At 36.0% G+C, this 244,512-nt stretch overlaps 1 protein-coding gene and 1 pseudogene across 1 annotated transcript; one reads left to right on the top strand and one right to left on the bottom strand.

Annotated features, from left to right (window-relative positions):
* Positions 1-13,113: 13,113 nt before the first annotated feature.
* On the top strand, positions 13,114-188,341 carry LOC148951257 (PDF receptor-like). The gene is made up of 8 exons (XM_089091041.1): positions 13,114-13,166; positions 14,015-14,162; positions 34,582-34,684; positions 84,744-84,861; positions 90,330-90,399; positions 107,748-107,833; positions 113,924-114,110; positions 187,246-188,341. The coding sequence occupies exons 1-8, from the start codon at positions 13,114-13,116 to the stop codon at positions 187,432-187,434; spliced, it is 954 nt and encodes a 317-aa protein (XP_088947167.1). The 3' UTR covers positions 187,435-188,341.
* On the bottom strand, positions 81,864-82,987 carry LOC148951258 (uncharacterized; annotated as a pseudogene).
* Positions 188,342-244,512: the final 56,171 nt, after the last annotated feature.

Below are 244,512 nucleotides of genomic sequence, written 5' to 3'. Positions count from 1 at the left end.
TCGATATCCTAAAAGTGTTTGATTCAAACTTTTACCTTGAGAATCGATGTTGATAGCAGAATTTCAAAAGGATCGTTTATGAGTGCTGGTGTATCTGATGAAATAATTTAGATTGTATGATAAATTTAGTTTATCTTTTTTAATACAGTAGTTTTCCAGTAAGGACACTCCATATGCTAAAATTGTTTAATTCAAACTTTTACCTTGAGTATCGATGTTCACACACACACACACAGACGACACACACACAGAGATGACACACACACAGAGACAAAACACACATACAAACTACACACGCACAGAGACTAGGCACACACAAAGAGACAACACACACACAGAGACGACACACACACACAGAGACGACACACACACAGAGGCAATACACACACAGAGACGACACACACAGAGAGAGAAGACACACTCACAGAGACGAGTCACACACACAGAGACAACACACACACAGACGACACACACATAGCAACGACACACGCACAGAGACGACAAACACACAGAGACGACACAGACACACACACAGAGAGAAGACATATGCACAGAGACGACACACACAGAGAGATGACACACACAAAGACATAACACATACATAGAGACGACACACACATAGAGACGACACACACACAGAGACGACACACAAACACAGAGAACACACACACACAGAGATGACACACACACGAACATGACACACCCACAGAGACGACACACACACACAGAGATGACACACACACAGAGACGACACACACACAGAGACTACACACACACAGAGATAACACACACAGAGAGATGGGACACACACACAGAAACGACAAACACACATAGAGACGACACACACAAAGAGACGACACACACACAGATAAGAAACACACATAGAGACTATACACGCACAGAGACGACACACACACAAAGACAAAAATCACAGAGACAACACGCACACAGAGACTACACACACACAGAGACGACACACACATAGCGACGACACAGGCACAGAGACGACAACACACAGAGAGAAGACACACGCACAGAGACGACACACACACACAGACAGACGACACACACACAGAGATGACACACACACAGAGACGAAACACACATAGAGACGACACACGCACAGAGACGACACACACACAGAGACGACACACATACAGCGACGACACACTCACAGAGACGATGCGCACACACACACAGAGACGACACACACACACACAGAGAAGACACACTCACAGAGACGACACATACACACAGAGACAACACACACACACACATAGCGACGACACACGCACAGAGACGACACACACACAGAGACTACTCACACACACAGAGACGACACACGTACAGAGACGACACACACACACACAGAGACGACACACACACAGAGACGACACACACACAGAGATGACACACACAGAGACGACAGACACAAAGAGAGGACTAACACACAGAGACGACAAACACACAGAAACGGCACACACACACAGAGACGACACAAACACACAGAGACAACACACACAGACACACGAAAAACACCTATAGAGAAGAAAGATGTACAGACACGACACAAACACAGAGATGACTCACACACAGAGAGACGACACTCGCACAGAGAAAACACACACACAGAGAGACGACACACACCTAGAGACGACACACACACAGATACGAAACACCCATAGAGACGACACACGCACAGAGAAGAAACACACACAGAGACAACACACACAGAGAGACGAGACACACACAAAGAGACGACACACGAACAGAGACTACACACACATAGGGACGACACACGCAGAGAGACGACACACACACAGAGACGACACCCACACAGAGACGACACACACACACAGAGACGACACACTGAAAGTGACGACTTACAGATAGAGACGACACACACACAGAGAATATAAACACACAGAGACGACACACATAGAGAGACGACACACACACATAGAGACGAAACACACACATATACAACTCACACATAGAAACGACACACACAGATATTAAACACACAAAGAGACTACAAACGCACAGAGAATACAAACACACAAAGTCTACTCACACACAGAGAGGACAAACACACAGAGACGACAGACACAAAGAGACGACTCATACACAGAAACGACAAACACACACAGAGGCGACACACACATAGAGACAACACAGACACAGAGACGACAGACACAGAGACGACAGACACACAAAGACGAAACACACACAGAGACGACACATACACAGAGGCGACACACACACACAGAGACGACAAACATACAGAAAAGACACAAAAACAGAGACGACACACCCACAGAGATGACACACACAGAGAGACCAAAAACACATAGAGACGACACACACAGAGACGACACACACACAGAGACTACACACACACACAGAGACGACACACACAAAGAGAAGAATTAAACAGAGAGACTAAACACACACAGAGACTACAAACACACAGAGACGACACACATAGAGGGACAACACACACACACAGAGACGACAAACACAAAGAGACGACACACATAGAGACGAAACATACAAAGATACGACACACTCATATAGCCGACTCAAACACAGATATTAAAAACAAACAGATACGACAGACACAAACACACATATATGACAGAAAAAAACAGACGACTCACACACAGAGAGTAAAAACATACAGAAACGACACACACACACACAGAAACGACACAACCACAGAGACAACACAAACACAGAGACCACACAAACAGATAGACAACACACAGACAGAGAAGACACATACACATAGGTGACACACACGCACACAGAGACGACAAACGGACAGAGAATACACAAAAACAGAGGCGACACACCCACAGAGATGACACACACAGTGAGACGGTACACGCACAGACACGACACGCAAACAGAGTCATAGTGAGAGAGATATCCAAAAAGTTGGGTTGATCTAGGTTCACTTAGAGTGGCGCGCCACTATGACTCATTCATAGTGGCTCTGTCCACAATGACTATGACTCTGTTTGTGTGTTGTGTCGTCTCTATGTGTGTGTCATCTCGGTGGGTGTGTCGTCTCTGTTTTTGTGTCTTCTCTGTATGTTTGTCGTCCCTGTGTGCGTGTGTGTCGTCTCTGTGTGTGTATCGTCTCTGTGTGTTTGTCCTCTCTGTGTGTGTGTCGTCTCTGTGTCTGTGTTGTCTCTATGTGTGTTTCGTCTCTTTGTGTGTGCGTGTCGTTTCTGTGTGTTTGTCCTCTCTGTAAGTGAGTCGTCTCTTTGTGTCTGTCGTCTCTGTGTGTTTGTGTCTATCGTCTCTGTGTGTTTGTGTCTGTCGTCTCTGTGTGTTTGTCCTCTCTGTGTGTGAGTCGGCTCTATGTGTGTGTCGTCTTTGTGCGTGTGTCGTCTGTTTGTATGTTTCGTCTCTATGTGTGTAGTCTCTGTGTGTGGGTTGTCTCTGTGTGTGTCTCGTCTCTGTGTGTGTGTGTGTTGTCACTCTCTGTGTGTCGTGTCTGTGTGTTTGTCTTCTATGTTTATTTGTAGTCTCTATGTTTAAGTCGTCTCTTTGTGTGTGTGTTCTCTGTGTGTGTGTGTATTCTCTGTGTGGGTATCGTCTCTGTGTGTGTCGTCTCTATGTGTGTTTCGTATCTGTGTGTGTGTCGTCTCTGTGGGTGTGTCGAATCTGTTTTTGTGTCTTCTCAGTATGTTTGTCGTCTTTATGTGTGTGTGTGTGTCGCCTCTGTGTATGTGTCGTCTCTGTGTGTGTTTCTACTTTGTGTGTCTGTCGTCTCTGTGTCTGTCGTCTCTGTTTCTGTGTTGTCTCTATGCGTGTGTTGTCTCTGTGCGTGTGTGTCGTTTCTGTGTGTTTGTCCACTCTGTGTATGAGTCGTCTCTTTGTTTGTGTCGTCTCTGTGTGTTTGTCCTCTCAGTGTGTGAGTCGACTCTGTGTGTTTGTCGTCTTTGTGCGTGTGTCGTCTCTTTGTGTGTTTCGTATCTGTGTGTTTGTGTCGTCTCTTTGTGTGTGTGTCGTCTCTGTGTGTGTGTCTTCTCTGTGTGTGTATCGTCTCTGTGCGAATGTCGTCTCTATGGGTGTTTCGTATCTGTGTGTGTGTCGTATCTGTGTGTGTGTCTTCTATGTGTGTGTGTGTTGTCTCTGTGCGTGTGTCTTCTCTCTGTGTGTGAGTCGTCTCTGTGTGTGTGTCGTCTCTGTGCGTGTGTCGTCGCTATTTGTGTGTGTCGTCTCTGTATGTTTGTTGTCTCTGTGTGTGTGTGTAGTCTCTGTGTGTGTGTCTTCTCTGTGTGTGTGTGTGTGTCGTCTGTGTGTGTGTGCGGTTTATGTGTGTTTGTCCTCTCTGTGTGTGAGTCCTCTCTTTGTGTCTGTCGTCTCTGTGTGTGATTCATCTCTGTGTGTGTGTTATCTGTGTGTGTGTGTGTCGTCTCTGTGCGTGTGTCGTATCTGTGTGTGTGCGTAGTCTCTGTGAGTGTGTCTTCTGTCTGAGTTTGTAGTCTCTGTGCGTGTGTCTTAGCTCTCTGTGTGTGTGTGGTCTCTGTGTGTGTGTTGTCTCTGTGTGTGTGTCGTCTCTTTGCGTGTGTATTCTCTGTGTGTGTGTGTGTCGTCTCTGTGTGTGTGTGCGAGTCGTCTCTGTGCGTGTGTCGTTTCTATGTGTGTGTTGTCTCTGTGTGTGTGTTGTCTCTGTGTGTGTGTCGTCTATGTGCGTGTATGTTCTGTCTCTCTGTGTGTGTTTTGTCTCTGTGTGTGTGTCGTCTCTGTGTGTGTGTCGTCGCTATGTTTGTGTGTTGTTGCTATGTGTCTGTTTTCTCTGTGTTTGTATGTTGTCTGTGTGTGTGTGTCGTCTCTCTGTGTGTGTGTGTAATCTCTGTGCATGTGTCTTGTCTCTGTGTTTGTGTGTGTCGTCTCTGTGTGTGTGTCGTCTCTGTGCGTTTGTCGTCTCGATGTGGGTGTCTTCTCTGTGTGTGTGTCTGTGTGTGTGTGTGTGTGTAGTATATGTGCCTGTGTCTTCTATCTGTTTGTGTGTCGTCTCTGTGTGTGTCGTCTCTGTGCTTGTGTCTTCGCTATGTGTGTGTGTCGTCTCTGTGTGTGTGTTGTCTTTGTGTATGTTTCTCGTCTCGGTGCGTTTGTGGTGTCTATGTGTGTTTATTCTCTGTGTGTGTGTGTGTCTTCTCTTTGTGTGTGTCGTCTCTGTGTGTGTGTGTGATCTCTGTGCATGTGTCTTCTTTCTGTGTGTGTGTGTCGTCTCTGTGTGTTTGTCGTCTCTGTGAGTGTGTGTCGTCACTATGTGTGTGTCGTCTGTGTTTGTGTGTTGTCTCTGTGTGTGTGTCGTCTCTGTGCGTGTTTCTTCTCTCTGTGTGTGTGTCGTCTCTGTGCGTGTGTCGTCGCTATGTGTGTGTGTTGTCTCTATGTGTGTGTTGTCTCTGTGTGTATCGTCTCTGTGCGTGTGTCGTCTCTATGTGTGTTTCGTCTCTGTGTGTGTGTCGTCTCTGTGTGTGTTTGTAAACATCGATGCTCAAGGTAAAAGTTTGAATCAAACACTTTTAGCATATCGAGTGTCCTTACTGAAAAACTTCTACATTAAAAAAAATAAATTAAATTTATCATACGACCTAAATTATTTCATCAGATACGCCAGCACTCATAAACGATCCTGTGCGTGTGTGTCGTCGCTATGTGTGTGTAGTCTGTGTTTGTGTGTTGTCTCTGTGTGTGTGTGTCGTCTCTGGGCATATGTGGTGTCTGTGTTTGTTTGTTGTCTGTCTGTGTTTGTCGTCTCTGTGCGTCTGTCGACTCTATTTTTGTCTGTTGTCTCTGTGTGTGTGTTGTCTCTGTGTGTGTGTATCATCTCTGTACGTGCGTCGTCTCTATGTGTGTTTCGTCTCTGTGTGTGTGTGTAATCTCTGTGTGTGTGTCGTCTCTGTGTGTGTTTGTGAACATCGATGCTCCAGGTAAAAGTTTGAATCAAACACTTTTAGGATATCGAGTGTCCTTACTGAAAAACTACTGCATTAAAAAAAATAAATTAAATTTATCATACGACCTAAATTATTTCATCAGATACGCCAGCACTCATAAGCGATACTGTTGAAATGCTACTAACACCATCGATTCTCAAGGTAAAAGTTGGAATCAAACACTTTTAGGATATCGAGTTTCCTTATTGAATAACTACTGTATTAAAAAAAAATTATCATGTGACATGAATTTGTTCATCAAAGACATGTCAGCACTTATAAACGACCCTTTTGAAATTCTACTAAAAACTTCGATGCTCAAGGTAGAAATTGAATCAAACATTTTTAGGATATCGAGTGTGCTTATTAAATAACTACTGCAAAAAAAATAATAAAAAAATAAATTAATCATACAATCTAAATTATTTCATCAGATACGCCAGCACTTATGAACGATCCTTTTAAAATTCTGCTAAAAACATCGATGCTCAAGGTAAAAGTTTGAATCAAACACTTTTAGGAAATCGAGTGTCCTTACTAAAAAACCACTGCATTAAAAAAAAAATTAAATTGATCATACGACTTAAATTATTTCATCAGATACGCCAGCACTCATAAATGATCCTTTTGAAATTCTTCTAACAACATCGATTCTCAAGGTAAAAGTTTGAATAAAACACTTTTAGGATATCGAGTGTCCTTACTAAAAAACTACTGCATTAAAAAAAATAAATTAAATTGATCATACGACCTAAATTATTTCATCAGATACGCCAGCACTCATAAGCGATCCTTTTGAAATTCTGCTAACATCATCGATTCTCAAGGTAAAAGTTTGAATCAAACAAATTTAGGATATCGAGTGTCCTTACTAAAAAACTACTGCATTAAAAAAGTAAATTAAATTTATCATACGACCTAAATTATTTCATCAGATACGCCAGCACTCATAAACGATCCTTTTGAAATTCTTCTAACAAAATCGATTCTCAAGGTAAAAGTTTGAATCAAACAATTTTAGGATATCGAGTGTCAGTACTAAAAAACTACTTCATTAAAAAAAAAATTAAATTTATCATACGACCTAAATTATTTCATCAGATACGCCAGCACTCATAAACGATCCTTTTTAAATTATTCTAACAAAATAGATTATAAAGGTAAAATTTTTAATAAAAAAATTTTATGATTTCGAGTTTAATTACTGAAAAACTACTTCATTAAAAAAAAATAAATTAAATTTATCATAAGACCTAAATTATCTCATCAGATACGCCAGCACTCATAAACGATCCTTTTGAAACTCTTCTAACAACATTGATTCTCAAGGTAAAAGTTTGAATCAAACACTTTTAGGATATCGAGTGTCCTTACTAAAAAACTACTTTATTAAAAAAAATAAATTAAATTTATCATACGACCTAAATTATTTCATCAGATACGCCAGCACTCATAAACGATCCTTTTGAAATTCTGCTAACAACAACGATGCTCAAGGTAAAAGTTTGAATCAAGTACTCTAAGACACCCCGCTCCCATCCCTCCTTTTTTAGAGCTATGATCGCAATGAATGGTACCTGTTATCAGACAAAAATGCCAATTGCCAAAAAAAAATAAAAAAAAATAACACACGCCATGCTGAATGTGACAATTGTTCCAAATTTATAATAAATATCTTGCTTTTTGCAGTGTCTAGGAACTGGAGGGGATTCCCCGCTCGCTTGGAAAGGTACCAATGAAAGGCAAGAAAAACGTGTTTAATCACGTGTAGAGGTCCCATAGAATAACACAGAAAGAAACATAAGGCCATAGAATAGCATAGGAAGGAACATAAACCCTTAGAATAGCATAGGAAGGAACATAATCCATCCAAATCCATAGGTACATGCTCTGGAAAGACGCCATAATCCACCCAAATCCATAAGTACATGCCCTGAAAAGGTGTCAAGGACCGTAATCTCCCCAAATAGCACAGGAAGGAACATAGTCGGCTAGAATCCATAAGTAAATGCTCTGAAAAGGTGCCAAGGAACGTAATCTCCCCAAATCACACCATTATAAGTACTCTAAGACACCTCGCTCCAATCCCTCCAAAAATATTTTATTCAGAGATTTCTTGTTAAAAAATTATCCAATCACTAATTAGAATCAATCACACTCCTATTATTCAAACATTAATTAATATCGTTCATAGAGTCCTGTTTGCGAATTCCTTGTCTCTTTTTGCAAATGTCAATCAAACAATTCCGATTGTAACAGCGTGTTTAATCATGTTGCTTTGAAAGGTATCCACAGGTACATGCCCTGGAAAAGTGTCATGGAACGTAATCCCCCCAAATAACACAGGAAGGTACACAAACGAAGCAAATCCATGAGCATATGCTCTGGAAATGTTTTCCTATAGCTTCACGCAAATAGTACGATCCTAGGTTCTCAAACAAATAGTATGGGAATTCTTATGCCCGCAAGCAAATTCCATAGATACACTCTACTCATGGTATGGTTCCTGCTGGCTAATCATCAGCTGTTTTTGGTGGCTTGTCGCTTGTACTATATTTCAATTTAACAAGTTTGCAATCGTTTTCTATTCTTTTCCGGGCTCTGTGGTTATTTCTATACAGCTCTACAGTTTTTTTGGATGTTTAGTGCAGCTTTTGGGAGACGAACGTTTGTCATTTTTGTATTAAATTGACTGGCTTTTTCTTTGATTAATTAAAAAAACTTTTTCCGCAAAATAAATTTTTGAAAAAAAAGTAAAAAACTCCAGTAAACCAAAAATGAACAAAAATAGAATCGAATAATCTACCAAGCATACAACTACCACAAATCAATAAATAAATGAAACCCAAAACAAACAGAAATTCAAATAAATAGCAGAGTCAAACTCAAAACGCGCAGAAATCAATATGAGTAGGGTTCTAAACCCCATGCTTTGATTTCTTAAAGATATAAAAGTGTAAACATTTAGAAGAATTTTGTGATATAGCCCAAAAATGGCTGTATAAAAATATTTATCGGAAGTGTTTGCGGAAACGATGGACATGGGGGGACATTCGCCATCCAATCGCTTTTGATTATTGACAAGGGCACTAGCCCTCTCAATTCCCAATTGAATGAGCATTTTTGAAGTTTATACGACAACGCTTTCTATAAAAACCTTATATCCCCCCAGGGCATAACTTACAACTTTTGCCCAGGGGATGTGAGGGTTTGTCATTCTCAAAGACATAATTTCTAGATCTTTAAAGTACGTTGAACAAAATCGATAGCTCAAAATTCTGATTGAATGTGTTCGGGAAAATGGTGGGCGTGAGAGGGGGTTAGTTGCCCTCCAAACACTTTCGACTATTAAAAAGGGCATTGGCCCCTCCAATCGAATGAGCCCTTTTTGAAGTTTCTCCGAAAATACTTTCTATAAAAACCTTATGTGCCCCAAGGGCAAAACATACAACCCTTGCCCTGAGGGGTATGGGTGGTTTGTCATCATCAAAGACATAATTCCCAGACTTTCAACTACGTTGAGAAAAATGGCTATCTCAAAATTATTATTGGATATGTTTAGGAGAATCTTGGGCGTGAGAGGGGGGTTAGCTGCCCTCCAATCACTTTCGACTATTAAAAAGGGCACTAGGCCTTTCAATTTTCAATCAAATGAGCCCTTTTTGAAGTTTCTACGACAACGATTTCTATAAAAACCTTATAACTTAAAACCCTTGCCATGAGGGGTGTGGGCGGGATATCACCCTCAAACACCTAATTTTTAAAACTTTCAGCTGCGTTAAACAAAATGGATATCTCAAAATTTTTATTGCATGTGTTTGGGGAAATGATGGGCGTGAGAGGGGGGTTAGTTGCCCTCCAATCAGTTTGGACTGTCAAAAAGGGCACAAGCCCTTCCAATTTCCAATCTAATGAGCCCTTTTCCAAGTTTCTACGACAACTCATTTGATACGAAGTACCCTGGTCTAAGACCAACCAAAAAAAAATTTAATAAATAATACATTGTGCCAACATTGTTCTTTACTATTGCGCTGCCTATGATAATTGTAAATTATTTTCCAAAAAATTAATGTGGCAACGGTTGTTAACTAACAAAAATGATCTGAGGCATCGTTTCAACGAATGGCTTGTTCATTCAAAGGTAAGAATACACAAAACTTCACAAAATCATAATACTTGTAGTTAACAAAATGTATAAGAATATATATGAAGCAAGTGGCTAGAAAAAAAACGAGGATCATCAGCATTTACGCAGGTTTGACGAAATACCTATTGGAGAGAAGGAAAAATAGATAGTTATTGTACAAGAAGGTAAAGAGTAGATTAGGTTTTATGAATATTGGACGGAGATATTTTAACTTTTACATGATTAATTTAAACAACTTTTTCCACAAAATAAGTTTTTTAAAGAAATATAAAGATCTCCATTAAGCCAAAAATGAGCGGAAATAGTCAGATAATCTTCCAAGCGTAAAACTACCACAAATCGCTATTAATAAATAGATAAAGCTCAAAACGAACAGAAATTACAATAGATAACCGAGTCAAACTCATAACGAGCAAAAATTAACGTAAGTATGGTTGATAACCACCGTGGCTTCTCAAGACCAGAATATAATTTGCGCTTAACTTAAAAAAAAAGAAAATTACCGTGGAAATAACTATAGGCAAAAACCAAAGGAACCAGTTCAGTGCCTATGCTTATTCAGCTATAATAAACCTACTCTTGAAACCTGGCTCACATGTAGCTCTACCTTTGACTTTGACTGCGTTTAGACTACTTTTTATATTGGGTTTAGAAGGGATTTTTTCTGGGAATTATATTTCTGGATTGCCATGAATCACTGTTCAGGCATTTGCATTTATTCAAGACAATTTTTCTTCTAATTATCAAATAACAAAAATAGTTTTCCTTAATAAGTAAGACTATTAGCTTTCCAGAACAAAATCTTTATGTTTTGCCAATTCACTATTTCTCTGAAGATATCAATTTTTCAGCCTCAACTAGTAGATTTTCACAAAAACTGCTTCTTTTTTAACCTCCTAAGTGGCAGATTATCTCTGAGGGGCAGGCTCATGCCTCCTAACACAACCAATTACGTCTTAGCCGGTGCATTACACATAAGGAAAGGTTTTCACACCTTCCTCTTCGAATCCACGGCAACCTCTTAACTAATTCACCAAAAGAATTTGCAATCTTAAGAGTCTCTCAAATAGTTTTTTTTTCCATTTCTGTGTAATTTCAATAGGAATTGTTAATTACAATTGCAGGTTTCACCGTTTCAATTATCGGGGGGAGGGCTCTCCTCTGTCGTCGAGAGCGAATTTTGCGAGAATAATAAAACTTTGTTATTTTTAGGGTTACTCGCTCGGGGTAATTCATCGACTTTGATTTGAATTCAGTAATTTTAATGCAGATTTTAAGAGGGGCTTGTAAGTAAAAACCTTGAAGCTATTTCGTTTTCAAGGACGTCATGATAATAACTCATGTTGACTGGTCTACCCGATTTCATCTATTTTGATACATTTTAGGGTAGGGAAATCTGTTTTCATGCAATTCATTATGTAATGTTAATTGATTATAATGCAACGTAATGAGGTTCCTTTGCAATTATTAGTAAATGTTTTTGTGAAATTTACTTGACGACAGTATTAGAATCAAGGTATTATTACCACCGATACTGTGTTTAAGGCAAAGTAACGTAGACTTAGCTTATACACACTGTATTTATAGAATTATATTGGATTAAGTGTTGTGTTTTGGGGAAGAGTATCACAGCAGTAACTTGTACAGTTCTGGTCCTAAGCAAAAATAATGTATTTTGAGACTGTTCTTAAGGAACATTCCATCATTAGCCTAAACTTTTCTTTTGTTTTTGAAAAAAAAATTTATTCTTGGGATATTTTTCTCTAGTTTTTGAGGGGTTGACATTTATTGTATATAATTCACGTTGAAGATACAAAACTAGAATTTGATCCCACTAAATGGTTGTTGGAGAAACTGAGTAAACTTTGCTGCAGCATTCTACTTTGCTGAAGCAACGGAAGTCTATTTATTCTAATTTCCGGTCATATACCATACAGATACGCAAGGGCAAGTCTCTGCTCTGAAACAATAACTTTCTGGTTTTTTTTCATGAGATGTTTTAGAATTCTTCCTTTCTTTTGTATTTGCCTCTACATCCATGAATAATTCCCCATTATAAGTCCCTCGTCTTTAATGTCAAAGAAACACATTTATTTTGCTTCATTGAACAAAGCAGAGCGTTTGGAACATGGTGCGAAAACTCAATAGTTAGGCGTAGCCTACTATGAAACTATTCCGATGGGTATGGTCAACAATCCAAACGGCTATTTAGGTCATTTATTGGGTCTTCTTCCCCTGTTGTGACTTTAAATTGCATAATGTCGATGCTTTTCAGAGGTTGATACACTCATTTCTTTTTAAGTTCCTTACATAAAGAAAAAACTAACCAGGATTGGGAAGAATTTCAGTCAACAGTTAAATTCTAAATGAGATTTATTTATTACCCAAAAATTTTGAATTTTTTGCCAGTAACAAAAAAAAAGAAAACTAACTATCAGTTGAAATCTAAGCACTCTACTTCGACTAGATATACTATTGATCCTTCTTTTTTTCGTTTTTATATATTCTTTTACACTTGAGAGCTGATACGGGCAACATCTCAAACAAGTTTCCTCCTTGATAATTTATACGGTAGATATAAATCTTCATCTTCAGTTCTTTAAGTTCTTAGCCTGACTGTTTTCCTAATGTTCTGTGAGTGACTGATATATGGCATTTCAACCCTAACAGGAACTTTCCATCTTTTTAAAATTGTGTGATTATTTTCAGAAGCCAATATATATCTATAAATCATTAACTGATTGTAATATTCATAGTTATTTTTAGCATTCTTTATAAAAAATTAGGACGATAGACGTTATTTTATCGGTTCATTGTCCACTTCGTAGTATCAAAGGAAACAAAATTTGTCAAAATGTTTAATTATAATCAGCTACCCGTGACAAGTCGCAACAATTCGTGACACAGGAATACATAAAAATTCTACTATTTGCTGGAAACTTACTGGTTCTTTAAAGGGGGTCACAGACCCCGACACATTGTGCGGTGTCACAGTACCACGATTACATGATTGTTCCAACAGCTAGAAAAGTTGAATGGAGAGCTATTACTGCCAAGAGGCACTATTTTCAAGGGTGCTATCCTTATTCCTTACTTATATAACTTTTTTCTAATAAACAATTTTTCTAAATCATTAATTCCCAAAAACCTGCGTATGCAGACTTTTTTACCTAGGCACGCAAAAGAAATTATGATTCTTGAGGTGTGAACGAGGTCATCACGTTATATTTAGCTATTGTTAAGAATCATTGAAATATGTATGATGGAGAAAACAACATAAGACTGGTTGCTTCTTTTATGCCCATTTTTCAAAAGTTGTACACATAAAATTAACAGATGGGCTTAACTCAATATTATTGGATAGTTGTCATGTATAAGAAGTATCAAGATAATGAATTGTGTTAATATTTACTTTTGAAATGTAATGTTTATGACAAAGTGAAAAAAAGTATATACAGGTAGAATTGACGAGTTTTCCCGTAAATGAAGTAGGATTTCAAAACATGGGTCCATCATTTGAAGCAAATTTCTTATGGATTGATGTTGTCTACTGATCTTGGATGAAACGTTAAAAATAGTAGGCTATATGTATTTGGTTGTAAATGCAAATAATGTTGGCAGTATTTTTTTTTGTGAACCTTGGAGCTGCTTTATTTATTCGCAATCTTCTTATGTTCAGCTCTCAATACTTTATGAATTTTATTCGTAAGTTATAGTGTTTGACAAAAAAATAACCAGTCGTAAAAAAATGGTCTGAACAAAGAGGGGAAGGGGGGCTAGGGTAGTGGTTTTACTTTATTACTTTTGCCGAAGAAAATGTGAACTGGGATTCGAATACGGGCAATAATTTCCTTTTTTGCAGAAATTAATTTGAATTACCTAATTACACGTCTAAGAACTTTTCTAGGTCCCTTCGTAACGCTCGTACTCGGCTGCACATAAACCTTCTTGCCACATTACTCATAAACGGAGTTCTCAGATTGATTTTGTATTCTGACCTGGCAATCACCTTCTTTGAAACTTATGAAGAAACCATGAAAGGAATACATTCTGTAGTAAGTTCTGTTTTTTTTTTTTTTTTTTTTTTTTTTTGTATCAAATCTCTTCCCATAGCTCTTTTATTAAATCTTTCATAACATGGTTCACATTGAAATAACAAGCAAGCAAAAGCAAACTAAAACATATTTGCATGTCGTTTGGTTATATTATATCATATATTGCCAAAGATGGTTGGTTAGCATAACATTTTCCATTAGGATAGAAATTCTACAGAATTGCAACAGCCATAACATAAAAATTTATAATCAGAGGCAACGCCATAGCGTTGCCAATAGTGAAGGCCATGAGGCTCCAATGTTTTTTTTATTTATTTTTTGTCCCAGAGGCACTTTCTATGGAAAGGGAGGTCGTATAAACCTTGGAGGGAGCTCATTCGATTGGAAATAGGAAGTTCTAGTGCCCTTTATAAGAGCCAAAAGTAACCGGAAGGTAACTAGCCACCCACGCTCTTTTTTCCCCAAATACATTCAATAAAAATTTTGAGACAGCCATTTTGTTAAAAACAGTTCAAAGACCAGATAACAAAACCTCCAGGGTTGACACAGCTCCTCAGGGCCCAGGGGCAGGCGGTGTAATTTATGCCCTGGAACATATACTGTTCTTATGGAAGGGATGTTCGTATAAACTACATAGGGGGCTCATTTGATAAGAAAATGAAAGTTCTAGTTCACCTTTTAAGAGTCAAAAGAGATCGTAGGGTAACTAGCCTCCCCACGCCCTTTTTTCCCCAAGCCCACCTGATAAAAATTTTGAGATAGTCATTTTGTTAAAAATAGTTTAAATATCAGATAACACTAACTCCAGGGTCGGCTGCCCCCCTCCCCCCGAGCCCGGGGGCAAGGGTTTTAAATTATACCCCGGGGGCATGTGAGGGGTGGTCGTATAAACTTCAGAGGTGGCTCATTTGATTGAAAACTGAAGTTCTAGTTACCGGTTTATGAGTTAAAAGTGATCGGAGGGAATCTACCCCTCCCCCCGCACAAACCCTCTTTTCTATAAATGCATCCGATGAAAATTTTGAGATAGCTAGTTTGTTTGAAATAGTGCAAAGATCAGATAACAAAAACTTCATGGTCAGCATAACCACCCGACACCCTGAGGAAGGGTTGTAACAATTGCCCCGGGGGCATATTTGGTTCTTGTGAAAGAGGTGGTGGTATAAACTTTGGAGGGGACTCAAATGATTAGAAATTGAAAGTTGCAATTGCCTTTTTAAGTGTCAAAAGTGATCCGATGGCAGCTACCCCCTCCCAATCTTCTTTTCCCCAACTGCGTGTTGTCGAACTTAATATATAGCCATTTGTTCTAAATAGACCAAATATCATATAACAAAGATTCAGGCATAACACAGTCCCCAGAATCTGGGAACAAGTGTTGTAAGTTGTGCCCTGGGGGAATATGAGGTTTCTTTAGAAGGTATGGTCGTACAAACTTCGAAGGGTGCTCATCTGATTGGAAATTGGAATTTCTAGTGCTCTTTTTCAGAGTCACAAGTGATAGGAGTGCAACTAGTCCCCCTCCTTCCCCCGAGGTCTTTTTACCCCAAATGCATCAAATCAAAATTTTGAGATAACGTTTTTGTTCAATATAGTATAAAGATCAAATAAAAAAATTTCGCAGTCGACACAATCGCCTAGAACCCGGAGGCAACTATTGTAAGTTATTCCCCGGGGGCATATAAGGTTTTTATGTTAGGGGTTGTCGTATAAACTTAGAGTTTTGATTGGAAACTGAAAGTTCTTGTTACCTTCTTAAGAGTCAAAAGTGATCGGAGGTCATCTATCTCAGTAGAAAGGGGGGTCCGACTCGTGTCACCCACCCCTGCTGCCACCTACAACTTTTTTTAACACCAAATATGGGCATAGAGTCCCTAGGGCGAACACGTGGTTAATGGGGTCAATGACCTAAATTTCCAAGGTCGATGTTGTTGTTGTTGTTTTTGGCACGCTCGAGGCGAATGTTCTGATCCAGAAATAGGAAATGTTGTCTGACAGATGAAGTCAAGTTAATTAATGTCTTTGGAGTTTAACAAGAATTGTTTCCAGGGCAAATTTTAGATCACACGTGACAGCTGATGTCATGATTGATTGATTTGACACGAAAGGAGACCTAATTTATTGTTTCTAAGGGAAATTATTGATTCACGAACTCCAAAAGATATTAATAACCAAACGCCATGGAAACAATTCTGCAAGAAACATCTTAGCGATGAATTGTTTTAGCGCGGGAATAGGTTTCTTAGTAATTTCAAATGCGTCAGCGCAGAGATGCCAAAAACAAAAGGAATACGCTGAAGTTACGATTAGGGATTATTTGGGCGAAACCGTTTTAGGGAATTATTTCGGCGAAACAGTTAGAGACATTTTAAAAGATGATTTAAAAGATGATTTTAGAAGAGGATTTGAGGGTGAAACTCTTTGGTCGTCATAATACACAAGTTCCATTTGCACAGTGTTGTGAGGTCCCCTACCACAACCCCAAAGAGTCCTCATACCCCACCCCAACCCCGAAGGGTCCTCATACCCCACCCTAACCCCGAAGGAAGCCCCCGGTCCTCAAAGGTCCACCGGGCTCCCAAAGGCCCCCCTCTCCCTCCCTCTCCTCCCCCTCCTCCCCCTCCCCTCCCCCCTCCCCTCCCCCTCCCCTCCTCCCCCTCCCCTCCCCTTCCCTCCCCCATTTTTTAATATTTTTTTTGTGCATTGAGACATAGAAGGCCCCCTCCCCCCGCCCCCCCTAAAGGGCCCCCGGCGCCCCAAAGGCTCCTGAGCCACCATTTTAATACTTTTTTAAGGCTTTATTATATCTTTTCAGAACAAATTATTATTTTAGGGAATTATTTCGGCGAAACAGTTAGAGACATTTTAAAAGATGATTTTTGAAGAGATTTTAGAAGAGGATTTGAGGGTAAAACTCTGTGGTCGTTATAATACACAAGTTCCATTTGAACAGTGTCGTGAGGTCCCCTATCCCCAACCCCAAAGGGTTCTGATCCCCTTACCCCAACCCCGAAGGAAGCCCCTGGTCCTCAAAGGTCCCCCCAAGCACCCCAAGGCCCACCCCGCCCTCATGGACCCCCCCCGACCCACCAAGACCCTCCCCCGGCCCCGGCGTTCGTTGATGTGTGTTGTCTGAAACCTAGGATTTGGGGTGTCTGGGTTGCTATTTTTTACTTTTCTGAGTTGGATTTCTTAGTCTTTCATAGGTATGTGTTGTCTGAAACCTATGATTTGGGATGGCTGGTTTGCTATTTTTGACTTTTCTGAGCTGGATTTCTTAGCCGTTCATAGGTGTGTGTTGTCAGAAAATTATGATTTGGGATATGTAAATTACTATTTTTGACTTTTCAGAGCTAGATTTCTTAGCCTTTCATAGGTGTTTGTTGTCTGAAACCTATAGTTTGGGATGAGTAGTTTGCTTTTGGACTTTTCAGAGCTGGATTTCTTAGCCTTTCGTGGGTGTGTGTTGACTGAAACTTATGATTTTGGATATGTAAATTGATATTTCAGGCTTTTCTAAGCTAGATTTCTTAGTCTTTCGTTGGTGTTTGTTGTCTGAAACCTATAGTTTGGGATTAGTAGTTTGCTTTTGGACTTTTCAGAGCTGCATTTCTTAGCCTTTCGTAGGTGTGTGTGGACTGAAACTTATGATTTGGGATATGTAAATTACTATTTCAGGCTTTTCTGAGCTAAGGTTTCTTAGTATTTCGTAGGTGTGTGTTGTCTGAAACTTATCACTTGAGGTGTCTAATTTGCTATTTCAGGCCTTTCTGAGCTAAGGTTTAATAGTATTTCGTAGGTGAATGTTGTCTGAAACTTATGATTTGGGATATGTAAATTACTATTTCGGGCTTTTCTAAATTAGATTTCTTAGTCTTTCGTTGGTGTGTGTTGACTGAAACCTATGATTTGGGATATAAGGATCTTAGTTATTCGTTGGTGTGTGTTGTCTGAAACCTATGATTTGGGATTTGTAGTTTGCTTTTTGGACTTTTCAGAGCTAGGATTCATAGTCCCTCATAGGTGTTTGTTGTCTGAAACCTATAGTTTGGGATGAGTAATTTGCTATTTCAGGCTTTTCTGAGCTAAGGTTTCTTAGTATTTCGTAGGTGTGTGTTGTCTGAAACTTATGATTTGAGGTGTGTAATTTGCTATTTAAGGCTTTTCTGATCTAAGGTTTCATAGTATTTCGTATGTGAATGTTGTCTGAAACTTATGATTTGGGATTTGTAAATTACTTTTTCGGGCTTTTATCAGCTAGATTTCTTAGTCTTTTGTTGATGTTTGTTGTCTGAAACCTATGATTTGGGATGGGTGGGTTGCTATTTTTGACTTTTCTGAGCTGGATTTCTTAGCCGTTCATAGGTGTTTGTTGACTGAAACCTATGATTAGGGATTGTTAATTTTCTATTTTTGACTTTTCTGAGCTAGATTTCTTAGCCTTTCATATGTGCGTGCTGTCAGAAAATTATGATTTGGGATTTGCAGTTTTCTTTATAGACTTTTCTGAGCTACGATTCTTAGTCCCTCATAGGTGTTTGTTGTCTGAAACTTATAGTTTGGGATGAGTAGTTTGCTGTTTCAAGCTTTTTTGAGCTAAGGTTTCTTAGTATTTCATAGGTGTGTGTTGTCTGAAACTTATGATTTGAGGTGTGGAATTTGCTATTTCCGACTTTTCATAACCAGATTTCTTAGTCTTTCGTAGGTGTGTGGTGCCTGAAACCTATGATTTGGGATGTGTGGGTTGCTATTTTTTGACTTTTCTGATCTGGATTTCTTAGCCTTTAGTAGGTTTGTGTTGACTGAAACCTATGATTTGGGAAGGAGTGGTTTGCTATTTTTGACTTTTCTTAGATAAATTTCTTATTTTTTCATTGGTGTATGCTTTCAGAAAATTGTGATTTGGGGGGTGTAGTTTGCTTTTTGGACTTTTCAGAGCTAGGATTCTTAGTCCCTCATAGGTGTTTGTTGTCTGAAACTTCTAGTTTGGGATGAGTAGTTGGCTATTTCAGGCTTTTCTGAGCTAAGGTTTCCTAGTATTTCGTAGGTGAAGCTTCCACGTCAGTTTTAAGTTCACCAAGACATAAAAAATTTAAAGTTCAGTTCTAAATTTTTCCTTAGAAGATAGGAAAAGTTATACTATGATTGTGATTATTTTCTATGAAGATAGAAAGTTTCACTTTAATTCTAAATTTTCTTAAAGTCAGTTCCGACTTTTCTCAAAGAGATGAAAAAATTTAAAAGTTCTGCTCCGAATATTTTCCACGTCAGTTTTCAGTCCACCACGACATAAAAAATTTAAAGTTCACTTCGAAATTTCTACAAATAAGATATGAAAAGTTATACTATGATTATGGTTATTTTCAATTAAGATAAAAATTTTCACTTTAATTTTAAATTTTATTAAATATTAAAATTACAAGAAATATGCTTACGGCTTTAGCAATCTTACTCTATGCTTATTCAGATACACGATACGGCTTTTCAACTGATTTACTATGGCACGTTATTGAGACTACCAAGTTTATTACACGCATTAAATTAGTATATCTTACGCAGTGGCCAGATCAACACACAATTCAGATCTGTAAAACGTAAAGATGAATTATTTGACGAAACTCTGTGCACATGAAAAAATCATCGTCGTGTTGAATGCTGACAAGGAGAAATACCTGAACTATGAAACGAGTGCAAGTGGATATCTTATTGGGAATGTATGCATACGTTGTCATGTCAGTGAGGAGTTAAATTCTTTTGGTGTACCCAAGAATTTCCATCATGCAAGTGGTGGATATGCGAGAGTAACATTACCAGAGAAATTAGTAGTAAAAGAGAATGCCAACTTAAAAATAATAGTTGATGAAGAGGGACAAGTTCTAGCTAACGGTTCTGTTAGCATGTTAGCCGTTAATAGATCTTATGGAAATATTTCTGGTGTTACAATTCGAATGAAAGCTAAAGGAAAAAGAAGACAAAAATGCATACAGCTGCATCAACATCATAAATCAAATCATGTCAATGTGCTAAAACTGCTATCTATGTAAAAATAATGTGAAAATTGATAGTGAAATCGCAGGCAGAATAAAAAGGACATTAGCAGACAATATCATCAATGAATATAAAGATGAATTGACGGAAAGTGAAGCGCAAGTGTACTAATAATGTATAATAATTTCTTTAACGTATTTTTACATCAAAGTTCAAAAGGCAGTTATTACATTAAAAATATCGAATATATCATTTTGTTAAGTGTTAAATATTTTTAGAGTATAATGTTGTATCCGACGTTTTTAATTTACCCGAAACATATCAAATATAAGAAAAATAATTTTAGTGATGCTGACTCTGCTAGCAAATATTTCTTAGGAGATATAAAAGTTCAAGTTCACTTCTGAATTTTACTAAAGAGCACAATTCAATTCTAATTTCGCCATATAAAATAAAAAGCTTACAGTTCAGTTTTAAGTTCAGCAAGACATAAAAAATTTAAACTTCACTTCTAAATTTTTCCCTAGAAGATAGTAAAAGTTATACTATGATTTTGATTATTTTCCATAAAGATAAAAAGTTTCACTTTAATTATAAATTTTCTTAAATTCAAGTCCGACCTTTCTCAATGAGTTAAATTTAAAGTTCTGTTTAAAATAATTTTAATGAACAAGAAAACATCGAATATAAAAGATATTTCAAGTTCACTTATAAACTTTAACGTAGAAGATAGGAAAAGTCACATTATGTTTATGATTATTGTCTATGAAGAATAAAAGTTGCGCTTTAATTATAAATTTTCTCAAATTCAGTTTTGAACATTCTAAAGGAGATTACAAGATTTAAAGTTCTGTTCCAAATATTTCCCCGGAAGAAGAAAAGTTCAACTTCGATTCTGAATTTTCTCAATGAAAATGAAATATATTATTGATCAATTCTATTTTCCCCAAATAATAGAAAATTTTCCACTTCAATTCAGATTTTTTTCAAAGAGATGAAAAAATTTAAAATATTGTTCCAAATTTTTCTTAGAAGATAGAAAATTTTAAGTTCTAATCTTAATTTTACCAAAAATCACAATTCAATTCTAACTTAACTCGAGAAAACAAATAGCTTACATTTCAGTTTTAAGTTCACCAAGACATAAAAAATTTAAAGTTCAGTTCTAAATTTTTCCTTAGAAGATAGGAAAAGTTATACTTTGATTGTGATTATTTTCTATGAAGATAAAAAGTTTCAATTCCGACTTTTCACATAGAGATGAAAAAATTCAAAGTTCTGTTCAAAATTTTTCATAGAATATTGGAAAAGTTATACTTTGATCGTGAATATTCAAGTTCTCTTCTCAATTTTACCAAAGAACACAATTCAATTCTAATTTCTCCATAGAAAATAAAAAGCTGCCACTTCAGTTTTAAGTTCGCTATGAAATAAACAATTTAGAGTTCAATTCTAAATTTTAACATAAGAGATAGGAAAAGTTATGCAATGACTGTGATTATTTCCTATGAAGATAAAAAGTTTCACTTTAATTCTAAATTTTATCAAAGAATTGAATGAAAGTTCAACATTGATTCTGAATTTTTTAAATGAAAATTAACTAATTTATTTATAATTTATATTTTAACAAAATAGTAAATAAATTTTCCACGTCAGTTTATATTTTTCTGCAAAGGATTGGAAAATCGTGAATTCTTTTAAAGATTTTTCATTGATTATAAAATATTTATAGTTATATTCTAAGTTAAATCTGAGAAAATAATTCCAGTCTACTCTCTCCATAAACACTAAAAAGCTTCCATATCACTTTTAAGTTTACAAATACATAAAAATTTAAAGATAAATTATATATTTTTCCATACAAGATAGGAAAAGTTATACTATGATTGTGATTATTTTCCATGAAGATAAAAAGTTTCACTTTAATTCTAAATTTTCTTAAATTCAATTACAACCATTCTCAAAGAGATGAAAAAATTTTGAGTTCTTTTCCCAATATTTTCCCGGACAAAGGAAATTTCAACTTCAATTCTGAATTTTCACCTTGAAAATGAAATAAGCTACTGATCAATTCTGTTTTCCTAAAATAATATAAAATTTTCCTCTTCAATTCAGATTTTTCTCAAAGAGATGACAAAATTTTAAATATTGTTCTAAATTTTTAATAGAAGATAGGAAAAGTTTCACTTTGTTTGTGAACATTCTTCATGAAGATTTAGAGCTCAACTTTAATTCTAAGTTTTCTCAAAAAAGTGCAAAATGTACAAGTTCTCTTCTGAATTTTCTTAGAGAAGAGAAAAAAAAGTTAGCTCAATTCTGAAATTTACCAATGAAAATGAAAAAACTTCCATTTCAGTTCCTAATTTCTCAAAAACATAAAAAATTTAAAGTTAGATTCTAAATTTTTCCATAGAAGATAGGAATGACTATACTATGACTGTGATTATTTACCATGAAGATAAAAGTTTCACTTTATTTCTAATTTTTCTTAAATTCAGTTCATTCATCTAACCACCAAAAACAATAGGTTAGGTATAAATAAATATTAATAAATAATTAGAAACATCTCTAAATGTTTAAGGTAGGTTAAGTTAGCTTATCTTGAGCGCTCATGATAAGCTAACCTAACCTAACTTAAACATGGTAAAAAGATTAAATTAGGTTAGGTTAGGCTAGCTTAAGTTAGGTTAGGTTAAGTTAGGTTAGCCTACGTACGCGCGCGTACGTAGGCTAACCTAAACTAACCTAACTTAACCTAACCTAACATAAGCTAGCATAACCTAACCTAATTTAATCTTTTTACCATGTTTAAGTTAGTTTAGGTTAGCTTATCATGAGCGCTCATGATAAGTTAACCTAACCTAACTTAAACATGTAGAGATGTTTCTAATTATTTATTAATATTTATTTATACCTAACCTAATCAGTTCAGAAAAATCTGAACTGAAGTGGGAAATTTTTATATTATTTTGGGAAAATAGAAATGATCAATAACTTATTTCATTTTCATTGAGAAAATTCAGAATCGAAGTTTAAATGTTATTCTTCCGGTGAAATATTTGGAACAGAACTTTAAATTTTTTCATCTCTTTGAGAAAGGTCAGAACTTAATTTAATAAAATTTAGAATTAAAGTGAAATTTGTTATCTTCATAGAAAATAATCACAATCATAGTATAACTTTTCCTATCTTGTACGGACATATTCAGAAATTAACTTACAATCGTTTATGTATTGTGACTTTTCTTGTTACGTGAAAAAATTTGTAATAGAATTTTAAAATTAGATCTGTGGGACAGGTTATAATTGAATTTAATAAAGCTTTGGATTGAATTGAAACTTTTTATCTTCATGGAAAATAATCACTATCATAGTATAACTTTTCCTATCTTCTACGGAAAAATTTAGAAGTGAACTTTAAACTTCTTATGTCTTTCTGAACTTAAAACTGACGTGTAAGCTTTTAATTTTCTCTGGTGAAATTAGAATTGAATTGTGTTCTTTGGTAAAATTCAGAAGCGAACTTTAACTTTTCTATCTTCTATGAAAAATTGAGCCTGATATCAGAATCATTATCACTAAAATTATTTTTCTCACATCTCTGACCCTTTTAATATATATTCAGAACTTTTGACGTTCTAGAATATGCAAAAAATAATTAACACTTAATAAAATAATGCATAAAATATTTTTAATGAAATAACTACATGTTGAATATTAATATAAAAATATGTTAAATACATTATTATACATTATTAGTACACTTGCGCTTCACTTTCCGTCAATTAATCTTTATATTAATTGATGATATTTTCTTCTAATGTACTTTTTATTCTGCCTTAGATTTCACTTTCTATTGTAACATTGTTTTTACAAAGATATCAGTTTTGGCACATTGACATGATATGATTTATGATGTTGATGAAGCTGTATGCATGTCTTCTTTTTCCTTTTGCTTTCATTCGAATGCTAACACCGGAAAGATTGCGATAAGATCTATCAACAGCTAACATGCTACCAGAACCATTAGCTAGAAGTTGTCCCTATTCATCAACTATTATTTTTAAGTTGGCATTCTCTTTGACTACTAATTTCTCTGGTAATGTTACTCTCGCATATTCACCACCTGCATGATGGAAATTCTTGGGTACACCAAAGGAATTTAACTCCTCACTGACATGACAACGTATGCATACATTCCCAATAAGATCTCCACTTGCACTCGTTTCATAGTTCAGGTATTTCTCCTTGTCAGCATTCAACACGACGATGATTTTTTCATGTGCACATACTTTCGTCAAATAATTCATCTTCACTTTTTACAGATATGAATCGTGAGTTGATCCTTCCACTGCGTAGGATAAAATTATGCGCCGAATGCAATAAAATTGGTGATGTCATTAACCAGCCATCATGACTCTGCTAGAAAGTCGTGGCGGGTGTCAAAGTATGCAGATATTGAAGTTGCTAGATCCGTAAACATATTACTCGTATATTCGATATTAAATAAAACTTCGAAATAAAGTTGGTGAAAATTTGGTGGAACAGTATTTTAAATTTTTTCATCTCTTTGAGAAAAATCTGAACTGAATTGGGAAAATTTTATATTATTTTGTGAAAATATAATGGATCAATAACTTATTTCATTTCCAATGAGGAATGTCAGAATCGAAGTCGAACTGTTCCTCTCCCATGAAAGTATTACGAACAGAATTTTAAATTTTTTTATATATGTGTAAAAGTTATGAAGTGTATTTAAGAAAATTTAGAATTAAAGTGAAATTTTTTATCTTCATAGAAAATAATCATAATCATAGTATAACTTTTCCTATCTTCTACGGAAAAATTTAGAAGTGAACTTTCAATTTTTTATGTCTTGGGACTTTTCTTGTCCCGGGAAAATAATTGTAATATAACTTTAAATTTGACTCTTTGAGAATTGTCTTAATTGAATTTAAGAAAATTTTGAATTAAAGTTAAAATTTTTATCTTCATGGATAATAATCACTATCATAGTATAGCTTTTCCTATCTTCTACAGGAAAAATTAAAAGTAAAGTTTAAACGTCTTATGTCTTTCCGAACTTAAAAGTTAAGATGAAGCTTTGTATTTTCTCCGATGAAGTTGGAATTGAATTGTGCTTTTTAGTAAAAGTCAGATGAGAGCATGAACTTTTCTATCTTCTATGAAAAATTGATCCTGCTAGTAGTATCATTATCTCTAAAATTATTTTTCTTACATCTTTGAACTTTTTAATAGATATTCTAAAAGTTTGTCATTCTATCATACCCTAAAAAATAATGAACACTTAACAAAATAATGTATTAGATATTTTTAATGAAATAATTACATGTAGAATATTAATATAAAAATATGTTAAATACATTATTTTACATTATTAGTACACTTGCGCTTCACTTTCCGTCAATTCATCTTTATATTCATTGATGATATTGTCTGCTAATGTCCTTTTTATTCTGCCTGTGATTTCACTGTCTATTGTCACATTATTTTTACATAGATAGCAGTTTTGGCACATTGACATGATATGATTTATGATGATGATACAGCTGTATGCATGTCTTCTTTAACCCTTTGCTTTCATTCAAATTGTAACACCAGAATTATTTCCATAAAATCTATTAACAGCTAAGATACTACCAGAAACGTTAGCTAGAAGTTATCCCTATTCATCAAGAATTATTTTTAAGTTGGCATTCTCTTTGACTACTAATTTCTCTGGTAATGTTACTCTCGCATATCCACCACTTGCATGATGGAAATTCTTGGGTACACCAAAGGAATTTAACTCCTCACTGTCATGACAACGTATGCATACATTCCCAATAAGATCTCCACTTGCACTCGTTTCAGAGTTCAGGTATTTCTCCTTGTCAGCATTCAACACGACGATGATTTTTTCATGTGCACATACTTTCGTCGAATAATTCATCTTCACTTTTTACAGATATGAATTGTGAGTTGATCCTTCCACTGCGTAAAAAATACTGATTTAATGCACGCAATAAACTCGGTAGTGTCGATAACCTGCCATATAGTACCAGTGGGAAAGCCGCGTCGTGTCTAAGAACAAGCATAGAGTACGATTGCTAGAGCCATAAGCATATGTCATGTCATTTTAAGATTAAAGAGAATTTAGAATTAAAGTGAAACTTTTTTTCTTCATGGACAATGATCATAATCATAGTATAGCTTTCCCTATCTTCTTTGGAAAAAATTTGAAGTGAACTTTAAATTTTTTATGTCTTGGTGAACTTAAAACTAACGTGGAAAATATTTGGAGCCGAACTTTAAATTTTTTCATCTCTTTGAGAAAAGTCGGAACTGAATTTAAGAAAATTTCGAATTAAAGTGAAACTTTCTATCTTCCTAGAAAATAATCACAATCATAGTATAACTTTTCCTATCTTCTATGGAAAAATTTAGAACTGAACTTTAAATTTCTTATGTCTTGGTGAACTTAAAACTGACGTGGAAGCTTCACCTACGAAATACTAAGACACCTTAGCTCAGAAAAGCCTGAAATAGCCAACTACTCATCCCAAACTAGAAGTTTCAGATAACAAACACCTATAAGGGACTAAGAATCCTAGCTCTGAAAAGTCCAAAAAGCAAACTACACCCCCCAAATAATAATTTCCTGAAAGCACAAACCGATTAACGGCTCAGATATCTCGCTCAGAAATGTCAAAAATAGAACACCGTTCATTACCAAATCTTAGGTTTCTGTTAACATACACCTACGAAAGGCTAAGAAATCCATCTAAGAAAAGTAAAAAAATAGCAACCCACACATCCCAAATCATAGGTTTCAGGCACCACACACCTACGAAAGACTAAGAAATCTGGTTATGAAAAGTCGGAAATAGCAAATTGCATACCTCAAATCATAAGTTTCAGACAACACCCACCTATGAAATACTAAGAAACCTTAGCTCAGAAAAGCCTGAAATAGCAAACTATTCATCCCAAACTATAGGCTCCAGACGACAAACACCTATGAGAGACTAAGAATCCTAGCTCTGAAAAGTCCAAAAAGCAAACTAAAAATCCCAAATCATAAGTTTCTGACAGCACACGCCTATGAAATGCTAAGAAACCTATCTCAGAAAAGTCCAAAATAGCAAATTAACCATCCCAAAACATATTTTTCAGACAACACATACCTAAGAAAGGCTAAGAAATACAGCTCAGAAAAGTCAAAAATAGCAATCAACCCATCCCAAATCATTGTTTTTAGACAACACACATCAACGAAAGACTAAGAAATCTAGCTTAGAAAAGCCCGAAATAGTAATTTACATATCCCAAATCATAATTTTCAGACAACATTCACCTACGAAATACTATGAAATCTTAGCTCAGAAAAGCCTGAAATAGCAAGTTACACACCTCAAATCATAAGTTTCAGACAACACACACCTACGAAATACTAAGAAACCTTAGCTCAGAAAAGCCTGAAATAGCAAACTAATCAACACAAACTATAGTTTTCAGACAACAAACACCTAACAGGGACTATGAATCCTATGTCTGAAAAGTCCAAAAAGCAAACTACAAATCCCAAATCATATGTTTCAGACAACACACACCAACGAAAGACTAAGAACCTTATATCCCAAATCATAGGTTTCAGTCAACACACACCAACTAAAAACTAAGAAATCTAACTTACAAAAACACTAAATGTTAATTTACATATCCCAAATCATACGTTTCAGACACCAGACACCTACGAAATACTAAGAAACCTTAGCTCAGAAATTCCTGAAATAGCAAATTAGACACCTCAAGGCATAAGTTTCAGACAACAAACACCTATGAAATACTAAGAAACCTTAGCTCATAAAAGCCTAAAATAGCAAACTACTCATCACTAACTAGAAGTTTCAGACAAAACACACATAAGAGGACTAAGAATCCTATCTCTGAAAAGTCAAAAAAGCAAAACTACAAATAACAAATCATAGGCTTCAGACAACACACACCAACGAAAGACTAAGACATCTAGCTTAGAAAAGCACGAAATAGTTATTTACATATCCCAAATCATAAGTTTCAGTCAACACACTCCCACGAAAGGCTAAGAAATCCAGCTCTGAAAAGTCCAAAAGCAAACTACTCATCCCAAACTATAGGTTTCAGACAACAAACACCTATGAAAGGCTAAGAAATCTAGCTCAGAAAAGTCAAAACTAGTAATTTACATATCCCAAATCATAAGTTTCTGACAACACACACCTATGAAAGGCTAAGAAACCTAGCTCTGAAAAGTCAAAAATAGCAAACTACTCATCCCAAACTATAGGTTTGAGACAACAAACACCTATGAGGGAGTAAGAAATCTATCTAAGAAAATCACTAAATATTAATTTAAAGAAAAAAAATAATAATTTTATTAAAAAATTCAAATTATTTATACGCTTTAATAATATATATTATTATTCATTAATATCAAACTACTCTTCCCAAACTATATGCTTCAGAAAACAAACACCTATGAGAGACTAAGACTCCTAGCTCTGAAAAGTTCAAATAGTACACTACACATCCCAAATCATAATTTTCTGACAATACTCACCTATGAACGGCTAAGAAATTCAGCTCAGAAAAGTCAAAAATAGCAAACCACCCATCCCAAATCATAGGTTTCAGACAACACATACCTATGAAAGACTAAGAAATCCAACTCAGAAAAGTCAAAAATAGCAACCCATACACCCCAAATCATCGGTTTCAGACAACAGACATCACCGACAGCCGGGGCCCGGGGCGGGCCTTTGCGGGTCTGGGGGGGGGGCCCTTGAGGGCCGGGTGGCCCCGTGGGAGCTTGGGGGGACCTTTGAGGACCAGGGGGTCCCTTGGGGTTTGGGGTAGGGGCATCGGAACCCTTTGGGGCTGGGGATAGAGGACCTCCCGACACTGTTCAAATGGAACTTGTGTATTATAACGACCACAGAGTTTCACCCTCAAATCCTCTTCTAAAATCTCTTCAAAAATCATCTTTTAAAATGTCTCTAACTGTTTCGCCGAAATAATTCCCTAAAATAATAATTTGTTATAAAAAGATATAATAAAGCCTTGAAAAAGTATTAAAATGGTGGCTCAGGAGCATTTGGGGGGCCGGGGGCCCTTTAGGGGGGCCGGGGGGAGGGGTTCCTTCTATGTCTCAATGCACAAAAAAAATATTAAAAATGGGGGAGGGAAGGGGAGGGGAGGGGGAGGAGGGGAGGGGGAGGATGGGAGGGGGAGGAGAAGTTGAGGAGGGGGAGGAGAGCGAGGGAGAGGGAGGGGCCCTTTGGGAGCCAAGGGGGGGAAGGGGGCCTTTGGGGCCTGGGAGGACCTTTGGGGGTCTGGGGGACCCTTGAGGGCCGGGTGGCCCTTTGGGAGCCCGGTGGACCTTTGAGGACCGGGGGCTTCCTTCGGGGTTGGGGTGGGGTATGAGGACCCTTCGGGGTTGGGGTGGGGTATGAGGACTCTTTGGGGTTGTGGTAGGGGACCTCACAACACTGTGCAAATGGAACTTGTGTATTATGACGACCACAGAGTTTCACCCTCAAATCCTCTTCTAAAATCATCTTTTAAATCATCTTTTAAAATGTCTCTAACTGTTTCGCCGAAATAATTCCCTAAAAAAGTTTCGCCCAAATAATCCCTAATCGTAACTTCAGCGTATTCCTTTTGTTTTTGGCATCTCTGCGCTGACGCATTTGAAATTACTAAGAAACCTATTCCCGCGCTAAAACAATTCATCGCTAAGATGTTTCTTGCAGAAGTGTTTCCATGGCGTTTGGTTATTAATATCTTTTGGAGTTCGTGAATCAATAATTCCCCTTAGATACAACAAATTAATTCCCCTTTCGTGTCAAATCAATCAATCATGACATCAGCTGTCACGTGTGATCTAAACTTTGCCCTGGAAACAATTCTGGTCGAACTCCAAAGACATTAATTAACTTGACGTCACCTGTCAGACAACGTTTCCTATTTCTGGATCATAACATTCGCCTCGAGCGTGCCAAAAACAACAACAACAACATCGACCTTGGAAATTTAGGTCAATGACCCCATTAACCACGTGTTCGCCCTAGGGACTCTATGCCCATATTTGGTGTTAAAAAAAGTTGTAGGTGGCAGCAGGGGTGGGTGACACGAGTCGGACCCCCCTTTCTACTTACCTCTCACACACACACAATTTTCCCCAAATGCATTCAATCAAAATTTTTTAATAGCTATTTTGTTTGAAATAGATCAGAATATAAGACTTTGGGGTCAATATAACCCCCACAAGAGTACATGGAAGGGTTCCAACTTATGCCCGGGGGCATACAAGGTTCTTATCAAAGAGGTAAACTTCGGAGGGGACTCAAAAGACTAAAAATTGAAAGTACAAGCTCTCTTTATGAGAGTTAAAGTGATCCAATGACACCTAGCTCCCCCCCCCTTCCGACCTTCTTTTTCACAGATGCGTCCGATCGAATTTTTGATATATTTATTTTGTCCAAAATAGACCAAAGACCATATAATAGAAACTTCGCGGTTCACAAAACCCTAATTATGGCCCGGGGGCATATAGAGTTTTATCGAAGGAATGGTCGTAAAAACTTCGGAAGGGGCTCATTCTATTGGAAATTGATAGTTCTAGTTCACTTTTTAAGGGTCAAAACAGACCGGAGGGAAACTAGCCCCCCTGTCTACTTAACCCAAAATCCATCCGATCGAATTTTCTAGATAGCCACTTTGTTAAAATAAGTCAAAAGATCAGATAACTGAACCTCCTGGGTCAACCCAAATCCCCATTTTGGGTTTCATTTATGCTTCAAAGGCAAAATAATTTAGATCGTTTTAAGCTTGATTTGCATATTCAATTTAATCTTTACTCATTTTAAGATCTGTTTATTCATTTATATTAGTACCTGTTGTAGGCTATTTTTTTATAGCCCAGGACTTTTAGCTCAAAAAAGGGTCGAACCCGGAAAAAATTGCTATATAAACGAAAATGGTATCAAAATGATCAAAAGAAAATTTGGTACATCACACTAACAGTCCCCATAAATCTGAGTGGGGCGAGTACCCGAAACACAGGGGAAAAGAGGGAAATGCGGGGGAAAATGGGAAAAATGCAATAAATAGTTTCCCAGAAAATAATATAGTTTCTAATAAAAATAATAATAGTTTCCCAAAAAAATCCCAGAAAATAGTTTAAAGTGAGTTTTCTTGGGTTTTCACATACGCTGATTACGAAATTGACATCTAAAATTCATCATAGAATAAGAGTACTACGGAAAACAGGGGAACAGGGGAAAGAGGGGAGAAAAGAGAAGAATACAGGGTAGGGGTAGAAAGCAGTTTGAAAGATATTTTCTGGGGTATTTCTATCTAGTCATTACGAAATTGAGAATTAAAATGATATAAAAAATCGATTAACATAGAACGGAGAAATGGGGCGGGGGAGGGAGGGGAAAAAGGGAAATATACAGGGTAAGGGATAGAAAGCACGTGGAAATGTGTTTTCTGGGGTTCTTCTATCTGCTGATTATACAATTGACGTCTAAAACAAAGTTCAAGAACAAATGCAGGAGATCTATAGAGATTTGGCTATCCCATAAGTTCGAAAAAGGTAAAAAAAAACTCGAGGAAGAAATACGAAAAGATACTGAAATTGCATTGTTTCGTATTCCTCGCCGTCATCAGCAACCGCGTGGGTTCGTCAACATAATACTGTTCTACTTCGACATTCAGAAAGAGAAGCAAGGTATACTAGTCGCCACGGAGTTCCAGTGCCGAAGAAAAAATCTATCCTGACGGTATAACATCTAGCGGGTCCAATAGTCCCCAGTCTGCGTGGATGCTTACACATGTGACATGGTAGCAGGATAAATCAAGGTACGACGAGATTTTTTTGTTAAGTTAAGCATAATTTTGCGTCTCGGCAACTCTTCTTTGAGTACTAAGCCAAGTCAAATTTATTATTTTCCCTGGGTGCCCGAATTCATGGTTATTAGTTGCGTTTTGTCAAGATTAAGCAAGAGCGACATCTGTCCTCTAGAAGTCTCTAAAAGTCTCTAGAGCCCTTTAAAAGTATAGAAGACCAACACTTTACTCTTAGTGATATCACAGAAAAGATGAACTTTTTCCTTGGAGTCAGTGAAGCTTACAGTGTGAAGCCCATCCAACGTCTTTTGCTTGAAAGCTGCGGGGATCGTGTGTTTGTCACGGATTTGTCGGGGAAAGCTAGCATTGGGACATTCAGAGAGACGGCTCATTTCATTCTGAACGAGCATCGTGTGCTTCCTAAGGACCAATCTGAGGACGTAGAGATCATGATCATGATAAAAACGGTTGCTAGAATAATCAAAAGTGAAGCTAAAGGCCTACTTCCTTTATCAGAAGAGTATCCAAGTTTCAAGTCTCTTGACAATGTCGAAGCGTGCTTAAGCTACCTTCCCAAATCCTTGTGTCTTCTTGTTTGCGAATTAAAACCAGAGGAAAACGAGAATATTGCAGTGGCAGCTCTTGGCCAAGAAACTGTTCAAGCCTGTTTACCTTGAACGGTCCTCGTACCTCTTCAGGTATTTGAAACACTTCAGCTTCACCACTACTTCGGATCACGGTATCTAATAGACACCGTCCATAAGCTGGACTTTTGTTCATCCTATAAAGAAGTGCTCAGATTTGAACGAAACACAGCTGCAAGTCACGGGACTGGTCTTTTCACGCTTAGCGCTGGCAGTTTCTTGCAGTCTGCAGCAGACAATGTAGACCATGATGTCCGCACGATCGACGGTAAAGACACATTTCACGGAATGGGGATTATTGAAATCGTGAGTCCCAAAACGAAAACGACAATGTCCAGTATTCCTCGAATGGAAATTAATGCAGAGACACTAAAAGACATCGCAGGCATGACCTTCTATTTCTACAATCGAAGGAACAAAGAGGGCGCTGGCATAGTGTATCCAGAGCTGTAAAACCTGTGAAAGTAACTTGAAGCTCCTTTGGAACAGCAGCTGGCTTTTTAGAAGTGCCTACTGCAAAAGTACATATTTTACCTATAGTTGCTGAAGCTCTTTTTTAGTTTTTTTCAACGATATTGCCTTCGAAAGTGCAAATTTTACCTATAATAGCTGAAGTTTTATACTGTGATCACTGCCAAGCGGTTGTTTTCTTTATGTTTAGTAACTCAAATGGTTGTAAGAAATGTTTGTGGTTCTAGAAAGTAAAAGTTTGAAGCTTAAGCGAGTTATTTTGTCCATAGCCCTACTTATCAGCCATTAGCAGCTGGCTCAGGAGTCAGGCCTCCCTTACGCTTTTCTGTTATTTCCTCCTGTTTTTTTTTGGTTTTCATGGTTCTCATTTTCTTTCTTTCATTTTAGGTGTCAGTTTCGTAATCATCAGATAGGAAAACCCCAGAAAACACATTTCAAGCTGATTTCTACCCCTGACTTCAATTTTCCGTTTTCTTACTCTCTTTCCCCCCGTTATGGTGGGGCTCATGTTTTTTATTTCATTTAGATGTCAGTTTCGGGATCAGCAGATAGAAAGACCCTAGGAAACATATTTCAAAGTGCTGTCAACCCCTACCCTGTATTTAAATTTTTTTTTTTTATCTCTTCCCCCTGTTCCACTCGTTTTCCGTAGTACTCGTATTCTATACTTTAGATGTCAGTTTCGTGATCAGCGTATAGGAAAGCCCCAGAAAACTCACTTTGAACTATTTTTTGGCCATGTTCGGCAGTTTTCCCATTTTACCCCGCATTTCCCCCTTTTCCCCTGTTTTTCGGGCACTCACCCCACTCGGATTTATGGAGACTTTTAGTATGTTGTACAGAATTTTTCTGATCATTTTGGTACCATTTTCGTTTATATTGCAATTTTTTCGGAGTCAAACCCTAAAAGTCCTGGGCTATAAGTTTTAGTGCTAGGTATCAACCCAGCAAAAGATTTAAAGCCCAAATAACAGCCTGGAGAGGCAGTTTACAAGCTTATTTACTTGTAAAGGTTGAAATATTTTGTTATTAATGTTTAAACTTCGAAAAAAAAACTTCAATTTGGCTTAGAATCTGGCTAAAGTATTGGGAAACTGCCTTATCAAGACCCACAGTATAAAAGAAACATAATTTAAGCCCATATTAGTTTAACATTCAAAAACAAGACACGTGTTCTCTATTTGCATTATCTTCAAAGCATTACAATATGGAAAAGAATGAAGGTAAGAGCTTGAATAAGCCTTAAAAGAATTGGCAGTAATTTTGACTATAGATCCATTCAACAAAATTTCGTCCACATCGCAAAACCGTTTTCAAATCTAACAAGAATTTGTTCTCCCCTACTTGACCTTCTTTAACCCTGAATCTTGAATTGTTAATTGCTTTTCTTTTTCTTTTTATTTTATTTCAACTGTTTTCTAGCAAACGCTGTGCGAGTTCATGTACGTCCTGCTAGAGTTCTCAAAAATGGCCGTTTTCTTCTGTATGCTTATGGAAGGGCTCTACCTACAGAACCTGATTTCTGGTAACTGAATTGGTCATAAGTTATTCCTTATTACAAGTGCTGTATTTACCTATTGCTTTTCAAAAAAACTTAAAATGAAAATTTCGCTTTTTTAACCAAATTTAAATAGATAAGCCTTTCCATTTTCGAGGTATTTTGTACAAAAATTAAGTTTTTATTCCATTGCTTTTGTGTTAGAGCATTCGTTCTTGAAGCATTTGGAGACGAATTCGAAATCATTTTTTTGTCCATCTTTTGCAGAGAAGCGGGAGACCCCCTAATATGCTTGGTAATTTGTATTTGTTTAGCGTCTTAATATTGCTCTTTATTTTCTTCTGGAAAAACCTTTTCTTAAATTTAATTACTGTTTGTTTTAATATTCCATTCAAGGTGGTTCTAAATAGGAATAGGGTTCCCAGTCCTATCAATTGTCTGGTTTTCGCAGTCAAGTTAACTCTTATATAACATTTAACCCAGAAGAGAGGCTCATTCATGTGTTTTTCAAAGTAAAATGCATTTTAATTAACACTTAGTAAACCTAGTAGACTACTTTACTAAAAACACAAAACCGCCGCAACAAAATCAGATTAGGAGCAGAAAGTTGCTTTAAAAGTATGCGGAAAATAAAAAATTAACTTGTAAATATCTCAATAGTCTTTCATCGGCCATGAAATGAACAAAATTACCAAAGAACACCCTGCGGTGTTTTGTGTATTTTGCTAGCTCTTACTGAAAATTGAACCTCTAATTTTTAGAAAATTAAAATATTATACTAAAACTTATACATATCATAGCTGGTGAAATATTACTGAATTAGTCTTTTATTTTTTGCAAGTTTCTTTTTTTTATTTTTAAAGTAACTTCTTGTTATCTATGCGTGAGCTTCGTGTTTTGAGTAAAGTGCTAGTTTTAGAATTCTGCAGAAATCAGGAAATATCACTTGTCAGTTTTTCTTAAGCTACTTTTGTTGATGTATCTTGCATAATCTGTGAAGCAATAATATTTTTTTTTCAATTTCAACTTCGCTCTTTAGTTTCTTAAAAATTAATTTAAATTTCATTAATTAATGTGAAGGATTACGTTGATGTATTACGTTGGTGAAGTATGGGTGCCAAAAATTTCTACCAGGAAAAATTATTTATTTTAGAAATTACTGAAAAGTAAAGATGAAATTAACACTTAAAACGAGTAAAAATAAAATAATATAATAGTCAAACTTTACACAAACAGGAGTTAATTTGAAGGCTTAAAATGAAGACAAATTAAAATCGATAGTCAAATCAAACTTAAAACGGATAAACACTACCACAAATTAGAATATGGCTATCCTTCTTATTTAGCTGTTTGCACTTCACTGAAAACAGTATACATTTTAAATAGTAGTTTTTTTTGCTAAAACATAAAATAGGCTCCATTAAGTAACGAAACACTAATTCGTTTAATTGGAACAAAACAAACAATTTGACCTTTATTTTCGTCACTACTTTTCTTTTGAGTTCCCATTTATTCAAAGGTATAGAAAATTGATCCAAGAAAAATAATTCAAAACATCATTTAGCCGGTTTTATAATATTTGTTAGCCGGATTTAGCCAAATCTGCTTGTTTCAGCAGCAATCAGTTCATAGCTTGGACCTCGCTCGTTTTATAGCGTATCAATTCTTAGATGGTCTTTTCGCTCCCCTGGCCTGGACTTGGCTCCCATATGTTCTGAGCTAAGAATTAGATCATTTCTGTGCAAATTCAGTCTGTAGCTTGTACTTAGGTCATTTTTGCACTGAGTTAGGACTCGGATCTCTTCTATACCGATCCAGAACATAGCCCGGCTATTGACCGAATGAGAGCCTGACCAAGTCAGGACGTTCGTAATTTTTTCTTCGAAGTCAGTCCACGGTTCAAATTTAAATCGTTCTTGCAGAGAGACTGCATGACTGCGGTTTAGAATTGGTGTAACATGCTTATCTTGCTTATCAAAATTCTTGTGTTTAAATGAGGGGAATTTGGGAACACTATGAGCCTAAATTGGGCCTCAAATCATTTGAATTCAAGTTATTTGCGTTATACCAGTTTTTACAAGGTACAAATTTTTTTCAAGGTTCAATTTTCTTCTAAAATGTTTCTGTGAATAATAGGCCGATTACGCAGTACGGGTACTTACCTTTCGGGGTGTCTGAGCAACGTCCCCTCCCCCATCCTCCATCCATGCAGTTTGTTTTAGATTTTTACATTTTGACTTTGAGAATCTAGGAATTTTGATTCGATGCAACTGAAGGTTATAGCTGAAGACCTAAGAGCTGAAGGACACGAGAGGGGCCTGGGTACCCTTAATTCACTTTTGACTCTTAAGATGACATTTGACCCTGACATTCATCCATCTCAAGGGTATTGCCTCGGGATAAAAATTGCTATAATCCGATATTACCAGGAGGAACCGATGCCCGTTCCGAGATGGTACCATTGGTCCCACAATATCTGCTGCAATCCTCCTGAAAGGGTCTTTGATGACCAGCAGTCGTAACATAGGAGCCCGTTCTTTTGGGTTCATCCGTCTAACTAGCTGGAAGGGCTCACAAGTACGTACAAATCGTTTGACATCTAGACGTATCCCATGCCAGAAAGAACTATGGATGATCCGATCCAGAGTGCGTGCAACTCCAGTGTGGCCTCTCGTTGGGGAATCATGGGCGACTCTCAGCACAAATAACCTAAGCGTCTTGGGAACTACCAGCTGTGTAATATCTTCATTATCCAACCTCGTCTCGATCTTCCTGAAGAACAAACCATTGATGAGTTCGAAGCCCTGGCCTAAAGTGGCTAGAGTGAAACACTTTGTTAGTGTAGAATCTTCTTGTTGAAGGTCAGCCAATTCCTTGACAGTTAGTTGTTCAGGATCAACTTCTGAAGGTGTTTCTTCAAAGTGCTTTCGTCTCCACTTTTCTTTCTCCTTTCGCCGACTCTTTCTGAGCCTCATGTTGGAATTCCCATTCTCCTACTCTATTATAATCTACGAAACATCATTTTCTGGAAGATTTTTTGCTGGGACTAGGATCTCAGCTTCCGATCCGGCGTAGTTGTTTGCTCTAGTCGACAGAAGAATATAGTACAGGCCTTTCTACTTCTGGACTTCGGCTACAAAGTTCTAGGAATCCTGACAATGATCTTCCGATGATAGCGTCTACGGGTAGACTATCAGAAACTGCAACTTCTACATTGCTTTGGAAGGTATAATTGCCAACTCTTATCTCTACATAAGCCTTATGTAGAGGGTATTGCTTACAAACGCCGTCGAAACAGCAGATCTCCGTGGTGGATAATGTTTGTTCACCCAGGCTTCCAAAGTACCTCTTATGGACGATAGTGATGGATGCTCCACTGTCAATAAGGAGCTCTGCTGGCCTCCCATCTATAATATCGCCGAAATGAATTATTGCCTTGATTCTTTCTTCCAAACTTGGACTGCAAGCCAACAAATTTTCTCGCCTCCTCAGTTCCCTACAGTTAACAGCGTTGTGGCCAAACTTTCCACAGTTGAAACAACCTTATGCCCATCTATTAGTTTGCTGGCGCAAAGCGTCTCGACTGCTGGATCCTGTAGTTTCCGATTTGGTATTCAGAGGCATGTTCGCGGATTTAACTTGTTGTGCTTGCTTTGGAGCCATTCCTGTCCTTGAGGACTGATGTGAGCTTCCTTTCAATCCTGCCCTTCTGTCATCTTTGCGGGCTAGAAAGAATTTTTCAGCCATCTTGCAGACAGCATCGAGAGTTGGGTCGTCAAGTTTTCTCAACCGGATGCGTAGCTGTTCATTCTTGATGGAAGGGATGTATTGGTCTACCACCAGTCTCAGAAGGGCTGAGATCTTCATTCTCAGCCCATCTGCGGTCGCAATCGATATGGAGTCAGCGACGTCCAACCATTTGGTTAGCAGTTTTTCTAGCTTCTTACTGCAGTTGGTAAATGACTGGTCTACTTCCTTCTGGGTCGTACGGAATAACTGGCGATAGATTTCAGAAGTCACTCGAAATCTTCTCAGAATAGCTTCTTTTACAAGGTCGTAGTCTGAGCTATCGGCTGTTGGCGCGATCACAGCTGCTTTTGCGACTTTGACTGTCAACAAGTCCTGTAGTCTAACTGCCCATGTAGCACGATTCCAGTTATTTTGGGTGGCAGTTCGCTTGAAAGCTGTGAGGTATGAATCGAAATCCACATCATCTGTAAACTTGACAATCTGGATCGTAGTATTCTCAGCTGTAACTGGCGCATTCTGAATGACGGACAGAAAAATATTTCAAATATTCGTTTTGGGTTACATTGATTTTCTAATAGTAATTCCTGGTCGTTTTGAGTTTGAATTTTAAAAGGTATTTGTACCTGCTGAGCGTAAGTTTAAAATGACCTTTACTTTTTTTGAAAAACTTATTTTTCGGAAATTTTTTTTAAATTAATTTTTGTTCGTTTTCAATTGCAAAAAATGTCAAGTTTTTAAAAATTCCTTATTTCAAAATATAACTTTAAGAAAAAAAATCAAATATTCGTCAAAGTAACAAAACTGATATCAAAGTAACAATATCAAAGTGAAAAAATGGGTTTGTGTCAACCTCGGAGTTTTTATTCTATGATGTTTGAACTATATTTAACAAAATTGCTATCTCAAAATTTTAAAGGATGGATTTGGGTAACAAGGGCGTGGGGGGACTAGATTAAGTTTCGGTCTCTTTTGACGATTTAAAAGTGAACTAGAGCTTTCTATTTTCAATCAAATGAGCCCTCTCTGAAGTTTATACGAGTATCCGTTCTATAAGAACCATATATATCCCCAGAGTATAACTTACAACGTCCATCCCTGGGCCCTGGGGTTTTTGTCGACCCTTGAGTTTTAATATCTGATGGTTGAACTATATTTAACAAAATGGTCATCTTAAATTTTTATCGGATGGGTTTATCCATCCGATACACCCAAAATCGCGAAGGGCGGGAGGGGCTAGTTGCCCTCTGATCGTTTTTCATTCTGAGAAAATAAACTACAACTTTTAATTTCCATTCAAATGAACCCTCTCTGAAGTCTATACGAGTATACCTTCCATAAAACCCATATATGCCCCCAAAGTGATACTTACAACACCGGCCCCGGCCCTGGGGGGGGGGGGGGGCGGGTCGACACAGGAGTTTTTTTTCTGATCTTTGTACTATTTTTAACGAAATGACCATACGTAAAGGACTTTTTGTTATATGATCTTTGAACTATTTTTAATAAAATGGCTACCTCAAATTTTTTATCAGATGTATTTGGGGGAAAAGGACTTGAGGGGGGCAGTTGCTCTCTGATCACTTTTGACTCTTAAAAAGGGCACCAGAATTCTCGATTTCCAATCGAATGAGCCCCATTTGAAGTTTATACGACGACCCCTTCTATATGAAGTGCCTTTGGGAAAAAAATAAAAGGGAGTGCGAGGGGAGGCTAGCGGCCCTCCAATCACTTTTGACTCTTAAAAAATAAATTACAACTTTCAATTTCCAATCAAATGAACCCTCTATGAATTTTATACGAGCATCCCTTCCATAACAACCATATATGCCCCCAGGACACAACCTACAACGCCTACCCCTGGGCCCTGGGGCTGTGTCGACACCGGAGTTTTTTGTTATCAGAAGTTCAAACTATTTTTAACAAAATGTTTATCTCAAAATTTTTATCTTATGCATTTAGGGCGTGGAGGAGGGGGGGCTAGTTGCCCTCCGATCTCTTTTTAATCTTAAAAAGTGAACAAGAACTTTCAATTTCAAATCAAATCAGCCCTCTCCGAAGTTTATACGAGCATCCCTTCCATAAAAACTATATATGCCCCTAGAAAATTACTCATAACGCCTTCCTCCGGGCCCTGGCGGGTTCCGTCGACACAGGAATGGCTATTACAAAAATTTTATCCGATGGGCTTGGGGAAAAAAGGTTGTGGGGGGCTAGTTGCCCTCGGATATCTTTTGACTCTTAAAAATTGAACTAGAACTTTCAATTTCCAATCAAATGAGAACCACTTACGCCCAGGACAACACTTACGACGCCTATCCCCCGAGCTCTGGGGGAGTTTTTGTTATCTAATTTTTGAACAATTTCCAAAACACTGGCTATCTCAAAATTTGTAGCGGACGGGTTTGGGCAAAAAAGCGCGTGGGGGGGGGGGCTAGTTTATCTCTCTTGACTCTTAAAAAGTGAACTAAAAATTTCAATTTTCAATCAAATGAGCCCTCTATGAGGTTTATACGAGCATCCCTTTCATAAGAACCATACATGGCCTTAGGGCATGACTTAGAACGCCTTCCCCTGTGCCCTGGGGGTACAGTTTTTCTTATCTGACCTTTGAACTATTTTTTTTTAACAAGATGTCTATCTCAAATTTTTCATCAGATGGGTTTTGAAAAAGAAGGCGTGGGGGGGGGGGGCTAGCTGCCCTCGGATCTCTTTTGACTGTTAGAAAGTGAGCTCAAACTTTCAATATCCAGTCAAATGAGCCCTCTCTGAAGTTGATACGAGCATCCCTTTCATACGAAGAATATATGCCCCAGAGCATAACTTACAATGCCTACCCCGGGGCCCTGGGGGGTTATGACGACACCTGAGGTTTTTTTATCTGACTTTTGAGAAATTTTTAAGTAAATGAGTATCTAAAAAAATTTTTTGGATGGATTTGGGGAAAAAGGGGCGTGGGGGGCCTAGTTGCGCTCCAATCTCTTTTGACTCTAAAAAACTTAACTAAAAATTTCAATTTCCAATCAACTGAGCCATCTCTGAATTTTTTTACGAGCATCCCTTCAATAAGAACCATTTATTCCCCCAGGGCAGAACTTACAACACCTGCCCTCGGGCCCTGGGGGGCTGTGTTTATCCCTGAGTTTTCTTTATATGCTCTTTGAACTATTTAAAAAAAAGCTATATCAAAGTTCTTGTCGGATGGGTTTTAGGAAAAAAGGGCGTGGGGGGGGAGGGGGGCTAGGTGCCCTCCGATCTCTTTTGACTCTTAAAAAGTGAACTAGAACTTTTTTCAAATTAATTTCAAATTAAATGATCCCTCTTTGAAGTTAATACGAGCATCCTTTCCATAAGACCCATATATGCCCCCAGGACATAACTTACAATGCCTGCCCCCGGGCCCCGGTGGGTTGCGTCGACACTGGAATTTTTGTTATATGATGTTTGAACTATTTTTAACAAAATAGCTATCTTAAAATTTTTATTGAATGCATGTGGGGGGGGGGGCTGGTTACCCACCAATGTCTTTTGACGCTTAAAAAGTGAACTAGAACTTTCAATTTCCAATCAAATGAACCCTCTCTGAAGTTTATAGGAGCATCCCTTCCATAAGAACCATATATGCCCCCAGGGCATAACTTATAACCCTTGCCCCTGAAGAGTGTGGGGGGAGTGTCCTGATCAAACATATAATTTCCAGAACATTCAACTACGTTGAACAAAATGGCTATATGAAAATTTTGATTGGATGTGTTTGGGGAATGGTGGGCGTGGAAGGGGTGTCAGTTGCATTAGAATCACTTTCGACTATTAAAAGGGAACTAGCCATTTAAATTTCCAATCGAAAGAGCCCTTTCTGAAGTTTCTACGACAACGCTTTCTATACAAAACATTATATGCCCCAGGGCATAACTTACAACCCTTGCCCTGAGGGCTGTGGGGGAGTTGTCATCCTACAAGACCTAATTTTCAGAACTTAAATAACGTTTAATAGAATGGCTGTCTCAAATTTTGATTGGATGTGTTTGGTGAAAAGGTGGCCGTGAGAGGGGGTTAGTTGCCCTCAAATCACTTCCGACTATTAAAAAGGGCACTAGCCCTTTGAATTTCCAATCAAATGATTCTTTTTTGAAGTTTCTACGACAATGGCTTCTATAAAAACCTTATATGCCCTCAGGGTATAACTTAAAACCCTTGACTTGGAGGTTGTGGGGGAATATCCTCCTCAAAAACATGTTTTCTATCTGGAAATTAACTCCGCTTAACAAAATGGCTATCTCAAAATTTTGATGGGATGTGTTTGGGGAATCATGGGACTATCCCATAATCGAGGGTTGTGGGGGACTATCCTCCTCAAAAACATATTTTCTATCTGGAAATCGACAACGCTGAACAAAATGGCTATCTCAAAATTTTGATTGGATGTGTTTGGGGGAATGATAGGCGTGAGGGGGGCTCCAATCACTTTTGCTTATTAAAAAGTGCATTAGAGCTCTCAATTTCCAATCGGATGAGCCCCCTTTGAAGTCTCTACGACGACCCCTTCCATATGAAGTGCCTCTGGGAAAATAATAATAATAGTAATAAAACATTGCAGCCATTCCATAGGAACCATATTTGCCCCTTGGGCATAACTTATAACCCTTGCCCCTGCAGACTTTGGGGGGAGTGTCCTGCTCAAACATCTAATTTCCAGAACTTCAACTACGTTGAACAAAATGGCTATATCAAAATTTTGATTGGATGTGTTTGGGGAAATGAAGGTTGTGGAAGGGGTGTCAGTTACCCTAGAATCACTTTCGACTGTTAAAAAGGGAATTAACCATTTAAATTTCCAATCGAATGAGCCCTTTCTGGAGTTTTTACGACAACGTTGTGTACACAAAACCTTATATGCCCCCAGGGCATAACTTAAAACCCTTGCCCTGAGGGCCGTGGAAGAGTTGTCATCCTCAAAGGCCTAATTGCAAGAACTTAAATAACGTTTAATAGAATGGCTGTCTACAACACAGACACTATAAAAAGGGCACTAGCTGATTTAATTTCCTATCGAATGAGCCTTTTTTGAAGTTTCTATGACAATGCCTTCTATATAAACCTTATATGCCCCCAGGGCATAACTTAAAACCCTTGCCCTGAAGGTTGTGTGTGAGTTTCCTCCTCAAAAACATTTTTTCTATCTGGAAATCAACTACGCTGAACAAAATGGCTTTCTGAAAATTTTGATTTGATGTATTTGGGGAAAAGGTGGGCGTGAGAGAGGGGGGGGGGTTAATTGCCCTCAAATCACTTTAAACTATTTAAAAGGGCACTAGCTCTTTGAATTTCCTATAGATTGAGCGTTTTTGAAGTTTATACGACAACACCTTCTATAAAAACCTTATATGCCCCCAGGGCATAACTTAAAACCCTTGCCCTGAAGCTTGTGTGTGAGTTTCCTCCTCAAAAACATATTTTCTATCTGGAAATCAACTAGGCCGAACAAAATGCTGTCTCAAAATTTTGATTGGATGTGTTTGGATAAATGATGGGCGTGGGGGGGGGCTAGTTGCCATCCAATCACTTTCGACTATTAAAAAGGGCACTATCCCTCTGAATTTCCAATCGAAAGAGCCTTTTTTCAAGTTTCTATGACAAGGTCTTCTATAAAAACCTTATATGCCCCCAGGGCATAACTTATAACCCTTGCCCTGGAGGTTGTGGGGGAGTTTCCTCCTCAAAAACATAATTTCTATCGGGAAATCAACTACGCTGAACAAAATGGCTATCTCAAAATTTTGATTGGTTGTGTTATGGGGAATGATAGGCATGGGGGTGGGCTATCTGCCCTCCAATCACTTTTGACTATTAAAAAGGGCACTAGCCCTTTGAATTTCCAATCGAATGAGTCTTTTTTGAAGTTTCTGCGACAACGCCTTCTATAAAACCCTATATGCCCCCAGGGCATAACTTAAAACCCTTGCTCTGAGAGTTGTGGGGGAGTGTCCTCCTCAAAAACATATTTTATATCTGGAAATCAACTACGCTGAACAGAATAGCTATCTCAAAATTTTGATTGGATGTGTTTGGGGGAATGATGGGCGTTGGGGGGCTAGTTGCCCTCCAATCACTTTCGACTATTAAAAAGGGCACTAGAACTCTTGATTTCCAATTGAATGAGCCCCCTTTGTAGTTTCTACGACGACCCCTTCCATATGAAGTGCCTCTGGGAAAAAAATTTATACATAATAATAAAACATTGGAACCGTATGGCCTTTACTATAGGCTTCAGAGGCGTTGCCTCTGATGGAGCGCAAGTCACCACCCAGGCTTACATCTGATTTCAGAGTTCAAGGCTATTCATTAAGCTTACAGAATATATAATAAGTTGACATTAGGTAAAGTCACCACAATAACTGAGAAATAAAAGAAAAACAATCATTCACTCAAAACAAAATGAACAAGCAATTGAATGAGTTGGAGAGCTATATCATCTCCAACTCATTCAATTGCTGGTTCGTTTTGTTTTGAGTGAATGAATGTTTTTCTTTTATTTCACAGTTATTCGCTAGTATCCGTCGATAGCTGCTCACATTTTTGGATTTTTTTTGCAAATCACAGATATTGGTGAATGACACACTTTTATGGTTGTTAGGTATTTGGTTTTAATTCTTATAATTTTTGGGTTCATTGAATTTCATTCATCTTTTAATTTTTTGATTTTTTCATTGGTCTTTTCACATTAACATTGACTTTCCGTGTGTTATTTTGCTGTTTTTTTTTTCTTCGGAACTCTCATTGAATATATTTTTTTCGTTTCGCGCTGAAGAAGAGAAGCGTTCGTCTTCTTCGAAATATTCGCTTTGTTGGGTTTTGTCAGTATTTCCATTTGGCCTTTAAGAAGCCCAGTTTTGCTCGTTTTTCTTTCTTTATATTAAACTTCAGATAAACAGAATGATACAAATATCTGTTAAAATTTAAACTAGAAACGACTAGAAATTACTATTAAGGAATAAATGAAACCCAAAACGAACAGAAATTAAACAAATATTCATAGCAGAGAAAAAAAATACGACAAGTAATAGTATAAATGAATAAATTACAAGAAATTACTCTTAAGACTAGGTTTTAGGCTTTTACTGTGAGAGAAGGAGGCAAAGTTCAAACTCTTGTTTCCAGTGAATTTTACCCGTTTCAAGCTTGATTTGCCTGTTCAATTTAAGTTTCACTCATTTTAAGATTTATTTATTCATTAGTATTTGCCTATTGTATATTTGTTTGCTATGATTGTTTATTTTATTTCTGTTCGTTTTGGGTTTCATTTATTCTTTAGTAATAATTTCTTGCAATTTATTCATTTATATTGGTATCCGCTGATCTGAAGTCTAATATGTCCTTTAATTTTCTTTGAAAAACTTCTTTTTCGGAAAGTTTTTTTTTTTAAATTAATATTGAAAATGCCGAGGAAAACTCAGAACCTCCAAACGAAAAAGTCACATATTTTGGCCTAGCCCTCTGCTCATTCGTCTGAATTTCAAAAAAGCTAAGTTGTAGACTGACTCTCACGGAACAAAATAAAAGAAAAACTTCAAAGACAAAAGTTTTGAATGAAGAGCCACCTTCACAAATTAACTGAACTTCGCAAGGTGCAAGTTATACTTAAGCATAAATAGTAGTGGTAGAAGGAGTGGTAGTTGATTCTTCTATTACTACTAACCAAGGCCGTATCCAGGGGGGAGGGTCAGGGGGTTTTAACCCCCCTCAGAATATTTGTCGGACTCATAGTAACAAAAATGGACATAAACAAATTTTGTATGCGTTTTTTGAGGGTTTTTTTGTATGAAACCCACCCAAAAATTTTTTTTGAGTAAAACCCCCTCCAAAAAAAAATGTTGGGTACGGCCTTGCTACTAACAGAATATTTCAGCACCAAACATCTTAAGATCAACATAGTTTTGAATTTTTTTACTCCACCCTTCCAGGTCAGATTTTCACTCTGTATTCCCACCGGTGAAGTTTTTGCTTGAAGGTAAAGTTTTAACATCACTCTCTACTTACGTGAGAAAAACTTGCTTTTTTTCTTTTTTTTTTGATAATATGATTACGAAGGGACACTATTCTTAAGTAAAAAACAAATCAGTGATAATATTAACGTATGTGTTGGTAATTAAGATTTAGCCAGGTTTCTTTTCGGGGGCTGATAAACTTATCCAGATATGAGTTGTTATTATTAACTCTTCGATCACATCCCAATTTGTTTCAAAATATTGGTTTTGGTGCAAGTGAAGTTTTTTTTTGTGGAGAAGGGAGGGGCAATTACTAAAAAAAATGCAGAGAAAATGTGCAGATATTGTAAGGAAGTGTAAGAAAAGTCATAGAAATCTTAGTATCTTTGGAATGGTTTTAGTTCTATAATTCCCTTCTCGAGCACTCGCCTACAAATTGGCCCACATGAATGTAGTTCTAAGGGACTTTTGCCACAAATTGTTTAAGCCCTTCCCCAAAAGTAATTAACTAGCAACAGATACATCTCTCCTCGGAGATACTAGGAGATATATTTCTTTTGGTAAACTTTGTCTTTGTGAGAGAAATCCCTTCTTATTTCTTCACAAGAAATAGCTTAATGCTGTGTATCCTTGTGCTCGTTTGCCTGGTTATATGATTTTCTAATGAGCCATGAAGAAGACAAGTGCATCTTTGTGGCTTTCTGCCCAATTTGAGGAATGAGTCAAAGGAAGTATAGTTAATTAACGTGGTCATGGCCGAGGTTTGAACATTCTATCAAAACTGCAATTTGTCTTCCCTAGAAATGGAAAGCCACTAAGAAAGGGAATGATTGATGGCGGTGCTGGAGATAACTAAACAGGAAAACAAAGACACCTTAGCCTCCTTTCAGTTAAAATTTAAGTTTTAAGTTATTTTCAATAATTGTCTCTTATGTAAATAACTAAGGAATTTTGGAGAAACTTAAGGTAAAATAAACGAAACTCAGACATACCTGCTTTAGAAACAGAACTATAGTAATAAAAAGAAAGAAAAAAAAGGACCATTGATTATAAATCTAAATTCTGAAAATCTTAAGAAATTTGTTGATATTGTGATTGTAAATCAAATTTTTGTAAACTTTTTTAGACTAACTAACTTTTCTTTGAAAAACGTTTGGATTGGATTTGTAGTCATATATTTCATTACATAACAGTTAGTTTTCAATATGAAAAAAAGGTTCTTTCTCATTTCAGTTCTATAGTCCATTAAAAATACTCTTATTCCCATTCATTGGCCCTTGTATTTTAGTAGTCTTTTTTAAGGAATTGGGACAAATGGTTAAACATTACCCTTAAGACTTTGCCACTTTTCTGTGCCAAAATTTTTCTTGCTAAATAAAAAGGCAAGTACAACATTCAATTTTTGTTCTAATGGACTTTCTTCCAATATTCTAGGAACATTAATTTGACCACTCCCGCGGAAAAAAACAACAGTTTAAATAAACAAAAACACCCATCCGTGATAATCCCCATCTGAAAAAATACAAACTTGTCACTTTTTTTTATAAATAGGGGCTTGAAACCTCTGCAATATAGTTCTTTGAAATGCTGGATTCGTTTTCCTACATTTTAAAAATAAAGCTAAAAAATTTTTTTTTGACAATTTCGACTACGATTAGCAAGAATCGCTGCTTACATACATCTTGTAGCCCCAAACTGTAAAATATATAAAAATCAAAATCAAAATCGAAAATTTCCATTCAACAATCAATGAAAATTAGGTTCATGGTAGCACTTGCCTGCCTCGTCCTGGGAAAATCCTTGGTGGTGCTCATAGGCCCCCTCCCCCCCCCCCCCGAAAAAATTACCAACATTTTGTGCTGATCGTTATAAGAATGCAATATTTATGTTGCAAAGAAAACATTTTTATGCAGTAAGAAGAAAGCTACCATCCTGCAGCACCCATATCAACAAATTGTCTGTATGAAGGGATACCACAGATTAATTTCCATTTACCCCTCCCCCCCTGCTTAACCTTTTCTACAATTATCTGAATGTTCGCGGACGGTTTAGAAATTTTGGCATAAAAAATCTTACTTCTAAGGCATCAGGCAGCCCTCACCCCACATACACAATAACCCACCTGCCTTCCTCCATTATAGTTGATGTGCAATTCTAAATCACAAATAATTTTATCTACCACCAATGAATCAACTTGGTTCAATGAATCAATAAAATAAAAGCCAGTATTAACTGTTTATTTCTTGTGGACAGCGTGACTCTTTAGGAATAAAAGCAGCACCATGCGGCATTACTGCCTCTAAGACTTGAAAGCTCAATACATAATTTTTCTATAATTTTAAATTGATTTGCTATTTCAGAATTTTCAGTCAATTGAAACATTTACATCTTTGTTCCAAAATTCTAGTTTTACGCCACAAAATGGCAAAAAAAACAAAAAACAATTGCATGCGGCACTATCTTTTTAGTTACTTAAAGTGATGATATACCTTGAAGGATCACCCTTTCTCGTCCGCTATAAACTGGCTTAGTTTGTGTGGCAAAATATTTACTAGTGATTTGATGATCTTGCATAGCTTGCAGAGAGATCTAAATTTGGGTAAGACGTCCGAATAAATAACAGAAAACTAAAAGCTCACACCTACTTTTTAGGAAACCTAAGAAAAATTATTTAACTTCTTGCGTTTTGTTCCGGAGAAAGAGATATACAGTTTTAATGAAACTCTCATCATCAGAAAGTGTGAATTTTGTTTTTCAATTAATAGAAGAAGAGTTTTCTTGTTAAAATTCAGAAAAGGGTAGTCCCTAAGATTTTCCAGTATACTTGCTCGGGGAACGCTAGAAATCAGCCCAATAAGTTGTTATTTGAGCAATTTAGCTGCTTTAGGAGTTTCCTTTAGTGTCACCCGCTTTGATTGAGAAGCTTGCCGATAAAAGGAATATAAAACTTACTGTCTTTTAAGTCAAATTTCACAGTCAAGCCAAATATTTTTGACACGTCTTGATGATAGCTAGTCCCCTGGGAGAATACACTAGTTGAACCTTTGTCTTTGCGACGGTCAGTTGGCACTGAAGCTCAAAAGATGGTTTTAAGGTACTGCGTCCTCTTAAAGAGGGCATTAGAACAATTAAACTCCGTTGTAATCAGCCTTCTTCTGATTTTCCAGGACTTTTGGTTTGATACGATAACTCCTGAAAAAAAAAACATCTGTGATACTCCTTCTTGAACAAAATAAAATTCTATGTTTTTGTAGACAGGAGTTTGAAACTTCCACAATACAGTTTTCTTACATGTTGAAGCTGGTAGAAAAATTATCACTAGCCTTTTTCAGGATTAATTAAAAGAACTTTTCCTTTTTACTTTTACCACGTTTATGTTTTTACTTTTATGACTTTAATAAATCAAATAATATTAACATTTTGATTAATAAATATCAGTATATGTGTATTCAACTGACAGTGCACATTCATTTGTATTTTTTCAGTAAAGTGCAAATTATGTTCTGGCCTTGGGAAGGTATAGGGGGCTCTGAGCCCTACTCATGTTAATTTCTGCTCGTTTTGAGTTTGACTCGGTTATTTATTGTAATTTCTGTTCGTTTTTGGTTTCATTTATTTATCGATGCTGATTTGTGGTAGTTTCACGCTCGGTAGATTATTTGACTTAATTTTTACTTTTTAGACTGAGCGATGCCATAGACAAAGTTTTAAGAGAAGAACAGTGTGGTTTTAGAAAAGGTAGAGGATGTGTCGACCAAATTTTCACTCTTAGGCTAATAATTGAGAAGTGCCTGAGTTTTCAAAAACCTTTGGTCCTCAGTTTTATAGATTATGAGCAAGCATTAGATTCTGTTGGTAGAGGAGCTTTAGTAAAGCTTTTATCCTTGTATTGTATACCAGACGAATACATTAAAGTGATTAGTGCTATGTACAAGAATAGCAATGCTGTGGTTAAGGTAGGACATGAGGTGAGCAGCTGCTTTTGTATTAAATCGGGTGTTATGCAGGGTTGTGTTCTATCCCTCTGTGCATGGATCATTTTGATGAAATTTGTCTTAAGGAGCAAATTAGAGTTAACGGAAGATCATATAATCAAATGGGGAGGAAAAAATCAGCTCGACTTGGAATTATGCTGATGATTTAATCAACCTAGATGATAGTGTGAGCGAAATGAATGAAGTTTTCGAGCTTTTGCGAGTTCAGGGTGCTAGAATTGGTTTGAAAATTAATGTAAAGAAGACCGAGTCACTAAGACTAGGAATAAGTGAAGATGAAAAGGTGATGTTGGGTAATGAAAAGATTGATCGGGTCGGCAGCTTCACTTACCTTGGTAGTATTATTAGTAAAGATGGTGGGAGCAGTGAAAATGTTAAATGTAGAATAGCCAAGGCTCAGGGTGTTTTTTCACAGTTAAAAAAAGTCTGAAAGAATAGGAAGATAAGTCTGAAAACCGAGATTACAATATTAGAAGCTACAGTGATGACAGTGGTCAAATATGGCTCTGAAGCATGGACGCTCCGAAAAGCGGATGAAGATTTGCTAGATGTTTTCCAGAGAAATTGCTTAAGGATTGTTCTGGGAACCCAGCTGACTGACCGTATTTCAAACAATAGGCTATACGAAAAATGTGGTTCAATACTTCTCTCTAGGTCTATAATGAAAGAAAGGTTGAGGTGGTTAGGGCACGTTGTGCGGATGAAGGATGACAGATTGCCGAAGATTGTTCTTTTCGGCCAACCATCTAGGGCTAAACAGAAAGCAGGTCGCCCCCGTCTAGGGTGGAAGGACGTCATAAAGAAAGATTTAAAGGAAATGGGAACTTCGTGGCCGGGTGTAAAAAGGGAGGCTTTGATTAGATTGGGGTGGAGGAGGAGCGTGCGTAGCTGTGTTGGCCTCAGGTGGCTTGGTGCTGCGGTGAGTTGTTAGCAGCAGTAGTAGTAGTAAGACTTTATAGTTTGGCCTGCTATTTGTATACTGGAGAAAATTTTTCAGCAATTTTTAACAACCTGAAATGGAAAACTGGATACCATTCGCAAAAAGAATCTGTTTACTTTCATTGATAGCTTAAATACACTTACGGTATTTGGGTTAAATTTTAAAAGCAGAAGTAGCCCCGAAAGTTTGAAGATAATACCCTCAGTCGTTCTTGGGATACTGCTAAGATGCCTTATTGCGAATTAGCATTAACACAGTGCATTTTGATTTAACCTTAAGGCAGCATTTAATTTTTAAACATAATAGGCAAATGGAAGGATGGGCGTGAGAGGGGGATTAGTTGCGCTCCAATCACTTTAAACTGCTAAAAAGGGTACTAGCCCTTTCTATTTTCAATTGAATGAGCCCTTTTTGAAGTTTCTACGACAAATCCTGTCGATTCGAACTGCCCAGGATTAAACAAAAAAAAAATTAATAATAATACATTATACCCACATCGCTCTTTACTACAAAAATGTCAAGCCTTCCAATCACTTTCAACTATTAAAAAGGGCACTAGCCATTCCCATTTCCAATCAAATAAACCCTTTTGAAGTTTCTATGACAACTCTTTTGATACGAAGTGCCCTGGTACGGAAAATAAATAATACATTGTGCCAACATCGTTCTTTACTTAGGCAGCGCTATTGCCTGCCTATGATGTTATCGTCTCCTTTTTTTCGAAAATCTGGCAAATTCTATCTGGCTCTTAGCTTGTGCTGGGTAGCTTTAAACTTGACGGGTTTTATATATTTGGAATCATCATAAAACCCATTTTTTGTGTAGGTATTGTCATCCTTTTTTTTTAGATTTTCGACTACTATTAAGCCGATTTGATCCTTACTTACAGCTCGTTAAAACGAAATGTTGGATATTAGCCTCAAATTCATGGTAAGAAGTCTTAGATATTTTTCAATTCTAACACTATTTAAACTACAATACCGATAGTGAAATAGTTACTTAATAAATTTTGGATTTTGGGCTTTTATGTGGTAAAAAACTTCTCAGACTTGGAATCAACAGCCTCAAAAAGTAAACTATTTGAGATAGTCAATCATACCTTATGGTGTTCATTGATTATTATTTCTGATAAGACCATTCTCTCAATAATTCCTAGGTTTTTGATGAGTTGAGAAACGTGGAACGTATCAATTGGTACAGAGTTATGGATTGGGGTGGGAATAGGAGCCACACTTTTGATTCTTCAATCCCACAGATTGAAAATCATTCCATTGTCTTATTTCAATAAGGTAAAAAATTCCTACTTATCTACTAAAAGTCTCTACAAAGCCTTTGTTTTAAATGGCCTATATAATTTTGAGTCCTTGCATGCTTTTGTTTTAACTATAAAATCTTCTGTATATTAATGTATATGTCTTACATCATTTTATATTCTTAAAAATTTTCAGCTAATTCATATTGACACGGCATCAATTCTCGTTCTTTAACACTTTTTTATTACGGAGATTGTAAAAGATACGTCTTCAGAATCATTTGCCAAACACTTGTCTCTAGGCTACTATCCAATATCAACAAACATTTTTTTTCAAGTATCGACAAAATAAATACAATGAATGTCTAAGATGCATCTAAGGAACATTGTTCGTATAGACGGCTCATTAACACACTTTATTGAACGAGGTAAATTTAAAATATTTTCTCTCTTCACTTTTCTCTTTTTCAGAGAAATATGATTTAATGTCTTTTAATGCTATAGTTCTAGCATTATCTGTCCATTTCTGTCCTTGTCTATAATTTTTTTTTTTTTTTTTTTTTTTTTTCTTTTCTTTCCTTTGTCCCTGAGATATTGAATCTTAATAGGAATTAGTTTTCCATATTAACAAGTATTCTCTAGAGTTATGAATATAAACATGATCCAAAGAAAGAAAAGAAAACACAAAAATCACGACTGAGTCAAGCTGAAAACTATGCACCACCTTATGATAAACAATTTCGTTTACTATATTTTTCTATTCCTAAAAAAAACAGTTGCGTTATCTGTTAATTATTTCGGTGGTAGCAAGTCTATAAAAGAAATGCTATACTCCCAAGAGGGAAGAAAAACATGTATAAGTTAGTCTTAAAGCTCAGTCGAGCAGGTTGTAATGCTCTTAAAGCTTCGGAGACTCTTCAGTTATTCTTCTTGTGATCTACCTACATACTTATACATAGCTCTTCCTCTTCTAGATCCTCCAGAAGTTGAAAACGTTACTTCTCCATGACAACCTATAAGGAATTCTGAAAACAACAGCTTTCCATAGATACCATAAAAAAAATACATGCAAAAAGAAGCCTGTTCTCCTAAAATAAAAGAGACATTACCTGAAGCTTAAGTGTTAAAACACACTGAGATAACAAAAATCCCCACTGAGTTACTGGCCCTTAAATCATGAACCTTGGCATTGGGGGATGGGGTATAAAACATTGTAACGTTTTATATATACATGCAACATTATATTCATATTTCTACCAGCACAGAGGTGGAAAAGGTGAGGTCTCGTCATGGGCCTCATCAAGAAGTTTCCAGGATGGGGAATTGCTACCAGAAGCGTTGTCTTTAACGATTTCAAATAGCGGTATTTCTCTTTTACCATTTATATCCAATATTTCAATGTTTTTACACGTCTGTAAACGACCAGAGACAACGCTATATCGTTACCTTTAGCAAACAACCATAAGATTTCAATATTTTATTATTTTATTTTCTTCTACCAGAGGCAATTCTGATGGAGGGGGGGGGGGGGTCATATATACTTTGCAGAGAGCTAATTCAATTAGAATTCGAAATTTCTAGTGCCCTTTTAAAGAGTCAAAAGTGATCGGAGGGTAACTAGCGCCCCCCCCGTACGCCCGTTTTTCCTCAAATGCATCGAATCAAAATTTTAAGATATCCATTTTGTTCAAAATAGTCGACGGATTTTATAAGTATACTTCCAAGGTTGACTCAATCCCCCATCACCCAGGGGGCAAGGGTTGTAAGGTATATACGTTTTTTTGTGGAAGGGATGATTACATAAACTTTGGAGGGATTTCATTTGATTGGTAATCAGAAGTTCTAGTTCCCTTTTCAAGAGCTCAATGTGATCAAAGGGCAACCAGCTCCCCACGCCCCTTTTTTCCAAATGCATCCGATCAGATTGCGTTGAAAATATTCCAAAGATCAAATAGCTTTGCTTCCAAGTTTGAAATCCCCCCCCAATAGCCATTTTGCTCAAAATAGTCCAAAGGAAAACCCCCGAAGCCCCTGGGGCAAGGGTCCTAAATTAAGTGCATTTCCTATTGTTAGCTTATAAGGTTTCCTTTAAAAGGGGCCATCGCCACAACTTTAAAGGAGGTTCATTCAATTGCCAATTGAAAGTTTTATTGCCCATTTTTAAGTCAAAAGTGGTCAGAGGGTAACCAGTCCTTCACGCCTTTTTTCTCCAATGATATCCCCCCCCTCAGAGTCCAAGACCAGGGTTATAAATTGTACAAGTTGCCCTTAGTTATCATATATGGAGTTTTATTGGAAAAGAGGGCATATTTGATCCTGGGTTTCCAAAAAACCTCAAGGTACTAAAGTGAAGCTATAAGGAAATGTTGAGAGGAATACTAAACACAATCAAAACACACTGTGTGCTTGCTTGTTCTGAAAAAGATAGTATCAGCAATATCCAAAGAATGACTGAAGGTATCAAGTTAAAACTTTCAATGCATGTCGGGGAGATGTTGAAGAGAGATTAGAGGGCAAAAAACCCACCCCCTCCTTACCCTTTGAGGTGTCCCGCTGCTCAACACAGATTGAAAATTTGGAATTGTAATTTTGCTAAAAAAAAAAAAAGACCTAATAGTTATAACCCCAGGGATACCATGCCCTCTTTGCCCTGGGGCAAAGATTGTAAATTATGCAATTTGCCCATTCGCAAAATTTATCATTAGGAATATGGGGAAATATTTGATTCTGGGTCTATCCGAAAAGACTAAGGCATTAAGATGAAAATTTGAAGAATGTTGAGGGGTATGCTATACTAAAACAAAAGGCAATATGTGCATCCAGTTTATCAAAAAGGAGGAGCAGCAATATTTTAAGAACGACTGAGGGTATTAAGTTGATTCTTTCAGGGCACGTTTAAATGGATTTTGAAACGTGATTGGAGTTACGAAAGCCCCCTTTCACTCCCCTTTTAGCTACCTTCCCTCCAAAAGTATTTAATCAAAATTGTGGAATAGACACCATGTTCGAAATTACCAAAAGCTGAAGCAACCATGCCTATGGAGATGACATGACCTCCATGGATAACCTTATTCCTGCATCCCATACGGCAGGTGTTGTAAGTTATTTAAGTTGTCCATTATATACAAGGTTGGTTATTGACAAAAGGGGTTATGTTTCATCCTGAGTCACCAAAAAGGCTAAGAATATTAAGGTAAAACTTTTAGAAAATATTGGGAGGGGGAGTGTCAAACAAAACCAAAGCACACTTTATGCAGGAGGGTCGCCAAAAGGAAAAAACAGCAATATCTAAGGACGGCAAAGGATATTAAGTTGAAACTTTTAAGTATGTTGAGAGTGATGTTGAAAAAGGAACGAAAGGTAACCCCACCCCCTCTGGCCCTTTAGATGCTCCCCTTGATACTGATAGGGATCTTGATACTGATGGGGATCTGACAGGGACCCATGTATTTGAAATAGTCACAAAGTCTAATTCCAACTATTGGGGAAGGAGGGAAGGTTCAATCCTAGTTGTGACCGGAAAGCTTAAGGGTATTGTGACAAAATTTCGCGAAATGTTGAGGTATATGTTGAGATAATTGAAAAGGAACTTTTTGTGTCCATGTTTTGCAAAAGGCCTATCTGCAATATTTCTTGAGCAGTATTAACTTGAAACTTTCATGGCCACTTCTACTACTAGTTAGGTACATAAGCGCCACCATAAGGTTTGTTCATTCTATGGTAAAAGCATGAAAAATGGCGCACATATGTAGAAAAATATGGAAAATCTTACAGGGGGAAGAACCACATTTTATGAGCTCCTTTTTGCGCATTTCACCACGTTTTTCCGAGCGGAAAATCGTGTATTTTTGAAATTAAAGGATTTAGACGTTTGAAGGGTTGTTTCTGGTTGATTCGGGTCAGCTAATTCTGAGCATGTGCCAAATTTTGAAATCAGATCAGTAGTTTCCAAGTTATTGTCATTTTCATCATCATGGGTCGTACTCTTTTCTGTATGCTGAGGTAGTAGATGCACTTAGGGTGTCTTTCATGGCTAAAGCGAGTATGCTGAGTCTGAAAATGGGTTTACTTTTAATATCCAACCACCCGTTACTGAGTTATCATCACTTTTATCATCACCGGGTGTAGATTGTCTTTCATACTTCTACATTACAAACTCTGGTTCACCTTAATGTGCAAGTGACGTCTGTGGTCTAAATGAATGGACCATTTGCGGGTTGAAAAACACGACCCGAAATACCTCATATTACTAGCAGCTCTAACACAGAAAAGAAGAAAATCCACATGGCACGTACTTTTTAAAGAGAAAGCAAATGAGAAGAAAACAATTAACGTACAATTTACCTTTAACAAGGGCTGTTTTCTTTTATAAATGTCTTCATATCATGACATACAATATTTAGAGCACTATATTTTTGCCGCTGCTGAGATTTCTTGATGTTGTATGTTGTTTGTTTGATGCAGTGGCTGGGCTCAGGCCTTAACTGAGGCCGGTATTTTACAGCTGGTTGAGCCAAGTCACTCAAAACAGGTTCAAATGTTAACCGAAGTCGGTATGCGTACGAAGCTACACTTGTAGCATTCGAGGAAATGAAGGCATGTGCTTTTGAGAGAACGTGCGCAAATGGAAACTGCCAAAACACTGAATTTGAACAATGGGTAATAACACGAAAAGAGAAGTCCCCACAGTTTGCCTACTGGGAACTGGTTTGTAAACTCATATTTCTTCTGCAGAGCATGGTGGCTTCACTTCGTTTAAAAAACTTTCTCACATACGAAGCGACACTGCAACTAATGTCGCCTTTCTTTTTTGCTTTCGATCAGCCAAACTACGCAAGATACATGACAATCGATACACAAGACTTGAAGAATCTGGAAAAGATCTCGCCATCCCTTAAGAAAGAATTTATGAATGGCAACTTCGCCATCTCATCAACTGGGATACCTTTTCCGCCATCGGTCTCAATCATCAGAACAATTTTCAAATCAAGAGGTTGAAAAATGAACTTAGTTGGCTGGTCAACAATCCTCAAGTTCTTCAAAGGCTTCTACTGCTCTTACCGGAGCTGAGTCGAATGCTGGATGAGTTCAGCCAGACCAAAGAAACTAGTACAAATCACCACGAAATGGGACAGACTTTTCACAAGGATTTTCTCGGAAACTTTATATCTCTTATTAATACTGTCGAGTCTTTTCGAAATCCCTACGAAGGGGATGCGAATCAGCTGTACACTCTGAATTCACACCGCCTGGCAGAAGATACGGCAATAAGGAACCGGAAGCAGAGCACACAAAATTATTCAAGATTGTATGGTTTCCCACAAGAAAGCAATTAGGGACACTTTACCGAGACAGAACATAGTCCTGTTCGTTCCGACAAAAAAAAATATACCTCCAAGTGTCAGCTGCAGGTAAAGTACATTCAGGCAAACTACAGCCTCTTCAGCCGTTTGTACTTAGGCTGCAAGGGTAGAGGGGCAGACCTGACCGACTTTTTCAAGCAAGAGAACCAGCCTTTTTCATATTCCCTGTCCAAGTACGACAAGCTACGGTTTGGAGAAAAAATCTGACATAGTTGACTGTTTGACAGCAGAGCTTGAAGAGCCACTGCCCAGGAGTCTCCCAGCCGTCGACTCAATTGTACTAGAGGGTCTGTTCTAGTACACCTCATCTTCCCTAAGCCTGGAATTAGTTTCGGTGAATATGCTCGCTCGATCTTCGCTACTTACATTAGAAAGCAACAGTCCCAAACCGAGGCTCAAAGGATTGATCTCGCCTTTGACATCTATACCGAAGAAAGCCTAAATAACGGAACGCGTGAACTCAGGAAACTTCGTCTTATGCTGTGAAACTCACAGACCGAACCTCCGTTCATCGGACGAACTGGCGTGAATTTTTTAGATCAACTGAGAACAAGAGTCAACTCTTCCATTTTTTGGCGACTATGGTAGTCCAGAAATTGCAGGACGTCTTTTTAGTGGCCACTCTTGGAGACACAGTTATTTCAATGCGCGGTATTGCTTTTCGTGAAGTGCTCAAACTTACCAACCCCGAAGAAGGTGACATTTGTGTGCTGCTCCATTCCTTCCATCAGGCCCAGTGTGGCTATAACTTCATAGCCATCAGAACTGTGGATTCCAATGTAGTTGTGATTGCAGCAGCTTTGTTCCAGCAGCTTCAGATTGAAAACCTGTTTTTCATCTACGGGCATGGAGCAAAGACAAAAATACTGCCCATTCACGATATTACTTATCTTCTAGGACCTGAAAGGTCCTACGACCTTCTATTTTTGCATGCCTTCTCTGGATGCGATACAACTTCTTCTTTTGGTTTTCATGGAAAGTATGGTGTTTGGAAGACCTGGAAAGCTGTGGAATCCATTCTTTCGACTTTTGTTACTCTGAGTACATCAGGAGCCCCACTCCTAGATTACAGACATCCACTTTACAGACATCCAGCGATTCGTCGTCGTTCTTTCCGAAAAATCAAACGGCTTGTCTGAAGTGAACAGTCTGCGGAAGGACCCTTTCACATGAAAAACAGCCGGAATGGAAGGACTGCCCCAAACAGCGGCTGCTCTTGAGCAGCATACTAAACGCGCTTACTTTCAGGCCCAGATATGGGCATCATCCTGTTGTCCGGAATTTTCCCCACTGGATCCAGGTTTATACGGCAGGATGATGCATGATGGAAGCTGGGAGCCTTTCTGGACTAATCTTCCTGAGGCAGCGACAATTTGCAAAGAACTGCTCAAATGTGGCTGTAAAACAAAATGCAAAAACAGGGGCGACTATGCAAAAGCTTCCCTTAAATACACAGATCTTTGTTCGTGCAAAGGCTGTGATAATCAGTACAATCAGTAGTACACTTTTTGTAGTTTTAATTATCAGAAGCCAATTTCGACATGTATCCTGTCTGTGAGAACCTCATTTTCTTTTTTAGCAATATTTCTGATGAAACAAGTCGAAATCGGTTATTTCATTCCTATGATCCTTGTGATTGTTTAACTATTTTGAAATCACTGAGTCGAGAGACTCAAATTAGTCAGAAAAGAGATCTTAAACTCGGTCATCGATCATTCTCAAAATTCGTGTTTTTTTCATCGCGCGGAAAAACGCAAACTAGCGCGGAAGCGCGGAGACAAACTTGAATTTGCAACTTAGTAGATCCTTCACATTTTCCGTAACATGTTCGCCAGTTTCTATTCGAAAAAATACAAAGTCAGAAAGCGAAAATTACTCAGAAGTGCATGGAGCGTAGTGATGAAAATAATGATAACTCAGTAGCCAGGAGTCCGGCGAAAAAGGTAATCACATTTTTGGGATCAGGAGAGACAAATTAGTTATAAACGACCCTCGGATCGGAAACATTTCCCACTCTGAAAGTCAGCTATTTTTTCCCGCGTGGAAAAACGTAAAACGGTGCGATAATCGCGTCGGAAATGTGGTTCTGCCCCGAGTCAGATTCTCCATATTTTCTTGCACATGTCTGCCAAATTTCACGCTTTTCAGAGGAAACGCTATAGCGTTGCCTATAGTAAAGGCCATACGGCTCCAAGGTTTTATTATTTATTTATTATTTTTTTTCCCTTAGGCACTTCATATGGAAGGCGTCGTCGTATAAACTTCAGAGGGGGATCATTCGATTGGAAATTGAGAGTTCTAATGCCCTTTTTAAGGGTCAAAAGTGATTGGAAAGCAACTAACACCCCTTCCACGCCCACCATTTTCCCAAAGAATTCAATCAAAACTTTGAGATAGCCGTTTTGCTCTACGTAGTTGATTTCCGAATGGAAATTATGTTTTTAAGGAGGACACTCCCCCAGAGACCTCAGGGCAAGGGTTGTAAGTTATGCCCTGGGGCATATAAGCTTTTTATAGAAAGCTTTGTCATAGAAACTTCAAACAGAGCTCATTTGATTGGAAATTTAAATGGCTAGTGTCCTTTTTAATTGTCGAAAGTTATTGGAAGGCAACTAACACCCCTTCCACGCCCCCATTTCCCCAAACACATCCAATCAAACTTTTGAGATAGCCATTTTGTTCAACATAGTTGAAAATTCTGTGAATTATATCTTTGAGCAGGACACTACCCCCACAGTCTTCAGGGCAAGGGTTATAAGTTATGCCCTGGGGGCATATATGGTTCTTATGGAAAGAATGCTCGTATAAACTTCAGAGAGGGCTCATTTGAATGGTAACTGAAAGTTCACTTTTTAAGCGTCAAAAGATATCCGAGGGTAACCAGTCCCCCCCCCTCGCCTTATTTTCCCAAATGCATTCGATAAAAAATTATGAGATTGCAATTTTGTTAAAAGTAGTTCAAATATCATATAACAAAAACTCCGGTGTCGACCCAACCCCCCAGGGCCCGGGGGCAGGCGTTGTAAGTTATGCCCTGGGGGCATATATGGTACTTATGGAAGGGATGGTCGTATAAACTTCAAAGAGGACTCATTTGATTGGAAATTAAAAGTTCTAGTTCACTTTTTAAGAGTCAAAAGAGATAGGAGGGCACCTAGTCTGCCCCCCTCCACACCCTTTTTTCAAAGCCACCCTATAAACTTTGAGTTGGCAATTTTTTTTTATAAATAGATCGAAGATCATATAACTGACACTCCGGGGTCGACACAGTCCCCAGGGCCCGAGGGCAGGGATGCTCTTATGGAAGGGATGCTCGTAAAAACTTTAGAGAGGGTTCGTTTGATTGGAAATTGAAAGTTCTAGTTCAATTTTTGAGAGCCAAAATAGATTGATGGGCAAGTAGCTCCCCCTACGCCCCTTTTTTCGCGAATGCATCGGATAAAATTTTGAGATAGCTATTAAGTTAAAAATTGTTCAAAAATCAGATAACAAAAACTCAGGTGTCGACACAAACCCCCAGGGCCCGAGGGCAGGCGTTGTAATTTATGCCCTTGGGGTATATATGGTACTTACGGAAGGGATTCTCGTATAAACTTCTGAGAGAGCTCATTTGATTGGAAATTAGAAGATCTAGTTCATTTTTTAAGAGTCAAAAGAAATTTGAGGGCACCTAGCCCCCCCTTCCTCGCCCTCTTTTTCAAACCCCATCCGATAAGAACTTTGAGTTAGAAATTTTTAAAAAATAGATCAAAGACCATATAACTAAAACTCCGGGGTCGATACAGCCCCAAGGGCCCAAGGGCAGGGATGCTCTTATGGAAGGGATGCTCGTAAAAATTTTTTGAGAGAGTTCAATTGATTGGAAATTGAAAGTTCTAGTCTAATTTTTGAGAGTCGAAAGAGATTGGAGGGCAACTAGTACCTCCCCTGCCCCTTTTTTCGTGAATAAATCGGATAAAATTTTTGAGATAGCCATTAAGTTAAAAATTCTTCAAAAGTCAGATAACAAAAACTCAGGTGTCGATACAACCCCCGAGGGCCCGAGGGCAGGCGTTGCAAATCATGCCCTGGGGTATATGTGGTTCTTATGAAAGGGATACTTGTATAAACTTTAGAGAGGGCATTTGATTGGAAATTGAGAGTCCGGGTTCGCTTTTTAATATTCAAAGGAGATCCGAGGGCAACTAGTCCCCCCACTTTCTTTTTCCTATACATCTGGTGAAAATTTTGAGATAGACAATTTCGTAAAAAAAAAAAAATAGTTTAAAGGTCGGATAAGAAACACTCCGGTGTCAATACAACCCCCCCGGGCCCGGGGGAAGGCGTTCTAAGTTATGCCCTAAAGGCATGTATGGTTCTTATGAAAGGGATGATCGTATAAACTTCATAAAGGGCTAGGAAATCGAAAGTTCTATTTCACTTTTTAAGAGTCAAGAGATTTAAGGGCAACTAGCCCCCCCCCCACGCTGTTTTCCCCAAACCCATCCGCTACAAACTTTGAGATAACCAGTTTTTTTTTAATTATTCACAAACTAGATAGCAAAAACTCCGGTGTCAACACAACCCCCCAGGGCCTGGGGGTAGCCGTTGTAAGTGTTGTCCTGGGGGCGTATATAGCTCTTATGAAAGGAATGCTCGTATAAACTTCAGTGAGGGCTCATTGGATTGGAAACTGAAAGTTCTAGTTCACTTTTTAAGAGTCAAAAGAAATCAGAGGGCAACTATCCTCCCCCGCTCCTTTTTCCCCAAATACATCCGACAAAAATTTTTAGATAGCCCTTTTGTTAAAAATAGTTCAGAGGTCAGATGAAAAACTCAGGTGTCGACACAACCACCCAGGGCCCGGGGGCAGGCCTTGCAAGTTATGCCCTGGGGGCATAACTTACCCCCACACAATTTATGTCTGGAGGCATAACTTGCCCCCAACTTTTAGGTCAATTTTTAAGAGTCAAAAGAGACTGGAGGGCCCCTTGTCCCCCTTCGCGCCTTTTTTCTCCAAATCCATCCGATACAACTTTTGAGATAGCCATTTTTTTAAAATAGTTCGAAGGTCAGATAACAAAAACTCCGGGGTTGACACCCCACCAGGACCCGGGGGACAGGCATTTTAAGCTATTTCCTGGGGCCGTATATGGTTCGTATGAAAGGGATGATCGTATAAACTTCAGAGAGGGCTCATTTGAATGCAAATTAATAGTTCTAGTTCATTTTCTTAGATTAAAAAAGATCGGAGTGCAACTAGTCCCTCCCGCCCTCCACACCTTAGGGTTTATCGGATGAATAAACCCATCTGATAAATATTTGAGGTGACCATTATGTTAAAAATAGTTCAAACATCAGTTATTAAAACTTCGGGGTTGACATAACACCCCAGGGCCCAGGGATAGGCATTTTATGTTATACTCTAGGGGTATATATGGTTCTTACAGACTATGGTTCTTACTATGCTCGTATGAACTTCAGAGAGGGCTCATTCTATTGAAAATAGAAAGTTTGTAGTTCACTCTTAAAGAGTTAAAAGAGATCGAAGGGCAATAAGGCACCCTCCCCTATGGTTCTTACTATGCTCTTATAAACTTCAGATAGGGCTCATTTTATTGAAAATAGAAAGTTCTAGTTCACTCTTAAAGAGTCAAAAGAGATCGAAGGGCAATAAGGCCCCCTCCCCTATGGTTCTTACGGAAGGGGTGTTCGTATAAACTTTAGAGAGGGCTCATTTGATTGGAAATTGAAAGTTCTAGTTCACTTTTTAAGAATCAAGAGATTTAAGGGCAACTAGCCCCCCCCCCCACGCCCTTTGTCCCCAAACCCCACCGCTACAAACTTTGGTATAACCAGTTTTTTTTTAATTATTCAAAAACTAAATAACAAAAACTCCGGTGTCAACACAACCCCCCCTCCCCCAGGGGGTAGGTTTTGTAAGTGTTGTCCTTGGGACGTATATGGCTATTATGAAAGGAATGCTCGTATAAACTTCAGAGAGGGCTCATTGGATTGGAAATTGAAAGTTCTAGTTCACTTTTTAAGAGTCAAAAGAAATCAAAGGGCAACTATCCTTCCTCGCCCCTTTTTCCCCATATACATCCGACAAAAATTTTGAGATAGCCCTTTTGTTAAAAATAGTTCAAAGGTCAGAAAAAAAAACTTAGGTGTGGACACAACCACCCAGGACCCAGGGGCAGGCGTTACAAGTTATGCCTGGGGGCATAACTTGCCCCCAACTTCTAGTTCAATTTTTAAGAGTCGAAAGAGATTAAAGGGACCCTTGTCCCCCTTCTCGCTCTTTTTCCCCAAACCCATCCGATACAAATTTTAAGATTGCCATTTTTTTAAAATAGTTCGAAGGTCAGATAAAAAAAAACTCCGGTTTTGACCTCCCCCCAGGGCCCGGGGGGCAGACATTGTGAGCTATTTCCTGGGGCCATATGGTTCTCATGAAAGGGATGCTCGTATAAACTTCAGAGAAGGCTCATTTGGATGAAAAATAAAACTTCTAGTTCATTTTCTCAGAGTAAAAAAAGACCGGAGGGCAACTAGCCCCTCCCGCCCTCCATGCCTTTGGGTTTATCGGACGGATAAACCCATCCGATAAAAATTTGAGGTAACCATTATGTTAAAAATGGTTCAAACATCAGATGTTAAAAATTCGGGGTCGACACAACCCCCCAGGGCTCAGGAATAGGTGTTTTAAGTTATACTCTAGGGGTGTATATATGGTTCTTATAGACGGGATGCTCGTATAAACTTCAGAGAGGGCTCATTTGATTGAAAATTCTAGTTCACTTTTAAAATTTTGGGACATAAAAATTTTGAGACAGCCGATAAAAATTTTGGGATAGCCATTTTGTAAAAACTAGTTCAAACATCAGATAATAAAAACTCCGAGGTTGTCACAAACTCATTTTTTTATTTTGATATTATTACTTTGATACCAGTTTTGATACTTTGATGAACATTTGATTTTTTTTTAAAAGTTTGATTTTGAAGTAAGGAATTTTAAAAACTTGAAAATTTTTGCAATCCAATATGAACAAATATTAATTAAAAAAAATTTCCGAAAAATAAGTTTATCAAATAAAATTAAAGGACATTTTAAACTTAAGCTCAGCATATACAAATACTTGTTAATATTCAAACTCAAAACGACCAGAAATTACTATTAAAGAATAAATGAAACCCAAAACGAACAGAAATTAAATAAACAATCATAGCAAAAATAATACAACAAGTAATAACATAAATTAATAAATAGATCTTAGAGCTAGTAATGCTTGGATTGAATATGAAAATCAAGCTTAAAACGAAAAAAAATATTTTACTATTGAAGTATAAATGAAACTTAAATGAACAGAAATTAAATAAATTAAATTAAATAAACAATAGATGCAAAAAAACATACAATAGATATTAATGTAAATAAATAAAAAAGTCTAAAACAAGTGAGACCTAAATTGAATATGCAAATCAAGCCTGAAACGAACAAAAATCACTACAAAAAAGAGCTTGGATATCGCCTACTTCTCTCACCTTAAAAGTTTAAAACCTACTGCGTCATTGGCGATATTACTGAAAACTATATGCGTCTTGAACAGTCTTGGAAAGTATAAACAACATCAAATTGAATATTTGATATATAATGATATAAATTGTTGAAAGATCCATCAATTTATTTTTGTTTTCAATGCTGTAAGAACTGGAAAAGAACATATTTGCAATATAATTCGTTTTCAGTGAAACGCCAATCACGCTTCAGGCTTTAGGTTTTATTTACAGTTAAGGAAGGGGACAGTATCCAAACTCTTGTTTGTAGTGAAACTATATTCGTCTTGAACAACTTTAGAAGAAAACTGATAAATTAAACTGAATATTTGATGTATAATAATATTAATTGCTGAAAGATCATCAGTTCAAAATTTTACTATAATTTTAATGTTTATTTTCAATATTAAGTACAAAAGAAAATATTTGTAATGAAATTGGTTTTCACTAAAGCGCCAATGACGCAATAGGTTTTAGACTTTTAAAATGAGAGAAGGAGGCGATACGCAAACTCTTGTTTGTAGTGATTTTTGTTCGTTTCAAGCTTGATTTTCATATTAAATTTAAGTTTCACTCGCTTTAAGATTTATTTCGTCATTTACATTAATATTTATTGTATGTTTGTTTGCATTGATTGTTTATTTAATTTCTCTTCGTTTACAGTTTATTTATACTTCAATAGCAAAATATCTTTTTTCATTTTAAGCGTGATTTTCATGTTTAATCTAAGCATTACTCGCTTTAAATCCATTTATTCACTTACATTATTACTTGTTGTACGCTTTTTGCTATAATTGTTTATTTAATTTCTGTTCGTCTCGGGTTTATTTATTCTTTAACAGTAATTTCTAGTCGCTTTGAGTTTGAGTATTAACAGGTATTTGTATCTGCTGAGCTTAAATTTAAAATAGCATTTACTTTTCTTTGAAAAACCTTTTTTTTGGAAAGTTTTTTTTTAATTAATACCATAAAATGAACAAACCTGACGCTTATGTACCGAACTACGCTGTTACTATTGCGGATGCAAATGAGGCTGGTTGAGACTACAAATGTGACTACTTCCAGCTGTGACTGCAACTGCTTGCAATAACTACTACATCTACTTGAGGGGGGATGTTGAAATTTGAAACTCTAATTTTTTAAAAAAAAAAAACACTTTGATGTTCTTATACTTTGTATAAACTCTGATGTTGAAAAGGGAACTGTTGAAAAACATGAGACATTGGAGTCAGCAATTTATATCATTAGTACGGGAGCCCGGAAGCTTCGCTGGCTTCCCAAAAAATTACCCTTTCCAGAACAAACTTCTGTGTACATATAAGCTAGTGGAACAAACCTATGCTAAAGCAAAGTTGTTGAAGTCGTAAACTCCGAATATGGAGTTGATATCTGAAATTTAATTTCTAGAATTTTCCTGATTGTATAACTATCTTGTTGTTCGTTTTGATATTTACTACTCCTGTTTTGTTTCATTATAAAATACTATCACTTCACTTAAAGAGAATTCGAAATAACTAACCAATTGTGACGGATCATAAATGGATGCTGTACTTGATTCACGTACGTAAATGAATCTTTACTACAATAAAGTACGAATTTGCCGCTGGGCCCTGGCACTCGGCACATGGCAGGCTTCTATATATGGCTTCTATATACCTATTTAGATCGTTTTTGTGGCCAGTCATCGCTGTTCCTGGTTTTTCAACCGTAGGTTTCATCGTCTTAGTTTTGTTCATCCTTACCTCAGAGAGTTTCATCCACGGCTTTTGCTTTAGGAGTTTATATACATACATCATCTCACTCTAATTATACAACCACGACTATTTATGGTTCGATCATCACTCGCGTTGAATGAAGCTAGAGCGAAACATGAGTTCAAGTTTCGAATACGTTTAACTCAAATTCTCGGTGTAACTTGTCTTCTAATCACTTGTGTCTTTGCTCTTCATTTTCATTTTTGACTCTCTCAGATTCTCGTCGTCGCTGGTCTTCTAACTGCGTGTGTCTTTGCTCTTTATTTTCATTTTTGAAACGCTCTAATTCTCGTTTTTGCATATATTCTAACCGCCCGCGTCTTTGGTCTTCATTTTCATTTGGACTCGTTTAGATTCTCGGTATCGCTTGTCTTCCAACCGCGTGTGTATTTGCTCTTCATTCTCATTTTTGATTTGCTTAGATTCTCAGTTTCGCTTATCTTCTAACCACGTGTGTCTTAGCTCTTTATTTTCATTTTTGACACGCTCTAATTCTCTAATCCGCCCGTATTTTTGCTCTTTATTTTCATTTTTGACACGTTTTGATACTCGCTGTTTCATATCTTCTAACCACATTTTTCTTTGTTCTTAATTTTGAAATATGATTACTTCAGAAAATTTAGCAATGCCTTTCGCTTTATCTGCGCGTATTGGTCATGTCTCATTTGATGGTCTAGTTTGTTGATTTTCGCCCATTACGAATATAATTTGTTCGGGCCGTTCTCTTGGTCTTATCATGTTTGATAGTTCATGTGGTTCCAAAGAAGCTTCATTTATAATAATTGCAAATTTTCGTTTATTGGGCCTTTCTACTGACATTATATAATCAAGTAGCGAGTTGATTTTACATAACATAAAAACAAACTAATTTAAAATTTTCGGGGTATTTTTCTAGTTAGAATTAAAACATTAAAACTATTGCTCAGGTACCGTAAATATTTTTCGGTTTCCATAAATAACTTTAGCGAATCTGAACTGAACTCCAAATTTTTCAACTTTTGTTCATGTCTTAAAAAGACATTGCGTATCAAGGAGGCACACTTGTGCCTCTATAAAGAGGCGACCCACCACAATGTTAAGCGATTTCAGGTCCTAGAGGTCGCAGAGAAACGGCAGTAATCGCATTTTGTAGCCCAAGCTCAAACTAAGAAAATTGCAAAAATTCCTCCTCCTCCGACTGTATCGTCATGGGGTAAACTGGGTCGGAAGCTTGGACTCTCCCACCACAGCTCCCCTTTGACGTCCGATTGAACTAAAATTTGGAAGTTGACCTTTTCTAGTACTCGAGCTCTTATTCTAAAAAATTCAGCTTAATCTAATCACTCCTTCTGTTTTAAAAAACCAAATATAGCAACTTAAAATTCATTTTTTTTTTTTTCTTATCCACGCCTACAAGCCCCAGTTGGCCACGGATCCAGGTGCATGAGGACTCATTTGAAGCAGAATTTGACCTGTTAGGGTCTTTTGATATTTTCAGACCGAAAAAATTATCCCCCGAATTTACATTTACGAAAAACCTCGTTTTCCTATATTAGCCCATGTTAATTTTTCCCACCACAACCCCCCCCCTTTAACGGGGTGTGATCGGGCTGTAAATTAGAGGTTCATCGTTGCGGGGGGCGGGGTGCGTCTCCTCGCAATTTAAGCTCAATCTGATCACTCCTTCCCTGTTTTCCAAAAACCACATATCAAGATTTTTGGGAATTTGCTTGCGTCGAAAATAGCTTCAATTTGCTAAACAACAATCACTATTGTGTTTGTACAGTCCAGTGGCTGATACCCCAGACTTTCAGGTGGAACACCCGGGTTCGATTCACCATCAGAGCAATTTTTTTATATACTTTGAAAAGAAACTCAGTTTCTTTTTTAAATTATTTGAAAAAAACTACGTTTTCTAAAGAGTTAAAGAGGCTGCGTTACAAGGTCGAACCTTAAAACGTACAGGGATTAGGAGGCACAGTTGGGGGGCTACCACCCCCAAACCCCCCGCTTTCGCAGCCTTTAAATATAAAAAAAAATTTCTTTAAACTGAAAGTAAGGAGCGACATTAAAACTTAAAACGAACAGAAATTATTCCGTATATAAAAGAGGCTGTGCCCTCCTCAACGCCTCGCTCTTTACGCTAAAGTTTGACTTTCTCACAACTCTTTTTTTAAACAATAAAAACTTTAGCGTAAAGAGCGAGGCGTTGAGGAGGGCACAGCCTCTTTCATAAAAATTATCCCCCGAATTTACATTTACGAAAAACCTCGTTTTCCTATATTAGCCCATGTTAATTTTTCCCACCACAACCCCCCCCCGTTAACGTTGTCTGATCGGGCTGAAATTTAGAGGATAAGCTTTCCTGGGGCCTGGGACCTTATCCTCGAAATTTCAGCTCAATTTGATCACTCCTTCCCGGTTTTCCAAAAACCACATATCAAGATTTTTGAGAATTTGCTTGCGTCGAAAATAGCTTCAATTTGCTAAACAACAATTACTATTGTGTTTGTATAGTCCAGCAGCTGATACCCCAGACTTTCAGGCGGAAAACCCGGGTTCGATTCACCATCAGAGCAACTTTTTTATATACTTTGAAAAGAAACTCAGTTTCTTTTTTAAATTATTTGAAAAAAATTACGTTTTCTAAAGAGTTAAAGAGGCTGAGTTACAAGGTCGACCCTTAAAACGTACAGGGATTAGGAGGCACAGTTGGGGGGCTGTTAAAGAGGCTGAGTCACAAGTTCGAACCTTAAAACGTACAGGGATTAGGAGGCACCCTGTACGACGTGATTTGAGTATTCAGGAATTAAAAGCCTTAACACAAGAATGTTCAAGAGCGGGGGGTTTGGGGGCGGCAGCCCCCAACTTTAACTCCCGACACGATCAGCTAACAGTTAGTCAAGCAATAATAAGTAATAAACTGTACAAAAACGTGCAGAAATTATTTGAAAAAAACTATTCCCCCCTCAACAGGGTCTTCTAGGCTCAAGGCTCTAGGCAGGCATGCCTTTCCAAAAACTAACCTGACAAGTATGTGTTCAATAAGAGAGTCATTCATACTCCTGCCATTTACCCGTGCCCCAGCCATTTAAACATTTGCCTCTCAATTACTTGGACTATCTGTCTTGGCTTTTCTCTGTCTACAATTACCCAGCCCAGTCTTGATGCAACCGATTGCCCAAAATACTTGATAAATTCAATTCAACCCGCCTATGGTCTAGGCAGGCATGCCTTTCCAAAAACTAACCTGACAAGTATGTGTCCAATAAGAGAGTCATTCATACTCCTGCCATTTACCCGTGCCCCAGCCATTTAAACATTTGCCTCTCAATTACTTGGACTATCTGTCTTGGCTTTTCTCTGTCTACAATTACCCAGCCCAGTCTTGATGCAACCGATTGCCCAAAATACTTGATAAATTCAATTCAAAATCAACGGACTCGGTTGAAAAGAAACTAAGTTTCTTTTTTAAATTATTTGAAAAAAATTACGTTTTCTAAAGAGTTAAAGAGGCTGAGTTACAAGGTCGACCCTTAAAACGTACAGGGATTAGGAGGCACAGTTGGGGGGCTGTTAAAGAGGCTGAGTCACAAGTTCGAACCTTAAAACGTACAGGGATTAGGAGGCACCCTGTACGACGTGATTTGAGTATTCAGGAATTAAAAGCCTTAACACAAGAATGTTCAAGAGCGGGGGGTTTGGGGGGCGGCAGCCCCCCAACTTTAACTCCTGACACGATCAGCTAACAGTTAGTCAAGCAATAATAAGTAATAAACTGTACAAAAACGTGCAGAAATTATTTGAAAAAAACTACGTTTTCTAAAGAGTTAAAGAGGCTGAGTTACAAGGTCGAACCTTAAAACGTACAGGGATTAGGAGGCACAGTTGGGGGGCTACCACCCCCCCAAACCCCCCGCTTTTGCAGACTTTAAATATAAAAAAAAAATTTCTTTAAACTGAAAGTAAGGAGCGACATTAAAACTTAAAACGAACAGAAATTATTCCGTATATGAAAGAGGCTGTGCCCTCCTCAACGCCTCGCTCTTTACGCTAAAGTTTTTATTGTTTAAAAAAATAGTTGTGAGAAAGTCAAACTTTAGCGTAAAGAGCGAGGCGTTGAGGAGGGCACAGGCTCTTTCATATACGGAATAATTTCTTTTCGTTTTAAGATTCAATGTTACTCCTTACTTTCAGTTTAAAGAAATTTTATTATATATTTAAAGGCTGAGAAAGAGGGGGGGTTACGAGACTGTAGCCCCCCCAACTGTGCATCCTCAACCCTGTACGGGTTAAGGTTCGACCGGGTAACTCAGCCTCTTTAACTCTTTAGAAAACGTAGTTTTTTCAAATACTACTTATAACAAAAGAAATTCGGTAATGATGTTCTTCTAACAATGATTTCTACTAAGCCTTAAACTTTTGGTTTTGTTTTTTGATATTTTTGAAATGTTGTAATCACATGTTAAAATAAATAAAAATATTTTTGCTTTTACCAATTTTTTGCTCTTAACGCAATTTGATTTCTTTTGATACTGCAGTCTCTTCAAAGATATTTGATTATTGAATCAAACTGATTTCTAACAACGATTTTACTAGGCTTCAACCTTTTGGTTTACTTTTTTAAGATTTTGAATTGTTGTAATCTTTTGTCAAAATATATACAAATATTTTGGCAATTACCAGTTTTTTGCTTTTTAAGCAACTTAATGTAAACTTTTCCATGCATGAAAATTTTCAATTTTTTACATAAGTGTGACAAGGGTGACAACGTCATTGCAATACTGATGCATATAAAAATGACGTCACTCACATAAATATTTTTTTTTCCAAAATTAAGGCTCTTATCGAATTTTCTCGAACTTCTCGTTTTTTAGGCCAGAATATCCCAAGATACCAAATTCCAGAAAAAATATGGAGCCGTTTTCGAGAAAAATAAATACATACATAAATACACAATTATTGCTCACTTATTAAGATGGTATACATCAGGTTTCAGCTTCATTTTATTATTTCTTTCCAAGGAATGTTCAAGACACATATATCTTTCAATAAAACACAAATGAATCTTTGTTGAATGTATCTAGGTTGAATCTTTTAGGAAAGGCTGAGGGGGTTGTTGGACTAACTAAAAGGCACTATCTGCATGCTTTTACTACTACTTATACTACCAGTTTACCCCTTCTACTAAGGATAAGGAAATAAAGGAAAAATTTACAGGAAATATTTAGGGGGGGGACAAAATCAGAACATACCACATATTTGCAGGTTATAAAAAGAGCGTATCAGTTTTTTCTTTGGAATGGTTTAAAGTATTAAGCTGACACTTTTAGGTGGTGTGGGGGAAGAGGCTGAACTAACAAAATGACTTAGAGCATCAAGTTAAAATTTCTAAGGGATGTGAAGGAGATGTTGAACTAACGAAATTGCAATATATACATGCTACTATTACTATTACTGATAGTATTACTACTGCGACTGTTATCAATACTACTATTGCTAAGGCTAAGGGAATTAAGGTAAATGTTTCAGGGAATGTTGAAGGGGATTGTAAACTAAATGAAGACTCCCTATATGTATGCAGGTTGTCAATAGGGCATATCAGTAATATTCATGCAATAGCTTAGGTTGTTGAGCAGAAACTTTAAGGGGTTGTTAAGGGGTATGTTAAATTAACTAAAACACATTAAGTGCATTGCTCATTACCAATACTACTACTAGTCCGGGGGCCACTGAAGCGTATCTCGTTTATTTCTGCGTTGAGGTGATCAGAAAAACACAGTTAGTTTGACAATAGTTTCCGACTATATCGACCATGCTGAATCCGAATATAGGTGGTGGCAAAGCTGGACATTACGGCTTGACCTTATAAAAGCAAAAAAAACACCCTTTTTAAGCCTATAAAACGTGTAAAGACAGTATTTTTTTTCTAAGGTTGTACCACTTCGATTTAGTGGCGCGACATCTCATTTTGTTCCTAGTATGGCCTTCTGATACAATAATTTCAAAATCTTCCGATATCTTGTATAGCCCAGGAGCTTAAGGTTAAAATCTATTAATTTTCCCCGGAAATATCAAAATTCGACGGCTCATTTTAAGCTAAATCACGTATCTCGGACCTTTCTATAATTTTCTAGAATATGATGTTCTGAATTATTCCCCTGGGAAATGAGCTTCCGAAACTCCTAGTAAGTCCAGTTCGAAGCGCTTGAACTCGTCAGTCAAAATTTCAATACGGTAGTTATTTTTTAACGTGGTAACATTCCAAGTTTCAATTTCCATATTTTTTATGTCATTGAAATTATTTTGGCCGCAGGAAAAGCAATGGTCCCAAAAACCAGGGCGAAACGGGGACCAACACATCAAGTCTACAAGAACCGCCTAAGCCAGCTTAGAACCGGGCAGCAAGAACGCCCTGGGACCTCCAGTTTGAATGGAGGCTTTGTGCAGTCCGGGGCCCATCTCAGCTACATCATGGTTTTCAGCCCTTGGCAATGCTCCAATAACAAGAGTCGAAATCCTGCACAGACAATATCAAGCCTATTACCTCTTCCTCATTATACATTCATGCCTACAAATATTATGCTGCTACGAGGATGCAACCTATAGTAGATAAAATAGCTAGCAAGAGGTTTTTCAGCCCGAAAACGCCCTCCCAAACAGACAACGCCCAGAAAAATTATCCATTAATCATAGTCCCATGCGAATGCTGTGTCGTTTACTGGGCTATAATTTCCTCGAGGGGTGCCACTCCTCAAGTGCGAATAGAATCGACCGCAAGGTCCCCAGTCTTGCGGGTACCCCAACAGGGGATAGAACGCAACCCTGCTTCAGTACTGATTTAATACGAAACTGGCTATTCGAAACTTATGAGAAGAAAAATCCGTAAGTTTTGATTTCAGCTGGATTAAAACATGCTAATTTTGTGGATATCTGTTAAACACTTAGGATTATCATGACTTTTGTTCGCTCACAATCTAGGTTCATTTGAGTTCTACTATATTTTATTTAAAGTTATAAGTATTTTTTCTACTTATAAGTATCAAAAGCTCTTAAAGTATAAAAAAATGAAGCAAAATAAAAATTTCCTGAAAAAATATCAGTAAATAAGTACCATAAGTAAGTAAGTGTAAGGTTGCCCCTACTTAACAGGGCTAATAAATTTGGTAGCGTGATATAGACTGAGGCGTTGGATAAGAATCGGTACTCAGAATTCAGTGACAACTGATTTTATTATAAAATAAGATAAAATGAAAAATATTCTAATTCTATCTATGTTGGCTACTTCCAAAACCTCTTCTAAGGTCAAAAGATCTACTTGTTCACATCCACCGATGTATACCGAAAAGAAAAAGATTAAGTTAATCCTAAGCTAACAAATGTTTCAACTTAAAAGGGTTGCACTTGAACAGCTAGTCAAGGCTTGAGTTCTGGGTTATAAAATCATTTAGTTCAAGCTATTTTTGAGCTAAGCTAAGAATAACCGTACTTGCTTTTAATTCCAATTTTCATTAACCTAAACCAAGAGATTCTTTTATTATTTCTTTATAGGATTGTGTATTCCTTTGACCTTTATTAAGCTTTAATTTTAGCAGGGAAACTTAATTGAAAATATCTGGACATAAAGGTTTAGAAATTCTTAAGCTGGTAATATTGTTCCCCTTTTCCCCCTGACCTTTCGTGTATAAACATTCAGGTTACTTTTGTATAAACAAGCAGTACGGGTTAACGAAATGAAAGAGTGATAAAAAGGGAACGGTGTTCCTCTTCGTATAAACGTCTGAGGGTTGCACAAAGGGGGGGGGTTGTTAATTTATGTTATTGTCCGATAAATCCAATTTTGGATATAAGGTCTTTATAAAGTCAAGCTAAACCTCAAGGGACTCTAGGCTGAAAAAGCGAGAGCCCAAATGGCTACTAGCTTTCTTTTCTTCTTGGTTGAGGTTTCCTTCCTTCTTTAAACTCTCAGTTATTCAAAGCTTAAATTTCTGGGAAGAAATTTACTTTGGCTTATTCTAACCTTAAAAAAATGCTGTTTTGTCCAGATGGTTCAAGTCTTGTTTAGGTGAAAATACGAAATGAAACTATAAGTCCTAAGATCATCAAATTCTCTTATATACGTATTAAAATTATCTCCAAGTGACAGAAAGCCTTTTTGAGATTTTCTTTCTGATTTTAACCTTTATCTTCAAACTTTTATCCCCAAGGAGAATTTCAGACAGAAAGTGGTGACTTATCGTTATTACAAAGTAAACACTTACTCTTCGTTCGATTTCCAAAAAAAGACTACCCTGTTTTCGTTCCTCAATCTCTTTTTTAAGTTCTATCTATTTTGTTCTTCTTTCCTGTCATTGGTCAGAGACCAGTTTGATGTCATCCTAATGATACTTCTTTGTTCAAAGATTGGTTTCCACTTTCTCTATTAAAAAACCCTGTTTTTTGGTCATGTGATTCAAATCGCGTAATATACTTGTCGTTGACCCCTTGAGTTTGAAACGGCAGTCCGCTATTTGTATTTGCATTTTATGGTCCATGTTGACAAGGGTACAATTGTTCAAAATCCTTACACAAAGAAATTTAATACTTCGTTACTGCAAAAGTCATACTTTGCTATCTTTACAATTTATTCAGGTTATGATGGCTTTCCCACATTTTTACAACCTCCCACACTTAAAATTCTTAGTACAGTTATTTTTTCCTTAATGAAACAATAATTTGCTAAGAATCAATTTAGTTCAATCTCTTCCTGTTCTACATTTACGTGGAATCCTTGAGACTTTTGTTTCATATAGTATAACTATGATTTTCTCAATGTTTTGAATATAATTGCAATATACACTAGTCTTAATAAAGATAAAAATAAATTAAGGGTATTGAAAAAAAATATCCAATAGCTAGCCTTTTTCCTTTCTTTTTCTTCCTTTAAGGAAATGTGCATTTTTATTAGCTCAGCTATAACAATCTGCGTCTTGGTGTTGTTCTGGAAATATATATAGATTAAATCTTCAAATTCTTCGCTCCATTCGTTTTTTATACCGGCTATGGAGAGGTTTCCTTCTAGGCTAATTATCGATATATTTAAAGGTGCCATTTCCTTTGTAATTTGTCCCCTATACATTCTGTTTATCTTTAGCATTTTTTCAGTTAGAAAACATTCTTCTGGCAATTTCACTATTGAGCTGCCCTTTATATATTTGAATTTACTGTTTTTCTCTGTTTTACATTCGAAATGTATTCTTATTTCTTCCTTGAAAGCAAATGTGATTATATACTTTTCCCTTCCAATTCTTTGGATTAAGATTTTATTTTCCTTTATAATTTTGGTTTGGCACTCTTTATTAATTAATGCATTATTTTCCATATAGTTTGCTAAACTGCAGGAGTTCATTTGTGTGCTTCTAATAATAAATTGGTGTTTGCACAATAGTGGTATACTCTTTAAATTACATCTTCTTTCTATATTGTCATCTTCTAAAAAATATCTCGTTTAATCTTTACTTAACCCGAAAAATTTTAACTCATTTTCTATTTGAAAGAAATACAAAGTGTTTGACACTGGGAACGGAATGCTGAACATTTCGAACATTCTGAACCCATCTTGCTTTTTCTATATAGAGAAATCCCAAATAACCAACAATTTCAATTTTTGTGTTGTCACATTGGAGCTAGTCGATTTATGAATCTCCAGTAAGCCGTAACGCCTGCAATTTATCGATATTCTTTAGCCTATTGGCAGTGAATTTTCAATTTAGAAAATTGTACTAAGCATGTCTGCCGGATCTGTGACAATGAATGGGAAACTTTTATTTTCTGCTTGAAGAATAGAAATGAGTACTGTTTCTATTTTATACTAGCTTTTTTATTTGAATTGAACCCTTTGTCATTTCTTTGTTTATCTGTAATTTGTCTTATATTTACAAACCGTCGTTTATAAGTTTTCAACTGGTGTAAAAAAAATACCATTTTATATAAATCCGGTAACGCTAGATAGAGTATTCTATAAGAATAATTTTCTTATGAACATTATTGAATGACATTTTTTTCTCTTTTTTTTATAAATATTTGTCGGCTGACAAATACCTCTTGAAAGAGATTAGATACTCATTCATCTTTAGAACAAAACTCCTCTCAATCATCCGTGCTAGTGACTCCTGTTTCATAGTCCTAGTCTTTCCGTGCTAGTGACCTTCATAGTCCTAGTCTTGTCCATGCTAGTGACTCCTGTTTCATAGTCCTAGTCTTTCCGTGCTAGTTACTCCTGTTTCTTTTCCCACTAGCCTGTTTCTGTTCCCACTAACCTGTTTCTGTTCCCACTAGCCTGTTTCTGTTCGCACTAGCCTGTTTCTGTTCCCACTAGCCTGTTTCAGTCCCCACTATCCTGTTTCTGTTCCCACTAGCCTGTTTCTGTTCCGACTAGCCTGTTTCTGTTCCCACTAGCCTGTTTCTGTTCCCACTAGCCTGTTTCTGTTCCCAATAGCCTGTTTCTGTTCCCACTAGCCTGTTTCTCCTATTAGTGGTAAAGTCTCTCCACTTAAAGATTTTACATTTCGGGAGGATGGTTTGAGGCGTCTACGAACCTCTACTGGCAATTTTTGAAATATTTCCTCCTTTAACAAGCTTCTTTGGCACCCGCTATCTACAAAACATTTTATAAAATTTTGGTCGGCTATTTTAGCAGTCCACATAAATGGGAAAGAACTTGGTTCAGTTTTATTTTCCTGTAACGCACTAAAACAAATATCTTCATGTTGGTTAGAGGGAGGGCTTGTGATTTTATTTTCAGTCTTGGGACGTACCTCCTCTAAGTCCTGGCCTGATTAGTTTATTTTTCCAATAGGATTTGGTGCCATACATTTGTCTGCACTATGCCCGAATTCTTGGCACCTTATACATGCTAGACTTTGCCAACAATCATTACGATAATGTCCGGCTTTTCCACAATTTGTACACTTTGGGATTTTGCAATCCACTTTCATGTGTCCCAGTCTTCCACAATTAAAACATTTTCCCTTTTCATACTTATAATTGCCCTTGTTTTTATATTCTACTCTGTGGTTAACTCCAGGTTCTTTAGCGGAATTCCTGTCTCTTGAGTCTACTACCGCTGCTCCCAGGGACATATCTGGGGAGTTCCTATATATTAAATCTATTGCTTCGAATCTTTTTGCAAGTGTTAATAATTCATCTTGGTCGTCCGAGGCCTTAGATTGTTCTAATACTCTCCTTCCAATGGAAGGGAGCATGCCACCCTTAAAAATACTCATCGTAATGTCGTTTGCTCTTATACCAGGAGAATTTTTTGCATAATCTATCGCCTTTCCCCTGATCTGGGAGTAAAATTAGTGTACTTACTCAGCTGGCCTTTGGTTTTCAGAGAACAGCTCTTGTACTTTTTGTGCGGCTGGTTTTTCATGTAAAAAGGCTTCTTTTAGAAGTTCTTCTAAATGGTCTAAATCTCTTATTTTGTGAATATCTAAACTTGTTGCGAATCTTTGTATCTCTCCTCTTGTATAACAGATAGCTTGATTTATCATAGCAATATCATCTTTCCCTAAACTCCTTTGTATTTGTTTAAGTGTGATAAACCATGAATGGATTTCATTTGGATATGTTAGTAACGAGATGGGGCGCGCTTGCTCCACAAATAGGTTTTGAAGCCTCTTTGTGACTGGAGCGTCTCCATATTGCTCCTGTAGAGCGTTTATTTTAGCTTGTGCGTCTTCCTCTACTCTTATTCTCTCCTCTTGCGCGTGTCGTGGTGCAATTTCTAATTTTTTAATTGTATTTTAATTGGAACTCATGGTGGATCTATTCCTTTCATATCTTAGCGTTGGAAACGTTTTGATTCCTTATAGTGCTTTTAAGTCGCTAAAATGGGTCTAATTATAAATTGTATGAGAATTTTCTCAGTACCTTGGTTTAAATTTACTCTCAAGTTTAGTATTATGATTACACACTCTTGAGAATGATTAACCTATGACCCTATTTAGGTAAATTACAGACGCGGATACTAAAACTTGTAGCAAAGAGAAAGAGAAGGAGAAGAAAGAAAGAATCTTGGGAAGATAAAAGATAAAAGTCTATTTTGTCCAGATGGTTCAAGTCTTGTTTAGGTGAAAATACGAAACGAAACTATAAGTCCTAAGATCATCAATTTCTCTTATATACGTATTAAAATTATCTCCAAGTGACAGAAAGCCTTTTTGAGGTTTTCTTTCTTATTTTAACCTTTATCTTCAAACTTTTATCCCAAAGGAGAATTTCAGACCGACAGTGGTAGCTTATCACTATTACAAAGTAAACACTTACTCTTCGTTCGATTTCCATAAAAAGACTAACCCGTTTTCGTTCCTCAATCTCTTTTTTAAGTTCTATCTATTTTGTTCTTCTTTCCTGTCATTGGTCAGAGACCAGTTTGATGTCATCCTAATGATACTTCTTTGTTCAAAGATTGGTTTCCACTTTTTCTATTAAAAGACCCTGTTTTTTGGTTATGTGATTCAAATCACGTAATATACTTGTCGTTGACTCCTTGAGTTTGAAACGGCAGTCCGCTAGTTGTATTTGCATTTCATGGTCCTTGTTGACAAGGGTACAATTGTTCAAAATCCTTACACAAAGAAATTTAATACTTCGTTACTGCAAAAGTCACACTTTGCTATCTTTACAATTTATTCAGGTTATGATGGCTTTCCCACATTTTTACATAAGTAAATTTATTGCCAGAAAATTCACATGGAATTAAAACGGAGTATAACAAAGGAAAAAGAAAAGAAAAGTCGCAGTTGGGAATATTGCCAAACATATTTACAAATTATGAATATTAGCGAATCTGCTGGAACAAGGTGGCTCGCATCGAGTTCGCTATTCCCTTAGCGTTTCGGCGACAATGTTAACACAGACTGTTGGATCGGATACACCATAATTACGCATGATAGAAGAGATCCTCGTGCCTGGTAGAATTCTCAGAAGGAACATCGCGAATCGAAAAAACAGAACTCATACTTGGCAAACTGAGCAGACGACAGGCATTTCCAAAAAGGTACTGTATATAGTACCCGTGGAAGGGTAATGGCATTATTTAGCGAGGCAAGATATTTACGGCAGAACCGATGTCTATTACCAATAATTGACCCGTACACGATCCGTATTTTCACTTATACGTGGCGTATAAGCAGCGTCCCGGTGGAGTGGAGGCTTCGAACGATTGGTAAACCAAGGTAAGTAATACTCTCAGATGGTTTCACAGCTGAATCACCCAAATGAATTTCTTCTTCGCACTGCTCCGCATTGAAAAACAAGATGACAGATTTTGACATATTCAACGAGAAACCTACGTTATTGTATTCCCTATTCGACACATCAGAATTCTTCGATAGTCGATCAGCGGATCTGTTCAAATTAAGCAAGTCGTCAGCATACGTCATCAATGAAACTTCTGTCCCTTTTGAAGCACAAGAAATAGCTACTTGAGCTTGCGCTGAAGGAAAAATATTGTTGTACCAACTCGGAGACACAATTGAACCTTGCCTGACTCCTTTACGGACCGGTACAACAGCGGATTCGACAAGATTTGAGGGTATTTTGATTTGCGCTCTAAGGTTATTGTACATATAATATAATACTCTGACAATGCACAAATTTATCCCTTGTTTATACGCTTGTAGAAGGATCTGCGCGTGCAATGACGAGTCAAAAGCCCGGCTCACATTAAAAGAGCCAATAACTAGTGGATCACCCATTGCCTCTGAACCAGAGAAAATATAATCAAGGGTGAACAGAGCATTAGCGCAACCGAGCCCTACCGTAAAACCAAACTGGTGGTTTGACATTTGGCAACAGTGTCTAACATTTGCCAATATTAGCATTTCTAGAAGCTTGCATAAAACTGGCGACACATTAATTGGGCGATACGAGGAGCACAGGTTAGCTGGTTTCCCTTTTTTCAGGACGGGCGTAAATTGCCCTGTACAGAAAACATCGGGTACAAAACCGACAACGAATATTATCTGGTACAATAATGTAACTGGTGGTTTGGCATTTGGCAACAGTGTCTAACATTTGACAATAAAAGCATTTCTAGAAGCTTGCATAAAACTGGCGACACAGTAATTGGGTAATATGAGGAGCATAGGTTAGCTGGTTTCCTTTTTTTCGGGACGGGCGGAAGTTGCCCTGTACAGAAAACATCGGGTACAAAAACCGACTACGAATATTATCTGGTACAATAATGTTAACATTTCATGAAAAAGACGAGTACCATTCACAAGGTGAAGTGCACACAAACTGTCAGCTCCACGTGATTTTTTTTCAGTATATAGTCATTTGCAGTTACATCCGAAACAGATACGGTAAAGTCCGGAAAACTCGAGTTTTATAGCACAGATTCAAGTTGTTCGGTATACGGTCTAGCTACACTGGGATTCGGGGCACTAAATTCACTCTTTTAGAGTAAGCTCGCCAGTGATTTGGATCACTAGGCATGGACTTACACGTGTTTGGGCGATCTTTCATGCGGTCTTTCCATAAATGACTTAGATCACTAGTTACTCTCTCTTTATATATTCATTTTTCACATTCGTGCGGTGCTGCTTGAGGGCTTTCTCAAATTTACGTTTTGTATGTACACGAAGATAATTCAACACACCAAATTTAGGACGCCCACTTTCCCTCCACACTGATAACCAGAACTGAGCATTCTGACATGCTTTCACTAGCTCTTGATTCTTTGATAACCCTGGGATTTCAGTACCTTTACGAATTTTCTTAATGGGAATAGCCGCATTTTCTGCGGTTACTAGTGCGTGGGTGATTTCAGCGCAGAAGGCATTAACTTGTATTTTAGTTTCCTGGATATTCCTATGCTGGTTGACTTGTAGTAGACTAAATGGCACGTTGATCTTCTGAAGTGTCGTGTCCAGCACTGTCCGATAATGTGGGAAGTCGGCATTTGACCGATCTTTTATTTCATACCACTGTGAAGTACTTTTGACCTCTGGGATACACACATGAACACATGCTTCAGTAGGGATGTGGTCGGCGGAGTGACTTCCCATTAGTACGCTCACTGTGCCACTCACGTTCGGTGTGCATGCCACATGGTCTATATTTAAGACTGAACCACTAGTATGAACAAATGTGAAATCTTTGTCTTTTGGGAGCACACGATACCGACTTTCAAGTGCACTTAGGATCAGCTGGGACCGAGGAGACGAGTCGTCGGCTAGATTACAGTTGTAGCCTCCGATTATAACACATTCCAGTTTGGACAACATAGTAGTCTTGAGGCACTTTGCAAGAGCTCGCACTGCTTGCTAGAATCAGTTATCGGATTCTTCGTCGCTGTAGTTTTTAGGAAGGTAGACATTGACAATCACCAGGCTTCCACCCCATATAGCCATAAAGTTTTCAGCTGCATGAAAACCCTCGGAATCAACGGCAGAACTACATACGATCGCTAGTCCACCAGAGGGCCTTCCGCGTTGACGAGACTGGACTGGTACAAAATAAAATGAATGATTGTCCGAAAACATGAGTAGGCTGAGGCTATCATTTGTCAGTAAATGTTCTTGGATGCACAGAATATCGCTACGCCGACATAGTTCTTCAAATACAGGTATTCTGTGCGACACACTTCCATTCATATTCCAAGACACAATCCTAGTACTATGTTCATTTATCGGAGTGTTTTGTTTTCCGATTTGCTTTTTTATCTCAGGGCATTGGAATGACTGACATGTATGTTTTGTCGACCTACATGTTGCACATCCGTGCATGGGGTACTAGCATTCGACGTATGGCCTTGGACACCACAACGTGGACAAATCTGGGGAGCGGAGCACGCCGCTCAAACGTGACCAAATTTCTGGCAATTATAGCACCGTTTTGGGAGGTACACAAATTTTTTAATCGGAAAACGTTCAAAATATGGTTTTGGTGGGCTTTTCATGTCCAGGTCTAGCTCATAACGGGAGGAAAAGTACAACTTATAAGTTCGACTAGCACCACACCCCTCTGCCTTTTCGCAACCTGAAACGAAGACTTTCACCATGTCAGCATCATATGTGGTTGGGATGTTTTTGATCACGCCTATATAAACTGGGGATTTCACCTTAGCTTCTACACTTTATGATTTCTGGTTGATAGAATAAGCAATGCTGTCTGCCTTGTCCTTCGTTTTAACAGTAAGACGCCATTCAGATCGGTTTCTTTTCAATTCAACATCATCGACCGATAGGTCTTCTCCGCACATGCTCGTAAGAAATTGTTTTTGTTCTTCTGGCATGTTAGTAGGGGGGGGGGGCTGGTTCTTCAGAACTACGGAAGAAGGTAGCGGAGAATGTCTATCTAGGGTGGGATTAGGTTGGCTATCGCTACTTACAGAATTGCCGGGCTTCCATGGGAGTGAAACATGGTTGTAACGCTCGAGAAAACCCGAGATCTGCCGTTGCATTTCATTCATCGACGATATAACACATGCACCTACTTCTGCTCCACTGGCCGGTACTTCTTGGGGATCAAATATAACGAACTTGGGGAGTTTTATTCTTTCTTCAAGCGCATCGTGCAAGCAGCGTAGCAATGTTCACTAAATTATCCTCATCTTGCACGCATTTCGTAAATCAATCACCAGTTTTGGCCTCCTTGGTTAACAGTTCTTTTGCCTTTAAAATCGAGTCTCTATCAAAAAATTCTACGACTCGTTTTAAAAACACCTCCTTCTTTATTCCGACAGCCATTTGTCGCGATATATAGTTCAACACGGCATTTAGCATTATAGTTTCTCCCGGTTTAACCCCAATAAACGAGGGAAGTGTCAGCCTTCGTTCAGCCCGATCCCTGCAGTTTAAGTTATACTCTCTTAGCAGGTACAATGGCATTTGCCACGGGTTTACTGCCCCTCTTCTGCTTGTCAATTAGGGTTACATAAAAACAGCTTGGTACACTATATATATATATATAAATGCTCAGAAATTAGGTCAGTAGACACATATGAAGGTTAATACAAATATGTCAGGATTATACGTCACTAATGCCTATTGCGAAATTTTTATTTTATTCACTACAACTTACTGGATTATTAATGTCCATATAATATTCAATTTTTATGTTGACACTTTGAACTCTGAAAACCAAAAAAATGTTATTTTTCATTTTAACATTTATTAAAAATATTTTTTTCAAAATTTTAAAGACCTTATTTAAAGGGATATACGTGTATTTACCTTTTCCTTACCTATCCTTGCTCTTCAGATGAACATATCTTTCTCATTTCAAACCTTCAGTTTCCTGTATATTTTCATCCCACCCCTTAATTTGATACCTTGGTGTAGCCCAGTGGATTGATGCACTGTTTTGCAACTAGGGGCTCAGGTTTTGATTGCCGCTGACGTAAGATCTGGTAAAAGTTTTGTTACATACCCCTACAAAAAATGACCCAGTAATTGAAACGTCAATTTGACGCCCTGTGAACCATCAATGATTCTACAGGTTCTTTATCCTTTATAGTTTGATATATGTTTTTCTTTCTAGTTCATGTATTCCGAGTAGCAAAACTCGCCAAAGTTTATATTCTCCTTGGTTGGATACTTCCAGTGCCGTTGATTTTAATGTGGATGATGTGTATGATTTATGAAGGAGAAGGTGTAGCGTAAGTATCTCTACCGGGGCAGTTTTACGAATAGTTTTGCAAATGCCTTTAGATTTTGCTTTTAGCTTCTATCATCAAGTAATCAAAATTTTTCAAAATCCATCTTTATTACAGTCCAGACTAATAAAAATCCGATTAGAAAACTTTTTAGACCATGTGCAAGGACACAGATTAAAAAATGCACCAAGGATCATAGTTTGGTTTTCAATATTTGCTTTTCAATTTTACTTTTTTGAAATAAAAAAAAAAACACAAAAAAAAAAAGAAACCCATTCATACTGACTGGAAAACAGGATATAAAAGTATTCTTTGGCTAACAACTTTATTTTTAAGACATTTTTCATAAAGCTGGGTTTCATAGTATTTTAAATAATGATTTTAATTTTCGGTAGTACTAGTAGCAGAAAATGAGACTCCCTAATGTCATAGCGTTTACAGCTTTCCAGAAAAGAAAGTAACATCAGAAAAAAAAGCTTCTGTGGGAATAGTTTTTGTTTAACAATTCAATTAAACGGAATTAATCCAAAAAGTACGTTGCTTAGCTGACAAATTTGGTTTCAATGTAGTCCATATTAAATAATGTTCTGAAAGGTATTACTTTGAACTAGATATACTGAAATTTTTCTTGAAATTTGTAGCAATATTTTGAAAAGAGTACTCCTAGACGAGTTTTTTCCAATAATAAATCCTAAAGATTCTTCTTAACAGTTCTTATAGCGTAAGCTACACTTGACTTTTCCATTAGAATTTATTATCTCAAAAGAATCTGATTTTAGATTTTGAGCGAGTTTGTCAAGTCTTTTAAAGCTCTAGGCCATTTTTTTTTATTTGAATAACATTTTGTTTTACTGATTAGAAGAGAAGAAACGTGAAATCCCGATTAAAGTTCACAAAAAAAAATTTCTTGGTTTGTACCCAAATGCTCTCTCCGGTGAATTCAAAATCCAATGCTGAAGATAAAACTGTAAATAAAATTACCTCATTAAAAATATTTCAGATTTGAGGGAACATCAGAACCCCCAAGACATACCAGAATGACGATACAAATAAAGTTAGTTACAAAGACCATAGGAATCTAATAATTTATCAACGCTGTTTGGTTTCATTAAGTTCGATACTTCTTTACAACCTTACAACCTTAAATTGCTTGTGTTGCACGTGTTTTAAGCTTGTTTGCTTTTCTTAAACTGAATTGTTAACCCTAACTGAACTGAATTTTCTATTGAACTGACCTATTAATTAACTGGCTTGTTAACTGAACTTATTAACCAAATCTGTGGTAAGAGCAGTTTTCATTACGCGTATGAGCTACGATCGTACACCAAATATCAAATTCTTTTCAGTTTACTATATTATGTTGCTAGTTAGTTACGATCACTAATTTAACAGTATAAGTTTATGTAATTATATATTTAAGTTGAGATGATGGATTTTTTCTTCCTTATTGATGAGCCTAAACTTGAGGGGGATATTGTTCTACTCCGGGAAAACTCATTCTTTAAAAAAAAGTAATAAAAATAATTTGATTGCTCCTGGTCGAAGGATCCACAATCCACTTCATGAGATTATCTCAGCTTATTTATTTATATTTTTTTGCTTTTACTGATAATGAAAACAACTTAGCAGACTAAGATAACTTTGCTCGTAGGAGAATTTCGCTCTCAAGAAAAGTGGGGGCGTTTCAATTATTTCAAAATTAAACGTTTTGGTGCTAAATAACAGACTTTCGTTCGGGACCCCCACATAGACTATTTCAAAGAACGGAAAAATAGCTAAATGAAAAAGATTATCAACCTTTTTTTTCTCCCAGAATATGAATATTTGCTCTTAAATCAGGAAGTGTCCTATTATACTTTTGTATCGCATTTTTTCACAATAAATTGAATTTTCGACTCCCCACAAACGGTTTGTTCTAAACTAAGACTTGGTTTTAGTTTCAGAATCGAGGCATTCTTAAAGAAGTTCGATGTTCAACATTTATGGTCAGGGACAAAAGAAGAAATGCTATTGAGCAGAAATATTACAAAACTATAAAATGAAATATAGAGAAGATTCTGCTGATATTTTATCAACTGTAAACGGTTGCTGAATTATATTTTTTTTTGGCAAAAAGTTCAACCTAAAGCTACTTTTTCTTGCATTCTCAAAAATAGGCTATTATTTTGAGATTTTATTTTCACTAACAGGTAATTCTGAGTAAGATGCCTGAGTAGACAATTTTTCTATTCATTTTAGAGCTTTGTATCAAAATCTGTAGGAATTTTGATGTGCCTAACTGATTTTGTTACTCCAAAACAGAGAAACGACTACTGCACTTTTCTGTTTCTAAGCGCCATCTAGAATTTTAGTGTTTTCATCTTTTAGTGGGGCTCTGTCTTTCTCAAAAACAGCTTCATAGTTATTTTGTTCAAGCGAGAACCAACAATTTATGTACAACCAATTTTCTGAAGTAATAAAAAGACGACGATACAAACAAATCAAGTGCTTATAAAAATTTTCAAGTAGGAATAACCTTCCTAAGATGATCAGTATCTTTTCAAGATGTTCAGAAGACTTTTAATTTATTTTAAGAGGATTTTTTGTTTCTTTTTTTTTGTGCCAGGAAGATTTAAATTTCTTTTGTGTATTTGTACCCTTCTATGAAACGGATTGAATAAGTTTCTTAAATTAATTACGATTTTTTTTTTAAATTGTCTTCAGTGGCTCCAATTGGGAAGGGGACAGGCTCAAGGGATTTTATTTAACCATCCCCCAACCCTGGAATTGTTTGCCCCCCTTCACATATTTTGATAGCTTTGATTGGCTATTATCATTGAAAGTACATTTTTAGGCTGGTATTTTTATTGCAAAATAGGACTGTTTTCATTTGATGAATATCCATTTTTATTTGGAGTCAAACAACGACTCCTATCATCAGCAGTGATGACAACATATGTAAACCGCACTTTATTTGCTTTTTATTTATTTTATTTTACTTCTACTTACTGCTGGGTTGAAATCCTCAAAGTTGCATCGAAGAAAGTAACACACCACTAGTGAACAATATCTTTGGGTCGTAGAACGACTGCGCCAAGACAATTAATTTTACTGCAGTATTCTGATATTGGTATAAAATTAAATAAAAAACAAGTTTTTTTTCAAATGAAAATCTGCTTTAAATTTAAATTATTCTATGCGTGAGCTCCCTTATTTAGTTCAAAGTCAAGCCAATACTTTTCTAAACGAATTTTAGAGTGGAAAAATATAACAAACTGGTATTTCCGAGTACTTAATTTAGCAGTACCTTTTTAGAATATTTGACTCGGTTTAAGCGAATGCGGATACATAAGCTTTTTTATTGTCAACGCATTGCGATGACATATTCAAGATTTTTATCACATTGTTTATATGCTAGATTGTTCATTATGAGATACATTCTAAGACCACACTGACTATACATGACACGTGAAACTAAGAGAGGAAAGGAAACAATAAATGGAAAATAAAATAAAAAAGGTGAGAAAACGAGGATTTTGTCAGCCAGTGGCAAAACATGAAGACGAAGGACAAGCAAATATTTCGACAAGGACCTCCACCAAGTCGTCCTCAGTGCTAAAAAAAAAAAAAAAAAAAAAAACAACAGAAATATAACCTCTTGAAATTTACCCGACAAAAAGTGAACAGACACTGAATAAAAAAACAGGCAGGAATCAATGAAAAAAGGATTTACCAAAGAGATTGAGCAAGAATGTTTTGCCTTGCCATCGTTTTAATTCGTCTGCAATTTCGGTTTTCATTAGGTATGCAAACAGGTTCTCTTAAATTTGAGGTGGACAAAAAAATTAATTTTTGCCCAGGAAAGATACCTTTCATGGATGTTTTGATTATAAAAAATACTCCTAGCCTTGAATTTTCTATATACAGAAAGCCAACCCATAATGATCGGTATCTACATTTCTCGTAGATATTCTATTCTGCAATTGTCTTATTGATACCAATAAATCTTATTGAAAATATCAAAGATAGACGATTGAGAAAGATAAAACAAGAAAATAGGGAGCCCGTCTCCCTTGATTCAGTTATTCCGGAAATTGAGAAACAAAACTTTCAGCACTTTACCATACATCTCAAAACTTAAAAACTTAGAAAAACTTGGATAAATTGGATAAAAACTGCGATAAACTTGGAAAAATTTTATATAAACACAATCTCTCTGTTCCTTTCAAAAGTGAACAAAAAGTTGAAGATTTTTTCAACTCAGGAAAAGATAATACTGACCATGTACTGGGTAATGGTGTCTACAGAGTCCTGTGCTCATGTGGGAAATTTTTAATTGGTAGGACCCATCAACAACTAGGTGAACGTTTGCATGAACACAAAATTTCAATAGATAAGTCCCTTATTTTTGAAAATAAAAATGCCAACTTTGATTCCACCTTGGCCCTGCATATCTTTGAAAATCCTACACATTTGGTAATTTTTGAGGAGGAAGCTTTTATATCTACTGTAAATGGCCTACCACAATCTTTTAAAGAGGCAATTGAGATCAAAAAAAATATATATATAAACAGAAATTTGGCTATAAATAGAGACACCGGAGGCATTTCATTAAGCCCAATATATAACAATTTAATATTAAAAGACTCAATTAATATTTTCGCCCAGTCAGATTTAAGAGAACCTATTTGCATATCTAACGAAAAAAGAAATTGCAGACGAGCTAAAACTATTGCAAGGCAAAATATTCTTGCTCAGTCTCTTTGGTAAATCCTTTTTTCATTGATTCCTGCCTGGTTTTTTATTCAGTGTCTGTTCGCTTTTTGTCGGGTAAACTTCAAAAGGTTAGATTTCTGTTTTTTTTTTCTTGTTATTTTCTTGTTCTTTGTCTTCATATTTTGCCACTGGGTGACAAAATCTTCGTTTTCCCACCTTTTTTTTATTTATTTTTCATTTATTATTTCCTCTTTTAGTTTCGTATGTTTATTATGAGAATATCAAGAAATAGTTCAAACGTTTCCAAAATACTGGGTATTGAGGTGGGCAGTAGCCTCCACATCTACAAAAAGTTTTTGACCTCTTTAAGTTTCATTATCGTCAATTACTTTTAGTTAAATAATCTTTTTTGATGTTTATCACTGTATATTTTTAATATAACATTCCGGATATCCTAAACACAAAACAGGGATTTATTTCGCATGGCTCTTGGTTGAATTAATTATCATCAATCCTCCCAATTCTAACCAAAATTGATTATGATCAATCATATTCTAGTTTAAATCTGAGATATCCAATGACCATTATTGATAAATGTTTCATCGGCCCCAAGGCAAATTTAAGAAGAAAAATCAGCAAAGCAGAGCAACAGTATTTTGAATGCATCCTCAATTCTCTGATCAGAAGTTCTAGTTCTTTATTTTTATAATCTGAATTTTATATTTATATTTCCTGAATTTTATGTTTTATATTTTATATCTAAATTTTATACTTAGGTGCTGGTGGGGATACCACGATCATCCTTGCTTTTGGATTCTACAAGGACCAATGCTTTGCATATTATTAGTGAGTAAACCCGAAACATGCCTTTAATTTCATGTGCTGTATTTATTAGGTAGGCCTAAATACTTTTAAGTTTGGTTTGAGTGTATTACCTCTGTTTCATGTATGACTTCCTTTAGTTAAGTTGTTTTTCTTAGAATTAGGCAAAAAAGTCAAATTCAGCAGGTTATGTTTTTTTTCTAAGTATTTTATCTGAAAGAACTCAGATAACTCAAAGCAAAAAAAAAAACACTGCCAAAATTAATTCTGCGCAATTATGCTCGTTTATTTCTCTTTACACATTTCTACAAATTCATCATATTCATTTGGAAGTTTTAAGCGCCTATTTGCAAAAATACAAGATTGTGCATTTTCCGAGAAGACTGGTTGCAGTTGCAGGCACGTGTTTATTTGTCAAACAATTCGTGGTAGCGAACTGTAAGTAAGGAGCAACCCAGCTCAATAGTAATCGAAACTCTAAGAAATGGAATTTTGATACTAGCAGATAAATCAAAATAATCGAATTTTTATGCTGATATCAAATATGTAAGTTTCATCAAGTTTAGTCTTACCAATCAAAAGTAACGAGCCTGAAAAAATTGCCTTATTCTCGAGAAAAGGGAGAAACACCCCCTAAAAGTGACAAATTCTTAATGAAAATCAAACCATCAGATTTAGCGAATCAGAAAACCCTATTGTAGAGGTTTCAAGATCCTATCTGCAAATTTGTGGAATTTTGTATTTTTGCCAGAAGAAAGATCATGGATGCGTTTTTATTTGTTTTTTTTTTTGTGTGTTTTTATTCCTATGGGTGATCGTATCAATCCAATGGTCCTAGAATATCACGAAAATGCTTATTCGAACGGAAATTAAAAGTTCTAGTGCCGTTTTTAAGTGACCAAAAATGGATAGCAACTAAGCCTCCTCAGTAGGATGCCTCGTCTGGATTTGCTTGGCCCAATAGCAATTCCTATGCTATTTGCGTACAGCAAGTTCCTTGGTGTCTTTCCAGAGCATGTACTTATGGATTTGGTTGGATTATGTTCCCTCCCCTGCTATCATAAGAGGTTATGGTCCCTCCCATGCTTTTTTAAGAGCTTACGTTCCTTCTGATGCTATTTTATGGGCTTATGTTCCCTCCCATGCTATTCTAAGGGATTATATTCCCTCGCATGCTATTCTAAGGGCTTATGTTCCCTCCCATGCCATTTTAAGGGTTTATGTTCCCTTCCATGCTATTCTATATTCCCTCCCATGCTATTTTAAGGGCTTATGTTCCCTTCCATGCTATTCTATGTTCCCTCCAATGCTATTCTATTTCAAAGAGAGTCAGTCCTCCCTCACACAGTTTCACGTGCAAATTGCCAAAAAAATTAAGTTTTGAGGAGATTACGTTCCTTGGCACCTTTTCATGTTTTCAATCAGATGGGTTTTTGAAAGCACAGTGTGTACATGTGTGTAGGCATTGTTGTTTAAAAAATTGGACGCTACAATCAGAATTCTTTTATTGAAATTTGCAAAAAAAGGGGTAATGTATTTGTGAATCGGAGTATAGGTTTGATATCGCCATGCACGTGAAAGTGAAATTTTACTTTGGTGGGGCCTTAAAAAGGTAAAAATTGGTGAACTACATTAGTTTATAAGACGGTTCGTGAATATCACAAGGTTTTTTCTGATTTTTTGGACAATTGCCATAACTTGAGAGTAGTTTGTTAGAAATGCGTCGTTGATAATTAAAAAATCAGATGCTAAACTCAGACAAACAAAAAGATTGTAACACCTGATTTGATCGTATATTTTGGATGATATTTCTAAAGTCAATTAGGATGAAGAAATGTCGGAGTGTAGTTTTGAAATCACCAGGCACGTGCGACGGAACTTTTTTGTTGGTGGTGGGCTTAATAAGGCAAAAATGGATGAACTACATGAGTTTATAAGACGGTTCGTGAAAATCCCAAGGTTTTTTCTGATTTTTTGGACAATTGCCTTAACTTGAGAGTAGTTTGTTAGAAATGCGTCCAGCAAGCACGAAGATTTTTTGGACAATTGCCTTAACTTGAGAGTAGTTTTTTAGAAATGCGTCGTTGATAAATAAAAAATCGGACGCTAAACTCACACAAACAAAAGGATTGTAACATCAGATTGCCTCGTATATTATGCATGATATTTTTAAAGTTCATTAAGATGAAGACATTTCATAGTGTAGGTTTTACATCACCAGTAACGTGCGAGGTAAATTTTTTGTTGGTGGGGGGGTGGAAAAGGCAAAATAGGTAAACTACATGAGTTTATAAGACGGTTCGTTAAAATCCCAAGGTTTTTTCTGATTTTTTGGACAATTGCCTTAACTTGAGAGTAGTTTGTTAGAAATGCGTCGTTGATAATTAAAAAATCGGATGCTAAACTCAGACAAACAAAAAGATCGTAACACCTGATTGGGTTGAATATTTTGCATGATATTTCTAAAGTCCATTAAGATGAAGAAATGTCGGAGTGTAGGTTTGACATCACCAGGAAAGTGCGAGGGAAATTCTTTGTTTGTGGGGGGGCTTAAAAACGCAAAAATGGGTGAACTACATGAGTTTTTAAGACGGTTCGTTAAAATTCCAAGGTTTTTTATGATTTTTTGGACAATTGCCTTAACTTGAGAGTAGTTTGTTAGAAATGCGTCGTTGATAATTAAAAAATCGGATGCTAAACTCAGACAAAAAAAGGATTGTATCACCTGATTGGCTCGTATATTTTGCATGATATTTCTAAAGTCAATTAAGATGAAGAAATGTCGGAGTGTAGGTTTGACATCACCAGGCACGTGCGAGGGAACTTTTTTGTTGGTGGGGGACTGAAAATGACCATAATGGGTGAAATACATGAGTTTATACGACGGTTCGTGAAAATCCAAAGGTTTTTTCTTATTTTATGGACAATTCCCTTAAATAGAGAGTAGTTTGTTATAAATGCGTCGTTGATAATTAAAAAATCGGATGCTAAACTCAGACAAAAAAAAAAATTGTAACACCTGATTGGCTCGTATATATTGCATGATATTTCTAAAGTCAATTAAGATGAAGAAATGTCGGAGTGTAGGTTTGACATCACCAGGCACGTGCGAGGGAAATTTTTTCTTGGTGGGGGGCTTAAAAAGGCAAAAATGGGTGAACTACATGAGTTTATAAGACGGTTCGTGAAAATCCCAAGGTTTTTTCTGACTTTTTGGACAATTGCCTTAACTTGAGAGTAGTTTGTTAGAAATGCGTCCAGCAAGCACGAAGATTTTTTGGACAATTGCCTTAACTTGAGAGTAGTTTGTTAGAAATGCATCGTTGATAATTAAAAAATCGGATGCTAAACTCAGACAAACAAAAGGATTGTAACACCTGATTGGCTCGTATATTTTGCATGATATTTCTAAAGTCAATTAAGATGAAGAAATGTCGGAGCGTAGGTTTGACATCACCAGGCACGTGCGAGGGAAATTGTTTGTTGGTGGGGGGCTTAAAAAGGCAAAATAGGTGAACTACATGAGTTTATAAGACGGTTCATGAACATCCCAAGGTTTTTTCTGATTTTTTGGACAATTACCTTAACTTGAGAGTAGTTTGTTAGAAATGCGTCGTTGATAATTAAAAACTCGAATGCTAAACTCAGAAAAACAAAAATATTGCAACATCTAAATGGGTTTTATATTTTTCATGATATTTCTAAGGTTAATTAAGATGAAGAAATTTCGGAGCGTAGGTTCGACATCAGCAGGCTCGGGTAAGGGAATTTTTGTTGGGTGGGGACGTAAAAAGGCAAAAATGGGTAAACTAGATGAGTTTATAAAACGATTCGTTAAAATATCAAGGTTTTTTCTGATTTTTTGGACAATTGCCTTAACTTGAGAGTAGTTTGTTAGAAATGCGTCGTTGATAATTAAATAATCGGATGCTAAACTCAGACAAACAAAAGGATTGTAACACCTGATTGGCTCGTATATTTTGCCAGATATTTCTAAAGTCAATTAAGATGAAGAAATGTCGGAGTGTAGGTTTGACATCACCAGGCATGTGCGAGGGAAATTTTTTGTTGGTGGGGGGCTTAAAAAGACAAAAATGGGTGAACTACATGAGTTTATAAGACGGTTCGTAAAAATCCCAAGGTTTTTTCTGATTTTTTGGACAATTTCCTTAACTTGAGAGTAGTTTGTTAGAAATGCGTCGTTGATAATTAAAAAATCAGATGCTAAACTCAGACAAACAAAAAAATTGTAACACCTGATTGGCTCGTATATTTTGCATGATATTTCCAAAGTCAATTAAGATGAAGAAATGTCGGAGTGTAGGTTTGACATCACCAGGCACGTGCGAGGGAAATTTTTTGTAGGTGGGGGGCTTAAAATGGCAAAAATAGGTGAACTACATCAGTTTATAAGACGGTTCCTGAAAATCCCAAGGTTTTTTCTGATTTTTTGGACAATTGCCTTAACTTGAGAGTAGTTTGCTAGAAATGCGTCGTTGATCATAAAAAATCTGATGCTAAACTCAGACAAACAAAAGGATTGTAACGCCTATTGGCTCGTATATTTTGCATGATATTTCTAAAGTCAATTAAGATGAAGAAATGTCGGAGTTTAGGTTTGACATCACCAGGCACGTGCGAGGGAAATTTTTTGTTGGTGGGGGGCTTAAAAAGGCAAAAATGGGTGAACTACATGAGTTTATAAGACGGTTTGTGAAAATCCCAAGGTTTTTTCTGATTTTTTTTTTGTTGAAATGCAAGAGTTGGAATATTTCAGTAGTGTTCTGTTGTGCTTTACCTTGTCACAGTTACATTCTCTTGATTTTTCAAAGTTCATTTTGGATTTCTTCCTTGAAATGCAAGAGTTGGAATATTTCAGTAGTGTCTTGTCGTGGTTTACCTTGTCACAGTTACATTCTCTTGATTTTTCAAAGTTCATTTTGGATTTCTTTCGTTGAAATGAAAGAGTTGGAATATTTCAGTAGTGTCTTATTGTGCTTTACCTTGTCACAGTTATATTCTCTTAATTTTTCTAAGTTTATTTTGTATTTCTTTCGTGAAATGCAAGAGTTGGAAAATTTCAGTAGTATTTTGTCGTGGTTAACCTTGTCACAGTTATATTCTCTTGATTTTTAAAAGTTCATTTTGGATTTCTTTCCTTGAAATGCAAGAGTTGGAATATTTCAGTAGTGTTTTGTCGTGGTTTACCTTGTCACAGTTACATTCTCTTGATTTTTCATAGTTCATTTTGGATTTCTTTCCTTGAAATGCAAGAGTTGTAATATATCAGTAGTGTTTTGTCGTGGTTTACCTTGTCACAGTTACATTCTCATGATTTTTCAAAATTCATTTTTGGATTTCTTACGTTAAAATGCAAGAGTTGGAATATTTCAGTAGTGTTTTGCTATGGTTTACCTTGTCACAGTTACATTCTCTTGATTTTTCAAAGTTCATTTTGAATTTCTTTCGTTGAAATGCAAGAGTTGGAATATTTCAGTAGTGTTTCGTCATCGTTTACCTTGTCACAGTTACATTCTCTTAATTTTTTAAAGTTCATTTTGAATTTCTTTCGTTGAAATGCAAGAGTTGGAATATTTCAGTAGTGTTTTGTTGTGCTTTACCTTGTCACAGTTACATTCTGTTGATTTTAATAGTTTATTTTGAATATCTTTCGTTGAAATGCAAGAGTTGGAATATTTCAGTAGTGTTTTGTTGTGGTTTACCCTGTCACAGTTATATTCTCTTAATTTTTCAAAGTTCATTTTGAATTTCTTTCGTGAAATGCAAGAGTTGGAATATTTCAGTAGTGTTTTGTCGTGGTTTACCATGTCACAGTTACATTTTCTTGATTTTTCAAAGTTCATTTTGAATTTGTTTCGTGAAATGCAAGAGTTGGAATGCTTCGGTAGTGTTTTGTCGTAGTTTACCTTGTCACAGTTACATTCTCTTGATTTTTCAAAGTTCATTTTGGACTTCTTTCTTTGAAATGCAAGAGTTGGAATATTTCAGTAATGTTTTGTTGTCCTTTACCTTGTCACAGTTACATTCTATTGAATTTTAAAAGTTCATTTTGAATATCTTTCGTGAAATGCAAGAGTTGGAATATTTCAGTAGTGTTTTGTTGTTCTTTACCTTGTCACAGTAACATTCTCTAGATTTTTCAAAGTTCATTTTGAATAGCTTTCGTTGAAATGCAAGAGTTGGAATATTTCAGTAGTGTTTCGTTGTGCTTTACCTTGTCACAGTTACATTCTCTTAATTTTTCAAAATTCATTTTTATTTTCCTTCGTGAAACGCAAGAGTTGGGATATTTCAGTAGTGTTTAGTCGTGGTTTACCATGTCACAGTTACATTCTATTGATTTTTCAAAGTTCATTTTGAATTTTTTTTCATGAAATGCAAGAGTTGGAATGCTTCGGTAGTGTTTTGTCGTGGTTTACCTTGTCACAGTTACATTCTCTTGATTTTTCAAAGTTCATTTTGGATTTCTTTATTTGAAATGCAAGAGTTGTAATATTTCAGTAGTGTTTTGTCGTGCATTTTGGATTTCTTTCTTTGAAATGCAAGAGTTGGAATATATCAGTAGTGTTTTGTCGTGGTTTACCCTGTCACAGTTACATTCTCATGATTTTTCAAAATTCATTTTTGGATTTCTTTCTTTGAAATGCAAGAGCTGGAATATTTCAGTAGTTTTTTGCTGTGGTTTGCATTGTCACAGTTACATTCTATTGATTTTTCTAATTTCATTTTGGTTTTCTATAATAGAATTGCAAGAGTTGGAATAATTCAGTAGTGTTTTGTCATGGTTTACCTTGTCACAGTTACATTCTCTTAATTTTTCAAAGTTCATTTTGAATTTCTTTCGTTGAAATGCAAGAGTTGGAATATTTCAGTAGTTTTTTGTTGTGCTTTACCTTGTCACAGTTACATTCTGTTGATTTTCAAAGTTCATTTTGAATTTCTTTCATCGAAATGCAAGAGTTGGAATATTTCAGTAGTGTTTTGTTGTGCTTTACCTTGTCAGAGTTACATTCTCTTAATTTTTCAAAGTTCATTTTGAATTTCTTTCGTGAAATGCAAGAGTTGGAATATTTAAGTAGTGTTTTGTCGTGGTTTAATATGTCACAGTTACATTCTCTTGATTTTTCAAAGTTCATTTTTGAATTTCTTTCGTGAAATGCAAGAGTTGGAATGATTCGGTAGTGTTTTGTCGTGGTTTACCTTGTCACAGTGGCATTCTCTTGATTTTTCAAAGTTAATTTTGGATTTCTTTCCTTGAAATGCAAGAGTTGGAATATTTCAGTAGTGTTTTGTTGTGCTTTACCTTGTCACAGTTACATTCTCTTGATTTTTCAAAGTTCATTTTGAATTTCTTTCGTGAAATACAAGAGTTGGAATATTTCAGTAGTGTTTTGTCGTGGTTTACCTTGTCATAGTTACAATCTCATGATTTTCCAAAGTTCATTTTGAATTTCTTTCGTTGAAATGCAAGAGTTGGAATATTTCAGTAGTTTCTTGTTGTGCTTTACCTTGTCACAGTTACATTCTGTTGATTTTCAAAGTTCATTTTGTATTTCTTTCATCGAAATGCAAGAGTTGGAATATTTAAGTAGTGTTTTGTTGTGCTTTACCTTGTCATAGTTACATCCTCTTGATTTTTCAAAGATCAGTTTTAATTTCTTTCGTTGAAATGTAAGAGTTGGAATATTTCAGTAGTGTTTTGTCGTGGTTTACTATGTCACAGTTACATTCTCTTGATTTTTCAAACTTCATTTTTGAATTTCTTTCGTGAAATGCAAGAGTTGGAATGCTTCGGTAGTGTTTTGTCGTGGTTTACCTTGTCACAGTGGCATTCTCTTGATTTTTCAAAGTTAATTTTGGATTTCTTTCCTTGAAATGCAACAGTTGGAAAATTTCAGTAGTGTTTTGTTGTGCTTTACCTTGTCACAGTTACATTCTCTTGATTTTTCAAAGTTCATTTTGGATTTCTTGCGTTGAAATGCAAGAGTTGGAATATTTCAGTAGTGTTTTGCCATGGTTTACCTAGTCACAGTTACATTCTCTTGATTTTTCAAAGTTCATTTTGACTTTCTGTCGTGAAATGCAAGAATTGGAATATTTCAGTAGTGTTTTATCGTGGTTTACATTGTCACAGTTCATCTTCTGATTTAATACATGCAATAAACTGGCTAGTGTCGATAACCAGAAAATTCATTTTTTCTCTTTTTTATCACAATGTCTCCAAGGCAGAGCAATTTCTTCATAAATTCCACTATTTAATGCCCACCTCCGGCACACAGAGACAGCACACACAAAAAAATTTCCTGAATTAAATTTCTGTATTGTGTATCCAAGAGACTCTTTGTGTGTGTTGTCTCTGTGTGCCGGAGGTGGGCATTAAATAGTGGAATTTATGAAGAAATTGCTCTGCCTTGGAGACATTGAAAATTGTTTTTGATAAAAAAGAGAAAAAATGAATTGTCCGGTTATCGACACTAGCCAGTTTATTGCATGTATTAAATCAGAAGATGAACTGTGACAATGTAAACCACGATAAAACACTACTGAAATATTCCAATTCTTGCATTTCACGAAAGAAGTTCAAAATGAACTTTGAAAAATCAAGAGAATGTAACTGTGACAAGGTAAACCACGACAAAACACTACCGAAGCATTCCAACTCTTGCATTTCACGAAAGAAATTCAAAATGAACTTGGTAAAATCAAGAGAATGTAACTGTGACAACGTAAACCATGACAAAACACTACTGAAATATTCCAACTCTTGCATTTCACTAAAAAAATTAAAAATTAACTTTGAAAAATCAAGAGAATGTAACTGTGACAAGGTAAAGCACAACAAAACACTACTGAATTATTCCAACTTTTTCATTTCAACGAAAGAAATTCAAAATGAACTTGGAAAATCAACAGAATGTAACTGTGACAAGGTAAAGCACAACAAAACAGTACTGAAATATTCCAACTCTTGCATTTCAAGGAAAGGAATCCAAAATGAACTTTGAAAAATCAAGAGAATGTAACTGTGACAAGTTAAACCACGACAAAACACTACCGAAGCATTCCAACTCGTGCATTTCACGAAAGAAATTCAAAATGAACTTTGAAAAATCAAGAGAATGTAACTGTGACATGGTAAACCACGACAAAACACTACTGAAATATTCCAACTCTTGCATTTCACGACAGAAATTCAAAATTAACATTGAAAAATTAAGAGAATGTAACTGTGACAAGGTAAAGCACAACAAAACACTACTGAAATATTCCAACTCTTGCATTTCAATGAAAGAAATTCAAAATGAACTATGAAAATCAACAGAATGTAACTGTGACAAGGTAAAGCACAACAAAACACTACTGAAATATTCCAACTCCTGCATTTCAAGGAAAGAAATCCAAAATGAACTTTGAAAAATTAAGAGAATGTAACTGTGACAAGGTAAACCATGACGAAACACTACTGAAATACTCCAACTCTTGCATTTCACGAAAGAAATTCAAAATGAACTTCGAAAAATCAAGAGAATGTAACTGTGACAAGGTAAACCACGACAAGACACTACTGAAATATTCCAACTCTTGCATTTCAAGGAAGAAATCCAAAATTAACTTTGAAAAATCAAGATAATGTAACTGTGACAAGGTAAAGCACAACAAGTCACTACTGAAATATTCCAACTCTTGCATTTCAACGAAAGAAATCCAAAATGAACTTTGAAAAATCATGAGAATGTAACTGTGACAAGGTAAACCACGACAAGACACTACTGAAATATTCCAATTCTTGCATTTCAAGTAAAAAATCCAAAATGAACTTTGAAAAATCAAGAGAATGTAACTGTGACAAGGTAAAGCACAACAAAACACTACTGAAATATTCCAACTCTTGCATTTCAACGAAAAGAAAAATCAGAAAAAACCTTGGGATTTTCACGAACCGTCTTATAAACTCATGTAGTTCAACCATTTTTGCCTTTTTAAGCCCCCCACAAACAAAAAATTTTCCCCGCACGTGCCTGGTGATGTAAAACCTACACTCCGACATTTCTTCATCTTAATTGACTTTATATATATATTCCAAACTAAACTAGATATTCAGGTGTTACAATACTTCTGTTTGTCTCATTTTTGCATTTTATTTATTAATTATCAACAATGCATTTATATCAAACTACTCTCAAGTTAAGGAAATTGTCCAAAAAATCAGAACTAACCTTGAGATTTTCACGAACCGTCTTATAAACTCATGTAGTTCACCCATTTTTGCCTTTTTAAGCCCCCCGCCAACAAAAAATTTCCTTCGCACGTGCCTGGGGAGTTCACTACTACACTCCGACATATCTTAATATTAATTGAATTTAGTAATATCAATAAAAATATACGAGACAATAATGTGATAAAAATCTTTTGTTTGTCTGAGTTTAGAATAAGGTTTTTTAATTATCGCCAACGCACTTCTACCAAACTAATCACAAGTTAAGGCCCTTGTCCAAAAATCAGAAAAAATCTTGGGATTTTAAAGAACATTCTTATACGCTCTTGTAGTTCTCCTATTTTTGCCTTTTTAAGCCCCCCACCAACAAAAAAATTTCCCCCGCACGTGCCTGGTGATGTCAAACCTACACTCCGACATTTCTTCATCTTAATTGACTTTAGAAATATCATGCAATGACGTTAGAAATATCATGCAAAATATACGAGCCAATCAGATGTTACAATCCTTTTGTTTGTCTGAGCTTAGCATCCGATTTTTTAAATATTAACGACACATATCTAACAAACTACTCTCAAGTTAAGGCAATTGTCCAAAAACTCAGAAAAAACCTTGGGATTTTCACGAACCGTCTTATAAACTCATGTAGTTCACCCATTTTTGCCTTTTTAAGCCCCCCACCAAAAAAACATTTCCCTCGCTCGTGCCGGGTGATGTCAAACCTACACTCCGACATTTCTTCATCTTAATTGACTTTAGAAATATCATGCAAAATATGCGAGCCCATCAGGTATTACAATCCTTTTGTTTGTCTGAGTTTAGCATCCTATTTTTTAATTATCAACGACGCATTTCTAACAAACTACTCTCAAGTTAAGGCAATAGTCCAAAAAATCAGAAAAAACCTTGGGATTTTCAGGAACCGTCTTATAAACTCATGTAGTTCTCCCCTTGTTGCCTTTTTAAGCCCCCCACCAACAAAAAATTTCCCTCGCACGTGCCTGGTAATGTCAAACCTAAACTCTGACATTTCTTCATCTTAACTGACTTTAGAAATATCATGCAAAATATGCAAGCCAATCGGGTGTTACAATCCTTTTGTTTGTCTGAGTTTAGCATCCGATTTTTTAATTATCAACGACGCATTTCTAACAAACTACTCTCAAGTTAAGGCAATTGTCCAAAAAATCAGAAAAAACCTTGGGATTTTCATGAACCGTCTTATATACTCATGTCGTTCACCCATTTTTGCCTTTTTAAGCCCCCCACCAACAAAACAGTTCTCTGGCGCGATCCGGGTGATGTCGAACCTACACTCCGACATTTCTTAATCTTAATTGACTTTAGAAATATCATGCAAAATATACGAGCCAATCAGATGTCACAATTCTTTTGTTTGTCTGAGTTTAGCATCCGATTTTTTAATTATCAACGATGCATTTCTAACAAACTACTCTCAAGTTAAGGCAATTGTCCAAAAAATCTTCGTGCTTGCTGGACGCATTTCTAACAAACTACTCTCAAGTTAAGGCAATTGTCCAAAAAATCAGAAAAAACCTTGGAATTGTCACGAACCGTCTTACAAACTCATGTAGTTCACCCATTTTTGCCTTTATAAGCCCCCCACCAAAAAGAATTTCCCTCACAGGAGCTTGGTGATGTCGAACCTACACTCCGACATTTCTTCATATTAATTGACTTTAGAAATATCATGCAAAATATACGAGCCATTTAGGTGTTACAATCCTTTTGTTTGTCTGAGTTTATCATCCGATTTTTTAATTATCAACGATGCATTTCTAACAAACTACTCTCAAGTTAAGGCAATTGTCCAAAAAATCAGAAGAAACCTTGGAATTTTAAAGAACTGTCTAATAACTCATGTAGTAAAACAAATGTTACGTTTTTAAACACCCTGAGCACAAAGAATTTCCATTACTAGATCAGGGGGAGGTAGAACATCCACTCCGACATTTATTCATATTACTTGACCTGAGAAATATAATGAAAAATATACTAGACAATCAGTTCTTACAATCCTTTTGTTTGTCTGAGTTTCGCATCCTATTTTTTAATTATCAACAACACATTTCTAACAAACTACTCTCAAGTTAAGGCAATTGTCCAAAAAATCAGAAAAAACCTTGGGATTTTCACGAACCGTCTTATAACCCAATGTTGTTCACCCCATTTTTGCCTTTTTAAGCCCCCCCCCCCCCCACCAACAAAAAATTTTCCTCACACTTTTCTGGTGATGTCAAACCTACACGCCAATTCACAAATCTATTACCCCTTTTTTTTGCAAATGTCAATCAAAGAATTCTGATTGTAGCGTCCAATTTTTTAAATAACAATGCCTACACACATGTACACACTGCGCTTTCAAAAACCCTTCTGATTGAAAACATGAAAAGATGCCAAGGAACGTAATCTCCTCAAAACTTAATTTTTTTGGCAATTTGCACGTGAAACTGTGTGAGGGAGGACTGACTCTCTTTGAAATAGAATAGCATGGGAGGGAACATAGAATAGCATGGAAGGGAACATAAAATAACATGGGAGGGAACATAGAATAGCATGGAAAGGAATATAAACCCTTAAAATCATATGGGAGAAACCATAAGCCCTTAAAATAGCATGGAAGGGAACAAAAACCCTTATAATAGCATGGGAGGGAACATGAGCCCATAAAGTAGCATCAGAAGGAATATAAACCCATAGAAAAGCATGGGAGGGGCCATAAACCCTTAAAATAGCATAGGAAGGAACATAATCCACCCAAATCCATAAGTACATGCTCTAGAAAGACACCAAGGAACGTGCTGTACGCAAATAACATGGGAATTACTATTGGGCCAAGCAAATCCAGACGAGGCATCCTACTCTCCTCGCACGCTCATTTTTTACCTTAAGTCACCCGATCAAAATTTTGAGATAACCATTTTGTTAAGCATAGCCGAAAATATAATAAATATGTCTTTGAGGATGACTTAATCCCCCACAAAGTCCAGGAAAGGGGCTGCAAGTTATGAACTTTATCCATTATTTACATGTAGTATTGGTTATTGGGAAGTATACAGACGGTTTCAGGAGGGATTTTTTCTGAAGAGGTCGGGGGGGGGGGAGGGGTAGGAGCGGCTTACGTGGGAGGATCTTTCCATGGAGGATGTTTTCATGGGGGAAGGGACCTTTCTATGAAGGGTGCGCTGGATTTCCCAGCATTATTTTAAAAGTGTTCAGAAATTAAAAAAAAAAAAAAAAAAAAAATTAAACTGAAAGTAAGGAGCAACATTTAAACTTAAAACAAACAGAATTTATTAAGTATATGAGGGGGTTTGTCCCCTAGTCAATGCCTCGCTCTTTACGCAAGAATTTTTTTTAGTACATTCAAAAGAGCTAACTATTCTAATTAAACGGTCTTTGTTATTCTTAAAGAATTGGAACAAAATTTGAACTTTAGCGTGAAGAGCGAGGTATTGACGAGGGGGTGAACCCCCTCACATACGTAATAATTTCTGTTCGTTCTAAGTTTTAATGTTGCTCCTTATTTTCAGTTGAAAAAACTTGTTTTTTTTCTTAATTATTCAAAGGGGTGACCGTATTGTAATAATTTCCAAAAGGGTGTCATTCGGGCTAAAATTGAAAGTTTTAGTGCGTTGTTTAATAACGAGTGCGGTCGTGCCACGTAAAACTGCAAGTTTCTATCATTGGGTGTCACAAAAAAGTATTTTTTACCAAACAAAGACCAAAAATCTCTCCAGTAAAATTCAGAGACGCCATCTTTATAAAGCTACAGTTTAATTCCCATGCATAAATTTCCATGCTTCCTATCTATGCAGAAGTTTCCATGTTAAGGTAGTACCAAATAGGAGATTAAATTTTCAGCCACTCTAAGATACAAACTGAAAAAGCTTGGCCTGACTAGGGTCAGAATGCTTTGAAAAAAACCCACCTGAGATTACTTATCAGCTTATTACTATCCAAAATGACAAATAGCCTACCAGTTTAAAGAACTGGCTACCAATCGGTTGTGTATTCGTTAATAAACATTTATGTTTTGTCTACTAAAATTCGGTCTGATTTGGACTAGACGGCTATATGTAGAGAACTCTGAGATTGCCAATTAGCCTAGAGCTATTCAGAAAATGACAGGTCGTCTCCAAGTTTCGAAAGCCTTACTGCCTTATGCTTATGCATTCGTTCCTAAACATATATTAAAAAAAAAAAATACAGTTATTCAAATGAAAATAAAAGAGCAATGTTAAAGGTTAAAAACTAACACAAATTATCCCGTATATAAGAATGACCTTACCGTCCTCAGTCCCTTGCTCTCTACACCGAACTTTTACTTTTTGTCACAATCCTTTAACTATTCAAACACAAATACGACTGTTCAAACACGACTTTTTCAAACACGAAAGGCCATTTACTTGGAATAAGAAGTACTTTAAAAGCATTATAAAACTTTAGCGTATAGAACAGGATTTTGAAGAGGGGACAAACCGCCTAAAATACAGAACTATTTCCTTTTGACTTTTAATGTTGTTCTTTATTTTCATTGGAGTTATACTCAATTCCTGACCGTTTTTAATAGCACCTTAAATAAAAATAAAAAGTTTTTTTAATTGAAAGTAAAGAGCGACATTAAAACTTAAGACGAACAGAAATTATTCCATATATGAAAGGGGCTGTCCCCTCTTCAATGCCCCGCTCTTTGCGATAAAGTTTTTTATTGTTTTGAAAAGTAAAGTTGTGAAAAAGTCAAACTTTCTCTAGGGACTGTGGGGGATTAAGTCGTCCTCAAAGACATGGTTATTAGATTTTTCGACCATACTGAACAAAATGGCTATCTCAGAATTTTGATCCGGTGACTCTGGGAAAAAATGAGCATGGGAGGGGGCCTGGTTGCCCTCCAAAAAAGGTAACTAGAACTTTTGATTTCCTTTCGAATGAGCCTTCTTGCAAAATTCTAGGACCACTGGATTGATACGATCACCCTGGGAAATAAACAAACAAACAAATAAACACAAATCCTTGATCTGGCAAAAAATACAAAATTCCATATTTTTACACATAGGAGCTTGAAAACTCTAAAGTAGGGTTATCTGATATGTTGAATCTGATGGTGGGATTTTCATTGAGATTCTCTTTGATTTTTAGAGGGTGTTTTTCCATTTTTTCGAAAATAAGGCAAGGTTTCTCAGGCTCATAGCTTTTGATGGGTAAAACTATACTTGATGAAACTTATATATTTAAAATCAGCATAAAAACCCAATTCTTTTGATGTATCTATTGGTATCAAAATTGAGCCGGGTCGCTCCTTACCTACAGTTCATTACCACGAACTGTTTGATAGCCAAGGTTATCCTAAATGTAAAGATGGCTACCGTCTCCTAAAACCCGAATTATTAAGTCAAAATACAACTTTTACACAGTAATGCTTCGAAGAAGAAAGCTGATATAGTTCATTTGCTTTCCGAAAAAAGTATAATTATTCAAAATAAGCAATAATCTCCACAACATGGGTTGACATTGCGCACCCTCGGGCCACATAATTAACATTTTATAGATTTCAATAGATTTTGTAATAAATTTTAATAGCAACATCAAAAGTAACGTATATCTTATCTTAAGATTCAGGATTAAATAAGAGAATTAGCTACTACACATGTTTTGATAAAAACTTCAATTTTTAGTATTTCATTTTCTATTGACAAGTGTTGCCTTTTGCTTACCGTTTGCAACTACAAGCTCTTTCATCCAAGGCTCTCTTATATGCGAAAGGAACCTACTACATCCTCCGTCAATCTTAATTTTTTTTTTTTTTTTTACATTCTTGGTTAATTTTTGTAAAACAATACATCGAAAATGAAAATCTTCCATCCGTACATTTATTATGAAGGGGCCTAAAATATCAAAAATTAAATGTATGGGCTTTTTTCCACAATTGACAAGGTAAATTCTTTGAACAAATCTTTTGTATAAGGGTTTTTTCCGGGACATCGTTACGCGACAATACCCCCATGAAACAAGTTCCCATTCAATATTGTACCTAAGTAGCGAAATGAAATATATCACAATTTAAATATCAACGATAAAAAACTCTTGGTAACACTTGCCAACCGCCTCCTCCTAACTGAAGAAATATCGCGATGGCAACCATGTGGCGTTATTATCAACCGCCTCACTTTAGCACCAATGTTACAGGCATAGTCCAAAAATATTCCTAGGAATCAAAAAGAGATTAATTACTATCCCCTTCCCCAAACCTCACCTATATTTGAATTTAAAGTGGGTGTGTATTTTTGTAGTATCCTTTTCTAGGAAATTCCACTAAAGATGAACAAATTTTACTTGAGTTTATTTTTTCGCAGTAGTTTATTTAATTTCAATTAAAAAGTTAGCAATTTCTACATAGTGAGCCATACGAATACAACAGCAATCGTCGTGTTTTTTCCTAGGTTCATAAGTGCTCATGATATAATTTATCCATAATTTGGACATGATTTATAGTAATTAACCATGCAACCGTACATGAAAGAGCCGTACAATTAATTTTAAAGCAAGGAGTTTCATGTGTTTGTTGTATATAAGCACTGTCGACCCAATCTCTTGGATATATTACTAGGATCTTTAATATACCTGAAACGGATCAAAGGTCTGCAGTGGCTTGGGTTTTCTAACAACGAAAAGTTACTACAGTCCACTAAGCAGTCTTTGTTTCTGACCCAAGCAGTTAAGTGTAATTTAAGATGGTTTGTCCGCCTGCTTCGAATGCCTTCACATTTATCCGCAAAGACAATCGTTGAATTTGATGCTACGAAAGCCGGTTGGAACTAATGTCGCGACCAAGCGATTAGACAATGGTCCGACAGACTGTCTGAGTTTCTGTTGACGGCATACATCAGACAGATCGAAGCATAAACGCTTGCCATGGACCGAAGGGGATGGAGGAGGTAGACGTCACTTTCTACGCCAAGCAGTGCCTGGTAGGAGATCTAAGTAAAATGCAGTAAGTTGACTTCCATTTTTATTAGGAGACCGTTTGTTCTTGATTTTCATTTTATTTTTTTTATTTTTTTACTAAAAATATAGCTGGCATATGCAAAAATTGATGTTTTTTCCTATTTTATAGGTAAACTTTACTCTACTTATTTTTGTTGTTCGTGTTCTGCTAACGAAATTAAAGACGAGCAAGACTCCTGAACTTCACCAAGTCAGGTATAATTAGTTTCAGATTCCTATTTGAGTGCGTTTATATTAAAAAGTAAACTATAAAAACGATTGATGATAATTTTGCCACGTATTAATATATTTGATTTTATTTAATTCTAAATGAGTTTACAAAACAAGAAAGCAGTGAAAGCAAGTTCCTTGTCCTAAATTTGATATTCTTATTAGTAGTATGATTAGATTCGAACATTTACTCTAATAGTTCGAATGTAGACTATTTCTTACAACTTCTCAAAATAGTATGAAATTATGCAGCAAAAACATTGCTACTTGTAGCTTAGGAAAAATAATATTAGATATCGTGTCAGTTGATCACTCTATATACTATTAATTGACTTCTCTCATATAGGCTAAGGCCAGAATAAGGACTCACCAGGTACAAATCCCTATATTGTCTTTAAAAGTAGAGTAGTAGACAGTCTCATAATATCACCAAAACATAGAAGAGAGGGGGGGGGGGAGGAGAAACCTTTCTTTTCTAACCGTTATTTCACGAAGATCTTTCAGCAGAGGTGAGAATTCCAGCCATGTTCTTGTTTAATCACAGTATCAAATGAAGTTCAGCTTCTCATTTGCTATCTTGAATCCTTATTGCTAAACGCAAGTAAATAAATTCCTACCCAACAGCATTTACTGTCTAAGCCTTTTGAGGGAAAAGGTTCACAGGTATAACTATAAAAAAAAAAAAATCATATTTTACTAATCGACACTAAGGATATGGTTTCCACCAATAAATAAATAGGATTATACTAAAATCTTTTAGAAAAAAAAATCACTAAATGAGTAAAAATATTACTAAATTTGTAAGTTGACTGACTTCGTCTTGAAGGTAGTAAAAGGGTACATATTTTAATTATCTTTAGAAAAAGCTAAGGCGGCTTTCTAAGGGAGGTAAGAGGCATTCTAATCCCAAGAAGAGTTGGCTATTAGATACTGGAGAGCTTAGAATTTAGCAATATAGAATAGTGATGTAGTAATTGTTGGGAAATAGTTTGTGAAGTGGGAGATGAAGTCTTAGGAAAGACAGTTAGAAGATAAAAAGGGTTTGCATAAGAAGTTTCTAAGTGATGGATCATACGAGAATCAAAGAAATACACGGAAAATAGAGAAGGCATTAAGATATGAATTAAGCAGATACAAAATGGATCCCATGAATAAATTGCTAGAAATTTGAAAGATGCAGCCAGACGACAAAATAGCAAGATATTGTATTGAGGTGCTACGAAATTAGAAGAAAGTAGTCAGTTTTAACTTTTTTCAGTTAGAAACTGAAATGGAGCCTAAATTAGAAATTAGGGAAGATGTAAAGTAAGATATCAGGAAAAATTTGAGAATCAGAAACCGTTGTTAATGCTATAGGAAATGATATAGAGAAGAAAGAAAAAGTTTTCAACAATTTTGAAATGAGGAGAGAATTAATTTGCGTGGAAGAGTTGGACACAGCAATAAAAAGATTGAATTAAAATGGCCTCAAATGCTAATAGTGTGGTAAATGAATTTTGAAATATAGAGATTACAGAATAAAAGATAAATTACTGATGATTACGAGTGTGATCCTTGAAAAAAGGAAAGCACTTAGTTGTTTTAAGAAATCTTTAGTTGAATCCCTGTATAAAAAAGGTGATAAAAGTAAGGGTTCGGTCTTTACCGAGGTATCAGCTTAATTCCTGTTATAGGCAAATTACGTAGCATGATAATACTTATCAGAATAAAAGACGCTGTAAATAATAGGAACCTAAACTTAGAACTCCTAGGCTTAAATTATGCAGTCGATTTTTAGTGGACTCTATAAGAAAAAACGTTAATAAACTGACTGATCTTTTGGAGGTTTTGAAAGGGGTTGTAATAATGGGTACGAAAATTAGTATTAAAAAGACAAGGTTGCTTAGCCTAGAAATATATCAGGCTGAAATGGTGATGTTTGGCAAAAGAAAAATCTATCAAGGGGATTCTCTTTGTCTACTTTTATAATATTATTAGTATGGTCGGTGAATACAGTGAAGGTGTAAAAAGTAGAATAGTAGAGATGCAGGGTGTTTTCTCACAGGTGAAATGACTCAGATAGAATTGAAAGTTGAGTCTATGGACTAAGATTAGAATATATGAAGCCAAAATGATGACAGTGGGTATACAGGATTTTAAGACACGGTTGCATCAAACGGATTGGGAAAATTTGTTATTAAATTCTTCCAAAGAAATTGTCAAAGAATAATTTTAGGTACTTATTTGAATAACCGTAGAATATATTGAACAAATAAGCTGTACAAAAAATGTAGTTAGATCCCCTCCCCCCGTTTAGGATTATAATGAAAGAAACTTTATTATGGCTGGGCCATGGTTCACGGATAAAGGATGAGAGATTGCCAAAGAGTATATTTTTGGGTATCCCTTTGGGGCCAAACGAAAAGAGCATGTTGTCTATAAATAGACTTAGAAGAGATCATAAGGAAGGATGTAAAGAAAATTCGAAATTTGTGAAATGGGAAAAATCTCGAGGCTTCAAATAGATTGTGGTGGAGGTTGGAGTATGCGCAGCTGTGTTTATATATATATATATATATATATATATATATATATATATATATATATATATATATATATATATATATATATATATATATATATATATATATATATATATATATATATATATATATATATATATATATATATATATATATATATATATAGTACCGGGAGCCTGGCGGCTTCGCAGCCGGGCCTGGCACTCAGCACACAGCAGGCTTCTATATATAGATTCTCGCTGTCGCTTGTCTTCTATACGCAGACAATTTGAGCCTTTTCTTGATGTCATGACGTCCAAATGACCTTAAATTAGAAGTGCTGCCTTTGTAAAATTAATTTTTTTTATTGGACCTTTAACTTTTGCCTCGGCTTGTCTTTTGTCATTATGAAAGGCGTATTGACAAGAACTTATTTTTCTTCCAATGATTCATCTAGTCTAGGTTTTTGATTTTCAAAGGTAAGGAAGGCGTTGACGACCACTTTTGTTTTTTAATTGTTCAGGTCGTGGGACAAAAATTTTTTCTTTTTCCTTAGCTTGTCTTTTGTCATTATAAGATAGACGTATCACCGAAACTTTTGTGTCTTCTAATTGTTCAGGCTGCGGGACAAAAAATTATTTTTCTTCCAACGATTTATCCAGTCCAAATTTTTGATTTTCAAAATTATGGTAGGTATTGATGACCTTATCCATGGCAAAATCCAAATCCCAATCATCATTGCTATCATTTTCAATTTGATTGGTTCGTCGCAACTCGGCTTATCTTTTCTTATTATGAAATATGTATCAACAAACCTTTGTTTTTTTAACAAGGGTATGGGGCATGCGGCAGGCTTCTATAAATAGATTCTTACTGTCGCTTGTCTTTTAAACGCAGATAATTTGAGCCTTTTCTTGATGTCATGACGTCCAAATGGACCTTAAATTAGAAGTGGTGCCTTTGTAATATTAAGTTTTTTTTATTGGACCTTTAACTTTTGCCTCGAGTTGTCTTTCTTCCTTATGAAAGACATATCGCCGAACCTTTGTTTCTTTTAATTATTCAGGCGGTGGGACTAACACTTCTTTTTCTTCCAACGATTATCCATTCCAGGTTTTTGATTTTACAAGGTATGGAGGGCATTGACGACCACCTTTGCTTCTTTTAATTGTTCAGGTGGCGCGACAAAAATTTCTTCTTTTGCCTTGGCTTGTCTTTCGTCATTATGAAAGACGTATCGCCGAAACTTTGTTTCTTTTAATTGTTCAAGTGCTGGGACGAAAACTTTCTTTTCTTTCAAGGATTTATCAAGTCCATATTTTTGATTTTCAAAGGTATGACAGGTATTGATGACCTTATTCGTATCGAAATCCAAACCCCAATCATCATCGCTATCATTTTGAACTTGTTTGCTGCGTTACACCTTGGTCTATCTTTCGTCATTATGAAATATACACCACCGAACCTTTGTACATGCCAAAAGCCCAAACCCAATCATCATCGCTATCATTTTCAATTTTGACATGTTTTGATTCTCACTGTCCAGGTTGATTTTCATTGACTCGCTGCTCTTCATTTTCATTTTTGACTCCCTGACTTGTTCGGTGTCGTATGTCTTATAACCGCATTTGTCTTTGTCCTTGATTTTCATTTTTAATACGCTCTAATTGTCATTTTCGCATATATTCTAAACGCCCGTGTCTTTGTTCTTAGTGCTCTGTATTTGTGTTGTCACAATTGATGGTCCAGGCTGTCGAATTTAAACATGTTTCACGTTTGATTGTTCAGGCGTTGTTTCCAAAGTATCCTCATTCACACTATCTGCAACCGCAAATTTTCGTTTTTTGGGCCTTCGAGCAGACATTATATTATATAAATATCTGTTTCGTTGGAAACTCAACAATCTTATCTATGCTACGCATGACATCATATAAGAAAATACCTATATGATGCCATATATGATTTCATCAGAAATGGTTATATGATGTAATAACATAGTACATAATGCCATTTGCAAAACCAAAATTAAGACTGTTAACAATTTTTCTCAGATTTCTGACCTTTCTAGTTTTTTTCTATGCGAAAATATCCCAAGATACCAGTTTTTCCGAAAAAATTCGGAGCCGTTTTCGAAAACATACATACATAAATACATACACAGTTATTGGTATTCTCGCAATTACAAACAATCACTAATATAAGATAAAAGTCAAAGATAAAGATAATAAAAGCAAACAATTACTACATTTTTCAATCAATCACTAGCCTACATTCGTTAGGCAAAAAAAAAAACGACAAGGCAACACAAAAAACACGAAAAATAGTGATATGCAACCCTGACTAAGGATTCACTGAATCAAAACGTCGCAAAAACAATGTACCATAATTGTACTGTTCTGACAGTAGGGGTTGGAACGTCAAGCTTAATTTACATTTGGTCAAGCTTAATTCAAATAGTTGAATTCCCAATAGTTAATACAGACCGATCGACTAATGGCACAGGCATCCTTTTGAAGGCTGAGTTTTGAATCAGCTAATAAAGCCTCTGAGAAATGGCAGCTTTCCAATCTATTGCAAGAGGGGCCACCCAGGGACAAAAATAAGCTCACAAGGAATAAATCACCCTTTGACCAGTTGTGATACTTAAAAGTAGCCATAGAACTTCCAATTTAGACCCAAAATTTCCCCCTTGCTTGTTACTGTGACCATGCATTTTGTGCAAAGTGCTAAAATAAAAACAAATAAAAGACAATTCATGGAAGACGTTTCCTTTTTAATAATTCTACGCAATTGTGGTGACTTTATAATGCACAAAAGAAGCCTTTCTTTCCATGGGTAACGTATGTTTTTCTTTTTACAATTGAGCTTCACATATCACGTCGCCCTGGAGGCAAACTTACTTATTCTTTTGGCACTTTTGATATAAGTATTTTTCAGATCTGCTCTAATGCCATAGAGGGGCTTTGGGAGCACACTTAGCATTGTAGGGGTTTGTGGAAGCTCATTGATCAGCCCTTCAAATATGGTTTAAAACCAAGACTGTGTCATCTGAGAAGTCCTGCTCATACTCCCTACAACCGTTTGTGCTATATGATGTTTCACAGGGAAAAAGAGAATGAAGACACACTACTCTACTCTTGTTCACCGCAACTGTGCTGAATATATGTTGTTATATAGTTTCTATATTAGATAGGTTATTTTCGAAAACTGAGGCTCTTGCTCCTGGGGCTGCACAAATCACCTCGCGCATTCCACATTCTTTCTCTGCGTTCCAATCAATCCCATAAAAAGGATTATTAAGGAATTATTCGATAAACTTTTTAATAGAAGTAAATTTAGCAAATAAATATAAGTAATTTCTAATTACAAATTTACGGACACGGTAGCAAATGTCTATATGAGAATTCTAATGTGGGGGCTTCCAAGCGTAATAAATCAAGCACAAAAAAAAGTGGATACAAATGGAAATCATATTGAAATACGTATGACTTCAATTTCTAAACTAGTTTTTTTTACCTTTTGAAATATAATTTCTTACTTTTTCTATAATTTCTTTACTTTTTTGAACTTTCAGAAAGGCGACGAAAGCAGCTTTTATATTACTCCCACTGCTTGGAATTCCGTATATAGTCATTATGATTGGGCCTCCTTCATTGAACAGAAGCTGGGTTGAGTTTGCGCTGTGGGCACTCATTTCACACCTATTTGTGTCTTTTCAAGGATTTATCATCGCCCTTCTTTTTTGCCTGACCAACAAAGAAGTAAGTCTCACTCTAACTTTGATGGTATGTGCACATGAAAACTTTTCTTCTGGACACAAAAGAGGTTCTGTTTACAGGAGCAGGCGTTATTTATCATAAACAAGATTCAAATAAATTAAAGTAAATCTGCCTTTGAAGCGAATTCTTTTTTAAAGTTTGTTTTCTAAGCTGATTCGGAACCTTATGATAATCGAAGCTATTTCAATCTTTATGTTTTGCCAGACAATTATGCTGAAATAAGCTCAATCGGATCATGCTAAAAGGTGCTCAGTCTAATGTGGCGTTCTTAGACGCTGCAGAAGTACTTTCTTCTCTAGTAATTTAGACTTCGAAAAATATCAAAGAAAAAGGGAAAAATAAAAACGGAATAAACTGCAAGATTTAAAAATTGGAAATGATAAACTGTAGAGGAAAGAACACAAAGAAAATATTAAATAAAAACTGTTATGAATAAAATGAAATCAATAAAAGAAATTAAAAAGCCTAAGTTTGGAATCAGAAAAAGCAAAATTAACAGCGAAAATGTAAAAGTACCATGATGTCTAATGAAAAAGCAAAAAATAAAAACAAAGGAGAATGCAATCAAGCAACGTTTAAACATTCAATTTTTAATGAGCTTAGGCGTAACGCAATTAATATCCTATTTGGTGTCAGTTTAATTGACCTTCTGCAACATATTATTTGTTTTACTTTTTTATGTTAAAGTATGCCTTTACTTCGATGAGGTTGTCTTAAATAAAGTAATAAGGATAATTCAATTACAAGTATATTTTTCATTGCATTTATGCTGGTTTTAAAATCGAGCCATGATTAAGAGGGCAATTATTCTGGTCTTTGTTTATTACATTCTCTTAGTTTCTATTTTGGCCTCACTAATTCTGGTTTATTTCTTTCTTTTACCTACGACTGGCTTGATTCTTGTTTTGTAAGGTTAATTTTTATTCATCTTTGCTTGGTCTTCTCTTGTCCATTTTTTTCTTCTCAATTGGGATAAAATATCTACACATAAGTTTATTTTAGGGAAAGGAGTACACTCTATAGAACCAAAAATAAGATTAAAGTTTAAAAAAACAAACAAATTCCGCAAAGACGTTATAAATTAAAGTATCATTTTATATTTTTGGATATTTTAAGGGCAGAGATCAAACGCCCCTCCCATTCGTAAAGCCTTATGAGTGATAAAGTAAACGTTGCAGACTGTTCCTTTTCTGGTGAAATAAAATATGAAATTGTGGGAAACCTCAGCTGGTGACTTGAAATATTTACTTAATATATTGAGTATTATTTCCTGATGACATGAGGAGCAGTGGACACTTTCTGGATTAGTGGACGCGCTCTGGTTTTTATCATCAATTAACAGCAAGAACCATGCATTTGCATTAAAAAAAAATATAGATCTGTTAATTAGGATCAATATATTATCTATGGGTATATACTATACATAAATATCTTCAGGATGTGTATTTTGGTAAAAAAAAGGCTTTATTACTGGCATTATAGCTATGGTTCCACAAAAGCTTCTGGTTTGTTATTTCAAATTTTGTATTTCTTATTTATTTTCGATCAACTGGAAAGGAGTAGGGTAATTTATCTACCCCTCTCCCTCTTAGCTCCAGTCTTTTTGCTTAACCATATCTATTCGGCTTTTGGCAAATCTAAGGTGCATTTTTTTGGTAGTTTTGTTTTTCCAGCTCTATCTGAGGCATTATTACTCTATGTTTTTTTGGGTTTTTGTTTTTTGGCTCCGATTGACTTGATTCTTGTTTTGTAAGGTTAATTTTCTAAATAACTCAAATCTGAATTGCAAACAAATACAATCTAACTTGTCACTATATTGCGTATTCTTGCTATTTGCACTATCCGTCAATTTGAAGTGATATTTTGGAATTTCATTTTGGAGTGACGTTCGGTGATTTTGGAAGATATTAAAATATGATTGTTATTAATTTATTTCATTTTATTTATATGTTATGTTCAGTTTAGCTTAATTCGTTTTTTATTCGTTGATAAAGACTCCCGGGTGTGTAGTCGGAATATTAAGATTTTTATTATTTAAAGTAATGTAATTTTTTTCCCACTGCTTTGTTTAAATATTACACCCGTTTTTTCTCTCTATACTTTAAATTTTTTGAATTTTGTGAATGTTAATTTTCATTTTTATATTTGCTTTATTTTCTCTTTTACAAGTTTTTTTTTCTTAATTGAAGATAAAACAACTATACACAAATATATTTTTGGGGGAGGGTTACATTCTAAGGAAGCAAAAGGAAAATCAAAGAATAAAAAACAGGAAAATCAAAGAATAAAAAACAGGCATGAGCAGCAGTGAACACAATCTGGAATAGTGGAGGCGCTCTAATTTGATAATCATTTACAGCAAAAACCATGCATTTACATTTTTTAAAGCTAAAAATCTGTTTATAAAGAGCCAGATATTATCTATAGACCTGAACTATACATAAAAATTTTCAAGATGCGTTTTATGGTTAAAAATATTTTATTACGGTTATCATAGTTATGGTTCCTCAAAAAATTGTATATCTTAGCTTTCTTGAGCCTCGAGAAAAATTTTAAGGTCAATCCGTCTTGCTTTGATTGGACATTAAATATTGTTAATATTATCCCTTTAGAACTGGTGTCCAAATTATTTTGTTTAATCTGTATATTAATCTTAGCAGTGTATAGAATTTTCAACTGTTCTCCGGTTGTTGCTACGAGTTTTTTTCTGCTTTTTTTTTCAATGCCATCTATCATATTAATTCAGCCAGCTATATTTTTCTGTCCCAACTGTTTCACGAGCACTGGTCGGTTTTGTTTAGGCCTGTACTTACTAATAATCACATCTTTAACCACACCACAGCTTTAGCTACGACGTTTTTTCACCTTCTGCTTGCAAAATATTCCGCAGATATTTCTGAAGACCCATCTACTTCATGCAGTATGCTTTTTTCCTGCCATTATACCAAATGATTTTCATTAGCGTGAAAATTTGAAAGGCTAGTCAGTTTTTTCATTACTTTATAACCATTATCCTTGGCCTGGGGATGCAGGAAATTTTCTGAGAAATAAAGCCCCTAGAAGTGCTAAGATTATTTTTCTTGCTTGCAAGTACTTCATATAGGTGAGAAATCTAGTTTTCGTTAATCCCAGTTGTGAATATTTCCCTTAAAATAGACATGGGTTAACACCATAAGGGGATACAAAACTACTTTAGATCTGGCTTTCAGTACTGTTTTCATGCGTGATTTGCCACTATTGGAAGTTCTGTTTATTTGTCTCCGTCTTTACCTTGTGCTAAAAAAAAACTACTAACGCTTATATTCTTAGTAGATTAGCTAGCAAAAGAAAACATATGCTGAAAATATTCCGATGATCACGTTGAATCAAATGATAGGAAAATAGAGAATAGTCTGAATCTTTCCAGTTCTTTACTGGCCACATCTCTTGACCCATGAAAATAATGGCAAACGCATCACTAGGTAGCAAACACGTCAAAAAGAAGAAACCCAACTTGCTACTGGATTCATCTCAGGAGCCAGGTATTCATAAGACCGAGCTACAATCATCGAATGTTCAGGCCATGCGGTACCCAAATGTCATTCATCAGAGCCCTTTCCTCTCAAGTATTATAGCAAATCTCTATCTTCATCTAGAAATTAAACGAGGAATTGAAGGAGCCCTAATAAGGAGCCTAATACTTTTGTTTCTCATGAAATTTCACCAGTGGATCCTGTAATCAACAGTTCATTTCCAGCTGAAAGACGAATACTGAAATTATAGCTAAAACCAAAGCTCCACTGGGCTCCCTGAACTCTAAGACTGCCAAAGTGGAATCTTACATTAGGTGAGAAAAAAAAACAATAATCATTTAGGAGAGTAGATTCCTCCGTTCACTAATAATAGTCGAGTCTTTCATAACCTTAGTAGTAAGTTGAAGCCTGTCGACTTCTTTGACAGTAATCACAGGCAGCGCAACAGCACTGCCTAAGTAAAGAACGATGATGGCACAATGAATTATTTATTTTTTTATACCCGGGCACTTCGTATCAAAGGAGGGGTCGTAGAAACTTCGAAAAAGGGCTCATTCAATTGTAAATAGGAGTGGCTAGTGCCCTTTTTAGTATTCGAAAGTGCTTGGAGGGCAAATAGCCCCCCCCCCACACCCATCATTCCCCCAAACACAACCAATCAAAATTTTGAGATAGCCATTTTTTTCAGCGTAGTTGATTTTCAGTAAGAAAATATGCTTTTGAGGAGGACACTCCCCCACAACCCTCGGGGCAAGAGTTTTAAGCTATGCCCTGAGGGCATAGAAGAGCGATGTTGGCACAATTTATGATTTATTATTTTCTTCCTTTAGAGCAGGACACTTCGTATCGAAGAAGTTGTCGTGGAAACTTCGAAAAGGGCTCATTCAATTAGAAAATGGAGTGGCTTGTGCCCTTTTTAATAGTCGAAAGTGATTGGAAGGCAACTAACACCCCTTCCACGCCCACCATTCCCCGAGACACATCCAATCAAAATTTTGAGATAGCCATTTTGTTCAGCGTAGTTGATTTCCAGATAGAAAGTATGTTTTTGAGGGGGACACTTTCCCACAGCCTTCAGGGCAGGGGCTGTAAGTTATGCTCTTGGGGCATATAAGGTTTTTATAGAAGGCTCGTAAAAACTTCAAAAAAGCCTCATTCGATTGTAAATTCAAAAAGCTAGTGCCCTTTTTAATTGTCTAAAGTTTTTGGAGTCCAACTAGCCCCCCCCCCCACGCCCATCAGTTCGCCAAACACATCCAATCAAAATTTTGCGATAACCATTTTGTTCAGCGTAGTTGATTTCCATATAGAAAATATGTTTTTGAGGAGGACAATCCCCCACAACCCTCGGGGCAAGGGTTTTAAGTTATGCCCTGAGGGCATATAAGAATGATGTTGGCACAATGTGTTATTTATTATTTTTTTTTCCTTTAGAGCAGGCACTTCGTATCGAAGAAGTTGTTGTAGAAACTTCGAAAAGGGCTCATTCAAGTGGAAATTGGAGTGGCTTGTGCTCTTTTTCATAGTTGAAAGTGATTGGAAGGCAACTAACACCCCTCTCACGCCCACCATTTCCCGAAACACATCAAAACAAAATTTTGAGATAGTCATTTTGCTCAGCATAGTTGATTTTCAGATAGAAATTATGTTTTTGAGGAGTACACTCCCCCACAGCCTAAAGAACGATGTTGGCACAATGTATTATTTTTTTTCCATTCCCGGTCCTTCGTATCAAGGGAGTTGTCGTAGAAACTTCGAAAGGGGCTCATTCGATTGGAAATTGGAGTGGTTAGTGCTCTTTCTAATAGTCAAAAGTGATTGGAGGGCAACTAGCTCCCCCCCCCCCCACGCCCTTCATTCTACCAAACACATCCAATCAAAATTTTGGAGATAGCCATTTTGTTCAGCGTAATTGATTTCCAGATAGAAAATATGTTTCTGAGGACACTCCCCAACAACCCTAAGGGCAAGGGTTTTAAGCTATGCCCTGGGGGCATATAAGAACAATGTTGGCACAATGTGTTATTTATTATTTTTTTCCTTTAGAGCAGGCACTTCGTATCGCAGAAGTTGTTGTAGAAACTTAGATAAAGGCTCATTCAATTGGAAATTGGAGTGGCTTGTGCTCTTTTTCATAGTCGAAAGTGATTGGAAGGCAACTAACACCCCTCTCACGCCCATCATTTCACGAAGCACATCCAAACAAAATTTTGAGATAGCCATTTGGCTCAGCATAGTTGATTTCCAGATAAAAATTATGTTTTTGAGGAGTAAACTCCCCCACAGCCTAAAGAACGATGTTGGCACAATGTATTATTTTTTTCCATACCCGGTCACTTCGTATCAAAGGAGTTGTCGTAGAAACTTCTAAAGGGGCTCATTCGCTGGGAAATTGGAGTGGTTAGTGCCCTTTCTAAGCGTCAAAAGGGATTGGAGGGCAACTACCCCCCCCCCCCCCCACGCCCATCATTCTCCCAAACACATCCAATCAAAATTTTGAGATAGCCATTTTGTTCAGCGTAGTTGATTTCCAGATAGAAAATATGTTTTTGAGGAGGATACTCCCTAACAACTCTCAGGGCAAGGGTTTTAAGTTATGCCCTGGAGGCATATAAGAACAATAATGGCACAATGTATTATTAATTTTTTTTTCCTTTAGAGCAGGGCACTTCGTATCGAAGAAGTTGTCGTAAAAACTTCGAAAAGAGCTCATTCAATTGGAAATAGTAGTGGATTGTGCCCTTTTTAACAGTCGAAAGTGTTTGGAAGGCAACTAACACTCCTTCCGCGCCCACAATTTCCCGAAATACATCCAATCAAAATTTTGAGATAGCCATTTTGTTCAGCATAGTTGATTTCCAGATAGTAACTAAGTTTTTGAGGAGGACACTCTCCCATAGCGTTCAGGGCAAGGGTTTTAAGTTATGCCCTGGGGGCAAATGAGGTTTTTATAGAAGGTGTTGTCATAGAAACTACAAAAAAGGCTCATTCGATTGGAAATTCAAAGGGCTAGTGTCCTTTTTAATAGTCGAAAGTGATTGGAGGGCAACTAACCCCCCTCTCACGCCCACCTTTTCCCCAAGCATATCCAATCAAAATTTTGAGATAACCATTTTATTCAACGTAGTTTTAAGTTCTGGAAATTAGGTCTTTGAGGATGACAAACCCCCAACAGCCCTCAGGGCAAGAGTTGTAAGTTATTCCCTGGGGGCATATAAGGTTTTTTTAGAACGCGTTGTCGTAGAAACTACAAAAGGGGATCATTCGATTGGAAATGGAAATGACCAGTGCCCTTTTTCATAGTCGAAAGTAATTCGAAGGCAACTAACACCCCTTCCACGCCCACCATTCCCCGAGACACATCCAATAAAAATTTTGGGATAGCCATTTTGTTCAGCGTAGTTGATTTCCAGATAGAAATTACGTTTTTGAGGAGGACACTCTCCCACAGCCTTCAGGGCAAGGGCTGTAAGTTATACCCTTGGGGCTTATAAGGTTTTTATAGAAGGTGGTGTCATAGAAACTTCAAAAAAGGCTCATTCGATTGGAAATTCAAAAACCTAGTGCCCTTTTTAATAGTCAAAAGTTATCGGAGGGCAACTAGCCCCCCCCCCCCCACGCCCATCATTCCGCCAAACACATCCAATCAAAATTTTTAGATAGCTATTTTGTTCAGCGTAGTTGATTTCCATATAGAAAATATGTTTTTGAAGAGGACAATCCCCCAAAACCCTCGGGGCAAGGGATTTAAGTTATTCCCTGAGGGCATATAAGAACGATGTTGGCACAATGTGTTATTTATTATTTTTTTTTCCTTTAGAGCAGGCACTTCGTATCGAAGAAGTTGTTGTAGAAACTTCGAAAAGGGCTCATTCAAGTGGAAATTGGAGTGGCTTGTGCTCTTTTTTTCATAGTCGAAAGTGATTGGAAGGCCACTAACACCCCTCTCGCGCCCACCATTTACCGAAAAACATCCAAACAAAATTTTGAGATAGCTATTTTGCTCAGCATAGTTGATTTTCAGATAGAAATTATGTTTTTGAGGAGTACACTCCCCCACAGCCTAAAGAACGATGTTGGCACAGTGTATTATTTTTTTTCCATACCCGGTCACTTTGTATCAAGGGAGTTGTCGTAGAAACTTCGAAAGGGGCTCATTCGATTGGAAATTGAAGTGGCTAGTGCCCTTTCTAATATTCAAATATAAAAAGGGGGCAACTAGCCCCCCCACGCCCATTATTCCCCAAAAAAAATCCGATCGAAATGATTAGATAGCCGATGCGTTCAGATTAGTTGATTTTCATATGGCAAATGTGTTTTTGAGGAGGAAGCTCCCTAACAATGTCAAAGGCAAGGGTTTTAAGTTACCCCCTGGGGGCATATAAGAACAATGTTGGCACAATGCGTTATTTATTATTTTTTTTCCTTTAGAGCAGGCACTTTGTATCGAAGAAGTTGTTGTAGAAACTTCGAAAAGGGCTCATTCAATTGGAAATTGGAGTGGCTTGTGCTCTTTTTCATAGTTGAAAGTGATTGGAAGGCAACTAACACCCCTCTCACCCCCACCAGTTCCCGAAACACATCAAAACAAAATTTTGAGATAGCCATTTGGCTCAGCATATTTGATTTCCAGATAGAAATTATGTTTTTGAGGAGTACACTCCCCCGCAGCCTAAAGAACTATGTTGGCACAATGTATTATTTTTTTTCCATACCCGGTCACTTCGTATCAAAGGAGTTCTCGTAGAAATTTCGAAAGGGGCTCATTCGATGTGAAATTGGAGTGGTTAGTGCCCTTTTTAATCGTCAAAAGTGATTGTAGGGCCACTAGCCCCCCCCCACGCCCATTATTTCCCCCCCTACCGGTATTAAACATTTTGAGAAAGCCTTGTTGGTCAGCGCAGTGGATTTATGGCAAAACATTACATTTTTGGGGATCATACTTTACAACATCCCTCAGGGCAAAAGTTGTAATCTACGGACGGAGGGCATATAGGAACGATATTGGCACTATGAATTATGTATTATTCTTTTCCTTAGAGGAGGACACTTCGTATCGAAGAAGTTGTCGTAGAAACTTCAAAAAGGGCTGATTCAATTGGAAATAGTAGTGGATTGTGCCCTTTTTAACAGTCGAAAGTGTTTGGAAGGCAACTAACACCCCTTCCAAGCCCATCATTTCCCGAAATACATCCAATCAAAATTTTGAGATAGCCATTTTGTTCAGCATAGTTGATTTCCCGATAGAAATTACGTTTTTAAGGAGAACACTCCCCACAGCCTTCAGGGCAAGGGTTGTAAGTTATGCCCTGGGGGCATATGAGGGTTTTATAGAAGGCGTTGTCGTAGAAACTACAAAAAAGGCTCATCCGATTGGAAATTCAAAGGGCTAGTGTCCTTTTTAATAGTCAAAAGTGATTGGAAGGCAACTAACCCCGCTCTCACGTCCACCTTTTCCCCAAACACATCCAATGAAAATTTTGAGATAACCATTTTACTCAACGTAGTTTTAAGTTCTGGAAATTAGGTCTTTGAGTATGACAACCCCCCAACAGCCCTCAAGGCAAGAGTTGTAAGTTATGCCCTGGGGGCATATAAGGTTTTTATACAACGCGTTGTCGTAGAAACTACAAATGGGGATCATTCGATTGGAAATGCAAATGACCAGTGCCCTTTTTAATAGTCGAAAGTAATTCAAAGGCAACTAACACCCCTTCCACGCCCACCATTCCCCGAGACACATCCAATCAAAATTTTGGGATAGCCATTTTGTTCAGCGTAGTTGATTTCCAGATCGAAATTACGTTTTTGAGGAGGACACTCTCCCACAGCCTTCAGGGCAAGGGCTGTAAGTTATGCCCTTGGGGCTTATAAGGCTTTTATAGAAGGTTTTGTCATAGAAACTTCAAAAAAGGCTCATTCGATTGGGAATTCAAAAACCTAGTGCTCTTTTTAATAGTCAAAAGTGATCGGAGGGCAAATAGCCCCCCCCCCCCCACGCCCATCATTTCCCCAAACACATCCAATCAAAATTTTTAGATAGCTATTTTGTTCAGCGTAGTTGATTTCCATATAGAAAATATGTTTTTGAGGAGGACAATCCCCCAAAACCCTCGGGGCAAGGGTTTTAAGTTATGCCCTGAGGGCATATAAGAATGTTGTTGGCACAATGTGTTATTTATTTTTTTTTTCCTTTAGAGCAGCCACTTCGTATCGAAGAAGTTGTTGTAGAAACTTCGAAAAGGGCTCATTCAAGTGGAAATTGGAGTGGCTTGTGCTCTTTTTTTCATAGTAGAAAGTGATTTGAAGGCCACTAACACCCCTCTCATGCCCACCATTTCCCGAAAAACATCCAAACAAAATTTTGAGATAGTCATTTTGCTCAGCATAGTTGATTTTCAGATAGAAATTATGTTTTTGAGGACTATACTCCCCCACAGCCTAAAGAACGATGTTGGCACAATGTATTATTTTTTTCCATACCCGGTCACTTCGTATCAAAGGAGTTGTCGTAGAAATTTCTAAAGGGGCTCATTCGATGGGAAATTGGAGTGGTTAGTGCTCTTTCTTATAGTAGACAGTGACTGGAGGGCAACTAGCCCCCCCACGCCCATCTATCCCCCAAACACACCCAATAAAAATTTTGAGATAGCACTTTTGTTCAGCATAGTTGATTTCCATATAGAAAATATGTTTTTGAGGAGGATACTCCCCAACAACCCTCAGGGCAAGGGTTTTTAGCTATGCCCTGAGGGCATATAAGAACAATGTTGGCACAATGTATTATTTATTATTCTTTTCCTTTAGAGCAGGGCACTTCGTATCGAAGAAGTTGTCGTAGAAACTTCGAAAAGAGCTCATTCAATTGGAAATAGTAGTGGATTGTGCCCTTTTTAACAGTCGAAAGTGTTTGGAAGGCAACTAACACTCCTTCCACGCCCACCATTTCCTGAAATACATCCAATCAAAATTTTGAGATAGCCATTTTGTTCGGCATAGTTGAATTCCAGATAGTAATTAAGTTTTTAAGGAGGACACTCCCCCACAGCCTTCAGGGCAAGGGTTGTAAGTTATGTCCTGGGGGCATATGAGGTTTTTATACAAGGCGTTGTCGTAGAAACTACAAAAAAGGCTCATCCGATTGGAAATTCAAAGGGCTAGTGTCCTTTTTAATAGTCGAAAGTGAGTGGAGGGCAACTAATCCCCCTCTCACGTCCACCTTTTCCCCAAACACATCCAATCAAAATTTTGAGATAACCATTTTATTCAACGTAGTTTTAAGTTCTGGAAAATAGGTCTTTGAGGATAACAACCCCCCAACAGCCCTCAAGGCAAGAGTTGTAAGTTATGCCCTGGGGGCATATAAGGTTTTTATAGAACGCGTTGTCGTAGAAACTACAAAAGGGGATCATTCGATTGGAAATGGAAATGACCAGTGCCTTTTTTAAGAGTCGAAAGTAATTCGAAGGCAACTAACACCCCTTCCACGCCCACCATTCCCCGAGACACATCCAATCAAAATTTTGAGAGAGCCATTTTGTTCAGCGTAGTTGATTTCCAGATAGAAAGTATGTTTTTGAGGAGGACACTTTCCCACAGCCTTCAGGGCAAGGGCTGTAAGTTATACTCTTGGGGCTTATAAGGTTTTTATAGAAGGTGGTGTCATAGAAACTTCAAAAAAGGCTCATAAAATTGGAAATTCAAAAACCTAGTGCCCTTTTTAATAGTCAAAAGTGATCGGAGGGCAACTCGCCCCCCCCCCCGCCCCGCATTCCCCCAAACACATCCAAACAAAATTTTTAGATAGCTATTTTGTTCAGCGTAGTTGATTTCCATATAGAAAATATGTTTTTGAGGAGGACAATCCCCCAAAACCCTCGGGGCAAGGGTTTTAAGTTATGCCCTGAGGGCATATAAGAATGATGTTGGCACAATGTGTTATTTATTATTTTTTTTTCCTTTAGAGCAGGCACTTCGTATCGAAGAAGTTGTTGTAGAAACTTCGAAAAGGGCTCATTCAAGTGGAAATTGGAGTTACTTGTGCTCTTTTTTTCATAGTCGAAAGTGATTGGAAGGCCACTAACACCCCTCTCGCGCCCACCATTTCCCGAAAAACATCCAAACAAAATTTTGAGATAGTTATTTTGCTCAGCATAGTTGATTTTCAGATAGAAATTATGTTTTTGAGGAGTATACTCCCCCACAGCCTAAAGAACAATGTTGGCACAATGTATTATTTTTTTCCATACCCGGTCACTTCGTATCAAGGGAGTTGTCGTAGAAACTTCGAAAGGGGCTCATTCGATTGGAAATTGGAGTGGTTAGTGCCCTTTTTAATAGTCAAAAGTGATTGGAGGGCAACTAGCCCCCCCACGCCCATCATTCTCCCAAACACATCCAATCAAAATTTGGAGATAGCCATTTTGTTCAGCGTAGTTGATTTCCAGATAGAAAATATGTGTTTGAGTAGGACACTCCCCCACAACCCTCAGGGCAAGGGTTTTAAGCTATGCCCTGGGGGCACATAAGAACAATGTTGGCACAATGCGTTATTTTTTATTTTTTTTCCTTTAGAGCAGGCACTTTGTATCGAAGTAGTTGTTGTAGAAACTTCGAAAAGGGCTCATTCTATTGGAAATTGGAGTGGCTTGTGCTCTTTTTCATAGTTGAAAGTGATTGGAAGGCAACAAACACCCCTCTCACGCCCATCATTTCACGAAGCACATCCAAACAAAATTTTGAGATATCCATTTGGCTCAGCATATTTGATTTCCAGATAGAAATTATGTTTTTGAGGAGTACACTCCCCCGTAGCCTAAAGAACTATGTTGGCACAATGTATTATTTTTTTTCCATACCCGGTCACTTCGTATCAAAGGAGTTGTCGTAGAAACTTCTAAAGGGGCTCATTCGATTTGAAATTGGAGTGGTTAGTGCCCTTTCTAATATTCGAAAGTGATTTGTGGGCCAATAGCCCCCACCCCCCACGCCCAACCTTCCCCCCAACACATCCCATCAAAATTTTGTTATAGCCATTTTGTTCAGCATAGTTGATTTCCAGATAGAAAATATGTTTTTGAGGAGGACACTCCCCAATAACCCTCAGGGCAAGGGTTTTAAGCTATGCCCTGAGGGCATATAAGAACAATTTGGGCACAATGTATTATTTATTATTCTTTTCCTTTAGAGCAGGGCACTTCGTATCGAAGAAGTTGTCGTGGAAACTTCGAAAAGAGCTCATTCAATTGGAAATAGTAGTGGCTTGTGCCCTTTTTAACAGTCGAAAGTGTTTGGAAGGCAACTAACAGTCCTTCCACGCCCACCATTTCCCGAAATACAATCCAATCAAAATTTTGAGATAGCCATTTTGTTCAGCATAGTTGATTTCCAGATAGTAATTAAGTTTTTAAGGAGGACACTCCCCCACAGCCTTCAGGGCAAGGGTTGTAAGTTATGCCCTGGGGGCATATGAGGTTTTTTATAGAAGGCGTTGTCGTAGAAACTACAAAAAAGGCTCATCCGATTGGAAATTCAAAGGGCTAGTGTCCTTTTTAATAGTCGAAAGTGATTGGAAGGCAACTAACCCCCCTCTCACGCCCATCTTTTCTCCAAACAAACCCAATCAAAATTTTGAGATAGCCATTTTATTCAACGTGGTTTTAAGTTCCGGAAATTGGGTATTTGAGGATGACAACCCCCCCACAGACCTCAAGACAAAGGTTGTAAGTTAAGCCCTTGGGTCATATAAGTTTTTTATAGAAAGCGTTGTCTTGAAAACTACAAATAGGGCTCATTAGATTGAAAATTGAAATGGCCAGTGCCATTTTTAATAGTCGAAAGTGATTGGAAGGCAACTAACACCCCTTCCACGCCCACCATTCCCCGAGACACATCCAATCAAAATTTTGAGATAGCCATTTTGTTCAGCGTAGTTGATTTCCAGATAGTAATTATGTTTTCGAGGAGGACACTTCCCCACAGCCTTCAGGGTTGGGGTTGTAAGTTATGCTCTGGGGGCATATAAGGTTTTTATAGAAGGCGTTTTCATAGAAACTTCAGAAAAGGCTCATTCGATTGGAAATTCAAAAAGTTAGTGCCCTTTTTAATAGTGAAAAGTTATCGGAGGGCAACTAGCCCCCCCCCCCCCCTTCCCACGCCCATCATTCCCCCAACCACATCCAATCAAAATTTTTAAATAGCTATTAGTAGTAAGGGTGTACTCACTTTGACGGGCTTTTTGTTTAATATGACTTACCACGGGGCAGTCACCTATGCACTTTGACGGGTGATTGCGTAATATGACTTACCAGGGTCAGTCACCTATTACTACGAACGGTACATGCCTTACCAGACGGGTTTCTAAGGTAACACCCATTTTTTTTGGGGTCAATCGGTGAGAGAGCGGTGGTTGTTCCATATACAGTAACTTGATTAGTTGTTTTTTTTAAAAACTTGGCAAAGTATAATGTACTCAAGCATGTTTTGAGAGTTTGATTACATGTCTTACCAGACGGGTTTCTAAGGTGTAATCCATTTTTTTGGGGTCAATCGGTGAGAGAGCGGTGGTTGTTCATTATACTGTAACTTGATTAGTAGTTTTTTTTTAAAAACTTGGCAAAGTATAATATACTCAAGCAAAAACCCTATAAAATGTTCATACACTACATTCCAATTTTCATTATATTTTAACACACTGATTATAGTACATTACATATTATTAACTTTGAAAACAATGGATTCGTCAATTTTCAATGTGAGTACACTTTCATTCTTTATTTCCCCCCCAAAAAAATAAATAAATAATAAAACGTTTTACTAGTAAATTCAAATTTCAGGGGGACTTAGCCCCCTGACAAAGAACCACAAACAAGTGCTAGTATAGTAAAAACGCGTACCTAAGGGGTAAAATATAAATTAAACATACACACAACAGGTGAACTTGACCGAGCCCTCTATTTTGAAACATATTAGAGTCATAAAGTAATATAAAAACAACCTTAAAAGGAACTACCTTCAAGTCATTGTAAACCTAAACCAAATAAATAAGAGGGCAAAAGCTCCCAAGACTTTAAGACAGAGCAGTAACAATTAACACCAAATAACAAAAGGAAATATATTGAATAATTAATACTGTTATAAAGACATGCAGTCAGAAGTGCCACACATTCTTATTCACAAAAGAATTAACGCATAGAAAAACAAATAAAACCCCCGGCTTAAAATACATTGAAATTTGTGGTATCTAAGCAACATGTTTTGGCCCGTGAACTCCACCTTGAAAAAAAAAAAAAAGTTTTACTAGTAAATTCAAATTTCAGGGGGACTTAGCCCCCTCCCCTCCAACAATACAAAATCTTAAGAATATAATGAGTATATTCGATAGAAACGGTTATATTTATTTGGTGGGTATTCAAAAGCGTGGATTTCTGTTAAATAAATGATTCTTGTATGGGCGATTCAAGAGTTTCCTTTTATGCCCAAATTAAACGAGACGTATTTGATGAAAGCAAAAAGGGTCTAACAGATGATTAAGTGGCTTTTATAAAAATTTAAGACAGGGAAGGGGTCAATGTATCAATTCTAGCACGTTCATTGCAAGGTGAAAAAAAAACAAAGTATTTCTTCATTAAGGAATTTGTGTATTAAGTTGAAACTTTCAGAGAGGTGCTTAAAAGGGAAGGTTGAGTTGCACGAGGGTTCAGTTAAAGGGGGGAGAGTTACATGGGGGTCGAGGGCAATTTATCTTTAAAAGAGGGCTTATTATTACATTATTAAATTTTTCTTCTTTTTTAAGTTGGAGGAGGATTCTTGCAATTATCCCCCTCCGGAAAAGAAACCAAGATGGAACGAATCCACATTGATGCAAGCTGCAAGACCCTCCATCATCAAATATGCTGGTTCAATTATACATGCTCTGGACCAGCCAATGACCACGCAACTTTTAATACCAGGAGCCTCTAACGCCAGTGTTAGCTCTGCGCAAACCTCTACGCAACATGGAAGGAAATTGATAAGAGAGTGGGCTACTTCTCATAATGCCTCAGCCCAGCCTACTCAAGATAGTGGGGTTGACCCCCTTCATGGTTTTCCAGGGACTTCAGGTGTAGAAGCCCAGTCAGAATTTGTAAGTATATATATAATTTTTTTTCTTTCCGTATTTTCAAAAATAAGGCAAATTTTCTCAAGCGCATAACTTTCGATGAGTAAAACTTAAATTTGTTTCTAAACTATTCTATAATAATGCTATTTCATTAACATTAACTAAATTAGCAGTATATTAAAGAGTGGCTATAACAAAGAACTAGCAAATAGCTTATCATACTTTTCTTTAAAACCTTACCTATTATTTCTCTTTTAAGCAAGATGTTTTCTAATGCAAAAATCCAATTATTTCTTTAAACCAATCAATATTTAACAGTTGATGGTTGAACAATCGTTCTTAAACTAAGATATGTTTTTTCTTTTAGCTTCGCGCATATTTAATCCTATTACCAAAATAACCCATCGGGAAAGGTTGAATATTAATCCAGCAGGTATAAATTTGAATGTTATTCGCTCGCTCGCTACAAAGTGGGAGTTTCAAATAACAGGATGTTTCTTATCTTAGAGGAAACGAGAGATATTAGCACAGGATAAATCGCATAACTTGTTTCCATAGCGCATTTCTATCTGACGCTGTTTCAGCAGCAGCACGTTATAAGCTAATAGAATAGAGGCTAAGGGGTTAGAAACGCAATTTCAACCTGTAAGAATATTTCAGCGTGTGTGTGTGTGTGTGTGTATGTGTTTAACACAGGAAAAAAGGTTTTTTAATAATTTACAAATATGTCATCGCAGTGATGTCAAAAAATATTATTTGGGCGAAACCGTTTTTGCTCATTTCAAGCAATTATTTTGACGAAACAGTTAGGGACATTTTAAAAGATGTTTTCGAAAAGAATTTGAGGCTGAAACTCTAGGGTCGTTATAATACACAAGTTATATTTGAAAAGTGTTGTGAAGTCCGATAATCCAACAAGACAGGGCTTCAATACTACTAGCCCGAAGGAAGCTCCCGGTTCCAAAAGGTCCTCCCCGGGGGAGGGGGCTCTAAAAAGGACCATCCAGCATTTTATTTACACTTTAATTGTTGATATGGAAGAAGAAAAAAAGTTCTTCTCTCTTACAATGATTTATTTAGTCCAGGTCAACTACGTCCGGCACTTCAAACAAATCCGTTGCCAAAGGACATAGGAAAATTAGGATTGTTGAAAAAGTTACACCAACACCACCAATCGATGTAAGGGATTCGTGTCAATTAACTGAAGCTGAAGAGCAAGGTTTCATAGAGCATACTGCATCGGTTGAACGATGGTCGGATTTTATTGAGATTTATATTCAAGAGGGTCAAGCACTAGAGTTGGACCCATATTTTGCGTTTTTATTCTGAAAATTTTTGGCTTAAAATCATGAGTTTTATATATTATTCTATTGCTTTAACTTATCCGCTAAAAATAAAACTACGTTTATCTGAATGATACGATTCTTATTTATAACATATTTAGTTTTTATTATGAAAGACATATGCCAATGTAACTTTTTTTCTTCTTCTTCTTTTAATTGTTCAGGTGGTGGGACAATGACTATGAAAAATTGACACAGTTTATTAACTTTATAAAAATAATGGTTATTTTACATGAAAAATAAAACTTTTTTTCTACAGATTAATGATATAGCACCGCCGCCACCATTGAGTGATGAAGCAAGTGAAAATACAGGACCAATTCTTTCACCACCAACGAAGTTCAGTGATGAACCTACATTAGTTCTAGAGAATATGGAGTGGCATAGGGGTTTCCTCAATGATGTTTTTGGGGAAATGGCTAGCCTAGACGACTTAACCTGTGATATTGAAATGTTTGAGGATCCGGGCTGGGAAGATAGTTTTATGCGTGAGCATTTAGGAGATGTTACTAGTGCATCTGAACCGGGTCCTCATAATGAAATTCCAGCACAGGACAATACAGGCTGGCTCGAAGAATTGTCCCCAAACACCTTGGAATATGTACTAGGGGACTGCCTCATGCCATCTCCAACCAATGTTATTGAACAGACTGGGAGTGGTGGTGATGTTATTGACAATTCCCTGTCACCCTCCACCATTCCACTTAATGATATAGCTAGTAGTAGTAGTAATACAACAACAGCAACACCAGTATCCCCTCTTCCAGATTTTTTTCTGTCCAACTCTGCCTTGTACCACACATTGGTCTACAGCGCCAAATCCGGTGACCCCTTCAACTCTCTAATGTCGGGGGATATAATAACAGATCCCTCGGCCATTACACATTCATATACTGATAAGATTTGAGCCATTCTTAAACAACAAATGAGGGTGTGGGGAGTGGGGGTCAGTTTAAAAGCATCAATAGCACTAAAAATATTTTCTAAAATGAAAATGCGGGTGAGATGTATTTGAAATACTTGCACACAGAGATGTTGGCAATTCACCCGCATTTATCAAATTATGGGAAGGTTTTTCTAAATTGGGCTAATAGTATTCACAGTAAGTGGGAAAATTATAACGAGTGGGGTAGTGGATCTGTGGTTTTATTTATTGAAAGTTTAAATGTTAATATATGTAGGTTTAAAAAGGATTTTATTGTAAGAGGGGGAGCAGGGTATATTGAATTAAAATATCATTCAGATTTAGAGGGGTGTAAGGTGATGCTACGAATCTCTTTCGATACGAGGCTGCAGTGTTTCAAGTACGCATTTTCGATGGCAGCATATATACTTCTGCGTGATGATGCATCTACGAAAAAGTTGTACAAGATTGCTGTTAATGATAGGGAGGGTTCAAAGTTCCCCTAATCAAATTTTAATTGTTTAAATGGTCGATGTCCCATTACACTAAAAGGAATAGATATTTTTGAGCGGGCTAATGCACATTTAAAGATTGGTGTCACGGTGTTACAGTATGAAACAGAATTTGAAGAGGGTCAGCGTTCCGATAATAAGGGTGTATTATTTCCAGTGCGGGCTCCTTCAATTGAATCAGTAGAACATTGGGTGTGGCTTCTATACACCCAACCAACAGACTCCGATTCAATTGACCATTTATATCCAACAACGGATATTAGTAGGGTTCTGAGGGAGAGTAGAAAGTGGAATGTTTTTTGTTATTACTGTTCAATATGTCTTTAATGATTTTGCTCAGATTTAAAGTTAAATTACCTCACGAAACACTGCGAACTTCATGGATACCAGGGACTGGATACGGCAATTTGAGGGAGATCGACTTTACGATTTGCCCATTTCCAAAACACGCCCCAGCAGAGCAAAAAAATAGATTTAGACTGTAACGCGAAGCTGGCACGCGTGTGCGATCCATTAAATCCTAATAATTCCACAATACGGAGGACCAATGGGGTATCTTATGATCACATACACTGAAATTCCAATTATATCATGCAAGTACTAGATGTAGTTGAGATGTTGGGTGACGGTGAAGACTGCACGTGCTCGGCATTCGTCAGTCTAATCAAAACAGCGAACGGTGCAATTTCGCGCCTTCGTTATACAAACTATCCTATGCTCCTATCACCAGATGACATAGTGGCCATTAAAAATCGTAAAATTTGTTGAGTTTGCAAGGGAGAATTTGATGATGGTGTTGGGAATGGGGGGAGGAGGAAGGTGATCGACCATGATCATCTGTGGCAGGAAATTACATCGGGAGGGAGTAACTTTAGAGGGGTAGCACACCAGTCATGCAATTTAAACGTTAGACAACAATATTTCGTACCTGTTTTTATACACAATTCCAATTACGACTTAAAGTTTGTTCTTCCGGCGTTGGCCCGCATTGCCAAGGGTGGAGTTGTAAATGAGGCATGGATAGATGGTTCTTTTTCATATAATATCATACCCAAATCATCAGAGAAGCTACTGCTGCTAGAATTCATGTGGAAAACAGTTGACAAGGGTAACACGTGCCTGAATAAAATCAGTTTTTTAGACTCTTTCAGCTTCTTCCCAAAATCTTTAAGTCAATTGATTAAGGTACAGAAAAGTGACAATTTTGATAGCTCCCCCCTCCTCAAACAGCGCTTCCCCGATGATTAAATGTATGATTTATTAACGTGTAAGGGCATATATCCATATGATTATTACAACTCTGGCTTGAGGCTAGATGAGGTGTCACTACCGCCCATTGAAGCTTTTTACAATTCTCTTACTGAGAGTGAGTGCACCACTAGTGACTGCGAATTTGCTAAGAGGGTCTGGGTAAAGGGCGGATGTAAAAATGGGTGGGATTATTGTAAACTATACTTGGCCAGTGACGAACTCACTCTTCTGGACATTGTGTGCAAAAATACGGATAAAATCTATGGGGAATTTGGGTTGGATTTAGGTTATTATTTTTCCACTCCTCATTTGGTGATGGACTTGATACTTAAAATCAGCAAATAAGAAATAGGTCTGATCGCCGTTGTGTATATGCATCTGTTTGTATAGAGATCAATGAGGGGTGGGTATGTTTTTCACGGGGATCGTATCATAAAAACTGATCCGAGTGGACAGCACACCGATGAAAAGTCGGACGCAGTTTTTTTGGATGTGAATTCTCTTTACCCATCGGCAATGTCTCACTACTGTTTGCCGTGTGGCAATTATAAATGGCTTGACAATCCCTGTGCTTCGAATTTCCCCGACATTGCCAGTGTTGAGGAGAATGGGGCACAGGGATGGTTTTTTTAAATTGACGGTGAAATACCCATGGAAATCCCTGACTCGTTAAAAGACTTTGTTTTTCCATGCATAAATTGACCGGAGGGTAGGGACTCTCTGAGCCCCTACAATTTATATTTAGTAGAGGACGAGAGTATGCACTGGGTCCCTTCAAAACAAAAACTAATTGCCAACCTCAACCCGAAACAGAATATCGTTGTTCATCACGTGCTATTGTAATGGATGGTGTCCAATTGTTTCAAGGTGACAAAGATTCATAGAGCCCTCCAACTTGATCAAAAGCCTTACATGAAAACGTTTATTGACACCTTTGTCAGTAAACGTTCACAAGCGAAAACGAAAGTTGAAAAGGAAATCTATAGACTCATTTTCATCTCAGCTTTCGGTAAAACATCCAAAAGCTTACGACACAGAAGTCGATGTGACATTGTAACCAACCCCAAAGATTATGCTCGAATCATTGCGGATCCAAACTTCACATCGTTCACAATCATAGACTCTAATATGGTGCTCCTACACCGCAAGAAAAGAAACCTTTGTATTAAATAAAAATATTGCAGGCGGAAGTGCAATAACTGAAATATCCAAGAAACTCATGTTGTCGTTTTATTATCATGTATGCAAGGTACAGTAGCCTATTGAGGGACAAGTTCAAGTGTATTACAGGGACACTGATTCACTCCTGTGAAAAGTCAAAACTGATAACCTGTAGAATAATTTCGAAAATGGCGAGTACATTAGCTGACGAATTAAATAAACTAACAGGGATGAATCCCTCTATAAGGAGCTAGTAAATGCCAGGCCCCAAATCAATTGTTAATGCTAAAATCTGAAACGAGTAGCAATATGATATATAGTAGTGTGTTTCCTGGTCCGAAGGTATACTCTGTGGAAACGTACAGCTAGGATATCAAACAAGTTTGCAAGGGGGTACCTACACACTTTTTAAAAAATAATTTCGACATGAGTGTGTATATAAACTGTGTGTAACGTAGTTTAGTGCCAAGGGCGAAAGTCATGGCGATTCGCTCTTTACAATTTAAAAACTACACAGTTAGAGTTGAGAAAAACGCCGTGTCAGCCATATCGGACAAAGTCTATGTACTTGAGGTTGGTGTTAAGGTACTACCACACGGTAATTATTTAATTTCACACCGAGTTTAATGTTTAGATTACAGAAAACAACTCGGTCTAGAAAAATTAACTTAAATTCATTAAAAAAAAAAAAGTATAAATTGGGTGGGAGGTTTTTTTTTGGGGGGTAATTAGGTGTTTTTTTTAAATTCTTTTTTTCTATATCACAAACAATTTTCAATGTATGTGTGTGTGTGCAAGGCAGATCAATTTCCACTATTTAATGCCAGCCCCAGCCCGGGCCCGCCGCAGGGGGCCCCCGCTTCCCGGCACCCGGTGCTTCCCGGCCCGCCCCCGGCTGTTGCAGCGGCCGCCCCCCGGGGGGGGAGGGGGGATCCCAAAATTTAAAATGCTGTAAATAAAAGTGATATTATTATTTCAAGTGCTTTATTCCAATAAATGTTGTATTTTTTTCTATAAAAAAAAAGTGTATTTATTTAAGTGTTTTTTTCTTATGGTTATGTAAATGTTGTATTTTTTATTATAAATAAATTAAAAAAGTGTATTTTTTCATGTTTAATGTGATTTTTTCAATGTAGTATTTTTTAAAAGTATTGTTACTTTTTTATGTTTAATAAAAGAAAATATTATTCTTTATTCTTCTTCTTTTTCTCATTAGTATTATTCTTGAACGGAGTAATAATAGGGAAATTATTTAGTCATTAGACAGCCATAGTCTACAGTTAGTTGTCTAGGTGAACTGTTGAAGGGAACATGTATCAATTTAAAACACCATTCAGATCGTTTCTGCGTGGACCGTCAATGTCGGAAAAAACAAACCTCTTAATTAAAAATAATTAAAAATTGTAATAAAATGTTTGCAGTAGAACCGAAAAAATCTACTATTGTTCCAGTTTTTGGCAGGAATCATAATATAAAATAAAAGCAATCGCCAGGATGGGATTGGTGCAGATACAATTCATACAGGGACTTGATGTTTTCACCATTATTGAACCAAACTCTTGGCTGATCATTGACGATCTGGCTGAATCTATTGAACAATGGTCCAAGAAAATACTACAACTGTTTACTGTTCACTCTGATCATGAATATATTTCCTTTACTCTGGTTCCACACAATCTCTTTCATCAGAGCAAATGTATGTGAACACTTGCATTGAACTGCACCTACTATATCATCTACAGAGTTGTTCGTGATTCTATCTCGCTAATAACTCTCAATAAACAAATCTATCCAGGAGCCCCCAAATTTCTGCTCTCAGCATACAATCAGGTAACTAATAAACCCTACGGTTATATCCTATTGGATCTTAATCAAAATACACCCGAGGATCTGCATGTAGTCACAGATATTTTTGACAATGAAATTACAGTATATCTCCCCGTGAACACTAAAAAGACCTATTAGTTGCTATCATGACACTGAAGAAACTACTCGAAAATAGACATTTGTTTTCAGTTCTAAGCACTTCAAAACCTCCACTTAGGAAAGCAATACTCAAACACGGTATTGACAATGATTTCATTAATCTAATATCTGAACTTTGTTTAAATTTGACCGAAGGCAATGTTCAAGTGCCAGAAGTGGTTAAGCAACAAACAAAACAACATTGTGTCATTTTACGTGCATTGGGCTGTAACAACAAAGGAAAAAATTTGTAAAGGAAACGACTTCTTCAGGCGGGCGGTAGCTTTTTGAAACTTTTACTATCGATAATTGCAGGAATCGTAAACAGTTTACTGTTTGAATGGCAAAACCCTATAAATTGACTCCAATAGAACTCGCTCTCTCACCCGTCGAACACTTTGAGAACAATCTGAGTAAATTCCTTGACAATGAGAATATTGAGGATGATAAAAACTGCTTTTACTTCAAGATGCAATTGGCCGAGTTGACAGACACAGGTCAAATCGACCAAAGCCCACTGCTGCTGCTGCTGCTGGTAATGATCACAAAAAAGAACAACCTCCTCAGGATTCTGCTGGAGCACAATTAAAGAAGGAGGAATCGTGTTCATTTGTATTTAAATTTGGAAATCTAATCCCCCACTCATATCGTGAACAAATTAAACGACTCCGAGCCTATCTCTTGGAAAGGGGTCAAGATCATATTCAAGTTGAGAGCAAAGGGGAAAGGATTATAATTCAGAGCAAGAGCTATAATCTACTTGATTTAATCTATGACATGGTTACAAATCTTAAAGTAATATTATCATTTGACACTCATCTATACAACTTTCTAAATACATTAAACTTCACCAAAAGTCTTATTGGCAATAGACAAATTCTAAAAAAATTAAATGAACATGCATCATCATCATCATCATCAACAACATTGACACCATTAAAATATGAAGAAGAAGAAGATTTTAAATCAAGTTTTGAAAATACTAACACACCGCTGATAGCTATAGAAAAGCGAAGACGTATCAAAGCAACAACGACATCACCACCAACAGCCAGTACACAGAAGGGTAGTGGACGCTACACAACGTATTTACGCTCAAAATCATTGAAGTTCTAAAAGATGTTTATGAGGATATTGGGGAGGCTGGGAGTTTAATTTCCACCACCACTCTTTCCAAAGTCACTGGTGCTCACAATAAGGGTTTGCAGGACTATCAAAAAAATGAATCAAGTTACACTCTGCATAGAAATTATAGACTTCGTGCCAATAATTGTCGAAAAACTAAAGCCTTTTACCCATTGCATATAATGCAAGCAGATCTTCCGACTCTAGACGAGCTTCAACGACGTCACAATACACCGTACAAGTGCATTCTAGTTGCAATCCGTGTTTATAGTTACTATGCATATGCAATTCTATTGCGACTAAAGAGATGCTTTGAATTTGCTCAGGTCATAGAAATTATTCTTGAAAAGGATTCGTCTAAAAAAATTCAAACGGATCGTGGTAGTGAATTCTTTAATCCCTATATTTCAAAAACACTAGTGAAAAATTATAGACTGCTCTATCATCGTTGTGGTCCTGTAAAGACTGCATTGCTCGAGCGATTGATAATAAAGATTCGAATTTTAATTTCAAGATATTGTACATTGAAAAATACATCAGATATTTTAATGATCTAGATACAATCATGTTGATTCATAATCAACGACATTATCGATCATTGTCCTTCTCTACGCCAATGGAAGTTCATCATTCTGATCATGACACAATTGACACCTTTCCAAAACAATATTCCAATGAATCAGCTGCCAAGAGGATTAAAAATAAATTCAATGTTGGTGATACTGTTCAAATTAATAGAACAAGTAAAGTTTTTGATAAGTACAATTACTTGTGGTCCACTGAACTTTTTAAAGTGGCAAAAATCCTAGACACCAAACCCATAACTTATCGTTTGCGTGATTCCAAAGATGAAGAGATTCTCGGCGGTTCTTATGACTATGAACTACAAAAAGTTATAAATAATAGTAAAATCTATCAAATTGAAAAGATTTTAAAGACTCGTACTCACAGGGGTATGAAAAAGCTATTTGTTCGGTGGCTAGGATACAACTCTAATTTTGATTCTTGGATCGGTGTTGAAGATATTGACAATACCTAATGATTTCTATGTAACATTCATGTCCAACGTTTTAGATCCTCTCTACAATGACTTGAATACAAAAAGTGATTTTTGGACAAAACTCTCCCCCGCCATCAAATTTGACGGTGCATATGAAGTGGCTCTTGTCGACTGAATTCTCAAAAATACCTATGACATCCTGAGAAAGGATCGTGTGTATGATATAAAGGTTATACTACTCGATTGGACTATGAATGGGTTGAGCTATGTCGACTATGAAGGGGTTGAAACACTTAAATCTAGTGAATATCCACATGCCAAATTGAAATATATTGAATACGATAATATGGGAGATTTGTGTCGTACAATCAATAGAAAAATCTCATATCGTAGGAATGGTAAATTCCATTTTAATTATTCATTGGAACTTGATAGGATTTACATTACCTCACCTCTTGTCACTGAAAGAATTAGTCTCAATGATAATCTGAGAGATGTTCTTGGCTTTAAACAGAATATGATCAATGGTAAAAATGCTGGAACTGTTTATGGGATGATTCAAATTATTTTTGCTGACCATCTATCCGGTTTTGCCTCGGACTCCTGCATATTTCTTTATGCATCCTTTGTGGAAACATCGAGAGTAGGTAATTCAAATGTCCCCCTCCTACGTGTTCTTGAACGAAAAACATCTCATGAACTTCTTCATCCCTATACTATAAAGCATCATTAGTGTGTTGATGTAACCACTTCGTATTTGGAAATCTGTCAGTTAACACTAAGAAGTGAATTGGGTGATCATCAAGAAATAAAAAAAGCCTTATCAGTGATTACATGTCATTTTCAACCCATTGTCAGCGACAGCACAATCATCTAAAATGAACAATAGGAGAATTCCATTTGTCTGTCCCGATATCGATTGCTATGTTGGTGCTTTGAGTCCACGTCAAATAGGCAATGGATTGGACTACTGTAAGGGGCGTACTACAATGTCTGGCTATGGTCTTGGTAGCTGGTTTGCTAGGCTATTTCGTTCTGCACTACCCCTTGCCAGAATATATCTTGTACCTGCTGCATCAAATTTTGCTGCCTCCACACTATAGGACTGGGGGTCGGGCAAGAATTTCAAGGAGAGAGTTAAGGAAAATATTAGATCTTCAGCAAGAGCCGTTGGTGAGCAACTAAAATCTCGACAAAATGGGGAGGGATTGAAAAGAATGCGTTCGCGTCACTCACTCATCAGTCTCCACCCAGGCAGGAAGCAAAGAACATCAACAAGGACTTTGAGGAATACAAAAAGGAAGGCCAATAAGCGGAAGAGGAAGGAAGAGAAAGTTAGATCAAAGAAGGATTTCTTCTCTTAAGATGACTTATCTCCCCCACAAGGAATCATATCCATCAATTAGTTCCTCATTGAATCTATTCAATACTGAAAATGTTGATGTCAGTGTCAAGTAAGGCTACTATGAACAATTTTAACCCCAACAACCCCTCTCGGAAAATATACACTTTCAAATATTTTCCAATGAAGACTATTTCATTGATTTGTCGTCAACATTTATTGATTTAAATATTGTGGTGAAGAAAAAATCATATAATACAACTCCAAATGCCGGCGATGGTCTCTCCTATGAAAACTGTATTCTACACAACCTATTCAAACAAATTAATGTATTTATTAATGGAAAATTGGTGAGCACTAGCAATAATTTATCAAACTATGCAAGCTACATACAATTTACGATGATGACGCCAAAGGCATACAAGGAGTTGAGAGGACAATCATTGGGCTATGAATATCGATCAGGTGTTGATACTGACGGTGAGTCAGTACTGCAGTGGTCACTGACGGTGACTACTGCAGTGACCCAGGAGTATCATCTAGTTGGAAAATTAAATCATGAGATATTCAATATATCCCGATAGCTACCACCCAACGTCAAGATTGACATAAAGTTACAGCTGGCCCGATCGAATTTCATTTTGATAAAAACACTTCCTGCAGCAACCAATGGAAATGTTATTGTCGTATTGGTAAGTTTGCACGCTTGAAAACAACAGGTCATGAACTCTTTTACGGTTACAGCGTGAAAGCTGAGAGCAAAAAGCAGCACCATTAAGCTTCCTGTCCTCCATACGATCACCAATCAACGTCACATTGTCACCGGCTCTCGTAGCTATAGTAATTTATTATTTATCAATGGAGAAATCCCATCAAAATTGGCTTTAGCTTTTGTGAAGAGTGGTAGTGCCGTTGGATCCTGGACTGAATCCCCACACGATTTTAATTTTTTTGGTCTATCTAGCCTTGTGTGCAAAGTGAATGGTACTCCACTGTACACTCTATCATTTGACAAAAAGTCCTATAAAACTCTCTACGAGTTGACTAGGCAATCCTTAGATCATGACTCTCAACTATTTGAAAATGAATTAACCGATTCAATGTTTTCAAAAAAAAATGGGATTATTGTTTTGGACTTGTCAGGGACACAGGATATGACCAAAGTACGAAAAGGGAATGTACATTAAGAGTGTATATCTGCCGATGCTCTGACTGATAATATCACGCTAATATCACTGAGTCACTTTGAAACCTATTGGGAAATCACGGCCGACGGCAAGGCTCTACTAGACCTAGAGCCTTGAACACAAACCAAATAATCAACTTATTTAGTATGGATCCTTACATGTCCCAATACAAGTCCTATTGCATACCATCGGACTTGATTGAAAAATTTCCAAGTGTTAACAATACCCTAATCATTGTTAATAGCAGTCCATCGACTTTGAAGACCGGTCATTGATTATGCATCTTTCAAACAGCGAAGAATATTGAATTTTTTGATCCTCTTGGCCTATCGTACAAATTCTACGCTCCATACATCAGCAACTTTATTGAAAGCAGGGGGAAACCCATTATTCAAAATCAACGAAGAGTACAGGATTTAACGACTAAGACATTTGGCTGTCATGCACTACTCTTTTTCATGTTCAGATGTCGTGGCTACACCTACAAGCAGTTTCTCGACATCTACGTTGACTTACCTCAATTGAACGACTTTCTAGTGGAGAATATACTTACAAGTGTATTTAATATTGATTTTAGTGCCCTAAGAATAAAATGTTCTAAAGATGTATGTGAAATTGTTTATTAATAAAAAATAAAATTGTTTATAAATAAAATTATATACATGATAAAATGACTTTTCTACTCTTTAGATTTCATCCACTACTAGGTATTTGTCGACAACAACTAGTGCAGGTAGATTATCTGAATTCACAGTGTACTGATCCTGATGTACTGCAATGTCAGGGTCACATTTTCTACAGTAGAGTGTGACTTTTCTCTTGTCATATCTCTTTGTATAGTCAATGATACTATTCTCATTCATTCTATAGAATTAACATGTTTCAATTTGCTTATTTGAACCAATTTCACAAACAGTGCCCTCAAGGGTCGAATCACATTCTGTCACAGCCAAATAAAAATCAGTGGGCTTATAATCATAACACCCATTATCTTCACAACGATGACGTAGAAACCATATTCTTTTGTTGTTCCAGCAGTTGAATCGTTAACCCGGTTCTTCCTCCTAGAACAATCTAAAACCACGACGATACCAATCTCGTAGCAATAAACTAAAGTCACGCTTGGGATTCTTTCCAATCATACCTGGATATGTATTCTCCCACTAAATGCATATATCCTAGTGACAATTGCAGCATAGGTGGCCTCTAGGATGAGGGTCACACACCTCTTCAAGACAGGAATTACAACCTTTAATTTGTACAGCATTTCCTCTATGCAATTTACACGGGTTGCATAATCAACACTTTTCATCATACTCATCAATCATTGTGCAATTCTCACATGATGATGACCAGCTGCCCAGTGTGTACATACATAACGGACATGTATGGAACATTTTGGCATGTGTTGAAACTCTGACTACCACAATGAAACTGAACTAGCAGCAACAAAAATTGTCTGAGATAGAGAGAGAGAGAGGAGTAAATCATCCTTGAGCACCATCTTTCTCATGAAAAAAGTCCTAAATTTCAAAACTAATGTTTAAAAGCACATCCACAATATCATTTTGCCGTGTTGTGACCAATATATCAATAAATTGTGTAAATGCATTTGGACCACGACGTAGAAGCTTCATACAATAGTCTAATGACGGAGAATCAGTTTTCATTATATCAACAAGCATTCCCCGAGAAAATATCTTCCTTTGAATAGACAACTTTAGAAAATCATCATCTAGAATCAAACGTTTTTCCATAAGAACTAGATTCCTCATGATTCGATCTTTCTCGAATCTATACATTTCTTGGAGTCCTAACACTCTCACAATCATCTTCAGAGTAATCAGAATTTGTTTTTGTACTCTAGAGAATATACGCTAGTCTACTATAGAAAGCAAAAAAATACCATTAATTTTAAAAAAATTTTATTGAACATAATTACAATAATTCTATTCACTGAAGCATTTTGTTCTCATCAATATATTTCGATAGGACATCTACTGCTGACCGAAGTTTATTTATATGGAGAATATTCACTTTTCCAGAAAAACATAGTTGCTCCTCCTGCTTAAACTTTCTTAATGATATGATGCATCTAGCATACATACTGTCCCATTCAAGGCATAGTCTACATCCAGCGGTTATTCCTACAGCCACATCGGCTATTCGTATATCGTTGCTGCTGCTGCTGTCGGTTCCATCATTAATCTCCAATAATGTAAATGCACCACTCATTTTTTCTCCACTAATATCCTCTCAAATAAACTATTCTCTCTCTGAATTCAATTCTCTTACTAATACGAACTACAATGAAAATTACTCCTTATATCTGAATCCAATTACTAATCAAGTTACTATATATGGAGTAACCACCGCTCTCTCACCGATTGAGCCCAAAAAAATGGGTGTTACCTCATAAAAACCCGTCTGGAAGGCAAGTACCGTTCGTAGTAATAGGTGACTGACCCGTGGTAAGTCATATTACGCAATCACCCGTCAAAGTGCATAGGTGACTGCCCCGTGGTAAGTCATATTAAACAAAAAGCCCGTCAAAGTGCGTACACCCTTACTACTGCTATTTTGTTCAGCGTAGTTGATTTCCATATAGAAGATATATTTTTGAGGTGGACAATCCCCCTAAACCCTCGGGGCAAGGGATTTAAGTTATGCCCTGAGGGCATATAAGAATGATGTTGGCACAATGTGTTATTTATTATTTTTTTTCCTTTAGAGCATGCACTTCGCATCGAAGAAGTTGTTGTAGAAACTTCGATAAGCGCTCATTCAATTGGAAATTTGAGTGGCTTGTGCTCTTTTTCATAGTCGAAAGTGATTGGAAGGCAACTAACATCCCTCTCACTCCCACCATTTCCCGAAACACATCCAAACAAAATTTTGAGATAGCCATTTTGCTCAGCATAGTTGATTTCCAGATAGAAATTATGTTTTTGAGGAGTACACTTCCCCACAGCCTAAAGAACGATGTTGGCACAATGTATTATTTTTTTTCCATACCCGGTCACTTCGTATCAAAGGAGTTCTCGTAGAAATTTCGAAAGGGGCTCATTCGATTGGAAATTGGAGTGGTTAGTGCCCTTTCTAATAGTCAAAAGTGATTGGAGGGCAACTAGCCCCCCCCCACACCTATCATTTTCCCAAATACATGCAATCAAAATTTTGAGATAGCCATTTTGTTCAGCGTAGTGGATTTCCAGATAGAAAATATGTTTTTGAGGAGGACACTCCCCAACAACCCTCAGGGCAAGGGTTTTAAGCTATGCCCTGAGGGCATATAAGAACAATGTGAGCACAATGTATTATTTATTATTCTTTTCCTTTAGAGCAGGGCACTTCGTATCGAAGAAGTTGTCGTAGAAACTTCGAAAAGAGCTCATTCAATTGGAAATAGTAGTGACTTGTGCCCTTTTTAACAGTCGAAAATGTTTGGAAGGCAACTAACACTCCTTCCACGCCCACCATTTAACGAAATACATCCAATCAAAATTTCGAGATAGCAATTTTGTTCAGCATAGTTGATTTCCAGATAGTAATTAAGTTTTTGAGGAGAACACTCCCCCACAGCCTTCAGGGCAAGGGTTGTAAGTTATGCCCTGGGGGCATATGAGGTTTTTATAGAAGGCGTTGTCGTAGAAACTTCAAAAACGCTCATTCGATTTTAAATTCAAAGGGCTAGTGTCCTTTTTAATAGTCGAAAGTGATTGGAAGGCAACTAACCCCGCTCTCATGCCCACCTTTTCCTCAAACACATCCAATCAAAATTTTGAGATAACCATTCTACTCAACGTAGTTTTAAGTTCTGGAAATTAGGTCTTTGAGTTTGACAACACCCCAACAGCCCTCAGGGAAAGGGTTGTAAGTTATGCTCTGGGGGCATATAAGGTTTTTATAGAACACGTTGTCGTAGAAACTTCAAAAAAGGCTCATTCGATTCAAAATTCAAAGGGCTAGTGCCCTTTTTAATAGTAGAAAGTGATTGGAAGGCAACTAACCCCGCTCTCACGTCCACCTTTTCCTCAAACACATCCAATCAAAATTTTGAGATAACCATTTTACTCAACGTAGTTTTAAGTTCTGGAAATTACGTCTTTGAGTATGACAAATCCCCAACAGCCCTCAGGGCAAGAGTTGTAAGTTATTCCCTGGGGGCATATAAGGTTTTTATAGAACGCGTTGTCGTAGAAACTACAAAAAGGGATCATTCGATTGGAAATGGAAATGACCAGTGCCCTTTTTAATAGTCGAAAGTAATTCGAAGGCAACTACTACCCCTTCCACGCCCACCATTCCCCGAGACACATCCAATCAAAATTTTGGGATAGCCATTTTGTTCAGCGTAGTTGATTTCCAGATAGAAATTATGTTTCTGAGGAGGACACTCTCCCACAGCCTTCAAGGCAAGGGCTTTAAGTTATGCCCTTGGGGCATATAAGGTTTTTATAGAAGGCGTTGTCATAGAAACTTCAAAAAAGGCTCATTCGATTGGAAATTCAAAAAGCTAGTGCCCTTTTTAATAGTCAAAAGTGATCGGAGGGCAACTAGGCCCCCCCTTCCCACGCCCATCATTACCCCAACCACATCCAATCAAAATTTTTAAATAGGTATTTTGTTCAGCGTAGTTGATTTCCATATAGAAGATATGTTTTTGAGGTGGACAATCCCCCTAAACCCTCGGGGCAAGGGATTTAAGTTATGCCCTGAGGGCATATAAGAATGATGTTGGCAAAATGTGTTATTTATTATTTTTTTTCCTTTAGAGAAGGCACTTCGTATCGAAGAAATTGTTGTAGAAACTTCGAAAAGCGCTCATTCAATTGGAAATTTGAGTGGCTTGTGCTCTTTTTCATAGTCGAAAGTGATTGGAAGGCAACTAACATCCCTCTCACTCCCACCATTTCCCGAAACACATCCAAACAAAATTTTGAGATAGCCATTTTGCTCAGCATAGTTGATTTCCAGATAGAAATTATGTTTTTGAGGAGTACACTCCCCTACAGCCTAAAGAACGATGTTGGCACAATGTATTATTTTATTTCCATACCCGGTCACTTCGTATCAAAGGAGTTGTCGTAGAAATTTTGAAAGGGGCTCATTCGATTGAAAATTGGAGTGGTTAGTGCCCTTTCTAATAGTCAAAAGTGATTGGAGGGCAACTAGCCCCCCCCCACGCCCATCATTGTCCCAAACACATCCACTCAAAATTTTGAGATAGCCATTTTGTTCAGTGTAGTTGATTTCCAGATAGAAAATATTTTTTTGAGGAGGACACTCCCCCACATTCCTCAGGGCAAGGGTTTTAAGCTATGCCGCGAGGGCATATAAGAACAAGGTGAGCACAATGTATTATTTATTATTCTTTTCCTTTAGAGCAGGGCACTTCGTATCGAAGAAGTTGTCGTAGAAACTTCGAAAAGAGCTCATTCACTTGGAAATAGTAGTGGCTTGTGCCCTTTTTAGCAGTCGAAAATGTTTGGAAGGCAACTAACACTCCTTCCACGCCCACCATTTCCCGAAATGCATCCAATCAAAATTTTGAAATAGCAATTTTGTTCAGCATAGTTGATTTCCAGATAGTAATTAAGTTTTGAGGAGGACACTCCCCCACAGCCTTCAGGGCAAGGGTTGTAAGTTATGCCCTGGGGGCATATGATGTTTTTATAGAAGGCGTTGTCGTAGAAACTTCAAAAAACGCTCATTTGATTGGAACTTCAAAGGGCTAGTGTCCTTTTTAATAGTCGAAAGTGATTGGAAGGCAGCTAACCCCGCTCTCAGGCCCACCTTTCCGTCAAACACATGCAATCAAAATTTTGATATAACCAATTTATTCAACGTAGTTTTAAGTTTTGGAAATTAGGTCTTTGAGTATGACAACCCCCCAACAGCCCTCAGGGCAAGGGTTGTAAGTTATGCTCTGGGGGCATATAAGGTTTTTATAGAACTCGTTGTCGTAGAAACTACAAAAAGGGATCAATCGATTGGTAATGGAAATGACTAGTGCCCTTTTTAATAGCCGAAAGTTATTGGAAGGCAACTAACACCCCTTCAACGCCCACCACTTCCCCAAACATATCCAATCAAAATTTTGGGATATCCATTTTGTTCCACGCAGTTTAAAGTTCAGCAAATTATGCATTTGAGTAGGACCATTCCCCCAAAGTCTTCAGGGCAAGGGTTATAAGTTATGCCCTGGGGCATATGAGTTTCTATTGAAATATATGTCGTAGAAATTTAAAAAAGGGCTCATTCGATTGGAAATTCAAAGGTCTAGTACCCTTTTTAATAGTCGAAAGGGATTTGAGGGCAACTAAACCCTCTCTCACCCCCACCTTTTCCCCAAACACATCCAATCAATATTTTTAGACAGCCATTTTGTTCAGCGTAGTTAATTTCCATAATTAGAAATTATGAAGAATTAGAATCAGCGTAGAATTAGAAATTAGAATCAGCGAAGTTGATTTCCATAATTTCTAAATTCTTAATTCAAAACCCCTATGCCTTCCCTAGGCCAGAACATAATTTACATATTACTGAAAAAATACAAATGAATGTGCATTGTCAGTTTAATATACATATACTGATATTTAGTGATCAAAATGTTAATATTATTTGATTTATTAAAGTTATAAAAGTAAGAACCTTTATATTTTTTCAGTAAAGTGCAATTTATGTTCTGGCCTTGGGAAGGCATAGGGGTTTTGAGCCCAACTGATGTTCATTTCTGCTCGTTTTGAGTTTCACTAGGTTATTTATTGTAATTTCGGTTTGTTTTGGGTTTTATTTTTTTATCATTGCTGATTTGCTGATAGTTTCACGCTTCGTAGATTATTTGATTTTATCTTTGCTCATTTTATGTTTAAAGGAGTTCTTTACTTTTCTTTGAAACTTACTTTGTGGAAAATGTTTTTTAATTAATCCTTTAGCAGAGATATTTTTTTTTTTCACCAGCAACGGTTGCTTTCTTTCTTAATCTCAGCAGTGAGTCTGTTAACTTCATTGAAGGACATTCTTTTTCACAAAATTTTAGCATTGATTTTCAAAGAGTCTTACGTCTACGCAGTGTAATGTATATCGTAAAAACAAGATCGGAACTCAATTTGACAACAGTTGAACTATATGTCTACTTCCAAAGACCTCAATTCATGAGCCATGTTTGATATCTTCAGATTGAAATTACTATTAAAATGGCCTTAGACTACCTCAGACTGCTAGCAATATCTCTGTCAAAATGTTCAAAAGATCATGGGACATTTGAATTCCAATTCACAAGAAGGAAGCCCTGATTCTAAAAAATGCTAAAAATCTACCTAATTTTAGATACATTGAACTGTAGTCGACGAAGAATAGAGCTCAATAAATGAAATGATAGTGGTCTGAAATCAAAAGAGCTGCCTCAAACAGTATATGAGATGTTAGCCTACTAAACGGGATTTCTAAATTTAGACTCTCATTGGTGAATCTGGATTTTTTTTATGCATTTTAGCCATGTAAAGGTAGTGGCCACTCTAACCCATATACACGTCAATCAAGAAAACGCGTGGTGATAAAATTCACTTTTCGCCTCAAAAAGAAAAACTCCAAAGCGTAGTCAAAGTGCACTTGGACACATTTTATGTTTATCTGTTTATAGTTGAGTTCCTATTAAGAGAAAATATTTATAGTACAGCAGCCTTTTTTACAAACTGAAATGGAGATGCCTGTGCCTAAGCTTGTGACAAAAGTGGAAAAGAAAAATAAAGATTGGCGAATCTTATCGTTTGCTATTTCTTCTAAAGGAATTGCCACTTTTGCAGTGTAAATATAAGAACCTCTCCAACGTTTAATCGCCATTTGGTGGGTAGGTCTACGCCTGAACTGATATTGTCTAGAGATGACGCACTACGTAAGCTTTTAACGTGGCTCTTGGAAAACCAGATGCAGTGAAAAAATCTAAAAATTGTATGAGAGGCACAGATTTGATAGGTTTGATGGCTTCACTCTGTAAACATTTCTTTGAAGAAAGCGTTAGTATTTGTATCTGTTTCACCAGTTACTTGACTTTGTAAGACTCTCCAGAAAGATCTTCCCTTCAGCAAACCTGATCATCTCCATTTCAAAGTGTTTGGGGTGGTAGTTATGAAAAAAAAAATTGGGATACAGAGGAAGACCAGCCCTAGTTACAGGGCCGGCGTAACCTATTCTGCTGGCATAGGCAAGATATTTTTTTGCGCCCTTCTCCCCTAAATATTTGTATCCGTTTTCCTCCTCAATTGAACCCCTTGCCCAAAATCACCACCTTTTATGCACTTTTGTTTTGTTTTTGTACTTCATTAAAACTATTCCACTAATTTACAGACAAATTCACAAATTATATATACAAACACAAACAATATAAAGAGTACTTACCGAGGAAAATCTAACCTCTGTGGCTAATAACACAACCATCATTATGATAGAAAATTATACGCGAAACTCTTAGTGTCAGAGTATTTATTTCATTAGGAACATAATAGGGATTTGTCAAAAAAAAACTGATAATTTTGGAGAAGAAATAAATTTATTTCTAAAAGTTTTCGTAGATTATAGGGAAAAGTTAAAAGTGAAAAGTTAACAGAGAGAAGATCTACATTTAAAACTAAATTTTTCTTAATTTAATCTTTGTGAAAGAAGTCACCAGTTCGTTCAAGTCGATTTTTTGCCAAGTCTTTTTCGACTGATAGAGTGGCGAGTTTTTGAAGCCTTTTTTGCGTCATAGTGGATCGTATATAATTTTTGATTAATTTTAATTAAAAAAAAATAAGCTCAACACTAGCAACAGACATAGGCAGAGTCACCAAAATCTGTAAAGCCACGGAAAAATTTTTGGCACAATCTTTAAGGTCATTACTTATGTTGAAGTTAAGGACATTTTCTGGATTTTCGTTCTGGGATACTCTCCTAGTAATGGTTTGACTTTCATTGCAAAGTTCCTGGCCTTCAATATCTTTAGCCTCATGGTTTGAACGGAAATGCTATAAATCCATATCCATCAGGGAATTTGTTGTTGCGGTGTTTACCTTGGATACGTTGTAGAGAAATCCGAATATAGAAGTAAAATGTTTCAAATGCTGGCTGAATATGGTTGGATAGGGTTTCTGTTTCAAATGCTGGTTGAATATTTATCTCATCTGCCATTCCTCTGGCGTCAAGTAGAATACTTCAGAAGCCATCGTTGCAACGTAACGTCTGTTGGTACAATTTTGTTTTGCTTAGTTGATCTTTGGCAGCAGCCAAATCAAATTGTTCGGATTGCATCTGCTTACTTGTTATGTTGATTTAAAAAAAATACTGTGCTATGAAAGTACGCTTACAGCAAATTTTTTTTCAATTTTTTTTTTGCCAGACCTAAAGCTTGCACTCACGAGTCGTTATCTGTTAACCCATAAGGAGCGATCTTCACAAACGTCCATTAAAGCGTTATAAACATCAACCAGTTGATATCGAAGAGGTACAGTAGCATTTATTCGACTTTCCCATCTGGTTTTGCTAAGGGGCTTTTGTTGGTTTTGGATATGATAGTTGGATGTGATTGTTGCTTGTTGGTTATGTTTGTTGGTTATGTTTTGTTGGTTGTTGGTTATGATTGTTGGTCACGTTAGTTGGTTATGTCTGATGGTTTTTTGCTGATGGTTATGTTTGTTGGCTATGTTGATTATGATCGTTGGTTATGTTTGTTGGTTATGTTTTTTGGTTTTGGATATGGTTCTGGACATGTTTGTTGTTTTCTGGTTGTTGGCTATGTTTGTTGGACGTTGTTTTTATATATGATTGATTAAAAAAAAACTTTCCGAAAAATAAGTTTTTCAAAGAAAAGTAAAGGCCATTTTCAACTTAAGCTCAGAAGATACAAATACCTGTTAAAATTCAAACTCAGAACGACCAGAAATTACTATTAAAGAATAAATGAAACCCAAAACGAACAGAAATTAAATAAACAATCATAGCAAAAAACATACAACAAGTAATAATATAAATGAATAAATAGATCTTAAAGCGAGTAATGCTTATATTGAATATGAAAATCGAGCTTAAAACGAAAACAAATATTTTGTTATTAAAGTATAAATGAAACTTAAAACGAACAGAAATTAAATACACAATCAATGCGAACAAACATACAATAGATATTAATATAAATGAATGAATAAATCTTAAAACGAGTGAAACTTAAATTGAATATGCAAATCAAGTTTGAATCGAATAAAAATAACTACAAACAAGAGCCTGGGTATCGTCTCACTGCAGAAGCCTAAACCCTACTTTTATGGCATGGGGGGGGGGAGTGTTTACTGTCCGATGATTCTTGACTTTAAAAAACGGATCTAGAACTTTCAATTTAAATCGAATGAGGCTTTTTTCAAAGTCTATACGATTACCTCTTTGATAAAAACCTTATATATGAACAATAGACAGCTTGCATAACTTGTGGACAGCGATTGACAACAATGAATGGATTGAAAAAATAGCTCCAATAAGGAGGTTTAGACCATTTCACTTGCTGACACAAAGGGATCACGACTGTTTGGAATTGACCTTAATAGGATTTTGTGTGCCAAAGCAATTTTGCATCTATCACAGAGTATGTATTTTAACCTTATAATTGAATAATTATAATAGATTTCCTATGTGTTCTTCCCATACAACACCCCTTACCATAAGTTATAAACCCCCCTTAATGAGTTATGCACCAGGGCATAACTTACAACGCCTACCCTTGGGCCCTGGTGCGCTGTGTCGACACCGGAGTTTTTGTTATCAGATCTTTGAACTATTTTAACAAAATGTCTATTTCAAAATTTTTATCTGATGCATTTAGGGCGTGGAGGAGGGAGAGGGGTTAGTTGCCCTTCAATCTCTTTTGACTCTTAAAAAGTGAACAAGAACTTTCAATTTTCAATCAAATGAGCCCTCTCTAAAGTTTATACGAGCATTACTTCCATAAGAAATAATATGAAGGATTCGGAGAATCCTTAAATTACAACCCTTGCCCTGAGGGCTTTGGGGTTGTAATCCTCAAAGATCTAATTTCCAGAACTTAAAACTACGTTTAATAAAATGGGTGTCTTAAAATTTTGATTGGATGTGTTTTGGGAAAAGTTGGGCGTGAGAGGGGGGTTAGTTGCCCTCAAATCACTTTCGACTATTGCAAAGGGCACTAGCCCTCGGAATTTCCAATCGAAATAGCCTTTTTGAAGTTTCTACGACACCGCCTTCTATAAAAACCTTGTATGCCCCTAGGGCATAACTTAAAACCCTTGCCCTGAGGGTTGTGGGGGATTGTCCTCCTCAAAAACATATTTTCTATCTGGAAATCAACTACGATGAACAAAATGGCTATCTCAAAATTTTGATTGGATGTATTTGGGGGAATGATGGGTGTGCGGGGGCTAGTTGCCCTTCAATCACTTTCGACTATTAAAAAGGGCACTAGCCCTTTGAATTTCCAATTGAATGTGCCTGTTTCTAAGTTTCTACGTCACCGCCTTCTATAAAAACCTGGGATACCTCGAGGGCAGAACTTAAAACACTTGCCCTGATGGTTGCAGGGGATTGTCCTCCTCAAAAATATATTTTCTATCTGGAAATCACCTACGCTGAACAAAAATGGCTATCTCAAAATTTTGATTGGATGTATTTGGGGAAATGGTGGGTGTAGGGGGGAGGGGGGGTAGCTGCCCTCCGATCACTTCTGACTATTAAAAACGGCCCTATCCCTTTCAGTTTCCAATCAAATGAGCCTTTTTTGAAGTTTCTACGACAACGCCTTCTATAAAAACCTTATATGCCCCCAGAGCATATCTTAAAACCCTTGCCCTGAGGGTTGTGGGGGAGTGTCCTCCTCAAAAACAAATTTTCTATCTGGAAATCAACTACGCTGAACAAAATGGCTATCTCAAAATTTTGAGGGGATGTGGTCGGGGAAATGCGGGGCGTGGGGGGGGGCTAGTTGCACTCCAATCACTTTCGACTATTAAAAAGGGCACTAGCCCTTTAATTTCCAATCGAATGAGCCTGTTTTGAAGTTTCTATGACAACGCCTTCTATATAAGCCTTTTATACCCCCAGGGCATAACTAAAAACCCTTGCCCTGAGGGTTGTGGGGGAGTGTCCTCCTCAAAAATATATTTTCTATCTGGAAATCAACTACGCTGAACAAAATGGTTATCTGAAAACTTTGATTGGATGTGTTTGGGAAATTATTGGGCGTGGGGGGAGGGGGCAAGGGGGCTAGTTACACTCCAATCACTTTTGACTATTCAAAAGGGCACTAACCCTTGAATTTTCAATCGAATGAGCATGTTTGAAGTTTCTACGACAACGCCTTCTATAAAAACCTTATATGCCCCCAGTGCATAACTTAAAACCCTTGCCCTGAGGGTTGTGGGGGAGTATCCTCCTAAAAAATTTATTTTATACCAGGAAATCAACTACGCTCAACAAAATGGCTATCTCAAAGTTTTGATTGGATGTGTTTGGGGGAATGCTGGGCGGGGGGGGGGGGAGGGGCTAGCTGCCCTCCAATCATTTTCGACAATTAAAAAGGGCACTAGCCCTTTAATTTACAATCGAACGAGCCTGTTTTGAAGTTTCTACGACAACACTTTCTATAAAAACCTGATAAGCCCCCAGGGCATAACTTAAAACCCTTGCCTTGAGGGTTTTGGGGGAGTGTCCTCCTCAAAATATATTTTCTATAGGGAAAACAACTACGCTGAACAAAATGGCTATCTGAAAATTTTGATTGGATGTGTTTGGGGAAATGATGGGCGTGGGGGGGGGGGGGCAGCTAGTTACACTCCAGTCTCTTTCAACTAGTAAAAAAGGCGCTAGATCTTTAATTTCCAATCAAATGACCCTGTTTTGAAGTTTCTACGACAACGCCTTCTATAAAAACCTTATATGCCCCCAGGGCATAACTTAAAACCCTTGCCCTAAGGGTTGTGGGGGAGTGTCCTCCTCAAAAATATATTTTCTATCGGGAAATCAACTACGCTGAACAAAATGGCTATCTGAAAATTTTGATTGGATATGTTTGGGGAAATGATTGGCGTGGGGGGGGGGGAGGGGGCTAGTTACACTCCAAACACTTTCGACTAGTGAAAAAGGCACTAGCTCTTTAATTTCCAATCGAATGAGGCTGTTTTGAGGTTTCTACAACAACGCTATCAATAAAATCTTATATGCCCCCAGGGCATAACTTAAAACCCTTGCCCTGAGGGTTGTGGGGGAGTATCCTCCTCAAAAATATATTTATTATCTGGAAATCAATTACGCTGAACAAAATGGTTATCTCAAAAATTTTGATTGGAGGTGTGTGGGGGAATGATGGGCGGGGGGGGGGGAGGCTAGTTGCCCTCCAATCATTCTCGACTATTAAAAAGGGCCTAGGACTCTCGATTTCCAATCGAATGAGCCCCCTTTGAAGCTTCTACGAAGACTCCTTCCATATGAAGTGCTCTGGAAAAAAAAAAAATAATAATAAAACATCGGAGCCGTATGACCTTTACTATAGGTAACGCTACAGCGTTGTCTCTGATTGTTGGATGTGATTGTTGCTTGTTGATTATGTTTGTTGGTTATTTTTTGTTGGTTGTTTGTTATGATTGTTGGTCATGTTTGTTGGTTATATCAGATGGTTGTTGGTTGATGGTTATGTTTGTTGGTTATGTTTGTAGGTTATGTTGGTTATGATTGCTGGTTATGTTTGCTGGTTTTGGATATGGTTCCGGAAATGTTTGTTGTTTGCTGGTTGTTGGTTATGTTTGTTGGTCATGTTTGTTAGTTATGTTTGTTGGTTATGTTTGGTGGTTGATGGATGTGATTGTTGGTTTGGATATATTTAAAAAAAAATGTAGTTACTAGCCAATGCCACCCTTGTTTCTATTCCCCCTAAACATGTCTAGACGTTTATAAGGAATCGTGTTTAAACATGCCTCCCCAGGATTTCAAGCACATGCCCACACTTTTCCCGTAAAATTCCTGTGACAAGCCCTCTGACGCCACGCGACACGTCCCTGTGCTTTAAAGGGTCAGATAAGTGGAGCTACCAACCTCTCAAGCCGTCACACCTATGCAATTTGGTTATCGATTCTATTAAAGGGAATACAGTTAGCAAGATTCCCATGACACACCCCTCTGGACTCCAATGATGTCACACGACTCGCTCGGTTTCAAACGCTCAGGTCTAATATGCTTGACGCAATTTTGTGTAACCCTATCTCATCTACCCATTGGGGAATCCCTGCTTATAACGTAACGACAGCACACACCTTACGTAATGATTGCGCATCACTGTAGCGTAAGACTTTTTTTTGAATTTTTAGTTTTTGCCCGAAACGTACAATGTTTTTTTCTTTATTTAACTTAATGGCGGCACATACTTTATGTAAGATCACATAATAATTACTCAACCGTCAACGCCATATAATACCTTTTTGACATTTTTTTCCCGAAACCCTCAACACATTTTTCCTCCTTTTAACCTAATGACATTTAATTTTTCGCCCGAAACGCTCAGTACATTTTGCTTTCTTTAGTTGTTTCTTTTTTTTATCTTTAGTTCTTGACCCTGCCAGGAGTCGATAGGTCAATATTCTTCCAACGGATTAATGCTCTAACCGAGAGGACTGACAAGTCATTCCCAGTATTCTGTCCTAGTCAAAATAATCTAAAATTAAGATAATGTATGACATATGAGATTCCCCATTTTTGGCAAGCGCCAGAACGGTGTGTTACTGGCCCAAATCTGACACGCTCCTGGAGACAATTGCTCTCAAGATATTAATAGTGATACAGACTAAGGAGTGCCTTAATTGTATAATCACATTGATAGCCCAAAACAATAAATCTTAAAAAGACAGACTTTGTAAATAAAAGGTTTTATCTTTTCAAATAAATTTACAAGCAATATTAAAAACACCGAAAAAGGCAATTAAAGACACGACAAACACAAAATAAAGGGTGAAAAAGGCTTATCGTAATATGTACAAAAGATTAATCTATTATAGAAAAAACACTTCCTAGCGTGCAACCCAAGGGGCAGGGGGGGGGGGGGAAGTGATATTAGAGATAGATTTAAAGGGTTTAAAGAAGTATTTCTGAGAGCCCTTAACGAAAATAAAGCGTTTTGAGACAGGACTATGCAAACGTAAAATCAAAAACATAGAAAAAAGCAGTTAAAAAAACATAACAGACAAAAAATTAAACGTGAAAAGAGGCTTATGCAAAAGATTCATCTATTATAGAAAAAGACATCCTAGCATGCAATAGCGGTGAGGATAAGGTTGGTATTAGATGCAAATTTAGGACATATTAAGAGCTTTTAAGAAAAATACACCGTTTTCATTGAGCTAAATTTACAAATATTTCACAATACCCTAACAATATGCACCACCCTCCACCTAGAAATCATTTCCAGAGGGCGCATTGATAATAGATGCAATTTTCAGGCATTATTGCGGCTTATAAAAGGATAAAGTGTAAATAATAACATGCGTAATTTAAGGAAAGATGGAGGGAGACGACTCGAAGCAAGTATTTCTAGAGAGTGAGCCTGATATTAGAGCTAAATTTTTACGCAAAAAAATACATAGTGAGACTACAATACATATAAATTAATTCCATATTTTTATCGATTTTTCTTGATATTATATTCACCCAGCTTCAAGTCAATGACACATTTTAGAAACGAACGCGCCTTATACGGCATTGTCACCTCTGAAACAGCTTGGTCTGGAGAAAGCTCTATAGTTGGGAGTGGGGAGGGGAGGCATCTGTGGGGGGAGGGGGGAGGAGGACCATTTTTTCATTGCCAGCTCAGCACCGCTTTTGTTATATCTACTCATTTATATTTATATTTATTTTATAATTTTTTTTTCGTTGCGCAAAGTGGTAATTATCAAGTGTTTAATTTTTAAGCGTTTTCTTATTTATTGTTAGCCCACCACGGGCCTCCATCCGCTACGGGTGCCGACCCGGCTGTTACGTTCGCTAGCCGCCTACGAGGGAGTTTTCAGTCCTCCAAGCAGTTTGTCTCAGTCCTCACGCGACCCAGGGGAAATTTTTCAGCAAAAATATCAAAACGTGAAAGGGGGAAATTCTATTTCGAGAAATTCATGTTCCCACCCATCCCGCACGCTGCGGGGGAGTTTTATCAGTGTCTACTCGTTCCGGGGACAAAATCCAGACTTCTGCTAGGCGGTAAAGGAGGTTAAAAAATGGTCTTGCTCGAGATAATTTAAAAAGTTACAATAATAGGGAATTAACATGGGATTTCAAACGCATCCCTAGGAAATTAACATAGGATTTCAAACGCATGCCCACCCCCCTTTCCCTTAGGACTTTAAAGACATAGCCTCTAGCGTCACAGCAACCCTGTTCTAGCGCTCAGCTGGCAAGATTCCCATCCCTTGGCAGGCCACCCGGGATTCCAGGTGTTCTAGTATTTCTTCAGTATTGGCATTATTCCTGCCCATTTTTGGCACATTGTTTTTCTGGAAGATCCCCAGGATTTCCGTGATCAGGCTAATATGGATGACGCCATCGTATCTCACAAGCTAAACTCCAGGACCCATGGGGGGAGGATCCCCGAGTACGGCACACACATGGGTGCTGCGTAATAACGGCAGTGTACATCTTAAGCAATGAAAACTAATGGGAGAGGTTGGAGGATAAGTGGCACATCTCGCGAGAAGAGTAGATACCTAAACCGTTGAAAAGTATACTTATGAGCCAGAGTGGAATGACACTGCGACACTATTTTCACCTTATGATTTTTCTTGGAATACACTGCCATTCTCGGCTCTAATATTTCATAAGAATAAAGCATAATCAGAGGTAAAAAGAAGACTAAACTTATATTCTATACATTACTCACCTTTCTCGCTTGAAACTTTGTAAGAAGGTAAGGGATTATGATTTTTTCCCTTGAAACACCAAGCATTCTTCGGTTTAATGTTTCTTGACAATAAGCAATAATCACGTTTTGTAACCCCTACGACACCAATCATCATCAGTGTAAGCGTCTTCTAACGTTTGAAACACACAAACACACACACAGACACACACACACACACACACACACAAACACACACGCACACACACACACACACACACACACACACACAGCACAGACACACACCACACACACACACACACACACACACACACACACACACACACACACACACACACACACACACACACACACACACACACACACACACACACACACACACACACACACACACACACACACACACACACACACACACACACACACACACACACACACACACACACACACACACACACACACACACACACACACACACACACACACACACACACACACACACACACACACACACACACACACACACACACACACACACACACACACACACACACACACACACACACACACACACACACACACACACACACACACACACACACACACACACACACACACACACACACACACACACACACACACACACACACACACACACACACACACACACACACACACACACACACACACACACACACACACACACACACACACACACACACACACACACACACACACACACACACACACACACACACACACACACACACACACACACACACACACACACTTAGAATTATATTTTTATGTTGATTTCAAATATATAAGTTTCATCAAGTTTAGTCGTACCCATCAAAAGTTAAAAGCCTGAGAAAATTTGCCTGATTTCCGAAAAAAACAGGGAAACACCCCCTAAAAGTCATAGAACCTTAATGAAAATCACACCATCACATTCAGCATATCCGAAAACCCTACTGTAGAGGTTTCAAGCTCCTATCTGCAAAAATGTGGAATTTTGTATTTTTTGCCAGAAGATAGATCACGGATGCGTGTTTATTTGTTGTTTTGTTGTTTTTTTTCCAGGGATGATCGTATCGACCCACTGGTCCTAGAATATCGCGAGAGAGCTAATTCAAATGGAAATAAAAATTTCTTGTGCCCTTTTTAAGTGACCAAAACAATGAAGTGCAACTAGGCCCCCTCCCACGCTCATTTTTTTCCCAAAGTCAACCGATCAAAATTTTGAGATAGCTATTTTGATCAGCATGGTTGAAAAATAATAACTATGTCTTTGAGGATGACTTAATCCCATACAATCCCCGGGGAAAGGGCTGCAAGCTATGAATTTTGCCCAATGTTTACATATACTAATGGTTATTTGGAAGTATACAGACGTTTTCATGTGTGTTTTTTTTGGTAGTAGGGGGAGGGGCTGTTTCGGGGGTTACGTGGGAGGATCTTTCCATGGAGGAAGTTCTCATGGGGGAGGGACATTTCTATCAAGGGGCGCCGGATTTTCCAGCATTATTTAAAAAAATCGATCAGAAATTGAATAAAAAAATAAGTTCTATTTATTCTAATTAACGGCCTTTGTGATTAAGTGGTCATTTTTAAAGAACTGGAACAAAATTCGAACTTTAGCGCAAAGAGCAAGGTATTGACTAGGGGAAAACCCCTTAATATACGTATTAAAAATATATGAATATAGAAGTTCATTACGCAAGTTAATTCATAAGTTACGTATATTTATTACTAATAAAAACGTTCGTCAATAAATTAAACTTCTTTCGGAAAAGCCATTTAACCAAAAAATAGTAAAATTAATATGCAAAATTTGTTTTAATTATTCATGTAACGGTGAGCCAAAATCAAAACTTGCATTAATCCAAAAATGTTCTGAAATTTAATAAAAAACAAGATTTTGTAACTGAAAGTAAGGAGCGACATTAAAACTTAAAACGAACAGAAATTATTCCGTATATGAAAGGGTCTGTCCCCTACTCAACGCCTCGCTCTTTTCGCTAAAGTTTGACTCTTTCTCACAACTCTATTTTTTAAAACAATACTTTCTCACAACTTTCTCACAAAAACTTTAGCGTAAAGAGCGAGGCGTTGAGGAGGGAACAGCCCCTTTCATTTACAGAATAATTTCTGTTCGTTTTAAGTTTTAATGTCGCTCTTTACTTTCAGTTAAAAAAAAATTAGTTTTTTTTAATCTGCAAGAGAAACTCTCCTGAAGGTCTACCTGAAGAATCTAGAATTCCCGACCAGAGGTTAGGCTTTCTTTGGGTGAGGTAAATGCTTATGTAGGCTGTGCAGTTTTGGGTTTGCTGTAAGTCCGTATGCGAATCTTGATATTAACGGTGATGACTTTTTCAAATTATATTTGAGCTTATTTTGAGCTTGTGTTTTATAAGTAAAATATCTGACAGTTTTAAGTTTTAAGTCTTTGACTTCTTTTGAAAAATAAAATATTTAATATCGATACAATCCGGTAGATTCAGTCTTTGATTAGCAAAGCTTTTTTTCTTTCTTCCAGAGAATCGTGTCTGGTTTTGGACGACCAATGCGTGTAATTTAAATTAATAAAAGGACATAGACCATATTTTTTAACAACAACAAGAAAACATTATTTTCACCCACACTTGTATGACCCACTCAATAATCACTATTTCTATTTAGGAGAAAGTATATATCATCATTTTCCAATCGTCTTAATGGATGCATTCTAAGGGGAAAAGATAATTTATCACTTTCTTTTATTTGAGTTCAGTTACTCTGAAATGGAACTTATGTGTCTAGAAAGCAATAAAATGAATCAGAGATTTGCCTTAACACTTGACTTCCGTTCTTTTGCCATCGTAAAATGACTTTTATGGCATTCAAATAAGAAAAGGGTAAATGATATGATAGGTGAACTCAAATGGTAGCATACCATGTAGTCTTCACACGGCCTAATGTCTATCAAGCTCAAAGAGTGTATGATTTGAAAGTGAAAATGGCTTATATAAAACATAATTTTTTCTTTTTTCCTTTTTTTAAATATACATTGGTAAACAAAACTGATTAGCATGGTTTAACGCTGAAGGAAATCTTGTTTAATTTTTTATTCTCAATTTTTAGGCATGGTATGTTTTTGTTTTAGCACGGTCTTGTGCCATGAATTTCATTTAGTTTAGCCAAATTTGGTAATTTTGAACCTCTGAAAAAAAAAGTTATATTTAACTGTGTAAATTGCTTTAATTGTGCAAAACCCGTACAAAACTCATGTCTATAGACGTGTCTGGCCAGAAATCAATTTCCAGAGAACTACCGTTCCCAAGAAGAATTCAGTACCTAGCTAAAACTAAAAATATAGTTTCAAATCGATTACAGTTGTCATTTCTAGCCAATCAAGAGAGCTTGTGGGGGCAAAAACTTCAAAATTGTAATTCCTTTTTTACTGTCATAGGATAATGGATGAGACAAGCCAGAAAATCGACTGAGTATGCATTATTTTTATGTTTGGTATTGCACATTTGCCTAAAATAAAAAAACAGTTGACGAAAAAACAAAAATTAAATCTCAGTTTAAAAAGGCAAACATAGATGATGAAAATAGTGGAACTTGACAAATTCTGATTGGTTGTAATAAAAAAACCTAGAGTTCGAGTTCTTGAGTCTATAACTGGATACTTACCTGTAACTTATCCAGCCAAGCACCAAATCTTACTTCTAAACGGTAGTTGTCTAGATCTTGATTTCTTGCCGGACACATGTCTAGAAACAGGATTCTAGCTAGACACGGATGTGAAAACCGCATCAGATACGAAAAGGACAAGTGTTCATCCGTCCTAAACAAAACAGGAAAAAAGTTAAATCAAGGACTAGACAAAAGAAAGAGTGAAATAACATGACAGATCCAATAGGCGAACAAGGCATTGTTTTATATCAACTCAAGATTCAGGTTTATTGATCCAGTTTTTCTTTTAAAATCAGTTTTTCAGTGCCCTTTGTCTTTCCTCTCAAAGTGGCTGAAGCTTTGGAAAAAGAAATAAAAAGTGCAAATGTTCTTCTTTGTATTCTTGATTTTTTTTTTCTTTTATACGTTGCATTGTTCCCAACTGGGTAATACTACAAATTTGAAACTTCAGAAATCATAAAATAATACCTGTGGATAGTCGGCAAATTGAAACTCCACGTTAGAAATTGACAAGAACATCGCTAAAGCTGAAAGTCTGCGCTCTTTTCATAACTCGTTATAAATTATGTAAATGTCTTTTTCCTCTTATTGAGACTCATACGGATTCAATCCCTTCTATTTTCTACACTTATCAATAAGAGTTAGTGGGGTTATCCGTTCTGGACCAAAGTAAGAGTTTTGGAAACAGCTATTTTCAGTATATTTGGGCCGCAAACATATTTCATTATTCCGTTGGTTTCTTCAACGAGTTTTATCATGTTTAGACTATTGAAATGGCCTTTTGATCCTAATTAAGCATGAGGAAAACTACAAATAGTCAGCATGGATTAGTAGGAAACGGAAACAATGGCCCACTGCTTACATTTTTGACTTTCAGGTTCAGGTTCTTCTTATTTACAACCTAAATACGACTGCAATATGGGTACACCCGGCTGAGAGTCTTAATGGTATTAACGGGCAACCAATAGCAAAAAAAATAATATATAACTGTATTTGCACACAGTCGGCTTGCTTTTGCAAATAAAAAAAATGTATGACTTACCAATCATCACCCCTATCCAGCAGCCAAATGGAGAACTTACCATGAACCTTCTTGCAGACTCTGTTTTTGGAAAAGTTTGGGCAAGCTACCGATAGAAGGGTAAGCTATAAATGTAAAGAAGTTACTCAAGGCTTCTTAGTTCCAACCTCTGGCACCTAAAACCCACCACTGACATAAGTAAGAATGAAAATGCACCACTACCAGCGTTGGAGTCATATGGAAGGCCTGTCGTAGGCCTGACTACCATCAAAATGAGAATGAATACAGGGTACGATTACAGGCTAGCACCTATAGCCTAAAGTCTTCAATACAATGTCAGAGTTAGGATTACTCAATTGTTGATACCACGCCTTGCTCCCTCTGACCAGCACGCAGGCAGACAGGTCGGAGTAGGGGTGTACGTAACGTCTGTATAACCTTTTTAATTCATAGCTAAAGGTGGTGTCCCCTTTTGCTCCAAAATGTTACCTCCTCTTGGTATTCTCCCTGCCTAAAAGTAAAAAACAAAAATCAAAACTAGCAGTTCAACTAGTTATTCCATACCTTATAGTGTTTACCACCCTGGCCAGAAAATAGGGTAAAAATTCTCAGTAAATACAAAAAAGAACCATTTCTAACCAATTGTAGCTAAGTAATAACTGGAGTGAAAAAATAAATGAGCCTAAAAAGCACTTCAAGTTGAATCTTAACTTTCTAACCGAGCCATAGTTTTGCAATGAAAATATTAAATTTTAATCATAGACCCAAGCCAACTTTGAAAAGGTGATGTTGGAGTTCCACCCCTGTTTCTTTTCTTTTCAGATAAATGACCCATTTTCCTTTCTGTAATTATATTTGCCTATAAGATAATTTTTATTCCTAAGTTGAATTCTGGTTGCTAAGTTAGATTCTTTCGCAATAAGTAAGCTTTGAACTAAATTCAATTTTGGACTTTCTGGTTTGAGTCATTGAAAGGTAAAGTTAAGAAAAAGTAGAATGGATTTTGAATGGGGATTCAGAAGATTGGCCAGGGCCAAGCGAAGGTCCACCCCTATGCAAAGTTTGTGTACAGAATGAATATTATTTTGGAGTTAGTCTACTTTGAGACTCCGTATAGGGAGTCTGTAATGGGAGTTAATAGATGTGTTTGTTGTGACCTTTTGGAAGAATACAAGTACACAATTTTCTACAACCGTTTGAGATTAATTTTCCAGGAACCCAGACAGGGTAGGAACAGAGTTACTAGATACCGTCATTATTATATTGACAGGGGGGTTTGTTAACTCCAAGGAGATGGTTTGAGATTTTTAGTGGTGACTCGGGTTTGGGTACACCCTTGGGCTTTAGAATTTGGCCATTAGACCGGTCGATCACGTAATCACACCCTGGGCAGGGTATACTGTAAATTGGGTGCTAACAAACCCTATATTTACAGAACTGTTGTGGTAGACATGGGCATCACACTAATATTTGGTGCTACCAGGGGCTTCCCCCTCTAGTATGTGGTTTAGCACCATTTTTGCATCGAAAAGTGGTGACACCTGTACTTTGCCACTCCAATACTGGTGGCATTGTACCCTACCAGTATAATATTGGTGGCAGCAAGAAAGGTCTTATCAGTAAACCTAGTAAAAGAATTCCGTGTTTTCGAAGAGACAAGTTGAGTTAGCCTACATAGTAGCCTATTGTGGTTACATATATAAAAATTCGCTAAGAAAGAAATTTTTTTTATCTGGGATAAGAATCAATATACCACGCGAATAATTAATTTGTGAAACAAGGGAGGCTGCGCCCCCCACGTACATTCGGCAAATTAAAACGCAACAATTTTTCACGAAAAGATATGAAGAGACATTGGAAAAAGAATTTTCATTTAGACGAAAGACGTTAAGTAAACCTTGAAGTAATGGCGGACAAACGGAAAATTCAGACAAGATCTACCGCGGTAAAACAAAAATTGAATTCAGACACACAATTGTATGCGACTCCCGCTGGAAATACCCTAAGAAAAACCTCATCAGATAGAACCATATATCACTCAGGGGGTGAAAGAGACATTTCTGACACGTGTGACGGGGAAATCTTCAAAACAAATTCAGTAATAGAGCAATCTCAGGTACAAACCATGGAAGAAGAAAAGAGTTTAAGGCATATTCAGAAAGAATTATTCCCAGATAGAGAAACCAAGGTAAAACGAAAAGTAGTGACGATACACGAAGAAAAATCATTATATAAAAATACATGCAGAGCAAAACCAACTCATCCTTCGAGGGAGGTACACAATCTAGGGGAGTTCCAGGTATGAGAAACTGTAATTATAGAACGAAAAGAATCAGAAAATGAATTAGGAGAATATAAAGACAGAGAGAATCATAGTAGACCAAGTAGCAGGAGTAGTAGAAGCTCAATTTCCAGCAGGGGCTCGCGAAAAAGTACTCAAATAGATATGACACAACATATATTAAATTAAACGGAGACAGAGAAGATAGCCAGAGAGCGAAAAGAGGAGGAAGATAGAAAAGAAAGAGAGAGAGATAGAATAGCCAGAGAACGAAAAGAGGAGGAAGATAAAAAAAAATGAGAGTAAGAGAGGATAGTTAGAGAGCAGAGAAAAGAGAATATTAGAATAGCTAGAGAGCAAAAGGAGGAGGAATATAGAGAAGAAAGAGAAAGAGATAGAGTAGCCAAAGAAAAATAGAAGGAGGCAGACAGAGAGGAAAGCAAACACATAATGGAGATGATTGCAGGGAGAAATTCCCAAGAGCCTCAGAAATCGTCTACAATAGAGGTAATGCAGGCAGTAAACTTTCAATCAATGAAAGAAAATGAAGATGCACATTTATACATATACACTTTTGAAAAAAACGGCGGATTTAAGCGGATTGCCGCGAGAAAATTGGGTGAAAAGAATACAGCCCCTTCTTAACTACAAAGAACAAATTGCATATAAAGCATTACCAATGCACTACTCAAAAGATTTTGAAAGACTAAAACAAGCCTTTTTTGAAAAGTTTCAACTCACCCCTAAGCTTATTCGAAGAAGGGGCAGAAGTGAAACAAAACGAGACAGTAAAATTTACAAAGATAATGGGCGTAAATCAAAGGACATGTGATTAAAATGTCTAGAAGTAGAAAACTGAGGAATGATAGAGAGCCCAGAGGAAATAAAAGATAAAATGACGGAAATAGTGGATAAAACATCTATAAAAGAGTTATTAGAAAATACCTAACCAAGTATGAGAATGCTCTTAAAAGAGGAAAATCCTCAAACAGTTGAAACAATGTTCAAGTTAACAGAAAGGCACACCAAAATTAGAAGGGAGACAATCCAACAAAGAGCAAGGCTAGGAGGTAGGGATAGGAAAGAATACCTTTACTCAGAAAATAAAAATAATGCTAGCCAGATATGGCAAAGACAAACAGAATCAACGTGCTACCATTGTTACTCCGGCGACCACTATAGCCAGGGTGACCAGACGTCCCGCATTGTGCGGGACAGTCCCGGATTCCGAAACCTCGCCCTGCATTCGAAAACGTCCCGCAAAATGTCCTGCTTAATTAAAAAGATTTAAAAAGATTAAAACATTTTTATATTAAAAAAAATAGAATTACTTTAATAAGTTTAATATTTTTTCCCATATATTCATAAAAATGTTTTAATCTCAATGAAAATGCTTTGATAAAAGCAGACACAGGATTTGCCGTATTGCAATTAAGTGTGATTTATTGTACTATAAGGTAAACCCCTACCCAAGATGCTTGGGGTAGCTTGCCCTGGTTGCCCTCCCTGCCCTTGAATGGCTCTGAATTCAAAGTAGGCTACATATATTTGCACTATAGGGTGGGGGGGCGGTTCAAAGTTCTTTTCTGACACAAAGGAATGTTATAGGTTATTTGGAATCAGAAGGCTATGAAATTCTTGTTCTAAAAATATGCCTATTCCTAAGTGACCTTATTTGTGAGTTAATTACTAAATTTACCATTTTCTTTGGAATAAAAATTCCCAGGACAAATATTTTGCCTTAGTAAGTAAGCAGCTGTAACTGAAATGAATCATCAATTTTAAAATTAGACCTTAGTGAAAGCAGGATTGTCTACAAGAACAAACCAAGCCTGAGAGAAAAAACTTATAACTGTAGCTAAGTAAGTCTTACTTAGTAAGACTACCGCAACCAAAATGGAAACATGGTCTGAGGAATAAATGCCGGTTGATTTGATTTGGGTGGAAATATTTGCATTTTTTGAATAGGAATCCATTCCGTACAACAATTTAGCGTTACTTGTAGAGTTTTTCCTAAGTCTGCCTGGCACAAACGCAGGTTTAGAAAGAGTTTTTTTGTTGATAAATAACTTCTGGACTGATGAAAAATCACAATTGGAGCTGAACACACTGAAATCTTGTGTGTTTGTCAATTTTAACGGAAAGAAACCGTGTGATGAGTTTAAGAAGGAAATCGAAAACAATGTTGTATTTCTAAAAAAGGTGCATTCATCAGCCAAATTCTTATTAAAATAAAAATATAATGACATAAGACGATAAAAGTTTAAGAAACATTTTTGAGTGTTTTTATGAAACCAAACGCACTTCCTACTCCTTCCAGCGCTCTTCAAATTTTGGTATGTCCCGCAATGGATCTGAGAAAATCTGGTCACCCTAACTATAGCACCAATTGCCCACTTGTTTTAACCTGTTTTAACTGTAATAAACTTGGACATTATGCCTCAGATTGCCGCAGCGCGAAGATTAATCACGACAATAACTACAGAACAAGGGACGATGGGCCCAAGGGAAAACAGGACAATCCAAGAAACGATCGATATCACAACGATCGATCCCGAGAGAATGGGAAAAAGTTTCAGACGTATAAGAGAACCGCATGGGTTAGAAGCTCGGAAAATATGAAAACTTGCGCATTTGCAGAATCACACAAAGTATATGGCGAACTAAATGGTAAATCGGTAGAAATAGCTATCGATTCATGCAGCGACCAAACCTATGTACGGAAAGATTTAATAAAGAAAATGGACATAAACTATGAAAATAAAGTGGCAGCGCTATGCTACTATGGAGCAAAACATAAATGTCCGAAGGTTCAGGTCATAATAGAAATTGCCAATAAAGAAGGAAATACGGTTAAAAAGGAAATAAGAGTAGGGGGTGTACCCACTCTTGCAGTAGACGCTTTATTAGGGGGAGACTTCGGCAATATCGAAATCTTTCTTGCACTAAAAGCAACCTCCATGATTAAAAAAGTAAATGCGGTTACACGAGACCAAGAAAAAAAGAAAAGGGAGGCTCTGCCACCCACTAATGAAAATGATAATCAAAATATATAAAAAAAATTTCAATTTAATGACGAGATGTTCATAAAAAATGCAAAACTAAGAAAACCTAAAAGCCAAAAAAGGGCAGACAAAAAGGAATATAACCAGAAACAAGAGGAATTATTCACTTTAGAAAGAGAACCAGAGATAGCCAAAGATGAACTAGCCGGAATACTCAGGGTAACCTCCAAAAATTTCGCAGAATTATAAACAAATTATAGAGATTGCAGAAAAATAAAACTAGCACTAACGAATAAAAAAAAATTCGCAATCTAAAGAGTTTTCCAGTAATGGAAATCTACTTTACCAAATAATGGAGACCGGGGAAAACCCTAGAAAATAACAACTTTTGGTACCACGTGAACTGAGAAAAGCGGTAATAAAATTGGCTCACTCAAGCGCAACCGGGGGACACTTGGGATCCCAAAGAACAAGAGATAGAGTCTTGCAGCGTTTTTGGTGGAAAGGATTAAGAAAGGGTATTATCAACTTTTGTAGAGTATGAAAAGATTTCCAATTAGTCACATACAAAAAAAAAACAAATGAAAAAATTCCAATGAAAAAAATGACCATTTTTGTTAAACCCTTTGAAAGAATTTCCATAGACATTGTAGATCCACTCCCGAAATCTCGCACAGGGAAAAGATCCTTTCTTGATATTAATGATCTGGCTACGAGATACCTAGAAGCTGTCCCAATGCGAATAGTAAAATCACCAAAAATCGCAGAAGAATTAGCAAAATATGTCTCACGTCACAGAATCCCGAAAGAAATTTTAACAAACAATGCAACCAATTTTATATCGACATACATTCGAAAATTGTCATACATTCCCCATTCCATCCTCAGACAAATGAAGTGACAGAAAGATTTAACGAAACCCTAATTAGTATGTTGAGACATTTTGTAAGAGACGATGTAAACCAATGGGACAACATGCTTCCTTATGTCCTTTTTGCATACAGAGAAACTCCACACAAAGCTACAGGGTTCTCGCCATTTGAATTACTATATGGGACACACCCGAGGGGGGTGTTAGACATTTTAATGGAATCATGGAAGAATGAGGAAAAAAATGAAGAAACAGTGATAACCCACTTGCTATCACTACGAGGAAAACTGCATAAATACCATGAAATTGCGAAGCAATCACAGAGGGAATGAGCAGAAAAAACTAAATTATGGTACGATAAATCCGCCCGAATGCGCGAATTCGTGGAAGGGGATGAAGTCCTCATATTGCAACTAGATGGCCATTATTAATTAGAACTAAGAAGAAAAAGACTATTTAAAGAGATAAAGAAAATGAGTGATGTAAATTATATGATAGAGTTCCATGAAGCAAGAAAAAAGGAAGAAGTTTACCTGCTGAATTTAATGAGGAAATTTAACAGGGAGAATGAAAGAGAAAGCCACAAAGATCCGCAGAAGCGCTGCCTCATGATTTTGACCTTAGAAAATAACGAGGAAAGTGTCCCTTTGGGTAAAATAGACCCGGTGGAAACACATATAAATGCCATTGAAAGAGTTTCGTCAGAAACACATCTGAGCCGAGCTCAGAAAGACCAATTAAAAAATTTATTCACGGAATTTTCAAACGTATTAACAGACCGAATCAGAAAAACAAAAATGTGGTACATAAAATACCAGTAAAAACAACAAACCAATAAAACAATAACCGTAGAGAATACCAGAAGCTAAAAGGAAAGAAATGAAAAAAGAAAGAGACCGAATGCCTGATTTAGGGGTTATAGAACCATCAAATTCAGAATATGCAGCGCCAGTCGTATTAGTCCCGAAGAAGGATGGCTCCATTCGGTTTTGCGTAGACTACAGAAAACTGAATGATATTTCCGAATCAGACGCGTACCCAATACCAAGAATGAATGAAATTCTAGTGTCAGTTGGCTCCGCAAAATTTATATCAATTTTAGACTTGAGAATGGGATATTGGCAAGTAAAAATGCACTCAGAAGATTTAGCAAAAACGGCTTTTATTACGCCTTTTTGGTTATACCAGTTTAGGTATATGCCTTTTGGACTAAAAGGGGCACCAGCAACATTCCAAAGACTAGTAGATTGTATCTTAAAATCCTTACCATATACAAAAGCCTACTTGGATGACATTATAGTATTTTCAAACGCGTTCAATGCACATATAAATCATATGGAACAAGTGTTGACCAGGCTGAGAGGAGCAGGATTAACTCTGAATGTAGAAAAATGTAAATTGGTACAGTCAGAGACAGAATACCTGGGACACAAAATAGGACACGGTACCATAACCCCATTAAGGGAATAACAGAAAAAATTAAAAGCGCAGCAGTCCCGAATACAAAGAAAAAAGTTCGGTTATTTTTGGGGTTGGCAGGATATTACCAAAAATTCATACCAAATTTTGCAACGATTGCTACACCTTTGAAAGAGTTAATAAGGAAGGGGGCCGTAAACCCTTTAAATGGTCAGAAATTGAACAAAATGCATTTGATACACTGAAAGATGTTTTTGGTAGCGAAAGAATACTGAGAAATCCAGATTTTTTCTTACCACTTGTGCTACAAACTGACAGTTCGGATTACGGATTAGGAGCAGTTTTATCTCAAAATTTTGAAGATGGGGAATATCCAACCATATTTATATCCAGAAAATTGTCAAAAGCAGAATTAAATTATAGCACGATTGAAAAAGAATGTCTTGCAATAATATATGCAGTCAAAAACTTGACTATTATTTATATCGACGAAAATGTACAATAGTGACAGATTACAACCCATTGAGATGGCTAAATATAATGAAGCCAGATAACCGATGATTGGCACGATGGGCCCTGTGCTTACAAGAATACGATTTCGAAATAAAATCAAGACCGGGGACAGATAACAGGAATGCTGACGGCATGTCCCAATTGTGATAAAAATATATGTAAATAGAAAAAAAAAAATGATGTTGGATGGGCTGTGCCATGATAACATAAATAATAGGGAAAGAAATATAAATTTGGATGGGCTGTGCCTTGATAACATAAATAATAGGGGGGACAAAAGAGGTCCAAGACCCATGGGGAACAAAACAAGGTGATTACAAAATAAAGATGAGCAACCTACAAAGAGCTGGGGGAAAGTTGGGAGATATTGAATGTCGAGTCGGATTGGAAAAATTTGGGAAGGAATCTGAGATTAGTACTATCAACTCAAAAGATATGTCAATCCTTTATGAGGGGGAGGAATCCTTTGGGGAAGATCCCCTGCGGGAAGTCGCGGGCGATAGCCCTTTTCCTCAATTCTCAACTGGCGGACAAATTGTGATCCCTTTACACAGGTTTCACCTCTCTGATCTGGAGTCCTTGGGGGATACCCTCTCCCAGTCACTTCGCATTTCACCCAAACCTTTGTCCAGTAACCCTATCCATAGTTGTTATTCTTCATGGGAATCAACAATTATTTCCCGCAAACCATATTCAGTATCTAAGTTTCATCTTCAATTAGCATCAACGCATATTCTGCATTTGATTATCCCAGGGGAGGGAACCCAGAAAAAAAGCAATTCATGGTTCACTCAAAATTTTACTTCATTCCCAGTAACCTTATCGTCTTACAGGCCTTTGCATTTTCAGGCTTAGAATATTTTAAATTATGCCAAGGAGCAATTTACTTTTTTATTGAGATGTGTGGTTATTTCCATAGATAGAAATTAAGAGGCTAGTGCAGCCAATATTTCATGATGGCTGGCATCATCAAATGCACCTGAAACCGATTCTCTGCTCCTCTCAAATGTAAATTCGTGAGAGCGAGAAAATTTGTGTTTTTGATTGTGCTGCGCACGATCATTTTTTACGAATCTTGGGTACTTCAACTTTCAAAACCTAATGCGGATACTATATGAAAGAGACCATGGTGGTTCTACGATAGAGACGAATGGATGACGACTGATCCTGAGCCAAGCGGTGGAAGTACAGGCACTGGTGGAAGAAAGAAGAGAAGATAGACAAGTTTGATGGTTTTGAAGTTAAGTGTTATATTTGTAAGGGTGGACCAGCGTGCCGCGTGGGTGGTCATTTATCTTACGGGGGGAGATGTTGGGGTCCCACCCCTGTTTCTTTTCTTTTCAGATAAATGACCCATTTTCCTTTCTGTAATTATATTTGCCTATAAGATAATTATTAATCCTAAGTTGAATTCTGGTTGCTAAGTTAGATTCTGTCGCAATAAGTAAGCTTTGAACTAAATTATATTCTTAACTTGCTGGTTTAAGTCATTGAAAGCTAAAGCTTAGAAAAAGTAGAATGGATTTTGAATGGGGATTTAGAGGATAGGCCAGGGCAAGGCGAAGGTCCACCCCTATGCAAAGTTTGTGTACAGAATGAATATTATTTTGGAGTTAGTCTACTTTGAGACCCCGTATAGGGAGTCTGTAATGAGAGTTTATAGATGTGTTTGTTGTGACCTTTTGGAAGAATACAAGTAAGCTATTTTCTACAGCTGTGTGAGATTAATTTTTCAGGAACCCAGAAAGGGTAGGAACAGAGTACCGAGATACCGACATTATTATATTGACAGGGAGGTTCGTTACCTCCAAGGAGATAGTTAGAGATTTTTATTGGTGACCCGGGTTTGGGTGCACCCTTGGGCCTTAGAATTTGGCCATTAGACCTCTCGATCACGTTATCATACCCTGGGGCAGGGTATATTGTAAATTGGGTACTGACCTACCCGATATTTACAGAGCCGGTTTGGTAGACGCGGGCATCCCACTAATATTTGACGCCGCCAGGGGCTATACCCTCTAGTAAGTGGTATAGCACCATTTTTGCACCAATAAGTGGTGACACCCGTACTTTACCACTCCAATACTGCTGGCATTGTAACCTACCAGTATAATAGGTGACGCATAGCTTCACTTTTACGGATAGTTCAAGAAATGTACGTAGGAAGTGAATTTCCCAACACGCCCCCACAAAGACAAATGGTCACGATCATATCATCCTTGGTTAAAGATGATATACAAGCAATAACACAAAACTTTACAATTAACAACTGTTCCTGTCTTGTCTTTCTGGCATTTGGTTCCTTTTAGTTTCTTCGTACAAATTTACAGGTTGCCGATGCTGACGAGCGTGAACGTTACCTGGCTGAAGAAAAACTACCATCCAAAGTAGCTTCAGTATTGGGGCCATTTGTATAGTGGGGACACATGACCATCACCAAAAGACTTGCGATTGAGGAGGTATATTCATGAACGGAAGTTGATAATTTTCTGCTCTCAACTTGTCGAGGGGTGTATGGGCATAGCCCATTGTTATTATGGAAGGAGATGCATACACTTAAAGACCCATCTATGAAAAGGGAAAAAATAGTAAGGGATAAGTGAATTAGCAACAAGGCCGTTTTATCACAGTTAATGAAGAAGTTTCCTCGTTCTATCGAATCTACACTTAAGAGTAACAACGACTAGGTTTTGAGAAGGTAACCATCGTTGGTCATGTAAGGCAACGCTGTCATGTATGGCAAGTGGAACTGAATTCTCACATTCAATATCTCGTATTCATAATAAAGTTGTTGGTGATTTTTAATCTCTCGAAATTTTTGAGGGAAAGTACAACTATAAATTTATTTGCAACCAAGACTAGGACCCTCTGTGCCTTATCTCGGTCCTTTAATATTGTTGCCTCATTATTACAACATAAGATCTGAAGCCTATCAGTTTTTGAAAGAATATGACAGGAAAAACCACAATCTAAGAGTTAATGGTTTTTGCCTCTCAACCCCCTGAATCTTTCAAGAGAAGTGACAAACTGTATTTCCCTTTTCAAAAGGGAATGGCAGATTAGGTGCTTGATTTCTACGAACTGGGAATCGATTCACAGTGGCAAGCACAATAATAGACACACAACAAAAATGGCGTCGCTTGATCTAATTTCGTCAACTTTTAAGCACATGAATCAATATTTAATATCGATAGGACATGACATTCAACCTAAAAATATTTTGACGGCTCCTAATATGGCAAATAAAGCTAATATATCACCTCAAGCGAAGTAAGTCTTCGAAACATTACCCCGCTAAACAAAATGAAATATCCACTCTGCAAATATTCGGATTCACAGCAAATTCTTACTGATTTCCTGTAACATATTCTTAAAACTGATGGAGTACACCCAAAAGGAGGTTACCTAACCTCCCAAAACCGAATATCCATCCCTCAAATATCACCCTACAAAATAAACTTGTAGATTTATTAACTTGCAGAAAATGCCACTAACTTATACAAAAAAAACCTTCAACCTTGAAAATAATCTAAATGATCCACTAAATTTCAATATCTAAGCTAAAAGGTCAGATAGAGTGGAAAATTTGCTGCCTCCTATGCTTCCATTAGGACCCTATAATATTTACCTTAACGCAGAGAAAACTCCCACTCTCAAACCTATAGCAATGTCGTTGATTTGTTAATAGCAGGCATCTGTCTAGTAATAAATTCAACCAATTACCTAAATTTATTTCGGCCTGACTACTTCCTCTTATCTTTAGACTAACAGATAAGCAAGTATGAAAAGCCCAATAATTCTTCTTAATTACGATGCTTGGAAATTTTACTAAGAATTGGCCATTAGTTTACGGCTGGACCAGCAAATAAAAAGGTATATAACGTATAAGTTAGCTCATAGTTTTATAGGCTACTCCTAGAGGCTACGCATAGCACAAATGTTCGAAGACTGTGGGCAAGAGGGTTGCTGTATAGCTAACCTTGTTGATTATTTTATTTTAAGCTGAGGACTAGCATGATTAATACGAGTTACTAAGGTATCTAGAAGGGCTGTTATTGATGTTAAAAGTAAAGATTAAAATCTAGTAGTGCGTAAAATTACCTAAAGCTAAGATTTTAGGAACAGTAACTACCTTCCAAAAAGCTATGACGTTGGTAGATTCCCGGGTGAGGATTTTAAAGAAGTTTTTCAGGAATAGTTTAACTCTAAACTGGAGAGTCTAAAATTTTTAAATGTAGAAGACGGATGGAATAATATTAGAAAAATAGATTTTGAAGTCGCTGGTGGTGTCTTAGGGAAGAAATTTAGAAATGTAGATCGAAATATTTGTGAAAACTCATTATATTTAATAGAAAGGAGGAGGGGTTTTTATAAAAATTCTTTGAGTGATGATATGAAAACAACGACTATATGAAAGCAGAAACCAGGAGAACAACCCGAAAAATGAAGTTCAGAATAAGAGGCAACACTATAGTAAAGGCCATGATATATCAATGTTTTATATTTTTTACAGAGGCAATTTTTATGGAATTGTTTGTCAAACACATCGCATGGCATATGATTGGAACTCAGAAGTTTATTGTGTCCTTTTAAGAGTAAAAAGTGATCAGAGGACAACTGGCCCCCACGACCACTTTCACCAAATACATCCGATAAAATTTTGAGATAGCCCTTTTGTTCAAAATAGTCCAAAGATCATTTAACAGTGCCTCCAGGGTTGACAAACCCCCGAGAACGTGGGGGCAATGATTGTAAGTTATACACCGGTAGAATATTGGGTTTGTGTGGAAGGGGTAGCCGGATAAGCTTCGGAGGAAGCTCACTTGAATGGAAATCAAAAGTCCTAGTTTACTTTTTAATAGTCAAAATTATTCAGAGGGTAACTACTCCCCTCCTACCCCTGATGCCCTCCAAATACGCCCCATCAAAATTTTCAGAGAGCCATTTTGTTCAAAATAGTCCAAAATCATATAATAATGCCTCCAAGGCTGAGACAACCTCCCCCCACTTTCTGGATGTAAGAGTTGTAAGCTATGACCCAGGGATATATAAGGCTTTCATGGAAGGGGTAGTCGTATTAACTTTGTAGGATATTTATTTGACTGGAGATAGAAAGTTTAGTTCACTTTTAAGAGTCAAAATTGATCGTAGGGCAACTAGCCCCTTTCTCCCCATGCTCTCTTTTCCCTAATACATCCAATCGAACTTTTGAGATAGCTGTTTTGGTCAAGATCATAGATCATATAACAATGCCCCGTGGGTTGACACAACTCCCAAAGCCTGGGGGTAAGGGTTGTAAGTTTTTCTAAGGGCAAAAATGGTTTTTATGGAAGGTTTGGTCTTATAAACTTTGGAGGAGGCTTATTTGATTGGAAATCGAAAGCCTCCTCAGCCACAAGACAAGTATTATAAATTATCCATTATGTCTATTTGTAACATGCAGGATTTATTATTGAGATAGAGGGGAATATTTGATCTTGGGTGGATCTAAAAAGACTAAGGGTATTTAGGTGCAATATTGGGGAAAGTTGAGGGGTATGGTGAGCTAAATAAAAAGATACTATCTTCATCCACATGGTCAAAAAGGCAGGTGAGGTATAATATTTTAGGAACAGGAAAGGGAATCACCTTGAAACTATCAGGGCCACTCCTACTACTGCTGTGACTGCAAATGCAACTAGTTGCAACTGCAACACTGAATATTTCCGACTGCGAAAACGTGCAACTATGACTGCAACTGCTTGTAACTGGTGCTGCATTTACTTGTGATCTTAAGCAGCTGGTGCTACATTTACTGTGTGAAAGCTAATAAAAACCCATTATGTGCATGCTGATTGCCAAAAAGACGCATAAGCAATATTTCAGGAACGGCTGTGAGTATTAAGTTGAAACTTTAACAGTATACTGAACAGTGCTTGGACCTTTAGGGTAGGCTCAAGGGGATTTTAAATTAAATAAAATGACGCCATGCACATTCCTTTTACCAACAGAGCATACCTGCAATATCCTAGGAGAGGCTAAGGATCAGAATATTTAATCAAAATATACTATATCTCTAGGTTGTGAGAAGGACGTATCTGAAATGTCCCAGGAACGGTTGATGACATTTATTTGACACTTTCAGGGAATGTTAAGGGGTATTGAAATAAATGAAAAACCCCTAATTTGAAATACTAAAATAGAATAAGATATTTTAATTCATACGCTAGAGCCATGAAAAACTGGATAGTATTTATTATAATAATAATAATAATAATAATAATGTATTATTAAAGCTTTTTTACAGCCATATACAAAACAAAAAAGAAAAGAAAAAGGATAAATAAAATGAAGACATACTAAAATCACTATCCTCTTAATCAACATTCATACCTTTCAATGCAAAATTTACCACACTTACTACTGTCTGTGGTGAATCTGAACTTGAAAACCTCCAAAGTAGCCAATCTTTACACTTTTTCAAAATTTCTCCCCTTATGTGAGAAAGCCACCGGCATCGCAGGAGGAAATGGCACAATCCAAAACGAATCTCCCAACATTTTAGACAAATACGCTGCGTTTCTAGACGTGCTCTATTTTTCCAAACTTCTTTTCCTTGTATTGGTAGACAATTGGCTCGAAGCTGAATCCACGTTTTCATATACTTACTAGGTAACCCCAGCTTCAAATATGTCTTCTGTCCATAAATCCGCTTTATGTCTCTATACAAAGTAAGACTCGGCGACTTATCTAAAGCTGTCCACCAAAGTTGAATTTCCTGGTCGTGCAATCTTGCTTGGAATTCCTTTAGGAAGTTTTCTTGGTCCAGTGGTCCCTGTCCTCCATTCCACGCGTCTGAAAAGCCTGTTTCCTGTAGTATTTTTCTGACCTGTTCTGTCCAAGTGGTTTTACTTTTTTGGGTGAGGAGATCTTTATAAGCAGCAAAAATAAGTCTTTCCTCGGGTAAATTCAGGATTTTGAGCCAAAACTTGATCATCTGTATCTTTCTTCGTATTTTTAAACTGTAGATGCCTAGGTCACCTTTCAATACTAGAGAGTGAGTTGCTTTATGCAGCCCATATGCATGCTTCTAGTATTGTAGTTGTAGAGTTTCTAATCCTTGTGTAGTCTGATAGCCCCAAATTTCTGCCCCGTAATGCAGTAGTGAAATCTGTATTCTTTCTTTTTCTTTTTGATTAGTTTTTTATGTTTTTTTCTTGCTTGCCTATATTCTGTTAGCGCAATATTTTTTTCCTCTTCCTCTCCCAAGAATCGTTTTTACTGTAAGGAGTAGAATATTCAGGTTTGAACAACTTTCTTTACACTCTTGGTCATAAAAAGCTTTCTGTTTCTGTTTTCTTGATTTCATAGGGGTATGAAAATTACTCACAATTCCTAAAGGCCTTTCAACTACTTCATCTGTTTCTGATTTCGGTATTTCCATATCAGACCTTAACTGGCTCATTTCCTCTTGTACTGGTTCACTAAGAATAGCCTCTTGTACAGATAGGCATTGTTCTTTCGACCATTCGCAATAAATCCGGGGCGGAATTTTCGGCTTGTTTTTTCTTTCACCTTTATCTTTAGCCAGTATCCTATTTTGATTCATTGTTGACCTTCTACGTCCATATTCTTTCATCTCATATTCTAATTTAAGTGGGAAATGATCAGATCCAGACTGATGGATTACTTTTACATTAAGAGATTCAGCCTCAAGTCCCGTGTCCACCAATACATAATCAATTAAACTAAAACAAGGTCCAGAAATGCAAGTGTACTCACCCAAATCACCATCTTCTCCAAATCTACCATTCCCAATCGCTAGCCCATGACCTCCGGACAGTGCAAGCAGCTTCCTCCCCCATAAATTAATTCTTCTTTGTTGTTCCTGGCTACTTCGTGGGATAAGGTAAAGTGAAGGTATCATCTCACATAAAGGGTCATCTTCATCTGAAACAAAATCTACATTTAATTCTTTTGTTACGGAAGTATATGCGTTAAAATCACCGGCCAGAAAAACTGAATTACTTGGGTAATGAAATTTAACTGAATTCAACTCTTTCTCTAATATATATCATGTATGCTTAGTATAGTATCATTTATTTTCTGGGGAAACATATACAAATCCAAAAATAAACCCTTTTCCCAGAAATGTTCCGCGCAACCAAATCAAGTTTTCAGATTTACTTGACAGGCGACGCAAACTTTTGAACATGTCACTCTTTACTAGTACAACTATTCCTCCATAGTTTCTATAGTTTCGCGATGTAGCCCTGTCCACTCGAAAAACTTCGTATCCACGCACTATAACATCTTCCTCTGGCAACAACCATGTCTCTACAAAACACGTCACCATTGCTGTCAAAAATGAACTATTTAAGCACAACTCTCTCTTGTTTCTTAAACCTTGTACATTCCACGTGACTAAGGACAGTTTTTGCATATGGCTTGTATCCTATTCAGTTAACACGAATGGTGGCTTTTCGTGAGGCATCTGTGAACACCGGTTTTTCGTTTTTTTGTCCATTTTTGAGCCACTGTTCGTTCTTACATTTCTTTTCCCTTGTTTGTGGTCATCATTGGGGCTTATAATAGAATCTAAAGTTCTTTTTCCTTTTACTGACCCTTCGTTTAGCCCGCTTCCACCTGGTGTGGCAGGATCCGCAGTAGTTATTGGCCTTTCGTAGACAGTTGCATCACTATCGCTAGCGTTACTACTTTCTATGTCCGAACAAGAGTCTCGATCACTTGAAGGGGATCATATGTAGGCCCGACGAGGAATAGAATCCCCTTTTGAACTATCAACTCCGGTCGGTTTTGCCGATTTTGCAGCCTCCACGACCTTTTTTTTTATCAAAATCATAAGAAAAAATATGGTTGTCTATGTAAATTATTGTACCACGCAATTTCAATGCTCTGTTTTCACTTATAGCTTGGGTTATCAGGGGTCTTAATGCTTTTCGGGCCTCCCGTTCCTCTGGTGTATAGTCTGGGGTGACTGAAATTTCATTTCTTTGAAACAGTTTAGCATTACGTAGGACAGCATCACGAGTCATTTTGGTCATGAATTTAACAAGGATAGGGCGGGGGTTCGAGGGTCCTCTCAGTCGAAGAGCATCTCGTATTTCATTGTTTGATAGGGAAAGGTTGGGCACAGAATTGTTAATACATACTATAATGTCCTCACTTAGTTTAGAGTTCGGATTATTTGGATGCGGCATCCCTTAGAACATAAGATTGGTTGGTTTTAGCTCCGTTTCCAATCTGAATTTTATCTTACGTGACTCCTTTAATTCACTCTTAATTACTGCGATTTCTTGGGATGTCTTTACTTGATTTATGGCAAAGTCCTGCAACTTAGATTCTATCCCTGCCAAAATTGATTGTGCATTTTGAATGCTTTTCGTGAGTTGTGGAATATTTGAAACTGCTTTTTTTATTTCCCCTAAAGTCTTGGCAATGTCCTGATCTCCCATCATAACTATCAAAAGACGTAAAACGAAAACCTACTCGCAAGGGGGGCTATTTCGTAAACAAGTACGGCCCCCCGGTTTCCAACAGTGCAAGTGTTCAAAATCTTTCTTCAAATGCCAAATCCAATCCAGTCAAAAAATCCAATCCCAGGTAATTGATTCAGGTAATTGCGTAAGATTTAATCCTTTACAAAATATATTTGACCTTCACTGGCGAATGCTGAATGAGAACTGTGACCATACCACATTAACCATATTATTAACCATACCAAAATTTTGGCTATCAAAAAGGAACAGACCACAACTAAAAAAAAAAAAATTCAAAAAAATATTTTTCAAAGAAAAGTAAAAAAGAAAATATTTTCTCCCAGTGGTACGTCTTTGGGAATGAGATAAGTGAAATAAATCTCTATCCCCTAAAATATAGGCTATAGTCAACTAAATATCAGGCAATCTAAACGAACATAATTTGACTGAAAAAAATCATTATCGTAAGTCTTCTAACTGTACGAAAAAGAAGTTTTTTAAAAGAAAAGTAAAGGCCATATTAAAACTAAGATATGCAGAAACAAATTCCCATAATAATTTAAACTCAAAACGATCAGAAATTACCATTAAGGAATGAATGAAACCCAAAACGAACAGAAATTAAATAAACAATCATAACAAACAGTAATGCAAAAAGTACTAATATAAATGAACAAATAAATCATAAAACAAGTAAAACGTAAATTGAATATCTAAATCAAGCATAAAGCGAACAAACATTAATATAAACAAGTGTTTGGCTACTGCCCCCTTTCCTTACTATAAAAGCCCAAAATTTACTGCTTCATTTCCAATTTAATGATCATATGGGTTCCGGTGATTTCCCCCCAAGAAAATCCCGTCCTTCGGAGATTTCCCCCCAGTAATGTCCCCCCTGGACATATCCCCCGTAGGAGATCCCCCCGGTCATTCCCCTCCCCCCTAGGAGATGCCCCCTCGTCATTTTCCCCCACTGAAAATTTCCCCTTCCTCTCTCGGAAATAATCACCACCGGAAACTACCCTTGCCTCAGACTTATTTGCATCGGATGTCGCCCATGGCTCAAAAATTGTTGCAAAATTCTTCTCTTTCTCGGCGGCCTAAAATATAAGAGCGAGTGAAGTACACTTTTAATTGTCAAGTAAATAGTTGGTTATACACGGTAATACATACACGGTTCAAACGCTACACTTTAAAACTAATATTTCTTGCTATAAGCCTCAGGTACTCCAGCGTCCCGACATTCCCGTAGTTTCCCATCTGTCGTAGAATTCTGGCATTTAAATCCACATACTTCTTCTTAATTGGTTCACTCGATTGTCCCGCATTTGCTTGAATCACAACCGCCCTGTTAAGTGCTTGATCGCGCTTGAGGATGTCCCAGAACTTCCAAAGGTTATGGTGATGAGCCGAAACTGAAGACTACAATCTTCTATAATAACTCTCAACATTGTTGTTTGTCCTTGGGAGTTCATCTTTCGCTCTGTCGAACATATTTCAGACACGGGGCGGAAAGTTGCAAGGTACTCTCCTATTTTCACGCATTCTACCGATGTAGTTATCTTCATGAAATCGAAAAAACGGATTTCAAGATAGAAGAGCACTATATTTGGCATTAGAACTGTCGTTACTTGGCCTAGATCAGAATCAGGATGATCCAGATTTTGAATTGTCTCCAGAAGAAAGCTTGAAAAGAAGTCAAAACATGACCGAGTGTATACCTGCCCCAAGCTCAGAGCATGTTGCAGAAATAGTTGGAAGAAATCGTAAGACGCTTACCTTCTGATATGTTGAACAAAGACTGAGTTAGAATCTGCTCCGGGGTTTCAAGCGTCTCGGCTGCTTTCCTCTTCATCTGATTTCGGAGTTCCTGTACTTGATAGTTAGACTGGCTTGAAGAATATGAATGTTCGTTCAAACGCCCAACCAAAGCACCATCCTTCACCTTAATCTTTGCCTTACACTCGCCTTGCCTTTTCATCGTCTGTTGTCTCAACTCGCATTCGAAACTGACCACTGCAGCCACTAAATATTTTTGTTTCATATAAATGAAACTTTCGGAGGCAATCTTGTCCACTCCACGCATTGATTTAAAATATTCCATTATTTTACTAAACTTTACGTGCATCTGATGTGACACGACAAAAAATGAACTGAACCACTATGTCACACCTCGGGAGCCTAAATAGCTTTCGAATGAAATAATCCGGGATGGTTAAATGTTATGAAATATTAATCATTGGATTTAATTAAGAAGATTAATAGATTAAATTAAGAGTTTTCAATTTCAGTCTCAAGGTCTCAAGGACCTTGTGGAGCTAGGGGGGTTGGAATCTCCTACGGGGGGAATTTTACAGGGGGAGGGAATATCCTAAGGGGGGAAATTTCTTGGGGGAATCTCATACGGGGTAAATTTCAGGGGGGGGGGGTATATTCTACGGGGAGAAATTTCCGTGGGGGGATTACGGGGGAGAAATTTCCGTGGGGAATTTTCTCGGGGGGAAATCTCCTAGACCCTGATTATATGTGTCTGGAAATCCTGGAAAGAGCTAATGAAATTAAACTTAGTATTTGATATATAATGATATTAATTGCTGTAATCTCATCAGTTCGACATTCTACTCCACTATTATTTTTATTTTTATTTTCAATGTTCTAATAAATGCCAAAGCAAATATTTGTAATATAATTCGTTTGAAAATTGTATGTGTCTTGAACAGTCCTAGTTAGAACTAATAAGATGAATCTGAATTTTTGATATATAATGAAATTAGTTGCTGTAAACTCAGCAGTTCAAGATCTTATTTCACATTAATTTTTATTTTTGTTTTAAATATTGTAAGTTTAAAAGAAAATATTTGTCTTATATTTCGTTTTCAGTAAAGCGGAAATGGCACAAGAGGCCTTTGGCTTTTACAGTTAAGGAAAAAGACAGTAACCAAACTCTCATCTGTAGTAATTTTTGTTTGTTTTAGGCTTGGTTTGCATATTCAATTTAAGTCATACTCATTTTAAGATTTATTTATTTATTTATTTATGTTAGTATTACTGTTGTATGTTTGTTTGCTATGAATGTTTATTTAATATATGCTCATTTTGGGCTTCATTTCAGTAATTTTTGGTTGTTTTAAGATTGAATTATTATAAGAATTTATTTCTGCTGTTCTTACAAATTAATTTGGCCTCTACTTTTCTTTAAAAAACTTTTTTTCTGGAAAAGTTTTTTGTTTCATTAGTTGTTCAAAATGAACAACATGGTCGATCAAATGAGACAAGACTAATCCGAGCAGCTAAGGCATAGGGTATTGGAAAATGTCTGAAGTTATGAAAATGAAGTAATGAAATGAAGAACAAACAAACATACGGTTAAAAGGCTTGCGACAACGAGAATTACAAGGAATCAAACATGAAAGTGAAGAGCAAAGAAATACACGGTTAGAACTTCTAACCGTTCCTCGCCGTATCTCTCTGGAAAATCCCGAATGATAGGCACACATTATTACTTCCACTTGTGATTTTGCCCCCAAGAATCACACCCAGTGATCTTTTTGTAGATATTTTATATTGAAGATAAAACAACAAACACATTTTAAAATCTAGGGACGAGGGCTTTTTAGTTAAATATTTCTTTCAAAATTTAGGAGGAGCAATTGTACCCCTCCTCCCCCCTTTAGCCCTTTTGCAACCATTTCAATACTCAAGTTTCTATGATTTTTCTTTTTCTATACTTTTTATACAGTGTATGGTCTTTTTTACTTATTTATCCTTGTGCTTGCACTAGAACATATTCAATATAGAAATTAATGTGCAAACCAATCGTACGCAAAATGATAGCAAAACAGTTTTGTGGCAAAGTGTCTGGATACTGTATGAAGCAGGTTGCTAAATAGACTTCAGAAGGTACTGACTTAATTGGAAATTGATAGCTTTTGTGCCCATCTTAAGACACAAAAGTGATTAAAGGGCAACCAACTATTTTCTCTTGCCTTATTTGCTGCCCACACTCCTGTAACCCTCTATTATATGAAAATTTTTAGGCAGTCATTGTATTCAGAATTATTGGAAAGTCCATATATGCTTCTCGTGATGAGAAAACCCCAAAGCCTCCGAGGCAATTGTTTGTAATTTTGCCAAATGCCAATTGTTTACAGACGGCATTTACAGTTGAAGTAGAAATTGAGTGGGGGGGGGGCGATTTTATCTTGGGTGTCCGGTTGGCTCACAACTTTCAGTCCTCCCGTGTCCCTTGTCTGTTTGAAACTGACAGATTCAAGTCCTTAGGCCAAGAGGAAAGTAATCCACAAAAATTTCCTTTTGGGGCTCTATCTCCCCCGAAAAAGGGACCCAAAAACGGGCATAAGCTTTTCTGATCAGCTCTAAAATTATATATTTCAGTCTTGCTGGTTTGGTTTGGGGGTATGGACCCCCTTCCAAAAAAGAAGCCTCAAAAACAATTTTTTTTTCCTCGATCGGCTTGAGACTTGTCTGTTTAAGTCCTTGGACCATGGAGACTTTATATACAAGAAATATTCATAAGGAAATTTGGCTCACTTAAAAAAATACACCGAATTGAAAAATATGCGTAGATGTAAAAAGCGAAAATCAGTTTTTTGCTGATTTACTTGAAAATTTAATGACATATTCACAGGGTCAAAGGAACCTCTATTAAGACACAAAAAAGGAAACAGAGCTGTTGGTAATGAGTCGTGATTTCTATATAATTTTTTTTAAAATACAAAATAGAACTTTAATGTATTTTAAATGATCTTGGTAAGCGTTGATTAAAACAGACAACCAGTTACAACAACATGGAGCTGGATTATTTTAACAAAATGATGGATTAATGTACAAGTATATTTTACCTACAGGATGGGGATCATGATAGCTTCAGCCCTATAAAAGACGAAATAGTCAACTGATTTTCCATCCATATTAGCTAAAATGCTCCTCCCATCCGTCCCGAATTTGCTAAACTAATAGTATTAAAAAGTCGTTCCACAAAATCATATAGCCCAGCTAAAATTTTGACCAAAATTGATATGCAATTGAAAATTTTGTTCTTAAGCAGAAAAAAGAATAAAAATCTAGAAATATTTTGAGGACTAATCAATATTATATCAACTAAAAATGAAATGAAAAATTTATTTGGTAGAACATTGTCTAAAAAATTAGTTTTTCAAAGTAAATTGCCATATTGGAATCTAAAATATGCAAAAATTAATTCATAAAACTCATACCTAAAATGAACAGAAATTGCTTACTAAGAATTTGTAGAAATTGCGCTAGTTCCCCCCCCCCCTCTCCATTCGTGCCCTTGATTAATCAGCTCACAATGTTATTTTGACGAGCTAGACAGATTTGTTCAAATTTTAATTTTAAGAAGTTTATTCTATTTTTTTAAATCGATTCTCTTATTTTTTTTTTTAAGGAAATAGAATCAAAACTAAAAATTTTGAAAGAAATTTTGTTATAAAACAGTAAAATATAATTAATAACTACAAATGTAGTTTTTCTTAGAAATGTAATTATCTTTCTTGTAAACTTGATTACTATCATATTTTTTTTTTCAGCCGCTGCAGATGTTTTGACGAAATCAAATTGTTCAACATACAGATAGCCGTCAATTCAAGCCCTTTATATGCTTTTTTCGGTGGATGGGGGGGGGGGTGACTCAGACAATTTCATATCCCTATTTTTTTCCACATACAATCCCAAAATGAAGCCCAAATGCAAAGAGCCACAATTTTCTCAGAATCAAAATGACAGCCTTTACAACTGTTTTTAATAGAAGCCAGCAAACAAATCATACAATAAAAATTTATCATTTAAAGCCAAACTAAGATATACAGTATTTGGCTTGTCAACACGTAGGAGTAGTACTCTCTCTAACTTGAGTCTAATGGATTTAATCTTCAGACTGGAAAAATTAAAGAAAAGTGGAAGAAACGCATTTTTTCCGATTTGGCTACTCCTGATCTCTCCTGGGAAATATACACCATTGCTCCCTTCTCCCCTTCTAAAAGGACCACAGGAGACCTGCCAGACACTAAATTATAGGTTCAGCATTAATATTGAAATAATTCTTAATGAGCCTGTGGTAGATGTCTAGTTGAGGGGTGTTCTGGGAAGACTGTTGAGCTAGGTGAATTAAGTTTTCAAAAATAGATACGACCAAGGCTTGCATGGTTCCATGAAGATGAATTTACAAACTTTCTTAATAAAGACAAATAATTCAAAATGGGAGGCCTTAAGTTACTTCATCTACCTCTCGGTCTCGGCTGTTTCTAGGATTTTAGCCGTGTTTTGAGCCAAATATAAACTTTGGCTCGTAGCAGTGCTCATTTTCATAGAATCTTTCTACCTAATAAGTGGGAAACGTGGAAATAGGGGTATGAGACTGAAAGACCTTTTTTGTGAAGTTTTCTGCCCGTAATTTTGGTTGCTGATTCTTGTGGTTTCATTTATCTAGCTCAATAGCTTCTAAACTTAAATTAACTTTTATGGCTTGAACTTTAGTTGATTGTTTTAATTCTAACACTCTTCAATTTTTTTTTCAGGTCACACTTGTCGTTGGTAAGAAGATACGTGATTTTGTGAATAGTGAAAAAAGGAATAGACGCGGAACAGACAGCACAATCTTATTCAAAGTATACAGAAGACAATCCCCTTTCAGTGCTAACGATCAGACCACTCAAGATCAAGCGCCAATGGTTAAGGACTCACTTATTGCCAGTACAAATCTTTAAACACAAACGGTGCGCAAACATTTGGACTGAATTGAATTTTTATGTAAAATCTTTGCAGTCCTTAACAACAGTCAATTCTTCAGCAATCAGATCAAAATTTGATATTCAGTATCTGAGGGATTCACTAAGAATATCAGTCAAATAGTTTAATTTCCTAGTTTTAGAAGGTGTGAAATTTGAGTGGCATATGAAAGTGGGGTAAAATACACTAAGAAATTGAGGACAAAATTATAATTTGTATTGGCATAACAGTAGGTGTATTTGTGGTGGCTAGACATGGATATAAATTTCAGCTTTACTGATGATGACATTGCGTAATAGCCAAATCTTGGATGCCCTTTCATTTTTTCTGTCCTGGATTAATCAAGCGTAATTCCGATGTTTATTCCAAAAATTATTATCCAGATACCATATTACTAATTTTAGTGACTCCATTTTTTGGTAACGACCGCCAACAACTGTCCTTGTATTTTGACCTTAAGTTAAAAGTAGCAACCAGTTGCTAAATATCTAGATAGTACCTAAGGTTTATATAAGTACATAATTTCATGACTTGTTAATACCTGTGACTTATCTTGTCTCACCTAATTTTTAATATATGGACTATTGTATTTGTATAATTTACTCAATAATTTTTTATGATATGTGCATAATGTATTTACCTATTTCTTATATAACACCAATATATATTGAATTACGAAATAAATGCTCTGTAAGAAAAATATTTACAAAAAATTTCGTGTCTTGTGTTTATCTGTAAGATACTCATAAGAATCAGCATATTATGAACTAATGTGAGAACTATAAGGAGAATATGGGTTATTTCAATAGAGAAATTTTACTCGAGATGGAAGGCGCATTACTTTTATTTTGACAGTCTAACACTTCAGTTTGTGTCAGTATATTATTCAAGCCAAATACAAATAAATTTTGATATTGTGTATGCCAAGAAGGACTTATACAATTTTCGAAATAGACGTGTCTTACAAGACAATATAGAAGATAATTGTTTGGAAGAAAAAATTCTTCAGTTCCTAAATCAAAACATTTTAAACGTACCATCAAGGACTGCTTAGAAAATTAATCTATCATAAAATTAAATAATAAAACAAGTTTTTTTTTTAACAAGAAGCAGCCTTAAAACTTAAAACGAACAGAAATTATTTTGTATGTGAGGGAGGCTGCCCCCTCCTCAATCCATCGCTCTTTACGCTAAAGTCTTAAGCTCTATAAGATAATTCTCAATCAAACTCAATGGTCCTTGTGTTTAAGAAGTCACTCTTGAAGAATTGTGAAAATTAGTCTAACTTTATCGTAAAGACTGAGGGATTGGGGAGGGAGCAGCCCCGTTTATTTAGATGCTAGATATTTTCTGTTTGTTTTAAAATAAAAAAATGCTGTTTACTTTCTGTTGCAGGAACTTACTTTTGTTACTTAATTCCTGACCGTTTTTCAAATCATATTGTGAATCCCCCTCTCTTTAAAATTCCCTTCAGAAGCTCTCTTTCGCATGGAAAGTTCTTCTTGATAAAATATCAACCCTCCCTCCCCAAAAAATTTCTTATATTTCCCAAAAACAAATACTATATGTAAGCAATCAGGAAATTGCATTACTTAAAGCCCTTTCCCTAGGGGATGTAGTGTGCCTTGTTATTCCAAGAGGAATAATTACCAGATATTTTGAATATACTGGAACAAATAATCTTTTAAAACTTTTGATCGGATGTTTATAGAAAAAATAGGGATGTGGAGGGGCTAGTTGCCCTTCAATAGTTTTGGCTACTGAAAAATGAAATGGGAAATTTTAACTTCTTTTTTAAATGACCCTCTCCCGATCTTTTAGGACCACTGGTTCGGTTTAATTTTACCTAAAATAAAACAACAGATTCTGGCAGAAAATAGACAAATTCCATATTTCTGTAGATTGGAGCTTCAAACCTCCAGAGTAGGGTACTCTGATACGCTGAATCTGATGATGCAATTTTCATTAAGACTTCTTGACAATTTAGGAATATTTCCCTCCGTCTTCGAAAATCAGGCAAATTTTCCCAGGCTTGTAGCTTTTGATGGGTAACAATATTTTGATGGATAAGTTAATGTATTTTATATATTTGGAAGCAGCATAAAAAGCAAATTCTTTTGATGGGTTCATTTTTATAAGAAATCCTTTTTTTTAGAGTTTCGTTTACTATTAGGCCGAGTTTCTCCTTACTTAAAGTTTGTTGCTGCGAACTATTTGATAAAAATTTATTTTGTTTTTATCATCCTACAATTTACAAAAGCAAACTTCATATTTTACATTCTAAGCCTTGTCCAAACTTTTCCAAGTCCGTTTAGGCTTTATTCATTCGAAGATGCTGTTTTAACACCTTTGAAATACATACACTTTAAAAACCAATATACACGCAAATGGTTTTTATTTCAATTAAAAGCTATAGAATATACAATATCTTAAATTTATTGTTTAAAATTTGCTTTAAAAAATCCATAATTGAAGATGTATATTAAACAAAACCAAGGGTGTTTTCTGCAGGGACACGTTTAAATTTAGTAAGTTCAATATTTGAGTAAAGGGTATAAAACCTGGCATAAAATAAGGGTAAATAATAAAAGCCGGAGTATTAAACTTCAAGGAATCTACTGACAATGATTATATGTATGTAATTTCTAACTAAAAACTCTTATTACATTACGAGCATGCTTGTTTAAATTTATAATCAAACAATTCGTGGTAACCACAGTTCATATAATTATCCAGTAAGCTTATCGCAGATCATTTCTGGTCTTCGTTCTCGGTGCAAACAAAAAGCTCCTCCCACTTCTTCTTGCAGTTATTAATAGCGGGTTTCCACTTGTTTCCGATTGTTTCGTGTAAAGTGCATTATTCGTAATAGCGGGTTTCCACTTGTTTCCGATTGTTTCGCGTCTGACTTGTCTACCCGTGAAAAGATCTGATGCCGCAGTAGTAATCTAAGTTATACTTTGCTCACGGGTATAGCAATCTCCATGTTATTCTAAGGGCTTATGTTCCTTCCATGCTATTCTATGTTCCTTCCATTGTTATTCTATGGGAACCTCTACACGTGATTAAACACGTCATGAAACTACGTGCTATTTGCTTATGTCCTGTTGGTACCATTCCAAACGAGTGGGGATTCCCCACCTGTTCCTAAACATTGCAAAAAAGATAACAGTATGAACGGGGGATTCCCCGCACACATTTGTTTCAACTCCAGGTTTTTTTCAACCAGAGTGGTTTTTTTTTCGAGCTGAAACCATTTTCTTATGCAGAAGATCAGAGAAAACAGAGATATTTTATCCTCTCTCTCTCTCTCTCTCTCTCAGACAATTTTTTTGTTGTTGCTAGCTCAGTTTCATTGTCACAGTGAGAGTGTTAACACATGAAAAAATGTTCCATACATGTCCACTATGCATGTACACACTGGGCAGCTGGTCATCATGTGAGAATTGTACAATGATTGATGAGCTTGATGAAAATTGTAGATTATGCATCCCGTGTAAATTGCATAGAGGATATGCTGTACAAATTAAAGGTTGTAATTCCTGTCATGAAGAGGTGTAAGACTCTCATCCTAGAGGCCACCTATGTTCCAATTGCCATTATGATAAATGTAATCAGTGGGAGAATACATATCCCGGTATGATTGGAAAGAATCCTAAGCGTGATTTTAGTTTATTGCTAAGAGATCGGTATCATCGTGGTTTTAGATTGTTCTGGGAGAAGGAAAAGGGTCAATGATTCAACTGCTTAAACAACAAAAGAATTTGGTTTCTACGTCATCGTTGTGAATATAATGACTACTATGATTATAAGCCCAATGATGTTTATTTGGCTGTGACGGAATGTGATTCGCCGCTTGAGGACACTATTTGTGACATTACTTCAAATAAACAAATTGAAACATGTTAATTCTATAGAATGAATGAGAATAGTATCATTGACTATACAAAGAGATTTGACAAGAGTGAAGTTACGCTCTATTGTAGAAAATGTGACCCTGACATTGCAGATGGACTCTGTTGTTTTATTCCTTGTGATTTTTTCTTTACTTGATGGTCATTCAAAAAGTGAGGATTTCTGTTAAATAAATAATTCTTATAACTTTTAAAATAGCTTTACGGGGTTTGAGGGACTCTGTTGTTTTATTCCGTGTGATTTTTTCTTTACTTTTTGTTCATTAAAAAAGCGAGGATTTCTGTTAAAAAAATAATTCTTATATTTTTTAAGTTCAATTGAAAGCGAGGATTTCTGTTAAATAAATAATTCTTATACCTTTTAAAATAGCTTTACGGGGTTTGAGGGACTCTGTTGTTTTATTCCGTGTAATTTTTTTCTTTACTTAGTGTTCATTCAAAAAGCGAGAATTTCTGTTAAATAAATAATTCTTATTCCTTTTAAAATAGCTTTACGGGGTTTGAGGGACTCTGTTGTTTTATTCCATGTGATTTTTTCTTTACTTGATGATCATTCAAAAAGCGAGGATTTCTGTTAAATAAACCTAGTTTTTTTAGATTTTCGTGTGTGTTTGACTCCTGGGGTTTATTATTTGAGAAGTTAACTTTAGTATTTTGTGGTTTTACGTGCCTGAAATCATGAATTAGAATAGTTAATTAGCTGTTTGGGTTTTCAGACCTAGTTTTTGAGATTTTCGTGGGCGTTAGGTTCCTGGGATTTATTATTTGAAAAGTTAACTTTAGTATTTCGTATTTGACGTGCTTGAAATCATGAATTAGAATATTTAATTGGCTGTTTGGGGATTTTCAGACCTAGGTTTTTTAGGTTTTCGTGTGTGTTTGACTTTTGGGGTTTATTATTTGAGAAGCTAACTTTAGTATTTTGTGGTTTTACGTGTCTGAAATCATAAATTAGAATAGTTAATTAGCTGTTTGGGTTTTCAGACCTAGTTTTTTTTAGATTTTCGTGGTTTTTAGGTTCCTGGGATTTATTATTTGAGAATTTAACTTTAGTATTTCATGGTTTGACTTGCCTGAAATCATGAATTAGAATATTTAATTAGATATTTGGTTATTTTCAGACCTATGTTTTTTTTAGGTTTTCATGCGTGTTTGACTCCTGGGGTCTACTTTTTGAGAAGTTAACTTTAGAATTTTGCGGTTTAACGTGCTTGAAATCATTAATTAGAATAGTTAATTGTCTGTTTGGGGATTTTCAGACCTAGGTTTTTTATATTTTAGTGTGTGTTTGACTCCTGGGGTTTATTATTTGAGAAGTTAACTTTAGTATTTTGTGGTTTTACGTGCCTGAAATCATGAATTAGAATAGTTAATTAGCAGTTAGGGTTTTCAGACCTAGGTTTTTTTAGATTTTCGTGGGTGTTTGTTTCATGGAATTTATTATTTGAGAAGTTAACTTTAGTATTTCATGGTTTGACGTGCCTGAAATCATGAATTAGAATAGTTAATTAGCTGTTTGGGTTTTCAGACCTAGTTTTTTAGATTTTCGTGGTTGTTAGGTTCCTGGGGTTTATTATTTGAGAAGTTAACTTTAGTATTTCGTGGTTTGTCTTGGTTGAAATCATGAATTAGAATATTTAATTGGCTGTTTGGAGATTTTCAGAAATAGGTTTTTTAGGTTTTCGTGTATGTTTGACTCCTGGGGTTTATTATTTGAGAAGTTAACTTTAGTATTTTGTGGTTTTACGTGCCTGAAATAATGAATTAGTTTTTTTAAGTAAACACGATGTTTCTCTATTATTCAATCACAACGCCCCCCTGCTCTGAGCGTTGAAAATGATTTCACGACATTATTTTAGTTTTTTTTTCTTGCCACAAACTATTTTTTTTTTATTATGAACCCTTTTGAAATCAATTTGATCAACTACTTGGTGCCCATTAAAAACGAAATTTTTGAGTTAAATAAATAGTTTTTTTATCTTTCAAAAGAACTTTAAGGGGTTTGAGAGATTTTTTTTGTTCGGCATAGATGAAAGGTCCAATAACTCACTTAAACTAAGAGGTTAAATTTTGATATTGTTTGACAATTTACTAAATTTTAAGGTTTTCTTTAGTTTCAAAATGTTTTAGTCAGTCACCATCTTTAATCATTCACAGACAATACTGAAGAAAACCAATTTCCACTGTTTATCAACATTAAATTGTTAAGAAGGCTATTATTTCATTTTTAATTTTCATGTTTTTGATTTTATATTGATGAATAATTTAGACACAACTTCAACTAGTTATTTTTTGTTCGGCATAGATGAAAGGTCCAATACCTCAGTTAAACTAATAGGTTACATTTTGAAATTGTTTGACAATTTACTAAATTTTAAGGTTTTCTTTAGTTTCAAAATGATTTTGTCAGTCACCATCTTTAATCATTCACAAACAATGCTGAATAAAACTGATTTCCACTGTTTATCGACATTAAGTTGTTAAGAAGGCTATTATTTCATTGAAATACGCATTTACATTTTTAATTTTCATGTTTTTGATTTTATGTTGATGAAAAATTTAAACACATCTTCAAATCGTTATTTTTTTCTGTTTGGCATCGATGAAAGGTCAAATACCTCAGTTAAACTAAGAGGTTACATTTTGACATCGTTTGACAATTTACTAAATTTTAAGGTTTTCTTATGCAAGAGTCGGAACACACACACAAACACACACAGACACACACACAAACATACAGACATGTTACCAAATTCCACATTATTGCACAGAAATACCAAAATTATAGGTTAGGTTAGCCTATGTACGGGCGCGTACATAGGCGTACTTAGGATAAAAAAAATAGTTTTGGGCAAGAAAAAAAAAACTAAAATAATGTCGTGAAATCATTTTCAACACTCAGAGCAGGGGGACGTTGGGATTGAATCATAGAGAAATATCGAGTTTACTTAAAAAAAAAACTAATTCATGATTTCAGGCACGTAAAACCACAAACTACTAAAGTTAACTTCTCCAATAATAAACCCCAGGAGTCAAACATACACGAAAACCTAAAAAACTTAGGTCTGAAAATCCCCAAACAGCCAATTAAATATTCTAATTCATGATTTCAACCAAGTCAAACCACGAAATACTAAAGTATACTTCTCAAATAATAAACCCCAGGAACCTAACACCCACGAAAATCTAAAAAACTAGGTCTGAAAACCCAAACAGCTAATTAACTATTCTAATTCATGATTTCAGGCACGTCAAACCATAAAATACTAAAGTTAACTTCTCAAATAATAAACTCCAGGAAACAAACACCCACGAAAATCTCAAAAACCTAGGTCTGAAAACCCTAAACTGCTAATTAACTATTCTAATTCACGATTTCAGGTACGTAAAACCACAAAATACTAAAGTTAACTTCTCAAATAATAAACCCCAGGAATCAAACACACACGAAAATCTAAAAAACCTAGGTCTGAAAATCCCTAAACTGCTAATTAAATATTCTAATTCATGATTTCAGGCACGTAAAACCACAAAATACTAAAGTTAACTTCTCAAATAATAAACCCCAGGAGTCAAACACACACGAAAACCTAAGAAACCTAGCTCTGAAAATCCCCAAACAGCCAATTAAATATTCTAATTCATAATTTCAGGCAAGTCAAACCATGAAATACTGAAGTTAACTTCTCAAATAATAAATCCCAGGAACCTAACACCCACGAAAATCTAAAAAACTAGTTCTGAAAAACCAAACAGCTAATTAACTATTCTAATTCATGATTTCAGGCACGTAAAACCACAAAATACTAAAGTTAACTTCTCAAATAATAAACTCCTGGAAACCAACACCCACGAAAACCTATAAAACCTAGGTCTGAAAATCTCCAAACAGCCAATTAAATATTCTAATTCATGATTTCAGGCAAGTCAAACCATGAAACACTAAAGTTAACTTCTCAAATAATAAAGCCCAGGAACCTAACAACCACGAAAATCTAAAAAACTAGGTATGAAAACCCAAACAGCCAATTAAATATTCTAGTTAATGATTTGATGCACGTAAAACCGCAAAATACTAAAGTTAACTTCTCAAATATTAAACTCCAGGAAACAAACAACCACGAAAATATAAAAAACATAGGTCTGAAAACCCTAAACAGCTAATTAAATAATCTAATTCATGATTTCAGGCACGTAAAACCACGAAATAATAAATTTAACTTCTCAAATAATAAACCCCAGGAGTCAAACACACACGAAAATATAAAAAAACCTAGGTTCTAAAAACCCAAACAGGTAAATTAAACATTATAATTCATGATTTCAGGCACTTAAAACCACAAAATACTAAAGTTAACTTCTCAAATAATAAACCCCAGGAACCTAACACCCACGAAAATCTAAAAAAACTAGGTCTGAAAACCCAAACAGCTAATTAACTGTTCTAATTCATGATTTCAGGCACGTAAAACCAAAAAATACTAAAGCTAACTTCTCAAATAATAAACTCCAGGAAACAAACACCCACGAAAACCTAAAAAACCTAGGTCTGAAAATCCCCAAACAGCCAATTAAATATTCTAATTCATGATTTCAGGCAAGTCAAACCATGATATACTAAAGTTAACTTCTCAAATAATAAACCCCAGGAACCTAACACCCACGAAAATCTAAAAAAAATAGGTCTGAAAACCCAAACAGCTAATTAACTGTTCTAATTCATGATTTCAGGCACGTAAAACCAAAAAATACTAAAGCTAACTTCTCAAATAATAAACTCCAGGAAACAAACACCCACGAAAACCTAAAAAACCTAGGTCTGAAAATCCCCAAACAGCCAATTAAATATTCTAATTCATGATTTCAGGCACGTCAAATACGAAATACTAAAGTTAACTTCTCAAATAATAAATCCCAGGAAACTAACGCCCACGAAAATCTAAAAAACTAGGTCTGAAAACCAAAACAGCTAATTAACTATTCTAATTAATGATTTCAGGCACGTAAAACCACAAAATACTAAAGTTAACTTCTCAAATAATAAATCCCAGGAACCTAACACCCACGAAAATCTAAAAAACTTAGGTCTGAAAATTCCCAAACAGCCAATTAAATATTCTAATTCATGATTTCAGGCAAGTAAAACTATGAAATACTAAAGTTAACTTCTCAAATAATAAATCCCTGGAACATAACACCCTTGAAAATCTAAAAAACTATGTCTGAAAACCCAAAAAGCTAATTAACTATTATAATTCATGATTTCAGGTACGTCAAAACGTGAAACACTACAGTTAACTTCTCAAATAATAAAACCCAGGAACCTAACACCCACGAAAATCTAAAAAACTAGGTCTGAAAACCAAAACAGCTAATTAACTATTCTAATTCATGATTTTAGGCATGTCAAACCATGAAATACTAAAGTTAACTTCTCAAATAATAAACTCCAGGAAACAAACACCAACGAAAATCTAAAAAATCTAGGTCTGAAAACCCTAAACAGGTAATTAATTATTCTAATTCATGATTTCAGGCCCATAAAACCACAAAATACTAAAGTTAACTTCTCAAATAATAAACCCCAGGAGTCAAACATCCACGAAAATCTAAAAGACCTAGGTCTGAAAACCCTAAACAGCTAATTAAATATTCTAATTCATGATTTCAGAGACGTAAAACCACAAAATACTAAAGTTAACTTCTCAAATAATAAACCCCAGGAGTCAAACACACACGAAAACCTAAAAAACCTAGGTCTGAAAATCTCCAAACAGCCAATTAAATATTCAAATTCATGATTTCAGGCACGTCAAATACGAAATACTAAATTTAAATTCTCAAATAATAAATCCCAGGAAACTAACACCCAAGAAAATCTAAAAAACTAGGTCTGAAAACCCAAACAGCTAATTAACTATTCTAATTCATGATTTCAGGCACGTAAAACCACAAAATACTAAAGTTAACTTCTCAAATAATAAACCCTAGGAGTCAAACACACACGAAAATCTAAAAAACCTAGGTTTATTTAACAGAAATCCTCGCTTTTTGAATGATCATCAGGTAAAGAAAAAATCACATGGAAAGAAAACAACAAAGTCCCTCAAACCCCGTAAAGCTATTTTAAAAGGAATAAGAATTATTTATTTAACAGAAATCCTCGCTTTTTGAATGAACACTAAGTATCATGATTTCAGGCACGTCAAACCATGAACTACTAAAGTTAACTTCTCAAATAATAAACTCCAGGAAACAAACACCCACGAAAATCTAAAAAACCTAGGTCTGAAAAACCTAAACTGCTAATTAACTATTCTAATTCATGATTTCAGGCACGTAAAACCACAAAATACTAAAGTTAACTTCTCAAATAATAAACCCCAGGAGTCAAACACACACGAAAAACTAAAAAACCTAGGTCTGAAAACCCCAAACAGCTAATTAACTATTCTAATTCATGATTTCAGGCAGGTAAAACCACAAAATACTAAAGTTAACTTCTCAAATAATAAACCCCAGGAGTCAAACACACAAGAAAAACTAAAAAACCTAGGTATGAAAATCCCCAAACATCCAATTAAATATTCTAATTTATGATTTCAGGCAGGTCAAACTATGAAATACTAAAGTTAACTTATCAAATAATAAATCTCAGGAGCCTAACACCCAATAAAATATAAAAAACTAGGTCTGAAAACCTAAAAAGCTAATTAACTATTCTAATTCATGATTTCAGGCACGTAAAACTATAAAATACTAAAGTTAACTTCTCAAATAACACACTCCAGGAAACAAACACCAACGAAAATCTAAGAAACCTAGGTCTGAAAATCCTAAACTGCTAATTGACTATTCTAATTCAAGATTTCAGGCACGTAAAACCACAAAATACTAAAGTTAACTTCTCAAATAATAAACCCCAGGAGTCAAACACACACGAAAATCTAAAAAAACTAGGTTTATTTAACAGAAATCCTCGCTTTTTGAATGATCATCAAGTAAAGAAAAAATCACAGGGAATAAAACAACAGAGTCCCTCAAACCCCGTAAAGCTATTTTAAAAGGTATAAGAATTATTTATTTAACAGAAATTCTCGCTTTTTGAATGAACACTAAGTATCATGATTTCAGGCACGTCAAACCATGAACTACTAAAGTTAACTTCTCAAATAATAAACTCCAGGAAACAAACACCCACGAAAATCTAAAAAACCTAGGTCTGAAAAACCTAAACAGCTAATTAACTATTCTAATTCATGATTTCAGGCACGTAAAACCACAAAATACTAAAGTTAACTTCTCAAATAATAAACCCCAGGAATCCAACACACACGAAAATCTAAAAAACCTAGGTCTGAAAACCCTAAACAGTTATTTAACTATTCTAATTCATGATTTCAGGCACGTAAAACCACAAAATACTAAAGTTAACTTCTCAAATAATAAACCCCAGGAGTCAAACACACACGAAAACCTAAAAAACCTAGGTCTGAAAATCCCCAAACAGCCAATCAAATATTCTAATTCCTGATTTCAGGCAAGTCAAACCATGAAATACTAAAGTTAACTTCTCAAATAATAAATACCAGGAACCTAACACCCACGAAAATCTAAAAAACTAGGTCTGAAAACCAAAACAGCTAATTAACTATTCTAATTCATGATTTCAGGCACGTAAAACCACAAAATAGTAAAGTTAACTTCTCAAAAAATAAACTCCAGGAAACAAACACCCACGAAAACCAAAATAATCTAGGTCTGAAAATCCCTAAACAGCCAATTAAATATTATAATTAATGATTTCAGGCAGGTCAAACCATGAAATACTAAAGTTAACTTCTCAAATAATAAACCCCAGGAACCTAACACCCACGAAAATCTAAAAAACTAGGTCTGAAAACCCAAACAGCTAATTAACTATTCTAATTCATGATTTCAGGCACGTAAAACTACAAAATACTAAAGTTAACTTCTCAAATAATAAACTCCAGGAAACAAACACCGACGAAAATCTAAGAAACCTAGGTCTGAAAACCCTAAACTGCTAATTGACTATTCTAATTCAAGATTTCAGGCACGTAAAACCACAAAATACTAAAGTTAACTTCTCAAATAATAAACCCCAGGAGTCAAACACACACGAAAACCTAAAAAACCTAGGTCTGAAAATCCCCAAACAGCCAATTAAATATTCTAAATCATAATTTCAGGCACGTCAAACCATGAAATACTAAAGTTAACTTCTCAAATAATAAATCCCAGGAACCTAACACCCACGAAAATCTAAAAAAACTAGGTCTGAAAACCCAAACAGCTAATTAACTATTCTAATTTATGATTTCAGACACGTCAAACCACAAAATACTAAAGTAAACATCTCAAATAGTAAACCCCAGGAGCCAAACACACACGAAAATCTAAAAAACCTAGGTCTGAAAATCCCCAAACAGCCAATTAAATATTCTAATGCATAATTTAAGGCAAGTCAAATACGAAATACTAAAGTTAACTTCTCAAATAATAAATCCCAGGAACCTAACGCCCACGAAAATCTCAAAAACTAGGTCTGAAAACCCAAACAGCTAATTAACTATTCTAATTCATGATTTCAGGCACGTAAAACCACAGAATACTAAAGTTAACTTCTCAAATAATAAACCCCAAGAGTCAAACACACACGAAAATCTAAAAAAACTAGGTTTATTTAACAGAAATCCTCGCTTTTTGAATGATCATCAAGTAAAGAAAAAATCACATGGAATAAAACAACAGAGTCCCTCAAACCCCGTAAAGCTATTTTAAAAGGAATAAGAATTATTTATTTAACAGAAATTCTCGCTTTTTGAATGAACACTAAGTAAAGAAAAAAATTACACGGAATAAAAAAACAGAGTCCCTCAAACCCCGTAATGTTATTTAAAAAGGTATAAGAATTATTTATTTGACAGAAATCCTCGCTTTCAATTGAACTTAAAGAATATAAGAATTATTTATTTAACAGAAATCTTAGCCTTTTGAATGACCACCAAGTAAAGAAAAAATCACAAAGAATAAAACAACGGAGTCCCTCAAACCCTGCAAAGCTATTTTAAAAGGTATAAGAATTATTTATTTAACAGAAATCCTCGCTTTTTGAATGACCATCAAGTAAAGAAAAAATCACATGGAATAAAACAACAGAGTCCCTCTGCAATGTCAGGGTCACATTTTCTACAATAGAGTGTAACTTCACTCTTGTCAAATCTCTTTGTATAGTCAATGATACTATTCTCATTCATTCTATAGAATTCACATGTTTCAATTTGTTTATTTGAAGTAATGTCACAAATAGTGTCCTCAAGCGGCGAATCTCATTCCGTCACAGCCAAGTAAAAATCAGTGGGCTTATAATCATAGTAGTCATTGTCTTCACAACGATGACGTAGAAACCAAATTCTTTTGTTGTTCCAACAGTTTAATCGTTGACCCGTTTCCTCCTCCCAGAACAATCTAAAACCACGACGATACCAATCTCTTAGCAGTAAACTAAAATCACGCTTAGGATTCTTTCCAATCAGACCGGGAAATGTATTCTCCCACTGATTACATTTATCATAATGGCAATTGGAACATAGGTAGCCTCTAGGATGAGAGTCACACACCTCTTCATGACAGGAATTACAACCTTTAATTTGTACAGCATATCCTCTATGCATTTTACACGGGTTGCATAATCTACACTTTTCATCATACTCATCAATCATTGTGCAATTCTCACATGATGACCAGCTACCCAGTGTGTACATACATAGTGGACATGTATGGAACATTTTTTCATGTGTTAACACTCTCACTGTCACAATGAAACTGAGCTAGCAACAACAAAAAAATTGAGAGAGGGAGAGAGGAGTAAATATCTCCGTTGTCTCTGATTGGCTGCCTAAAAAACAGGTGTCAGCTCAAAAAAAACACTCTGGTTGAAAAAAACCTGGAGTTGAAACAAATGTGTGCGGGGAATCCCCCGTTCATACTGTTATCTTTTTTGCAATATTTAGGAACATGTGGGGAATCCCCACTCGTTTGGAATGGTACCAACAGGACATAAGCAAATAGCACGTAGTTTCATGACGTGTTTAATCACGTGTAGAGGTTCCCATAGAATAACAATGGAAGGAACATAGAATAGCATGGAAGGAACATAAGCCCTTAGAATAACATGGAGATTGCTATACCGGCGAGCAAAGTATAACTTAGATTACTACTTGCCGCTTATGTTTCTACGTTCTCTAGAGCACTCGCAACCCGGTCCGGGTTTTTATAATGGGTGAGATAGGGAATGATCATACTGGATAATTTTATGAACTGCGGTGGTAACGAACTGTAAGTAAGGAGCGACCCGGTTCAATAGTAACCGAAACTCTAAAACACGGATAGCAATAACGGATACCAGCTTTGATACCAATTGATGCATCAAAAGAATTAGATTTTTATGCTGATTTCAAATATATAAGTTTCATCAAAATTAGTCCTACCCATCAAAAGTTAAGCGCCTGGGAAAATTTGACTGCCTTTCGAAAAAAGGGGGAAACACCCCCTAACAGTTATAGAATCTTAATGAAAATCACATATTCAGGGTATCAGCGAACACTGCTGTAGAGGTTTCAAGCTCCTATCTGCAAGAACGTGGAATTTTGTATTTTTGGCCAGAATAAAGATCAAGGATGCGTTTTTATTTGTTGTTTTTCCCCAGGGATGATCGTATCGACTCAGTGGTCCTAGATTATCACGGGAGGGCTCAATAGAACGGAAATTAAAAGTTATAGTGCCCTTTTAAGTGACCAAAAAATGGAGGGCAACTAGGCCCCCTCCCACGCTCACTTTTTTCCCAAAGTCTTTCGATCAAAATTTTGAGATGGCCATTTTGTTCAGCATGGTCGAAAATACAATAACTATGTCTTTGAGGATGACTTAATCCCCAGAGTCCCCGTGGGAAGGGCTGCAAGTTATGAACTTTACCCAGTGTTTACATATAGTATTGGTTATTGGGAAGTATACAGACGTTTTCAGGGAGGATTTTTTCTGTTTTTTTTTTGGGGGGGGGGACGGGGCCGGGGGTTGCGTGGGAGGATCTTTTCATGGGGGAAGGGATATTGTTATGAAGATTTCCCAGCCATATTTAAAAAAACGATCAGAAATTGAATAAAAAAAAAAAAGTTTTCAAGTGAAAGTAAGGAACAACATCAAAACTTAAAACGAACAGAAATTATTACGTATATGATCGGGTTCGCCCTCTAGTCAATACCTTTTTCCTTACGCTAAAGATTTTCTAGTGCTTTCATAAGAGCTATTTATTCTAATTAACGGCCTTTGTGATTAAGGGGTCATTTTTAAAGAATTGGAACAAAATTCAAACTTTAGCGTAAAGAGCGAGGTATTTACTAGGGTGCGAACCCCCTAATGTACAAATTAAAAATATATGAATATAGAAGTTCGTTATGTAAGATTATTTGTAAGTTACGTATATTTATTACTAATAAAAACGTGCATAAATAAAATTAAACAACTTTCGAGAAAGCCATTTAACCAAAAAAAAGTAAAATTAATATAAATATTCATATAAGGTGAGCCAAAATCAAAACCTGCAATAATTCTAAAACGTTCAGAAATTAAATAATAAAAACAAGTTTTTTTTTAACTGAAACTAAGGAGCGACATTAAAACTCAAAACGAACAGAAATTATTCCGCATATGAAAGGGGCTGTCCCCTCCTCAACGCCTCGCTCTTTACGCGAAAGTTAGACTCCTTCTCACAACTCAATTTTTTAAAACAATTAAAAACTTTAACGTAAAGAGCGAGGCGTTGAGGAGGGGACAGCCAATTTTATATACGGAATAATTTCTGTTCGTTTTAAGTTTTAATGTCGCTCCTTACTTTCAGTTGAAAAAAAACTTGTTTTTTTTTATTTAATTTAGAAATAAAGATTAATGCGAATGTGTTTGATTAAATTCAGTAAAGATTGCCCTTTCTGTCCCTATGTTTCGTTTTATCGGATCGAAAAAAAAATAATCCAGCTCAAAACAGTTAGATATGTTCAAGGAAAGATTTAAAGGCATTTTTTTGTTCTTCAGAAGTAGAGGAGTGAATCGAAAAATACCCCTATGAAAAGAATTAATATCAGCATTGAAATTTTCAAAGTCATAAAAATAAAAATAAGTTAAATGTTAACTAAACTTTTTTCTAGGTTAGCTGTATTGCGCTTCCTGTTTTGTATATCTGCTTAGCTGTCAACTTAATAAGAAACTAAGAAGAATTTTGTCACAAGTTTTCAGTTTATCCGATCCTTTATTTAAACTTTAAGTCTTACTTCGTTTGACCTGAAACAAAATTCCCCAAGAACCTGGAAAAACAATTTATTCGATTTTTTAAATCAAAAATGTGAAAACAACTAAATAATTGTTTATTGTAATTTGAGCACCCTCATGTTCTCGGAGTTGCAAAAAAGGGTAGCTGAATGCAAGGGCGTATCTAGGACTTTTGTTTGAGGGAGGGAAATTTTTCTGGCAGGGTGGTTACACAAAAACTTAAAAAACTCATAAAAATTGGTCTATATCTCTTTTGTTTCTTTTTACGAGTCGCACAAATTTTGTTTTAATTTCCGGAAAGGGGGGGGGGGGTGGGGGTTCAAACCCGCTCCCCCTACCTATAAAAAATTTAAACCGTCCCCCCTTCGGATACGGTCTAGGTTGAAACATTATTAAATATTCCAAAAATAATTACGATCTTGAAGTGATTTTGCATTAAAATTTTCACTATTCACTGACAATTCTATTAATAATCAAGTTAATAACAACTAATGCCGTGACCTTATTTTTCGTTCCGACGCAATGTATCTTACCAATTGTTTTAGCTGTCAAGTCAATTACTGCTTGAACATTCTGGGGATATTGAACAAGGGACAACGTCTACTAACTCAGATCAAAGCAAGCAAAAGCCCCACCTGCAGGGATGATCATTTAAAACACGTTAAATTTCAAAGAACCTATTTTAATGGCGATCAGAAACTCTGAAGATGACACACTGGCGTTTCCTTGTCATTAGTGATTTTTTTTCAACATGAAAGGTTTTTTAAACCTTGAAAAACGAGGTAAATATATCTAAGACTTCACTTTTCAAGTTGGCCTTGACTCACGTGGGAAAACGATTTTTGTGTCTAAAACTCCACTTTTGAAGTAGACCACTTCTTCAACCAAAAAGTTGAAATTGACAACCACATTTACGACTACTTTTACGAATTCTACCAGGGCTGAGGATATTAAGGTAAACATTTTAGAAAATTTTGTGGAGGAAGCTGAACTAAACCAAAACACGCTATGTGCATACCAGTTGTCAATAGGGCGCATCAGCAATATCTTAAGAGCGGCTTAGCATATTACATTGAAACTTCGAGGGAATGATGAGGGGATATTCAACTGACAAAAAGGTAATATTTTCATAATGTTACTGCAACTAATGCTACTGCTACTACTGTTACTACTATTGATAATATAACATCGTTATTGCTTTTACTACTACTAATAGTCCTACTACTGCTACTAGTACGACTCCTATTACTACTAAGGCAGAGGGTATGAAATTGAAAATATTAAGGGGAAAGTTAACCTAAATCTAAATTACACTCTACAAATGCTTAGAGTATCAAACACTAGTAAAGAAAAAAAGGGGGGAGGTGTATCATGTGGAGAGCTGGTGCTAGTGTGAAAACAGTGTCGTAGCGCCATTATCTGGACCATAAGTATACTTTTTATCGATTTTGACATCTACCCTTCTCGCAAGATGATCTTTCAAGCTCTCCCATTAGGTATTTTTGCTTAAGATATATATCACCGTTAATACGCAACAAGCAAGTGCGTGTGCCGTGCTGGAGGTCCATGGGGTCCTTTTAGTCTAGTTTGTGAGATACACTTGCGTCATTCATATTAGACCCCATCACGGGAAATCCAGTGATTATCCAGACAAACAATGTATCAATGGCTGGAATTTTGCCAGGGCACGAATATTGCTAGCTGAGCGCTTGAAATTGGGATGCTCTGACGTTAGAGGGCTGCCATAGAAACTCAACGATAATTTCCCTATTATTACTAGCTTTAAATTATCTCGAGCAAGACCGTTTTTAAGCCTCTTTTATCGCCTAGCTGAAACCCGGATTCTGTCCCAGAAATGAGTAGACACAGATCAAACTCCCCCACTAAGCATAAGATGGCCGGATTCCGTCACACTAAAAGAGAAGACACAGACCAAACTCTCCCACAGCCCACGGGGTGGATGGTAACAAGAATGTCTCGAAATAGAATTTCCCCTCCTTTGCGTGTTTTGATATTTTAGTGAAAAATGTACCCTAGACTATCAGAAATCACTCGGGGGGGGGGGGAGACGGGACACTTAATTGGAGGCGACCGGCAAGCAGGTCGGTATCTTAGTGGAGGGTGGCAGGATAACCACAAATAAACACTTGAAAATTACCGCTTTGCGTAACGATAAAAAAATAAAACAGTGCTAAGCTGGCGACCGAAAAACAGGCTCCCCTCCTCTCACAGACGCTCCCTTCCCTTGAAGTCCTCCCCCCTCGTCTTTCCTTAAATTAAGCATGTTATTTTAATTTTTTTATAAGCCTCAATAATGCCTAAGAAACTACATCTACTATCAATATGCCCTTTGAAAACGAATGCTAGGTGGGAGGTGGAATCTATTGTTAGGATATTGTGAAATATGTATGCAATTATCTTAATGAAAAAGGGGTATCTACTTAAAAGCTCTTAATTTGTCTCAAATTGCTTCTAATATCACTCCCCTCCTTCTTGTCCTCCTGGGTTGCAGGATAGAAGTCTCGGTTTTACACGGTTCTTTTTGTGTATATTATGATCCCTTTCCTCTTATTTTGCTGAAAAATTTTGCCCTGGGGATGTGTCGGGCTTGGACAAACCACTCGGGAGGATTGGACACTTCTTTGGAAGCGAGCAGCCAGCAGGTCGGTACCTTAGTGGATGGAGGCTTGGTAGCAATAAATGTACGATTGAAAATTACCGCGTTGCGTAAAGATAAAAAATAATTCAGTGTTGAGGTGGCGATCGAAAAACAGGCTTCCCTACACCGGAGATTCCCCCCTGGAGTCCTCCCACTCGTCTTTCCTTAAATTAGGCATGTTATTCTTTATTTTTTATAAGCCTCAATAACGCCTAAGGAACTACATCTATTATCAAGGATCCCTCTGAAAATGAATGCTACTAGAAGGATTCAACCTATTGCTAGGATATTTTGAAACATCCATAAATTTATCCTTATGAAAAAGGGGGTTTTCCTTAAAAGCTCTTAATGTGTCTTAAATTGCATGTAATATGACTCCCCCTCTCCTATCTCCCTGGGTTGCAGACTAGAAGTATCAGTTTTCTATAATACACGGTTCTTTTTGTGTATATTATGATCCCTTCCCTCATATTTTTGCCGAACAATTTTGCCCTAGTTTCAACCAATTGCGAACATGTCTAGACATGATTTTGCCTAGAAACGATGCGGGGGAGTTCAACCACCTGGGAAATTGACTAGACATGATTTTGCCTAGTAACACAATTTATCTCAAATATGTCCTGCAAACATAAGAAACATCAACAAAACAAGGAAACATCAACAACACAACCAACAAACAACATAATCATCACATAACCAACAAACATAACCAGCATAACCAACAACCATCAAACAACATCAACTTAACCAAGAAACATAACCCTCAAACACAACCAACATAACATAACCAACATAACCAACAAACAACATAACCATCAAAAAACAACCAACACTCATAACCAACAAACATCAACATAACCAACAAACATCAAACATCATAACTCTCAAACATCATCAACATATCATAACCAACAAACAACATAGTCATCAAACAACAACCAATACTCATAACCAATAACAAAACATAACCAACAAACATCAAACAACATAACCATCAAACATCATCAACATAACATAACATCATAACCAATAAACAACATAACATAACATAACATCAAATCACATAACCATTTAACATCAACAAACAACATAACCGAGAAAAAACATCAACATAACATAACATAACATCAAATCACATAACCAACAAACATCAAACATAACACAACCATCAAACAACATCAATATAACATAACAGCATAATACAACCATCAACAACACATAACCATGAAACAATATCAACATAACATACCATCAAACCACATAACCAACAACTATCAAACAATATAACCATCAAACATCATCAACATAACATAACCAACAAACAACATAACCATCAAACAACAACCAACACTCATAACCAACAAACATCAACTCAACCAACAAACATCAAACAACATAACCATCAAACATAACCAACATAACATAACCATCAACAAAACATGATTATGAAACAACATCCACATAACATAACATCAAACCACATAACCATCAAACATAACCATGAAACAACATCAACATAACACTAATAACCACTAAACATAACGTAACCAACAAACAAAATCAACATAACGTATAAACATAACATAACATCAACATAACATAACCAACAAACATCAACATAACCAACAAACAACATCAACCAAACATAACCATGAAACAACATCAATTTAACCAAAAACAATATCAAACAATATAAACATCAAACAACATAACCAAGGAACAACATCAGCATAACATAACCGTCAAACAACACCAACATAACCAACACACATAGCCAAGAAACATATTTTAATTTCCCTATGTTGCAAGTAAAAAAAGTTTCCGGATCGGGATTAGAAGGGGGTGGGCTCCGTTTGAAGTGCCGGAGGGGGTACTTCTACTATTAAGACAATCTGAGAATGAAAAATCTCTTTTTATTTCTCATTTCTAGCATTTATTCTGTAATCCATTACTTTCCATTTTTTTTTCTTTCTTGCAATTTTTAATGGAGAACACTGTCCATAGATGGAAAATAAAATACTAATAAATTTATGAAAAGTAGTAGAGGGTTCCGCTAGCTCTGCTGTAACTTCTTGGCAAGATGTTGTACTGATCTCTTCTTCAAAATATCCTGAATTTTCAGCTTTAATCATTCTGAATTGCAACTTATCTATAGTTTTTCGTATGAAGCCAAACCCTTTAATCGTGAAAAATGTTTATCCTAGAAAATATTCTCGATAATGCTTAACGAAGTTTTGTTATCCTAGTTGGGTCGAAACGCCAAGGTTTGACCCCTCCCAGGTTTAAAACACCTTTATAACCTAATAAAAAAGGAAAAAAAAAAATCGGAGACTTCTTATTAACCGCCTTTTCCAAAATTTATCAATATCTCCCAAATGTTCGTCTGGGTTTGCTCTGTGTCATTGATAAACCTAAGACGTGGTAGCTTTCCTATTATTCTACAACTCAACTTGTATCTAAAAAGTTTTAAGGTAGCCTTCCTTCCTTAACTTCTACAAAGTTAGATAATCTTGGCCGAAAAATCCATAAGTTACTGTTTAAAGTTTCTCCTCCTCTTATTGAAGCTTTTGTTTTGATACAAAAGCAGCAATCTAAACACAAAATATTAGGATGCAAAAAAGTATGTTTCTGAGGATAGTAAATCTTGTTCAGTCCACGCTAAAAGAGCCCAAAGTTACGAAGAATTATTCATTTTATATAAAACACTTCATAAGTACTTTCGAAGGTATGGTAGGTTTGTTAAATTCAGGATCGTACGGGCATTTTGGTCAAGAGTATTTTAGCGTTGCGAAAAAGATATTCAAAGAAACAATCTAAGCTTATGCAAATGACTAATTTTCAGTAGAAATTTTAGTTCTTTCAGGTGAGCAATTTTATTAGTGAATAACATTAGAAAGATGAATAATTGGTCCGTTTCTAATTTGAATCTTAGGGAAATATTATCCGCAATAATTTAAAGTTCCCAAGGACATTCTTTTTTAGGTGAACATACTACGAATATACCGTTTTCTAGGCCCTAAGGCTTATTGATAAAATTTAGGAGAAAATGGATGTAAAAGGCTAAATTTTGAAGAGATCATCGATACCGGATCCATCCCAATGTGATTTAAGTGCTTTATGCTCTAACTAATCCAAAAATCTGATCAGGTGGGCTACTTTAAGCGAAAGAATCGTGGTAGAAAATGGAAAGAGGATTCTTTCAAAAAGAAAATTACGAGTTTTAGTGCTCTCTTAATGTGTTAGAGTGCTTAATACTTGTTCCTAACACCCTTTGACTTAACGAAGCTAAATTAAAAAAAATATCGTTTCTCCTGCAAATGGTACTCTCAAAAGAGTTAATAAACTCCAGCCTTCAACGGCTTAAAATTCAAAACTATTACTTTTTGGCAATATTAGACCCGAATCTGCAAGTAAAATTTGAAAATGGGGATCACCCTATTAAAATTGTAGTTCAAGCAAGGCCAATAAACTTTTTTGCCAATTTGCTTAAAATTTGAAGGATTGTAACAAAGGTTAATGGGCCGAAACGTTTTGTTCTGAGGGGTGGGATAACTTGGGCTATATGGGCCCATCTCTGTCAGAAGGGGAAGGTGCTAGTAGCCCTGGAAATGACCCAAAACGTTTGTTGCTCCTGATTTGTGAGAAGCTTGAAGCCATAAGTCCCGGGGTTAATGAGAACCTAATGTTTTGTCAAAAAGGGTCAAGACGTTTCTTATGATCATTTCAGACCTTTGAATCTTTTAGTTCTTGGCTCAAAAGGATCCAAGGGTACATGAAAAAATATTGGTTCCCCCGTAATACAGCCAAATGATAGGCAGAATACTCTTTTTGTCTATATGAATTAAGACTTACACCCCTAAGTACTTGGGCCAAGCGACCCCTCACATATAAAAACAGCTAAGGATGGGGGCATCGGTCTCTATAAAAGGGGTGGATTTTTTATCTGCTTGAAACCTCTAGCCTCAAGCCCTTGTACCAAAATGAACTCCATTTGACAAGAGAAAATGAAAAACAAATCTGCCTAAAAATACGTAAATAATCTTCTTTTCCATAAAATTTGTCACCTGAAAATAGGACCCAAAAAGGGCCAGCAAATTCTTGTCAAACAGTTCGTGGTAACGAACTGTAAGTAAGGAGCGACCCGGCTCAATGGTAACCGAAACTCTAGAAAACGGGTTTTTGACACCAATAGATATATCAAAATAATAAGATTTCAATGCTGATTTTAAATATATAACTTTCATCAAGTTTAGTGCTACCCATCAAAAGTTACGCGCCTGAGAAAATGTGGCTGATTTTCAAAAAAAGGGGGTAAGACCCCCTAAGAGTTATAGAACCTTAATGAAAATCACACCATCATATTCAGCGTATCAGAGAACCCCACTGTAGAGGTTTCAAGCTCCTATCTACAAAAATGTGGAATTTTGCTTTTTTTCCCAGAAGAAAGATCACGGATGCGTGTTTATTTGTTTTTTTTCTTGTTTTTTTCCCCAGGGGTGATCGTATCGACCCAGTGGTCTTAGAATATCGTGGGAGGGCTCATTGGAACGGAAATTAAAAGTTCTAGTGCCCTTTTTAAGTGACCAAATAAAATGGAGGGCAACTAGGCCCCCTCCCACGCTTATTTTTTTCCCAAAGTCACCCGATCAAAATTTTGAGATAGCCATTTTGTTCAGCATGGTCGACAATATGATAAATATGTCTTTTAGGATGACTTAATTCCCCGAAGTTCCCAGAGGGAGGGCTAAAAGTTATGAACTTTACCCAATGTTAACATATAGTATTGGTTATTGGGAAGTATACAGAAGTTTTCATGAGGTTTTTTTTTATGGTAGTGGGAGGGAATGGATGGTATGTTGTTATTTTGGAGTATATTTTCATGAAGTAATTTTTAATTGGGGAAGGGAAATTTACATGAAGGGGGCACCAGACTTGCCACCATTATTTATTGGTTATTGGGAAGTATACAACCATTTTCAGGAAGGATTTTTTCTGGAGGGGGGGGGGGGCTAGAGGCGGGGTTAATATGGAGAATATTTCCATGTAGGATGTTTCTTTGGGGTAAGGGACATTTCTATTTAGGGGCGCCGGATTTCTAAGCAATATTTAAAAAAAAATCAGAAATTAAATAAAAAAAAAACAATTTTTTTCAACTGAAATGTAAGAACGAATATTAGAACTTAAAACGAACAGAAATTATAACGTATGTGAGGGGGTTCTCCCCCAAGTCAATACCTCGCTCTTTACGCTACTTTTTTAGTGCTTTCAAAAGAGCTATCTATTCTAATTAAACGGCCTTTGTGATTCAGGGATTTGTGAATCAAAATGTTTTTTAACTTTTAACGTAAAGAGCGTGGTATTGACTAAGGGGAGAACCCTTTCATATACGTAATAACATATACGTAATAAAAAAAAAACAATAAAAAAACAAGCGATACGGCTCAATAGTAATCGAAAACTTTTAAAAACGGAATTTTGATGTCAATAAATGTATCAAAAGAATGTGTTTATAATGCTGATGATTCTAAATATATAAATCTTATTAAGTTTAGCATTACTCATCAAAGGCTACAAGACTGAGAAAATTTACGCGATCTTTTAACGATGGGGGAAACATCCCCTACAAGTGAAAGAATTTTAATGAAAATCACGCAGTTAGATTCAGCATCTTAGAAAACCATATTTCAGAGAATTCAAGCTCAGATATATAAAAATGTGCAACTTTGTATTTTTTGCCAGAAGAAAAATATACGAATATAGAAGTTAGTTACGTAAGTTAATTTGTAAAGACATCCATTTAGCAAAAGAAAAGTAAAATTTTTATGCAAATAAAAGCTGCACTAACTAAAAAACGATCAGAAATTAAATAAAAAAAACAAGTTTTTTAAACTGAAAGTAAGGAGCGACATTAAAACTTATAATGAACAGAAATTATTCCGTATATGAAAGGGGGTGTCCCCTCCTCAACGGCTCGCTCTTTACGCTAAAGTTTGACTCTGTCTCACAACTTTATTTTTTAAAAAAATAAAAAACTTTAGCTTAAAGAGCAAGGCGTTGAGGAGGGGACAGCCCCTTTCATATACGGAATAATTACATTTCAACTGAAATGTAAGAAGGAATATTAGAACTTAAAACGAACAGAAATTATAACGTATGTGAGGGGGTTCTCCCCCAAGACAATACCTCGCTCTTTACGCTAAAGTTTTTTTTAGTGCTTTCAAAAGAGCTATATATTATAATTAAAAGGCATTTGTGATTCAGGGGTTTTGGGCTGTCCCCTCCTCAACGCCTCGCTCTTTACGCTAAATTTTTAATCTGTCTAAAAAATATAATTTTAAAAAAAATAAAAAAAATTAGCTTAAAGAGCGAGGCGTTGAGAAGGGGACAGCCCCTTTCATATACGGAATAATTACATTTCAACTGAAATGTAAGAAGTAATATTAGAACTTAAAACGAACAGAAATTATAACGTATGTGAGGGGGTTCTCCCCCAAGTTAATACCTCGCTGTTTACGCTACAGTTTTTTTTAGTGCTTTCAAAAGAGCTCTCTATTCTAATTAAACGGCCTTTTTGATTCTGGGGTTTGTGAATCAAATTTTTTTTAACTTTTAACGTAAAGAGTGTGGTATTGAATGAGGGGAGAACCCCCTCATATACGTAATAACATATACGTAATAAAAAAGACAATAAAAAAACAAGCGATACGGCTCAATAGTAATCGAAACTTTTAAAAACGGAATTTTGATGTCAATAAATGTATAAAAAGAATGTGTTTATAATGCTGATTCTAAATATATAAATTTTATTAAGTTTAGTATTACTCATCAAAGGCTACGAGCCTGAGAAAATTTACTCGATTTTGTAAAGAGGGGGGACACATCCCCTATAAGAGACAGAATTTTAATGAAAATCACACCGTCAGATTCAGCGTATCAGAAAACCCTATTACATAGGTTTCAAACTCATATCTGCAAAAATCTGCAACTTTGTATTTTTTGCCAGAAGAAAAATATACGAATATAGAAGTTAGTTACGTAAGCTAATTTGTAAAGACATCCATTTAGAAAAAGAAAATTAAAATTTTTATGCAAATAAAAGCTGCATTAACTAAAAAACGATCAGAAATAAAATAAAAAAAAAAGTTTTTTAAACTGAAAGTAAGGAGCGACATTAAAACTTAAAACGAACAGAAATTATTCCGCATATGAAAGGGGCTGTCCCCTCCTCAACGCCTCGCTCTTTACGCTAAAATTTGACTCTGTCTCACAACTTTATTTTTTAAAACAATAAAAAACTTTAGCGTAAAGAGCGAGGCGTTGAGGAGGGGACAGCCCCTTTCATATACGGAATAATTTCTGTTCGTTTTAAGTTTTAATGTCGCTCCTTACTTTCAGTTTAAAAAACTTGTTTTTTTTAATTTAATATCTTAATAGATTGAAACTTGAAATCGCAAGTCCCTAGTTCAAGTGGTCTGAAATGTGCAAGGAAAATTTTATTTTAGCTATTCTTGATTAGTTCGAACCGTAAAGCCTCAAGTCCATTGGTCAATGGGAACCTAATTTGAGAAAATTAATTTGGGACATGGTCCTCTTGAAATCTAGGTCTGCCCCCAACTACTTGCGCCAATGGAACCCTTACACAAACAAAACTCTGAAGTTGGGGCATAGGTTACCAAACAAGAGTTCAATTTTTTATCGACCTGTTTAAAATTTCCAGCCTCAAAGCCCTGGGCAAAAATGACTCCATTGGATAAGAGAAAATAGAAATTATAGTTCTACCAAAGAAGGTCCGCAGAATTTTCTTTTCGGTAAATTCATAAGCTCCTGAGCAGTGGGAACTTTTATAAACAAACGAAGTTCAAGTTAGGAGGTACTGGTACTCGAAACTGGGAAAAACTACTTCTCTTCTATTGGCTTGAAGCTTCAATCCGGAATTCCTCAGGCCGAGGGGGGGGAGGCAAAAGTTATTTGTTATCCATCAAAAGCTATAAACCAAAGAATACTTGGCTGATTTTCGAAAAAGGGCAAAAACATCCCAAAAAAGTCAAAGGATCTTAATTTAAATCACAAAATCTGATTCAGCTTGCCAGAGAATTCTACTCTAGAGGTTTCAAGCTCATATCTACAAAAATGGTTGAATTTCGTTTTTTGCCATAAAAGACCGCGAATGTGTGTTTATTAAATTTTTTCTAGGTGTGGTTGTATGGAGCCAATGGTTCTAGAAGAGTATATACCATCTATTGAATTTGCTTGCGCCCCCGTACCAAACAGGTTTTTCTGGTAGGTAAACAGGTCATTACACTCGGTCATTACACTCTTTGTCAAGAGGATTTACGCAATTTCAAAGAGGAACGAGTATGCAATACCGGGTCCTAGCGTGATTGATTTTTTGGACAATTGCCTTTAGTCAAGACTAGTTTTTTGGGAATGTGTCGTTGCTAAAGCTAACTCTCATTGGAAAAAGGGGTATAAAGCTTTTTGTTTTTGATAAGAATCGCACTATGAATGTATTTTTTGACGTGGGCATTTTTTATGAGCCAATCAGAGGTTGTTCAATATATGATAACTTGATTTGTGGTTGGGATTTGAATAAAAGAAATGGTTATGTTATTTGCTTGCATGTATATGAATTCCTAAGTTATTTGCTTGCGTGTATAGGAATTCCCATGTTATTTGCGTGTATTTATAGGAAATCCCATCTTATTTGCTTGCATTTATAGGTATTCCCAAGTTATTTTGATTGAGGTTATAGGAATTCCCATGTTATTTGCTTGCATGTATAGTAATTCCCTTGTTATTTGCTTGCTTGTATAGGAATCCCCATGTTATTTGCTTGCGTGTATAGGAATTCCCATGTTATTTGCTTGCGGGTATAGTTATTCCCAGGTTATTTGCTTGCATGTATAGGAATTCCCATGTTATTTGCTTGCGTGTATAGGAATTCCCATGTTATTTGCTTGCGTGTATAGGAATTCCCATGATATTTGCTTGCTTCTATAGGAATTCCCATGTTATTTGCTTGCTTGTAATGGAATTCCCATGTTATGTGCTTGCGTGTATAGGAATTCCCTTCTTATTTGCGTGCATGTATAGGAAATCCGAGGTTATTTGCTTGCGTGTATAGGAATTCCCATGTTATTTGCTTGCGTGTATAGGAATTCCCATGATATTTGCTGGCATGTATAGGTATTCCCATGTTATTTTCTTGCGTGTATATGAATTCCCATGTCATTTTCTTGCGTGTATAGGAATTACCATGTTATTTGCTTGCATGGATAGGAACTCCCATGTTATTTGCTTGCATGTATAGGTATTCCCACTTTAATTTGCTTGCTTGTATAGGAATTCCCATGTTATTTGCGTGCATATATAGGACGTCCCATGTTATTTGCTTGCATATATAGGAATTCTCGTGCTATTTAAAGGGCTTAGGTCCCCCCAAGCTATTATAAGAGTTTATACCCCCTTTATATGCTATTCCAGGAGCTTATGTTCCTTCCTATGCTATTATAAGGGACTTTTCCGTGTGGTTTTTCTTTACTTGGTACCCATTAAAAACAAAATTGTTGTGTTAAATAAGTAGTTCTTATATATTTTAAAAGAGCTTTACGGGGTTTGAGACACTCTGTTGCCTGACTCCGTTTGATTTTTCTTTACTTAGTGCTCATTAAAAACGAAATTTTTGTGTTGAATAAGTAGTTCTTGTATCTTTTAAAAGAGCTTTACGGGGTTTGAGAGACTCGGTTGTCTGATTCCGTGTGATTTTTCTTTACTTGGTGCCCATTAAAAAAGTTGCTAGCGAAAACCCCGTGTGGATGAGTTGAAATAAAAAAATTTAACAAGAAATGGCTGAAAAGTGTTTTGGGGGAGATGAGTTGATTGGCAGAAGGATGTATGAGCGAATTTAAAGTGGAGGGCGAGTTGCTAGCGAAAACTCTAAGCTAATAGGAGTTTTTGACCGTAAACTCTAGTTTTTTGTAAGAAAATTATGGAAAATACAATTCTTTGGTTCATAGGTGAAGCTTAAGTCCAGGTATGGATCGAAAAATAAACTATTTCTGTAGAATCTGAGCTAATAAGGGTTTTTGACCATAAACTCTAGTTTCCTGTAAGAAAATTATGCAAAATACAATTCTCTCATTCAAATGTGAAACTTAGTTCCATTCTCTGGTTCAAATGTGGAAAAACCCGTGTGAATGAGTTAAAATAGAAATTTTTTAACAAGAAATGACTGAAAAGGGTTTTGGAGGAGATGGGTTAATTGGCAGAAGGAGGTATTAGCGTAGTTATAGTGGAGGCCGAGTTGCTAGCTAAAAACCCGTGTGGATGAGTTTAAATAAAAATTTTTAACAAGAAATGTCTGAAAAGTGTTTTGGGGGAGATGGGTTGATTGGCAGAAGGATGTATTAGCGAAGTTATAGTGGAGGGCAAGTTGCTAGTGAAAATTCTAATATTATTAGGGTTTTTGAAATTAAAATATATTCTTCGGTAAGTTTCTTTGTGCAAATTATATTCGCCGGGTCATTGAAACTTAAGTCCTTGTAGTGATTGAAAAATGGACGCGTACTCTAGACCATTATCTCTTAAGGGTTTTTGAACACGAAATCTAGTTTAAGGTCCTGCTAGTATTGAAAATACTATACCCACAATAACATGTGACACTTGTTCACTTCTCTAATTAAGATTTTACACTAAAGTCCAGTGTTGAATACTCATAATAATGAGGACTTATGGTTCTAATTCAATATTTTTTTTCATAAAAGCAAAATATTTTTTTAAAATTATTAATTATTCAACTTTTTTTTTTTGTAATTATATTAAAATTATCAAATATTATTAAGGCTATAACAATTGTACTCTGTGATTGGTCAGAGACACAAAATGGCTTTTCCACTGATATTCTATGTCCGGATATCGACACTACCTAGTCTATTTCATGTATTCAATCAGTATTTTTTACGCAGTAGAACTATAAACCTATAAGTCATATCTTTAAAAAAAGTGAAGGTGGTGCATTGTAATAAAGTGTGCTCACATGTCAATGTCATAGTAGCATTGAATGCGGACAAGGAGAAGTATTCAAACTATGACACAAGTAAAAATGGTATCACTATTAGAAATGTATGTGTGCATTGTCATGACAGTAAGGAATTTAATTTCTTTGGAGTACCAAAAAAATTCAACTCTTTTTATGGTGGATATGCAAGAGTGAGATATCCAGAGATGATAGCACTAAAAGAAAATACAAAAAAAAAAATAACAGTTGATGAAGAGGGACATCTTCTTGCCAGTGCTTGTGGTAACATGCTACCTATTGTTACACCCCATCGTCAACTTTCGGGTATTAGCATTCAACGGAAGATCAAAAGAAGACATGCATACTCTTCTACTAATATCATAAACCATATCTTGTCGACATGCCGAAACTGTTACCTTTGTAAAAATAATGTTGTAAGAGACAGCGAAATTGCCAGAAAAATAAAAAGGGCATTGGCAGAAAATATCACTAAGGAATATAAAGATGAATCGAAGAAAAACAAAGTACCAGCAAACTTCACTACCATTAATCAAACAATTAATGAACCAAACAATAGCAAGGATGAATTGTATATTGAACATGTGGATGACCCCCCATTAGAAATGTGTTCACATGCTAGTGTTATTGTAGCATTGAATAATGACAAGGAGAAGTATTTGAACTATGAAACAAGTACAAGTGGTAGCACTATCGGAAACGTATGTGTGCGTTGTCATGATACTATGGAATTAAATTTCTTTGGAGTACCAAAAAATTTCAATTATACAAATGGTGGATATGGGAAAGTATCATTTCCAGAGATGTTAGTACTCAAAGAGAATGCCAACATAAAAATAATAGTTGATGAAGAGTGGTATCTTCATGCTAGTGCTATAGGTAACATGCTATAGCACACAACCTTTTGTCGGCTTTTAGGTATTAGCATTCAAATGAAAGCAAAGAGGAAAAAAAAGGCCTACTCTGCTATTAATATCATTAACCAAACAGTGTCTACGTGCCTAAACTGTTACCTGTGTAAAAATAATGTGATAATAGACGGTGAAATTGCCAGAAAAAAAAAATGAGTATTGTCAGAAAATATCACTATGGAATATAAAGATGAAACGATAAAAAACAAAGCACCAGCAAATGTTACTGGCATTGATCAAACAGTCAATGAATCAAATAATACCAAAGACGAAAAGCATATTGAACCTGTTCATGAGACACCAGTAAAAATTGTGTATGATTCAAAATGGAATAATGATTATTCCACTGATTACGAACTAAGAGAAGACAATAACTACGATATCAAGAGAGAACATTGTGAACCATTTTATGGAACAGATTCAAAATGTCCAAAGTTAATCATTGATATTAATAATGTATCATAATATATTTTTGTATTAATATTCTACATAACACTATTTCATTAAAAACATTATATTGTTATGTGTTGATTATTTTTAGAGGAAGCTAGCACATCAAGCATTTAGAATGTCTATTAAAACATCGACGATGTAAGAAAAGGAATTTGCGTACATCCATTGTCAAACACATGGGATAACATTGTCCAAATCTAAGTATCAGAATGAAAAATTGTAGGTAAGCAAGTAAGAAACTAAGTAAGTACGGAAGGAAGTAAGTAAGTAAGTAAGTAAGTAGCAAACTCTTTCTTGAATTCACCTCATGGATACATAATGCAGAAATTTCATTTAATAAATTATGAAAAAATTGTAAGCAAGTAACAAAAAATTGTAAGCAAGTAACAAACCCTTTCATGAAGTCACCTCTCGGATCAAACTCTTTATTGATTCCACCTCTTGTATATACATTACAGATAAATAATTAGAGAAATTATGAAAAAAAATCGCAATTACTTAACTTTTTTTCTCTTTTACCCACCCACTTTTCGCTGATCTCCATGATGCATACATTTAATTCAATGAATTATGAAAAAATTATAACGAAGTAAGACTCTTTGTACTGTTGTCAAGTCTTATATAGAAACAACTATCATTTAAGTATAGAAATAATTAAAGTATTTGTAAGTCAGTAAAAATATCTGGATTTATCTCACCTCTTGAATATACAGTACAGATACTTCATTCAAGAAACGTGATTAAACACGTTTTTTGAAACTACATGCTATTTGCATGCCTTTCCTTGGCACCTTTCCAAATGAGCGGGGAATCCCCACTGCTTCCTACAAAGTGAAAAAAGTGAGCAGTACGGACACTATATGTTTTCAACCAGACTGGTTTTTTGGTTTTTTAGACAACACGAAAGACATTCAAAGTAGACATTGCCCTTTTTCATTTTTTAAAATTAAAGAAATTATGAAAAAATTATCAGCAAGTAAAAAATTCTTTATTGAAGTCAACTCATGTGTAAAAATTATGAAAAAATTCTCAGTAAGTTACAATTTATTCCTGGAAGTCAACTCTGGGATACACAATATGGGAACTTCATTCAAGAAATTATGAAAAAAATGTAACTAAGTAGCAAATTATTTCTTGAAGTCACTTGTTGAATAAACAAAAAGACAATTCATTCAGGAAATTATGACAAAATTCTAAGTAAGTAACAAACTCTTTATTGTTTTCATGAGTTAGATAAATGATTTAGAAATTAAATTCAAGAAATTATGAAAAAATTGTAACTCAGTAGCAAATTCTTTCTTGAATTCACCTGTTGGATAAACAAAAAGACATTTCGTTCAAGAAATTACGACAAAATTCTAAGTAAGTAATAAACTCTTTATTGTTTTCACGAGTTAGATAAACGATGTAGAAATTAATTTCAAGAAATTATGAAAAAATTCTCAGAAAGTAAACATATATTTATTTAAGTAAAATCTTGTATACAAATTAATTAAATTTTATTAAATAAATTATTAAAAAATTTTAAATTAAGTAACAAACTATTTATTGATTCCACATCTTGGATATACAGTACATATAAGTAATTAAAGAAATTATGAAAAAAAATAGCAATTAATTATGTAACATTTTTTTTTTCTCTGTAAAATCTTTTATGAAAAAAACAAACATTAAATTAAATAAATTATTAAAGTATTTGTAATTAATTAAAATAAAATGCCTTTATTTATTATCTTGAATATACAGTACAGATACTTCATTAAATAAACATGATTAAACACGTTTTGAAACTACATACTATTTTATTGCCACTTCTTGCCACCTTTCCAAATGAGTGGGAAGGCCCCACTGGTTCCTACACCTTGCAAAAATTGAATAGTACGAAAACCCCACGATTTCAACCGGACGGTTTTTTTAAACAACAACCTTACAGAGATGACACACAAAAGATGGAAATATCAGTCAAGAAATTAAAAAAAAAATATGTATAAGTAAGTAACAATCTCTTTCTTTATTTCTCCTCTTGACTATACAGTACAGATACTTCATTCAATAAATCGTTATTAAACACGTTTTGAAACTATATGCTATTTGTATGCCTTTCCTTGGCACCTGTCCACTCGAGCGGGGATTCCCCACTGGTTCCTACACATTGCAAAAAGTGAGCAGTACGAAAACTCCACGTTTTTAACCAGACTGGATTTTTAGGGACCAACAAGGAGAGATAGGCAAATACGACATCGCTTTATTTCATTTTTTTTAAGGTACATAAAGCCGGGGTTACGCGCCCCCACGAACCTCCCTCTACCTGATCCTTAAAAAAAATTAAAAAACGCTAGGTCGAATGTGCATGTCTCTCCGGATTGGTCCCTAAAAAACAAGTCATGTTGAAAACTTAGAGTTTTTGTGCTGCACACTTTTTGACCTTTGGCGGAAGAAGTGGGGGCTCACTGCGCAGGCGGAAAGGTGCCAAGGAAAGGCATGCAAATAGCAGGTAGATTCAAAACATGTTTAATCACGTTTTATTGAATGAAGTATCTGTACTGTATATTCAAGAGTTGAAATCAATAAAGAGCTTGTTACTTAATTAAAAATATATTTTTTTTAATTTATTTAATAATATTTACGTATTGTGTTTGTAATCACGGTTAGTTGGGTGTCTATAAAAACATTCCTTCTGACACCAAGGGGGGTTCGTACTATTCACTGTTTTCAATGTGCATGAAGCAGTGGGGACTCACCGCTCATTTGAAAAGGTGGCAAGCAATGGTATGAAAAGAGTATGTAGTTTAAAAACGTGTTTAATCACGTTTCTTGAATGAAGTATCTGTACTGTATATTCAAGAGAAGAAATCAATAAAGAGACTGTTACTTACTTACAAATAATTTCATAATTTCTTGAATTTAATTTCAGTATTGTGTATCTAAGAGTTGACAGAGAAAAAAAAATGTTACTTACTTACTTGCAATTTTTTTCATAATTTCTTGAATGAAGTATCTGTACTGTATATCCAAGAGGTGGAATCAATAAAGAGTTTGTTACTTACTTACAATTATTTTCATAATTTCTTGAATGAAATTTCTGTACTGTGTATCCAAGAGTTGACTTCAAGAAAGAAATGGTTACTTACTGAAAATTTTTTCATAATTTCTTGAAATTAATTTCTACATCGTTTGTCTAACTCGTGAAAACAATAAAGAGTTTGTTACTTACTTAGAATTTTGTTGTAATTTCTTGAACGAAATATCTTTTTGTTTATACAACAGGTGAATTCAATGAAAGAATTTGCTACTTAGTTACAATTTTTTCATAATTTCTTGAATTTAATTTATAAATCATATATCTAACTCGTGAAAACAATAAAGAGTTTGTTACTTACTTAGAATTTTGTCATAATTTCTTGAATGAAATGTCTTTTTATTTATTAAACAAGTGAATTCAAGAAAGAATTTGCTACTTAGTTACATTTTTTTCATAATTTCTTGAATGAAATTCCCGTATTGTGTATCAAAGAGTTGACTTCAAGGAAGAAATTGTTAATTACTGAGAATTTTTCCATAATTTCTACACATTAGGTGACTTCAATAAATAAAATGTTACTTGCTGATAATTTTTTAATAATTTCTTGAATTTTAAAAAATTAAATAAGGAAATGTCGACTGTGCATTTCTCTCGTGTTGTCTAAAAAAAAAAAACAACAGTCTGGTTGAAAAAACGCTGAGTTTTCGTAATGCTCACTTTTTGCAATGCGTAGGAAGCAGTGGGGAATCCCCGCTCATTTGGAAAGGTGCCAAGGAAAGGCATGCAAATAGCATGTAGTTTCAAAAAACGTGTTTAATCACGTTTCTTGAATGAAGTATCTGCACTGTATATTCAAGAGGTGAAATCAATAAAGAGATTGTTACTTACCTACAAATACTTTCATAATTTCTTGAATGAAATTTCCGTATTGTGTATCTAAGAGTTGACTTCAAGAAAGAAATTTTTACTTACTGAGAATTTTTTCATAATTTCTTGAATTAAATTTCTACATCATGGAGCTAAGTTAAAATTTTTTGTGAAAAATAGAAAAAAATTTACGTACGTACGATTTTTTTAATAATTTCTTTAATTAAGTATCTGTACTGTAAATACGAGAGGTTGAATCAATAAAGCGTTTGATCCGAGAGGTGACTTCAGTATAGGGTTTGTTACTTGCTTACAATTTTTGTTACTTGCTTACAATTTTTTTATAATTTCTTAAATGAAAGTTCTGCATTTTGTATCAATGAGGTGAATTCAAGAAAGAGTTTTTTACTTACTTACTTACTTAATTACTTCCTTACTTAGTTGCTTACTTACTTACCTACAATTTTTCAGTCTGATAGCTAGATTTTGACAATGTTATCCCATGTGTTTGACAATAGATGTACGCAAATTCCTTTTATTCCATCGTCGATGTTTTAATAGACATTCTAAACGCTTGATGTGCTAGCTTACTCTAAAAAATAATGAACATATAACAATGTAAGTTTTTAATGAAATAGTGTTATGTAGAATATTAATACAAAAATATATTATGATGCATTATTAATGTTAATGATTAACTTTGGACATTTTGAATCTGTTCCATGAAATGGTTCACCATGTTCTCTATTGATATTGTAGTTATTGTCTTCTCTTAGTTCGTAATCAGTGGAATAATCATTCCATTTTGAATCATACACAATTTTTACTGGTGTCTCATGAACAGGTTCAATATGCTTTTCGTCTTTGGTATTATTTGATTCATTGACTGTTTGATCAATGCCAGTAACGTTTGCTGGTGCTTTGTTTTTTATCGTTTCATCTTTATATTCCATTGTGATATTTTCTGACAATATCCATTTCTTTTTTCTGGCAATTTCACTGTCTATTATCACATTATTTTTAAACAGATAACAGTTTAGGCACGTAGACACGATATGGCTTACGATATTAGTAGCAGAGTAGGCCTTTCTGTTCCTCTTTGCTTTCATTTGAATGCTAATACCTAAAAGCCGACGAAAGGTTTTATCAATAGGTAGCATGTTACCTATAGCGCTAGCATGAAGATACCCCTCTTCATCATCTATTATTTTTATGTTGGCATTCTCTTTGAGTACTAACATCTCTGGAAATGATACTTTCCCATATCCACCATTTGTATAATTGAATTTTTTTGGTACTCCAAAGAAATTTAATTCCATAGTGTCATGACAACGCACGCATACGTTTCTAATAGTGCTACCACTTGTACTTGTTTCATAGTTCAAATGCTTCTCCTTGTCAGCATTCAATGCTATAATAACACTAGCATGTGAACCCTTTTTTACTGGGGGGTAATCCACATGTTCAATATGCACTTCATCTTTGCTATTATTTGGTTCATTAATTGTTTGATTTATGGTAGTGAAGTTTGCTGGCACTTTTTTTTTCGTCGATTCATCTTTATATTCCTTAGTGATATTTTCTGCCAATGCCCTTTTTATTTTTCCGGCAATTTCACTGTCTATTACAACATTATTTTTAAAAAGGTAACAGTTTCGGCACGTCGACAAGATATGGTTTATGATATTACTAGAAGAGTATGCATGTCTTCTTTTGATCTTCCGTTGAATGCTAATACCCGAAAGTTGACGATGGGGTGTAACAATAGGTAGCATGTTACCACAAGCACTGGCAGGAAGATGTCCCTCTTCATCAACTATTATTTTTATGTTGGCATTTTCTTTGAGCGCTACCTTCTCTGGATATCACACTTTTGCATATCCACCATAACAACAGTTAAATTTTTTTGATAGTTCAAAGAAATTAAATTCCTTACTGTCAAGACAATGAAGACATACATTTCCAATAGTGCTACCATTTTTACTTGTTTCATAGTTTAAATACTTCTACTTGTCCGCATTCAATGCTACAATAACATTGACATGTGAACACACTTTATTAAAATGCTCCATCTTCACTTTTTTAAAAGATATGACTTATGTGTTTATTGTACTACTGCGTAAGAAATACTGATTTAATACATGCAATAGACTAGGTAGTGTCAATATTCGGAAATAGAATATCAGTGGGAAAGCCACATTGTGTCTCTGACAAATCACAGAGTACAATTGTTTGAGCCTTAAGAATATTTTATAATTTTAATATAAGTATAAAAAAAAAAGTTGAATAATTTAGAAGTTTAAAAAAAAATATTTTGCTTTTATGAAAAAAAAAAATATTTAATAATAAAAATAAGTCCTCATTATTATGAGTATCCGAAAATGGACTTAATTTTAACATTTGAATAAGAGAATTGACCTAAGTTTCACATTTGAACGTGAGAATTGTATTTTCCATAATTTTCTTACAGGAAACTAGAGTTTATGGTCAAAAACCCTTATTAGCTCAGATTCTAGAGAAATAATTTATTTTTCAATCCATACCTGGACTTAAGTTACACCTATGAACCAATAAATTGTATTTTCCATAATTTTCTTACGAAAAAATAGAGTTTACTGTCAAAAAAAATTATTAGCTTAGATTTTTCACTTGCAACTTTCACTCCCCTATAAATTAGCTAATATATAATTCTGCAAATCAACCCATCTCACCCAAAACACTTTTCAGTCATTTCTTGTTAAAATTTTTTATTTCAACTCATCCACACGGGTTTTTCGCTAGCAACTCGGCCTCTACTATAACTACGCTAATAAATCCTTCTGCCAATTAACCCATCTCCTCCAAAACACTTTTCAGTCATTTCTTGTTAAAAAATTTCTATTTTAACTCATTCACACGGGTTTTTCCACATTTGAACCAAAGAATGGACATAAGTTTCACATTTGAACGAGAGAATTGTATTTTCCATAATTTTCTTATAGGAAACTATAGTTTATGGTCAAAAACCCTTATTAGCTCAGATTCTACAGAAATAGTTTATTTTTCGATCCATACCTGGACTTAAGTTTCACCTATGAACCAATGAATTGTATTTTCCATAATTTTCTTACAAAAAACTAGAGTTTACAGTCAAAAACTCCTATTAGCTTAGATTTTTCGCTAGCAACTCGCCCTCCACTTTAAATTCGCTAATACATCCTTCTGCCAATCAACCCATCTCCCCCAAACCACTTGTCACCCATTTCTTGTTAAAATTTTTTATTTCAACTCATCCATACGGGGTTTTTACTTGCAACTTTTTTAATGGGTACCAAGTAAAAAAAAATCACGGGTAATTAGACACCCGAGTCTCTCAAACCCCGTAAAGCTCTTTTAAAAGATACAAGAATTACTTATTTAACACAAAAATTTCGTTTTTAATGAGCACTAAGTATATAAAAATCAAACGGAGTCAGGCAACATAGTGTCTCAAACCCCGTAAAGCTCTTTTAAAATATATAAGAACTAATTATTTAACAAAAAAATTTTGTCTTTAATGGTTAACAATTAAAGAAAAAACACATGGAAAAGCCCCTTATAATAGCATAGGAAGGAACATAAGCTCCTGGAATAGCATAGGAAGGGGACATAAACTCTTTTAATAGCATGGGGGGGGACATAAGCCCTTAAAATAGCATGGGAATTCCTATACACGCAAGCAAATAACATGGGAATTCCTATACATGCAAGTAAATAACACGGGAATTCCTATACACGCAAGCAAAATAACTTGGGAATTCCTATACATGCAAGCAAATAACCTGGGATTACCTATACATGCAAGCAAATATCATGGGAATTCCTATACACGCAAGCCAATACCATGGGAATTCCTATACACGCAAGCAAATAACATGGGAATTCCTATACATGCAAGCAAATAACAAGGGAATTCCTATACACGCAAGCAAATAACATGGGAATTCCTATACACGCAAGCAAATAGCATAGGAATTCCTATACATGCAAGCAAATAAGATGGGAATTCCTATACACGCAAGCAAATAACAATGGATTTCCTATACATGCAAGCAAATAACATGGGAATTCCTAAACACGCAAGCAAATAACATGGGAATTCCAATACATGCAAGCAAATAACATGGGAATTCCTATACACGCAATCAAATAACCTGGGAATTCCTATACATGCAAGCAAATAACAAGGGACTATCTATACATGCAAGCAAATAACATGGGAATTCCTATACAAGCAAGCAAATAACATGGGTATTCCTATACAAGCAAGCACATAACAAGGGAATTACTATACATGCAAGCGAAGAACCTGGGAATTACTATACCCGCAAGCCAAATAACGTGGTAATTACTATACAAGCAAGCAAATAACATGGGAATTCCTATACATGCAAGCAAATAACAAGGGAATTCCTATACACGCAAGCAAATAACTTGGGAATTCCTATACATGCAAGCAAATAACATAACTATTTCTTTTATTCAAATCCCAACCACAAATCAAGTTATCATATATTGAACAACCTCTGATTGGCTCATAAAAAATGCCCACGTCTAACGATACATTCATTGTGCAATTCTTATCAAAAACAAAAAGCTTTATACCCCTTTTTCCAATGAGAGTTAGCTTTAGCAACGACACATTCCCAAAAAACTAGTCTTGACTAAAGGCAATTGTCCAAAAAATCAATCACGCTAGGACCCGGTATTGCGTACTCGTTCCTCTTTGAAATTGCGTAAATCCTCTTGACAAAGAGTGTAATGACCGAGTGTGATGACCTGTTTACCTAACAGAAAAACCTGGTTGGTACGGGGGCGCAAGCAAATTCAAAAGATGGTCTATACTAGAAGATCGGAAGAGTGGTCATTCGAACCCAATTTTGAGGACTCCAGTGTCATTTTTATTTACAAAAAATACTAAGTCCCTATTGTTCACATATAGTCTTTCTTATGGGAAATACAAGGACATGTTTAAGGATAATTTCTGCAGAGAGAATTTTCAGACGGGAGATTTTTTTTTCTTTTTTTTTTGAGAGAAAAGAATACGGTGGATTTTTTCGACGAAATTTTTAAACAGGCAGAGAGAAGGGGATTTTCGTCATGTTATTTGAAAAATGGTCACGAATTAAATGAAAAAACAAGTTTTTTCAACTGGAAGTAAAGAGCATTTTTAAAACTTAAACTAAAAAATAAACAATTCCTTGTATAAGGGGGCTGCCTCTTCGTAGACACTTACTCTTTACGCTAAAGTTTTACTTCTTGTTCAAATTCTTTAAGAAACCCCACTCTAACAGAAGGGTCATTGAGATTGAATGGGAATTTTTTTTTAAAGAACTTCAAGATTTTAACATAAAAAACAAGGGCTGAGAAAGGAACACCCCCACGCATGTACGGAATAATTTGTGTTTGTTCTGTGTTTTGATGTTACTCTTTTATTTTTTGTTAAAAAACCTTATTTTCTATTTGATAGCTATAAGAAACAAATAAACTTTTCCCATATTCTAATCTTTATAAAGCTATTTCGGAGACAAGATCTAAATAAAATTATAACCTTCAGTTTTACTATTACAATCCATCACTCTATTGCTCCAGAAAGAGTGCCATCAGTCACCAAATTCGACGCTTTATTGACATAAGATTAACTTTTTCAGTGGTAATGGCGGTTCTTATATTATATTTTAAATAGACTGCAATCGGCCGTATTTTAAAGTTGTGACTGATTTATTTAGTGTAATTAAAAGTGTTATGGAGAACTAATTTTGGAGGCAGACTAACATTATCTAACTTTTGGTTACAAGTGATACTTCAACTTTCATATTTTTCACAATCTGGGCCTCCAGATCTTGTGTTTCGTGGAATGCAGAAGCCCAGATTTTGGAAAACCTGGGAAGTTAAGAATCAAGCTTAACGATCACCTAACCCTAGTTCATTTGGACTAATTGCAATTATTAAAGCAATTCAATAATAAGGTATCGAAAACGCCTTCGTAAAAGGTTCCTGGGATAGTCAAATTTACTTTTCAAAAACAATTCAAAATTTAAGAACTATTTATAATCGTAAGTAATCATGGAAAATGCTTTACAACGAAAATTCTCTATCTGTCAAAGAATTAACTCGAGCTTGTTAGGCACAACAGATATATGAACTGGAAGCACATTAAACATCCTGAGACACTTAAATTGGAGCATTTCATTTATTATTGAAGAGCCTCTGAGAAACCATTAAAAAGTAAACATAATTGAAATCAATCAGTTCGTGGTAACGAACTGCAAGTAAGGAGCGATACGGCTCAGTAGTAGTCGAAATTTTAAAAAACGGAATTTTGATATCGAATTTATTTTGAAGATTCATTAGGTTTAGGCTAGTGTTACTCATCAACAGCTAATAGAATGAAAAAATTTGCCTGATTTCTAAGAAGGGGACAAAGACACCCTCAAAGTAAAGAAAGATTAATGAACGTCAAAACCATCATATTCAGCGTATCCAAGAACCCTACTGTAGAAGTCTTAAACTCCCATCTTAGTCAGTGATCCAGGGACCGTTAACTTTCAAGGGGTGGCTCACATTCACCACAGATGAGTTGAGGGTGGATTCTAGGGTAATCGGAAGCGTTAATAATGATTATCGGGATGCACAAGTTAGCAAGCGTGTAGAACATGGTTCTTTTTGCCTATAAAGTCAAATTTGACCTATAACGACGTCTTAATTTTTTTAACACAATAAAATAAACAGAAAACTTTATAAGCTTGACATATTCTGAATTCTAAGAACGAGTATTTTCATCTGTTTTTTTTTAGTTTTTCCCCACAAACTTTATTTTTTTTAGTTAACCCCTATTTATATTTGAAATCAAGGTTTTTCGATAAAAATCAAGGATTTCTCATTTTTTTTCGGTTTTTACTAATTTTTTCTGGCATAAGTATTTTTCTTTTGCTTTATTTGAATTCTGCTCGTCGTTACGAGTCACACCATGTGACTTTTTTTCAAAAAATCTCAATTCTTGAGCAACTATTTTTTTTTTTTTTAGTACCATCTGACTCGCGTAGGCTCATATACGAGCCTCAAGGTGGCGGAGCCGTTTGAACGTGTGGTACAGAGGTGACTATGGCTGATTTAAGATAATGTTTTCTTCAAATCCCAGCATAGTAGTGGCCAATTATCCAAATCGGTTAGATCGGGTCAACGGCCACTGATGTAGTAGACGGTAACTGTCCTGAGCATCTGAAAGTAACGTTGAGACGACTACACTAGCAGTTTAATATCAACACAAATAACAAAATCAAGTAGTATGAACTGAACCTGAAGCGGTGGCTCAAATCTTTTTTTCTTCGTCCTTTTCATCTTCGTCTTCGGACTCGTTCTGATTCACATCGGAAAGTAAGCAAGTAAGCATTTTAGGGGGTCAACTCCACACTTGATAGATTGACTCGGGTAGACACTCAAACTAGACTCAATCAAGGACTATCATACAAACGAAGTTGTGCAGGGAGTCGGGGACAATCTTCATAGCTTAGGAAATGTCGGCGTCGTAAGCATATTCCTCTTCTTCACTTTTCCAGCAGTCTCGAGCAGCAACTATTTCTTTTCTCATGTACCTGCCGTAGTGCAAGTTTGAATAATGTTCGCTTAAGGAGTGAGAATAAGAATTCCCTAAGGATGTTCCCGACCGAGTGCTCATCCTTGTTACTGGCCTATGGCTGGCTTTGACTCGACGAGAAAGAGGAATATCCTCTTCGTCGGACATACTCGAAACAGTCATAGAGCTTACCTCTGGTAAGAGTGCAGCGCTATATTGGTCCTTGGCTGTCCCAATGTCGACCTCCTAGCGTGTTCATTGCATAAACTTGAATCTTCGGTATCCGTGGTCTCTACCCATATATAGTCCTCGTCAATATTTCGCCGAAGTGATAAGATCTGTTTCAGAAAGTAAAAAGCCGTTAGTGAGCGCCCGAAAAACACCAATAACATTTTTCCTTCCCATTACCACCAGAACTCAGCTTCGCCTTCAAATCATTTTAAAAGTTTCCTCTTGAGCCTATAATTCCTGATGGGATTTGTCTCTGGAAATGACCCGAGCAATATCTTATTTTACTCTTCGCAAAGTCCAATAACGTAATATATTTTGCCGTTTCGAAACTTTGGTTCAAATATCAGGAAAAACAAGTCAAACGTAGTAACAGCCCTTTGAGACCCAGCAAGTTCTTTGGGCTTACAGTCCAGAAACTTCTTTTGCACCTGTAATGGTATCTGACGTCCGTTGCTGGCATATCGATTGACACTTTTCCATCTCCTTCAATTCGGAGTAGAACATTTGGATATTAATCACGAACTGCCTTTGCTTACTTGCATATCTTTCCTTACCGGTTATAACTCTCTACACGGCGCAACTACTCTCTTATCGTACTCTTAACTGCAGATCAAAAACAGACTATAGTCAAAGTTCTTGCCTGTGCTTCCTCTTGTCGACGGACGTATAGCCTCTGTGGTTGGAGCTACACTGGCGAGCCAGGAAACTCTTTTATTGCGCTCAATATGGTTTGTGCTTGTTAACTTTTTTCTGCATGAATCATGTCACTTAGGGTATAGCTCATCACTAGCGGAATCTATCACTTTCATTACACTTTCAGAAAGTTCGTCTTTTCTTTTGGAAGCAGCTCCTTTGAACGATTGTATGTTCATTCTTGTCACCTTTCCAGTTGGGTCCTGACATATCAAGCATCTCGAGAAGTCGAAAGATTCTGCAATACCCATGGTCTTGCTGGTCTTCACCGGACTCTGGAAGAGCGCCATATTTGACCGCAGTCAACCCAGCCTAGAAGAAAAGCACAAATGAACTCAAAAGCAATTAATGACCTTTAAGTTTTTTCTTGCTTCGGCACAGCGAGAGAGATATTCGGTATTTGTTTTTACTGCGTGCTGATGTACTGTCGCCCAGTAAAAGTCGCCAGTCCCTCATATTGGAAGACTCGAAAGGGGCTTTGAGGATTCGGGCCTGGGAAATTTGACTCATAGGCATATGTGAATTTTTCAAACTAAATACTCCAGTAAACTCGAGCTGAAACTGTAGCATTTACTGGATTTACTAAGTGACTTTCAAGTTTTTTATTTTTTTGCGGGTGACAATACACCGTATTAAATTTCTGGTTGTTCAAGTCAGCCTCGATTGAGTCTGTGTGTAGTCCAGCATGAATCGCGGTTGTACCTACTAGTGGATAAAAGTAGGAGTATAGCAACGGTAATAAAACTAACAGAATCATGGTTGCAGCGGCAGCTGCAACCTAGTAAAGTGCGAACCACAGCCCATAGTAATCAAAAGTTGAAAAACGTGTTTTCAAAAAAACTGTGTAGTGAGAAAAAATTGCCATCTGACACTGAATCAGGAATGGTAACTATTGTTTCGGTTAATCTTAGAAGTAAAAGTTTATTGCTAAAAGAAATTTATGGTGATAGTAGTATAGCTATAACAGTTTCAGGAGGGGTGTCCCCCCATATATCTATAACAGTTTCAGGAGGGGTGGTAGCAAATTACTGCATCAATGATAGAGAGAGGGGTGGTAGCAAATTACTGTATCAATTAAAGAGAGCGGGCAGGTCTAGCTACAATGCTTTCAAGCTGGGTGTCTCCCCATATAGCTATAACAGTTTCAGGAGGGGTGGTAGCAAATTACTGCATCAATGATAGAGAGAGGGGTGGTAGCATATTACTGTATCAATTAGAGAGCGGGCAGGTGTAGCTACAATGCTTTAAAGCGGGGTGTCTCCCCATGTAGCTATAACAGTTTCAAGCGGGGTGTCCCCCCATGTAGATATAACAGTTTCAAGCGGGGTGTCCCCCCATAAAGCTATAACAGTTTCAAGCGCACAGTCACACCATATATCTATAATATAAGGTAGCAGAGTGTCTCCCCATATAGCTATAACAGTTCCGAGCAGACAGTCCCACCATATATCTATAATATAAGGTAGACAGAGACACTCTGTCTCCCGTCATACAAGCAGACAGTACAATGACCGGATTCAACCACCATGAAAATTCATGCTGTTGTTTCTGTTAAAAGTCGTGCGTGTTTTCATGCTAGTGATTCGTTTCCTTTGTATGAAGTTGTGAAATTCTGTCTGTAAATTAATTTTTATTGTTAGTTTTTATTATTGATGTCATTTTATTGTACTCTAATGATGATATTTTTCTTTTCCAATGATACGATTTTTTACATTCTAAGTATCTTCCCACTGATTTTTATGAAATTTGTGTTTGATGTTGGAATTGAACGTGAGACTCGTGATTTCCTAAGGTAATCGACTGAACCAACAAGCCATTGAACATATTATGATTTTAGAAATACATCCAATGTATTGTTTCTGGGACATTGCCCAACTGATGTTAACCGTCAAAATATCGTAACAGGTTCATTCCATTGAACTGGAACAAGTTCAAGCGCATTCGATTTATCAATTGGAATTTTGATAGGTGTTAAAAGTGACCTGTTTCGGGGCATTTTTATGGCATCATCATGAGAATATGCATACCACGACGATTTGAGATGCATACTAGACAAACAATTTCTTCTGATACTTGGGCCCCATGTCCTACCCCTATCCCTCAATCCTATCCCTCCACCATCCCTCCAACCCGATCCCCCCTCCCTCCAACCTCCCCCACGCACCCAAAAATTTATTTTTTACACCTCTCTATGATGCTCTGGCTACCCCATAGTCCTGCTAGAAAAAAGAAAGAAAAGGGAGACAGATCAGTGCTATCCATGCAAAAAAGTCATTTTCCTTGATGTTCAAGGTGGGGGATTTTAATTATTCTACAAAAAGTTTTGTACCATGCTGATTCCAATGGTGCACTTTTTATTTAGATTTGACGCCATTTTCAAGGGGTTTCAGGCTCTTTTTCGAAATCACCAGTAGTATAGCTATAACAGTTTCAGGAGGGGTGTCCCCCCATATAGCTATAACAGTTTCAGGAGGGGTGTCACCCCATTTATCTATAAGAGTTTCAGGAGGGGTGGTAGCAAATTACTGCATCAATGATAGAGAGAGGGGTGGTAGCTAATTACTGTATCAATTAATGAGTGCGGGCAGGTCTAGCTACAAGGCTTTCAAGCTGGGTGTCTCCCTATTTAGCTATAACCGTTTCAGGCGGGGTGGAAGCAAATAACTGCATCAATGATAGAGAGAGGGGTGGTAGCAAATTACTGTATCAATTAAAGAGAGCGGGCAGGTGTAGCTACAATGCTTTCAAGCGGGGTATTTCCCCATATAGCTATAACAGTTTCAAGCGGGGTGTCTCCCCATATTGATATAACAGTTTCAAGCGGGGTGTCTCCCCATATAGCTATAACAGTTTCAAGCGCTCAGTCCCACAATAAATCTATAATATAAGGTAGCAGAGTGTTTCCCCATATAGCTATAACAGTTCCGAGCAGACAGTCCCACCATATATCTATAATATAAGGTAGCAGAGTGTCTCCCGTCATACAAGCAGACAGTAAAATGACCGGATTCAACCACCACGAAAATTCATGCTGTTGTTTCTGTTAAAATTCGTGCGTGTTTTCATGCTAGTGATTCGTTTCCTTTGTATGAAGTTGTGAAATTCTGTCTGTAAATTAATTTTTATTGTCTGAATATATGGATTTTTTATTTTAATAGTTTTTTTATTGATGTCATTTTATTGTACTATAATGATGATATTTTTATTTTCCAATGATACGATTTTTTACATTCTGAGCATCTTCCCACTGATTTTTATGAAATTTGTGTTTGATGTTGGAATCGAACGTGAGACCCAAATTTCCTAAGGTAATCGACTGAACCAACAAGCCATTGAACATATTATGATTTTAGAAATACATCCAATGTATTGTTTCTGGGATATTGCCCAACTGATGTTAACCGTCAAAATATCGTAACAGGTTCATTCCATTGAACTGGAACAAGTTCAAGCGCATTCGATTTATCAATTGGAATTTTGATAGGTGTTAAAAGTGACCTGTTTCGGGGCATTTTTATGGCATCATCATGAGAATATGCATACCACGACGATTTGAGATGCATACTAGACAAACAATTTCTTCTGATACTTGGGCCCCATGTCCTACCCCTATCCCTCAATCCTATCCCTCCACCATCCCTCCAACCCGATCCCCCTTTCCTCCACCCTCCCCCCCGCCCCCCAAAATTTATTTTTTACACCTCTCTATGATGCTCTGGCTACCCCATAGTCCTGCTAGAAAAAAGAAAGAAAAGGGAGACAGATCAGTGCTATCCATGCAAAAAAGTCATTTTCCTTGATGTTCAAGGTGGGGGATTTTAATTATTCTACAAAAAGTTTTGGACCATGCTGATTCCAATGGTGCACTTTTTATTTAGATTTGACGCCATTTTCAAGGGGTTTCAGGCTCTTTTTCGAAATCACCAGTAGTATAGCTATAACAGTTTCAGGAGGGGTGTCCCCCCATATAGCTATAACAGTTTCAGGAGGGGTGTCCCCCCATTTATCTATAAGAGTTTCAGGAGGGGTGGTAGCAAATTACTGCATCAATGATAGAGAGAGGGGTGGTAGCAAATTACTGTATCAATTAAAGAGAGCGGGCAGGTGTAGCTACAATGCTTTCAAGCTGGGTGTCTCCCTATTTAGCTATAACAGTTTCAGGAGGGGTGGTAGCTAATTACTGTATCAATGATAGAGAGAGGGGTGGTAGCAAATTACTGTATCAATTAAAGAGAGCGGGCAGGTGTAGCTACAATGCTTTCAAGCGGGGTGTCTCCCCATATAGCTATAACAGTTTCACGCGGGGTGTCTCCCCAAATTGATATAACAGTTTCAAGCGGGGTGTCTCCCCATATAGCTATAACAGTTTTAAGCGCACAGTCCCACAATAATTCTATAATATAAGGTAGCAGAGTGTTTCCCCATATAGCTATAACAGTTCCGAGCAGACAGTCCCACCATATATCTATAATATAAGGTAGCAGAGTGTCTCCCGTCATACAAGCAGACAGTAAAATGACCGGATTCAACCACCACGAAAATTCATGCTGTTGTTTCTGTTAAAAGTCGTGCGTGTTTTCATGCTAGTGATTCGTTTCCTTTGTATGAAGTTGTGAAATTTTGTCTGTAAATTAATTTTTATTGTATGAATATATGGATTTGTTATTTTAATAGTTTTTTTTATTGATGTCATTTTATTGTACTCTAATGATGATTTTTTTATTTTCCAATGATACGATTTTTTACATTCTAAGTATCTTCCCATTGATTTTTATGAAATTTGTGTTTGATATAGGAATCGAACGTGAAACCCGTGGTTTTCTAAGGTAAAAGAACGACACGTTAATCGACTGAACCAACAAGCCATTGAACATATCATTATTTTAGAAATACATCCAATGTATTGTTTCTGGGACATTTCCCAACTGATGTCAAGTGTCACACTATCGTAACAGGTTTATTCCATTGAACTGGAACAAGTTCAAGCACATTCGATTTATCAATTGGATTTTTGATAGGTGTTAAAAGTGACCTGTTTCGGGGCATTTCTATGGCATCATCATGAGAACATGCATACCACGATGATTTGAGATGCATACTAGACAAACAATTTCTTCTGATACTTTGGCCCCAAATCCTATCCCTCAACGCTATCCCTTCACCATCCCTCCAACCCCACCCCCTACCTCTAATACCCCCCACCCCAACATCTTTTTTTTTTTATTTTTTTGTTAACTTTTTTTTTACCTTTTTTTTAACTTTTTTTACATCTCTTAGGATGTCATGAGACACACTTAAAACACAAAAAATTCACATTTAATACTTTCCAACTTCAAAATGGAAATGATATAGATATGTGTGTCGCAACTTTTACTATTAGAAAAATAATGTTTGTAGTGACCAATTTTTTTTTAAAATTTTTTTTAAACTTTTTTAACTTTTTTTTTCAACTTTTTTTTACATCTCTTATAATGACATGAAAAACCCTTAAAACACTATAAAATCCCATTTAATATTTTCTAACTTCAGAATGGAAATGATATAGATATGTGTGTTGCGACTTTTACTATTAGAAAAATAATGTTTGTAGTGACCAATTTTTTTTATTTTTTTATTTTTAATTTTTAATTTTTTTCTGAAAATTTTTTTTTCTGACAGTTTTTTTTACCTTTTTTTTCTGATAGTTTTTTTTTTACCTTTTTTCCAACTTTTTTTTTACATTTCTAAATCATATGAGAAAAATAGAATGACACTTTTAATTTAAATTTAAAAAACTTATTCTTGTGCATACTATTGATGAGGACTGATGGTTCTCTTTAAAGATTTTTGTCATGAAAAACAAACTTTTTTTTAGGTCTTTCCAGAGCTCCCCCTACTCATTACGGGGTGAAGCAACTCCAGTGGTCATTTCAAACAGACCGATGGCTATACAACAGGGTCATAGGTCAAATCCATTAATACCATCAATATTAACCGTAAACCGCCCAATAGCAAACTATCCAGCTGCCCCATCCAGCATCCACAACAATATGCCACAACCATCCGGACCCATCATACACCAGCCAACTGCCAACTGGTCAATTCCCACATCCAACACTCACAACAAGATGACACAGCCATCCGGACCCATCATAAACCAGCCAACTGTCAACTGGTCAACTGCCAAACTCAACATGCAAACCATACTCCCATTCCAGGAAGCTGATGTAGTCATGGAACCAGTCACCTCTCTCCGTGATTACGTAAGGAAAATTGTATCTTCTCTCTCTCTCTCTCTCTCTCTCTCATCTCTGTATATGTCTATCTCGGTGTGCGTGTTATAAAAAAAAGGAAAAAAACCTCAATGTCAATGTTAGGATCTAGCATGAATTAAGAATTAAAAAAAAGTAATAAAAGGGTAGCGGTTCTACAGATTTAGGTCATTAAACACTGAAAATATTTTTTTCAGCTTAATTGAAGTGTCGCATCACCATATAAAAAATGGTATAATTTCTCTTTCTTATACCAGGTTACACTCGAAGAATCATATTAAACACACACAAACAGACACAAAAACACAAAAACTTACACACACACAAAAACTTACACACACACACACACACACACACACAAAAACTTACACACACAAAAACTAACACACACACACACAAGAAAAAATACGCACACAAAAACTTAAACACACACCAAAAATAAAAAACAAACACAAAAAAACTTACACAAACACACAAACTTACAAACCCACAAAAACTTACACACACACAAAAACTTACACACACACAAAAAATTACACACACACGAAAAATAAACAAACACAAAAACTAACACACACACAAAAACTTACAAACACACACACACACAAAAAAAAAAAAACACACTTAAAATTAAAACACACACAAAAACTTACACACACACAAAAAATTACACACACACAAAAAATTACACACACACACAAACTTACAAACACACAAAAACTTACACATACACAAAAACTTATACACACACACACACACACACACACACAAAACTTACAAACATACAAAAACTTACACACACACAAAAACTTACACACACACACACACACACACAAAAACTTACACACACACAAAAACTTACACACACACAAAAACTTACACACACACAAAAAATAACACAAACAAAAAAAAACAAAAAAAAAAAAAAAACACACAAAAACAAAAAATTAAACACAAAAAAAAAAAAACACACACACAAAAAAATACACACACAAAAAAAAAAAAACACACAAAAAAAAATAAAAACACACAAAAACTAACAAACAAAAAAAAACAAGTGTCACTTACACACAAGTGTCACATCACCATATAAAAAAATGGCATAATTTCTCTTTTTTATACCAGGTTACACTCGGAGAATCATATTAAACACACACACACAGACAACTTACACACACAAAAACTTACACACACAAAAACTTACACACACACAAAAACTTACACACACACAAAAACTTACACACACACAAACACACAAAAAATTACACAAACACAAAAAATAACACAAAAAAAAGAAATTACACAAACAAACAAAATTACAAAAAAAAAAAAAATTACACACACACACGAAAACTTACGAACACACAAAAACTTACACACACACAAAAACTTACAAACACAAAAACTGGAAAACAAACAAAACAATAAAAACACAAAAAAAAAAACACATAAAAACTAACTAAAAAAACTACAAAATCACTATCACACACAAAAAAAAATACACACACACAAAAACTTAAAAGAACACAAACACTTACACACACACAAAAAATAAAACAAAAACAAACAATAACACACACAAAAAAACTTACACACACACACAAAAACTAGCAAACAATAAAACTCATACACACAAAAACTAACACAAAAAAACAATATTACACACACACAAAAAAAAACACACACACAAAAAAATAAACAAAAAAAAAAAAAACACACAAACACAAAAACTTACACACACACAAAAACTTACACACACAAAAACTTAAAAATACACAAAAAATAACACACAAAAACAAAAACTAGAAAACACAAAAAATATTTAACAAAAACACAAAAACAAAAAAAAAAAAACACACTAACAAAAACAAACAAAAACTAAAAAAAACAAACAAACCTACACACACACGAAAACTTACACACAAACAAAAACTTACACACACACAAAAACATACACACACAAAAAATATCACACACACACAATAACTTACACATACTGAAAAACTTAAACAAAAACACAAAAACTTACACACACACAAAAACTTACACACACACAAAAACTTACACACAAACAAAAACTTACACATATACAAAAACTAACACACACACAGAAACTTACACACACACAAAAAATTACACACACACACAAACAAAAACTTACACACACACAAAAACTTAAACAAACAAAAACTTAAACACACACAAAAACTAACAAAAAACAAAACAAGCATAAAAAAAAAAAAACACTAACAAACACGAAAAAACACATAAACAAAACAACTAACTTACCAAAACACACAAAAACTAAAACAAAAAAAAAAACCTACACACACACGAAAACTTACACAAAGACAAAAACTAACACACACACAAAACCTGACACACACACAAACACTAACACACACACAAAAACTTACACACACACAAAAAATTAAACACACACAAAAAATTACACACACACACAAAAATTTACACACACACACAAAAACTTACACACACAAAAAAACTTAAACACACACAAAAACTTACACACACAAAAAAACTTAAACACACAAAAAAACTTAAAAACAAACAAAAACTGACACACAAAAAAAACTTACACACACACTAAAACTTACACACACACAAAAACTTGAACACACACACAAACAAATATCCAAAAACTAATACTAAATCACACAAAACATCTTTAAATAAAAAAAAAAATAAATACATAACAAAAAAGTTCAAAAAAACAAAAGAAAAAAAAAAAAAACAAACATACACACACACAAAAACTTACAAAAAAACCAAAACTTAAAAGAAAAAACAAACTTACACACACACTCACACAAAAGTTACACAAACACAAAAACTTACACACACACAAAAACTTACACACACACAAAAACTTAAACACACACAAAAACTGAAACACACAAAAAAACATAAAAAAACACAAAAACTTTAAAACACACAAAAACTTACAAAAACACAAAAACTTACACACACAAAAAAAATTACACAAAAAAAAAAAATTACAAACACAAAAAAACTCAAAAACACAAAAAAACTTACACACACACACAAAAACTTACACACACACAAAAACTAACACAAAAAAAATAAATAACAAACATAAAAAAGCTTACACACACACAAAAACTAACAAACACACAAAAAATTACACACACACACACAAAAGCTAACACACACACAAAAACTTACAAACACAAAAAAAACTTACACAAACACAAAAAAACTCACACACACACAAACACATACACACACAAAAAAACTAACACACAAACAAAAAATTACACACACACAAAAACTTAAACACACAAACAAAATAACACACACAAGAAAACTTACACACACACACAAAAACTTAAACACACACACGAAAGCTTACACACACACAAAACATTACAAACACAAAAAAAGCTTACACACACACAAAAACTCACACAGACACATAAACTTACACTCAAACAAAATCTTAAACACACACAAAAACTTAAACACACACACAAACTTCCACACACACAAAAAATAACTAACAAAAAAAAAACTAAAACACAAACACACAAACCAAAAAATAAACAAAAAAACAAACTAACAAACAAAAAGAAAAAAACACACACAAAAAAATACAAACAAAAACACTCTTAACAAAAAACAAAAACATTTACCCAAACGAAAAAAATAAAACACACACAAAAATTTACCCAACCAAACACAAATCAACACACACAAACAAATCCACACACACACAAAAAAGCAAACCCACACACAAATACACACACACAAACAAAAAATAGCACACACACAAAAACTTACACACACACAAAAAATACAAAACACATAAAATCTTACACACACACACACAAAAACATACACACACACACAAAAACTTAAATACACAAACACACTAAACCAAAAACGCAAGAACTATAACACAAAAAAAAAAATGCACAATAACACAAAAAAAAACAAACACAAAAAATATAACACAAACACAACAACTTAACCACAAACAGTAACGTGCCCAAACACAAAAACTTATAAACACACAAAAAATAACACACACACAAAAAATATAACACATACAAAAAAAAAAACAAACACACAAAAAATAACACAAACACAAAAACATACACACACACAAAATGTACACAAACACAAAAACTTACAAACACACACACACAAAACCGTAAACAAATAAAACAAAAAAAAAAAACACAAATATCAAAAAACACAACAACAAAAACTCTTGCACACAAAAACCCTTATACACAAAAAAACAAAAAAACAAAAAAACAAAACTAAAAAAAAAAACCTCAAAAAAACAAAAACAAAAATGAAAACAAAAAAAAACAAGAAAACAAAAACAAAAATACAATAACACAAAAAATTACACACACACACACAAAAACTAATACACACAAAAACACAAATACACAAACACTCACATAAACAAAAAAACAAAAATAAACAAAAACAAAAAAACTAAACCAACCACACAAATTAACACACACACAAACACTGACACACACATACACACTTACACACCCACAAACTTACACACAAACACACTTTGTGTGTTTGTGTGTGTGTGTACGTTTTTGTGCGTGTGTATGTTTTTGTGTGTGTGTAATGTTGGGTGCGGGTGGAAATTTGTTTGCGTGGGTAATTGTGTTTTTGTGTCTTTTTATGTTTGTGTGTTTTTTTTTTTGTGAGTTTAATTTAGAGTTTGTGTAAGTTTTTTTGTGTATGTTTTTTTGTGTTTTAGAGTTATTTTGTTTGTTTGTGTCATAGTGTTTGTGTGATAATGTTTTTGTGCGTGTAAGATTTTTTGTGTGTTTAATTTTTTGTGAGTTTTTAATTTTTTTTTTGTGTTAGATTTTTTTTGTGTGTAATTTTGTTTGTGTGGGTTATTTTTTTTTTGTGTGTAATTTTTTTTGTGTTTGTATTTTTTTGTATGTTTGTTATTTTTGTTGTGTTTGTATTTTTTTTTGTGTGATTAATTTTGTGTGTGTAATTGAGTTTGTGTGTTTAATTTATTGTGTGTGTGTGTGTATTTTTTTTTGTTTTTTTTAGTTTTTGTGTGTGTGTATTTGTTTGTTTGTTTTTTTTTTTTTGTTTTCTTTTTTTTTTTTTTTTTTTTTTTTTTTTGTATTTTTTGTGTTTTTTTTTTTTTTTTTGTGTGTGTGTATTTTTGTGTTTTTGTGTTATTTTGTTTTTTTGTTTAATTTTGTTTTTTTGTTTATGTTTGTTGGGGTTTTTATTTTTGTGTGTGTTTGTGTGAGTTTGTGTGTGTGTGTATGTTTTTTTGTGTGTGTGTATGTGTGGTTGTGTGATTTAAATATTGTTTTGTTTAATAATTGTTTTTTTTTTTATTATTTTTTTGTTTTTATTATTTTGTTTTTTTTTTTTATTTTTTTTGTTTGTTTTTTCTTTTTTGTTTGTGTGTGTGTAAGTTTTTGTTTTTTTGTTTTAGTTTTTTTGTGTGTGTTTTTTTTTGTGTTTTTAATTTTTTGTGTTTGTTTTTTTTTTTTTGTGTGTTTATTTTCTTATGTTTGTTTATTATTTTGTGTGTGTGTGTATTTGTGTTTTTTTTTATTATTTTTATTGTGTGTATTAGTGTTTTTATGTTTTTTATCTTGTGTGTCTATGAAATTTATTGTGTGTGTGTGTATTTTTGTTGGATTTTTTTTTTTTGTTTTTGTATGTATTTTTGGTTTGGTGTTGAATTGATCTTGTGTGTTTTTTTTTTTGTTTTTTATTATTATTGTGTTTTTGTGTTTAAGTGAGTTTTTTTTTATTATTTTTTTTTTCTTTATTCTTATTTGTGTTTGTTTTATTTTGTGTTGGTTTATTTTTTTGTGTGTGTGTGTAAGTGTGTTTTGTTGTGTATTGATTTGTGTTTTTGTTTGGTTTTTTTTGTGTGTTTTTTATTTTGTTTTTGTGTTTTTAAGTTTTTGTGTGTTTGTGTGTGTGTGTGTGTAATTGTGCTTGTGTTTTTTTGTTTGTGTGTATGTTTTAGTTTTCTGGTGTGTTTCTTTTGTTTTTTGTGTATCATGTTTTGTGTGTGTGTATGATTTTTTTTGTTGTGTTAGTTTTGTTTTTGTGTTTTAGTTTTTGTGTGTGTGTTTGTTTTTGTGTGTGTTTCAGTTCTTTAGTGTGTGTTATTTTTTTAGTGTTTGTTCTTTTTTTTTTGTGTTTAAGTTTTTTTGTGTGTGTAAGCTGTTGTTTTTGTGGTAGATTTTGTGTGTGTGTGCTTGTTTTTTTTGTGTTTATTTTTATTTGTGTAAAAATTACTCAAACACCCAACCAATTACACACCCAAAAAAAATTACACACACACAAAAACTTACACACACAAAAAAACTAACAAACACACACAAACTTACACACACAAACAGAAACATACACACACACACAAATACTTAAACACACAAAATAACTTACACACACACAAAAAATTACAAACACACAAAAACTTACACACACACAAAAAAATACACACACACGAAAACTTACACACACATACAAAAAATAACACACACACACGAAAGCTGACACACCCACAAAACATTACACACACACACACAAAAACTAGCACACACACAAAAACTAACACACACAAAAAAACAAAAACACACACACAAAAAAACAAACACACAAAAAAAAACTTACACACACACACACAAAAACTTACACACACACAAAAAAAAACATACACACACAAAAAAACTTACACATACACAAAAACTAACACACACACAAAACTTACACACACAAAAAAACATACACATACACAAAAACTAACAAACACACACAAAACTTACACACACACAATTACTTTAACAAATAAATACTTTAAAAAACTCAAAAAAAATAATACACAAAAAAATACATACACACACACACACAAAAACTTACACATACACAATAAAAAAAACACACAAAAAAAAATACACACACACAAAAACATACACACACACAAAATGTACACACACACAAAAAAATACACACACACACACAAAACCGTACACACATACAACAAAAAACTCACACACAAATAAAAACTTACACA

Source organism: Artemia sp. Qi Xiang Cuo, chromosome 6 (genome assembly GCF_049724085.1).
Source record: "Artemia sp. Qi Xiang Cuo chromosome 6, ASM4972408v1, whole genome shotgun sequence".
Lineage (NCBI taxonomy): Eukaryota > Metazoa > Arthropoda > Branchiopoda > Anostraca > Artemiidae > Artemia > Artemia sp. Qi Xiang Cuo.
The sequence above is the reverse complement of the archived record's forward strand: the minus strand, read 5'-3'. Positions and strand labels throughout refer to the sequence as shown.

Bases quoted from the DNA above. Each gene is read 5' to 3' on its own strand.
- LOC148951257 (XM_089091041.1), top strand. From the start codon at position 13,114: ATGATTGTTCCAACAGCTAGAAAAGTTGAATGGAGAGCTATTACTGCC. The intron at 13,167-14,014 runs GCACTATTTTCA...GAACTTTTCTAG, and splicing joins AGAGCTATTACTGCCAAGAG to GTCCCTTCGTAACGCTCGTA. The intron at 90,400-107,747 runs GTGAGTAAACCC...CCTATTTTATAG, and splicing joins CAATGCTTTGCATATTATTA to GTAAACTTTACTCTACTTAT.